This window comes from Myxocyprinus asiaticus, chromosome 26 (genome assembly GCF_019703515.2).
Source record: "Myxocyprinus asiaticus isolate MX2 ecotype Aquarium Trade chromosome 26, UBuf_Myxa_2, whole genome shotgun sequence".
Taxonomy (NCBI): Eukaryota; Metazoa; Chordata; class Actinopteri; order Cypriniformes; family Catostomidae; genus Myxocyprinus; species Myxocyprinus asiaticus.
The window spans coordinates 34,787,155-35,037,704 of NC_059369.1; the positions used below are offsets into that span (position 1 = coordinate 34,787,155).

The 250,550-nt window shown below is 38.4% G+C and overlaps 5 protein-coding genes across 15 annotated transcripts; 2 read left to right on the top strand and 3 right to left on the bottom strand.

The window, feature by feature from the left end:
- Nucleotides 1–20,133: 20,133 nt before the first annotated feature.
- Nucleotides 20,134–110,584, bottom strand: LOC127417191 (uncharacterized protein C14orf132-like). 4 transcript variants are annotated; one of them, XM_051657025.1, is made up of 2 exons: nucleotides 110,444–110,526; nucleotides 20,134–20,565 (listed from the first exon to the last, which is right to left on the bottom strand). In XM_051657025.1, the coding sequence occupies exons 1-2, from the start codon at nucleotides 110,507–110,509 to the stop codon at nucleotides 20,347–20,349; spliced, it is 285 nt and encodes a 94-aa protein (XP_051512985.1). In that variant the 5' UTR covers nucleotides 110,510–110,526; the 3' UTR covers nucleotides 20,134–20,346. The 4 variants fall into 4 exon arrangements, with proteins under 4 accessions (XP_051512985.1, XP_051512986.1, XP_051512984.1 ...); XM_051657026.1 differs by lacking the exon at nucleotides 110,444–110,526 and adding an exon at nucleotides 35,396–35,476; XM_051657024.1 differs by lacking the exon at nucleotides 20,134–20,565 and adding an exon at nucleotides 105,755–106,726 and having other exon boundaries at nucleotides 110,444–110,584.
- On the top strand, nucleotides 107,536–208,595 carry LOC127417170 (latent-transforming growth factor beta-binding protein 4-like). 4 transcript variants are annotated; one of them, XM_051656969.1, is made up of 40 exons: nucleotides 107,536–107,892; nucleotides 121,421–121,491; nucleotides 123,738–124,038; nucleotides 129,564–129,766; nucleotides 140,903–141,106; nucleotides 155,211–155,432; nucleotides 162,484–162,758; nucleotides 164,683–164,785; nucleotides 166,974–167,042; nucleotides 169,249–169,371; nucleotides 172,232–172,396; nucleotides 175,075–175,467; nucleotides 175,552–175,659; nucleotides 178,866–178,994; nucleotides 179,586–179,711; nucleotides 180,408–180,527; nucleotides 180,695–180,814; nucleotides 180,917–181,036; nucleotides 182,096–182,215; nucleotides 182,321–182,440; nucleotides 182,557–182,676; nucleotides 185,140–185,259; nucleotides 185,427–185,546; nucleotides 186,149–186,268; nucleotides 186,353–186,472; nucleotides 189,603–189,728; nucleotides 190,260–190,385; nucleotides 191,087–191,209; nucleotides 191,455–191,586; nucleotides 192,043–192,168; nucleotides 192,336–192,479; nucleotides 195,334–195,585; nucleotides 195,935–196,006; nucleotides 196,121–196,249; nucleotides 196,604–196,747; nucleotides 200,455–200,607; nucleotides 200,942–201,215; nucleotides 201,851–202,098; nucleotides 202,912–203,061; nucleotides 207,479–208,595. In XM_051656969.1, exons 1-40 carry the CDS (start codon nucleotides 107,678–107,680, stop codon nucleotides 207,613–207,615), a joined length of 6,243 nt encoding a protein of 2,080 aa, XP_051512929.1. In that variant the 5' UTR covers nucleotides 107,536–107,677; the 3' UTR covers nucleotides 207,616–208,595. The 4 variants fall into 4 exon arrangements, with proteins under 4 accessions (XP_051512929.1, XP_051512930.1, XP_051512933.1 ...); XM_051656970.1 differs by lacking the exon at nucleotides 169,249–169,371 and having other exon boundaries at nucleotides 107,537–107,892; XM_051656973.1 differs by lacking the exon at nucleotides 155,211–155,432 and having other exon boundaries at nucleotides 107,537–107,892.
- A 3,556-nt stretch (nucleotides 208,596–212,151) lies between these two features.
- LOC127417180 (estrogen-related receptor gamma-like) lies at nucleotides 212,152–222,106 on the top strand. Of its 2 annotated transcripts, XM_051656998.1 has the most exons (8): nucleotides 212,152–212,175; nucleotides 213,280–213,371; nucleotides 214,180–214,574; nucleotides 218,383–218,499; nucleotides 218,659–218,769; nucleotides 219,071–219,232; nucleotides 219,442–219,711; nucleotides 221,239–222,106. In XM_051656998.1, the coding sequence occupies exons 2-8, from the start codon at nucleotides 213,316–213,318 to the stop codon at nucleotides 221,481–221,483; spliced, it is 1,356 nt and encodes a 451-aa protein (XP_051512958.1). In that variant the 5' UTR covers nucleotides 212,152–212,175; nucleotides 213,280–213,315; the 3' UTR covers nucleotides 221,484–222,106. The 2 variants fall into 2 exon arrangements, with proteins under 2 accessions (XP_051512958.1, XP_051512957.1); XM_051656997.1 differs by lacking the exon at nucleotides 212,152–212,175 and having other exon boundaries at nucleotides 213,215–213,371.
- An 81-nt stretch (nucleotides 222,107–222,187) lies between these two features.
- Nucleotides 222,188–236,451, bottom strand: LOC127417172 (SH3KBP1-binding protein 1-like). Its single transcript, XM_051656975.1, has 18 exons — nucleotides 236,257–236,451; nucleotides 235,758–235,811; nucleotides 235,288–235,333; nucleotides 235,073–235,146; nucleotides 234,900–234,958; nucleotides 234,538–234,618; nucleotides 234,242–234,409; nucleotides 232,773–232,863; nucleotides 230,181–230,371; nucleotides 229,910–230,025; nucleotides 229,400–229,487; nucleotides 229,171–229,287; nucleotides 228,867–229,037; nucleotides 226,573–226,728; nucleotides 226,312–226,408; nucleotides 225,883–226,067; nucleotides 225,621–225,747; nucleotides 222,188–224,974 (listed from the first exon to the last, which is right to left on the bottom strand). The coding sequence occupies exons 1-18, from the start codon at nucleotides 236,301–236,303 to the stop codon at nucleotides 224,353–224,355; spliced, it is 2,490 nt and encodes an 829-aa protein (XP_051512935.1). The 5' UTR covers nucleotides 236,304–236,451; the 3' UTR covers nucleotides 222,188–224,352.
- A 1,755-nt stretch (nucleotides 236,452–238,206) lies between these two features.
- LOC127417175 (zinc transporter 10-like) lies at nucleotides 238,207–249,005 on the bottom strand. Of its 4 annotated transcripts, XM_051656989.1 has the most exons (5): nucleotides 248,018–249,004; nucleotides 243,022–243,098; nucleotides 242,436–242,861; nucleotides 239,987–240,244; nucleotides 238,207–239,818 (listed from the first exon to the last, which is right to left on the bottom strand). In XM_051656989.1, exons 2-5 carry the CDS (start codon nucleotides 243,050–243,052, stop codon nucleotides 239,034–239,036), a joined length of 1,500 nt encoding a protein of 499 aa, XP_051512949.1. In that variant the 5' UTR covers nucleotides 243,053–243,098; nucleotides 248,018–249,004; the 3' UTR covers nucleotides 238,207–239,033. The 4 variants fall into 4 exon arrangements, with proteins under 4 accessions (XP_051512949.1, XP_051512947.1, XP_051512946.1 ...); XM_051656987.1 differs by having other exon boundaries at nucleotides 242,436–243,098; nucleotides 248,018–249,005; XM_051656986.1 differs by lacking the exon at nucleotides 248,018–249,004 and having other exon boundaries at nucleotides 243,022–243,617.
- Between the last annotated feature and the right edge of the window lie 1,545 nt (nucleotides 249,006–250,550).

Below are 250,550 nucleotides of genomic sequence, written 5' to 3' on the forward strand. Positions count from 1 at the left end.
CCTCTTTTTGAACTCACTCTTATCATTTTATGCCACCATGCACTTGAAAAATTGGCTGAACTATAGTACTACTATAGAAACTACTTCAGAAACACTCAGAAATATATATATATATATATATATACACACACACACACACACACACACACACACACACACACACATAAATAAAAAAATAAATAAAAAAGATTTAACTTTTGAGGCAATGATACTCCCACTGAAACAACTTTAGAAAGGATTCAGTTTGTTTGTTTCAGTCTGTAGAACGGCATGAACTTGGACTCGTTATCATGGAGATTAAGAGGTCCTGTTCAAAGACCTTTTAGGCATGTTTTTAAAATTGTATGAGGTCACTGTCCATGCTTTGGCGAAAAGTTCATAAGATCGTTGAGGATGGTGAATAAACACAATTTTGGGTTAAAGGTTGTAGATAAAAGAGCTGCTTTGAGAGGACGTAATGATACAATGGCAATGAGTATACCATGCTGGATGGCAAAGGAATTCTGCTGTTTAAAAATGAAAATTCTGTGATATTTTACTCATCATCATGTTGTTCTAAAACTGCAAGATTTTCTTTCTTCCATCGAGAAGGCAGAATGTTTAGGAAGTGACAGCCTCAGTCCCAGTTCACTTTCACTGGATGGAAAAAGGATATTAAAGAATGTCGCAATCACTGAATTCCATACAATAGCAGTTGATAGTGACTCACTTTCAAGCTTAAAAAGCACCCAAGAGTGTCATAAAATTAGTTGAAATGGTCCAAAAAATATCCTTCTGTGATCAGCAGACGAAAGAAAGTCATACAGGTTTGGAGCAACATGAGGGTGAGTAAAAATGAGACAATTTAAATTCTTGGATGAACTATTATTTGAATCTGGTCAAACACTTTACGGCAGTGTGGAGCAATTAATTAGGTAAAAATCCCTCTTTAAGCAGTTTTGTGCAGTTCAAGAGCAGAAATTACAGTAGTTTAATTGAACTGCATAGAATCAGAGCAGATTGCATACTACCACTCCATTAACAGATGTTCGGCCACTTTGAAACTCAGTCCAGCATTTTAATGAAACTGTGTTCGGTGATCTGAGGGAGACAAAGACACACACACACACACACACACACACACACACACACACACACACACACACACACACACACACACTCACACACAGAGTTACATCATTTAATTGTCCTTTATCAGTCATCTCTGGCTTATTTGTGGTGTGCAATTATTTCTAATAAGTTTCCATTAAATGCAGAGATAACAATTTCACATTTCCTACAGATGGTCAAGCCTCCCAGAACAACCAGACAGAGGACACAGGTCATTCTAGGTCAATGGTATGAGAGTAAAGACAACATTAAATATTATTGCTTTTGGTGTTTTAAGCTATAACACAGACTTGCATTAGTTCCCATGTGGAATATCTTAACATTATACTAAACTTATTCTAGACATTTTGATTTTATTTGTGACCAGGGACTAAAATGGTTCAAGGAAAGAAAAACAAAAACAAAAACAAACAACATTTTTTGCAGAACATAACTGAAAATCATAACAAAGGGATTTTCAATTGTTCTGGAGTGAAAACGTAATTTTTTTAATGCTGGTAACCGGTTATAACCGGTTAATTTTGTTCTGATAAATTTTTCATGAAACCAAAGGCATAAGGGTTTATCACAGTCAAGTTTTGGAACTACACTTCATGTTGCCCGAAAAAATGAAACGTGCTTTGATCCAGAAGGAAACTGCTGCATCACACATTTCTTTGCCTAATTGCCAGTTGTGGATGTCACATTCTCTGAATGAAGACCTTTTTAACAACTATATATAAAAATGTCCTGGTTACTTTCGTAACCTCTGTTCCCTGATGGAGGGAATGAGACGTTGTGTCGATGTAGTGACACTAGGGGTCACTCTTGGGAGCCCCAAACACCTCACATTGGTGAGTGGAATTTGCATGCCACTCCCCCGGACATACGGGTATAAAAGGAGCTGGTATGCAACCACTCGTTCAGGTTTTGTGCTGAGGAGCCAAGACCAGGTTCCGGCCATTTCAGCGGGTAGTTCAGCATTGTGGCAAGAGGGACACAACGTCTCGTTCCCTCCATCAGGAAACGGAGGTTACAAAAGTAACCAGGACATTCCCTATCTGTCACTCACTCGACGTTGTGTCGATGTAGTGACACTAGGGGTCCCTATACAAAACGCCACAACTAGCTGAACTGTGTTGCGTGAACTGGCGGTGTGTGACAGGCAGACTGCTGTGTGCCTCATAGCCAGCACACCAGGCCATCACGTAACCTCCCACAACGCTCTTATGAGTGTCGAACGGTCCATCAGGAACAAGTCGACTGCCCAACTATAGTGACAGGCTAGCCCAGCCGAGGCCTCTTTTCCCTCTCTTTTCTCCCCAAAAAGAGTGGAACTTGATAACTGACTGGGAGCCATAAGTGTCTGCGTCGGGGGGTGTCCCTCCCAAGCGGAAGACACCGTGGAGACCACACCCCGCCCAAAAAGAGGGGGGTATTTTGAGTGGAATACGTCACATGGTCTTACCGAGTCTTGTCGGAAGTATGTCAAGTGGAGAGGTCCCATGATAGGTCCTACCCAAAGGGGGAGGAGTTTCTACAAAGCATGGCGACCGGGGGCAGAGGGGCCTCTGCCCAAGGAAAATGCAGTGTGCCGTCAGGGAAACAATTTTGCGGAAGATATCACATGGGGTCGCCTTCGGGGAACCAGCACATGTGGAGCACCTACCTCAGTACAGGGGCTCATTAGCGCATGTACTGAGCCGGTCAGCGAGTTTCTCTGCAAACTCAGCTGCCAGAGGGCTAAGGAGGAAAGTCATCCAGGGATCACAGTCTGTGAACATGGCTGGGAGTCAAGAGCGCACATCTTCATCTCAAGGGAGGGGAAAGGCGCTATGTGCAAGCGGTACTCCCGGCCAGTTGTCCCGGAACTTACCTGCTCGTGCCTGCCAATACACGGGATGAGACCGGCTCAACCCGGAGATTGTAGAGCCTCGCAAAGGTGTTGGGTGTTGCCCAGCCCACTGCTCTGCAGATGTCTGCCAAAGAGGCACCACTGGCCAGGGCCCAGGAGGCCGCCACACTCCTAGTGGAGTGGGCTCGTAACCCCGCAGGGGGTGGCACATCCTAAGCCTGATATTCCATCGTGATGGTGTCGATGACCCAGTGGGCGATCCTCTGTTTGGAGACAGCGCTTCCTTTCCGCTGTCCACCAAAGCAAACAAAGAGCTGCTCGGAGCTTCTAAGGCTCTGCGTGCGATCCAAATAGATGCGTAAAGCTCACACCAGACACAGCAATGCCAAGGCTGGGTCTGCCTCCTCCTGGGGCAGTGCTTGCAGGTTCACCACCTGATCCCTAAAAGGAGTCATGGGAACCTTGGGCACATAACCTGGTCGGGGTCTCAGGATCATGTGAGAGTAATCCGGACCGAACTCCAGGCACGATTCACTGAAAGAGAATGCCTGCAGGTCCCCTACCCTTTTGATGGAAGTGAGCGCAGTCAGGAGGGCAGTCTTCAAAGAGAGTTCCTTAAGCTCAGCTGACTCCAAGGGCTCAAAGGGAGCTCCCTGTAGAAGGACTACGGAGAGGTCGCATGAGGGGACGAGGCACGGTCTGGAGGGATTCAACCTCCTAGCGCCTCTCAGGAACCTGATGATCAAGTCATGCTTCCCCAAATACTTACCATCTACTGCATCGTGATGCGCCGAAATAGCGGCTATATACACCTTTAGGGTGGAGGGGGACAGCTGCCCCTCCAGCCTCTCCTGCAGGATGGAAAGCACTGATCCGACTGTGCATCTCTGGGGGTCTTTGCGTCGAGAAGAACACCACTTAGCGAACAGACGCCACTTCAAGGCATACAGGCGCCTCGTAGAGGGAGCCCTAGCCTGAGTGATCATGTCTACCACATAGGTCTTCTGCGTCCCATCCAGGGGCCAGATGTGGAGATTCAAGAGGTCTGGTCGCGGGTGCCAGATGGTGCCCCATCCCTGAGAAAGAAGGTCCTTCCTCAGGGGAATTTGCCGGGGGGGTGCTGTTGCGAGGAGTGTGAGATCCGAGAACCATGTCTGGGTGGGCCAGTAGGGTGCTACTAGGATGACCTGCTCCTCGTCCTCCCTGACCTTGCACAAGGTCTGTGCAAGTAGGCTCACTGGGGGAATCGCCCACTTGCGTAGTCCAGGGGGCCAGCTGTGTGCCAGCGCATCTATAACAAGGGGTGCCTCAGTCAGGGCATACCAGAGTGGGCAGTGGGAGGATTCCCGGGAAGCAAACAGGTCTACCTGTGCTCGACCAAATCGACTCCAAATCAGCTGGACCACCAAATCAGTCTCCACTCTCCCCTGAGGGTAACCTGACGTGACAGCACGTCCGTTGCAGTGTTGAGGTCGCCCGGGATGTGAATGGCTCGTAGCGACTTTAGGCGCTGCTGACTCCAGAGGAGGAGACATGCAATGGGAGCGTAGACCGCCTTGGCGGTGGATGTACGCTAACGATGCTGTGTTTTCTGTCCGGACTAACATGTGCTTTCCCTGGATCAATGACCGAAACCTCCGCAGGGCGAGCAGTACTGCCAACAACTCTAGGCAGTTGATGTGCCAACGCAGCTGCGGGCCAGTCCAGGAGCTGGCGGCTGTGTGCCCATTGCATACGGCGCCCCAGCCCATCTTGGAGGCATCTGTTGTAACCACGACACGCCTGGAGACCTGCTCTAGGGGAACCCCTGCCCGTAGAAATGCAAGGTCGGTCCACAGGCTGAAGAGGCAGTGACAGATCAGCGTGATGTCCCCGTGGCGCCATGCCCATCTCAGGACTCGAGTCTGAAGCCAGTGCTGAAGCAGTCTCATATGCATCAACCCGAGCGGTGTGGCCGCCGCTGAGGATGCCATATGCCCCAGGAGCCTCTGAAAAAGTTTCAGTGGAACCGCTGCTCTCTGTCTGAACTCCTTCAGACAGTTCATCACCGACTGTGCACGCTCGTTCGTGAGGCGCGCTGTCATCGAGACTGAGTCCAACTCCAGACCGAGAAAAGAGATTCTCTGGACCGGGGAGAGCTTGCTCTTTTCCCAGTTGACCCGAAGCCCCAGTCGGCTGAGGTGCAGGAGCACGAGGTCCCTGTGTGTGCACAGCAACTTTCGAGAGTGAGCTAGGATTAGCCAGTCATCGAGATAGTTGAGGATGCTGACGCCCACTTCCCTTAGCGGGGCAAGGGCAGCCTCTGCGACCTTCATGAATACGCGAGGGGACAGGGACAGGCCGAAGGGGAGGACCTTGTACTGGTATGCCTGGCCTTCGAAGGCAAACCAAAGGAAGGGTCTGTGTCGAGGTAAGACCAAGACATGAAAGTACATGTCTTTCAGGTCTACCGCTGCGAACCAATCTTGATGCCGGATGCTCGCTTGAATGCGTTTTTGTGTCAGCATCTTGAACGGGAGTCTGTGCAATGCCCGGTTCAGTACTCGCAGGTCCAGGATTGGTCGCAACCCACCGCCTTTCTGTGGTATGATGAAGTAAGGGCTGTAGAACCCTTTCTTCATCTCGGCTGCAGGGACAGGCTCTATTGCGCCCTTGCGCAGAAGGGTAGCGATCTTCGCACGCAAGGTAGCAGTGTTCTCGCCCTTCACCGAGGTGAAGCGGATGCCGCTGAACCTGGGCGGGCCCCTGCGAACTGAATGGTGTAGCTGAGTCGGACGGTCCGGGTCAGCCACCGTGACAGGTTGGGAAGCGCGAGCCACGTGTCCAAACTCCAGGCGAGGGGGACCAAGGGAATGATCATGTCGGACGTACCGGCACACCAAACATGTGACCCAGGGAACAAGAAAACCGCTCTTTTGTTGAAATTTTGGGTACCACAGCCTCTTGGACATGCGGAGAAATTAAATGAAAACGAAACAAAAGATTCTCCTCCCAGCCCTCCACCGGGGTATGGAGTGGTCTGCTCACCATCTCCGGAGAAGTGGGTTGTAGTTGCAGGAGGACGCCCTTGGCGATGAACAGACGGGGTGCGGGGTCTTGAGCCGCACCGGGGCAGGATGTGCTGTATGGCCTCCGTCTGCTGCTTCACTGCCGAGAACTGCTGGGCAAAGTCCTCGACGGTGTTGCCGAATAGGCCAACTTGGGAGATGGGGGCATCAAGGAACCGTGCCTTGTCAGCCTCGCGCATCTCAACCAAGTTGAGCCAAAGGTGGCGCTCCTGGATCACCAGGGTGGACATCGCCTGCCCGAGAGACCGCGCCATGACCTTTGTCGCCCGGAGAGCGAGGTCAAGAATTGAATTCGGATGAATTCAATGAATAGAACCGCTCAGCTCTGAAGAGAAAATCTGAATGAGTGGTTGCATACCAGCTCCTTTTATACCCGTATGTCCGGGGGAGAGTCATGCAAATTCCACTCGCCAATTCTCACTGGCCTTTTTTAAAAAAAGCAGAGGTATTTGGGGCTCCCAAGAGTGACCGCTAGTGTCACTACATTGACACAACGTCGAGTGAGTGACAGATAGGGAACTACATACAGTATACATGCATGGCTAATACAGATAAAAGGAAAACATTATTAGAGTTAAAAAGTACTTTTCTCAGTTGTTTCCAAGTCTTCACTGAATTATTGTTAGATATGATGCATTAATACAGATTTATACCATGGGTCTGTTGAATGCTTGATTTTGACTGGTTGACGGACGTTCTAAGGTGTGCAATTAAGTAAATGCACGGCTATGAAGCAGTTCCAGGTCTTGACCGTATAACGGTCCCAAATCACTTTGCCAAATTATTTCAGCTATTTCAAAGAGCTCTACAGGCTACCACAACAAAATAACCAATTAATACAAAGACATTGGATAAGTACATCGGATAAGAATGACAAACAATGTCTATAATATCCTACATTTATTTCAATTTCGATTGAAAAGCATCCTTGGGCTCTCTCTCTCTCTCTCTCTCTCTCTCTCTCTCTCTCTCTCTCTTTTACTCTCGTTTCACCACACACACACACACACAGACACACACACACACACATACACACACACACACACACACACACCGTACATGCTACCACAGCAAAATAACCATATAAACAAATTGGTTAAGGTAAATCGGTTAGGACATATCCTACATTTATTTCAATTTCGGTTGAAAAGCTCCCTTGTCTCCGATTTTGTCCTAATCAGCCTCACATAGCTATAGTGGAAAGCACCGCACTACCCCTTCCCTCTCTATCGCTTGCACAAGTACACGCACACACTACTTGTTACTCCAATTCCGAAAAGCAGCGCATCCTCCTTTGCTAGTTCTTAAGTGATGTTTTCGAAACTAGCAAAGAAGACTTGAGCTGTATCAGAGCAAGATACACTTGATCAATATAACTTCTATATTATCTGAAATAATCTGTGGGAAACACCCTCACGGTCCCCCTCCCCCTCTCTTTACACACTCCCACACACACGGCACACATACATTATACACATTATGCACACTTACTCGCGAGCGAGAAACAGAGCCATCATGTCAGTGCACATCTGCATCTCAGTAGGGTTGAAAACAGATGTTAAAGTTTACATCGGAGAAGCTATATACAAAAATGGCGACACTCACTGCTACTGAGAAGTGCTTAAACTTACATCTTGCCAATTTTGAAGCGATGTTACTTCTGACAGGAGCTGCAACAAGAAAGATATTTCCAGAAGTGATCTCTCTCAGTTTATGAGTTTCTCTCTGTCGGTCCCTCAAAAACAAACTCTCGAACACATACGCACAAACGCACTACCCAATTACTCCAGTAAGTGCTCCACTAAAGCAATGCAAGCCTTGCAACTAGCAACGAAGGTTTGGACTATATCAAAGCAAGACACTGAATCCATGGCGGAAGAAAGTAGTTCCACTCACAAGAGCATTTTAGGGGTGAAAACCAGAAAATGTCTTGAGATAAAACCCTGAACGATGTCTTAAGGTGTGGTAACCGTGGAATAAGTGGAATAATTGACTCTGACCCGTTGAATTATTGAAAAATAATGCACACCCGCTGCATGTTGTGACTACATTACCACCTCGGATGTGTATTATTTTTCAGTAACTCTACAGGTCGTCGTCAATTATTCCTTACTTGATGCTGCCGGGTTTTGACTGAGAAGCAGATCTGTAAATAAAATTATACTTAACTGTTAATTAACTGCTTGTTACCATTTCTATGTCGATAAGTCCACCACACAGCAAAAAAATTAATTGCTTATTTTTGCTTATTTTGGTGAGGCAAGTGGCTTATTTTGGGCTTGTTTTTTTTTTTTTTAAATCATGTTGCTGGTTTCTCTTATGAGATCTGGCAACACAGCAATTGGTATTTCACCCACCCATTAGCGCAAAGTACTGTCATTTTAAAAACACTGTTATTAACCATTCTTTTATTTAGTTCTAACCGGTTACCATTTGAAAAGAATGCTACAGAACTTCTGAACTGGAACGAGTTTTGCTCAGAACGAATCGAAATGAAAAATATTTCGTTTTTAGTCCCTGTTTGTGACATTAATATATCAATTTGTTCTTGTAGTACTTGTGCTAATTTAAGCCATTTTTCACTCATTTCACTCACAAAATTCATTAGATGGGTTTTTACAATAAATATTTTTCTGGACACTATTATTAGGTAATTATTTAATAGATTAATCTGTCACTTTAAAATTCCACAAAAAGATATAAAGCCTATGGCTGTTAGCAAGACATTAATTTAATAAAGGATGAATGTAAAAAAAAAAAAAAAAAAAAAAACAAGGTAAAGAAATGCTCATGAGTGAGTGCACATTGTAATGTTCTCTGACCATCACTATACAGTCTGTCTTTAACTTGGACCATATTATACCAGACTAAACAAAGAGGCATAGTAAGATAAGAAGCCTTGAGTTTTTGATAAATAATTACACTTGTACAGTATCCAAAAAAAAAAAAAAAAAAAGAAAAACTGTATAAACTGTATACAAATATCTGAATATTCTTAAATCTGTCTGATTGTCTGCATGTGAAATGAACAGAAAAAAAAAATACTAACTGGAAATAAATTGTCAAAGCACTGTATACTGTACAATGAGCACAACTTGTTTGCTTAATAATATTTAAATAAAATATTTCAAAAAATAATACATTTTACACATTTTGTATGAACAGTATAGACAGTAATACTACCATAAAAATAACAAATATATCTGCCATCATACAAACCCTAAAATTCTTATAGTCTAAAAGTGAACTCTGAGAGAGTCTAAAAGGAAATCACCTTTGACACTTTCTAAATGATGTGCAATTTTATCATCATACAAAACAACAACAAAATGGCATTAGATAAGTGGGTACAATTATCAAGATTATTAAATTGTGCATCATGCGCAAGGTTATGTGCCATCCGCTATAATATACTTAAGGCAAAACTAATTATAGAGGTGTAGATCATTTTGGTAATAGTACAAGGTTATGTACATCTAAAACATTTAACAGTGAAATCAGCAATAACTACACACTAGTTGTTTCAGCAACTAAAACATCAAATGCCTTTAAATAATTGTAGTGTTGTATGATTGTGGTGGCTTCAGGTACAGCATATGTTTAAAAACAGAGGGTCCCTGAGGGTCCAGATCTACTCATTCAGAAGGTGGACTTAATGCCTGAGTATTTGTTTATTTAAGTGAATGCAATAGAGCAGGGCTAGTCAGCTGGCGGCCCGCGGTCCAAATGTGGCCGCCAAAAAAAAATTCTGGCCCTCCAACTGATTTTTGATAAAAGTGCCTCGCTGTCTGAAATACAAGAGCACTCTGCGCAGTTCATAGGCGTGAGCCTCGTCAATCAGCGGTGAGTTTAACAACGCTCAATGGCGCGTGCAACAGCCGTCATCAGTTGTCCAGAGTCCAGACCAGAGCGCATGTTTAAGCTTTTTACACTGCTTTGCTAAACATGGATCGCACCGAATAGGTGAGCATTCGATCTCGTCTTTTTCAATCAAATGTATTTATATAAATTGTTTAGTTGTGTCGAGTGCGGTCAAATCTACAGATGTAAAAAAATGATCACTGCAGTTGTTACAGAAATGTTGTCAGCACATATGCACATCTCAGGCAACAAAAGATAAATCGATTATTAAAACCGAACGTTCAAAGAAAATGCGCTGAAAAGTTTGCTTATTATTCACTATTCTTGGGGTGTTAAACGGGCATTTCTCATCTGTGCAGGGTCTTGTCAAAAAGTGATAATGTGGAACTGAACCTGCAAATATCCGGATTATATTTGGTTCTACATACAGCTGTGAGTCAGGCATTTCAGTCACGAACAGCGTCAACTCAGTATGTTCATCTTTTCCTTATGATAATCTGCAGGACTAATTTCCCCTCACTGAATAGGATGATACTTTATAGAGAAAATGGAAGAACATTTTAGCAATTTTTTTTATTTTTTTATTTTTCAAAAAGATAATTACATTTAAATGTATTCTTAAGTAAACATAACATTTCTATATGGCCATTGTTTTCATGTGGGTTGATATTGTGAGAGGGCTTTAGCAGATCTAAATGTTCCTCCTAAGTTTTCATTTTTTGAATAAATAAATAAATAAATAAAAATATTAAAATGATTATAATGTTTTGTTTGTTTATTTTTTATTTATTTATTTTTTCAAAGTAAAGTTGATCAAAAATTATTTGCTAGTTAAGAGCCAGTTCTTATGAAGGAATTTATGGATAGACCTTAAAACATGATAACTCAATACAGTATACCCTGTGACTATTTTAATGTAAATAAACGCACACTATTAAGGGTGTTTTTTAAGTAACATGTTACTTGCGATGAAAGTACTAGCTAAGATGAAACGGAAAAAATTTTGGCCCCTGCCAAGTTTTCATCTGGATAACCTGGCCCATGCTAGAAAGTAGTAGCCCTGCAATAGAGAACATAAATTGTTGACGTCCTCTCCCTCTACTGACCAGTTTCACACTCAAACTCATAAACACTAATAGTCCTTCAGTAACTAAATAAATTGTTCTTGCTAATTTATTTGAACACACATTATTATTCTTGGTCTAATTTCATTTGTTTAGCTGGAACTTCTGCCTTCAATATTTGCCACAGTATGATTCTTCAAAAATATATACTATTGTTGCATTAAACAGTTCTCAATGTCCATTTCAGTCATAATAAATATATTTACAGCACAACATTTTTGATAATTGCTGGGGCATGTCATTATGTTACATATATTAAATCTATATAGCTATAATATGCAATTAGCTTACAATAAAGTAAAAAAAAAAAAAAAATGGTAATGCTAAAACATGTATAGTAAGTGTTTTTATTTTATTTTTTATTTTTTTTAAACTGCATGTTGTAGAATACTTCTTACATGTACAAAGGTTGTGCTCTGTTACATAATAGTGGAATAAAGTGCAATTCAACCATTTGTATGGAAAATATCCTCTTTTTTTTCTTCATTCTATTTAATAACTTTTTATTCACCTGTATGCAGTGGTGGGCCGTGCATTTAAAATCTAGGCCTTCAGTGTGATTCATGCCATTGAGAAAACACAGTTTCGCAATGAATAAGACACCCTGTGCCTTTGGGCATCATACATTATGTCGCAGCTAACTAATAATACCAATACGCACGAAAGCCAGAACTTGAAACGACACTTATTGCTCAAGCAAGCCTAATTTTAACTGCAGCATGACTCTTTTGTGAAATGAACATCAAAAATCATAATTTTTCATATGAATCTACCAAGGAGGGCTATAATACCTGGAAAAATCTATCTAATAATATTTGTGATTTAAATGTTGCTTGCAATAAATTTAGTTTCTTCAGGGTACACGGTTATGCTGCGTTCCATTCAAGTTGGATGTGGGATATTCCTACTTGATATCTCCAACCATAAATGCATTCCATTCCCCGATATTCGGAACTGCAACGCTCCCGTAAGCTTAGCAGGGATTTGACTCTCATTAGAGATGTCTCCTAGCAACCCAACTGATAAACAATGCTGCAGCGCTAGCATTTGTGCTTCAGGTGTACGATTATCAAAAGAGATTATAATTTACCATGTTATACACCTGTTTCTGCAGGCGTTTGTTAAACAAGCTTTAATATCATGTAATGTGGAAATGAACTCATTTATCGATATTACTTAATAAAGTGAATGTTTATCACTTACTTTGTATATCTCACTGAGTGTCGACATGTTTATGTGACATCATGCCCCTGCATCTCGGCAAAATCGGAGTTGAGAATTTCTGCCTGAGCCTACAAGTTGTAATTCTGACTTCAAGGTGCATTCCATTGCACTTTTCCTAGTAGGAAGTTGTAAAATCTGACTTTCCAACTTGAATGGAATGCAGCACTAATTTTCAAAACTTGATCCAACACTGAATGCTCAAGCAGCCTAATTTACACTTAGAAAACTCCTGATGTTGCTATAACAATGCAAAAAGAACTTATCAATTTGCTTGAAGTGAAAATCAGTTCCCCTTTCCTGTTTAATAAATTAAGCAATCACACGATCATGCAGAACATCTCCTGTTTACACAATAGACAATTGTAGAGCCGAGGAGGGCGGGGCTGGGCTGGAATGACACACGCCCAGTCCCCAGTCAGCCTGATGGGGTGCGCGAGGGATAAAGGCGGCCGGGGACGACAGTTCGAGAGAGAGAGAATTACAGGCAGCTGTACTGTGTGTTTATGGTTGTGGGTTTTTGTTTAAGTTTATTATTAAACTATTATTTATATTCTTAAGCCGGTTCTTGCCTCCTCCTTTCCACTGAACTCCCTTACAACAATATATATATATATATATATATATATATATATATATATATATATATACACACACACACACATACATACACATACACATATACATACATATACACACACATACATACACACACACATACACACACATATACAAATATACACATATATGAATATATATACATACATATACAGGCAACAGTTCAAAAAGGTAGTGGGCAGGGTGAGTGGGGTCCAGAGTGATTTTTCCAGCCTTTTTCCTCAGTCTGGAAGTGTATAGTTCTTGAAGGCGGGGCAGGGTGCAACTAATAATCCTCTCAGCAGTCCAAACTGTCCTTTGTAGTCTTCTGATGTCTGATTTCATAGCTAAACCAGACAGTTATTGAAGTGCAGAAGAAAGACTCAATGACCGCTGAGTAGAACTGTATCAACAGCGCTTGTGGCAGGTTGAACTTCCTCAACTGGCGAAGGAAGTACAACCTCTGCTGGGCCTTTTTTGCAATGGAGTCAATGTGGGTCTCCCACTTCAGGTCCTGTGAGATGGTAGTGCCCAAGAACCTGAATGACTCCACTGTGCTGTTTAGAATGGTGAGGGGGAACATTGTTGGAGGGGTTTCTCCTAAAGTCCACAATCATCTCCACTGTTTTTTTTTTTTTAAATATTTGTTTTAAATAATTTTCTTTATTTATCACACATTATACATTTTCACATATACAGTGAAATTCTTCTTTTTCACATATCCCAGCTAGGCTGGGGTCAGAGTGCAGGGTCAGCCATGATACAGCACCCCTGGAGTAGATAGGGTCAAGGGCCTTGCTCAAGGGCCCAACAGTGGCATCTTGGCAGTGCTGGGGCTTGAACCCCCGACCTTCTGATCAGTAACCCAGAGCCTTAACCGCTGAGCTACCACTACCACTGTTTTAAGTATGTTCAGCTCAAGGTTTTTTTGACTGCACCAGACAGCCAGCTGTTTAACCTCCCTTCGGTATGCAGACTCATCGTCATCTCGGATGAGGCCGATGACAGTGGTGTCATCTGCAAACTTCAGGAGCTTGACAGAGGGGTCCTTGGCAATGCAGTCGTTGGTGTAGATGGAGAAGAGTAGTGGGGAGAGCACACATCCCTGGGGGGCACCAGTGCTGATTGTACAGGAGCTGGAAGTGAATTTCCCCTGTCTCACAAGCTGCTGCCTATCTGTCAGAAAGCTGGTAATCCACTGACAGATAGACATGGGAACAGAGAGTTGGTGTAATTTAGCCAGAGAATAGCTGGGATGATGGTGTTGAAAGCTGAACTGAAGTCCACAAAAAGGATCCTTGCATAAGTCCCTGGTCTGTCCAGATGTTGCAGGATATGATGCAATCCCATGTTGACTGCATCATCCACAGACCTGTTTGCTTGATAAGCAAATTGAAGGGGATCTAGAAAGGGTCCAGTGATGTCCTTCAGGTGGGCCAACACCAGTCTCTCAAATGACTTCATGACCACAGACGTCAGGGCGACAGGTCTGTAGTCATTAAGTCCTGTGATTTTTGGTTTCTTTGGGTTGGGGATGATAGTGGAATGTTTGAAGCAGCATGGGACTTCACACTGCTCCAGTGATCTATTGAAGATCTGTGTGAAGATGGGGGCCAGCTGGTTAGCACAGGATCTAAGACATGCAGGTGAAACGCCATCTGGGCCCTGTGCTTTCCTTATCCTTTGTTTTCGAAAGGCATGGCTCACATCAGCTTCACAGATCTTAAGTGCAGTTTGAGTAGCAGGAGGGGGGAGGAGGGGGGTTGCAGGAGGTGTTGGTGTTTGTGTGAAGTGAAGGTCAGAGTGGGTGTGGGGTGTGAGATTGGGCCTTTCAAATCTACAGTAGAACACATTCAGGTCATCAGCCAGTTGTTGGTCCACCATAGGGTTGGGGGTAGGAGTCCTGTAATTCGTAAGTTGTTTCATGCCACTCCACACTGATGCAGGGTCGTTAGCTGAAAACTTGTTTTTCAGCTTCTCAGAGTATCTTCTTTTAGCCACTCTGATTCCCTTATTCAGTGTGTTCCTGGCCTGATTGTACAAGACTTTTTCCCCAACTCTGTAAGCATCCTCTTTGGCCTGACGAAGCTGCCTGAGTTCCACTGTAAACCATGGTTTGTCATTGTTAAATGTTAAATAAGTCCTAGTAGGAATGCACATATCCTCACAGAAACTGATTTATGATGTAACAGTATCTGTGAGCTCGTCCAAGGCTGTGGCTGCAGCCTCAAAAACACTCCAATCAGTGCAGTCAAAGCAGGCTTGTAGTTCCAGCTCTGCTTCGTTGGTCCTTCTCTTTACAGTCTTTAATACAGGCTTAGCAGATTTTAATCACTGTCTGTAGGTTGGAAGAAGATGAACCAGACAGTGATCAGATAGTCCCAAAGCTGCTCTAGGAAAAGAGCAATATGCATCCTTTATTGTTGTATAGCAGTGATCCAGTATATTTCTGTCTCTGGTTGGGCATGTAATGTGCTGTTTGTATTTGGGCAGTTCACGTGTGAGGTTTGCTTTGTTAAAACCAAAATAATTCAGAATAATAATAACTGAGTCCGGGTATTGTTGTTCTGTGTCTGTGATTTGATCAGCCAACTGTTGCAGCGCGGCATTCAAACACGCGTTTGGCGCGATATACATACTCACCAGAATAAACGAGGAAAACTCCCACGGCGAGTAGAAAGGCTTATAGTTAATAAAGAGCGCTTCCAAATTAGGACAGCACATCTTCTTTAATGTTGTTACATCTGTACACCAACTTTCATTGATGTAAAAGCATGTTCCACCACCTCTCGTTTTCCCCATTAACTCCACAATGCGATCCGCTCTGAACAGCTGGAAGCCCGGCAGATGTAACGCGCTGTCCGGAATGGCTTCACTCAGCCAGGTTTCTGTGAAGCACAAGGCAGCGGAGGTTGAAAAGTCCTTGTTTGTGCGGGTGAGGCGATGTAGTTCGTCCGTTTTGTTAGGAAGAGAGCGGAGATTCGCAAGATGAATGCTCGGCAGCGTTGTTCGAAAGCCCCGCTGACGGAGCTTGACCAGCACGCCTGCTCGTCTCCCTCGCCTGCGTCTCATAGTGCGTTTAAACAACACAGCCGTGCCTCCGACTAAAATGTCAAACAAAACATCAGAATATTCAAAATCCGGGAAAAGATTGACTGGTATATGCTGTCGAATGTTCAGCAGTATGTCTCTGGTAAAACTGACTGGAAAAAGATTACTAAACACAGGACAAACAAACAAAAACAACAAAACAATAGAAGCACTCCACACTGAGGCGGCCATCCGCGGCGCCATCATGATGTACTTAGGCCAGCAGAGAAGGATTTGCTGGCCCTGAGAATTCGCCACTGCCTGTATGTATCTTGTCTACCATAACAAAACAAAAAGAACACAAAAGAGCAAGAATCATTAAAATCCTAACATTTAATCCTAAAAAGCAGGACATGTAAAGATGTTTTCCACTTTCACTCTCTTCCATTTCCCCATAGTTTTGGATGCCATTGCTCATTGCCAAAATCCTCCACTTCTGAGGACCATGCTCTAAACCAGGTTCCCATTGTGTTCTGGCAGCAACTAAAGCACTCAGAGTCTCAAAGCTGTTTATTCCTTAAAGAACATAATTTAATACAAACATCCTTTAGGCTGCAACATGTTCCTTTCAATCTGAAAGACAAGAAGAGATGTGTTAAAGGGGTCAGGACATGCCACATAAACCACCTTGCCTGAGTCAGTAACATTCTCAGATCACAAACAGCAAACAGACCCTCAACTATGATGCAAGGCCTAATGTCAAGATGCTTAAAAATCACGGGTAAGCAAGTCTTGCACTGATCATTACAAACACATGCAGATGACAAACTCAAGATGCGTGGGTGTCATGAGCAGTTTTTTATGAAACTTTATCATGGCCTTTAAATCATTTAAATCATGCTTATGTACCTTGGATATCTTTTCTTTATACAGAAATAGTAGGAATCAAGGACTGCTTGCAGCAGATATGGCTGGATATCGGTATTGCATTTATTGGAGATAAGGGACATTGTGTAAAAGGTAAAAAAGACACCAAACAATGCATAACTACACCAGTATAAAAAAATTACCTCAGAAATTAGATGAATGTCATTTCCACTGTGACCCTATTGGAGCGTTGGGATTGGCAGCAATATATTTTCTTTAAGGCACATTGTAGAGTAGGTGAGTAGGTGATGGAACCCTGTCTCCATTGACCCCAGAGCCAAGCACACAACCTATTATTATTCAGGCACTGGGCTGTGGCAGATTTCTGAGATCAAACTATGGCCAGAAAAATACCACAGCCCTGTTGCCAAACTCCTGAAGGAAATGGGAGGGATGAGGGATGCACATACTAATCCTTAAGTCAGCTTCACCCCAGAGCAAAGTTGAGTGATGGATACTTTGATAAAAATCAGCACTGAAGATCTAAGACTGGAAAATCCTTTTGACCAGTACCAAAACAGACTTTCACCCACTTATACCAAAATAATTTTAAGTTTAGCTTTGTCATTAAAATACAGTAATACCTCTGTTCTAAATCATTTTCCCCAAATAAGACTGAATTGCCATTCTTTTCAGTGCAAACTGACCTATTTTGCACCTAAAATGTTTTGCGCAAGAAGCATTGTGCTATTAAGCAATAAGCAAAAATGTTGTTTAAAAGTGATGTTATACATTTTCTATTGATCATGGCAGCAGTAATTCATCAAATGATAATCAAACGATTGAAAAGAGTGTTATAGTTGAGTGCACTTTTGAATTTTTAAGAGCCAGTTCATTGCAATGGTGGAGCAATACATTCCCAGTCAAGTATTCCAGATTGTGGTAGTCTGCTGCATCCTCCACATCTGAGCACTCAGGACCAGCCTGCAAGATTGATAATTGTGCCAAGTAAATTGCATTCAGCACTGGGGTTTTTTGGGGGCCTTTTTCCTCCGTGATTTACATAATTCCTTTAATGCATCAAATGCTAAAACAACACAGAAGGCTCAGGGTTGCAATTCATTCTTAGTAAATTCCCCCCTCAGTGTACATCAGTGTACAGTGTACTTCTACTGTACATCATCCCTGATCCCAAAGAAAAAAAAAACACACAAAATGAGTTCGCCCACTGTTCTGACTCAGGCTTAATAACACAGAATGATCACATGCTAAATGCTTCTAATCTGCTTGGACATTTTAACCTCTGCCTGTCCCCAACCAAACTTTGATTAATCGTAGTGGAACACTACATAATGTTTTGTTCAATGATCCAGTGGAGCATTAGTAACTGCTTGGGTCATCAAGGCAATCCAGAAAAATAATGATTTTGGATGTTGAAAATAGAGCTGTGATTGAATTAATGAGGTGGCATATCTGTAACTCACTGAAGATGAGATTTAGGATCATTCAAGCACTAATATTCAGGGCTGGGAGGGTTACTTTTGAAATGAATTCCACTACAGATTACAGAATACATGCTGTAAAATATCATTTGTAACGTATTCCATTAGATTACTCAAGGTCAGTAACGTATTCTAAATTGGATTACTTCTTCAGCACTGGTAGATTTTTTCACATGTTTTGACAATAAAAATTCTGCCAGTACAGTAAGACAAAATGCACATGTTAAAAATACATTCTCTGAAAAATCTAAATATCTTATGCAGTGTTGTTTCTAAAACAAAATAAATCAAACTGATCTTGTTTTAAGGATTTTTAGATATTTTTACAGGAAAACGATAAAAAAAAAAAATACTATCAAGAATATGATTTTTGCCCTAATATCAAAGGTCTTACTAGAAAAAAGAAATTATGATCCAACATGAATTTTCTTGATAAAAAAATATGATCGTGCCTGGTAACTTGCATGTAAAATGGCTAGAAATAGCATTTTAGCTTAGCGTAAAGCTGACAATTTACACAAGGTTTATTTCTATTTCTTCTGCTCCAAACTTACTTCAAACGTACTTCTCTGTCTGCTGGTATGAATGTAACACATCATAAGAAAGTGTTTCACCGCTGTTCAAATGCACTTTGGATCACATAATTTATATGTATAAATGTTTTCCATCTGAAAGGACTAAATATTAAATGAAACAATAATTTACAGTAATTGACAATAAAATGCAAAGTAATCTCTTCAGTAATCAAAATACTTTTTGAATGTAACTATTCTAATTACCAATGATTTAAATTGTAACTGTAGTGGAATACAGTTACTTATATTTTGTATTTTAAATATGTAATCCCATTACATGTATTCCATTACTCCTCAACACTGCTAATATTAAATATCTTGCACATGCACACACTAAACTATGAACTAAAAATGAAACTTGTAGGGCTATGACTGTTAAAAAATGAGACTAAGTTACAAACATCCAATTAAATTGGTATGTTTTGAGTCTGAGTTGGTAATTGGATTACTGCAGTTTACATGGAGGACCTCAGTATGAAAATTAAAGGTGATCAGCTTTATTCATGAAACACAAGCAGAACAAATGTTTGTGTTAATACACCCGTTCATACACCCGTTCAAAAATCCATTCTTAAGTAAACTGTTGCACTGAATTTAATGCGATAACTTGCATGAGAATGATTATACCATTTATGAATGAGGCCCAATGTGTGTAATTTTTTCAATTTTAAAATACCCTCTCCTCTCCCAATTTAATGTGCAGAAATTACTAAAGATCAGGTGTCTATAGGTTCATTCCCCCAAAAGTTTAAATCTTCAATATTGCTCTATTTGTTTGAGAGGCCTGACACAGCAACATTGGCTCAGCCACTGTTGTGAGTTTGGGAAGTGACTACCTGTTTGTCCAACCAATAATAGACATCACTTTGTCCGCATACAGATTATTTGCATGGGCTAGCCAATTAGTTAATGTGTTTTGTCATATGTCATAGGTTGATGAGGCAGTAGATGCCCTAAAAGTAGTATAATCACAAAAACTGGGTTTCACCCTATCAGTAGAAGTGGAGGGGGCAATATGAGCTGAAGCCAGTTTACTCGTTGTTCATGTGTAGACCCATTGGACAACCACAATCTGTCACTTCTTCAGCTGACACTCACAAGTATGCACACTTAGATATGCCACATCCAGAGACACAAGTTCCATGTTTCCCATATAAAAAAAAAACCTCATAATTGTCAGGGATTTGGTTTATCAACACAATGATTGGCAAGATCACATCTGTAATCCATGGCCGTCGACTGACCAGTTGTACAGTCATATAATACTGGCTTATACCAATCAAACTCTTTGATGACCACCTCTTAAGAATAAATTGACCCATTATTTTGTTTCGTCACAAAACAAAAAGTTTTAATTATCAAATTTAAAGAATAAAAGCTAATTAATTAATTTAAAATACTAATAAATAAAACACACCACTCTATAATTCAACTTAATTCACTCGACTTGACCATCAGGGATATCTCAGGAGAAAGGAGAGATCAAGGTTGCTGCATATTAAAGAGTGCTAAGGGTAAAGAGTTAGGAACAGGCTGTGTTCTTGCAGACTACAGGGTCTAAAAGGCACAGGCACACACCACCGCTACCACCACTATGTTGCCAATGGTTGCAATGACAGCCACCCACAGCCAGATGGCATCGCTGGAGAACTTGCCCTCCTCTTCCTGCTCGGCTGGTCGGGAGAAGCTAATGTTGAGGTTAGAGGTGGAAGTCTGAAGGGACGTGCTGCCATTATATGGAGAATCCATGAAGGTCCCGCTGACTGCTTGAAAATGCTGTAAGAAGGGAACAACTCTTTGTAAGCCAGAGCCAAGGCAAAGCAAGTTTATTTTTATAGCTCATTTGATACACAATGCCAACCCTAATTCAAAGTGCTATACATAGACATAGGTTAAGGTCTCAGTTAGGATATCTTTAAGTTAAGAAGAAATTAAAATGACTTTATTACTGCTTAAAAATTAAATACTTTACTAAAATTACATCTTAAAGGAATATTCCAGTTCAATACACGTTAAGCTCAATCGACAACATTTATGGCATAATGTTGTTTGAAAGACTACCTGACGAAGACGTAACTGTTGAAGTCGAAACGTTGTTTTTGTCTTTTCTATTAAATCACTTGCCATTATATAAAACACATTTGAAAGCTATTTGGTTCATTACATGAAGCTTAACATTGTGTTTGTTTTTGAGTTGTCACAGTATGCAATAGACTGGCATGTCTTAAGGTCAATATTAGGTAAAAAAAAAATTGCAAAAAAGAAACCACTTTCTCTAGAAACTCGTCAGTCAATCGTTGTTTTGAGGAATGAAGGCTATACAATGCTTGAAATTGCCAAAAAACTGAAGATTTCATACAAAGGTATACACTACAGTCTTCAAAGACAAAGGACAACTGGCTCTAACAAGGACAGAAAGAGATGTGGAAGGCCAGAGAATAATACATCAGAGTCCCTATTTTGAGAAATAGATGCCTTATATGTCCTCATTTGACAGATTCATTGAATTCTACCCACTCAACACCAGTTTCATGTACAAAAGAAAAGTCTCAGGGGTGCAGGCCTTAGGGAAGAATTGCAAAAAAAAGCCACTTTTGAAACAGAAAAACAAAACGAAAAGGTTAGAGTGGGCAAAGAAACACAGACATTGGACAACAGATAACTGGAAAAGAATGTTATGGATCTTAACCCCATTGAGCTTTTGTGGGATCAGCTAGACTGTAAGGTGCGTGAGAAGTGCCCGACAAGACAGCCACATCTATGGCAAGAGCTACAGGAAGCGTGGGGTGAAATGTCACCTGAGTATCTGGACAAACTGACAGCTAGAATGGCAAGGATCTGCAAAGCTGTAATTGCTGCATGTGGAGGATTTTCAGCCTGATCATGGTTATTAGGTGAACTGATTTATTGACCAGGCAAGGTGGAAAGACAACTGGGGTCCTTGTAGCATAGGTTAGTGGTTTGGCTAGCGGTTGTAAGGTAGGAATGTACCTCTCAACTTTGTTTTGAGCCTCCATCTTGCTTGAGTGGGTTGTAAGCTCACTTTAATCATTGAAAACTCTTTCCCTGTTTCAATGTAGTGATTTCATGAATATCCTGTCCAGATGGAATGCGTGAAGGGTGTGCATGTGTCTCTGTGGGTTTGAGGTAGGCTTATGTTTCAGCCGTGTTTGCATTTGTGTGTTCCCAACGAGGAAAGCCAGCATGTTTATGTACAGAATTTGATTTCCTTGTCATAGTTTTTTTTTTTTTTTATTGCCATTGAAATGTTTAGTCAAGCCATGTTTCCAAGCATACCACGATTTTGTTGGCGGGTGTACAAACTGAGTTTTCTTTTTGAATCCTCTAGCCCAGAGGTCTTCAATTCAAGTCTCCTTTAGCTGACAAACCCAGTTTAGGTCATGGGGCCTCTGCTAAGGGCAACATACAAAATATGCAGTGCTGTGGGTCCCCATGAACAGAGTTGAAGGCCTCTGCTCTAGGCATTGTGAAATGTAGGAATGCTGCTGTTAATGTTTTTTTCTTACTGTTTTCTACTTTGTATTTTTACATAAATCGGGGACCACATGTATTATTTTAATATGTATGGAAAAGTTGCAAATGTATTCTAGTTTGTAAGTGGGTTGTGGGTTATGCATTACATCGGTATGTATTTTAACATTAAATTAACCTATGCACATTTGTATTGTTATATTGGGCTTGTGTAGTTAATTGCCTGATTGACTGAGCCAGTGGATCTTTATTTGGTTGTCAGGCTGGTGCTGTATAAGGTATGTGCCTACAATGTATGCAATATTGACTTGTTACTTTAATGTAACCAATGTGACCATGATGTTGTTTATAAAAGACCATTATAAATTATATATTTTTTATAGGAGTTGGATACTTTTGTTGCCAGTCCCTGTTTTTTTGTTTTTGTTTTGTTTTTTAGATTTTGGTGTGTGTAGAGCTATTATTGCTGCTCCCAGTTTTGAATATATTGTTTGTTTTGTTTTTCTTCCTAGCCAGCATAGAGTTTTGTAGTAGACTATTGGGTAATTGCTGGCTAGTGGTGTTTTGTTTTTCTCTCTCTTTATATACATATATTGTTAATCCTTTTTTAAATTGTGTTAAGGGCTTTTCCTGTAACCAGGGCAGTTTGGAGTGCTCACCGCGTTTAGTGACCTGAGGGGTTATTATCTGAGCTTTGGGTGTCACACAGTTGATGTGAGAGTAGTGCTTTATATTTGGCTGTGAAACCTGTGATTCATCTTTCATTCAGTGGGTGTTTAAGGGATTAATGCTTGCTGTATCCACCTATGATAATGCAGAGAATTATCACATGTATGTAGCTCAGTGGTTCTCTAGGTTGTTCATACAGGGGAAGTGGCAGTATTTTTATCCAGGTTGGCTCAAATATAAGTCAATGTTTTAAAATATATATTGTCTTTTTAAAAAAAATAAAGGTGTTAACTTTCCTATAACCCTTGTTGAATTACTAGAGCTCCCCTCATCCCTAAGGTAAAATCGAGGGGTGGCATAGTCTTAGATCACCCCATGGAGTGTTACAAACAGTTCCACTTTCGACTCATCAGTCCACAGAACATTCTCCCAAAAGGTTTGAGGATCATCAAGGTGTGTTAATGTTCTTCTGGGTTAGCAGTGGTTTTCGCCTCGTCACTCTTCCATGGATGGCATTTTCGTCCCGTGTCTTTCTGATAGTGGAGTCATGAAAAGTGACCTTTATTGATGCGAGAGAGGCCTGCAGTTCCTTGGATTCGTTGAGTCGTTGCTGTGCTCTTGGAGGAATTTTGGAAGGTTGGCCACTTCTGGGAAGGTTCACTACTTTGCCAAGTTTTCTCCATTTGGAGATAATGGCTCTCACTGTGGTTCCTTGGAGTCCCAGAGCCTTTGAAATAGCTTTGTAAGCCTTCCCAGATTTCAATCACCTTTTTTCTCATTTCTGGAATTTCTTTCGACCTTGGCATAGTGTGCTACTGGGTGAGACCTTTTAGCCCACTTCATGCTGCTGAAAAAGTTCTGTTTAGGTGTTGATTTGATTGAACAGGGCTGGCAGTAATTAGGCCTGGTGTGCCTAGTCCAGCTGAACCCCATTATGAATGCAGTTTCAGTAATTTGGGGATTTAGTAGCTAAGGGGGCAAATACTTCTTCACACATGCCTAGTTGGTATTTGATAACTTTTTAGCTTCAATAAATAACATTATCTTTTAAAAACTGTATTTTGTGTTTAATCAGATTGCCTTTGTTTCATGATAGATTTTAAGTTTTTGAAGCAATTTAGTATGAGGTATACACAAAAGCAGAAGAAATCAAATACTTTTTCACAGCACTGTAGTTGTTTTTACAGTCATTTCAGGGTTTAAGGTTTTATGGCATTACGTCGTCATGGCAACAGAGTTGTAAAATTGTCTAACTTTTAACAGAAATGGTTTCTCACACTAAAATGATGTTAACACACATATTGTTTACATCTTGTGTCTATACTTTTAAAACAATAAGTATATTAATGTATATGGATTGGCCCCATGCACTTCCATTGTAAGTGCCTCTCTGGAATCCAGATTTTTGCTTTTTTTTTTTTAAAGAAAAGGAGGGATGAGTCAAAATTAATGTTTGTGGTAATCAACATTATGCCACAAATGCTGTCGATTGAGCTTAACTTATATTGAACCCGGAATATTCCTTTAATGCATGTTCCTGGTCTTATTGTGCATGATTCATTAGTGCACATTAACCTAAGAAAAAACCTGTTAATTATGGGTTTATATTTTATTGATCAGCATTGAAAGCATAAAAAAAAAAAAAAAAAAAAAAAACATAGTATAAAACATAGATAAATTATATCTAGATAATTATATACTGTATAAATGGCAACAGATGTGGCAACACTGTTTTACTGAACCTTTTAAAACACTCCCCTCCAACCCCCTGCTCCATTCTGGAAATAGCCAGTTTTCACAGTCCAATCAATTGCAAATGGATTAAGTCCTTCTCATTTTTTTCCCGCCTCTATTGCATGTGTAACACTCCTGTTCTACCCGCTCTGTACGGGACTCGAACCGGCATCTCCGGTATGGGAGGCGGGTTCGCTAACAAGGAGGCTAAAGGCTACAGCCTCTAGCATCAGTCGCTAGTGCACCTCTTGTGGTCAGGAGAGTGAAGTTTATACACACTGCACAGCTATCTATCAGCTGGCTGCCGTTATACATGCCATATTTTAATTGCAAATGTTTCCGATTATGGAAGATGGATTGCGAACAGCATTTCACATTAACTTTAATAGTTGATAAACGTGACACGTGATAAATTTAACAAGAATCAAAGGCCTTTTTTGGGTTCAGCTTTTAAATTAATTTCTTCTACTGTCACCTTTGGGCCACTTTAAAAAGAAAATGCTGTAGAGACTTGACTTTCCCTCATCTGAGCTGTCTGTGACACATGGCTAAAAAAACTTATTTATAGCTCCTATCTATGTCTGGTGTATGATGTCACTGGTCTACAGGTCCAGGTGTGTTCTGAGTACTGGCAATCATTTGGTTCTGTTGCTTCTCGCCACCTCATTGCCCCCTGTCTCCACAACGACAAACGCCATTCATCAGATCCGGACCCCCTCATCATTCTTGTTCTGATCTAATAATAGCTTTTTAAAGGTTTGAGAACAACGGACCAATATGTCCTTCATTTATTGCCATGTGTTTTCAAGCAGTAAAATGTCCAAATAACATCCATTATTCTATTTTTTATACTACTTTGAAATGTGACTAAAGGCCCGTGCATATTCCTATGAAATTGAAGAACGAACGGATGTTATGTAATTTAGAACAACATTTGGCCAAAAAGGTGTTCTGAGTTCGTTTCAGTGGTTCGTTACAGCTCGCCAGGACAAACTTTCATAGGAAAACTTCTTACTAGCTGCAAAACAACTTCTTACTGCCATTGATCCACGTCAAAGGTAGGTGTGACCTGGAGCTCCACCTACTTTGAGGCCGACAGCTAATTCATGTTAAGATCAGTCAACATGAACACACCAGCTTGCAGTTATTAACGAGCTGGTACAAATTTTTGTACGATTGTTCGCGTAGAGATATTTTCCAAGAACATGTCATGCGATTTGATTTGTTTAATTAGTCTACAAAAGGAATCAAATCTACAGAAATACTCAAGTGCCCATTCACTCTTTTGTTTTATATGCTGCTTCACACATGTACCTTCTGCAGCAAAAGCCATACACACATCTGCCCAAAGTAAGGTATGCCTATCATAATTATTTTGTCTATTCTACCCATTAACACTCTTTTATACATTCATTTTTGCAGTAGTATGTTTCATCATAAAATACAATAAAAGAGGGTGACCTGCGCATATTATGGCCATATATAGCATGCTATAGCTCCCATTTGCACATCATCTGCTGCATATATATTTAACACTGAGTAGTTAAAACAGCTTCTTTTACTGATTTTGTGTGAATTTGATGCATAGAATGAGGCATGAAGTACTTGAAAGCTCATTTTAATGTCACATTAGTTGGTTTTGCATGTAGTCTTGAGTGCCCTCGAATTTAAATGTACCTCTAGACATCTCCCACAGCGGTGATGCATCTGAATGTTTGCAAACAGTATAACGTTGCTCAGCTGTTTTGAAATTCATTTTACCGCTGAACAAAGAAGAACTTCTAAGTAAGTGTACTGGGGCCTTAACCCTTATGCTGTGTTGAAATTCTTTACCTAATTTGATGTTCCTGGTCAAAAATGACTGGCCTTAAAAAATTGCCTATAAATCTCTCATTATGCTATATTATCACCAAATAGTGGATTATATCTTTTTGACAACTTGTTTTCTTTCAATTAGCACAGGTTTTGTATTTCTTTTTGGGACTTATTGATCGTAGGCCTCATTGACCTGAGCGAATGCATCTCCATTTTTGAGAGAAAAAAAGCATTATTTGTGGATCATTTTGGCAATATAAAATAAGAAAACATTCTGTACTATTTATCACACTAGTGTGCTTTAATGTTTAACCAGGAAGTTTGTTTTGAAATGCTTTTATTTTGTATAAAATGGCTCAAAGTCACACTTGTGGTGTTCCTGGTCAAAAATGACCGGCCATTGGAAATGAATGGGGGAGATCAAAAATAAGAGAAAAATTGAGTGTTCAGGAGCATGTCCATCATGTTCATGTTCACATACAAGCACATGTGTGCTTTCAAACATAAAGGCCTAGGACCTGTGCATGTGCACATATACACACATGCGCACACGCACAAACTCATTAGTATAACATGCTTTCTTTTTCACAGAGATGAACTTTATCCTACCCTGAACTGCATCTAACATCCATCCATCCATCCATTCATCCACCCAACATTACCACACACATGCACACCAGAACTGTCTTTGCCCCACAGTGACCCCTCTCCAATAGAATCTTTCTTTTGATCTTTCTTTCATCAAGCATTGTGTTTCAAATGCAGAGCACAAATTTGCAAGGCTCATGCAAAAAACTATTGTCATTCATGTGCATGAGGACACAAAACCACCAGGTGTTTGTTGATTTGGTTTGTTGTTGATTAGAAAATATAACAGAAATATACCGTGTTGGTATTTTTGGTCCATGAAATGTTCTTTATATGAAAGTGTAAATAGGCTTTGGTCAGCTTTCTTTGTCACAATGGATAGATTTGACAGGGAACACCACAAGTGTTACAAGGGGCAGTGATGGCTCAGCAGTTAAAGCTCTGGGTTACTGATCAGAAGGTCAGGGGTTCAAGCCCCAGCACCACCAGATGCCACTGTTGGGCCCTTGAGCAAGGCCCTTGACTATCTGCTCCAGGGGCGCTGTATCATGACTGACCCTGCACACTGACCCCAGCTTAGCTGGGATATGTGAAAAAAAAAAAAAAAAGAATTTCACTGTATATGTGCAAATGTGTGATAAATAAAAAAAAAGTTGTGCCCCTTTTCAGAAAATAAAACCATTTAAAAATAAAAGTCCTGTTTTTTGTGATCTTCCCCATTCGTTTTCAATGGCCGGTCATCTTTGGCCAGGAACACCACAATTCTATTGATTCTATTGGAGAGGGGTCACTGTGGGGCAAAGACAGAGTGTGTGTGTGTGTGTGGTAATGTTGGATGGATGAATGGATGTTGGATGCAGTTCAGGGTAGGATAAAGTTAATCTCTGTGAAAAAGAAAGCATGTAATCCTCAAACAAGTTTGTGTGTGCATGTGACTGTGTGTTCATGTGTGCACGCATGTGTGTGCGTGTATGTGTGCGTGCACAGATCCGAGGCCTTTATGTTTGCAAGCACACATGCACATACAGTGCATCCGGAAAGTATTCACAGCGCTTCACTTTTTCCACATTTTGTTATGTTACAGCCTTATTCCAAAATGGATTAAATTAATTCTACAAACAATACCCCATAATGACAACGTGAAAGAAGTTTGTTTAAAATCTTTGCAAATTTATTAAAAATAAAAACCGAAAAAAATCACATGTACATAAGTGTTCACAGCCTTTGCCATGACACTCAAAATTGAGCTCAGGTGCATCCTGTTTCCACTGATCATCCTTGAGATGTTTCTACAACTTGATTGGAGTCCACCTGTGGTAAATTAAGTTGATTGGACATGATTTGGAAGGCACACACCTGTCTATATAAGGTCCCACAGTTAACAGTGCATGTCAGAGCACAAAGGAATTGTCTGTAGACCTCCGAGACAGGATTGTATCAAGGCACAGATCTGGGGAAGGGTACAGAAAAATTTCTGCAGCATTGAAGGTCCCAATGAGCACAGTGGCCTCCATCATCCGTAAATGGAAGAAGTTTGGAACCACCAGGACTCTTCCTAGAGCTGGCCGCCTGGCCAAACTGAGCGATCGGGGGAGAAGGGCCTTAGTCAGGGAGGTGACCAAGAACCCGATGGTCACTCTGACAGAGCTCCAGCATTTCTCTGTGGAGAGAGGAGAACCTTCCAGAAGAACAACCATCTCTGCAGCACTCCACCAATCAGGCCTGTATGGTGGAGTGGCCAGACATGACAGCCCACCTGGAGTTTGCCAAAAGGCACCTTAAGGACTCTCAGACCATGAGAAACAAAGATTGAATGCTTTGACCTGAATAGCAAGTGTCATGTGTGGGGATGTTTTTCAGCAGCAGGAACTGGGAGACTAGTCAGGATCGAGGGAAAGATGAATGCAGCAATGTACAGAGACATCCTTGATGAAAACCTGCTCCAGAGCACTCTGGACCTCAGACTGGGGTGAAGGTTTATCTTCCAACAGGACAACGACCCTAAGCACACAGCCAAGAAAACAAAGGAGTGGCTCCGGGACAACTGTGAATGTCCTTGAGTGGCCCAGCCAGAGCCCAGACTTGAACCTGATTGAACATCTCTGGAGAGATCTGAAAATGGCTGTGCACCGACGCTCCCCATCCAACCTAATGGAGCTTGAGAGGTCCTGCAAAGAAGAATGGGAGAAACTGCCCAAAAATAGGTGTGCCAAGCTTATAGCATCATACTGAAAAAGACTTGAGGCTGTAATTGGTGCCAAAGGTGCTTCAACAAAGTATTGAGCAAAGGCTGTGAATACTTATGTACATGTGTGGGGTTTTTTTTTTTTTTTTTTTAATAAATTTGCAAAGATTTCAAACAAACTTCTTTCACGTTGTCATTATGGGGTATTGTTTGTAGAATTTAGGAAAATAATGAATTTAATCCATTTTGGAATAAGGCTGTAACATAACAAAATGTGGAAAAAGTGAAGCGCTGTGAATACTTTCCAGATGCACTGTATGTGAACACCAACATGTAAGAAAGCATGTAATACTCGAAAGAGTATGTGCGTGAACATGAGCATGTGTGTGTTTGTGTGTGTGCGTGCACTGAGCAAAGTCAGTACGTTTTAGCCCAATAGGATAACATTAACTAGCATTTCAGGCAAAAGAAAATCCTCTTTGGGTCAAAATGACCAGAACACGACATGAGGGTTAATAGGATTAATTCTCCCCAAAAAGGAAATTCTGTCATTTACTCTCATGAATCTTTCTTACTTCCATGGAACACGAGACAAATTTTGAAGAATGTCATCTTTTCCATACAATGAAAGTGAATGGGGACTGTCTAACATCTTCTATGTTCCACTGAAGAAGAAAAAAATCATAAGGGATTGGAACCATGTGAGGGTGAATAAATGAAGACTAGTTTTGTGTGAACTATCCCTTTAAATAAAAAAGGAATTGAACTCAAATATATGTTCCATGTGGAGAAAAACAGGCACAATCTCTCAATCTTTTTTCAATTTAATGATGTGTCATTTTGAACCTAATTTCAATTGATGTGTAGTTTTCTCTCATTATCTTTAAGATTACAGAATATGGCTCATTAACTCCATACTGCAACATAATATTCAAAGATATAGGTACTAATTTTATTAAATTAAGAACATGAAACGAAATAAATATGGAAAGTATATCAAAGTTAAAATCAGGTAAACAGATTTTGGAATCAAACTACAAAGTTCTTGACTGAAGGGCAGCAACAAATACTCCTTAAAAATCAGTTAAGAAACCACAAGAGGGTGAGCGTGACTCATTTTTCCAAGGTGCGCACACACACACAAAGTACATTTGCCAACTGGGAGACAGTGACTTGTGCTGCTCGTCACAACTAAAAGCTGTTAGTGGTAAGTGGTAATGCTCTCTAATGAGGCATCATCATCTCTCTGTAAACATGCATTTGTTCACCAGATAGTGTAGCTGACAGATTTCTAAATGCTCTTTTAGAAATTTAGAACAGCCATGCATGAGCCCCTGTCATCCAAACTCGAATCCTCACATGCCTCAGAAATATATCTGCTGACCTCACAGTTAACCAGAGGGAATATACATGTCATTACCCTACAGGTCTTCACAGTACTGCCATAAAGAAAATATCAGTTTTTAACCAAATAGTCATGTTATCCTTGTGGTGCTTGGGTTTACAGTGGCAGGCAGCTGTAGTCTTAAAGATAACTCCCAATCCACTGCAACTACATCAAGTTCAGAGATTAAAAATGATAGAAAGGAAACCTCTTCTATACATTAAATGGTCAGACATAAAAATAAAATAAAAATGAAATCTTCTATTATCCTTTAAAGCACAAATGATCTATTCACCTAATACTGTCCCTTTCTTTTAAAGCATTATTTTGCTGTCAACAGTATTTTAAACACAGCACCCAGCTTTGTATTCACTTTCACTCAAATCATGACTTTAATGGCTGATTATGACTTGATAAATACTTATTTTCCTTTCTGTTACTCAGACCCTGCTATTTTATATCGGCACACTTTTACTATAACACATCTTTTGAAAAACAATACATTTTAATGCTTGTATTACAGACCCACCTATATATATATATATATATATATATATATATATATATATATATATATATATATATATATATATATATATATATATACTTATTGTAATTATGATTAGTTTGTGGGGTAGCTCACCGGATAGGACGTTGCACTTGAGTCGGATGACCACGGTTGAAGTCAAGCCATGAACTCAAGCTAAAATGTGACATTACAGAGTCATAAAAGCAGCACAAAATGATGTGGTTGGTTCAACAAATGTGATTTTTTCATTTCGCTTCTGCATTTTAAAACACTAATGGTTAGGTTTAGGTGTTGATTTGGTAAGGATGTCTTTTTAAATGTCTCATATTTTAAAACACTATTGGTTAGGTTCAGGCAAAAGTTTTACGTTAGGGAGTTATGTTTTAAAATCATCCCTATAAAATTCACCTTAAAACCTTGTCTGAATACGACACCATTTTACTTGCTTTTGGCACCCCAGCTGGACATTTCACTGGAAACCTGTAGTCAAATGTGTTATATAGCATGTACATTTTGAAATGCAAAATTGCTTTCATGTTCATGTAAATTTCTGTCTTTATTTGGCATGCACCCCATATAACATTTCCTTGTTTTATTCATTTATTTATTCAAAAATAAAACTTTTTGATTATTCCCAGGTAAATCCCAGATTTTGTATTTGGTCTCAGACATTTCAACCCCACATTCTCACAGTTACAGAACTGCAAACAACTAGTGGAAGCTGCTTTTGTTCTTTTTTTCAGCCAACAGTTTAGAGTACAGAATGTAACTGATAAGAATAGTATATGATTTAGCACAGTATGCTTAAGAATAATCATGAACCTCATAACATACATATTTCATTGGCAAACTGAGGCATTATGAATGGCAGGTTTCCAGTGAAATAGTGCTTCAGTACATCCAACATGTTGCAAACCAAATCGAAAGTACACAAAGCAAAACATATCAAGTAAAATAGCCAACATTTGAGTATAGCATTATGTAAATACAATGTGGTGAAATCACTGTAAACATTTTGCACCTGAAGTCATGTGCATAATCAGGCATCCCGCTGCCACGTGTCATCGTATTGGAAGAAAAACCCATATGCAATAACTAATTTTAACTAATGCATGCTGTCATGTTGAGCAATGCTGACTGCATTTACAAGTGTTTTTTTTAAGGCGATGTGTTATAATAAATACTTGATCTTGTATTTAACAATATGTTATAATAAAACTGAAATAAATTATTATAAATAAAGGTGGTTTCATACTTTAAAGGAGAGTATCCTTATCTCCTTTAGAGTTTCAGAAGAGATCTCAACAATGTCTCAGATTTGCCAATATACCAAAGTCTGCAATCATTTTAACATGATCTCAAATATTGCTCATCAAATTTTTCAAAGTCCAACTCTTATAGGCTCTGCAATCCTATTTATAGCTCTATTTTCTTACTGTATGATAACAATGGTCTCAATGAGAAACATCTGGAAACAAAGTTTATACTTCAATAGATATAATCGAGAACTCTATCTCCTGGGCTATGACAGAAAGAGCAACCTCTGAGCAATAAAAAGCAGCTGTAGAAACTCAGTTCAAACTTGAATTGATGTTGAATTTATCCAGAGCATCTAAAATAAACATAATTTACAGTGATAATTATAATTTGACCATAATATCACACTTAAAGTTATTTATTGGATAAAATGCTGATAGGTCATAGTGTCTGTAGGTTGTATGGGGTATGAATATGCAAATATTAATATTTAGCAAAAACCCACAGAAATACAGAAATCATAGCAAGTTTAGGCAGCATGCTATGGAGGTTTGTTTCAGAGTGAACAATGAACAACAGGTAAGAAAGACAAAGAGACAGGAGAGACATCAGTGCTGTTAAGAGATGTTGAAGGGGAAGTGGGGCAGAAAGGAGAGAGAAAGAAACAGAGAAAGTTAAAGGAGTACCTCTAGTCAGTTTCAGCTCCAGAGTTGACTGAAGGGTAGAGTGTCTATTTTATTAACGTCACGTCACTCATACACTATACTGATTGTACCAGGAGAGAGTAATCTGGCTGCAGGGGGATTGCTCCAAACAGATTAGAGTCTCAGCTGATCTGCTGGCTTTTACTATCTCACAGCAAATCAGGCAAATCCTACATTATTCAGCTACTGGCAATCTTATTAGAAACAGCCAATACAAATTTATGTCTGTCCAGTCCAGACCGACCTGGTTACTCATGTGGCAAGTCAACATGATCTGTTTTAATATGAATATTAGTTTCAAATTGTTTTCCACTCAAGTTCAGACCAAATGGGGGTGATTGGATGAAGAGGTTGTGAATGCTTTGCGGTCCCCGTTTTTAGTGATCACGTTCTGGGGTACCCCACAATCGCGAATACCTTGCTTTGGAGTCCCCCTCGGTAGCAATCGCCGGGGGGTGGTGGAAGTGCCCTAAGCATGGCCCTGGTGCCAGTGTGTTCTTGTGTTTGTGATTGCTACTTTATGCACGTTTGTTATAATCTATATTAAGCTTTTGAGACAATTTACAGGATTGGCTCATTCCAGCATGCAAACTCTTCTCTTTGTTTTCAGATAGAGATGGAAGAAGTCTAATCCATGAGGATCATGGATAATACAGTCAGCAATTACCTCCCTTATCCTGTCTAGCAACAGCTTTACATCAAAGCTGACAGCTTCAGCCTCGATACAATTTTTTTCTGTGGCATTTGTGTCACCAAATGAAATTGCAAAAATAATTATGTTTGCAAACAAGTTTTCCAAATACTCTCCCACCTGCCAGTGGTTGGACAATGAGATAGCCAATGTTGCTATGTTGGGTTTCTACCTATTTTTTACATCAGTTATGTACTCTGGGGTGTTCTGTGTTATATTTGATGTAGTTTAATTAATGTTTATTGCATAATTTTAATTTCACATGTGTTACCCTGACACTGAGCACTGTCTGTGCATGTTTATTGGTCATTGCTCCTGTAAGGACCACTATTGATGAACTTCATGTCATCATGTGCCCTTCTGTAATTACTACAGTGATTAACATTTAAATATAGTACAGTACATTATAGTATAGTACATTGTAAAGTGAAAAGCAGATTTTTACAGTTTCAGTTTAATATATTAAGTTTATCATTTGATAATATAAACGACGGTACTGCACCGTAAAATGTACCATAAAAACAACAGTTTTAAACTGTAAAATGTACAGGTTCTGTAAAGTTGTTTACATTTTTACTGTATTTTTTACATAACTATTTTGGCAACCACAGCTGCCATGTTTTTTATTTATTTTTTATTTTTTTACAGTGCAGTGGATTTATTGAGGTGTTATTGAGAAAATCAAACAAACAAAAAAAAAAACATACCAGTTACATACTGTACATAGAACAGGCATGGGTAAAAATGTGAGTAAAGTGAAAAGGCTTTTAACTTTCACTTTCTAAGAATATGGAATATTACAAATAAGCTACTCAGACAATGCAGTATAGCTTCCAAAAGTTGTTCGTTGAATTGAAAAACACACATATATAATTACACCAACCAAACATGAATCCTTTATTTACCTAGATTTTTGCACCACATGTCTGCCGCTCTTGCTTTTCAAAAGCTATTTCACCATGCATGCATGTACATAAAAATTGTATAAACTTCTGCAGAACTATGTTTCAGTAGGCACCCTGGCACGAATAAGCATCTGGCTTATCTATTTTCATAACTGTCTTTTGGTAAAAGAAACATATGTACCAATAATAATAGTGTCATTAAAATAATAATAGGGGCTTAATCATAATATTTAATTTGATACAAGAAGTCAGAGTAATACAGTCACCCAGTTATGGAAATGGGTATAGGCAAAATAACTTTTGACAACAGTCAACAGAAGAAAAATTACTGGTTATCCAATGGCCTACCTAATTTGTTTAGTCAACATTAGTCAATTATTAGTTCATTGTAATTTTTTCTTACAAAGTGACATGATTGGAGGAGGTCTTTGCTTTTCAGACAGAGAGAGTGAACATTACTATGCATATGCTGAGTTAGTGTCATCATCACTCTAGCTTGTTTGTTATTGACGAAATTTAGGGATTAACAACTGCCCCTCTACCCCTTTGTCACTGTCGCTACTCAGTTTACTAAGTACTCATTAAATAGCCAGCTCAAGTAGCTCATTTATGGCAAATAATAATAATAATAATAATGGTGGTGGAAGTCATACCTGCACTCCCATGAGTGATAACTCCATCCTTCTCTTCTCCTGTGTGTGCGGAATGTGTTGAGAAACTCTCTTCTGAGCGCGTGGCTGTATATCAGCACAGCACGAGAGGTTCTGTTGATTATGTGCGTGGCTGCCTGCTTGGCGCGCGCTTGTAGTGCCAGATTCAGCTGCAGGCATGTACATGCACGCCATACTTGCAGAATTATTTATGCAACTTTTTTTGACAGTCAACTCCTTTGACAGTTGTGCTGCCAACAACCTCTGCCCCATCCAAAACTATTGGGCTATGAACAATATTCATTTTATCTTCTGCACTGACAAATTATTGTTTTAGTTTCATTAACATGCCAGCAATAGCCTATGAGTTGCTTAAACATGTGTGGCTCCAATATATGAATTATTATTATGCGACATTGTAAGTATTATGTGCAGCAGTGCTTTTATTTTATGAACTAAAGAGGGAATTAATAGTCTTTCAGGCCAATCTGTCATTCACAGACTGTAAAATATTATTATTAACCTTCTGGCTAAAGCTATTTTTAAACATTTGCTTTATTAAGTGATAACAAAAGATGAGGAGCTGCTTCAGGCTAATGGAAGCAGATGCCTCATTCGGGCTACATACTGCACCACAAGGGCGTAGCAGCCGCCCTCTTTAAAAAGGTGATTTTTGTTCCAAGCTAAACCCATACCAATCCACCAAATGGTGGATTTGTATGACGTATTCTTTGCTTTTTGTTACTTTGGACTGATTGAGCGACCATCCAGCCAATCACAGGTGAGTTTCATGTGCCGAAACAACCCTTACGTAATAGGCCGTCAGTCAGACAGTCTAATCAATGCTGCTCCGTTCATTTCTACATTAAGTTGCTTTCAACAATGCTCATTTATCCATGTTTTTTATCGGTACTGATGTTGATTTAAATGAATGATCTAAAGATAAGGAATACACAAATTAGAGATATTTATTTGCATTTCGTTCTTGATTGGCAGCATTATGTGAAATGCACTCTAGAAAAAAAAACAAAGGACAATCCTTCTTTTAAGCACACATTGTAAGTGGAGTTAGATCAGCGTATGAGTCTTTAAGTTATGCTTTTTACATTATGTTTGTGAGGTAATAGTTTGATCGGTTATTTTTGCCAATTTAAGCAGATTACTAGATCTGTGTTAAATATGTAATACTATTTTTAATATCAGCTCCTGTTTTTTACCTCTATGTTGGTGTCCTGTCGATAAACTGTAGGAAAAAATATGATCGGCTGTGTTCTTAGAACACTTTTTTTTTTTTTAGAGCATTTTACTGAAGTGAATATATGTAGACAAGCTTTTTTATACATGAAAACGTATGGACGTTATTGAAACCCATAATTATTCTAAGACTATTGTTGTTGTCTTTTGGTAAAAGTCATGCTCAGCAGCCAGAGGCGCCTTAACACTCGGGCTTATATGGGCTGAAGCCCAGGTGCCTACAACTCCCACGGGGCCCAGGTTGCGGCCATGGGGCCCATTTTCCCCTATCCATGTTCACGGGATGAGCGCGTTTAAACGCTTTCAGCGGGAGATGCGGTTGTTGACATGGTGACAATGCCCAACCATTAAAGGCGTCTGTGTAGTACTTGTTCAATGCACAGCAGTTCCACCCAATTCACTCAACAAATGAAAGGGGCCCTCTGCGGACCAGCGAGCCCATGGGCCCAGAGGTACCTTAAAGCACCCCTTTCAGCAGTTTACAAACTGTAGGGAAATGCTAGATTTGCTTTGTTCTTATAACGCTTAAAACCTATACTATCTTTGTAGGACTGTAGATCAAATCAAATCACTTTTATTGTCACACAACCATATACACAAGTGCAATAGTGTGTGAAATTCTTGGGTGCAGTTCCGAGCAACATGGCAGTCATGAGATATACACATTTAATCTTTTAAAATGTGGGATTAAAGGATCCTCCTTTAAAGGATTAAACTCATTTCACACAAGACAATCATTTGTCACCAACTTCTGGCATTACCAGAAATGGTCACTGAATCATTAAATGGATCTGAACAAATTTTAGTGAACATAGTCAAAACACTCGAGCCACTTGGATGCATTTAAGTCAAGTCAAGTCAAGTCATTTTTAATTGTAAAGTGCTTTTCACAACACACATCGTTTCAAAGCAGCTTTACAGGAAATCATGCATTAAAAAAAAAATTCAACGGTAATATCTATAAAGTCTTAGTGATCATAGTAGTTTGATTAAATATGATTGTAAATTGTGTATAAAAATTAATTAATTAAATAATAATTGTTGAAGGCGACTGTGGCAAGGAATACAAAACTCCATAAGATATTGGTTAATGGAGAAAAATAACCTTGGGAGAAACCAGGCTCACTGTGGGGGCCAGTTCCCATCTGGAACAGTGTTAGGGAGATTATTCCATAGTTTAGGAGCCAAATATGAAAAGGATCTACCTTCTTTTGTGGATTTTGATATTCTTGGAATTATTAACAAGCCAGAAGTAAAATATAAAATAGAAGTAAAATATAAAATTGTCCACATGCACAATTGTCATTATTTATGTAATTTGTAAACTTTTAAACAGAAAGATATACAAATAGTATTTTTTGAAAAATGTTTACTGTAAATGTACTGAATTTTAATCCTGGGAGCAATTGTGCAGGCTAGGCTTTTTATTATGTTTCATTATTGGCAGAATGTCTAGATTAAGGCAAAAACAATTGTTTTCTCTATTTTAATAAATTTTTCTGTTTGTCAGTCATGCTGCCAGCTTCATTCAGAGCTCTCCTTGTACTGAGCTTCACTTTAGTGTTGTTTTTTTCTTCTTCTTCTTTCTTTTTTTCTTTCCTTTTGTATGTGTAAGCATACTTGACAATAAAGCTAATTCTGATTCTGAAATGGGGGAGGAGAGAAAGCCTGAAAATTAATGGTCTGTGAGCGAAATGACATAGAAATAATCTTGGGCAAATAGCCCTAATGAGGTTTTAACACAACCCTTGAACACCTTGACGCAAAATTCATACTCAAGGGATTGATCGACAGGGCATGCAAATCACAGACTCAATTAAACGATGCCAATGCCACTAGCAGGGCTGTTTTGAGAGCAAAAAATGTACCAATAACTGTTGTCAAGGGCTTGAACGGGACACCTGAGAATAAACACAACACAACAGATAAATCCCATAAAGGGACGCAGACGGGACAAAATGGTCTAAGCCTGCGTAACCCGCACATAAAATTAGAGAATGTCTACCAACAGATAAACTCCACTGATAAGTGCACGTTCAGCCACCATAGCAGAAACATAGATTTTAAGCGTTGCCGGGGTAACCCCAGCCCCTGCAAAATATTTCAGCATTGTACCGACAGGGCAGTGAACTGGATTTTCACTTTGCACTGTATACCATGAAGCGAAAATACACCACTTAAATGTATATATCCTCCTTGTTGATGGAGCTCTAGCATTTAGAATGGTATCAACCACAGCGGGATAAACCATCATTCAAAAGAGTGCCCCGTTGAGAGGAAATACTCATAACTTCCATAAATGCACATCGATGCCCAGCAGTGCCAAGGGCTAGAGAGAAAACCAGAGGGGACAGTGCAACAGGTCGAAGTGAACAGGTCCACTTCTGTGCTGCCGAACTTCCTCCAGATTTGTTCCACAGGGAGTCACATGACGCTAAGTGAGGGTTGGTCGCTTAAAAACATGCTCTGTTTAAACTTTGCTACAATTATCCTTTTAAGCAATTTAAACTTGTGAGAACTGTAAAACTTTTGTTTGTTAAAATGTGCTGGGAGGGCAGGATGTAGATAAATTCGAAATCTACGGCCAGTTGGGACATTAAAAAGCACTACACTCTCACGCATCGGATGCCTCGCAGAATCAAGATGGCAGAGGTACAGTCGATAGTGACAGCAGCGAGCTTTGTGACGTAGGTTGGGATATCTCGAACATTTATGCAGTGCTGACAAAAAACTCAACCGACATGGAGGGCATCGCAGAAATATTTTGTGCGATCACATCCATGGAGGCAAATCTTTCCACCATGATCACAAGTGAGGTGTGATGTTGAAAAATGGGTCGAGTTTCTGGAGTTGGCCGAAAGAGAGCCTGCTTCCTTCCAAACCTGCCTGCTTCCAAGGCTGATTTTGAATGGGTGTAGGAAAAAGCAGAGGATATGGAAAATCAGAGCAGATGTAATAATGTTCGTTTCACTGAAATCCCAGAGGGAAAGGAAGGTCAGGATATGATGAAGTTTTTGGATGGGATTATTCTGAATTTGATCGACATAGCGGGCCGCCGGCTCGCGCACTGAGCTCTCAGTTAGCTTCCTGCGACAGGTGACAGACACTGATCTATCCTGGCAAGATTCTTGCAGTCAGCTGACAGAGGCATGTTCTACGAGTGCCGAGGAATAAAGGCAAGTTGTGCTGGGAGGACCACAACATCATGGTTTTTCAGGACTTTGCTAGATCGACTCAAGCGAAGCAGGATGGATTCAAAGAGTGTAAAAAATGCTGCACCAACAGAAGGTAAGCTTCACACTTCTCTTTCCAGGTAAGTTGAGAATTGACGGCAAGGATGGGTGCAAGACTTTTACATGCCCACGACATGTTATGGCCTTCATTAAATCACTGGAGTGAGTGGATAACTTTGACTGCACTCGATCAACAATACAGAATACACATCGTGCATTTTGCTGATGCAGCCTGAGAGGATTTGTTGTCTGCCAACTGGCTCCGCCTAACATTCCCCCCCCCCCCCCTTTTGTTAACTTGCTGTAGTGGGTTCTATGTTGTTGTTTACTGGGGCCTATTTTATTTTTTTATATTTCATTTTATTGAACATATTTATGTACAATTTAATGGCACAGTTTATGTTAAAAAAGGGGGAAAAACAACAAAACAAAACAAACTAACTAAAAATTATATATACGTATATATGTTAAAATCACTGGACTTGAGCAATCTGGTAGCAATAGTGTTGCAGAAAGTCTCATGAGGGTGCATGCACAGTCTGATTTCTGAGCGATGGACACCAGTTGGGATTGTTGAAGCACATCTTTTTTCTGTTCTGTGGGTTTGTAAGGATGTTATGGTTACATCAATGTAGGATAGTGGTCTATATAATTTAGCATTGGGTACAAAATGTATCTTTACATGTCAATATGTCACACTTTAATATAGGTAAAATGTTTCTTTCCACGTGGAATGTTAATGGGCTGGGGCACCCTATAAAAAGAAGGAAGGTTGTATCTTTTCTTAAGCGTACATTTTTTTATATAGTGTTCCTTCAAGAAATGCACCTTTCTTCACAGGAAACTGAAAAACTTGGCAGGGCATGGGGTGGGCATGTGTTTTGTAGTGCTAGTTTGAGTAATAGCAGGGGAGTCATCACACTGATAAGCAAGCATTAACAATTTAAATGGCTCAAACTGATTAAACATAATTTAGGAAGAATCATTATTGTTTTGGCTGAAATACAGGGGTAAAATCTGATTTTGGATAATATTTATGCACCCAACTTTTTATATATCTTGAGGGTAAGCTACAAGCTGTTGGGATCCTTCATGATATGATTTTGGGTGGAGATTTCAATCTTTTAATGGATCCAGTCCTTGATCATAGTGATGCAAAGGTGTGTAGACCCTTTAGAGCAACATTGACACTACAGAGGATGTGTAAAAATCTTGGTCTTACAGACATTTGGAGATTTCTGAACCCATCTGGGAGGGACTACACCTTTTTTCATCAGTTCATAAGATTTACTCTAGAATAGATTTTTTATATTATATATATATATCTAAGTCACTTATTCCATCTGCCACTGACTGCTCAATTGGGAACATTATAGTTTCAGATGCTTTGGTGTATTTAGAGATGTTGCCACATATAGAGAAAAGGAAATCATATAGATGGCGCTTTAATACATCCCTCCTACAGGACCCGACACTTCAACAAATGTTAAAGATAGAAGTTAATGTTTATGTAGAAAACCAGTTGGTCCTCCGTGTCCTCTATAGGTGTGGCATAGGAGGCGCTTAAGCAGGTCTCCAGACTGCGACTAAAATGGTCGCAAATGTGACCAAAAATAAATTATTGTGACAATAATTTTAAATCTAGTCACCATTGGCGACAGTCAAGATATATGCTTTCATATGCCGTTTCATCAGATATCATCTTGTAAGTTATTGAATACATATTTAGAGCGCTAGTGTTTCATGTGCCACTTTTGACCCTTTCTGTTGATGATACGAGCTCGCTGGCTGCATGCAACAACAAACACAGCGTGAGCCATATCCGATTCGTGAACAAATTACTCTTTTGAACTGGGTCTTTATAATGAATCACCCGACAAGAGCTCATTTGTACTCATCAGCTCATGTTAGCAGTTTGAATTCGAGTCACTTTCTCAGCGAATCAGCTGTCAGTGAGTTCACATCTGGGAGCACAGACATTTCAAAATAGTAGTCCCATGTGTATTTCAGGCTTCTTTATAATTAAAAGTCCTGTGTTATTTTTTTTAATTAAAAAAAAAAAAAAAAATTCTGATTATTATAGATTGGGATTGGAGTAGCACAATAAACTGCATCTGGAATTTCATTCAGTTCTGGCAGTGCACTCTTGCACTCTTGTAGTCTTTGTGTCTGGGCCATCTAGTCAAAGTAAAGAAAGACTAAGATTTTTTTTTAAAATTATATATATATATATATATATATATATATATATATATATATATATATATATATATATATATAAAATCAATTTAATATATGCACTCCCATATACAGTATGTATGTATGTATGTATGTATGTGTGTGTATATATATATATATATATATATATATATATATATATATATATATATATATATATATATACACACACACACACAATACCGTTCAAAAGTTTGGGGTCACTTGCCTGAAATGTTTCTCATGATCTTAAAAACCTTTTGATCTGAAGGCATATGCTTAAATGTTTGAAATTAGTTTTGTAGACAAAAATATAATTGTGCCAACATATTAATTTATTTAATTACAAAATGTCTTGGTTACTATCGTAACCTCCATTCCCTGATGGAGGGAACGAGACGTTGTGTCGATGTAGTGACACTAGGGGTCGCTCTTGAGAGCCCCAAACACTTCAGATCTTTGAGAAAAGGCCAATGAGAATTAGCGAGTGGAATTTGCATACCACTCCCCCGAACATACGGGTATAAAAGGAGCTGGCTCGCAACCACTCATTCAGGTTTTGTGCTGAGGAGCCGAGACAGGGTCCCAGCCATTTCAGCGGGTAGTACAACGTTGTGGCAGGGGGGACACAACATATCATCCCTCCATCAGGGAACGGAGGTTACGACAGTAACCGAGACGTTCCCCTTCTGTCATTCGACATTGTGTCGATGTAGTGACACTAGGGGTCCCTATACGAAACGCCACAACTAGCTGAACCATGTTACGTGGACTGCTGGTGCAGGTGCAAGCAAGCCAGCAGTGGCCTTTTCTCTCTATGTTTTCTCTCAACAGATTATTCAGTTATTTGGCTGGGGAAGGTGTTCTTTTCCTATCCTATTCTTTCAGGGGGAAAAGACCCTGCGAAGACCACATCCTGCCCGGAGGGGAGGTAACGTGGCAAGCACTTCATGTGGGCTCTGAGCCGCACATGGAAGAGATGCGGTGGTAGGTCTTGCCTGAAAGGGGAGGAGCTCTACAAACATGGTGACCGGGACAGAGAGGGCTCTGTCGAATGGAGATGCAGGTCTGCAACGACAGGGCTGGGTCAGCCTCCTCCTGGGGCAGCACTTGCAGGTTCACCACCTGATCTCTGAAGGGGATTGTGGGAACCTTAGCCCAGCCAGGGTCTCAGGATTACGTGAGAGTCACCCGGACCGAACTCCAGGCAGGTATCACTGACAGAGAACGCTTGCAGGTCCCCAACCCTCTTGATGGAGGTGAGCGCAATCAGAAGGGCCGTCTTCAAGGAGAGGACTTTCAACTCGACTGACTGTAGCGGCTCAAAGAGGCGAAGGCCCAGGAGGACTACGGAGAGATCCCATGAGGGGAACAGGTGTGGCCTAGGAGGATTCAGCCTCCAGGTGCCTCTCAGGAACCTGATGATCAGGTCATGCTTCCCTAAGGACTTACCATCCACTGTATCGTGGTGTGCCGCTATGGCGGCCACATAAACTTTCAAGGTGGAGGGGGACAGCCATTCCTCCAGCCTCTCCTGCAGGAAGGAAAGCACTGACCCGTCTGTGCATCTCTGAGGGTCTTCAGCTCGGGAAGAACACCAATTCGTGAACCGATGCCACTTCAGGGTATAAAGCTGCCTCGTGGAGGGAGCTCTGGCCTGAGTGATCATGTCTACCACTGCTGGTGGTTGGCTAATTAGGTCTTCGCGTCCCGTCCAAGGGCCAGACGTGGAGGTTCCAGAGGTCTGGGCACGGGTGCCAGATGGTGCCCCGTCCCTGAGAAAGAAGGTCCTTCCTCAGGGGAATTCGCCAGGGAGTGGCTGTTGCGAGGAGCGTGAGGTCTGAGAACCAAGTCTGAGTGGGCCAATATGTGGACATGAGGGTGACCTGCTCCTCGTCCTCCCTGACCTTGCACAGGGTCTGTGCAAGTAGGCTTACTGGGGGGAATGCATACTTGCGCAGCCCCCGGGGCCAGCTGTGTGCCAGCACATCTGGGCTGATGGGGGCCCCTGTTGGAGAATACCAGAGTGGGCAGTGGGAGGTTTATCGGGAGGCACATAGGTCTACTTGTGCTTTGCCGAACCTACTCCAAATCAGCTGGACCACATGGGAGTGGAGTCTCCACTCTCCCCTAAGTGTCACCTGCTGCGACAGAGTGTCCACTGTGGTGTTGAGATTTCCCGGGATGTGAGTGGCCTGCAGCGACCTCAGTCGCCACTGACTCCATAGGAGGAGACGGCGGGCGAGTTGCAACATGCGAAGTGAACATAAGCTGCCTTGGCGATTTATATACACTACTGTCGCTGTGTTGTCCATCCAGACCAACACATGCTTGCCCCAGATCAATGGAAAAAACCTCCACAGGGCAAGAAATACTGCCAGCAACTTGAGCCAGTTGATTTGCCAACACAGTCGCGGTCCTGTCCAGGAGCCAGTGGCTGTGTGCCCATTGCACACGGTGCCCCAACCTCGCTTGGAGGCGTGAGTCGTAATGATGACGAGCCTGGAGACTTGCTGTAGGGGAACTCCTGCCCATAGAAATGCAAGGTATGTCCAAGGGCTGAACAAGTGGCGGCAGATCGGTGTGATGGCCATGCGATGTGTGCCATGGTGCCATGCCCATCTCAGGACTCGAGTCTGAAGCCAGTGCTGAAGCAGTCTCATATGCATCAACCCTAGTGGCATGACTGGCGCCGAGGATGCCATATGCCCCAGGAGCCTCTGAAAGTGTTTTAGTGGAACCGCTGTTCTCTGCTTGAATGACTTCAGGCAGTTCAGCACCGACCGCGCGCGCTCGCTCGCTCATGAGGTGCACTATCATCGAGACCGAGTCTAACTCCATGGCGAGAAAAGAGATGCTCTGAACCAGGGAGAACTTGCTCTTTTCCCAGTTGACCTGAAGCCCTAGCTGGCTGAGGTGCCTGAGCACGAGGTCCCTGTGTGTGCATAGCAACTGTCGAGAGTGATCTAGAATCAGCAAGTCATCGAGGTAGTTGAGTATGCGGACACCCACTTCCCTTAACGGGGCAAGAGCTGCCTCTGTGACTTTCGTGAAGACGCAAGGGGACAGGGACAGGCCGAAGGGGAGGACCATGTACTGATACGCCCGGCCGTCGAAAGCAAACCGAAGGAAGGGTCTGTGCCGAGGTAGAACCGAGACGTGAAAGTTCGCGTCCTTCAGGTCTACCGCCGCGAACCAATCTTGACGCCGGACACACGCCAAAATGTGCTTTGGCATCAGCATCTTGAACGGGAGTCTGTGCAATGCCCGGTTCACTAGTCACTTTTTTTAGTCTGAAGCCCTGGCTTAAGGCAGGTGCACACTGTATGATTTATAATAGTCCTTTACGATTGTTGCTTGTCAGACTGTACGATATGAACGCATTGATATCGCCATGGCACACTGTGCGACATTATGTCAGACTGCATGATATACATCATAGCAGACTGTGGTCCCAATCACCCCGATCAGTGAAAGTGACTCACAAGTGTCACGGGAGTGTTGCGGAATAGAAGCGAAATGGCAAAATTTGCCCACCATGGAGGAGCATTTTTTTTTGCTCTCTCTCTCTGAAAGTCAGGACATCAGCATTTCCGTTGCTCCAAAACCACTCCATCACAAGCATAGGCTCACATTTACAAGAAAGATGGATTTTGTCAAGTAGACCTATAAAACAGCTTGGTCACAAATACAGAAAATTACAGATGTTGAGAATGAACATGAGTGCGGGAGGTAGCCTTCAGTAATAATGAGCTACCACAAGCAAATATTCATTGTGGAAATAAAAAGACTTGTGGCCCGAAAAATTACAAACTTCACTGTTCACATTGGAGAAAACAAAAAAGGTGGATTATAGTACATCTTTCTCCTCTTTTAGATTAGTAACCTATATGTAACAGGTATAGAAAGTATTATGTTCATATATGTAGAATTACACAAAGAAAATGTTCAAACGTGTACCTGATATGCCTGTCTCTGTGTGTGCACCTTCCCCTTTAAATTTCTGAATGCAATGTTGGTCTGATTTCCTGTCTGTGCACCTCCTCTTCCCTTTTTGCACTGTCTCTGCATGGGAGAGGTGGGTTTCTAATGAGCTCTGATCAATCCAGTTACATATTTTTCTTTTAAATTACTTTTGTACTTAAATCTGTCATCTAAATCATATGAGACATTATTTTTCATGTATATTTGATTATTTACATAAGTTTGGTCACTTTTCTGTCTGACGTAAACTGGAAGCACATGCTAATTACATTGCACTTACATTCATCTTACAAAAAAGAAAACACAACGCAGACTACACCGGTTACATATAGGCCACACAAAATTTCAAAAATTCATAAAGTCTGATAATATATCACGCTTGCAAACTCCCTATGGGTGATGCACAAACATGACAAATTTCTATAATTGTATCCAACTGTATTTGCTGATTTGGATTAAAACGTCCCATAAATACTTACCATTATTGCCAATAGGCTATAAATTGTTAAATCTTTCTATTTTATTTTATTTATTTATTTATAAATAAAATCAGAGTCATGTGAATCTTAACTAAAGAAGTTTACATACGTTTAAAGTAAATTTATTAAAAGTAAAATAGTAATTAAAATAATGTTGTAAAGAAAATGCTTGATAAATGTAAAGGAAAAAAACGAGAAAATGAAATCATTTATTTATTTTCGTTTTGTAGCATAAGCTCTGTATTTATTTAATTCAGAGAATAATGCTTTCATATTGCTGACGTGTAACAATTTTCTCCAAGTATTTTCTGCTTATTTATTAAAACTTTTTATATAAAATGAAAAGAAGAAAAAACATTGAAAGAGCTTGAGTAGAGTGATAACTGGGCACAAATGTTGCTATGGTGCAGACGCAGAGCAGGTTTCTTTCGGGTGCGAGAGAGGGGGGTAATATCTCATCTGGCCGTCGTAATAGCAGTCACACTATTGGCACTTTTCCACTGCACATTACAGTTTGACTCGACTCTGCTCGATTTACTTTTCAGAGGTTGCTTTTCCACTACAGTTTAGTGTTGCCTCAACGTGGGTGGGATTATAGGCTGATCGTCATAGTTGCGCCACCTCTACTGCCGTGACATCATCTTAAATGCGACACAAACATTACTGACCATAAACAGTAACACGACCGCTAGCTGTTAGCTACTAGCTCATTGTGCTGCATAAAGTAGTTGTTGCATGGCGATTTTACACAAGTGTAACAGTTAAATTGGCCTGGTTGTTTTAGAAGCAAGCTTTCCGGTAGCTGGTCAACTAAATAAAGTGAAGCTTTCAAGCAGAATCTAGAGTTAACGTAACAAAATGTACCATCCTCCATCGTGGACCCCAACAATGGGAAGCACTCTCCCTCCCATTGCTCGCCGGTCTATTGCCATAGATAGCGTCCATTTGGTCAAACCACTTCCACTTTCTTATGTTTGAACCACTCCGGCTGTTGTGGTCCTTGATGGTTCTGTAGTCACTTAAGTTTTTTTTTACTTTTCCCTACACTGTTGGTAGCCGTGTGCGGCCAACAGCTGAGACACTTCCTGAAAGACTTTTTCGTTTTGCGTCATTTTGTTAGTCACTAACAAGAGGAATGTCTGCACCTCGTTTATTGACCACTGCGTGGTTTTGCGCACAGCCATTTCTTTTTACAATTCGAAAGTCGCGTGAACAAATGATACTGCTATTGCTGTTGCTAACTTTAAAACAAGCAGGTCAATGTCCCGTATCGCAAATCCAGTGATGCTGGTAGTGACGATTCTCTCTGACCAATCAGTGATCTGCAGGGATTTGACGTCACATTTAGTATTGGCTCGGCTCGCTTGGAACCTCGACTGAGGTGGTACTAAAAAAAGTACCAGGTACCAGTTGAGTCGAGTTGATCTGTATCTTGCAGTGGAAAAGCCCCAATACAGCTGCAATGCTAATTTCAGACACTGCCCAAACTTCGGCTGTGTCTCGTTTGGAAGGCTGCATGCTAGGTAGGAGCATGCTGCCCCTTTGAAGTCTGCAGTATACCGAGTGTCCTCCTTTAAACAAGCCTCATTTAAATGAGACGGCCTTCATAGGTCAAACGGAAACGGAACTAACATGGTTGCTATGACAGCACACCACTCTTTAACAAGCGCAAGCGCTTTGAGTGAGAAGGGAACAAAATCCATTTAGAAGGGAATGAATGAGGTACATTTTAGGAGAGTTATAATGATGTAAAGAGATTTTACAGTTGTACTTTTAGCCTAATACTTTATTTTAATTATATATTAATATATTATACATATTATATACTCTGCACCCATCTACTGAGGTACTTCAACTTGGTAATTAACATTACTTGCGTTTGAACATCATATTTATTGGCAAATTGGCTTCATTTTTTTTTAGACATTTCCGTTGAGGCAAAGAATTGTGGTTTGTGAGTGCCCACGAAGGATACACCTCATGCATCCTCCGAATTCCCGTGAAAGAAGGTCGCATTCGAAGGCTGCATTCTAAGTGTACTACTCGCTTTTCTGAAACGAGACGGTCTCAAGTCTTTTTTTTGGAATGGTAAACAACCTCAGTTGCATTTCAATAAGTTGCATAGACCAATTGACAAAGGAGGCTTAGGCCTCCCCAAAATGTTGTTTTATTACTATGCTTTTAATCTCAGACACCTGGCCCATTGGTCTCTTCCACCTGAGAGAGCCCCTCCCTGGTACAACACTGAACAAGCGGTCCTTGCCTCAATCTCTCCATTGCAATGTCTTTCTATTAAATTGCCTAGAGAAGCAAAAATGCATCCTATTATTTCTCATTTACATTCAGTATGGACAAAGGTTTATCGGATGTTCAATTCTGATACTTACGTAAATGTTTCCTCAAGTATATGGCTGAACCCCAAATTATGTATTAACAAGTCCCCCTTTTGCTGGAAAGAACTGATTGAGAGGGGTGTTGCTACACTTCGTGACCTTTATGAAAAATTAGTTTTGAGATCATTTGAAAATATAACATAGCAATTTGGGATTTCTAGGTCTCAATTTTTCAGGTGTTTACAGTTGTGCCATCTACTTTGTACTATTTTAGTGATATTACACAGCCCCTAAAGCTGCAGACACCCTTTGTATGGTGCTCACAGACTTTGGAAAGGGTCATGAAGCATCAGTGTATTATTCCTAGTTGATTCAGAGTCTTGGTGATTTAGCCTTAACTGCTCTTAAGAGGTTATTGGGAATGAGATTTGAACTTGGTATTGGAGGATGGGGAGTGGGAAAGGATTTAAAAAATATTAAAACTATGTCTATTGATGCAAGGGTACACCTTATTCTGTTTAAGAGTTTGCATCATTTCTACTGGACTCCCACTAGATTGTTTAGGCTTGGTTTAAAAGACACACCTACCTGCTGGTGATGTCAGTTAGAGGATGGAGACATGGCCCATGCTCTGTATTTCTGCACTAAAATTCAAGAATTCTGGGTAAGAGTCCAGAATTTTTTCTGTGAGGTTTTAGATAATCAAATTTCATTCTGCCCCAGACTATGTATACTGGGTGATGGGGTGGTCATTAAATTAGGTGACAAATATACAAAAAACTGAGTCCAAACAAGTGTAATGATTGGCAGACAGATAATTCTTAGAGGATGGAAGTCAACCGGTGCTCCCTCATTTCAAGAATGGTTCACGAATTGGGTAGGGTGGCTGCATTTGAAAAGATGTCATATAAACAGCTTGGTAAAATAGACACATATGGTAAGAAATGGGACAGGTATTTGGCATTTCTGGAGGGCTCTCAGTGAGGTCCATGTGGAGAGAAACAGAATATGGTGGTAATTGTAAATTCTGTTCTTTGTAAAATTCTTTCTTTTCTCTTTGTTTGTTGATTTTTATGTTTTTTATGTTCTCAAATATTTATTTTGATTGTTTGCTTATGTGTGCATGGTGTAATTTAGGCTTTGATCACAGCAATATTTGTTGAGGGGCAGGGTGATGTTGGGGAGGGGAATATAATAGGAGTTATGTTGATTCTGTGTATGTTCTGTTTATTCCATATTTCACATAAGAATCAATAAAAATGTTAACATCAGATTTGTTCCACAGTCTGAGGATGTGATGTCCATTCTCCGGGTAACAGACCCTGTCTGGACAAGAGATCTGCCCCTAAATTCAACCGGCCTGGAACATGTACTGCTCGTAGAGACAGTACATTGATCTGTGCCCACAGAAGGATGCGATGTGCCAGTCTCAGCATTGCACAAGCAGCATCGTGTACATCTCCAGACAGTGTACAGTATGTGTCAATCCAGCCGCTGGTTATACAGCACCCCAACCCATAGAGGAGGTGTCCGTCATTACCACTTGGCGGCAACACACCTGTCCCAATGGAATGCCCGATCTCAGAAAACAGGCCCGTTTCCATGGCAACTGAGCCTGGTAGCACCCACGAGTCACTCTGAATGGTCAAAGCGCATGCCTCAGTGGTTGAAGTCCCTTTGTGGAGTTCATCCGGCACTGAAAAAGTTTTTCGTGCAGCAAGCACAGGGGTATGACAGCGGACGCCACAATCATGAGTCCCAAAAGCCTGTGAAATGTTTTTGCAGGGAGAACATGTCTGAGCATCGCTAGATACTGGTGTAATGACAGAACACGAGCTGGAGACAGGCATGCCTGTATCGCCTGCGAGTCTAGCTCCATACCTAGAAACATAGTCTGTTGCCTTGGCAACAGGATGCTCTTGTCTAGGTTCACTCGCAGCTCTAGATTGCTCAAATGACTGAGAACGACTTCTCGGTGTTGGGCAGCCAGACTGTCTGAGTGAGCTAACACCAATCAGTCATCAAAATAATTCAAAAAGCAGATGCCTAGAAGCCTCAAGGGCGTTAGAGCTGCATCCATGCATTTCGTGAAAGTGCATGGTGCCAGAGTAAGTCCAAACGGAAGGGTGCAAAATTGGTTCGCTTTGTCCCCAAAAGTGAATCTGAGAAAGCGCCTGTGCTTTGGCACAATCTGAATATGGAAATAAGTGCCCTTCAAATCAATTTTCACAAACCAGTCCCCCGGCTGTAATTGTGACATTATTGAGATATTGAGTTTTTTGGACTCAAGATGGCACCGAGTATGGCTGCTGCGTTGTGAGCTCCGACACAACATGGTAGTGTTTTGTTTGTTTTGTTCACAATTCTTATGTTTTTTGTCTTGGATGTTGTCTGCCTTATTGTCTACGACAGACAAACACTTTTGGACATTGGTTCAGCAATTTCACACCGTAAACCAGACTTCAAATTCCTCAACGCCGACCCGCTGTTTACAAACACGCAAGCGGAGCCCTTTGTCTGGGCAGTCCGGATGCGGAAAAGCAAAAGGAAAAGGGGAAACAGAGCCGGCGTTCTCATCAGAGTAAGACGCCACGCAAATCGACCCCCGCTACCCACTATTCTACTGGCAAATGTTCAGTCTCTGGATAACAAGCTCTGCGAGCTGAAAGCGCGGATCTCTTTCCAACGAGAGACGAAGGACTGCTGCATTATCTGCCTTACGGAAACTTGGATGTCTGCGGAGATTCCAGACTCAGCCACTGAACCCACGGGGTTCTCCATACACCGAGCGGACAGAGCGAAAGACCTCTCAGGTAAAAGCAGAGGTGATGGTGTATGTTTTATGATCAACAAATCCTGGTGTGATCAGAGGAACGTACATTTCTATCAAGTCTTTCTGCTCTCCTGATCTGGAATTTCTCATGCTTCTGTGTCGACCATTCTGGCTAGCGAGGGAATTCACAGCGGTCATTATCACAGCTGCGTACATCCCCCCACAAGCCGACACAGACCGGGCAATCAAGGAACTGTATGGGAGTACAAGTGAGCAGGAAATCGCGCACCCTGAGGCCGCATTCATTGTGACCGGGGACTTTAATAAAGCCAGTTTCAAATCAGTCACACCAAAATACCACCAGCACATTAGTTTCAACACACAAGGGGACCGGGTTTTGGACCATTGCTACTCTCCCTTCCGGGATGGCTACAAATCCCTCCCCTGCCCATCATTTGGCAAATCGGACCACTCTTCCATTCTGCTTCTGCCCGCCTACAGGCAGAAACTGAAACAGGAAGCACCCACCCTCAGAACGATCTAGTGCTGGTCGGACCAATCAGACTCTACGCTACAGGACTGTTTTGATCACACGGACTGGGAGATGTTCCGGTCCGCCTCTGATGACGACATCGAGCTTTACGCTGATAGCGCAATGTGTTTCATCAAAAAGTGCGTGGAAGACGTCGTTCCGACCAGAACAATACGGATCTATCCGAACCAGAGGCCATGGATAAATAGCGATATTCGCGTGGCACTTAATGTGCGGACCTCCGCTTTCAATTCCAATAAACAAGCCAATTATGCCCTCCGAAAAACTATCAGAACAGCAAAACGCCAGTACAGGAGCAAGATTGAAGGACAGTTTAACACCACCAACTCTAGAAGCATGTGGCAGGGAATTAACATCATCACAGACTTTAAAGGGAGTAAAAACTCTGCCATGAACACCGCTGTCTCTCTCCCGGATGAACTAAATACTTTTTATGCTCGTTTTGAGGGAAATAACACCGCCCTCGCGGAGAGAGCTCTCGCGGCCGAAGCTACAGAGGTTAGTTCATTCTCCGTCTCTGTAGTGGATGTAACCCGATCCTTCCTACGGGTGAATATCCGCAAAGCCGCGGGCCCAGACGGCATTCCGGGCCATATCATCAGAGCATGCGCGAACCAGCTGGCTGGTGTTTTTACAGACATTTTCAACCTTTCCCTCTCTTTGTCTGTAGTCCCCACATGCTTTAAAACATCCACCATTGTGCCTGTTCCAAAGCAATAAAAAATAACTTGCTTAAATGACTGGCGTCCTGTTGCTCTGACCCCCATCATCAGCAAATACTTTGAGAGACTAATCAGAGATTACATCTGCTCTGTGCTGCCTCTCTCTCTTGACCCATTGCAGTTTGCTTACCACAACAACCGCTCCACTGATGATGCCATTGCATCTACAATACACACTGCTCTCTCCCACCTGGAAAAAAGGAACACTTATGTGAGAATGCTGTTTGTAGACTACAGCTCAACATTCAACACCATTGGCCCCTCCAAGCTAGATGAGAAACTCCGGGCTCTGGGCTTAAACAGCTCGCTGTGCAGCTGGATCCTGGACTTCCTGTTAAGCAGACGCCAGGTGGTTAGAATAGGCAGCAACATCTCCTCATCACTGACCCTCAACACTGGAGCCCCACAGGGCTGTGTTCTCAGCCCACTCTTGTATTCCTTGTACACACATGACTGTGTGGCAACACATAGCTCCAATGCCATCATTAAGTTTGCTGATGACATGACGGTGGTAGGTCTGATCACTGACAATGATGAAACAGCCTACAGAGAGGAGGTGCACACTCTGACACACTGGTGTCAGGAGCACAACCTCTCCCTCAACGTCAGTAAGACAAAGGAGCTTGTAGTGGACTTCAGAAGAAAAGACAGAGAACACAGTCCCATCACCATCAATGGAGCACCAGTGGAGAGAGTCAGCAGCTTCAAGTTCCTGGGTGTCCACATCACTGAGGAACTCACATGGTCCATCCACACTGAAGCCGTTGTGAAGAAGGCTCATCAGCACCTCTTCTTCCTGAGACTGCTGAGGAAGTTTGGAATGAACCGCCACATCCTCACACGGTTCTACACCTGCACTGTAGAGAGCATCCTGACTGGCTGCATCTCCTCCTGGTACGGCAATAGCACAGCCCACAACCACAAAGCCCTGCAAAGGGTGGTGCGAACTGCCAGACACATCATCGGAGGTGAGCTTCCCTCCCTCCAGGATATATATACCAGGCTGTGTGTGAAAAAAGCTCGGAGGATCATCAGAGACTCCAGCCACCCGAGCCATGGGCTGTTCTCACTGCTACCATCAGGCAGGCGGTATTGCAGCATCAGGACCCGCACCAGCCGACTCCATGATAGCTTCTTCCCCCAAGCAATCAGACTTTTGAACTCTTGATCTCCCACGATCAAAATACATCAGCACTGCAATTTATTACTCTTACTCTTATATCTCACACCGGACTGTCATAAATTATATTATTATCATATTATATTCTCTCTTAACAACTTACTATCAACCGACAGCCTGAATGTCAATACAGTACAATACAACCTACAGTACATTCTATATATACTACTATATATACTTTTTTTATTTTTTATTTTTATTGAATAATGTGTATCTATATTGTGTGTATTGTATACTGTACAGTGTATGTTATTATTTGTATATTTTTGTGTGTAATTGTGTATATTAGACTTTAAATTGTGCTGTGTCAATTTGATGTTATTGTAAATTGGTATATGTCTCATCACTGTCATGACTGCTATGTTGATCGGAACTGCACCCAAGAATTTCACGCACCATTGCACTTGTGTATATGGCTGTGTGACAATAAAAGTGATTTGATTTTGATTTGATTCTGCGTCAACATTCTGAATTGACATTTTATTAGAGTGAAATTCAAACAACTCAAATCCAGAATGGGATGCAAGCAGCCATGATATAACCTTGCTCTATCCTTCGAATTACCCATTTCAAAACATTTTGCAACTGCTGCCAACTCGCTAGATAGGCAGAGGAATTAATGCATGGTTCTCTCCTGTATCGCAAAGTGTAACCACTAGATGGCGACTGTTCTACAATCAGCGGCACAGTGGAAGGAGACCTCTGTGCCGCTGTTCTACAATCAGCGGCACAGTGGAAGGAAACCTCTGTGCCTTCACTACTGTGGCCGATTGAATTAGAGTAAATAATGTTTTGCCTGTATTATGTCCAGGCATGTATAAAAAAAAATGCCCTGAAGTGTCTACAGCAGGGAAGCTCATGGAATAAAACAACTTCCCTGGCATGTTGAATGGGGAAGAATGTAGGGAGAGTTGCCTTTTATTATATCTAGGCATGGGACAGACACAACTTTGAGTGTTTCATGCGTGAAGAATTGCGAACTTGACTCGTTAGTGAACTCCGCTTCATCAGTAAATACTTTAGCAGGCTTCGTCTGGACGGTGGCGATACGAACCCCAAGCGCTCGTCTGTGAGACGCGATACATGGATCTACAACCATTGTGTGTAGATCCAAAAGCTATCTGAAAAGAGTGACATCCATGCCTCCATCGAAAAATCAAGCAGATATAACAGTGCATGTCTCTTCTTTCACCAGAACGCCTGTGTGATCCACGAAACGGGCGAAAGAAAAAATGAGTTAAAATACCTTGAATCTCCTGATAGAATACCAAGAGAATAATGGCACAGACAAAGCACCCCGCGCATTGGTTCACCATCACTCAGTTGGAGAATATTCTCTTTTTCCAGCCCCCTTGTTCTGTGGCCGGGCTCACTGGTCCATGCATGATCCCCTCCGCCACGAGCAGAGCTTCGAATGGGGAGGGGAGAGAGAGGACGAGGCTGCTCCTCCATTGCCTTATTCATGTGCATTCTCCCAAAACAACACAAAAAAAGACAATAGGGACAAAGGTGCCCATTTTGTTTACTTACCGTCCAATGACAAATTCTCTCATACAGCGTTTTTTTAATGGCAACGGCTCACGACGCGCATGGTCTCTCGCAGCTTAATTCATCAGAAAATGGCCACCAAGCTAGGCTTCAGAGCATGTCCAACGAGACTCATGCTTTCACTCAGGGGGAGGGCGACAAACACGAAGAGGATTCTGGTGTCAGTTCGCACTCCTATCTTCTCAGACACAAAGCTGAAATCCCAAATAGCTCCAGCACACGGAGCTCCAAATCTGGAAGCCGTAGAAATGGAACAAGTGGGGATAATGCCTCGTGAGAAACTGGGGGTTTTCTTATGAGCTTTTGTTATTCAAACAAAACTTTGTGCATGCATTAGAAAGGGTGTACTGGATTGCACTCAAAAAATAACTGCGATGAAAGCCTTGCAATTTCTTGGTAAATCCCAGTGAAGTGCAAACGATGCAAACAGTTTGGCAAAGTGCTGGTGCATCATGGGTAAGCCGACTAGTCTCTATATGACCCAGATAAATGTTTATCACGTGACAAAGCTGTGAAATGGTACCCGACTTGCTGCTGTTGTCTGTTCAGGGAATGAGACACAGAGTGCTCAGGAACAGATGGGACTCCTCATGACAGAGCATAGAGATCTCCCCTTTACCACAACCCCCAACACACACACACACACATACTTTCATTGTATAGAAAAAAGATGCAATGAAAGTGGAGGGTGACTGAGGCTATATTCTGCCTAACATCTCCTTTTGAGTTCGAAATCAAAATACAGCACAGTGGGTTTACTAGCATTTATTGTCAACAGGATAAGAAGGAATTAAAAGGTGCATACTGTATGGTGTGAGTGGCATTGTGAGATGCAGTACCAGATTTTGACAAAATGGATTTCAACAAACACACAAAGAACACAAATGCAGTATAAGAGCATTTTTACCCTCAGGTCTTTAAAAGGATATTTCATTTATGAGGATGAATTTGTGAAGGCTGTTGAATCTAAGTGCTTCTTTATAAATCAGCACTCACAAGGCAAGGTCTAAATTCTTTATTGACTCTGGTGTGCCATCAGTGGCAGTGAGGAATATGTAAGTATAATCAAAACCTTTTAACATTTAAGGTTATGCAATTCTCACAACAGCCCTTCCCCATAGCTTGTAATTCTAACCATTGGCCAAAGAAAAGCTCATGTTTGCACACTTGTGGTTTAATGTTGACACTTTGGCTACATGCAATTATGTTGTAGTATGTTGAGAGCACAAAGCTGAAAAGAATGCCAAAACACTGCAACTACGTCAGTAATGAAAAAGGAGGGATTGATCCTACTGGGTTGGTGAAATCAACCATCTTAGTTTTACAAACACATTATGCAATCCTTCTGTGCTTGGAGAGTTTACAGTAAGACAGCTTGGCTGGATCTGTGGGACCTTTGAGGCATTAGAGCAAGCTTTGAACCTGAGAGATTTTCTCTTCCACAACAGGACTGTGTGATGTAACATGAGTTGAGTGGTGCTCACAGATGCTGGATTCACCCACTGAAGGGCTCATGAGGACATTAATGTTCCAACCAGGAAACCACACCTGCACAGGCATGAGTGGTCAGATAAAACAGAAGAACGCAATGATAAAGGTAATGGGAGACAGAAAATTTCTCCCCTCTTCTTGTGCCTTTTTCATCCTCTTTTCCTCAGTCTCCACTCATTTACAAAAAAAGCTCTGTGCAGTGATATAATACACCACTAGAGTGCTCAGTTTTTTGCTTTGCTATACGTGAATAGTGCTACTCACTGAATATGGTGCAGTATAATATACTGTATACTGCCTACTGTTTAAAAAATAAAATATGAAACAACGCAATGATAAATGTTTTAAACAGTAGTATGCTATATTGTTATCACATGACCTCATCAGAATTAATTCATCAAGTGGGATATGAAATTGCATTTTGAATCCTATTTTGTGTAAAAATGTCTTTGGCAGTCTGACCAAAATAATTATTCAAGAAAGAAATGTAAAAAAAAAAATATTACTTCTGGATTACTGTCATGCTGGAATTTGTGGGATATCTGTATATGTTCTGTGCATACTGCCAATGCTATTCCGAAATAAACTGTACACCCAAAAATGAAAATTCTCTCATCATTTACTCACCCAAATGCCATCCCAGATATGTATCGCTTTCTTTCTTCTACTAAACACAAACAAAGATTTTTAGAAGAATATCTCAGCTCTGTTGGCACACTCAGTGCATGTGAATGGTGGCCAGAACTTTGAAGCTCAAAAAAGCACAGCATAAAAAGTAATCCATATGAATCCAGTGGTTTAATCCAGGTCTTCTGTAGCAATATGATAGGTGTGGTGAGAAACAGATCAATATTTAAGTAATTTTTTACTATAAATTCTCCTCCCTGCCCAGTAGGTGGCCATATGAATGAAGACTTTGTGTCGCCAAAAACAAAAGAAGAAGAATGTGAACATGGAGATTTATACAAAGAAAAGGACATAAATATAGATCTGTTTCTCAAACACACCTATCATATAGTTTCTGAAGTCATGGATTTAACCACTGGAGACATATAGATTAATTTTTTTGCTGCCTTTAGCCTATATGCTTTTTGAACCTTCAAGTTTCTGGTCACCATTCACTTGCATTGTATGTGTAACAGGTCCTGGTCACCCCACTCCGAACGGGACTCAAACAGGCATCTCCGGCTTGGGAGGTGGGTGCGCTAACAAGGAGGCTAAAGGCTACAGCCTCTAGCGTCAGTCGCTAGTGCACCTCTTGAGGTCAGGAGAGTGAGATTTACGCACTGCACAGCTATCTACCAGCTGGCTCCTGTTACATATGGACCTAAAGAGCTGAGATATTCTTAAATAAATATTATATATATATATATATATATATATATATATATATATATATATATATATATATATATATATATTTAGAGAGAGTGAGAGAGAGAGAGAGAGGGGTTTGAGTTCTCAGCTTTAAACAGTTCAGTTCTAACAAAATATATATTGTGCGATAACTATCCCCTCACTGGTATTTTTTGTTTTTGGCACCATTTGGAGTAAATTCTAGAGACTGTTGTGTGTGAAAATCCCAGGAAATCAGCAGTTACAGAAATACTCAAATCAGCCCATCTGGCACCAACAATCATGCCACGGTCCAAATCTGGACTCAAGATGGCGCCGAGTATGGCTGCTACGTTGCTAGCTTCGACACAACATTGTAGTGTTTTGTTTGTTTTGTTTACAATTCTTATGTTTTTTGTATTGGATGTTGTCTGCCTTATTGTCTACGACAGACAAACACTTTTGGACATTGGTTCAGCAATTACACACCATAAACCGGACTTCAAATTCCTCAATGCCGACCCGCTGTTTACAAACACACCAGCGGAGCCCTTTGTCTGGGCTGCCCGGCCGCGGAAACGCAGGAGGAAAAGGGGAAATAGAGCCGACGTTCTCATCAGAGTAAGACGTTGCGCAAATTGACCCCCGCTACCCAGTATTCTACTGGCAAATGTTCAGTCTCTGGATAACAAACTCTGCGAGCTGAAAGCACGGATCTCTTTCCAACGAGAGACGAAGGACTGCTGCATTATCTGCCTAACAGAAACTTGGATGTCTGCTGAGATTCCAGATTCAGCCATTGAACCCGCGGGGTTCTCCGTGCACTGAGCAGACAGAGTGAAAGACCTCTCAGGTAAAAGCAGAGGTGGTGGTGTATGTTTTATGATCAACAAATCCTGGTGTGATCAGAGGAACGTACATTCTATCAAGTCTTTCTGCTCTCCTGATCTGGAAATTCTCATGCTTCTGTGGCTACTGAGGGAATTCACAGCAGTCATTATCACTGCTGTGTACATCCTCCCCACAAGCCAACACAGACCGGGCACTCAAGGAACTGTACAGGATTATAAGCAAGCAGGAAACTGTGCACCCTGAGGCCACGTTCATTGTGACCGGGGACTTTAATAAAGCCAGTCTCAAATCAGTCGCACCAAAATACCGCCAACACATTAGTTTTAACACACGAGGGGACCGGGTTTTGGACCATTGCTACTCTCCCTTCCGGGACAGCTACAAATCCCTCCCCCTCCCACCATTTGGCAAATCGGACCACTCTTCCATTCTGCTTCTGCCCACTTACAGGCAGAAACTGAAACAGGAAGCACCCACCCTCAAAACGATCCAGTGCTGGTCAGACCAATCAGACTCTACGCTACAAGACTGTTTTGATCACACGGACTGGGAGATGTTCCGGTCCGCCTCTGATGACGACATCGAGCTTTACGCTGATAGCGTAACGTGTTTCATCAGAAAGTGCGTAGAGGACGTCGTTCCGACCAGAACAATACGGATCTATCCGAACCAGACACCTTGGATTAATAGCGATATTCGCGTGGCACTTGATGCGCAGACCTCCGCTTTTAATTCCGGGAATGCGGAGGAGCATAAACAAGCCAGTTATGCCCTTTGAAACACTCAGATCAGCAAAACGTCAGTACAGGAACAAGATTGAAGAACAGTTCAACACCACCAACTCTAGAAGCATGTGGCAGGGAATTAACATCATTACGGACTTTAAAGGGAATAAAAACTCTGCCGTGAACACCGCTGCCTCTCTCCTGGATGAGCTAAATACTTTTTATGCTCATTTTGAGGGAAATAACACTGCTCTCGCGGAGAGAGCTCTCGCGGCCGAAAAGCAGCAAAGCAGTGGGTCCAGACGACATTCCAGGTCGCGTCATCAGAGCGTGCCCGAACCAACTGGCTGGTGTTTTTACGGACATTTTCAACCTTTCCCTCTCTTTGTCTGTAGTCCCCACATGTTTTAAAACGTCCACCATTGTGCCTGTTCCAAAGCAATCCAAAATAACTTGCTTAAATGACTGGTGTCCTGTTGCTCTGACCCCCATCATCAGTAAATGCTTTGAGAGACTAATCAGAGATTACATCTGCTCTGTGCTGCCTCCCTCACTAGACCCATTGCAGTTTGCTTACAGCAACAACCGCTCCACTGATGATGCTATTGCATCTACAATACACACTGCTTTCTCCCACCTGGAAAAAAGAACACTTATGTGAGAATGTTGTTTGTAGACAACAGCTCAGCATTCAACACCATAGTGCCCTCCAAACTTGATGAGAAACTCCGGGCTCTGGGCTTAAACAGCTCGCTGTGCAGCTGGATCCTGGACTTCCTGTCAAGCAGACGCCAGGTGGTTGGAATAGGCAGCAACATCTCCTCATCACTGACCCTCAACACTGGAGCCCCACTGGGCTGGGTTCTCAGCCCACTCCTGTATTCCCTGTACACACATGACTGTATGGCAACACACAGCTCCAATACCATCATTAAGTTTGCTGATGATACAACGGTGGTAGGTCTGATCACTGACAATGATGAAACAGCCTACAGAGAGGAGGTGCACACTCTGACACACTGGTGTCAGGAGCACAACCTCTCCCTCAACATCAGTAAGACAAAGGAGCTTGTGGTGGACTTCAGGAGTAGAGACAGGGAACACAGTCCCATCACCATCAATGGAGCACCAGTGGAGAGAGTCAGCAGCTTCAAGTTCCTGGGTGTCCACATTACTGAGGAACTAAAATGGTCCAACCACACTGAAGCCGTTGTGAAGAAGGCTCATCAGCGCCTCTTCTTCCTGAGACTGCTGAGGAAATTTGGAATGAACCGCCACATCCTCACACGGTTCTACACCTGCACTGTAGAGAGCATCCTGACTGGCTGCATCTCCGCCTGGTACGGCAATAGCACCGCCCACAACCGCAAAGCACTGCAAAGTGTGGTGCAAACTGCCAGACACATCATCGGAGGTGAGCTTCCCTCCCTCCAGGACATATATACCAGGCAGTGTGTGAAAAAAGCTCAGAGGATCATCAGAGACTCCAGCCACCCGAGCCATGGGCTGTTCTCACTGCTACCATCAGGCAGGCGGTATCGCAGCATCAGGACCCGCACCAGCCGACTTCATGACAGCTTCTTCCCCCAAGCAATCAGACTTTTGATCTCTTGATCTCCCACGATCAAAATACATCAGCACTGCACTTTATTACTCTTACTCTTATATCTCACACTGGACTGTCATAAATTATATTATTATTATATTATATTCTCTCTTAACAACACACTGGCAACTTACTATCAACCGACAGCCTGAATGTCAATACAGTACATTCAAACTACTGTACATTCTATATATACTATATATACTTTTTTATTGTATAATGTGTATTCTATATTGTGTGTATTGTATACTGTACATTGTATGTTATTATTTGTATATTGTGTTGTGTGTAATTATGTGTATATTAGATTTTAAATTGTGTTGTAAATCTGATGTTTATTGTAAATTGATGTTTATGTCTCATCATTGTCATGACTACTGTTTTGCTCGGAACTGCACCCAAGAATTTCACACACTATTGCACTTGTGTATATGGTTGTGTGACAATAAAAGTGATTTGATTTGATTTGATTTGATTTGATTTGATTTGATTTGAAATCACTGAGATCATATTTTTCCCCATTCTGATGGTTGATGTGAACCTTAACTGAAGCTCCTGGCCAATACCTTAATGATTTTATGCACTGAACTGCTGCCACACGATTGGCTGATTAGATAATCGCATGGATGATTGTTGGTGCCAGACGGGCTGGTTTGAGTATTTCTGTAACTGCTGATCTCCTGGATTTTCATGCACAACAGTCTCTAGATTTTACTCCGAATGGTGCCAAAAACAAAAAACTTCCAGTGAGCAGCAGTTCTGTGGACAGAAATGCCTTGTTGATGAGTGAGGTCAACAGAGAATGGCCAGACTGGTTCAAACTGACAAAGTCTATGGTAATTCAGATAACCGCTCTGTACAATTATGGTGAGAAGAATAGCATCTCAGAATGCTATTCTGAGATGCGGGTTGGTGCTGTTTTAGTGGCATGAGAGGGACCTACACAATATTAGGCAGGTGGTTTTAATGATGTGGCTGATCGGTGTATGTGTATGTATGTAATATATATATATATATATATATATATATATATATATATGAATCTTCCTTTGATGTTGATATCTTTCACTTATTTTCTTTGTGCCTTCCCTTTTCTCATTTTCATGTATACTGTGGTTTGTTTTTAATAATTTAAGAACAACACTACACACATTGCCTGTAACGCTATTCATTGATTCATTCTGGCAGAGAACTCAGCTACAGTACGCCTTCCTATTTACACACATACACACAGTTCACAACACATGCAGCAGAGGGCGCAATAGCACTGCTTAAATTTAATGTAGTTTTTCACATGCATTAATGTAGTTTTTCACATGCGTAATATTTTACGTTTTTAGAAAGAACAGAACAACTGTATGTACATTAGGGACCTGCAGAATGTGATTAATTTGTTTGTTGGCATTTGGCAGTGCAAGTCCAGTTAAATGGCACTTAAATTTTAACACTATAAATTATTAAATATACAGTATATGTATGTTATACATTTATAGATTATATGTGTCCAGTCTATTGTATATCCAGTTTAATGTCATGATATGATATTTTCAGAGAAAAAGATGAGTTATTTAAATGTCAGGATAAGTCTTCATTGTATATACAGTAGGCTGTGTACAGTTGTGCTCAAAAGTTTGCATACCCTGTCAGAAATTGTGAAATTTTGGCATTGATTTTTAAAATATGACTGATCATGCAAAAAAAAAAAAAAAAAAAAAAAAACAAACGGTCTTTTATTTAAGGATAGTGATCATATGAAGCCATTTATTATCACATAGTTTTTTTGGCTCCTTTTTAAATCATAATGGTAACAGAAATTACCCAAATGGCCCTGATCAAAAGTTTACATACCTTTGAATGTTTGGCCTTGTTATAGCCACACAAGGTGACACACACAGGTTTCAATGGCAATTAAAGGTTAATTTCCCACACCTGTGGCTTTTTATATTGCAGTTAGTGTCTGTGTATAAATAGTCAATGAGTTTGTTAGCTCTCACGTGGATGCACTGAGCAGGCTAGATACTGAGCCATGGGGAGCAGAAAAGAACTGTCAAAAGACCTGCGTAACAAGGTAATGGAACTTTATAAAGATGGAAAAGGATATAAAAAATATCCAAAATTCATATGATCACTATCCTTAAATAAAAGTTTTTTTGCATGATCAGTCATATTTTAAAAATCAATGCCAAAATGTCAAAATTTTTGCCAGGGTATGCAAACTTTTGAGCACAACTTTATGTCTACGTTGTTGCAATCACTGGATGTGTTCGCAGTCAATTAAACAAGCCAATATAGTCCATGATATGCAGGTTTAATTGTGTATAAGGATTATGAGCTTGTCGCTCTTGCATGGATTGATATGGTCTGTAGATTCTGTAAATGGGTGGATGAGATGGTAAAGCTTTCCTTAATAGTCACAAGTTATTCCTGTGTCCAAGGAAATCAAGTAGTCAATGTCTATCGTTTGCCTTACAGTATATTCATGATACCAGTCAATATAGTCCTCCTCCAGCCACATCTGTAATGCAATTTGATTTATTGTTTTAGGCTGTGATGATTTCCTGGCAACCACAAGCATATGTTGATATCAAAGGTCACTGAAAATGTCAAACAGTCCAGTTTTGACCTGTTCTATAATGACATCTTATTAGATGTCTCAGCCAAAATATAATTCTACCAACTTCCAATGCTGATTTTTCAATTTACTGTCTCTGAATAGTAGCACTGGTGTGATAGATGTTAACTCAGTTTCAGGACGTTTTTAGTTTGTTTGGAAAGCCTGGGGTAGAGCAAGCGATGCATCGTGTCTAGAATGAAATGACAGCCAATTTCTGTGGTTTACATGGTTTGTGAATCTCTCTGAGGGAGACACTGACACACACACATACACACACACACACACACACAAGTAGTCATTCACTATGAGGAGAATCTCAGTCCGCAGGCTCAGTACAGTCTGACATATTTCCTCACTTTGCATCGCCTGCTCTCTGTTCACATTTTTTGTAGGATGGCATCAGATAGCTTATCCATTATAGACAGTATGAGGTCATGTACAATCAGCTTAAGCATTTGAAGATCATCTCTCTAATGGCAAGAATGTTAATTTAATATAAAAATACCACATGATGAGCTGGAGAATTTGTGTGCAAGTTAGCGTGTCTCTCAGTGGTCAGTCGGTACTTAAGTGAATGTTTCAGTAATGAATGATTTAATCAATAATGAATGATGACTTTAACTTCTGAAATGTTCATGCAAGCGTCACCCATCTGATTCTGTCATATATCTCTCCTGACGATTTGAGTGTCCTGTTAAGTACCACTTAGTCATTATCAGAACCTACCTGATTAAAAATTTATCATTTTGCTTTGACAGTGGTGGCTTGGTGGTTAGGGGTTCAAGCCCCAACACTGCCATGTCATGCCTGCCATGACACCACCGTTGGGCCCTTGAGCAAGGCCCTTGACCCCATCTGCTCCAGGGGCACCGTATCATGGCTGACCCTGCGCTCTGACCCCAGCTTAGCTGGGATATGTGAAAATTAGGGGTAGTGGTGGCTCAGCGGTTAAGGCTCTGGGTTAGTGATTAGAAGGTCGGGGGTTCAAGCCCCAGCACCACCAAGATGCCACTGTCGGGCCCTTAAGCAAGGCCCTTGACCCTATCTGCTCCAGGGGTGTTGTATCATGGCTGACCCTGCACTCTGACCCCAGCTTAGTTGGGATATGCAAAAAAAATTTAAAAAAAATAAATAAAAAAAGAATTTCACTGTATATATGCAAAAATGTATAATGTGTGACAAAATAAAGACTTCTACTGTAGCTATACAATGGGGTACACAAGTTGTAGACCGCTAGTGAAAATGCTTCTTTTTTTGCATACAATTCTAATTTAATACAGAATTCTTTCAATACAAATTATATCAAGTCAAAATTGTTTATAAATACAATAAAGTCAACCGATGAATTCCATAAATGTACTATTCGTGAATTCAATTAGGATTTGTACACATTTGTAAAAATTTTTATATTGTCTATAATGTTGTTCATACTGAAAATGATTTGTGTTTTAGATGCTGTTAAAATGTCAATATTGTACTGTATTTCAGTGTCTATGGAAATGTTAGGAAATGTACGTGTACTAGAACCGCACTTTACATAAGAAAACTAATGAGATCAGATTGATAGCCAAAGTATTAGAATTAGGAGGCCAGAGAAAAAGATAAAATAAAGAGAATGAAATAAGAATACATGAATAATATACACCGATCAGCCATAACATTTAAACCACCTGCATAATATTGTGTAGGTCCCCCTCGTGCAACCAAAACAGCACCAACCCGCATCTCAGAATATCATTCAGAGATGATATTCTTCTCACCAGAATTGTACAGAGCGGTTATCTGAGTTACCGTAGACTTTGTCAGTTCGAACCAGTCTGGCCATTCTCTGTTCCTCTCTCATCAACCAGGCACTTCCGTCCGTAGAACTGCCGCTCACTGGATGTTTTTTGTTTTTGGCACCATTCGGAGTAAATTGTAGAGACTGTTGTGCGTGAAAATCCCAGGAGATCAGCAGTTACAGAAAGCAGTTACCAGCCCCTCAGCCCGTGATAGGTGTATATATACTGCATACTGTTTATATATATACTGTATACTGTTTATATATATATATAAGGCCCCTGCGAGCCAGGGACTCAATTTGGGAAGCACGTTGGTAGATGAAATTCGGTTCAACATCTCGGTAATGCTGACGAAGGTTGTTGCTGATTTGGAGGATCTCGCTGTAATACGTCGATCGATTACACCAATGGAAACAAAATTCTCTGAGTTGTTTACAAGAGTGACAGAAGTTGAAAAACGAATCGATTATCTTGAGTCATCGGAAAGGGAATTATACACTAATCCGCCCATGTCCAAAACAGATTTGGAATTCATTTTGAAAAAACTGGAATATTTCGAAAATATGAGCCGAAGGAATAACATACGAATTGTTGAAATTGTTGAGCATGAAGAGGGCAGAGATATGGTGAAATTCCTGGACGAGCTCTTCCCAAGTCTGCTCGACATAACAGGCCATAAACTGGAAATCGAGTGAGCTCACAGAGTCCCGGCTCGCAGATCTGCTGAGGGAGACAGACCCGATCAGTTCTGGACAAATTTCTGAAATCATCCGATAAAGATCTTGTGTTATGCCAGGCGAGGAGCAAAGGGAAGCTTTCTTAGAAGAACCGTAATATTTTCTTTTTCCCGGACTTTGCGAATTCGACGAGAGAAATGCGATCGGTTCAGGGAATGCAAGAAACTCTTACACCAACAGAAGATCGCTTTTGCATTGATGTTTCCGGCCAAACTGAGAATAGAAATGAAGAATGGTCGCAAAGTATTTACATGTCCAAATCAGGCACTCTTCTTCATAAATACATTGGAGTAAGCCATTTGATGTTTCTTATATTAGTGGACTGCCTCGTTGTTGAGGACTCTATTATCTGAGAAAGTTGATAATTTTCATTTTTGTTTCTTTTTGCATTGGCTCCGCCTAGCGGCTGGAGTTTGTTTTATGGCATGACTCCAAGAAACTTTTGCATTGATGGAAGATATGTTTTACACTGAAGTTCCCGGCCAGATCGAGAATGGACACTATGGATGACCGCAAAATATCTACATGCTAACATAAAGGATGTCTTTTATAAAGTTGACGGGCTGAGTAAGTTATGGTGTATTTTAATTATTTATTTATTTTTATTTGTTTATTTTTTTTGAGCGGCCTCCAAGTTAGTTTGGCTCTTGATCATCCGAGGAACCGGGATGCCAGTTTTGTTTTTCATGCTGGCTCCGCCTAGCGGCTGGAGCTTATTTTGTGGAATTACACTACTTCGGGACAGTTGTGGATAAATCTGTTCGTTCTTTGTGCTTATGCCTCCTGTTGGCTGGAGTTTGTTTTTGTGGAGTGTTTTTGAGGGACAGTGGAATGATTGTGTCATCTGCTGCACTCATAACATCCAGCTCACTGAACAGTTGTTTGTCTGTCCGGGGAAGCTGAATGGCTTTATATCGGCTGGGGTTTGTTTTGTGGAGGAGCACACCTTCGAGACAGTTCTGTGAATGAATCTACATGATTTTTCTGTTATTCTGCCTGTTGGCTGGGGTCTGTTTTACTAAGTATTTTCTGTTATGTAATTGTGCCTCACAAAATTTGTGCAGAAACACCGGACTTGAATAATCAGATGGCAAAGTTGTTGCGGGGGTTCTCGTATGCGTACATGGACTCTTTGAGTTTTGAGGGATTGACGCTGGTTGGCGCTGTCGTGCGTGGGGTTAATGCGCACGATTTTCTTTTTTCTGTTTGTTTTGTTCGGGGGGAAGTTTGGGGTTTGGTTGTTGCTTTAATGGGGAATGTGGTCTGTGTAATTTTGTTTTTGACACACAATTTATTTTTTTTATTATATCAATATGTCAAATGTTAATATGAATAAGTTGTCTCTCTCCACATGGAATGTGAATGGGTTGGGGCACCCTATAAAAAGAAGGAAAGTTATTTATTTTCTTAAACGTAAGAAATATGATATTGTGTTTCTTCGAGAAACACATCTTTCCCCACAGGAAGCTGAAAAATTTGGTAAGATATGGGGTGGACATGTTTTCTTTAGTACTGGTTCAAGTAGGAGCAGGGGAGTCATTACAATGATAAATAAGCATCTACAATTCAAATGTCTCAAACATATTAAAGATAAATTAGGTAGAGTCGTTGTTTTAGGAGAAATTCAGGGGCAAAGGTTGATTTTGGCTAATATTTACACACCTAACTCTGATGATCAGGGCTTTTTTATAGATCCTGATGGGATATTGCAAGCTGCTGGCACCCCTCATGACATAATATTGGGAGGAGACTTTAATCTTTTGATGGACTCAGTCCTTGATCATAGTGAAGCAAAAGTGTGTAAACCCCTTAGAGCAACATTGACACTTCACAGGATGTGTAAAAATCTTGGTCTTACAGATATTTGGAGACTTTTGAACCCATCTTGTAGGGACTATACATTTTTTTCATCAGTTCATAAGATTTACTCTAGAATAGATTTTTTTTTTTTTTTTTTTTTTTTTTTATCTAAGTCCCTCATTTCATCTGTTGTGAATTGCTCAATTGGAAACATTTTAGTCTCAGATCATGCCCTGGTGAACTTATAAGTTACCATATACAGAGAAAAAGAAGTCATATAGTTGGCCCTTTAATGTATCCCTTTTGCAAAATCCTGATTTCCAACAAATGTTAAAGACTGAAATCAGTGTCTATATGGAGACCAACTGGTCCTCAGTATCTTCTGTGGGCATGGCTTGGGAGGCACTTAAGGCTGTTCTTAGGGGTCGGATCATACAGTATGCCTCATTCATCAAAAAAACCCAAAGCACAAGAACTCGTGGAGTTGGAAGGAAATATTAAAAGTGCAGAGGCAGAGCTGAAGCGCCGAATGTCGTCTGATGGTCTCTGGGAATTGACCCGATTGAAATACAGATATAATACTATTTTGTTGCGGAAAGTGGAGTTTTGGTTGTACAGGGCAAGACAGTCTTACTTTGAGTCAGGGGACAAAGCAGGGAAGCTTTTGGCTAGATATATAAAGCAGAGAGTGTCTTTTTCTACCATTCCCTCAGTGAAATCTGCTGGTGGTGAAATATTTAACTCAGCCATTGATATTAATAATGCCTTTAAAGAATTCTATCTTGATCTCTATAGTTCCATGTCTTTGTCTACTGATGAAGATATTAGAAACTTTGTGGAACCATTAGAACTCCCTAAACTGACGAATGAGCAAAAAAACTCTCTTGATTCTGAGATAACCTTGGAGGAACTTGACGAGGTAATTAAGTCCTTACCTACAGGCAAGGCTCCGGGGCCAGATGGTTTTGCCGCTGAATTTTTTAGATCTTATGCTACAGAACTGGCTCCACTTTTGTTAGAAGTCTATTTTGAATCATTAAAGAATAGGAAGCTTCCGCCAACCATGAGACAAGCCCGGATCAGTCTGATTCTTAAAAAAGACAAAGATCCAAACGAGTGTAAAAGTTACCGTCCAATTTCCCTGATCCAGCTAGATGTAAAAATTTTGGCTAAACTTGACTAACCGATTAAGTAAAGTTATGACATCTCTTATACATAAAGATCAGGTGGGGTTTATTCGGTGTCATAGCTCTTCTGATAATATTATGCGTTTCATCAATATCATGTGGTCAGTGGTGAATGATCAGACTCCGGTCGCTGCCATCTCACTTGATGCCAAAAAGGTGTTTGATATGGTAGAATGGGATTAAATTTTTAAGATTTTGGAAATGTATGGGTTTGGGAGTACGTTTATTGGTTGGATCAAGTTACTTTATAGACACCCTGTAGCAGCGGTACAAACAAATGGATTAATTTCATATTATTTTACTTTGGATAGGGGCACCCGTCAGGGTTGCCCTCTTTCCCAATTATTGTTCTGTATTGCCCTGGAACCATTAGCAGCTGCAATAAGAAAGGAGGATGATTTTCCAGGGGTGACGGCGGGAGGCGTGGCACATAAGCTTCTGCTTTATGCAAATGATATTTTATTATTCGTCTCTGACCCTACTAAATCTATGCCTTGCCTCCACAGAATTATTCATTCCTTTTTTAAGTTCTCTGGATACAAAGTCAACTGGTCTAAATCCGAAGCATTGGCTTTGACAGCGTACTGTCCAGTAATGGCCTTCCAGCCAGGCGCCTTCCAGTGGCCCAAACAGGGCAGTAAGTATTTGGGCATTTTATTCCCAACAAATTTGTCTGATTTAGTCAGAGTTAATTTTGACCCTTTAATAAAAAGATTTTCGAGCAATGTAGACAGGTGGGCTTCATTACATTTATCGATGATTGGGAAGGTTAATGTTATTAAAATGAACTGTATTCCAAAATGTAACTGCTTGCTACAGTCTCTCCCGGTAGATGTCCCCCTCTCTTATTTCAAGCAATTTGAAAGCATAGCGAAGTCTTTCATTTGGAGTGGTAAGCGCCCCAGATTACATTTCAATAAATTACATAGGCCGATTGACAAAGGTGGGCTAGGCCTACCCAAGATTTTGTTTTATTATTATGCATTCGGTCTCAGACATTGGGCTCATTGGTCGCTTCCACCTGAAAGAGCCCCTCCTTGGTTCTGCATTGAACAAGAACTTCTTGCCCCTATTTTGCCATTGCAAAGCCTTTCCATCAAACTAAATGGAGAAGTTAAATCACACCCCGTTATTTCACATTTGTACTCAGTATGGACAAAAGTGTCCAGAGAGTTTAATTCAGATATTTATCTAACTGTTGCCTCGAGCCTATGGCTAAACCCCAAACTATGCATTAATAAGTACCCTTTTTGTTGGTCAGAGTGGATTGCGAGGGGGGTTAATTCACTCGGTGATCTTTATGAGAGCGGTGTGATGAGATCCTTTGAAAATTTGGTTAAATATTTTGGGATCCCCAGATCTCAGTTTTTTAGGTATCTTCAGTTACGCCACTTGCTCTGTACTATTTTTGGGAATAGCATACACCCCCCTAAAGCAGCAGATACTCTAGGAAAGGTGATTTCTGATTTTGGAAAGGGCCATGAGGCATCAGTGTATTACTCCTTATTAATTCAGAGTCTGGGGGATGGAGTCTCAACCATTCTCAAGAGATTATGGGAGAGAGATTTAAACCTGGAATTGGAGGAGGGAGAATGGGCTAGGATTTTAAAAAACATAAAAACTGCATCGAGAGATGCAAGGGTGCGCCTTATACAAATCAAGATTTTACATCGGTTCTATTGGACCCCCTCTAAATTTTATAGGCTTGGTCTTAAAGACACACCCACCTGCTGGCGATGCCAATCAGAGGATGGAGACGTGGCCCATATTTTTTGGTGGTGCGCTGAGATTCAGGAATTTTGGTTGTAGGTACAGAGTGTTATGTGTGACGTGTTGGTCATTCAGATTTCGTTTTGCCCCAGACTCTGTGTTTTGGGTGATGGGGCGGTCATCAACGTAGGTGACAAATACATAAACAATTGGGTCCTCACCAGTGCTATGATAGGCAGGCAGATTGTTTTAAGGGGTTGGAAGTCGGTGGGAGCACCCTCAATTCAGGAGTGGTGCGAGGAGATGGGAAGGGTGGCAGCCTTAGAGGAGGTAATGTGTAGAAGGCTGGGGATATGGGATTCTTTTATTGGGAAATGTGGTAGATATTTGATGTTTTTGGAGTTGTAAGTTTATTGTATGTACTATGTGTGTATGTATATATATATATATATATATATATGTTGTTATTATTTTTTTCTCTGTATATGTGTGTACTTATGTAAGACCACTGAGATGTTCTTTTGGGGTTGGGTGGGATTCTTGATTGGGGAGGGGAAGTAGTGGGAGTTAATGTTGATTCATGGTATATATGTTTTGTTTTTCTTTGCTTTGGAAAATCAATAAAAATGTTAATCACAAAAAATTAGACTTGGGCACTCAACACCCGGTTTGTGGTTTGTCCCTCCTCAGATCACTGTCAGTAGGTGCTCAACTCGCTGACTGGGAGCACCCCATAAGCCTTGATGTTTCAGAGATGCTCTGACCCAGTCATCTGGCAATAACAATTTGGCCTTTGTCAAAGTTGCTCAGGTCTTTACTCCTGCCCATTTCTCCTGCATCCAACATGTTGAATATGAGAATTGATTGTTCGCTTATCATCTAATCTACCCAGAACTTGACATGTGCCCTTGTTAGGAGATGATCAACATTATTCACCTCACCTGTATTTGGTTATAATGTTTTGGCTCATCAGTGTATATCTTATTTGAGAGAGAGAGAGAGAGAGAGAGAGAGATAAAGAAAAAGAGAAAGAAAAAGAGAGAGAGAGAGATGTGGGGTGGGGGGGGGTAGAATACGAATATAGTTAGAAAAAAGCATAATCAGTAAAATCTCAAACAGTCTCCAAAAGCTAAGGAATAAAATAGGCCTAACAATTTGAGTACAAATTTACATAATTACATTGAAATAAAATTCAGAATTTCTTGCTGCAATGGTCTCCACAAAACCTGAATCATCCCAGCATGATTTTTGAATGTTCTAAAGAGCATTTTATGTGCTTCAATGGAGGCAAAGAAATCTGACCTTTAGTACAATTCTCCTTTAGGAGAATAGAAAGTTGATTAAAGTATTAAAGAAACATCCTAACTCTATAATCCTGTCTTATCTCTTAGTAACCATGGTATTTTCAGATTGGATCTCATTTAAATAATTTTATTTGTATAACGTATGCTAAAGGAAGTTTCTGCAATACTTAGGATTCTGACCTCAGAATCCTAAATATTTCTTCTTTATTTTACATCATAACTTTTATATGTTTTTCCCCCCCAAAGTTTTAATAATTTTTGTTTATTGTCAAGTTTAAATGAAATAATTTATCAAATTTTCAAAGTGGGGTTTTGGACCACACTCTCGATTAGTGTAACATTGTTCAATGAGGGGGAACCAATTAAATAGACAATTTTGGTGAACTCCACTTTTACTTTCAAAAAATTGTCTTAAGAAGTAAACTTCTATCAGGAAGACTCGCAGACTTGAGTGAAATTTAAGATGACATTTATTTGATGAATATAAAACAGAAATGTAATGTCTCTCTTTGGCGTAAGCCCCGTTTGGCGGTCTGAAGAAGTTGTACTCGGAACCGTCATATCCTGCCGGAGATAGGAGGCAGGGGCAAGGAGCCTACCCCCGTGCAGGATGGGACTCAACTTGTGGTGGTGGGGTAATGGAGGTTGCCATGTTAGCACACTGAAACAGCAATGTGATAGATTGTGAGCAGACTTATAAAGCAATGGCTTACATGTGATTGGCTAGGAGTTACCAAGCTAATGGTGCGATGATGTACAGCTGCTAGTCTTCCTGTTAGAACTATGCTGCACTTACATTTATCACAAAGATACAGTTTAGTGAGGCTCAAATCCAAAATCTTACAGTTGCTGAATACATAAATGACACTGTTAGCTAAACAGTAAATCCTGAGTGAAGAATATCGTAAGCACTGAATGTGGTTGTCAGTCTGCTTTTCTCTGGGCAAGACAGGCTTCCATTGGGTTAGCTGTTGCAATGTGAACCTTGCATTGCAACCAGTTAATATTTCATCAGCCTCTAAAAATAGAAGAGGCAGAATAAAAAAAAGATATATTGATGGAATTCGTTATGACTCTGCCTACTCCCAATGAGTAGCTGCTGTTCTGACATATGTTATGATTCTGTCCCTTCTGTGTCAGCTTTATCTACCTCTTCTTACCTCCCTCTCCATTCCTCCCACCTTCTCTTTCTCTCTCTCTCTCTCTCTCTCTCTCTCTCTCTCTCTCTCTCTCTCTCTCTCTCTCTCTGACTACATCCTTATTTTTCTGACTCACATGTCTTCAGCAGACTGCTTTTGTTGCAGAAAAAGTCTCCCTGTAGCCAGTTGCTAAGCAACTGGCTACTGTTGGATTATGGGTTAAATCAGAAACAAGAAAATGCAACCATGGGAGATGATCTGCGTGTGTGTGTGTGTGTGTGGGCAGGTTTGGGTGGTTTACAAAGACATTTTTTTAAGTTACAAACTGGTAATTACAAGGGTATTATGCTATAAATGTGGTTTATGAGGACATGTCTAGTGTGCCCATAATTCAAATCGCTTAAACATACTAAACAATGTTTTTTTTTAAAATGTAAAAATGCAGAATGCTTTTTGTGAGGGTTAGGTTTAAAAATCATTATGTCTATGAAGAGTCCTCATAAGGATAGCCGCACCAACGTGTGTGTGTGTGTGTGTGTGTGTGTGTGTGTGTGTGTGTGTGTGTGAATGTGAATGTGATTGTGTGTAAGGCTGAATAAGGCCATCCAAACTTGGTAGAGGCAGACCACATACCCTTAAACACTGTGTAATGACAGCTAATGGAGGTAATTTAAGGAAATGAGCTCTCTGAATTCTCTGCACCCCTACCAACAACCTCCCTACCTGTTTCCCTATCTCTCCATCTCTCTCCTGGCAATGTGTCCATATTGTGGGTGTTTTAAAATGGATAAATGGATATTAAAAATTGTAATAAGGGTACAGTAATTTTGAGAACAGATGGGTACATGGATGAGATTGACAGAAGGACAAAATAAAATAAAAGATGGCAAAATCCAATTTTGAATTGGATCTGTCAACCACCTTTAACACCCTCTGCATGGACTTAAAGTACCTGTAGCAATATTCATATACTTAACATAGAAATGGGCTCAATTAGGCATTAAAAAGGTAGTTCACCCAAAAAGTTTTAAAATCTGTATGACTTTATTTCTTCTGTGGAACACCAGACTGATCTCACTGTCAATTCAGCGACAGCAGGTTGAAAGTTCAGCTGAAATCAGTCTGTGCTTACTGAAATTCTAAGCACTGCCTCCAGTGGCTGAAGCTGGAAGTGTTGTTGAATGGATGGGTTTGTTTGATCACCAGATTCCAGGTGAAAAGTCCACAGAGTGGCACCAAAAATTAGTTGTAAAATGAGTTGTTTTTAGTTGTAAATTATGTATTAGTTTTATATTTTATTGAAAAAAACCCCAAACCCCAATCATAAACCTTTCCATCACTGCAGGAAAAGCTAAACATATTTGATTTGATACAACAATTTCTCGGCATGTAAATCTGCAGAATGAGGTCACTGTTCGGATACAAAAACATTCGGTTGCAACATGTTGAGTTCCCATGTGATAATGTTGGATCATGTAGTGGTACTGGAGGGTGTCAACATCAGCTGCTCCTCTGGGCACACAGATAATAGAGTCCTAATACTCTACCACACACTTATCTGCATGGAGCTAATTAATAGTCATATAGGCAACACAGATTTGGTCTCATATAGCCATTTTATGTCAAACTATACCAATATGGGTGCTGTTAAATAAAAATAGACATTTTGGAATCTTTTTCAGTTGCAATTCAGGGTCTGGACATCTGAAATCATATTCAAATGTTATTTATTTCCATGCTCTGTGTGTGTGATATTGTAGCTAGTGATATGAATGAATTCAGTCTGTTACTGACTTTAAATCTGGGAGCTTCCATGTGGACCGAGAGAGGAGGGAGTGGGGAGGGAGGGAGGAAATAGAGGATAGAGAGAGTTGGAGAGCAACACAGAGGAGACAAGGAGGGAGGAGGGTGAAAAGTAACTGACGGAGAGAGAGAGAGACAAAAAGAGAGAGATAGAGATGGAGTGAGCAGCTCTGAGCTTCACTGAGAAGCAGAGATCGGAAGGGAAGATGCAAGACAAAATATTAAGAAAGAGGGGGCAGAATGAGATACAAATAAAGATCGGATTGATTTCCCCACATTGACTAAAAAAAAAATAAAACACCAATTTGGAAACCAAAGGCTGCAGACTAAGAACAACACCACAAATGACAGAGGCAAGAAAGTCGATACTTTGGATGCAATTTCGGGTTGTTTTTGGTTTTTGAAGGAAACAAGGCATTGAACTTGGCTTGAGAATATTGTGATGGACATTTGTCAGATGGGATGGCAATATTCAAAGCCTGAGCAACATGGGAACCTGATGCCTCTCCCTCCCTCCACATCCCTTCCTGCTCTCTTCTTCTGGAACATACTGCATGGCCCTCAACATCTGTTCTTCCTTTCACTTGATCTTCATTCCTTTTTTTTATTTTTTTTTTGGCATCCTTTCAAAAGGGATCTTTTTGAGATACCCTAAGCAAACAGACCTTCAGCTGTCTTCTAGTCGAAGGAGAACCAGTGTTCGCATCATAAACAACTTCTAGTTTCTTGTTGCAATACAGTGGACATATAAGTTACTTCAGCTTTATCTCTGTTACTTGTGCTGGAAGAGACAGTAGAAGAGGAAGACAGAGAGAGCGAGACAGCAGAGACAGACTCTGAAAGAGCCAGGGGTTATTTTGGTAAGATGTTAACACTTGAAGGAGCCCAAGAAAAAGATGAGGACAATATTTTATAAGACTTTAACAGTGTAACCAAGAAAAAGGCAAAGACATTATCTGTGAGACTCTAACAGCTGAACCATGAAATAGACAAGGACAATATATGTGAGAATCCAACAGTTCAAACAAAAAATACATAAGGACAAACTTTTTTTTAACAAGTCAACCAAAAAACAGACAAGGACAATATCTGTGAGACTTCAGTAGTTCAGCCCAGAATTGAAACCTGGATTTTGTTGTTTTAGATGTGGAATGCACAGTCCAATATAATCAAAACAAGCTGGGCAACATCACCAAGGGAACCATGAAGAGCAAAATCATTGGGAAAGGATAGCGGGACCTTAAAAATCACTTGGAGCTGTTGCAGTGAAAGATTAATGAACACAGTCATGTTACTTGTCCTGTCCCTCTTTGCAGCAAAATAATGCAACTGTAAACGAGCTTCATCGCACAGCACAGGCAACAAGCTCACCCGCATTGTACAAAAACATTTGAATGCTAACTGTATTTTTAAGTTTCTAGACAACATTTTTAAGGTTCACACTGTAGGAACCGAAGCTAGGCGGTTAAAGAGCAGTCTAAGGAAGCTTCTAAATGGTGAGGGATTATTTAGGAACCAGAGGGAGGTGGAAAGGGTGAGAGACCTGGACTAGGCAGACGAAAAGGTGCAGGGGAAGAGGACCAGAGCCGTTTGGGGCTTCAAGGAGTTCTCTCATGTTCTGGAGGCATGGATGCAACATCGGAATAAAAATCAGGACGGGAAGTTTCTGCTTTCCCACTGTTACAATGTGTGGTGAGTATGTGTTAATGAGTTTCGCAATGAGATGCATTATTTACAATTTATGAGTTGGACTATTCTTCTTTTTGTGGAAAAAAAAATCCACCCTACTGTTTCATCTATAAATAATGTGTCTTTTTTTTTTTTTATCCCCTTTTCTCCCAATTTGGAATGCCCAATTCCCACTACTTGGTAGGTCCTCGTGGTGGTGCGGTTACTCACCTCAAACCGGGTGGCGGAGGACAAGTCTCAGTTGCCTCCACTTCTGAGACAGTCAATCCGTACATCTTATCATGTGGCTCGCTGTGTATGACATCGCGGAGACTCACAGCACTGGAGGCACATGCTATATTCTGCGATCCACACACAGCTTACCACGTGCCCATTCAGAGCGAGAACCACTAATCGCGACCACGGGGAGGTTACCCCATGTGACTCTACCCTCCCTAGCAACCGGGCCAATTTGGTTGCTTAGGAGACCTGGCTGGAGTCACTCAGCACACCCTGGATTCAAACTCGCGACTCCAGGGGTGGTAGTCAGTGTAAATACTCGCTGAGCTACCCAGGCCCCAAATAATGTGTCTTTTAAGTTTTTATTCTGGGCTTAGATGGTGGTTTCTAGTTCTCAATGAATTATATTACTCTTTCCAAACATCAGTTATAACTTTAGCCCTGTGGGGTAAAGGGTTGTACTGTGGTCACTGAATGTCAGTGATTGATTTAGTAGGAATTCTCAGTCGGATCATTACATCAGTTTCCATAGATAGAATGTAACACAGATGTGAATGTTTCTTTTGAAATAGCATGGTTTAAACACTTAAACATGGTTTACAGTTGTGTTCATTTGTTGTTTAGCCTCCTATTCCACTTCTGATTGTGGTTGCAATAATGGGCGCTAAATGTGCTCCTTGAAACAACCACACCGTCTTTTTCCAGAGCAGCCTGTATTTCTCCTGAGGTTACCTGTAGCTTTTTCTTTGTATCCCAAACAATTCTTCTGGCAGTTGTGGCTGAAATCTTTCTTGGTCTACCTAACCTTGGCTTGGTATCAAGAGATCCCCGAATTTTCCACTTCTTATTAGGTGATTGAACAGTACTGACTGGCATTTCAAGGCTTTGGATATCTTTTTATATCCTTTTCCATCTTTATAAAGTTCCATTACCTTGTTACGCAGGTCTTTTGACAGTTCTTTTCTGCTCCCCATGGCTCAGTATCTAGCCTGCTCAGTGCATCCACGTGAGAGCTAACAAACTCATTGACTATTTATACACAGACACTAATTGCTATTTAAAAAGCCACAGGTGTGGGAAATTAACCTTTAATTGCCATTTAAACCTGTGTGTGTCACCTTGTGTGTCTGTAACAAGGCCAAACATTCAAGAATATGTAAACTTTTTATCAGGGCCATTTGGGTGATTTCTTTTATCATTATGATTTGAAAAGGAGCCAAACAACTATGTGATAATAAATGGCTTCTTATGATCACTATCCTTAAATAAAAGACAGTTTCTTTGCATGATCAGTTATATTTTCAAAATCAATGCCAAAATTTCACAATTTCTGCCAGGGTATGCAAACTTTTGAGCATAACTGTACTTCTAAATGTCTGAGTTTTTTTTTTTTTTTTTTTTTTTTTTGATAAGTTACAGAGGCTCTGATGCATTATTTCATATACTGTACTGTGATTTGGTCTTTTGGGCCCCTGCCCAGAACCATGGTGCCATTTTAAGAATTTGATTAAATCTTCCCCTTTCCTGCACTCTATTCATAAGAAAATATATCCTTCTATAAGACAAAGAATTATTACATTCATATTAGCTTAATGGAGTCATTGTAATATAACTGAACGTGTCATCATTCGACTTCATTTAGTCCTGATTTTTGGTTTGACATAACATAAGACAGTTTTTCTCCTTTAATAGATTAGAATAAGTGCTGGAGGATAGGGTCTCTACTTTAAAAAGTGGTAACATGCAATTATTACTTTTAGGAGCTACTTCTACCTCATATAACCTTTAAAAACCTAATGTAACCTAATCAGGTAGATTCACACATGTGAAATATATTTTTTTACTTGAATATAACCTGTTTATCATAAAAGCACAACATTGTTAATGCAGGGGTCTTCAACAGGGGGTTCAAGATACTATTGGGATCCATTGTGGTACTGCTGGGGGTTCACTATGTAAACTATATACAATATTAAGTTAACTTTAACCAAAGCTAAAGAATCTAAATTTCAGCTTAATGTTTTATTGTCCCTCCAACATTAAAATGTATTAAAAGTTCACCCCCCCCCCCCCAAACAAAAATTCTGTTATCATTTACTCACCCTCATGTTGTTACAAACCCATGTTTTATTTTATTTTATTTATTTATTAAGTCGATCACACCTAGATTCTTTATTTTAGTTGCATGAGCAGTGGAATTTCTAAATATGACGGTGCCCATCATATACTACTCGATTTGCTGTGAAATCTGTCAAATCCGACTGCAGACAAGCGGCAACTAGCGCCGACTAGCATTGACTGAGTGTAATCCAGCCTTAACATACTGCCTTAGGCCTCGTTTGTGTTCCACAGAAGAATAGTCCTTATTCACACTAGCGCAGACAAAACATTGATAAAATATCTGTCCAAGAATATTCAGTATAGAAAGAACTCCAGACAACATGAATTCTGGAAAATCAGATGTGATCTAGGAGCTTTATACAGATTTATACCATTCGTGCCATCGAAGAGATGGTAAGTCTATCCTTCACAGCCTTGTTGTCATTTCCATTAAAAATCAAAGATGGCGCTAGCGTGAATAAGATCTACAGTATATCATACAGGATTGAAACGACATTTTCATTTTTGGGTGAACCAACCTTTTAAGTAAAATTAAAACATTATGTAATGTGTGTGACACTGTTCATCAATAATAATTACTTTATTGATGTTGCGAATGTATGCATCATAAAGTATGAGAATACACAAACATGGTATATAAACATGCTATTATGGACCAGGTTTAAAAAGCAACACTCTTTATATATATATATATATATATATATATATATATATATATATATATATATATACAATATGTAACATGGGGTCCTTGCTTCGTCTCCCTATCCACCAAGGTGTCCTTGGAAAAAGTTATAGCTACCTGTTTTAGTCATTAAAAAGATGTCTACCGTAGTAGGAATCAAAACACTGCTGAAACACCCAGAGGCATCCCTGTGGTCATTCAATTGGGGAAATTGCATTAGCATATCTCTGTAACCCATACCTGCCAATACTCCCGATTTTACCGGGTTTCTCCACCCCACCTCCCGCTGTACTCCCGATTTACAATTTCTCCAGATAAACTTTGTTTTTTATCACATCTACACTTTGCATATGGGATCGTCTCGTATTTAAGTACGAAATGATGTGCCTCATATAGAATCAATACGGGATGCGATTTGTCCCGTAAGCTGGTCAGATGGCGTCACGGTGAAATCGTTCCAGATCACTAATTTAACACTGATATAAGTTAGACATTTTTCATACGCTGGGTAAGGGGTTCATCGTTGTGCTGAAACGTGCTAATACTGTGGAGGGTGCGGTAAGGGACCGTCTGAAAAGTCCACACATTGTGCTTAAACTGTAGTTTTTTTTGTTTTTTTAAATATAAATGTTCAGTAAGATGTACAAAATTACCCAGATCCAGCAATGTATGATTACTATTACTGAGTCATAAATACAAGTATAGGTGAAGGAAAAAAAATAAATAATAAAAAAAGTAAATAACAAAAACATAAAAATATACTGTATATAAACTAACACAGATCACAGATGTATACACTCTGTACATAAAATAAAGATAAATTCGAAGAAATAAAAATAAAAAAAATTATATTTTTAATAAGTCATTGGTTAGGAAAGTTCTCAGCATATAAGAAAGTATATACACATTTTATTATTAATAACTCAAAAAGCATATATTGCTAAAACTGTGAAGGATGTGGTAAGGGACCATCTGGATACATGGTCAATTCCTTGGTATTATTCATCTTCAATGTAGTATTACTGACCAGTACTGCCGCTCCTTATACGCATATTACACGGTCTGCGTATTGCACCTACTCCTTACGAGGGCACCATCTTACCCTAGGGGGGCACCAGAAACTCCATCGGCTGCCTATCTCTCTATTTTACACAATCCGATGTTGGTAGGTATGCGATTGCTAGTAAATGGTTTTTGGATACCTAGAGGCCTCCATAGATCTTACCCTACATGTGGCCATACATTTAGCTATAAAATGAAACATGACAGAAAAATATTTTAAAATGAGTTGTAATAAATTGTGGAGGGGGTGAATCCAAATCTTCTGCTCAAGTCTTTATTCACTCTACCATAGCAGCATGAATCATCAACTCTGTGTGTGGGTGTATTGGCGAGAAAGGGACAGAGAGAAAGTCACAGTGTCTGTTTGTGTACACATACGTGTTTGTGATGCATGTAGGTTGGGAGTATAGTCACATTAGTGAATGTGTCTGTCATAACACTAACATTAACATGTATTTTCAGTTCCTTTTTGGCAAATCAGGAAGGCTGTTCTCTTGCTAAAAGGGAGAAAAGTTTAGAAACCAAGGCACCCTTGTTGTGTCATGTTATTCAGAATGTGTTGTTCATGGGGACTCTTCTTCGGACACTCTTATTGTGAAATTCTTTCACTTTCTGTGTGCCTGAAGGTCTTCTGCATGGACTCACTTCAGTGACCCATAGTAATCTTGTCATTTCCTCTGTTACACAATCACCCAAAACTATGTGGGCTTCTCATTCATCTCCCATTCTGTTATTTGTCATTTCTACCACCACTCTCCATCATTACCTTCTTTCTTCCACTCATCAAACCATGTCTTCCTTGCAAATCTTCTCTTAATTTTGCATGTAAATTAAAAGATTATATATATATATATATATATATATATATATATATATATATATATATATATATATATATATATATATATATATATTTTTTTTTTTTTTTTTTTTTTTAATAATAATAATAATAATAATAATATTAATAATAAAAGTAAATTATGGCAGAATTTTCAATTTTGGGTGAACTACTCCTTTTAAGATCCATCTTGTGTCATCCGATTACAAGTGGTAAGCAAAGACAGATTGTGTTTTCACCCGGTACTAACATGCATCTCAATTGCATGTCCTGTGACCACTTGGATGGGATTCCAATCTCATCTCTGATTACATACATCACTGTTACTGCTGATGTTTATAAAGCGCAAAAAAAGTTAAAAATATAGTTCCAAATTTAATCTCACAGCATATGTGATTTAATCTCGCAGCACATATTATTTTAGTCAATCTCCTCTAGTAATTGAACTTTGGATGTACAACTTAACTTTAAAATGGGGGTTTATTCTGACAGCTGTTTAAATAATAATAATAAAAAAAATGACGATCGATGGGGCCGTATTGTATTAAAAAAAAGAATAATGATAAATTTAGCAAAATGAAGCACAGTAGAATGAAAAAAACGGCAATGAAATACGGTTGAGGCTAAGGTCAAAAGACAACACAGAGTATTAGCTTACCCATATGCTTCAGCATACATCACCTTAATACATGCTTATATCATTCACAGCATTTTATGCACTCAAGCACTTGCTCAAATCACTCAAAGCATTTTATGCATTTAACACATGCTTAAACACTCACAATATGTTATGCATTTAACACATGCTTAAATCACTCAAAGCATTTTATGCATTCTTATCCAGGCTTTAACCTTTTCGCACATGAGTTTCTCCTGTACTGACGGACCCCCCAGCGTGAGTTCTTTAATGTGCACTGTAATAAAATAAATAAATTAAAAATCTTACCTTATACTTCACAACAGATGCACTGAAGGTCAGATTATATATTATCAAACATATAATGTGCCGTTTAGATGTTTATAATGACTGCTTATTATTGATAAGATGTGATCATGAATGCGCTTGCCAGCTATGCGTGCCGTCATATTGTTTACGTGGGATTCTGAGTTAGCTTCTAGAAGCATAGAAGGTTCAAAAAGCCCAGCCCTTCCACTTTCCAAGCACCGGAAGTGGTTAGGAGTGATGGACAGAATGGGAGAAGGCTCAAGTGGACTGACTAGTTTGTATATTCTTTGTTTGACATCAGAAAGCATGGCCGCATTGCTGCATCAAAACAGTGCGCTCCGACAGTAAAGGCTTTAAACTTTTATTTAGTGATTGTTTGAATGTTTGTAATATATACAAATAAAGATACAGTATTGTGATGTTGAAAAGACTTTTTAAGCAGCTGGCTCATTATTATAACCACTTCAGTCACTCTTCTGCTGGTAAACAGCCGCTTCAGTAACCCCTTTTGCTGGTAAACAGCAGCAGGAATGCAGATCACACCGGTTTGACCGTACACGTCTGAGCCCAGCCTAGTGTAATCACACCAATTTGATCGTACATGCAAAATGGTTAAGGACATGTACAACAGTTTAAAACAATATAATTCTCATATTTTAACATATAACACATATGGAACTATGTATTTGGAAAACACTCTGGGCTATAAATCATTAAATAATATATGATTAATACATTTACATACCCAGTTCTTGTACGTGTGCAAAAACGTGGTCAAACTCCACACATGCAATCCATATGCATCCTTCAAAAATAACCCATAACAAACTCTCAGTTTCAACATATGACTCTTGTGAACACATATTTAATGCAAATTAACAACAATTTGTGTAGAATTTTATATTTACCCAAATAATAATCAGCTGATGAACAAAACCAGATCTCTTGCCCAACGTATGCTCTCACGTTCTAACCACCACACGTATGTAACACAGCGGGCATCGCAAAACTCTTAAAGGGGCCACATCCAATTTATGACTAGAGTTAAATTACAGGCAATTTCTCCACTTGGTTACATTTGCAATATGCAGAGATCAAAAGACCAGAGAAAGCAGATGTGATGAACATAGACTAAAAAGTCAGAAATGAAAGAGTTAGTGCCAGGGGTGTGACTAGGCCATGGATATTGGGCTATAGCCCCAAATGTTTTTCCTATAGCCCCGGATCTAATTTTCTTTCTGTTTTTTGTTAGTTTTTTGCTGCTCTGGGTCTTTTTTTATTATTGTTGTTTTCAGTTTCAACGCTTCGATTCAACAAATGACTTGAAAGAAATTAAATCTTAATTTTGTTTAAAAAAAAAAATACATGACTGACAGGACTACGACTAGTCTAGTTTGCAGGCGGCGTGAAGGCGAAGCATGGCCGGACAGCTCAAGTTCAGCTCAGGACTCAGGAGGTAATTAAAGTCAAGAGCAGAAATTCGAGGGATATGATCTAAATATGAAAAAAGTTAAATGAATACCAGTCGTATCACACTCATATATAGTTTATCATTTGTTTCTGTGTAATTGTTTTTTGTTTTGTTTTTTGTGGCGGGAGAGGAAAGGCATATTTATGGTGGGATTGAAAGGTTTTTCTAATAAAATAAGAACATAATGATCACATTTAACAACATTAAGCACTAAATATTTTACATATTTAAGATATTTAGCTAAGCAAGGTGGAATATAAAGTGTCCAAGAGGTGAAACAACTAAAAGAGGCAGTTCGGTAACGTTCCGGAAAATGCAGCGGTGTTGATCCAAGCCAGAGCGGCGGACCGTTGATCCCGTTTCCGATCACCCTGGTCCACTGTATAACAGAGTCAATGCCTTTAGCCAGCTGCTTCCTTTTATAATATGTTAAAATGAGTTGTTCATTCTTTTTTTTTCCCAGGCAGATATTAGACAGTTTTTTACATCACGGCAGCAGGGAGTCTCAGTGAGAACAGGATCCGATACATTCAAAGGACGATGGCATCAAGAAATGGTAGGCAGGTGCAGGCACCGCATGAACAGAACTAAATGCACACCTTAAGGAAAATGTGTTGTTTACTAATCTCACAGTGTATGATTACAGAAAAAAAATAAATAAATAAAATTATTGAGCATTGATGAAGCAACACAATTTGAGGGGGGGAAATTATAAAAGTGGTTTGTTTTAATTAAAAACCATATAAATATAAAGGCGGCAAGGGGGGCCTTTTCACCCCATATTCGGGGTAAAAGGCCCACCAGCATGAGGCACAAAGTCCACTGTCTGCAGATAAAGCACTGCAGATATATCTACATATACTCACATATACTTAGCAAATCTCAATTGGCTGACCGTTTACATAAATGTCACGACATATATCGTCATATCACCCAGCCCAAAGACTGCTCAATGTAAATTAAGACAGTATAATATTTAGACATCATCACATCATGACTTCCTGTAAAGCTGCTTTGAAACGATGTGTATTGTGAAAAATGCTATACAATAATTAATTAAAATAAAAATAAAAATCTAAAAATACATAAATACATAAATTAAATGACACAAAATGTCAAAGATTATGATAGCTTCTTACACTGATTTTAGTAGATACAATTATAATTTAATATGGTTTTACATAAGTATTAACAATAAATATGATACTTTGACAGAAACTATGGTGTCAATGTAAATATGCTGAATATCTCTAAGATGGACACCATTATCTAAACTTAATAAATGATACTGACCTTTTTAACTGATCTAACTATAATATTTAGTATATACTGTATTTATTTTGAATCTGAAGTGTTATATAATTCATATAGGGCTAAAAACAAAAACTACATAAATCTACAAAGCTACATAAATCTACAACACTTTTAAAAACATTAAATATTAGATCAAATTTTTGTGTGACCTACCTTTACCAGGCATTTTGAAATACATTATTATTATTATTATTATTGGATAATTAATAATGGTTAAATGTCCTAAGAATGATACTCTTTTCAGGTTTAAACAAAATCACTCAATAATGGTGAAAGTGTGTTTGAATTCTATATTCAGGGCTCCCCCGAGTTGAGACCAACCTGATTTGTCGAGACAAAGGTATTTAGGGATATCTGCTAGGTGTAGACCTGAAATGTCCCCAGCTCGTCTCAACATGCTGGTCAGAGGGAGTAGACCAGCACGGTGACTTTGAAGGAAGACAGAACTGGGCCATAGATGGTCCATTAGGGAGGAGGCTCAGCTATTCTGGTTCTTTCAGCTTAAGAGATCTCCATGCCAGACTAATGGTGTAGTTGAGACTCTTGAGGAAAATGAACATAAAAATCACTCAAATCTGACATGCAAAAATTAAAGCTGAAGTATGTCATTTCTGCACGAACAAGCACTTTTAAGCCTGCTGGTAAAAGAACTTATATGGGATCAAAATCTCCTCAAAAGTATTGCGGTCACAGATCCAAAAATAATAAGTGTGAATCAAAATAATAAGCGTGAATCAAAAAATAAAAAAAATAAAAATAAAATAAAAATAAAAAATGCAGATAAAAAAATAAGAGCAAAAATAAATATTAAGCGCAGATCAAAATAATTAGTGCAGATCAAAAAATAAGTATGAATCAAAAATATATAAACATTTAAAATATGCTGCAAAAAGCAAAACAAAAAAACAACAGAAAAATTAAAGCAAAGTCATCAGACTTGCAAACAAAATCATGTTTTCCTTGGTTTTCCAAAACTTGTGAGTATAAGTTTCATATAAATCAGGGGGCGTTTTGCATCCCTATTGGTCCACTAGTTCTTGATCGACTGCTCCTCCTCTAGACAATCATTCGAAGAGGGGAGGTGACGTCACTGCAGTGCGACTCTGATGGCTGCTACTTAATATTATATTATTTGTGGTTGATAGATAAGCTGCTTGTGTCTGTTTTGAGTATATTCTGCCAGCTCTAGGAAACAATGTGTTGTCCGAGTAGGCCATTATCATAACCCATTAACACATTTATCGAGTCAGCTGAATTTAGTTAGCAGTGACTTTAGTTTAGGCATTATTTAAGACTTCGTTGTTTGTAGGTTATTGGCTGCATATCTAAAAATAATAATAATAATAATAAATAAAAGTAATATAACCAAGGAAAACATGATTTGTTTGCAATTCTGATGACTTTGCTTTAATTGTTCTTTTTTTTTTCTTTTTTGCATCATATTCTAAATGTATTTATATATTTTTGATTCATGCTTGTTAATTTTTTATCTGCACTAATTATTTTGAGCTGCGCTTATTATTTTGATCAGCGCTTTTTATTTATTTTTGCACAAATTATTTTTTTATCTGTACTTATTATTTTTTGATTCACGCTTATTAGTTTGATTCATGCTTATTATTTTTGGATCCGTAACGGCAATACTTTTGACAGGATTTTGATCCCATAGAACTAAACTCACACAAATTTTCTGAAGAGTTTGAGGGAGGAACTCAAGAAAAATGGATTACACTTGCTAATAGCTGCATTTATTTTAATGTGCTGTCTGCAAAATTTTAGGAATTAAGCAAATCTATAACTGAGCAAGCAAAATGAGTGCTAAATGCAATTTGCACAATGCAAATCCTGATCTTGCTAGTCAGTTCTGAGTGCTAGTTTGTGGAAAAATGACGTAGACTACTATGATCTGGCAAACTTTACTGCCGTGGTCATTAATTTTTTTTACAAGCATTTCTGTTTTAAATACTTTCTGTGAGTGGTAATAATGCATTATTAATTTTACCTGGCAAGTAGCGCTGAGTTTTGTGAATAAGACTAATTTACATTGATGAGGTGGTGTGTTTGTGCTGAAGAATATAACAATGACTTAAAGGGATGGTTCATCCAAAAATAAAAATTATCTCGTCATTTACTCACCCTCGTACCATCTCAGATGTGTATGACTTACTATCTTCTGCTGAACACAAACGAAGATTTTTAGAAGAATATCTCAGCTCTGTTGGTCCATTCAACACAATTAATGATGTCCAGAACTTTTAAGCTCCAAAAAGCACAAAGGCAGCATAAAAATAATTCATATAACTCCAGTGGTTAAATGCATGTCTTCAGATGCAATATGATAGGTGTGGGTGAGAAACAGATCAATATTTAAATCCTTTTTTACTATAAATCTCTACTTTCAAACAGCCCTCCTATGCTCATTCATGAGAGGACTGAGGTTTTCATTAAGCTGCCTTTGTGTGATTTTTGGAGCTAAAAAGTTCTGGCCACCATTCACTTGAACTGAATGTATCAACAGAGCTGAGACATTTTTCTAAAAATCTTAATTTGTGTTCAGCAGAAGAAAAAAAGTCATACACATTTGGGATGGCATAAAGGTGAGTAATTTAAATTTTAGGGTGAACTATTTCTGTAATTCAAACATTCACATTGCAGCGCTAATTCAGTGCATTTTGCACTTGTTTAAATTGGATCATGTGTGCTTAGTGGTTAAGACGCAGGCATTTGCGCTGATACAGTGCACAGAAGTGGCCTCACATTTTTGTGAATTCACCCTATCAAAGTCGTATTGTTTTCCAAAGAGTTTGAGAGTTGTGACTGGGCATTTCTCATTCTCCTCTTTCTGTGACCTTATCTTCATGCTAAGCTATTTTTACTGACATTGGCCAGGACTGAAAGGAACTGTGGGCCCAGACACACATCTGGGAGAATGAGAATGAGGGCATTCTTCCAATGAAGCTCAATTCTATTAATTACTTTGATTGATTTATGTGCCAATTAGTGACTCCCAAAATGTGGCACCACTTCAGATGTACTTCCTGATTAATTGTGACATGGAGTGGTCTCAATGCTCTTTGTTCACAATAGATAGAGACATTTTTATACAGTCATTTAGGGCTCATGGACTCATTAGAGCGTTCATTTTAAAAATCTCATCTGTGGGAGAACATTTAACTCGCTTTCAGCGAGTGGACTGTGATATATTATTAGGGATCACATTGAAACTTTATTAGGACACATAATCAGTTTCTTGTACCTTACTCTCTCTCTCTCTCTCTCTCTCTCTCTCTCACACACACACACACACACACACACACACAGACAGAGAGAGAGAGATACAGATACACTCTTTTTCTTTCATGTCATCCATTTTTTTATGTCTCCTCTTTTCATTTTTTCCTTATTTTTTTTATACACACCCCTACATACACATGGAGGCTTTCATCAGAAATGTGGTGTCAGAGCTGCTGTGGCTGGTAGCTTATTTCACACAGGTCAAGGTGAGCCATTAAATATTTGGCCACTCCATCACGACTCTAAAGAGAGAGTGAAAGACCAGGCAGATGACAGATACGCACCTCTGCACCAGCTATACAGTAATTACAGCCACAGAAACCCATCAAAGAACACTTTGAACTGTGCTTGTTTGTGGGCCGGTTTTGTACAAGTGTCAAACATCAGTTACCTAATTGTTTTGCTCTCAAGTCAGTGGAAACACAGTTCTGAGTGCGTTTTGCAGTTCCCCCAGACGAGCACCAGCTCTGGTACAAGAACAAGTGCCAATTTGGTGGAAAAAGGGTAACAGATACCTGAGGGTAGGCCTGTCACAATTATCAAATAATCATCTGATCGCAGTTATTTGATCTAACCAATGTTATATGAGATAACAGCGATTGTTGTGCACATTAAATTCCAATTACATTTTAATGCCCTAATAAGGGAATTTTAAGCGAATATATAAATGCCATCAACGGCACGCAACGCGGATGTCAACCAGGGGTGCGTTTCCCAAACAACGACATAACCCACTGCTTAACCATTATAGTATCATGCATTGTTGGAGAAATTAATTAGCTAGTCACAACTGTTTCCCGAAACTATAGTAACTATGTTGCACATCCATCATTCGAACCATGTTGGTTCAACAACACACTGCTGCCGTTAATTATGTAACACAGGGGGTGGAGTAGTAACTTCTGTGAATATTAAATTATAAAAGCTCATTTACACATACACCAGAGAGACGTTTAATGCGAGAAAGCTGCTTAAGACACAAAATCGCCATGCACTGTGTAATACAACAGATGCATTGCACAGCAATATTGTGTTTCCCTCTACATCAGACTTCGGAGTTCCTCTGACGCACATGAGCACAAATGCACATTTTCTGTTCTATTCAGAAGAGATCATCCCTATGCCTTATTCTCTTCAAAGTATTTAAAATCCACTGTGAGAGCAGTGGAGGGCTGAAAGATGTGGGGCTCCATAATAACAGTAATTTGGAATTCACATTTTAAGCCATTTAGACTGAAAATCAAGTTTGAAGCTACTGCATCTGTTATGATTGTTCTCCCTTTGAAGTGCCCTTCAGAGGCTGATTTATCCCATTTGGGATGCAGCCAAAAACGGCATTTGTGCATTGGACACATAAGCCGTGTTCTCCAACAGAAACCGATTGTGTTAAAGCGCTTTCTCTTAACAGCCTTTAAGGGCCTAAATGGCTGCATTTGCATGATGTTTCAGAACACAGCTTTCTATAAAACCCTGAATAAGTCTTCTGTTTTTTTAAATGCATGTAAACGTGATCAACGTCTTGACAGAATGAAAGATATTTATGGAATAAAAGATATAGAACCCTCAGCTAAGTGAAATGATAAGGACCTATGTATCATGTTTATTCTCAGATAAGGTCTAAATTTAACCACATTAAACATACACACAGGTGCTTTGAGATCCCTTATAATATTCATATTGCAGTGTAGGCTCTTGTAATGTGGGTATGTCTAAAAGGCTATCACTAATGCATGCTTTGTGGACTGAACTGAATATGTACCACTGGACTACTCTATTCAATATTCATTCTGAATTCAAACAGGACCCTGGCCTGGTTTCTCACCCTCCCCTGATTGCAGACTGATGCTTCCTACAAGTGTTTAGTTTTCAGATATGACTTTGTTTGCTTCTCCATTGTGTATGTATATACTGTAAGTGGTGATCAAATCTTTAAAAAAAAATGCTTCCAAGGTGAAAAAAAAATCACTGCTGATTTGTTTTATTTCATTTAGGGCAATTCTCGGAGTAGATTAAAGACTTTTTATTGATGGTTATGACAATGGAGTAAGTCTGGTCTTGGCGGACTAGGTCTGCGTTACGCACACTGCTGCTGCTGCTGCTGTTGCTGCTTGACGTAAGTCAATATACTGCTGACATTGGCATGGAAACATGCTGCTGCTGAGACAGAGGAGATATGCTGCTGCTACAGTATATGAAGAAAAAGCCCCCAGGAAAGCAGATCTAGCCTGATAGTGCTTGGGAGGTGAAGGGTGAACGCCATCGGTACAGCGCTGCTGTTACCAGTTACTGGTGTATTGCATGGTGTAAGTACCAGTTTTTGCATGTTTTAGCAAGAGGGTGTAAGCTTGCACTGAACAGAGTTTGCTAACTGAACTTAACTGTAATTTTTTCAATCTCTCACAGTTTCAGGACCTTGTACACAGTAAAAAAAAAAAATAATATGCAATTGTTACAATAAAAATCTATTTCTCCCTTTTATTTTGTTGGTATAAAAATAATCTTAAGTAATCAGGATAACTTTGATTTAGGACATTTTCACACCTGGCTCGCTTGGAGCATTTGTTTTGGAACCTGGTGCATTTTCTCACTTAGTTTGATTAGTTTGGGAAGATATAAACATAGTAATCTTACTCAGATCTGCACCATAACAATCAGTCTAAGACTACCTGGACAAGGTAGTCTCAGTCCCACTGCAAACAAACTCTATAGCTGACCCAACGGACCAACGTACCAAACAATATCCCTATAAAAGCCATGAGCATATGTAATGGATCTGCGGAGAAGAAATCTGTAGATCAGCACGTCACTGTTATTCATATTAAATATGATTGCACATTTAAAATAGGAGTTTAGTAATTCCTGAGGTAATTTTAGTACGATTGCTTCTCTCTTTTGGAGAGCAGCAGAATAGACACAGGTAGAACGGCATTAGCAACTTAAAGTATAAATAAAATAAAAAACTTCTATACACTCTTCACTCTTTCTGCTGCTTGTATGTGCATGTGTGGAAGAGGCAGCGATGTGAATGTGAGAACAGGCACTTTTAAATGCTGAGTGACGGATAAAGCTTATTTGTAGCGCAGCCTTTGACTGGAACGGTTGACCAAAATTTTGAAAAAGTAAAAAAGCCCCTGTTTCAGAGCAAATTAAATGAGCTAAAGGTCTGAAAATGACCTTAGATAAAGAAAAAAACAATTTAGATGTTACCACATCAAGCACAATTGTTTGGTTACCTGAGAATTTTTTTTTTTTTTACTGCGTATTCATTTACAGAGGTCATAAAATATTTAGGTCAGGACAAAGTTTGATGATAGATAGACAGACATGCATGCCGACCGACTGATTGATAGATTGATTGATTTAGATTTTGGCTTTACGTTAGCTCAGTTAGCAATTCAATTGGTACAGTTGATATAAAACATCTTGAATACATACAGCCTTCCAAGATCAAAAACTTTTGGACATGCAATCCATTGTTGTTACACCAAAATAATTCACAAAACAGTTTATTACGCTAACACAAATATCAGTATAGAATACAGCACCAACTCAGAATCAAAGATGAGGGGTGCTATGTGGCAAGAAGCATAATTAAACTTAGAATTAGAATCTACTCCATTCTGGCTTCAAGCAATAGTGTTGTTTTTTTCTTGTACCAGTGTTGAATTAATTTAAATAGGTCCTTAGTACAATGGATAGAACAATATGGTTGAGTCACTGAGTTCATCAGATGATGCTTATTTTTCTGACAGTGGTTTTAGGCTGCTAGGGTTGCATAGTCTGAGTCAAACCATCCTGTTAGCTTTCATTCCTCCATTCCACCCCCACCTTTTTATTCTATCTCTCTGTTTTATCTATTTATTTATTTAATGTTTGTTTGTTTCATTCTGACTCAACACAGCACATGGGTTTACTCCAGTCTTCACATGGCTCACTGCACTGACATACAGGCGCCTCACATGTTGTTGGGCTGTAAACATGCTTCTCAAGTGAGTATTGTAGTATGCAGAGCTAAGAGGGAGAGAGAAAAAAAGACCTCTGTGGCACGGTAGGTGGGCAGGATGCATTTGAAGTTATAATTAGTGGGGAAAGCATCTCTACAACTATTGCTAATACTTAAGATTTGGACAACTTCTCTAACTTGTCCCGCTCCGTTTGTGCTACAAACATGAATGATATCTCAAATAATAGTGACCTGGGGGAGGGCTCATTTGATTTGGGCCAGTAAGCAACAACCAAGAACACACCAGCAACCACCTAGAAATGACCCAGAACATCCTAGTATCTGCAAAGTCCTGCCCTGGCAAACACCCACTAAACCATTGTTGTGGAAGAAAGTCATACTGTACAGGTTTAGAATAACATGAAGAGGAGTGAATGATCAATTTTTATTTTGGCGGAACAATCCCTTTAAAGATTCATCATCTGTTTACTGTGGACAGTGGTTAAACTGGAATTTTGGATGTGGGGAGCCCTAAAATCACATGGTGATTCTGGCATTGTAGGCAAGAATATGACATAATGAACTTGAAAGGTATTTTGAGCAAATACACATGATTTTTTATTATTATAAGAAGGTGCCGGAAGGCCGCTCTGCACCATTCCAACCCAGTTTAACCCCTGGTGGTGGATTGTATTACAGAACTGTCCAATTGCATCATTTCACAATTTGTTTTTGCACCCTTCTCTAAATCTTCTCTGATTTGAGAATATCCAAAACTGTTGTCTCTCTCTTTCGTTCTGTTTCTTTTTCTCCGCCTAATTTCTAGCAGACATTTGGCTGTTGCGCAGGGTTGTTGAATATCCCTCTGAGCCTTGCAAGGCGTTCGGGCCATGTGCAAGTGCCTCTCTATCTGGGCCTAGATCAAGGATGTGCCGCTTGTATTTCCCCCAATTGGGTTGGAAATAATCACGTTTCACTGCTGAATGGCTAAACCACAGCAGAGTGAAGAGAGGGTGACAGCCTTGTCTCATAGGCTCTTGTGGGTCCTTATGCTGCTGCAACAGCTGCTTGCCTCTGTGCTGTTTACCCCCAGCCATCTTCTGTGACGAAAAAGCAGTCAACAAACACCTAAGAAGATGTACAGCCATCTTTAGTTGGCATATTTTCTGGAAACCCCTCAAAGCTTGGGCATCTGTTCTGTTTATGTCCAACTGATAAGCCATTTAATCACATGGTGTCCATGAGTAGGCTGAACACGTATTGTAAAACACTCACTTTGACATGTGGATTACGTCAGATTAGAAGGGAGAGCAGATTCATGAAACTAGACAGAAATGACAACCCAGAGATTTATAACATGCCCTTCAGTTGTTCTTTGGCTAATTGTAATGTGCTTCATATAATTTAATTTACTTGTTAGATTTCTCAGCTCGTAAATCAAACACTAGGACTTATGTATGCGTAAATCTCAAAGAATGTCATGACTGTTTAACATCTTATAAAGGCACAATTTTATGCGTTTTGGAGCTTACATTTTATTGGCCTTTATGTGAATGTTTTACACCTTTTTTGTGATAATTGCTCAATAGACCTTATTCACAGCAGTGCTATCTTTGCTTTTTAATGGGAATGACAACGAGGCTGTGAGGGATAAATGTACAGTCTCTTCAATGGTCTGTAGTGTAATTTAAAGTGTTTTTTTTTTTTTTATCGTGCCCTGCTGACAAAACATTTGAAAAAATATATTTCCAATAACATTCAGTTATAAAAAAAATCTACATGACAACATGAGTTGTAAAAAAACATATGCGATCTTGGAGCTTTATACAGCTATTTTCCAAGAGATAAGTTTATCACAACCTCGTTTTCATTCATGTCAAAAATCAAAGATGATGCTGCTGTGAATAAGGTCTTTACAGGAATTGGATTCCAACTTTTTGGGCTGATATTTTCAATTTTATGCAAATTTGAACAAACCCCTAAACCTAAGTATTAAACTGCATAACTTGTCCTACACGTTTGTGCTACAAACATGAATGGCACCTCGAATCATGCACTATGTTTCCAGAAGGGTGTGCTATTACTTTTCCAAATGAACAGATTTGCGATTTTCATCTCTTGTACAATAACACGGGCAAAAAATTATTTGGACTTACGTTGATGGATGGGCCTGAGCCATAGGGACAAGAATATCATAAAGACTTAAGGGTGTTCTCTTTTAACACTCTCCAGTCTCAACTACCTTGCAACTAGGGTTGTCATGATACCATGATCATATCTTACGATACTATACCAGCTAAAATATCACAATACCAAGTAGTATCATGATACCACACGATAGTGTGTTCATTCTTAACACACTTTGTCATAGAAAAGGTGGTTCTTAGAAACTAGCCATTCCACTTGCTGCTCTGGAAGTGGTGAAAATAAGTGATGGATGAACTGGGAGAAGGGTCAAATGGACTAACTTGTTACCTAATACATTTTTAGTTTGATGTAAAAAAACAAAAAAACAAAAAAACTTTCAAAACACTCAATGCAATGGCATTAAACTTTTATTACATTATTTCTGTGATTATTTTAATGTTGGTAACATAAAAATAAAGATATTGTGGCATTGAAAAGACGTTGTTTTGACCAGCTGTTTCATTATTACAACCGCTTCAGCCCCTCTCTTCTGGTGAAAAGCAGCGCAAATGCAGATTACACACACACCGGTTTGATCGCACACCTCGTCGAAGCTTTAGTATCACGATACTACCGTAGCACCGGTATACTGTGCAACCCTACTTGCAACCACCCAGAACACCCTAGTAACCTCAACGTGCTAAGAAATGGTACGTTCAAATCGACCAAAAGTGCCCTGTGAAAACACTGTGAAGTTTTCAGCCGTCTTAAGTGAGATTCCAAACTGAAGGTAAATGTTCAGTTGGAAGGGCACAGCAAATGATCTGTGTTTGATGACGTTGCAGTATATTCCAAATAAACAAAATCTGTCAAGTGAAGTGAACTTCAAGAGATATCCAGTGCTCAGTGAGTAGGAAGCAATGAACACTGCATGGGGACCCTGCAAATCGGAATGCAGCTAACCACTCATAACACTTTTACAAGCATAGCCACAGCATGGGAACCACCCACAGGCAAACACCCTTGCACTGCAATGACTTTTCTTCAGATAATCTAAAAATCTTAAATTATTTTAGTATGTTTTACATGTCTTTGTTTACTTCAATCAGTGCTCTCTCTCTCTCTCTCTCTCTCTCTCTCTCTCTCTCTCTATAGCAGTCGTAGCACCCCCTGATGGTGGGGATCAGTGATATTAAACATGCTCCCCCATGGCCATCATCACAGGTGCCGGGCCATCGTGGAGGAGCCAGAGAACGATCGTGAGGAGAGGATTCTGGCAATACTAGGGATTATTGGCACCGTGCTCAACCTACTGGTAGTCATCTTCGTCTACATCTATACCACTTTTTAAGATCCTAAATTACAAGACTTCCTGATGCACTGAAGGAGTGGCAATAATACAGAGAAAATCAGATGTGCAAAAAGACTGGAATCACTTTTATTTTCCAAAAAAAAAAAAAAAAAAAAAAAAACATCAAACAGTGCCTGGCCTATTCAACCCATCTAGAAAATGCAACCAGTAATTTAAAAACTCAGACCTTCTATGTTCAGTTTAGTACAAAAGGTAACACCGTTATAAATAATTTGTTTATCATCATTACATTTTGAAGTATTTATCTGTTCATTTTGTATAGTCTTGAACATAATTGCATGTTCTCTGATTTCGTATGAGTATTATATGCTATTTCAGATGTGTGTGAATTTCACTTACAGCTGACCTGTAATGTGGCCACAGCCCAGTTCTGGGTCCAGAACGAAGCAACATAAGGTTCCAGATGTAAAGGCACTGAAATCAGCTTTGGAGCATGCAGAGAAAATAGAGAGAAATTTATTTGGATTTATTTATTATTGCTTTATTCCGAATTCTAAAAGCACAACAGAGCAGAATGCAACAATAGATACAGTCAGCAAGGAGCCCCTGTCCACTCATGGGGGAAAGCAAAGTGCTGTTACCATAGTTACTCATACACTCCTATGAGGAATACAGGGAGAAATATCCGATAGATTTGGCTATTTTAACAATGACAAACATTACGAAAAGCTGTTATCTAGTTTTTTTGCACTTCAAACAATGCCAAAAAAACAGAAACTGATTTTTTATTGCCCGCTAACTGACAGAAATATATGCCCAAAAAAAGAGCACTGCGGCTGCGAGCTGTTGAGCCATAAAGTAGTTTCTTGGCAGCGCCAGGCCACCCCAAGACAGAAGTCACGTTAATATTTTGTCATTCAATTGGTATCTTAAAACATTTTTATTTATACCTTTTAATATGATTGATGATTAATGAAATTACTGTACAGGTAATATAGCTCAAATTTCACAACAACTTTTATCAGAAACCCCATTTACTAAACACTTCACCAAACAGACCTTACCGAGAAATACATCCTCTTAGAAATGGTTGATTGATTAAAGCATGAAAAACAATAAGCAGAGCTGAACTTCGATCATATCAAGTTTTCTCATGTATCTTGTCTTGTTTTCTACTCATCATTATCTCTCTGCTGGAGCTGGAGTGTTGTGATGATATGATAATCAATTAAGTCTTGAATCCGCTCAGATGTTTCCCAATACATTAAAGCACGTGTCCAGCATATGGTCGACTGCAGCCACAGTGCTCTTCCTTAGGCTTCTATTTCTGTCAGCTGGCGGGCAATAAAAAAATCACTTTTGAGTTTTTTGGCATTGTTTGTGGAGCAAAAAACAACAGCTTTTTGTCAGATTTTTCGTTGTTAAAATAGCCAAATTTGTTGGATATTTCTCCCCTTTTTCCTTATAGGAATGTATGAGTAACTATGGTAACAAGGCTTCGCTTACGCTAAGCCACACCTCCGGATATGACGCGTTGCCGACTGTATCTTTGGTGACTTGTTCTCAGCCAAAGAAAAAGTGGGAATGTTTACTTTAAAAGTTAAGGCACATTGACAATTGGTGGACTCTTTTGTTGCTGTCACACTCATAATGAGTATGATCTCAATGTACATGTTTTACTCAGTGTGCTTTTATTTGCAACTAACAAACTTTAAACTGAGGAAATATAGTGCTGTAATAGTTTTGTAAAAAAAAAAAAAAATTGGTTTGACATTCTGTAAAGGATGAGAGGTGTCAGCTGGAATTATATGAAATAAGACAGAGTTACAAACATGCTTTTATAACATCATAATGAATATTTTAGACTGTTTAAAATTGGATCCTAGCCTCTGCAAAGTTTTGAAAGTAAAGATAACAGTTTAAGAATATGTAGCCAGTGTTTGTAATAAGTATGTGTTGATTTCATTGACTGTATTTCAATAATCCAACATCCCATATCTTATTTATGTACTGTGTTTTTTATTATTTTAAAAGTAATGTGTATAAACACTTTCTCAATTTCCATTATAATATACAGAGACAACTGCAAGTGATTGATTCCTTTGAAAAGTGTAAACACTGTGGCTCTGTGCTCCATTTGTTTGAGCATCCCAAGGAGTTCTGGAAACTTCTTTGAATACAATCATTATTTTTGCAACTTTGTTTGTTGATGATAGTGGTACAGAAATTAAACACGTCACCCTTATGTTGAATTTTCAAACATAGCTGCTTAAATCTTAAGATGATGGCAGTATAATCATATAAAGGGAATCCGCTTGGAATTGAAGCAGTTGGCAAAAGTGATCGGTTTTTATTCTCTGAGTTAAGCACCCTGATATATTTTGTTCTGTGGCACCACAGCAGAAGTAAATGAAATACTGTATCCCCAACATCATGTCTGAAGGTCTAAAAAAGAGATTTCCCTCTCTCCCATTTGTTCATTCGGCTCAGATGATGACGAAGATAGACGTCAGTAAAGGAAGTGGTAGAGGAGAGCGAGTGAGCAGGCACCACCGAGAGCTGGAATGCCTGCTGCAAACATAAAGCCATCTGCTGTCCTCACGGACAGTTGCATTTCCCAACACACACTATTTGATTGTAGAAGTTACCGTTTTCAGATACGTATTATTCTATTATGTTGTGTGTAACATTATTATATATTATATTATACCAGTAATGGTATTATTTTATGATGTGTAAAAAAAGGGTTATTTTAAATGCATTGTTCTTCACCCAAACATTCTGTTATTATTGACTCACCTCATGTAATTTTACATGAGACTTTCTTTCTTCTGTGAAACTCAAAATGAGACATTTTAAATGATGTGCTCTCCGATTGTTCGCATGCAATTACAACTGAATAAAGATGGGCACTTTCCAGTTTAAAAAGGGTGTAAAAGCTAATTCCATTAGATATTCCAAAATCATATTATATTACATTTAAATAATGCATATTCTTCTGGTTTTATTTAACACACTAAATTGTCGTGGTTTGAATTCAGTTTGAATTGAATTACTGGCTTATTCATAAAGGTTAAGATCACAAAACACTTCTGTTTCACTATCAGCAATAGTTTTGGGGTATTACTGAATTCAAACTGTGAATGTATGAGGATTGGAACAGGACAGTCTCGTATTCTCATAGCCCCTTATCTTTCAGAGCTGTGTAAGATTGTCAGCCAGAGACCAAAATCTTTAAAATATAAAGGCACTTGTAAATATTTCAGCAGGGGAACTGTCATTTTGAGACAGACTGTTTGATTTGCCCTTTTCCTGAACATCCAAGAAAACATGACTGTAGTTAGAAACAGCTTCATTCTGTAAAACAGTGGATCCATGGGATGCAAAAAAACTTGTGTTTATTGGTCTAAACTGAGCATCTTGCCACTATATCAACCCAAACACTCCTGGCACAGTCTAGGAGAGATCATTCCTTGGCACTACTTGTCGTTACACAACCAGGTACAGAAGGGTCGTGCTTACAGCACTCTTTGCAAAAACTGTAAATTATTGACACTGTCTCTCTGTTCTCTTCTTCTTTTAAAGTGCACCTATTATGGTTTTTAAACGTGCCTAATTTTGTTTTAAAGGTCTCATACAATAGATTTACATGCATCCAAGGTCAAAAAACACTTTAATTTGCTCATAATTTAAATTTCTGCATTACCCTTTTTTTCCCAGTGTCAAAAATGACTCCTTCAATGATCCGTTCTAAAGAATTCATCCTAAACTCCTCCTTTCAGAGAGCCTACTCTGCTCTGATTGGTCAGATGTCCCAGTCTGTTGTGATTGGTCTGTCGGAAAGTAAACGCCCACTACTATATCCGAGTTTCAGCTCCGTCTGAAAAATGTCTGTTTTACCTTACCAATTTGAGCACGAGTCCGATAGTGATACATCGGAAGATCAACCCAAACCACCATCGCAAGCACGACGAGAACAGGACATTTCTCAGTGGTAAGTTTGTATGTAGTTTGACAATAATGTGTTAACCGGTTAGCAGAGGCTAACAGGCTAACAGCCTGCACTGGCTGTACATGTAAACAGACCAGAGGCGGGTTTTTTGTTACCAAATTACGTAGGTTAGTACAGGAAGTAAGTCTGGAATTACTAACGACTCGTTTCAGGTGGTCAGAATCGATTCTTTCATTTGGGTGTCAATAAATCCATATTTTGTGCACTTTGATTTTTGAAACTTTGCAGACTTTTTTACATTTACAAACAGCTATATAACACACTACAAGGTAATATTTGAAAAACCATAATAGGTGCTCTTTAACAGATTTGTATGTATGCATACATATATACCTGTACAATATCCACTTCCTTCCACATAAGAGCTCTATGTTTTGAATATACAAGAGTCACAAGCTTTTCTCTTCACATAATACATCAATCAAGAGTGAATACTTTATACTAACTTATGGTAAAAGCACATCAGAACAGAGCCTTGGCTTAACAATGACAATGTACTATTATCATGGTAACATTTTACAGTAAGTTTATGTATTTTAAATACTGTTCACCATGCTTTCGTTGTTTACTCCAATCATTTTCACTTCACTTTAGTGTATGCCTAAAACACTATAAAATACTTACCATTCATTTTATTGTTTCGGCCATGAACAACTTATTTATTAAATCAGCTAAATCACTGATTTATTGACTCACTCAGATGTCAACATGGACAGGTTGCATGACTTGCCCGCATCAACAAAAAGGCATTTTCATTTTTATATAATAATCAGTTTTCCTCTGTTTGTCTCTCTCTTTAACACTGAGGCTGTCTGCCTATAACATTCTGCCTAACATCTCCATTTATGTTCTTGAAAGAAAGTCAAAGGGGTTTCAAACAACAAAAGTGTGAGTAAATTATGACAGAATTTTCATTTTTGAGTGAAGTATACTTTTTAACTTATTCCTATGTGAAAACCCTACATAACACATGGGCAATCAAATCAGTCACACATGTATAGAAGCACATGCATCATGCACTGCCTGAAGGCCTTTTCCTTTCTTACTGAACCAAGAAGTTCCCTGAAGCTAAATGCGACAGCAGGCTGATTCCTTTGTGACTGAGCTATGAAAAGCACATTCAGAAAAGAGGAGGAGGGAGAATAAACAAACATTCATTTACATCAGAATTCAGGAGACATTTTGTATGAGTGTGCAGACACATGGTAAAATGCAGGGTTAGGTATAAATAATTGCTTCATTTTGTTTTATTTTTATATCAGATCTTTGGGTTAACTACACTATCTGCTGGTTATGCTCTTCAGAGCGGATGCATGCATAGACGATTTGGAGCATTTTGCAGCTACATTTGATATGGATCACTCGATAGTTTGACTGTGCTGCCTGAACGGGTGTTTACATTCTCACATTAGCATGTTGCGCAAAGCAAAAATAAATACAGAACTACATAGGGAAATATATTAATGATTAAAGAAATATAGAATTAAAAATCAACTCTCAATGTAGCATTTTCTTCAACTTTTTTTTGCATTTCCCAGCCATTTGTTTGTTTAATATTGTATTATTTTTGCATTTATGGGTGCATTTATTTATGTATTTATTTAATTATTTGTATATCTCCTCATACATGTAATTATTTATATATTTATTTATGCATGAATATGTGTATTTATTTATTTACTTACTTATTTGTGTATTTATTATTTTTGCAGGTTTCGTCCTCTATATTACTTGCACCTAAATGATCTGGACAAAAAATGTAATTGCAATTACTTTGAAAAATTTTATGATTGTGATTTAAAATGCGGTATGATTATTATGATTATTTTTGGAACCCAACATTTTTTGGAGAGAGAATAATAATAAAAATTATTATTATTATTATTATTATTATTATTATTATAAAACAATACCATATTTATGTAATAATTTCTTAACTTGCATGTGGCATTGCTTTGTCCGGTTAAACCCTTAAGTCTTTATTTTGGAGGAAACTTTTATTTTGATGGAACACTGAAGGAAGACTTTTTGTTTGTTGTTGAGTTGACAATGGCCTTTTAAAGCAGAGAAATGCTCACAACCACTCTTTTCTCCAAAAAAAGCTGGTGTTATGAGGTTACTTTAGATTTGGGTAGTACTTTTAGCATCCAAGCATATTCGGAATTATTAAATGTGCAATAAGTGAATCTAGAGAGCTGTAAATATAATGTACTTAGCTCATTAGCCTCACGCCTATAAAGAACAGAGCTGTGAACATAGAGTAATGCACTGCGGTATTTTCGCGGTCCATTTAAAGCTTTCGCGCAAGCGTAACCGAACCAGCTCGCGCTAATGATCTGCTCTGCACTCTGGCGCACACGCGCAACAACTGGGCTTCCCTCGATATTGCCTGCGCAGATCTCAAGACCCATTTCAGTTACAGTGAAACTTTTCTAGTTTAAAGTGTTACGGAGGAAGTCAAGTCAAACCTCTCAGACAGTAGGCAGCCCCGACATGCCAAACAGCACTGAGGAGGAAAAGAACAACTATAAAAGAGCTATGCGCTAAAAAAGAAAATTCACTACACATCATCACCTTTACAAAATTGTTTCATGATTTTACCTGAGTCAAAGTAACTGTTATATTTTCACAAAATGTTAATAGTTTCATATGAAATAATCTATTGGTAAAATCTATTAGACCTCATTTTTATTTCAACATTGGCAATTGTAGTTAAAGTTTCAAAATGTGTTTCGGCTAGTACTTTTTTCATAAATACTATAATTTATTATTATTATTACTATTAAACTAGTTTCATTGACCTAACCATGGTAATGAGGAGCCTTTCCTCCTGTGTAATATGTATGTTCTGTTTGAATTATGTTTTAAATTAGGAAACAAATGGGATAATAATGGGCTCATATAAATAAATCTGATCTTCAATTTTTAAAAGGGGGGAGAGAAAACTTTCTCTAGCTTTTGTTGTTGACCTCATCAACAAAAATAATGTCATCTGATGCATGCCTTTATTCTTGAAAATCATGAACAAGCTATGGAAGATAAAAGGAAATGTGACCCAGGATACATTATATACAGGTTTCATTTTTACTATGGTGGGTCACCACTTGATTTCCATTGTAAAATCTGGGTCCCAAAGCAAAACCAGTTGAGAACCACTGATATACACTTTATAGAGCAACCGTCTAGCAAATGCACAAGCAACCACTGTGCTGTACACCACTGGAACTATAGCAACAATCTAGTTTCCTAGAAACTACCCAGAAACCCTAGCAACGACAACAGTCATTTAAGCAATGACTTAGTAAATTCTGAAAAAGTTCTCAGGCGAACTTCAAGATTGTGCCAGTGAGTTTTGACAGACAAGCACTACACATACATTTTCTCCAGAATGTGTAAAACTCATTTTCTCAATGAGATAATGCAGTTACATAATACAGCATAATGTAGCAGCAACATCATTTGTTATCACTAAGCCACACTGGTGTTGCACTACTACATTAATATCTACATAGTGCAACGGTCAAATATTGCATATATAAATAAGTTATCTCTGACATCTGACGTCTATCTAAAGTATGAGCTGTGCTTCCTCTCCCTGTCTTTATCTCTGTAATTGGCATCATAAGCACATTTTTTTAGCCTAAGGCTAGTGTGCTTAGAGAGCTGCATACCAATGAACTACCCCTGAAGAGCAGAGAGCTCACAGTCAGCTCTCATTACAGCAGCTGATGTAGGAGATAGACACACAGAGGGAGAGAACAATTTTAAAAACTGTCGTGTGTGTTAGAGATAGGATATTAGTCCATCATAATTTCTAAAAGGAATAGGTCACCCAAAAATGGAAAAACATAGCGCTGACTAGAGACCCAGAAAACTCCAAAAGCATCCATCTGATGCATAAGTACCTTGACCAACAATTTTAAAAAGCATTGCAGAGGGAAGCAAGCCAAAAATAGGGTTATACTGAATAATATGGAAATAAAACAAACAAAATTTTGACTTTTAAAGCCTTTTTGTTTTGTCTGAATGCTTATCTGTTTCCGCAATATCCTGTATGTATATGGTGTAATGTATTTGAATTCTCTGAATTTGAATATTCATTATATATTATTTTGTATTTAGACTTATTTTAATGATCATATAATTTGGGGGCATTTCTGTGTACATATTGATATGCAATACATTTGATCAGTTAATCAGCACATCATGTAATTAATTGAATTAAAAATGTTAATTGATCGGCAGCTCTTATTTTAATCTAATTTTATATTTAAATCACTAATCACAAATCAAGTACACGTTTGTTTGGATGGATGTATTTGTAATTTACCATTAGTAGCAGCATTTAAGTCTTTGTTATCTCACTGGCCTTGTCTTCTTCTCTGCTGACCCCTACATAATACTGACCTCAGACCTCTAATTATATCCCAAGTCCTCATTAGAAAAGTGTCCAGGTAAGTGCAAAGTGGCCACAATTCTGTAATTGCCCATTATAACGTTTCAAACCATTTTGAAACCTCATTCCCTCTCTAACCCACACTCTCTGAGGCCTTATGTAATTACGTTTGTGTCAGTCTTTATCAGAGGAAAGCCTCTGATGTTAATGCACAGCCTGGTCTACAGGGTTTATGCTTTCTACACTGAAAGCAAGCATTAACTTCACCTTCAGAAGTCACAGCACACTTCCCAAAAGATCTACGGTAGCATGTGGCATTCGGAGAGATCTTGTTTTGCGCTCTTAGATGTTATTTTATTCTCTAGTTCTTTAGAAAACCATCTATGTGTTGATGCTTTCAAGAAACCAGAAAGAAATACACTGATTTGATAAATCTATATAATAATGTAACATCAACAGTTTTTACAGTAATCAGCAAAGAACCATTTAGCTAACCTTGAGAACCTTATACAGAAAAAAGGTTTACATTTTAACCTTATACATTTTCTTTGCTGAATTGAAGAACCCTTATTTTTTTACAGTAAGAGTGTACACTGCAAAAAATGGTAGTAACCTAAAATGTGCTTAGTGTGGTACCATCATAATTTAATGGTTTTATTCAAGTAAAAAATGTTATTTAACATCACTGAATCAACCTGAATACATTGGGTTACACTAAAAACAATGCTCAGGGTTAGGTCATGTAGAAATATCTCTTTAAGTGAACAATTGCTGTTTTCCACTTTTTACAGTATAGATTCCTGTTCTGTGAAGTGAAACGCACTCTGATTGTTAGTGCCATCTAGTGAATATGATGCAACATCACAAAGTGTCTCAAAAGAAGTGTGTTTGCACACAGAAAATATAGGTGATGCATGGTAAATCCATAAGTAAATATCAGTATATCTATATACACACACACACACCGATCAGCCACAACATTAAAACCACCTGCCTAATATCGTGTACGTCTCCCTCGTGCTGCCAAAACAGCTCTGACCCGTCGAGACCACAAGACCTCTGAAGGTGTCCTGTGGTATCTGGCACCAAGACGTTAGCAGCAGATCCTTTAGGTCCTGTAAGTTGTAAGGTGGGGGCTCCATGGATTGGACTTGTTGGTCTGGCACATCCCATAGATGCTCAGTCAGATTGAGAACTGGGGAATTTGGAGGTTAAGTCAACACCAACACCTATGAGCTCTTTGTCATGTTGATCAAACCACTCCTGAACAATTTTTGCAGTGTGGCAGGGTGCATTATCCTGCTGAAATAGGTCACTACCATTAGGGAATATTGTTGCCATGAAGGGGTGTACGTGGTCTGCAACAATCTTTAGGTAGTTGGTAGGTGTCAAAGTAACATCCACATGAATGCCAGGACCCAAGGTTTCCCAGCAGAACATTGAGCATCACACTGCCTCCACCTGCCTGTCTTCTTCCCATAGTGCATCCTGCTGCCATCTCTTCACCAGGTAAATGACGCACACGCACCCGGCCATCCACATGATCTAAAAGAAAATGAGATTCATCAGATCAGGCCACCTTCTTCCATTGCTCCATGGTCCAGTTGTAATGAGATAATAAATGTTGTCCACTCCACCTGTCAGTGGTTTTATTGTTGTGGCTGATCAGTGTGTGTGTGTGTGTGTGTGTGTGTGTGTGTGTGTGTGTGTGTGTGTATAATATATATATATATATATTATTTATTTATTTATTATGATTTTGGAAGAATTGTTATTTTGACTTTGCACAATATTTCCACAAACTACCAAACTTTAAGATAAATTAAAATAAATAAATAAATAACTGATAAACATTATGATTTTACAGTACATTAGCATTGGTAATTGTGCATCTCATATAACACGGATCTTTATTATCATTTATTCATATATATATATATATATATATATATATATATATATATATATATATATATATATATACCTTGCCATTTTATGGGCTATTTTATCTTTAAAAACAAAACAAAGGCACACACAAAAAAAGCCAGAAAAATACAATAAAATGAAATAAAAAAGGGAGGCGAGTGATTTATATAAATAAAATAAAGATAATTAAAAAGGTAGAAATAAAACAGTGGTTGTATTTACTCTTACCACAAATGTTTCTTAGCGTATATGCTAATTATGGCCGCACGCTCATCCAGTATGAGCTTTGATTGGCTGTCTCCAGGTTGCAAGACAGAACTTTTTCTGATTGGCTCAAAATTTTTCACTCACCTCTTTCATTCATGTCACTCAGTCCTCGCGGTCCCGAATCAACAGCAGCGCGTGTGTACACAGTCAAAATCAGAGCTGAGATGTCGGAGAGGACACCGTTACAATGAATGACGGCCATCTGCATTGACGGATCACTCTGCAGTAGGATTTTTATCTTATTGCCATTGCAAAACCACTTGGACAACTTATCGATTTTAATTCACTTCGATCGGAATAAGGATGTCAGAGCTACGGAGGTTGTCATTTTGCAAGTCCGGAAGTCTGTTAATAACCATTCTTGCATTCGCGGTCGTAAACTCATCATCAGTCAGTGATCAGATGTCCTCTCATCGGCCCCATCACACCTCTCATGATCACAGTCATCCTGTTCAACTCATGAGCCAATCACAGAGACATCAGACCAACTCATCACGGATACAGATAGATTTAAAAGGGTAAGAGTGTTATTTGAAGTCATCTCAAAAGTCAATTTTGAATTTAGTTAAGCTATTGTACACTAAAAAGTGCACTTGTTACCCTAAAGAGCTATTTCTACCTGATCTAACCCCTGAAATGAATTTTGTTGTCATAACCTAATATATTAAGGTAGATTCGGTGATGATACATAATATTAATGAACTGATTCAAACCAGTTAATTTAGATGTTACCACATGAAGCACATTTTTAAGGTTAACATATTTGTTGTGTACGATTAAAGTGATTTGAGTACTTCTGTTTAGTTAATGTGATATATTTGTGGTTAAACTATTGAATATATATTAATCAGTGATCTTGAAAAAGTGTTACTATACTGGCACTAAAAATGCCTCTTTATTTTTTAAATGGAATAAAATAATCCTCTTGGGCTTATTTTCCTAAAGGAACATGCAGGATCTATAATGGAATTCCTATTGTTTATAGGCTCTGTGAGATTTTTATTTTGACTTCACTTTAACAACACAACAGTACTAAATAGCCCATCATTCAAAACTCAGATATTTCTCTAGACTTGCACAGGAAGTGTTGATCCTTCAAGCCATGAAAGGAATTCCTGATTATCCTGAAAAGTCAAAGGCATATTGGCTGGTGTTTTAAAGCCATTACACAGCAGGAAATTACTTGTGCTGCTTTTTATATTCATTTTGAGGCAGCTAAGATGCCATTGAACCATTGCAAGAGTTCATCAGGGGTGCACCACCGCTCTTCCATAACAATCCCACCTCCTCTGAACTTAATTGTGCTTTCAGGTCAACCAAGGACATTGACTGTGGTCAAACATGTCTGTCTTGGGGCAATGGGGTTTGGCAGTAGGGGGAATATGGTAGCATTTTCACAACCCTTGAATGGAGGAGGAGGGTGTTGTAGAGTAATGCTAACAAGCCAAATGCAGGTTCAACAGTTTAGAGCACAGAAGGCAAACCTCAGAAACTGGCGTCATAGCTCATCAAAGGAGCCTTTCACACCTCTGAAATTTCAAAGGGACACAAAGGCATGATTATTTCATCCTTGATGGTGATGCCAAGCAAGTGGGAGCTTTGTGATAATCCAGCCGTTAACCCACATATTTGACCTCAAGGACTGCCGTTGAAGTTTTATTGAAATCTCTCCATGGCCCTCATTTAAGAGGTGATGGAAAAAAAGATTCAGGGCCAAGAAGAAAACCATAAACCCTTTTCATCTTTGTTGTATTGCACACAAATTGATGCAAACTTATTTTTAATTCAAGAAAGGCTCATTTAGAATCTTTATTTTACTGTCTCTGCACCAATAATGTGTTGGAGTTGTGCTTATTGCTCCATGGCTTTGGATGCAAAAAATACTGCCTCCTTTCTTTGCATTCTGCTCACACAGAGAGAACTGAAAGGTCTGTCTGTAGGCAGACAGAATGAGATACATGTTGGTGCAAATGCAGCTGGTAAAGATCAGATGTTTTATCCTTTAGTTGATACCCAAAAGCCAACGTAATTGTCCTTAACATTTTTTTGTGCACTTTATATAAAAACAGCTGTATCATCTAACCTGCTTAAAGTGAAAATATTATCATGTTGTTCCTTGCCCTTATGACCTTTTTTCTTCTGTGGAACACAAAAGATGTTAGGCAGAATGTTGGTCTCAATCACCATTCACTTTAATTTAGGCATTTGACGGTATCAAATTTTCACATCACGATAATGGATGAAGCTTTTATCACGGTATACGGTATTATCACGGTGTTACATTACATTACAGTATTACATTACAAATGATAAACTTTATTGTTTTTCTCTTAATAAAGTGTTTACATACTTTTTCAATACCAAACTGGTCTATTAAAATGAACAGATAACAAAGAACTTTGAAAAGAACCCTGAATATTTAAAAAACTGTCATCAACACCATAGATACATAGCCAAAAAATAACATTATATACACACACACACACACACACACACACACACACTGTATATATTATATTATATATGGCCATGGGGCCACTGATCATTACAGATCAGTACATACCTTGTCTTGTTGAGGCTAATTTTAAAGTAAGGCTAGACTAATTTGATTGAGCCAGCCAGCTACTAGCCTACAACAATAATATGCTTGTTTTTTTTTTTTCTGGATAACAAGCCAGTTGCTAATATATAGCTAGGCGCAAGCTACAAATTTAATAACCGCAAGTTCACTCACACTATATGACAACCTATGATTGCTTGGCATTCCAACTTGAACTTAATATTGAAATCATCATTGTGCCACATTGCCACTGACAACTACAGGACCTAGTGTTAGCTGATTTCAACTGTATTTTAGTTGTTACTAAAAGACGCAAACGTTACTGTGTAGCTAGCAGAGTTTTAGCTAACTATTATTCGGCCACAGCAAGTTACACATTATCTGCAAATGGCAAGAACTGTTCACTTTCTTTGTCGTCTTAGTTGTCACTCAGCTAGTTGTCTCTTAGAGTGTTGTCTCTCGGTTTTCAAAAACTGTTTAGAAAAATGAGCAGAACTGTAACAACTTACCTGTCTCGCAGATGAGTGAACATGTTGGAGGTGTTCCCGTGTTTCGCTGCCACTTTTCTGCCACATGTTTTACACAAAGGGAAACCATCTTCGACCAACAATCCCTCTGCATTTTTATGGAACCCAAAACACTTCCACACTTCTGACTTAACCCTTTTAGTTGGCTGCATTCCTCCTTCAGCCATGTTTAAAGTCCACGTTGGTTTTGTTTACATCAGAGTGTAACATCTGAGGTTGTTACCCATCCTACCAACCACCAGAGGGAGCCCTCTCCCGAATACTGATCATCACCCATTTCTTCATTGCTCATTTCCTGTTTACCATATGTATATATAGCCATCCAGTTCCATTGTTCATTGCGAAGTATTGCCAGTTTACCCTGCCTTGCTGAGCGTTTTCCATTGCCACTGTTTATTGATTCATGTTATGACCATTGCCTGTTTTTCTGGATTTACAGCTTTTTGGATAACCCTTAGTTTTGTTTTGCCTGGTTGGACTGTCTGTTTGGTTTATTGAATTTATCTGCATGCTTTTCGACTACATCTCTCTGCTTGCTGTTTTGGATAGTTTGCTTGTGTCTCTTTTAATAAACTTCCTGCACATGGATCTTAACACCGTCTCCATGGCCAGTTTGTTACACAGAGTGAACATGTGTCATTTATGCCACATACATGCAGTGTTGTGACTCTTGATTTGTCGATTGTTGGGGGGACTACTGAGGATCAGAAAAATCTAAACAATTTGGCTGAAAGGATATCTAGAATTATTTACGGTATTTTGAAGTGCCCTCGAAAACAATATCATTCATGTTAAATAGTGCTGCAACTAACGATTATTTTAATAATCGACTAATATAACGATTATTAGAACGATTATTCGACAATTTAGGTGAATGATATTCTCTGAAAGCAAGTCTAAAAGCAAGTAAATATCTTAATATCCTATGTTGCTTCTCAGGAAAATGCGTCTTGTTTTAAGAATTTTTTGATATTTTAAAATATTGAAATATTTTAGATTATATTCAACATTCTCAAATAACAAATTTTTCTTCTGCAGTATAGCTCCTAAAGTATTGTAAATGTATGTTGTTTTAAAGGAGTTTTATATATTTATATTGGAAAAAAAGCCAAAACAACAACAAATCAAAAACGTATTTTGTTGCACTATATTATGGGCGAAGACTATCCTCTCTTTTGTTCACTTTGATCCATCTTTAACTCACAAAAGAAAACCTCTCTGTTCTTAATAGAGCTGCCTATCACTGATTTTCTTCATGATAAAATACACACCGCAACACAAATATTATGATTCAATACGTCGTGACCGATTTTCTTCATGATAAGATACACACCGCAACACGTACATATTTTTATTCATTATCGTGAGCCGTTTATGTTTATTCCCAACAAGGGACAACCGTCCCCGCGCCAGAGTGTGTATCAGACGGGTGGAGTTTCAATCTCTGCCCCTTAGAGCGGGTCACTTCACGTGACTCGTAGAAGAGGTGCTGACCACACAGAGAAAAACCAGTTTCGGAGTTTGTACTTATTGACATGATCTGCTTCCTTATTTGAACTTTAATAAAGGATGCATTAAAGATATAACGCCGAGGTGTTTCCTTTAAAGACGCTCTGACATGCAAGTTTTGCTTAAGCGGAACGGCAGCTCCGGCTCCGTTTTATTTCACAACGAGAGTGCTTCTGTGTGCACTTATTTTGTATTTTTGTATAATTCCTCATACTTTGTGATCTATATCACCTTAAACTGTCTGGAATGTTTGGGGTGTGTCTGTGAGCTGTGTGTTCTTCCTCTCCTCAATCAGGCGCAAGCTGGTAGGTGCTCCTCTCACGCATCATCATTAGAGTTTATTGTGATCTCATGTTAAGTTAAACAAGATCAAACGACTATTTGACAATGGAAATTTTTGTCGACAATTTCTTGATAACGTCGACTAATCGTTTCAGCACTAATGTTGAATATACCGTGATATAACCTATTACCAAATACTTTCACATGTAGGGTTGCAACGGTATGAGATTTTCATGGTATGATAACCATCTCAGAAAATATCATGGTTTCACGGTATCACGGTATACAGTATTACACAATTATTATTATCAGTTACAGTGACCCTTAAAGGAGTGAAAACAGAAGTTTTTTTTTTTTTGAACAAACACTTTATTATAATTGAAACTTGAAACCATTTTTTTTAATTGATGTGTAAAAAAAGTCTCCCTTTTGAAAATAAAATAAATAGAATAAATAAGAAAGCTAACAGAATTATAATAATAAACCGAATTATAAACATAAAAAATAAAAAAAATTGCATGTAACTATAACATGTTATATAACTAAAGCATGTTAGTTTACATGTTAGCATAGCGTGTTAAATGAACTACTAAATGAAAAATAACATCAGCTGTGTGAGCTTTAAAGTAATGTCCTATGATTATTAATAATATATACTGTAGGTGCACGACAGTGCAGCCAGACTGCTCCTGTCTGTACCTTTAACTCAGTGGTTCTCAACTGGTTTTGCTTTAGGAACCAGATTTACAATGGAAATCAAGTGGCGACCCACCATAGTAAAAACATAACCTGTATTTAATGTATCCTGGGTCACATTTCCTTTTATGTTGCATAGTTTTGTTCATGGTTTTCAAGTACAAGGACATGCATCAGTTGACATTATTTTCGTTGTTGACGTCAACAACAAAAGCGACAGGAAGTTTTCTCTCCCCCCTTTTAAAAATTGAAGAGCATATTTAATTATATGAGCCCATTATTATCCCGTTTGTTACCTAATTTCAAACATAATTCAAACAGAATATACATACTACACAGGAGGAAAGGCTCCTCATTACCATGGTTAGGTCAGTGTAGCTAGTCTTAAATAATAGTAATAATAATAACAAATTATAGTATTTATGAAAAAATAAATACTAGCTGAAACACATCTTGAAACTTTAACTACAACTGCCACTGTTGATATAAAATGTGGTCTTATAGATTCTACCTTTAGATTATTTAACATGAAAATATAACATTTTGTCAAAATATAACAGTTACTTTTACTCAGGTAAAATCGTGAAACAGTTTTGTAAAGGTGATGTATAATGAAAAAAAAAATTAGCACATAGCACAGTGTTGCTCTTTTCCTCCTTTGGCATGTCAGGACTGCCTACTGTTTGAGAGGTTTGACTTGACTTCCTCCGTAATGCTTTAAACTAGAAAAGTCTCACTAGAACTGAAATTGGTCACATTAATTTTGAGTTCTGCGCTCCGCAATATCGAGGGAAGCCCGGTTGTTGCACGGGCGCGACAGAGAGCGAGCAGATCGTTAGCGTGAGCTGGTTCCATTACACTTGTGCGAAAGTGCAGATGAGAAGCCTTTAGCTGATTGCGAGATTATCATTAAATCTGCCTCGGCAGTCCTAAATAGACTATTACTTGGGCGGACACCGAAATATCTTCAATGGGAGAACCATGGCATTGTTCTTTCCCTGCTGTCCAGTCCGAATAGACCTGCGCCCACCAGTTGAGAAACACTGCTTTAACTCATACACACACTCACTTATGTCAGACCCCCTCGCCTCGCTTCTCTCTGACATTTTCTCTGCTGCGTGTGTGTGTGTGGCACAAGTTGATGAGTCTGACAGGCAGACGAGGAGGAAAGGAGATGCTTTTTATTTATTTATTTTTTATGTGAGATTCTCCGTCTGGTTGCATTTTTTTTCTCAATACCGTAGATAAGCAAATGTACATGGTATGATAACCGTCAATTTCATACCGTGGTATACCGTGAAACCGGTATACCGCTGCAACCCTAGTCACATGCCTACTTTTATTGCTTCTTTTGTCCATACAACGAAACCAATATACTTATTATACATGGAAAATGTTCCTGACTGATTTAAATATCCTGTTGTGTCTGTTGTGTCAAGGTAGCCATGTGAACTGTAAAAACACAGATATCTTTGATCACTATTTTGCTTTAATGGGATGTGAGGTCACTACCCTCTCAGCTATGTAAACATCATGTCTGATTTGGAATGTATCGTTTAAGTGTCAACTCCACATTAAAACCCAAACTGGGCATTAAAGCTGACCGTAACTTTCCATTCTGTCAGTGTAGACATTTCCCTATTTGGGTCTAATAGGAGCCGAAATGAAGGGTCAAGGCTTTTATTTATGAGATCAGACAGATAGGCTGTTGGTTAAAGAGCCCAGTGTTACAGCGACATCTCAGCACTGTTTCAATTTAAGGATGCATAAAAGCATTCTAATAAAGTGGGATTCAGAAGTTCTAATTTAATACAGTTTTTTACATGTTATATTATCAGCATATCAATTTGAATTAAAAGTTTAATTGAAAATTAACATGAATTTTAGGATTTCTTAGTATTTGGTGTGTTCTCCTTTAATTACAGCTGACTCCACAATTTTGTGCAAAACCAGATAATCCATGTGATTGCAACATAATTTGAGAGTGTTCCAAAGATCTTGTGTTCTTCAAAGGAAACAAGGAAATCTGAGTTAATTGTCTTAGGGTAATTTTTGACCTGGCATTGGTAAAGAATACGATAAAAATTGGAGTTTTGGTTATTCAGGGCAAGACAGTCATACTTTAAGTCGGGGGACAAAGCAGGGAAACTTTTGGCTAGATATATAAAGCCTTTTTCTACCGTTCCCTCAGTGAAATCTGCTGGTGGTAAAATATTTACCTTGGCCATTGATATTAATAATACTTTTAAAGAATTCTATCTTGATTTCTATAGTTCCATGTCTTCATGCTAACATCATTTGGCGTTTCATCAATATCATATGGTCAGTGGTGAATGATCAGACTCTCGTCACTGCCATCTCACTTGACGCCAAAAAGGCGTTTGATATGGTAGAATGGGATTATCTTTTTAAGATTTTGGAAAAATATGGGTTTGGGAATACTTTTATTGGATGGATTAATTTACTTTATAGACACCCGGTAGCAGCAGTACAAACAAATGGATTAATTTCAGATTATTTTACTCTGGATAGGGGCACCTGGCAGGGTTTCCCTCTTTCCCCATTATTGTTCTGTCTTACCCTGGGACCATTAGCAGCCGCGATAAGAAAGGAAGATGATTTTCCAGGGGCGGTAGCGGGAGGTGTGGCACATAAGCTTTTGCTTTATGCAGATGATATTTCATTATTCGTCTCCGACCCCACTAGATCTATGCCTTGCCTCCACAGAATTATTAATTTATTTTCTAAATTCTCAAGATACAGAGACAATTGGTCTAAATCCAAAGCTTTGACAGCGTACTGCCCAGCGACGGCTTTTCAGCCAGGCATCTTCCAGTGGCCCAAACAGGGCATTAAGTATTTGGCCATTTTATTCCCAGAAAATTTGTGTGATTTAGTTAGAGTTAATTTTGACCCCTTAATAAAAAGGTTTTCAAGCGATGTGGGCAGGTGGGCTTCATTACATTTATCTATGATTGGGAAGGTTAATGTTATTAAAATTAATTGTATTTAATTTAACTACCTGCCAGAATCTCTCCCTGTAGATGTCCCCCTCTCTTATTTCAAGCAATTTGATAGCATAGCAAAGTCCTTCATTTGGAATGGTAAGCCTCCTAGATTACATTTCAATAAGTTACATAGTTGACAAAGGTCCCCATTCTGCTAGTCAGAGTGGATTGTGAGGGAGGTTAATACACTCTGTGACCTATATGAGAGTGGAGTGTTGAGATCCTTTGAAAATTTGGTTCAACATTTTGGGATTCCCAGATCACAGTTCTTTAGGTATTTACAGCTGCACCACCTGCTCTGTACTTTTTTTGGGAGTAGCATACACCCCCCTAAAGCGGAAGATACTCTGGGAGAGGTTATTACTGCTTTTGGAAAAGGTCATGAGGCATCAGTGTATTACTCCCTGCTAATTCAGAGCCTGGGGGGTGGAGCTTTAACTTCTATCAAGAGATTATGGGAGAAAGATTTAAACTTGGTATTGGAGGTTGGAGTGTGGGCTAGGATTCTAAAAAATTTCAAGTCTGTATCTAGAGATGTAAGGGTGCGCCTATGCAATTCAAGATTCTACATAGATTCTATTGGACCCCCTCTAGATTGTATAGGCTTGGTCTTAAAGACACACCCACCTGCTAGTGATGCCAATCAGAAGATGGAGACACAACCCATGTTTTTTGGTGGTGTGTTAAGATCCAAGAATTTTGGTTGAAGGTTCAGAGTTTATGTGTGACGTATTTTGCCCCAGACTCTGTATTTTGGGCGAAGGGGTGGTCATCAATATGGGGGATAAACACATAAAAATTGGGTTCTGACCAGTGTTATGATAGGCAGACAGCTTATTTTAAGGGGATGGAAGTCGGCTGGAGCGCCATCATTTCGGGAGTGGTGTGCGGAGATGGGGAGGGTGGAAGCTTTCGAGGGGGGTGTGGAATAGTGGGGGTTAAATGTTGATTCAATATATATATATATGTTGTGTTTTTCTTTGTTATATCTATGAATCAATAAAAAATGTTAATCGGAAAAAAAAGAATACGATAAAAATAAATACCCCATAGTTTCTGGTACCAAAACCAAATGTTGTTACTTTATCAAGACCATCAAAACAAACAAACAAAATACAAAAACTATTTAAAACCAATTGTTCCTTCCATTGGCTTAATGGGTCAATTTTGACCAGCATAGGAAAAACCAGTTGTGACCTTTCACCGTCGGAATTTCTGGATGTTATGCAGCTTTAAATAGTTGTTTGTACATATATGAATAAAATTTGACCAAAACATATTTCACATTTTCTCAGATATAGCCCCTATCTCCATTCTGTTCTCCTGCTTCCCCACCTGCTTCACTGGGTACTGCATCTTTCCCACAATTTGCATTCTTTTCTCTAAAATGAGGTTGGTGCTCACATGCACACACACACAGTATTTTTAACAGTTTTGAACAGGTAATATGCAGTAAGTACGTTTACTAACATTATTTTTTTATGAAAGGGTACAGTGGGGTTAAATATACAAAGTTGATTTTCTACAAGCAGAATAAATCAGACATTTTTTGTAATTGAAATAAACATAAATTGAGACATCATTTACCAATGTTTGCCAAGGTTTAATTTTTTTTAAATATATATATATATATATATATATATATATATATATATATATATATAATTCTTTTAAAATTATAATTCAATAATATTCAGAATGTAGTAGCCCTTTTTTCCCAATCATTCTACACTTTGGGACCACAGCAAAACAGATTTTCATTAGGGGTTCTTTAGTGGCGTTGTACAGTAATCAAGAATTTATGCATTTTGAATGGTTTTCCATATGGGTCAAAAATGACCCAAAGGACAAAAGGAGGGTGCTATTTCTAATATTTCAATAATAGGAGGGCTAATATGGTCAGTGTCACAAATTGTTTGCGTAGTGATCTTTAAATAGTGCTGAATCTTAAATATTTCTTCCATATTTTATGTAATAACTTAAATAATTTTTGTTTTTTTTAAATCCTACAACTTTCTGTTTATTTCCAAATTTAGATTAGATCTGAATCCCAGACTTTAATTAAATTAAAAGGGTCTGAGTGTATTGAAATTTTTCATAAATGAACTTTGCTGTCTATTTTACAATTACACCATAATAACTAAACACACAGAGCATAAATTCAACAGAAAACTCCCATTTTAAAGCTCTCTCATTGGTATCTGTGTTTTTATTATGTGATTGTAGATAAATCTACAGATCTGTGTGTGATGAATTGGCTTTGAGCAGTCTTGGAAGGTTATAGTTCAATCTGACCTCTTTATAGCCTGGATCACCAATGCCAGCTGTGTTTCAATCGGCTTTCACTGAGCAGATTTCTCTCTGCCTCATCACTCATACTGGGAAGTTCCAATAGTCTTGCTTTAGAAACCACACAATAAAGGCACAAAACTGTAACTAATTAGCAAATCCCTCCTGACGCTATAGAAGGGTCAGACTTATGCACGTTGTGGCTTTGTAAGCAAGTGATCAGGATTGGGGCTTGTGTTAGTGTGCTAATTGTCTTTTTCTCCCAGAAGCTGCTAGACAAACAGAAACCGGCCCGGCATCCAAAGAAGAAGACTCGTAATACACGAAAGTTTACACATCTGAGAAGTGCCGCAGACGATCCTGCCTATGCCACTGTGGGAAAAATAATATTCCTCATGTGCATGGGCAGAGGGAGGGCAGAGGCCCAATGAGGGGGGCGTCCATAACAAACTCGCACCCCCTCTCATTTTTATTCATCGCCGCTATTTGTCCAAGCTGAATAAAACGTGGGGTGAAGGGTGAGCTTAAACCCAAGGCTCTTCACTCAGTCCAATGCATTTTAAGGGGCCCAGGGCCACGGTTTGTAAGTCTTTTAAAGCTGTCTTTTCAGAGGTGTTTTAATTTAGAATATGCTGATTGATGTGGTATGGAGTCTGGAAATGTGAAATAAAAAGTGAAACTAGTTGAAAGTGTTGCTTGCAATAAGAGTGGCAGCAGACTCATCTCAGCTGTTGCGTTGGAACATAAATGGTAGACTGACTTGCTAGAAAATCCATCTTAGGCTATTAGCTGTGTTGGGAATGTGGTGGTATCTGTTGTATCTGGTCTGAGATGGTCATTAGCTGGTTCAAGCAGATTAATAGCTGGTTTACCAGCAACAATGTACCAAAAACCAGCTTGACCACCATAAACTGGTATGACAAACTGGCATCTGGTTTGTTAATGGTCCAAGATGGTCTATAAGCTTGCATTAGTGTAACAAATGCAGGAAGAAATCAAGAGAGCAGGATCTAAGTGCAGTTTTGATTTAATAAGAAAATGAGTCCAGATACAACACTTGGAAAACACAGGAACAAAACAAAACTAAAACTCGGGAACAGAACAAATGTCACGTCCATGAGGATAACAGGAAACAATAACTGACCTAGACACAAGCAAACACAAGGCCATTAAATACTTTGGGGCAAACAAGGTAAACGAGAAACAGCTGGGAACGATCAGGGCAGGAACCAGGAACAGAGACACAAGAAGGTAAACAAAACTTCATACTAAAAGTCTCTTAAACACCTAGTGACCTCTGGTGGCCACTAGGGCAAGGTAGTCTCAGGTATGAAAATTAGCTTGCATAATGACCAGCTTGGACCAACTAATGACCAGCTTGGACCTGATAATGACTAGTTTGGACAAGATAATGTCCTGCTTGGACCAGTTAATGGCTAGCTTGGACCAGCTAATGACACGGTTGGACCAGCTAATGACACGGTTGGAATAGCTAATGACCAGCTTGGGCAAGTTAATGAAGAGCTTGGACCAGCTAATGTCTAGCTTGGACCAGTTAATGCCATGGTTTGACCAGTGGCATTAACTGGCATAAAGTTTATACCAGTTTATTACTAGCTTGAATCAGCTAATGACCAGTATATGACCAGTTAATGACAAGCTACTAGCCCCTTTCACACATGCAACCTGGTAAATTAGAGTAAAATTGTTGGATTGCCTTTACTGGCAAATGTACCGCATCTGCAAAAAAACACATGCGGTTTTTGTCTTTTTTTCCTTTTTGTGATCATCCACACATCAGCACCAAAATGCCAGTAAACTCCAGAGATGTGCTTAGTTATTTTATCAGTTGACAAATTTCTTTATACACTTTTAGGCTTGATTACACTACAACACTTATAAAATATGAACATAATCTAAAAATACTAGGCATCACATACTTACCGATTATGTAAATGGCTACAAACAAAACTGGGCATCACACACTAAACGACTGAGGATCACTCCAGCTGTCAAGTCGATTCGATCACAAAGTCATGTAGAAAGACATGCCCCCATTCTTGGATACACATGACAGATATAAACAAACATGGACGTATGGGAGCGCTGCGGTTGATGTTGCTCTTTATCTGTTCTGAGTCTCAAAAGAAACTGACCGAGCGCATTTGGTTGCAGTCTTGGGTGGGAAGACGGAGACTGTGACGTGAGTTGGAAGTAAGTGGCGTTAATTGTTTTCTCCATTTTGAGCGCTTGTTCGCCATCTCCATTTCTTTGTGGTCCAGTGTTGTGACTGTGCGCCGTCAATTTCCGTTGGCTGCTCACCATAAGACTTCAGATTTGAGTCGAGGAGCATCATACCCTATGAGATCTCCTTTGTAGTCAACTCTAAAATATCAAACCATTTTTATTTCCTCTATGCATGAAGTGGAATAATTTCAATATCTGTCAAATTTTAAGACATTTTTTGGACTCCATAGTAACTGAATCGTCTTACGTCAGCGTGTCCTGACCGTGCTCAAACCGTTAATCTTACAACTTTGTTCACACAGCATCAAAACTGAACTTTTCAGGTAACATTATAACTTCTCATTCAGGTAAATGGCTAGTAAAAAATTTACTGGTATTTTTGAATGGGCTGTGTTCACACATAACCTCTAAACTGAAAATTGCAGTTGATCTTTCTGGAAAAGGCTGTATGTGTGAAAGTGATTATTGACTAGCTTGGACCATCTAATAACCAGCTTGAACCTGTTAATGACCAGTTTGTACCAGCTAATGACCAGTTAATGACTAGTTTGAACCAGCTAAAGACTAGCTTGGACAAGTTAATGACCAGTTAATGACCAGCTTGTACCAGCAATGATCAGTTAATGACTAGTTTGAACCAGCTAAAGACTAGCTTGGAACAGTTAATGATCAGCTAATAACCAGCTTGGGCCAGATAATGACCAGTTATTGACTAGCTTGGACCAGCCGTTGACCAGCTTGGACCAGATAATGACCAAATTGAAACAGTTAAAGACCAGCTTAAACAAACTAATATCCAGCTCAGACCAGATAAAAAAACAGTTACCATTTTCCAAAACACAATGGAATTTTCCAGCAGTGGCCCTGGAGATTTATTCTCTCTCTCTCTCTCTCTCTCTCTCTCTCTGTGTGTGTTTATCTTCTTCAGGCCCAACGTTTGTGGGACCAGGTGCTGCCTTTCATGGGTAGTCAACCCCAAGACTAGACAATGCACAAAACGTGAGTATCTTCTCTGGGCTTTTGTTACCATTCTGATTAATGTTTTTACAAAAATACATAAACACAGCTGCCAGTATTTCATCTAGCTCAGATGATCTTAATATGTCTGTTAGCAGAAATGAAAAAATGTGCAAAGAAGGTGCTTACAGTTGAACAGGATGAATGAATTCACAAAACATCCAAAAGTAGTTTTAAGACTTCAAAAGAAATTATAATTGGAAGCTGTTATCATGGGAATGAGACACTCTTTATTGCATTCAGGTGCAGTGACATCAGACCCTTTCTCATTGCAGGTACTAAAGCCTATTTTAGGTACTTTCCCCCGGGACTAGTACTTTTTGTCGTTTTCGCACCTGAGGAAGAATAGTTCCTCAAAGCCATTTTAGCGGACATTTTTAGCTCCTACTCCAGGCAGGTACTTTTGGCCTGTGATTGGTCAAAAACCTATGATACACAAAGCATTGAGAAAGGGGAGGAGTCCACAGCTGCCATTTATAAACAAACTAGCTGCTAGCATGCTACTCAGAGGACTGCGTTAATTTTACAATTCCCTTAACAGAAATAAAATAAAATGCTTGCATGTCACCTGTACTCCTCTATGATTAAATAATAACAAAAACTTAATAGTAGAGTTGTATGCAAGTGTTAAGATGTAGGTCACATGAAATCTGAAACAGCCTCGGAATTGTCCTAATGGAGAGTGCTGTTGGCATTCTCAGGTGTTTTATTTTCATGTATCGAGTCCTGGCTTGAGTAAATGACGAGGACTGTTGACTTTTTTTTCTTTTTTTTTACCAACATGAGCACACAGGAAATCGACATGTTGCTTATGAATGTTCATGTACCCTGAAATCAACCCTATTTTTCCAAATTATTGACTCGCTTTTAAAGCTACTTAGATGGACTTATCACCCAGAAACTGGAGCCCACACGTGCCCATACATTCAACAAATCTTCCAGCTTCAGCCACTGGGGGCAGTGGTTTGACAGTAGTAGTTTAAAAGCAGCAGAACTTTCATCCTTCTGTCGCCTAATTCACAGTGCGATCAGTCTGCTCCTTACTTTATAGGTGCCCTCTGACGTACAAATAATGCTTAATAAAAAATTAATAAAAATAAAAACCTAAAAATAACTTGTGTTGCTTAATTGATTCCGATTCTATTGAATTGATTATATATATAATAATGATTAATTTGGTCTTAATTTGGTTTCACTGGACTTCATTGTTTCTTTCTTTGTTTATTGATTGATTTTATTAGGCTTATGTGGTATATATAATATTTAAAAGGTTTGTGTGTACATTATTTGCCATTCACTTCAGTTCTGTAAACATGTACTTTGTCTTTCCACCTGAATACCTAACATTATAACATTGCAAGTAGGCCAAACCCTTGAATACCATGTTGAGGTAGCTTCCAGTAGCCAGAGCTTTATACCATGATTAATCCAGTCCCTCAGCTTTCTCATCATAATCCACACATTCCTAATCCTAATGTATCTAGATTTACCAACTAATAAATAAGCCCTTGACCCATGTGCCTTTAAAAGGCCAGTACAACTCATAATATTACCAGAGTGTATGTGCAATTGAAATAGAATATTAAGAAATTAGATCACACACCATAAATCAACAAACATACAGTATGTGTGATGGGATTTGATCAAGGAAATAATGTTGCTTGAAAATGACATGTTTTGCAAAGGAAAAAACAGTAACAGAATGCATCTGATTTTGTGGGGTTAACCCTTGGATTGCAATGTCAAAGGTATATAATGTGAAACAATACATGCTAAAATGTTTTATCAAGTTGTGTAGCAACAGACATCCATAAACTGCTGGAGTGCTTACCTCATTAAATATTAATGTGCTTTAATAACTGTTGCCGAAGCTTTCACACACTGTATTTAGTTTCAGCGTCTGGGGGGAAACTGTTGAAATTATTAAGCAGTGACGGCAAACTCAGTTACTTGAATGATGAAGAGACAGTATTATTTTTGTTGTATGTTTCAGAAGACCAACATTTCCACAAATAAAGTAGTTATTAAAACAGGTTGCTGCTGGGTCATTGCATGCTGTACTCATCTGTGTATTAACTCACACAGTGTTAATTCTTGAACCCTGACTATTCAGGATTGAAACAAACATGGAACAAGATAACCCAGGATTAAGTTTACCCAGGGTTAATAATGATCAATTTCAAGTATGAAAAGCCCATCTCACTCCTTGTTTCTTACTCTCTCACTAGCAAGGTGTCATCCTCGTTGTCATAATAAAGCAGTGTGTTGCCGGACGAACATCTGTCAGTGTCGTCCAGGCTTCCATGGCCATCGCTGTGAGCATGCTAGTGTCACCCCAATCCAAGCACAGCCTGGTTTCACCACATCCTCAGCTGCCATCACGTTAGCAGTTGCGGCAGCAACCACCACCACCACCCCGGAGTTTGCCACCACACACCAGAATCTCTCCATTTCTGACTCAGACCGAGCTCCTCGAGATGCCAATGCAGATGTCAGAACGACATACTCATTACGCTGGCAACCACTCAGGTGGGTGATTGCCTCATAACTTTAATACACTTTTTTAAATAAAAAAAATATATATATTATTTTTGAGTATTTTACTTTGAAAAACATATTTTACACCAAAACAAGTGTTTTTTTTTTTAAACAGAATACTATGTACTGCATACTGAACAATGCATATTGTCTACTATTTTTATTCGTTGCTCATTCTTTAACCTTTACTGTTTATTCTTTACTATTTGTTATTTACTCTTTATTTTGTTTTACTCTTTGTTATTTGCGGTTTATTTTTACTGTTTATTCTTTACTGTTTGTTCTTATTTTTACTGTTGAATTATTTACTCTTTTTTCTTTACTGTTTATTCTTTACTGTTAAATTTTTTACTCACTCTACTCTTTGTTTACTGTTTATTATTTAGTCTTTGTTCTTTGCGGTTTATTTTTACTGTTTATTCTTTACTGTTTGTTCTTTATTTTTTACTGTTTATGCTTTACGTTTGTTCTTTATTTTTACTGTTTATTCTTTACTGTTTGTTCTTTATTTTTACTGTTTAATTCTTTACTCTTTGTTCTCTTTGTTTATTCTTTTTTATTCTTTACTGTTTATTCTTTATTCTTTACTGCTAAGTCTTTAATCTTTGTACTTTACTCTTTTTATTCTTTATTCTGTACTGTATTCTTTACTGTTAAATGTTTTACTCTCTCTACTCTACTCTTTGTTTACTGTTTATTATTTACTGTTTATTATTTACTCTTTGTTCTTTACTTTTATTCATTAATGCTTTACGTTCTTTACTGTTTACTCTTTAGTCTTTATTCTTTGTTCTGTACTTTTCTCTGGGTCTGCATAAAAATACACAAGATAAAATCACCATTATATATTATTGTCAAAAATATGGGTACTGCCACTGAAACCAAATCACCAAAAATAATTGTCCGTCTGTCTATTTCAGACCACATCTTTACATAGAAAGTTTTTGAAAAAATACAGTATGTGCTTTTAATTAGCTAGAGGAAAGCATATTTCAAGTAACAGAGGTTGTCTTCGTGACAACCATGCTCACTAGACCCATGCTCACTAGACTTGACATAATGTGACTCTGAAAAGGAGTTGCCTACAGGGGGCGTTCTCATACTTCAAATTCATATGAACTGTAAATACATGTACTAATGCAGCCCACTGCCAGTGTACGGCAGCAGAAGAATTGCAGGTAAATTGCTGAAACAAATAAATATAAGCACTCGTATGCTCATCCTGCCCCCCTCCCCCTCCTCACCCCCACCCCCACCCACCCTTCCTCTTTTGACTGCTAGGTGGGAAATACTTTCATGAGCACTCTTTAAAGCACTCTAATGTTTATGTTTAGGATTCCATTCCAACTGTAACAATTGTATACAGTGATGGTAAGTAAATTTTGTCTCTTTAAACAGAGACCTTAAGTAACCCTTATCTTCTCAGTCCACGCTCCACCCTGAAATGAAAAATAGAGCTGTATCACTAATCTCACTTTATGTTTAGCCAAGGCAGGATAATTTGGACTGCTCACCTTTAAACCGACATATTTATTGTGATTGGCACACCACATAGGCAGATGCTGCTTTTAAATTCTTTTATATTGTATCCAGATTACAGAAGATGCAACAGAATAAAATATTAGATCAGATCTTTTCAAAGATTGTGAAGAGAAGTATTATGATTGGAGAGACACTCATCTGATCTCAGATTGATGGGGCAATTATTACCATAAAGTTAGAGTCTTGTTCCTTGGAGGTCTCTGATCAGAGTTTTGATATACAAGATGGAATGTCTCTCTCTCAAAATTAGGTAGAAATGAAGATTGAAAGAGTATTGGGGCTCATGGTTAAGAATTGTCCATCTGGATCCGATCTATCCAGGCCCAGATGCAGCTTTTAAAAAGAGCACATTAAAGGGATAGTTCACCCAAAAATGAAAATTCTCTCATAATTTAGAACACAACATTTTTAGAAGAAAATCTCAGCTCTGTAGGCCCACACAAGTGAATGGTGACTCTAAAGCTCCAAAAAGCACATAAAGGCAGCATAAAAGTAATCCATAAGACTGCAGTGGTTTAATCCATGTCTTCTAAAGCTATCGGTTTTGGATGAGAAAAGACAAAATATTTAAAAAAAAATCGCTTTAAATCTTGGCATCTGCAGTCTCCTTGGCTATCATAATTTCAAACTTGATTGCACTTCCTAGTGCTTGACGTATGCACAGATCGTTAGATGGCGCTAGGAAGTGTAATCAACTAGTTTAGTCCATAAAAGTTTAGTCCCACACTTTTAAATCAAGTGAATATTTCACAGGGTTTATTTTGAAAGTAATTTTCTAAATATCCAAATTCCTGAAAAGTCTTAGGCCTCAAAAAAGGTATTGAACATTTCCACTGTTATTGCAAAGGGGAAAAAAAAGATAATGTCCATCGCATGCAAAAATGTGATGTTAACAGGATTTTTGTTTGGATATCATTTGCAAAAATTGATCTAATTAAAGATGGTTTTAAACTAGGTGTTCAAAACCAACATACAAAACCAATTCTAGAGAAAACATGCTTTTGTGTAATTGGACTTTTTACTTAAAACCTTAGAGTTACTGAGAGATAGCCCCTGTGTCAACTTCCCTGTGTGACAACTATCTGTGACAACTATTTAGTATCCCCTACTAAAACTAAAACTTTAGGTTTGTGTCCCATTTTGAGAGATTTACTGGCTGTTTTGAGGTAGATCACACCCATTCAGACTCCGCCATGGCCGCTCTGTTGGGAAGGAAGTGCCTGGCCTTGAGGAAAAAGTTCTCTCACAATAGACTATTGAAAGGCTCCGCTTCAGTGATCTACCTGACGGACCAGTGTTGCTTACTCGCCCGGTGCTGACTGCCCCAGTTTCCCAATCATTCAACAGTTTTTTTTTTATATCACATTCAATGTGTGAACAAGATTGTAAGATAAATCTTAATATATATATATTATATATATATATATATATATATATATATATATATATATATATATATATATATATATATATATATTTATGTTCCAGAGCCTTATTTCCATGGCTTGTCTAGTAAGATATAAATGCTTACATTTGTTGGCTATGTAAAGTATATTAAGACTGACCTCAGAGTGAAATCGGAAAGAGTAGGTTGACTTTTGTTTAGCTAGAATCGGTGTGCTAACCAACATTTGATACACTGCCCCCAGTGGCCAAAGCGGTTAGAGTTGTTGGTCAATTTGGCTCATGTGAGCTCCATTATCCACCAAGAGGTGCCATTAACGAGTTGTGAGATGAGTTGTTTTCAGCTTTACAGGTGGAATGCATTTTTTATAAACTGTACCCCCCAACCCAAACAACAAACCTAATCCGAACCATCAGTGGAGTAAAAATGTAATGTTGGGGGAAAAACGAAACTTCAGAATCTTGCTTGTCACTGTTTATGTGAACGTGACTACTTCCTAGTTTCAACACAGGACATGAACACAGGTTTCCCATGCTGGTGACGCAAGATGCTTCTGGTCACACCAGAAGGGTAGGGTAAGGAGATGACGCTTAATGAGTTGGCATATTGTGGCTAATCTTGTACCCGAACTCTCAGAAACAACATGCCTACTTCCCATGGGATCATGTTGATATACGTATATCTTTTGGTTCCAGGGGGATTTTGCTTTTGCTATGTCAAACCTGTGTAATAGAAGTTATGAGTTAAAAATATTGAGCTGTCAATAGGTTAAAACTACTTATAAAACTACTAAGAGATTAAGGTAACAACTAATCATGGAAAGAAAACAAAATTTTAAAGTTTTTGTGTGGATGACACCTTTAGTTTAAACGTGACTAAATAATGCAAAATTATATCCATTATAAGTGACACATTTCTGGATTGGTGTCGATAAGGGGGTACTTGAGCCTTTCTGATGTGGCTGTCAAGGTAAATAAGACAAAAAAGGTTAGGAATTTTCCAACATCCTAAATAAGAAGGGGAATATTAGTTTACCCCAAAGACAGAAATTTGATATGACTCTGTTTTTGACAATCCAAAAGGAATGTTGCACTTGGAAGAACTCTGGGTTTCAGAGCACACATGATCTAATATTTTGAGCAATGTATGGTTCTGAAGGAGATTCAAAATGCTAAAATTGATTTTCTCCCATTTGATTCACAGAGGTGAGATTCATGGTCTACAATATTTGTGAAAAACTGAGGATTTACTATCATTATGTTTCATTTTGCTAAAGCTCTGCACAAATCTTGGAGTCCCTCGGGACTGTGTATTAGGACCTGATGAGTTGTCTTATGTCATAATCGTCTATGAGGTGTGTGTTTATACAGAGAGTGTGTGTGTGTGACACTGGCTGTGATGGCAAGGTTGCGTGTGAAATAGGAATGGCCATGTGCGTGTTTTACAGGCTGTTTGCAATGGACCAAAGCTCTCACCAGCTTTTTTTTTTTCTCCCCAATTTGGAATGCCCAATTCCCAATGCCCTCTAAATCCTCGAGGTGGCGTAATGACTCGCCTCAATCCGGGTGGCGGAGGATGAATCTCAGTTGTCTCCGCGTCTGAGAGCGGCAATCCACGCATCTTATCACGTGGCTTGTTGAGCACGTTACCGCGAAGACATAGCGCGTGTGGAGGCTTCACACTATTCTCCACGCACAACTCACCACGTGCCCCACCGAGAGCGAGAACCACATTATAGCGACCACGAGGAGGTTACCCCATGTGACTCTATCCTCCCTAGCAACCGTGCCAATTTGGTTGCTTAGGAGACCTGGCTGGAGTCACTCAGCATGCCCTGGATTTGAACTTGTGTCTCCAGGGGTGGTAGTCAGAGTCTTTACTCGCTGAGCTACCCAGGCCCCCTCACCAGCTTTTTTTAAAGTGAAAAAGAGGATTCAGGAAAATGAGCTCAAATTATGGTGAGCAATAGTACTGAGCTGTTTAATACAGGATAAATTATTTCATGATGGCATGTGTGTACCTGTTTCTATTAAATTTGTGCTTGTGTGTACATATTCAAACATGATGTCGTTTGTAACATCAAACTACTCCCTGTCATATTTCATTGAAACCCTGTCATATTTACTTTCTGAGTCAGGCTGTGGGTTTGGAGCAGGTTTGCAACACTTGGTTCAGCTATGGCATACAGTTGTCCAAGAAAATTACTGCGATGTGAGAAGAAAGTTGCTCCCTTCTCCACTGTGTTTGCATTTGGGTGGTATTCACCAGAGTTCTTTTAATTGTGCTAAATGGGCTGTCAAATCACGCACAATTTGAATTCAGAGCAGAAATTTCAGACTACTTGGATATGCCGAGAAGTTTAGAAGGCTCTATTTTCAATTTACTACTGAAAATTATGAATCAGAATTGTTCATACCATATGGAGTCTTAATAGTATTGATAGTGTTTAGGTATGTTACTATCGCTGCTTTTATTTCATCTGAAGCATTGCAGTTTTATTCCTGCATTTTATAAGGGTTTCTCAGTGGATCAGGCATACAATGTTTCATTTAGGTTTATTGTGTTTCAGTTTAAAGGAGGACCAGTCAGTCCTGTTGAAGAGAGCGCTGTCCAGTGGAAACCATGGGGAAAAGATCATAAGTGTTATACTGAAATACATTGAATCAGAACGAAGTAGACTGGAGTCTTCCTCCTCGACCTCAGCAACAAAACTCTCCAGCACAAAGACGTTCCACACTCAACGCGGCCAGTACAACCTCATTTACACAGCAGGTCAGTTCAAACCAGTTGCACTAATTATTTTGTTTTATTTGGTGATTCAGGCAAAACATCTATACCTCATATTCCTCTATAATTAGACGTCTTTAATATCTCAGTCATTTCTCCTAGACAGCAATGAGTTAAATGGAGTGTAAATGCAGAGAAATCACCTGTTTCTCAGATTTGAGAATAGATCCCAGTAATCCCACATCTCATCTAGAATTTCAGCAGAGATCTCAACATTTCAAACTGTGCTCAGATATTACTACTACTACTACTAGAGTGAATATTGCATTTTATTATACAATTGTAATATACTGTATTTCTGTCGCAGTTTCTTCAATTTCAGGTATCTAGCTTTTATATTGAATCAAACTTTTATTTTGAAAGGATATTTTATTTTGACATGTTTTTGACGGAAGCTTCACACATCTGGATAGGCAGATTGCTAAATGGCCCAGTGTAATTATTAAAGCACACATGGTATGATTTCATCATATAAATATGCTGTATAGTCCACATGTGCTGTGTGCTTTACAGTGGATGAGTGCTCTGCTCTGTCGCATACAATACACACAGCGCGCATGATTGTCAAAGTCTGTGGAGTTTTCAGTGTATGAGTTGTCTGCTTCACACGTTCATTTTAAAGCATGCAGCTCATACAGATGCAGACTGCAGCCTTTCGTGGTTTAATGCTGCATTCCGTTCAACTCGGAAAGTTTGAATTTCCAACTTCTTACATGGAAAAGTGCAATGAAATGCCGTATGAAGATGGAATTTCAACTTGGAAACTCGTGCGGAAATCTTCAACTGAGATGCAGTTGTGTTACATCACACAAACATGTCGGCACCCAGGGAGATGTACAAAGTAAGTGATAAACATTCACTTTTATTAAATAAGATTGATCAATGAGTAAAAGTTCCTACATTACATAATAATAAAACCCGTGTGACATGTACCTTAATGGTTGGAGATCGGAGATATCAAATCCCACATCTGACTTTGAATGGAAACAGCATAATAATCGCACTAGGACATACAACAATTTTACAACAATGTCAAATTCGTGTGTAAGCATTTTGAAGCAGTCGTGTGTCAGTTAGACGGTGTGCGGGTATCGAATTGAGTTGGTGCCTGGTACTGCAGAAACACTAGAATCGTGGCATATTTTTAGTTTATTTTAGTATTGACTTGGTACCAAAGTACCAGTACTTTTGACATCCCTACTCCTAAGGAATTTACAAAGATAAATTTGAGAACTCCATTTAGTCTCTGAGCTATGAAAGAGCAACCTCTGAGCAATAGAACATTTTATTGTTGTCAACAAACTTTAAAAAATTATATTTTAGCCTTTAGAGCCTATTACATAGGCCTTAATCATTTTGAGAAATTACAAGGTTCATTATAAATTTGTGAAGTGTAAAAGGGTAAAGACATTTTCTGTAGCATTAGCATAACGCTAATGCTATAGACAATAGCTTCTATACTTTCACAGTTCAAAAACAAAACAGTTTTTGATAAACAATTCCCATTGTATATTTTAAGGTTATATCTGTGTCAACTTGCTAACCTTTACTTTGCAAGCAACAAAAAAGCAGGCTCGAGTGGAGAATATCTTGTTTGAATAATTTTGCCTGTTTCCTGGTTTAAAACCTTTTGGGCCGCGATAAGGTTTATCTGACTCTAGATTCGGACTAGTTTGGATTTAGACAGTTGCCAATACACCATTGTAGCATATTCCTGCCATTGTTTAAAGTGGCCCAGATGTGACGGTGCAGTAATTACCCAGGATATGGATGTGGTGTTTTGCTAATGGTAACCCCTGTGTCTCCATGACCTCATAACATGCTGGAGTGGACCTCTGTGGGAATGATGGGAAGTGTGGGGAGATTGACCTCTTTTTCACTCTCAAACACAACACACACACACACACACACACGTTGGTGCAGCTATCCTTGTGAGGACTCTCCATAGACATAATGATTTGTATATTGTATGAACTATAGATTCTTTCCCCTAACCCTACCCCTAAACCTAACCCTCACAAAAAATCTTTCTGCATTTTTACATTTTCAAAAAAACATAGTTTAGTATGCTTTTTTTTTTAAGGGATTTGAATTATGGGGACACTAGAAATGTCCAGTCGACAAATAAATTTCTTCTGAACGCAAACGATTGAATATTTTTAGAAACAAAACAATGCTTGTATACTTTTTAACTACAAATGTTCGCTTCCATACATCTCTGTGATGGGCGCTCATGAGAGGGATGACGTGAGCTCGTTGGTAAGGTCACGTGTCACGTGGAGGAGGCAGGAAGCGCATCATTGTTTACAAGAGAAACTTGCACAGACCACAGACCAAGCACCATTCACAAACCAAAACAGTCCAAAACAATTTCAAAACAAATATAAAATAAAAAAATCATTTCCAAATAATAATAATAATAAAAAATAAAAAAAACATTACTGCAGTAAATAACTATCTTTTGTTTTGGCGCAATGCCATTGCATTATCTACTTGTGCTTTTTCTTTAGCAGAAATATATAGGTTATATGACTGTCTGGAATTGAAGCCACACAAGTTGTAGTTAGTGAAACCAAGTGCGAGAGTGTTTACTGAGATTCACAGGATTTACACAGTGAGATCAATGGTACAGGTGATATCACACAGAAGAGAAGCTTCACAAACTGAAGCGAGAGAATTGAGTGCAGGTGCGGTGAATTAGAAATTGGGTGATGAGGAGTGGAGCGCTGAGGGAGATGCAGAGCCCGAGGGAGGCGTGACAATGACAAAGTTTTAACACATACCTGAGTTCGCTGGGAAAACAGCATGGGCACAGCCGATGAATTCAGATATCGACCCTTTGTTTCTTTCGATGGCCTGAAATCCTCATGGGTAGAATGTTCACTGCACACCCTCCAATATATGAGAGAATGTAGGGGTGTAATGATATCCAGGTTCAGCACGATAAGCCAGAGCTTCAATCGCTCATGATCATGTATAAGCAATCGATGCAAAGTTTATATTTTTCCCGGCGTGCATTTTCTTTGGAAGGTTGATGCATCCAGGATATACACACCAAACGACCATTTTGAACAATACACTTATACAAATACAAATCTACAGCAAAGACAGTTAAACTTTTGTACAGTGCTGCTCCTCTTGTAAACAATGACGCGCTTCCTGCCTCCTCCTCCACGTGACGCATGACCTTACCAACGAGCTTATGTCATCCCTCTCATGAGCGCGCATCACAGAGATATACGGAAGCGAACATTTGTCGTTAAAAAGTATATAAGTATTGTTTTGTTTCTAAAAATAATCAATCGTTCAGAAGGTTCAGAAGAACTTTATTTGTCGACTGGAGTCATGTGGATTATTTTGATGCACCCTAAATATGCATTTTGAACCGTCAAAAAATGGAGTACATCCACTTGCATTGTTTAAAGGAGGAGGCCTGAAATGAAATCCTAAAAGTCTTAAATTCTGTTTTGATGAAGAAAGAAACTCAGATACATCTTGGATGGCCTGAGAGTGATTAAGTTATCAGCAAGTTTTCATTTTTGGGTGAACTATTACTTTAATGCTGGCTGCAAAGACAGAATTTAAGTTTCCACAATGGGAGAGTTTGTAACGTGGTGAGGGAGTCACAGAAGTTTAGAATTCCAGTGGATGAGGAAACTTTTTCATCACTGTCCTCTTTCAGGGATGATGAGTGAAATGGCACACTTAATAAATATTTACACTCATGCAGTGATTAGCATATTTCCCCTGGTGTTATGAGTCAATAAGATGAGAACAGATTGCAGTTTAACCGCAGCGATACAGCTAAAGTTGGACTTGATAAAGACACTAGAGCTTTGTTGAGGGTGTCAGGAGTGTTACAGAATAGTTTGACCCTTAAGCTCTTAATCAATGTTTTTTTGTTGTTGTTTTTTTTTTCCAGTTTGTTTTGCCAAATATGAATGCTTGTGTAAGATACTGTTGATAGTGGATGTTGGTAAGGTTATGAAAAATGGAATATTTCCTTCAGTGTCTACCCACTGATATGACCTGTATTTTACAGTGGCAATCTACATTCAGAGAGGCCAGAAGACCCATAAATTGCATGAGCCTTTTTTATGTATTTAATGTATAACATTTATTTAACATACCGCAATGCCCAGAATCACTTGAAATGTCCTGTCAACTATCTACTATGTATTCTATAAGAATTGTAATCTTATTATGTAGGTCTAAATTTTGTTATATGTTTCTATTGAATTAAGTATTGCATGAAAAAAAAAAGTATAAATGCAAATGTATTTTCTAAAACTACGTTAGCAATTAATTATGTAATGCAGTACAATCACCTATCAATAAAGCGCAGTGTTGCAGAGTTTTTTACTTTTTCTTTCTTTCTTTTTTGTCACAATGAAAAATGGCCAATTAATTATTCAACTGGACTACACTTGTACTCACTTGTTAAGCATCCTTTACCGTGATAATGTTTTTAACATATTGAAATGCAATAGAACAGTTAACTAACTTTTTATCTGTCAAAAAGGTGGGAAGCATTGTGAATTATCTGTCATTGTTTTTAAAACGTACATTTTTTAGTTTAATGCAACCACTAAATGTAAGTGTCATTTTCCATTTTGTGCAGTAAGCGCAATTGGATCACTATTCAATCACTTTGTAGACAGATTGGAATGCAAGGTGTAAATGCAGTCCAGCTAAAGAATATTTGGATACTATTGAATGCAAAATGCATTTTAATACAAGTTTTAGAAGTGGACTTTGTGTCTCTGTTGCTGATGGTGTATAATCCAGTGCCATGGCTCCAAACAGTATTACTTTAAATATACTCAAAAATATATGAATGCCATTGCATTAGGTAGTAAAATATATATCCAATCGCCATCTGAAAATAAATTATGCCAGTTCTTTACTTTGCCTAGCCAGAACTGGTCCCAAGGTCATTTTTATTGTGTATGAAGTCAGTTCACCTTAAGTTGACAGGTGCTCTAGCAGAGTAACCACAGGTGTAGTTAATCACATTAACCTCCTGAGACCCAAATGCAACTGCGGTGTGCATTTCCCATTTCCATTTTTGATTTGCAACTAGTAGCCCCTAATAAACATGGCAACAAAAAAAAAAAGAACAAACAGTTTTCCTAAAAAAAATTGGGACTAATTTGTGAAACTTTAAATAATAACAAGCTATAGAAAGTCAGATTATTCTTTTTTTTTTTTTTTTTTTTATCAAAATGTTGATTATGTTTCCTGGAGTGTTGATTATTCATATTTTTAAGACATTACAGACATTACAGCTGATTTTCTGTAAAGCTGCTTTGGAACAATTACAAATAAAAATTATTTGACTTGATTTTACTTTTATGTTACACTGTTTTTGTTTTGTTTTTTTCTGCTTTGGCAACAAAATCTCAATGTTCTCTCTTTGCACAGTCAAACAAACAAGTGATAGCCAGTGCTTAAGCATTTTACCAATCATAAATTTGCATAAATAATTCTGATTCAGAGTAATGGCCAGCATCATCCAATCACTGCCAGTGAATGCACTTGGCTGCATAGGGAAGCTATAGGATGCTCCCTTGCTCCCTATTTAGTGAATGTCTTAACCTCCAGTTTGCTGTCTGTCTGCACTTGTCTCAGAACAGTTTGAAATGCACCTTATTTTCATCCAAACTCCATATATAGCCTCTGAAAGCAAAATTTTTCAGCTTTTGGATGATCCCACTGATTCTCAATGTGATAGTGCATATTGAATATAGAATTTCTAAGGGGGAACAAATCCTTATAGTCCACGTCTGTGGTCATTGTGTTTAACAGTGTGCCGTTTCATGATAAATTGATAAAATTAAAAAATTGGCATATCGGATGAAACTAAAGACTCTTGTCTTTTGACTCAAACAGGTTTCAGTGTAAAAACTTTATGAGGTTTCTTACCAGATGTAGTTTTGTTGGTGTTTCTCACAAAGACAGACTCCACTGTGATCGGCGCCATGTTGTTTTAACACATGACTCGGTGCGTCAAAAGTTTAACACTTTATTGACAGCCCAGAGTGTCCTGAACTTAGTTCAGTCAGTTTACATGAAATTAAATTATGCATAGCATATACCAAGACAAAACACACAATCCACCCATGAGGACACGGAGTCGCAGGAGGTTACATATGGACATGTTCCACCTAGTTTGACAACCAGAATGTGTTTTTGTCTTAATTTTGAACTGTATATCTATTGTTTTGTTATTTAAAACTTACAAACCTTTGGTGAAATGTTTTGCTTGTAAAGCATGCTTGGATTGATAATTTGTTATCAATCAAATCATTCATGACATGTATACTGTAATTTTCCAAATAATTTTGGGGCAACTGTATTTTAAATGACCAGACTGTATTAATAATTTTCCAAACAACATGACTGTTACCCCACCCCCTCTCTGGAAGCACACTACATTTGGACTTGTTATTGTTTGAGCCAGAGCAACAACACTCGTTGCCGTGGTGATGCATGTCTCGCTGGCCAGCATCATCCAATCACTGCCAACCATGTTAAAATAAAATTAATAGCATCATAAATTAATATGTAGAACATGAGATCATGACACAGTTGGACAGCCCCTCCCACATGACTGAGTGACTTCCCTGTCCAATCATAACATCCGGTCTGCATTGTTTAATTAATGTATTCAATTTGTAATAATGTAAAAGTGTAGTGTCACTACATGAACAGTGATTTGCATTGTTATTGTTTTGCACCATACACTGGATCAAGGAAGAAAATAATGTGCATTAAATTATAGTAAATACAGCTTTTGTTTTGTACATATGTATGTAAATGCTTTTATAAAATTCTTGGATTGCATACAACTGCAGGTCCAAAGCGGGGGTCAGTTAGGGTCAAATGATCCATAGATCACACAGAGGCAAGCGGGGTTACATCCTCCTCGTGGTAGCATTTCTAATTTATCATCCCACCAGGCCTGATTCGGCCAGCTGCAGGATGTTGCAGTGCCGTGACTCTCCGTCAGTGTTCTGGACTACAGGTTTGGGGGAGAAATTTGCTCCTCTCCCAAATAAAGTTTCTGTCCTCCTGAAGCTCCCACACGAAAAGCAAGGCAATTTGTTCTAGATTGAGGGGAGAAAACACAGCTTACAGTCCAGACGCACTCCAAACTTTCCAAAAAGCTTCAGGTGATGTAGATCGCAGAGTATGAGGAAATTATACAAAAATAACTAAATACAGAAGCACTTGTGTTGTGAAATACAGCGGAGCCGGAGCTGTATATATCTTTAATGCATCCTTTATGAAAGTTCAAATAATAAGGAAGCAGTTCATGTAAATAAGTACAAACTCAGAAACTGGCATTTCTCTGTATGCTCAGCAGCGCTTCTATGAGTCACGTGAAGTGACCCAATCTAAGGGGGAGAGATTGAAACTGCACCCGGCTGATGTACACTCTGGCACGGGCACGCTCGTACCTCGCGCACGCTTGCTCCAGTTAGATTATAACGTGATGGCTCACCATGAAGTGAAGCATAATAGACCTTTTTCACACTCCGTGTTTTGGAACTCGGAAGAAAATGTTTGCAGGGTAAACTTTGACAGCGGTGAATGGGAGATCACAGCAAATATTGTTTTCACTTACCCATTTGCTCCAAGACCAAAAGAAAAAAATCCAATATTACGTTTGAATGACTTTCCAGAAGAGTTCAAAAATAGAGAGCGGTGGATTAAGACAGTAAAATGGGAGAAGATACCAAATTTACTGTCACTCTCTCAGCAGCTGTAATTGAAACCCCTTCACAGCTGTGGTAATTCATTTTTTAAAACTAATTCAAGGGTAATATAACACAAAGTATAATGTTATAAATTTACACTCAAAATGAAAAAAAAAAAAAAAACAGAGATTACATGATAAAATTCATCATCACTGTGAAAAAGGTGTATACATATGTGTTGCGGTGTGTATCTTATCAGCTCTATTAAGAAGAGAAAGTTTGTTTTTTGAGAGTTAAAGATGGATCGATGTGAACAAAAAGGTAAGAGGATAGTCTTCGCCCATTATACACTGCATCAAAATACGTTTTTGATTTGTTGTTGTTTTGTCTTGTTTTCCAATATAAATACAGTATCTAAAACTCCTTTAAAACATCGTACATTTACTTTAGGAGCTACACTGCAGAATAAAAATGTGTTATCAGAGAATGTTGAATATAATATTAAATATTTTAATATTTTAAAATATCTAAAAATCCTTAAAACAAAATACATTCAATGGAAAACAAGACAAAACACTTGATTACAATATATATATATATTTTTTTACTGATTTAAACTTAATAAAGATACTTTTTCCCTTTAATGAATGTCATTTAGAGGTATTTTTAAAAGATGATTTTGTCCTCTTTATTATTAGTAAGCACGTTTATTACAACCTTTTAAGTCAAGGTAGAAGCTGAATAGTCGGTTAAGAGCTAATGATTAATCGTGCAATAATCGCCTGAATAGCCTAATAATCGTTCTAATAAACTTTAGATTAGTAGATTATCAAAATAATCGTTAGTTGCAGCCCTAGTTTCTACTAAAATTCCTTTGGAGAAATAAAAGAAGAAAAAAACTGACATTTGTTGAAATACATTACAGTAAGAGTATAGAGCTATAAAATATTAATGTGGACTGCATAGCTCAAAGAATTTGGTCTTGGAAGAATATGATAAGATAATAAGATAAGTTCACAATGAAATCTCTTACTTTTGATTGCAGACTTTATCTTGGCAAACCCTAGCACCAATTGAGATCTCTTCTGAAACTCTAGTCAAAACATTTATGAGATTACTAAGGCCTTTTTATTAACAGAAAAACTCTTTCTTAGCAACAAAGAAATTTAAGCAAATGTTTTTATTTGCTCTCCATTTATTCTCATTGCTTTTCAGGATAAACAACTGATATAAGATCTAATTTGTGATTTTATCCCCTTTGGGTTTATTCACTTTTCTGTCAAAGCACCATTCAAACACCATACAAATTTGGAGAAAACATATTTGTAAAGAACAAAGCATCTTTTTTTATGAGGACCAATTTATTGTTAGCATTGCATGGCTCCGGACACTTATTTGGCTTACCCTAAACCATCATCCTGGTGTAGAGACACCTATAAATGTCCAACCTGAATGTAGTCTATCAACTATATCAGGTAAAGATGAGGTCAAAACCTATCTCAAATTTCTCAAAGATCTAGCTGCAGCTTTTTTTCCAAAATCATATGACTTCCCTATAAAAAAATACCTTAACCGCTTTTTGCCATATAATGAGAGTGAATGGGGCAGAGAAAGCACAATAAAGTATCATAAAAGTGGCCCATACAACCCATGCACTGTATTCCAAGTATTTTTGTCCAATCAAATATGGTGCTTAAAGGGATAGTTCACCCAAAAATTAAAATTCTCTCATCATTTACTCACCCTTATGCCATCCCAGATATTTCTGAACTCAAATGAAGATTTTTAGAAGAATTTTTCAGCTCTTTTGGTCCATTCAATGCAAGTTAATGGGTGCCAAAATTTTGAAGCTCCAAAAATCACATAAGTCAGCACAAAAGTAGTCCATAAGTGGTTAAATCATTATCTTCAGAAGCGATATGATAGGTGTGGGTGAGAAACAGATAACTTTTACATTCTTCTTCTTGTGTTTTTGGTGATTAACATTCTTCGTGCATATCGCTCCCTACTGGGCAGGGAGAAAAATTTCAGGCAAAATAGGACTTAAATATTGATCTGATTCTCACCCACACTTATCATGTCACTTCTGAAGATATGGAGTAAAACTTTTATGAATTACTTTTATAATCCCTTTATGTGCTATTTGGAGTGTCAAAATCTTGGCACCCATTCACTTGCATTGTATGGACCTACAGAGCTGAAATATTCTTCTAAAAATCATAATTTTTGTTCTGCAGAAGAAAGAAGGTCACACACATCTGGGATGGCATAAGGATGAGTGAATGATGAGAGAATTTCCATTTTTGGGTGAGCTATTCCTTTTTTTATAAGGTCTTAAGGCACCATATTTGATTTGAAAGCTACAACAGAGGCCAAGATTTTCAGTGAATAACGACTTAAATCAGAAGACTTGGTGCATGAGTCATATGGACTACTTTTATGATACTGTAACTGTGCTTTTATTGTCATTTTGAAGCTTGAAAGCACCCATCACCATTCACTTTCATTATATGGAAAAGACCTGTGTGAACATTCTACAACACTTCTCCTTTTGCGTTTCACTTAAAAAAGAAAGTCATACAGGTTTGTAACAACATGAGGGTAAGTAAACGACATAATTTTCATTTTCTGTGTGAACTACTTTAATACTCTGCATACACTGCAGGGGGACAGTAAAAGCTTGCCAAATGACAGTGTTGAAAATTCAGAGTGAAAGAAAAATACACCCCTCCCTTCATATACAAGCCCCCAGTACACACATACACACACCCATTTGAAACAGCACTGACCTCACCCCCATGTGCAATGCCAGAGACGCAAAGTCTTTCTCTCTCCCCCACTAGTTTTCTCTTTTTCGCCGCCCACTCTTGTCTCTCCTCCTCATGTGACAGAGAACGTTCTCCTCCTGTAGCCAGTGTATGGGGAAGCCTGTCAGTTTGTTTGTGAGTGCAGGACGGAGAAAGAGAGAAAGGGGCGGCAGGGAACGAGACACACTAGTAGGTGATGGATCAGATCTCAGCTGCACATAGTGTTTGGATCACAGCCAGAGTTTGCTTACGACACTGCCTTCGAACACCAGGAGGGTTCTTGGCACCTCAAAAATCCTCTTTTCACGCTCACTAAGCGGCATATATATACACACACACACACAGGTGTGGAACAGAATACCTATAATTATTTGCACTGGTACTGTATTTTTGGGGCAAGAAGAGGAGCTTGGCATCTTTTCTGGTCATCATTTGCACTAGTATTTCAAGGAAAACAGGCGGACGTTGACAGAAAACAAGGCAGTTTGTTCCTCATCCTCATTTTGAAGCACTCGGCCTGTGTGTGATGTGTTTGTAAGCAGGACTCACCATGCGTCTTCACAGGCTGACTTTGCTGCTTTGCTTTTGCTTTGCCCTCTGCTTTTGTCTAGCCAACGCTCAGCCGTCATCCAACCAACATTCATCTGGAGTGATCCGCAGGGGTACAGAGCGAATCAAAGTTCTCTTCACCCCAACCATTTGCAGACTGCGCTGCACGCAGGGACGATGCACCAACTACTGCGAGCGTGGAAATGTCACCACTATCTACAACAGTGAGCTGGGAGGACAAATGCCTGGATCTGGCTTCAGAGTGTGTGAGTAAACATACAAACACACATGTACACACCAAGGTCAGAAATTAACCAGGGTTGCTGTACATAACAAAAATGTCACACATAATTAAATCTTGGGTCAAAAAATGCCCCGTTAGTGAATACCTCTTTTTTTTTTTTTCTGTTATCTAACATTTTATATATTTCAGAAAATTCTATTATAAGCTTATCCAGTTTGGAGATTATTGCCTCTGTACACACTGTAGTGACCTGTAGCTATCAGATATATGCATTCAATGTCTCAAAGGTGAGTGTTATTGAATATGTTACCATTTTGAACTGTTTTTGGTAATGAAAATATAAATAAAATCTAAAATCATATCCAAAGCACTGTTTGAGAAATAAACAGTATTACATCAAAATTGCAATTATTTAAAAACTGATCTTAATCTACAGTGACAGGCAGTCAAGAGCTGTATAATCTAACATATGGGACCAACCAATTATTTAAAATGTATGCTTAAAGAGTGTTTATTGTGTAATAATATCTTGTGCATTATTTACTGCTACTTTTGTATTTGAGGTTGATTTGATTTCAAAGATAATATCCATAATTGTTCTTATTGAGATTTCTTTTTTTTTTCAATTAAATAAAAGAAAAATAAATCAGTTCCAGAGGCAAATTTTGGCCCTAAATAAAAAAAGTTCATTTCAGACACGGACACTGGGATGCACACGTCACGTACATGCACAGATCTGCAGGTGTGTAAGACATTTATCTGAAAGTATTTATGAGCCATTAAGGTTTGTTTTGAGGCATCTGTTGCATTTGTGCACTTCGGGAACAACAAACACGAGGGGTGAAGCCCTCACCGGTCTTTAGCAGTCTCTCCAACATTCCTGAGCTGTTTTCATCTGCCTTGGCACATGAAAAGTATGACCGGAGCACTTGCTCTGAGATGCTCTTATGGTTTAGTTATGGTAGTAGATGTTAATACGATGGTATTTTAATATATACCATGGACCTGTTTGATTATCATATCCATATACCACTGTTCTAAATGTCATTTTAAGGTTTTTCAAAGAATACCATGGAATTACTTTGGCATTTTCACTGTCCAAATATCCATGGTATTTCTGTGAATTGTATGGTAGTATCATTGTATTTTTTGTAAGGGGAGACAGATGTAGGTTTTAAATACTGTGGTACTACAAGGATATTAGGTACCACTTCTACAATGGCATAACATTTTGTTTGCAGTACCTTGGAGTACCATGTTAATACCATGGTATATATCAGAGTACCACGATATTACCATCTGATACCATCACTCTACCATGGTGCTGCCATAGCACTTTTTGTGGGCACCAGCATATGTTGTGTTTTGGATGCCTGTGTGCTTGTGTCTCCACCAGTCTTCTACCTAGTTTAACCAGCAAGACTTGATCAACCAGCTTCTAAAGAAAGACCATGCTGTTAGGCCAGGTTTATCTGCTGGTAAACAACATAATAATGCAGGTTCACCAGGTAGACCAGCAACTAACATAAACCAGCCATGGAAATCCTATTTTTAGCTGGTCTTCTCAGCAGGGAATTCAAGCCCAGGTGATGCTTGTATTCTGAATCCAAATTTTGTTGCTCAGAAAGTTTTTTTTTTTTTTTAGATGTTTTGTGAAGCTGTTAAACATTTGCTCTGAAAAATTGTTGTAATTTTTAAAATGCTAAACATGCTCAGTGCAATTAGACATGCAAATGCAATACCATGTATTTTTGGATATGTACCATGGTAATGCCACAGTCTTCTTTGAAGTACCTTAGAGTAACATACTGTAAATACCATGGCACATGAATATAGTAATCATTCAGGATCAGTACCATAGTAAATATCAAAGTACTATGATATTACCATCTGATGTGCCATGGTTCCCTCACAACATTTCTTTGCAGAGTTTGTAGACTCTGGACTTCAGCTTCCACTCAGGTCCTGTTTCAAATTCAGCCCTCTGTTTCTTGTCCGGGAGAAAATTGGCTCCAACGATCCAGAAACATTATGACCTATTTACCCAAGTGCTGCCTGTAATCTCCATCAAGAGAAGCTCATTATAGGCTGATGAAATGAACTTTTCATGCACCAGAGCTTCCTCTGATAGATTTTATACAGGGAGAGAGCATTTGTGTTTCAGTCCGTAAACACACACTCGTTACATGAAAAGGGGAGATGATTTATAGACGTTATTCAACGGTGTGGCACCAACATGTGCCAAGTTCAAGCTGTTTGGAGATAAACGGGCATAAACACACATGCTGTATTAGTGGTATCAAAGGAATGGTGTTGGCTTCTAGTTCTAAGATAGCTGCAAGTATATGCTGCATCATGAGACAAAAGAAGTCTTATTTATCAGTCTGTTAAAACTCCGCCCACACTCTCAAAGCAGCTTTTATAGTTGACCGATTGTATTTTGGAGGTTTGCGTCTTTCTCTGTGACTTCATGAGCAGCCTGGAAAGCAGACATGAGGCTGGAGTGCTGGTTGTAATTTTGGTCTTCTGGAGTCATTTGACAGCAGAATTATGACAAAAAGAAATAATTGAATCTGTCATAGTAGTAACTATAAACACGTAGTGAATGGACAGCTGTGGGGAAAGCTGAGGAAAGCAAGGAGCTCTTCTCCGCCCATGTCCAGAGATGTCCGCCCATGTCTTTGCAGACCCCATTTTCCCCATGAATATAGTCATTTACAACGTATATAAACTAGATTTTGTTTCATTTTTCTGAAGAAAATGTGAGTGGTGCTTGCTAGTACAAACTTGCTAAAACGATGATTCAGTTTTGAGGATGGCTACCAGAGCATTGCTATGTAAAACAATAGAGCGCAACAGTGCCCCACCCACCTATTCAGCGTCTGGGTTCCGGAAGTATTTTTCCATTCTTTTTTTCCAGAGGCTTGTCATAAAATCCTCCATAAAAGATTTATAAGCCATGAACCAAACCAACCAGCTCCAAGGTGAATCGCAACATCACAGACTTTGTTTTGAGGCATAAAAGTATTTGAAAATCAGACAAAAAGACAAAGGTACAAGGCTGTGTACTTGATGTCTTTCTCGAGGGTACAACTACAATCCCATAAAGCATTGCGAATGATGTAATTGAATAAAAAACGATGGGAATACATCAAACTATTGATTTTAGGTTGTTGATTCTAAGTACAGAAACAGTATATTTTATGTTTATTGCAACATATTCAGATATGTACAATTAGATAAGTAGTTTAAGGGTAAAGGGATGGAGACTCAGTGCATCATGGGAGTGGGCATTGCACCAAGGCAAATTTCGCAGGCTTCGTTGGCCACAGTTCACTGATTGGTGAACCGTTCTCTGCTGTAATGTATTGTAGTTGTTTACCAGAAATTCCACTATCAAACACGCTATTTAAACAATGAAGTTGAAATAACGCAGACGAATGGCTTCAACAGAAGCATATAACATCGATGAACAACCTCGGAGCTCAAGGTAGGTCTGTCTTTAAATGTTTTTAAGTTATCATTGAAAATCAATTAATCTATGGAAAAATGTAATGGGATTTTTACTTCCGGAACCAGACTATTGTGCTCTATTGCTAGGGTGTTCTGTATGGTTACTAGGATGTTCAGGGTGGTTGCTAGGGTGTTCTGGATGTTTTCAAGGGTGTGCTGTGTGGTTGCTAGGGGTTTCTTTGTGGTTGCTCGGATGTTCTGGGTGGTTAATAGGTGGTCACAAAGAGCCCACCCCCAAGTGGTGCCACCTCAATCTGGGTGGCGGAGGACAAGTCTCAGTTGTCTCCGCTTCTGAGACAGTCAATCTGCGTATCTTATCATGTGGCTCATTGTGCATGACACCACGGAGACTCCCAACCTGTGGAGGCTCATGCTAATCTCATGCGATCCACGCACAACTTACCATGCGTCCCATTGAGAGCGAAAACCACTAATTGAGACCACGAGGAGGTTACCCCATGTGACTCTACTCTCCCTAGCATCCGGGCCAATTTTGTTGCTTAGGAGACCTGGCTGGTGTCACTCAGCACACCCTGGATTTGAACTTGTGACTCCAATTGTGGTAGTCAGCGTCAATACTCACTGAGCTACACAGGCCCCTAGCAAGCAACATTAATAATCTTTATAAAACACCAGCCATATCGCTGTCCACTCTACATTCATCTTGATGGTTTAGAGTGTCAAACTCAGTTCCTGGAGGGCCGCAGCCCTGCAGAGTTTAGTTCCAGCCCTGCTCCAAAATGCCTCCTTGTAATCTTCCAGCACTCCTGAAGACCTTGATTAGCTGCTTCAGGTGTGTTTAATTAGGGTTGGAGCGAAACTTTGCTGGACTGTGGCCCTCCAGGAACCGAGTTTGACACCCCTGGTTTAGACCTTGTAGTCTCTATAGTTATGTAACTCCTTCTAACTGCTTTTTTCTTTGCATTCAAGTAGGATAGTGTCTTCTAAGACTGGTTTGTGCATTCTTTGGCCTGGAAGCGCTTCATCTTTGCCAAATAGAAATCATGTGGTACAGATTTGATCATGTAGATGAGTTAACAATGGATGGGTGGATGCATGCAAGCAGATGGAGGATCTGTATGCAATCCGAGGCATTCGAATGTACAGTTTAACAGCATGGCAGATATAATTGAATCCTCCAGTAGCATACTGTAGGTTTTGGGGGAACAAAAGGAAAACATGTGGTACTGAATAAAAGCATGTAATCTTTTATCTGTTTTAACTGAAATCAGTGGAGAAGGGCTGAAATTTACTTCCTGTGTGCATCGTAAAAGTTCCTGTCAGAAGAAAAATCAAGCTGTGATTACTTGTCACACTGTGCATGTGCGCTATCTCTCAGGTTTAATTAGGGTGCTTTCATACTGGCAGTTTAGTTCGAAACACAGCACGGTTCGCATGAAAAATTGGTAATGTGAAAGCTGTCATGTGGACCGGGGAGTGCACCGCGGTACTGAACCCGAGACTACCTGTAGGAGGTGGTCTGAGTTCGGTTGCAATGGAACTATAGCTCGATTCGCGTGAATGTGAAAGTAACTCGGACTCGGGTGCGCACTCGTTCAGGAAGTAAAGTAACCTGCGCATGCATTTTAGCCGATGACAACATCTATCTATCTATCTATACACCTTATAAATACTATATATAAATACTATTATAGGTTATAAATATAGGGTATAATAGGAGATGACAGTGGCGATAACTTCACCTTGGACACGAGCGTAAGCGTGCAGTGTAAACAAAGATGCAAATTAATTCCTTGCAATCAGCTGTCTCCTCAAAAAACGACATTGCGAGCAGCAGCAAGCTGCCTTCCCCTGGACATCTGATGAGTTACACCATGAAGCGCACATATACACAGTTGTCGTTCACGCTGCTGTGCATAATGGCACCAAAATAAAAAAAAGGATGTTGAGTCGCGTTGTGTTCTCCATGTGTGTTTGTGATGACATAAGATGAACGCAAATGGACCGGGGTTCGATAGAATCAAGTGAGTGTGAAACCAGATCAAAGCTGCGGGGGGCACCAGGAACAATCGCACTCGGAGTCGGACCGCAGCAAACGTGCCCAGTGTGAAAGCCCCCTTAGTTTACCTGCAGTGGACCTCAGGGGCCCCGAAACATCTGGACAATGGCACAGAGCCAGAAAGTATCAAGGGCGTTCCCTAATGAGTGTGCATGTGTGTGTGTGTGTCATGCATGTGTGTGTTGTGCCTGCATTTACATGTAGTGGGGTTCAAAAGTCTGAATCCATATTGAAAATCAGATTCAAAATCTAATTTTAACTTGGAAATAAACAAAGTTTTAGGATTTCTGAAAACAAAGAAACAGTGGCGTAAAATGAGTGTGAAAAATGTTTCTCCTCTACATTCTAAAAGATTCTGCTCTACATTTAGGTCACTAAAAGAATAAGCAAATGTGTGGCATTTTTATAATTGTACAAATCATACAAAAAGTCAGATTTTCTTGCTTCCACTGATGCACTCAAGATGCTCTTTGGAACATTCTCAAATCATGCTGGGACGATGTGGATCATCAGGTTTTGCACAAACTTGTGGAGACCATGCCAGCCTGAATGCATTCTCTAATTAAAGCTAAAGGACGACATACCAATACTAAGAAATTCTGAAAGTCATGTCCATATTAAATTAGATAAATTCCATATAGAAGCATTTTCACAGATGGATACGTACTGTTGAACCCCAGTATACTGTATGTGTGGTTGTATTGTGAAATGCATTAAGGTTTCACTTTTCAAGACAGTACATGTGTCCCTTAAATTGTCTAGATATAGAAAAATTCTTACATGTAAAGCGAAGTTTAAATAATCTCATGTGTGTTCATGGATTTGAGTGATTTGTTATATTGAACACCAGAGATACATCAGCTTTGCCTGCTTCTGTCATGGATTGTGCAGACAGCGTAACTCGGCACAGCACACTCAGAGGAAGTTTTTACAGCATGTGTCTTTAATTTACCTCTAAGTATTTCTCCCTTCGCAACCTTTATGCTTTCCCTCCCTTTGATTTGAGTGCTCATGCAGTCAGCCTTGAAGTGCATAGACATACTGTATGTCCAGAATGTGTGCGTATATGTGTGTGTTGATAAAAAAAACCCTCCTGAGGCTCTTCTTTCTAGTGCACTTTTTTATAGGCATGTTCTTTACAGTGTCCATCCTCATTTCTACTTTTGTTGCCACTTTCTATGAGTAATTAAGAAATTTGGCTGACGATGTTATTTTATGTTATGTTATGTTATATGTTATGTTGTGCTTTGCATTAACTAAAATCGTCTTTAGAATTTTTGCCGCAAACCTCCACAGACAGCGTATGCATCACAGCTCTACAAGTCAGGTTCAGAACAGTTAATCTTTACACCCTTATTTGGACAGTAAAATGTGATTGAAATTTAAAGTGCATCTCAAATAACTACAGTTAGATCAAATAACCGCGATCATAGGATTATTTAATTATTAGCAACAAGCCTACATGAAAGTGAAACTGTTACCAAAATATATTTATTTATATTCGTTCCATAGCCACAGCAACTCCTCTGATTGGTGGATCTCCCTCATGATTATAGGTAGTGTAGTTATTTATCACTTAAACACTATTTTGTTAAAATGTAGTTTAAATCACACTACATGTGGCATCAACAGAAGCATATGCCATTGTATAATAATCTTAAACCTCATGGTAGTTCTATCTTGAATGGTTCAAACATTATAGTTGAAAATCTATTTCTCTATGGAGACAATGAATGAGATTCTTACTTGGAAACCCTACTGTTGCACTGTCAAAAACCCTGGTCTCAGATCAGATGTTAATTCACTAAGCCATTTCTGACAGGATCTTCTATCTTCTTTTTAGCTGAAAGATGACAGATACACTAGTAAAACAGCACTTTCCCCTTTGAACTGTAAATAAGAACATAACCAGTCTGTTCTGCTTGGAGCATCTCCAATGAAAATGACTTTTTCTTCCATTTGTGCCCTATCAATGGTTTTATAATTTTGTTGTTCCAGTCAAACAGCGAGGTTCTGCTCTTTCTTCAAAATAATTTTATTTACATATTTCTCCCAAACTGAAAATGTAGAATGGGCTTCCTGTTATCTGGAAGGAGCCAATATTTTTCTAAACCCTCAATGGTTTTAAAACAGCTGAATCCACAAATTAACAAATTAAATGTAGAAAGCTAAGAGATGCAAAGGTTACTGGGGATTTCCAACATTAGTGTTATGAAGTGCAAGTATGTTGCCAGCTGTTTGTGTTTACTTGGTTGGGCCAAAGTATAAGCTCTCATCCTGGTTCAAAAACCACCACACCTCCTTTATCTCCATACTTACAAACTTCTGCCACAGCATCTCCAAACAACGCCCAACCACTGCCTCTCACTCTCCCACTGCTATATTTGGCACTTTACATCTAAAGTTGTTTGTGCTTGCATTAGTGAGTTTTGCTAATTAAAGCTGATGTGTGTTGAAATTAATTCTGTATCCCAGCTTAATATGCATAGACAACTATACGCCAGCCATTTGTAGGTTGATTTCATCTATAAGTGTAACACTGTGGCTATCAAAATCTTCCTGTTTGTTTGAGCATCCCAATCAAACCGACACTTCAATATTGGCTCGACCAGTGGTGTGAATTTTGGGCAGGACTATCTGTTTGTGCAATCAATCGATGAGTTTTTCTCTGAAGTTGGTTTGAAAATAGGGATTGTTTTGCAATTCTATTTGCTGGCACTTGCGGCACAGAAATTACACACTTCAGCTTTAATATACAGCACATTTACAAAATTACTGAGTGATATACAGTAAGCCTTATGCTTGTGAGTCTGACACAAATTGCACAATGGTCTTAACTGGTTTTAGATGGACAATGCTATTTTGTTACTGGCAGATGCTGGTTTTACTGGGAATTGATGTTGGTAGATCAGCTTGACCAATGTAGCCATGCTAAAACCATTTAATTGATTATGCTTAATGCCAATTAAGACCTTAAACAGTGTACTTTTTCAGGGTTTTATCAATGCTTCAAGCAAACCAGATCTACACATGAACAATACACATTTATACGTGGAAATCTATAATGAGAAGCTTTACTGCTATAACCTGACTTGTTATTAGAAAATGTTCCACCAAAGTCAAGTCATTTCACTCTGTGGCCATCTTGGGAAGGCCTAGGAAAACCATTTTCAACCTAGGCAATTGTCATTCAAGTAAAGCTTTGAAAAGAAACTTCACAGCAGGAGGACACAGGAGAGCGGTTACTTCACAAGTAAGGCTTTAATTAATATACTCCAACACTTTACAGGTTCACAATGACTCAACAGCTTCAACAACTCATCAGCTTCACAATAATAATTCATCAGTTTCATAACAATAACTCATCAGCGTCACAATAAGGTCTCTTGTCCCTGACTCTTTTTCTTGTCAGTGGCATGGTCCGTTTATACCGCTCTTAATCATGGCTTGGTGAAACAGGGCGCGGAGCCATGGAAGGTGGAGCCGTGAGAGGCTCGGGGGCGAAACTGGAGAACTTGGAGCCCGGAGAGTCGCCGAAGGCTCGAAGGGCCAGGGTGGAGCCTGAGGCATGGAGGACCAAGGCAGTGCTGGAGATTCAGAGGACCAAGGCAGAGCTGGGGGATCGGAGGACCAAGGCAGAGCCGGTGGGGCTGAGGACCAAGGTGGAGCCATAGGGATGGAGGTCCCTGGTGGAGCCGTAGGGATCGGAGAGCCAAGGCACAGCCATAGGATCGGAGAGCCAAGGTGGAGCCAGGTGACCGACAGACCAAGGAGGAGCTGAAGGGACGAGGAAACCTGATAAAGCCAATAGGCTGGAGGACAGCGGTGGAGCAGAGGGAACGTAGGGCCAAGTCCAGGACTCGGAGGGTGTAGGCGGAGTCGGAGGGTCAGAAGTTCTTGTCTGAGATGTCACAGAGGGTGATGGTCGAGACTGTGACTTGGGGGGAACCGGCTGATCAGGAGAACTCAGGGTGGGCACAAGGGCGGGAACCAACTCCAGGTCTAATAGCCCAGTGAGAGCTGGCTCTGGGACAGACGAGGCTTGCAACGCTGGCTCTGGGACGGATGAGGCTGTGACATGGCATGGAGCAGACTCAGGTGTGGCTGTGACATGGCATGGAGCAGACTCAGGATCCGGGGCAGAAGGTGGCGCAAGCTCTGCGTCCATGATGTGGGACCCTGGCTCGGTGGCCACTATAGGAGTGCATAGTTCCTCAGCCTCTCCTACCATGAAAAATGAACCACTCAGCTGCAGGGCAAAGTTGAGGTATTGAGCCAGACTGAGGGTAATCCAACCGCCAGGCATCATGGAGGAGACCGGCTCACTCAAGCCTGCCCAGAAAATGTCTTTGAGGGTGTTCTCATTAAAACCAACCTTGCAGGCCAGAGCGCAGAAGTCCTCCACATAACCTTCAATGGAAAGGTTTCCCTGGTGTAGACGTAGTAGTTGAACTGCTGGGTTCATTTTGAAGGTCAAGTATTCTGTAACATTTCTGGCAGTAGTGAGACAGGAGCAGACGAAGACAATGATGATGTGAAGAACCCAAGTGCAGTTTATTTACAAGATGAGTGATATATCCAAACAACGTGAAGACTTGACTTGACTTGACTTGACTTGACTTCCAAACAACGTTACATTAACACACAATACTTGACAAAAGACAATGGCAAACATGAGGGCTTAAATACATGGACAAGGACAACATGACAACCAATGAACAAACAGAGCTATAAACAAGATACCAAGACTAATAAACTTAAACCAATAAAAAGACAAGACTGCTAACAAGATAATTAAACAATGAACCAATGAAAACAGGACACATGAACAGGGGAAACACATGACAGGATCACATGACAAGATAACATGAGGGTACAGGAAATCACATGACAAGAACACATGACTATAAAACAGGAACTAAACTATTAACATAAGACATTAAATCAAAACATGAACAAAAACACATTTAAACGTGACATCTTCAGCTATTCAGCTGAAATTCTGAAACTGAAGGAGCCATTCAGATGAGTGGTGAAACATCTAATAATAATACTAAACAAGTCCAGTTTCAGTTAATGAAAACCACATTATGTGATCACCTTTATGAATGGGAATCTTCACAACAAATACAATGTTTGTTTTTTTATACTCTGAACTAAATCACATACAGAAGTGGAAAATTAGAAAAAAGTTTTGTGAGAACAGAATGTCTAAACAACTCAGCATCAAATCCTTTGACAACATCATGGAAAAACCAAATCCCTTTAACCACATCACCTTCTGATGTTTACGTTCATTTATTTTTTTCTTACTCAGTTTCTGTGCAAAGTATGCACCTCTCCTGGCCTATGGTTGCATAAAACTACAGCTCATCATAGTACTGTGGTATTTTTGAAGGAGCTTGGGGTAACATGTAAATCCCATGGTATATAAATATCATTCAGTACCATGGTATAAAATACCATGGTATTTTCATCTGATACCATCACTGTACCATTGTACTGCCATGTTTGTTTGGCACATGGTACTATGGTAAAACAGTGTTTTTAGCCATATGCCATCTTTGTACTGTGATATATTTTTTTTAAGTATCTTGGAGTATAATTTAAATACCATGGTATAAGAATATGGTATATTAAAGTACTATGGATGGTACCAGCGTATACCATCACTGTACCATGATACCGCTGCATTACTTTTTCCAAGGGATGGCACCAGGATCTGTTTTTTGAATGTTGGTCCCCAGAATTGAATGTTGTGTGCTGGTGTCTCCACCATTATTCTCAACTACTTTAACCAGCTAGACTTACTTGGTCAACCAACTTCAGATGAAAAACCATGCTGATTGAGCAGGTTCACCAGCTGGTACATGAATATGCTGGTTCACCAGCTGCACCAACAACAAACTAGCACTAACAAACATAAACCAGCTGTGGAAGCTCTGTTCTAAGCTGGTCTATTCAGTAGGTAATTAAAGCCTGAGTAGTGCTTGTGTTCTGAATCCAAGCTTTAGAGCTCAGATAATGAGTTAGTGCTGTTTTGTGAAGCTGTTGAACTTTTACTCTGGAAGATTTGTGTATGTTTTGAGACTGTGAGCACTCTCAGTGAGCGAGAGCACTGTGGTAGCCAACAGAGCATTGCAATGTACACAAAGCAAGCGCACACACTCCAATTCATATGCCAGATTATCCCTCCCTTGAGCCTTAAAAAACACACATTCAAACCAACACACATGACAGCAAATCACTCCTGACCTCCAGAGAGGCCAAAGATTTTCACTATCACACACATGTATGAGGACAGCAGAGAATCACAGCAGACCCGGCACAGAACCCTGCTCGTAAAAATGATGAATACGTGTGGAATTTGGATGCCTTTCAGCTTTCGCTTAACCCTGGCTAATGGACATGTGTGTGTGTGTATATGTGTTTTTGGGGACAAAATTGTCTCTAGAAGTTTGCTAATTATGACAGAACCTTCCTTCGGGGACATTCAGAGACAATTATTTGGAACATTCTAAATATATGGGACACTTTGCACAAATATAAATGTGACAAACTGTAATTTATTAAAAATCCCCTTGTCCTGTGACAGCTGGGAGGAAATGGGCTAGCCAAAGAAGGCTGACCTTAATTGTCTTCTCTCCTTTTCTCCTTGCTGTTTTTATGTGTTACTTTAAGACCTTAATAGAAAAACAGATTGCCCTCCTGTCTCATTGAAACTTTGTGGTTTCATTTAACCCTGTTCCAGCTACAGCATTTCAAACAGTGTGTTATTCTCACACCATTTAGTTAATATTTGAAATACAAGAACATACTTTACAGTCTTGATAAACATGTTTCACAAAGCGTCTGTACCACACTTTTAAGTACCACCACTGTGTCTGGCATGAGACAGATACGATTCCTCAGCAGGAAATAAACTCTTCTCTTATTTCAAGGTGAAGTGATTTTTTCAAAGTTGAAATACTTTCTACAAGTTTAATTTGCAGAACAAAATTTAAGTAGGTAATTCATAGGCTGATTCCCCTGAAAAGTATAAACACTAGCTTTATTTGGAGTATCTCAACCAGTACATCACAGCAACGTTAACTCAACCAATGACATTAGTTTGGGGCGGAACTATCTGTCTGTCTAAACAATAGAAGGCAGGGGCGTGTTTGGGAAACCCACTTGAAAACGTTTGTGCAAAGATTTTTTTTTTCCAATTCCGTTTGGTGAGGCTAATGGTGCAGAAATTAAATGCTTTACCTTTTAAGTCAAAAGGAAACGGTGTTTGCAACCTACTTACAACCTTATTTTGTTACTTCCGTAATCTGAAGTATTTCTAAATAAAACTTCATTTTATCAACCAGGAACTGATTGGATCACGAAAAGTTGATGTTACAAACCAGAATGGAGCCAGGTGTTCGGAAGGAAGGAATTGAAAAATAAGAGCCAAAAAGGAAAGACGTTTCAGGGGTGGAGAAAGTTATTGCATTTTAATAAAAGATTACGAAGACAAACATATTTTATTTTGAATAACATGAACTGATGAGTCATGCACAAGATCAGGAACATGTACTTAGAAAGTAAATAGGATAAAAATAAATGTCATGTTCACTTTAATCTCAGTTAGATTTAGCTTTAGCTTTGATCTCTGTATTAGCATGTGGTTTGGTTCTGACCCATTTGGTATCTTCATCTTCCTTTAAATCAAAGTTGTTTTCTTTCTCTTACTGTACTCCTCTCTCCATTGCTTTTGCTTTGTTTATTCTCTTGCTTTAAGATGCTCTCTTCTGCATTACGTTCTAGAGATTGTGCTAGACGAATACTGCAAAAACACAGTTCAGCTGACAAGAGAGTACATGTATTTTCATTTATTTAGGCATGGTGCTGATCTAAGCTTTCCAGTTGTATTAATATATCACAGACATATGATATGGAAGGCATGCTCTTGCCCATCACTGAAATGAAAGTAATTCAACTAGGAAAGAATTGTTTGACACTGATGCTTTTTATAGAAACTTTTTCCAATATGAGTGGTGCCCAGTCGCACAACTAGATTGTTAACAGAACCCATTCAAAGAAATAACATATAATTCATGACTTTATGTTCTGTATCTTTCAACAAACCATTATGTAGAGCTGTTTTGATAATGATTGTCTCAGAATAGAGTTGTAAAATCTGTTTTAATGTACTAAATATGTTTCTGTTCACAGTTTGGAAAAAGGGGCTGTTCAGACCAAACCTTATCTTGCTCTAAAAAAAGCTAGACATTGCGCAACGAATTGAACACAACACAAGTTTCTCATGTTTTTATGTCATGTCTGTTAGTAAATGCGGTTGTCAATCCCAAACACAATTTGTAAACAGTGCATTCACGTCATGTTGGGTTACCATAATTATGCATCATCAAGTTGAAAAATCAGAAATTTATGAAAGCTCGGACTCTTACATCTTGTAATTGCAGTAGTTCTGACATGGTGTGAATGCAGCATATTCACATCAAACATGATTTCTTCTTTTTGTTTGAGGTGTGATAGATTTGCATTTGTTTCTCTGCTCTTATCACTTACTCGCTCTCGTGGTCTCTCTTTTTTTCATGCCCAGTCTTGTGTCCAATGTTGTGTAAGAATGGAGGTGTGTGCATACAAAAGGATCAATGTCTCTGCCCACCCAGCTTTACTGGAAAGTTCTGCCACATCCCCGTCTCCACAACTTCCACCAATGACATCGAGAAACCACTGCCGAGTCCTGTCGATTCAGCCAATCAGCCGATGACTTCTGAGTACATCCTGCCTCTGCAGACTCCTGAGCAAAGCAACACCAATGGTGAGATATTTAGAGTGCCTAAGCTGTTCTTTTCCATGCAATTAAAATGAAAGAGCACTGAAGCCATCAAAAAAGCACCATGAGAGTTATCAAAACAACCTACATTGTGTTACAGTATATTGCAAGTCTGGTTTCCTACTACATTCTCTCTTTCATAAAACACAAAATGAGAAGTTTTGTAGAATGTCTTAGCTGCTTTTTTTTCACAGAACAAAAATGAATGGGGATTGGGGCTATCAAGCTTACAAAATGAAAAAAAAGAAAAAACACACACAAAAGTATTGCTAAAGTAGTTCCTAATGCACAATATTCCAAGTCTTCTAAAGCCATACGGTAGCAGTATTTGGTGAACAGATTGAAATGTAAGTTGTTTTTCCCTGAAAATCTTCCCTTAAACTATAGCTGATCAAAATCTCACACACTTTGCACCAGGTTTGACATCAGTGATGTCACATGAAGATCGTCATTGATGTCAAACATGACCCAGTGCATCTTGACGTGCCTTGTTTAAATGTACACAAACACAAATGAGATTTTGCAAGCTATGGCAGAGGGGAGAAGATATTTAGATATTTAACTTAAATTTCTGTCTGTTCCTCACATAAATCTATTGTATGGTTTCAGAAGACTTTGAATGAATGCTAAACCCGTATAAACGACTATTATGATACTATTATGATGCTTTTTTCTTTGCCATTTTTGGAGCTCAACAGCCTCTGCTCCATTCATTTTCACTGTATGGAAAAGAGCAGCTTAGATGTTCTACTAAACTTCTCCTTTTGTGTTACACCAGAAAGAACATGGGATCAGACTTTTTTTTTTTATTAGAGATGTCTAATTACAACCCCAGTTCCAAAAAAGTTGGGACAGTATGAAAAATGCTAATAAAAACAAAAATGAGTGATTTGTAAATTATATTCACCCTTTGCTATAATGAAAGCTCTTCAGCTACACATTATATGATGTTTTACCCTGTGAATTTCATAGTTTTTTTTTTTTTTGTACAGTAATTTCAAATCAGATGATTGCAACACGCTCCAAAAAAGTTGAGACAGGGGCATTTTTTGACAAGTTGAAATGTCAAGGCAATGTGAAACAGGAGGTGTTAAACAGGTGAGGCAATTGTATCATAGTACTGTATACTGTATAAGGAGCCTCCAAAACAGCCTAGTTCTTCAAGAGCGAGGATCGTTCGAGACTTGTCAATTTGCCAACAGATGCTTCAGCAAATAATCCAGCACTTTGAGAACAATGTTCCCCAAAGACAAATTGGAAGGATTTTGGGCATTTCACCCTCTACAGTGCACAATATACACAAAGAAAAGGATTTTAAACTCAACCCTGAACTTTACAGCAAGAGATGCTAAAATAGGCGATATATGATCCCTCTTTTTCGACCCTGTTAACAGCCTGGCTGCTGCATTTTGGACAAGCTGTAAATGTGATAAAGCAGATTCAGGGAGTCCAATGTACAATGAGTTACAATAATCTAGTTGTGATGTAATTAAATAATGTATAATGATTTCCAGATCTTTACTTGAAAGAAAATGTTTGATTTTTGCAATAAATCTGAGGTGAAAGAAGCTTCCTTTAATTACAGCACTAATCTGTTTATTAAAAAGTAGTGAAGAGTCTAAAATCACTCTGAGGCTTTTGACATGCTTTTGTACATTTAAGGAAAGAGAACCCAACTTGGCTTCTAGGATGGAAGACGTCAGGGAGGAACCTAAAATCAACACTTCAGTTTTACCCTCATTTAACTGCAAAACAGTGTGCACCATACAACATTTAATGTCGTCAATGCACTTCGAGAGATTTTCAAAAGGAAAGTTAGCATCTAACTTAGCTGGAACATAAAATTGTAAGTCGTCAGCATAGCAGTGATATGTTGTACTTCTTAAAAATAGAACTCAGAGGAAGCATGGAGAGGGAAAACAGTAAGGGACCTTGAATGAACCCTTGAGGGACACCACACAATAAGGTGGCGGACGATGATGAAAAATTCCTTACGTTTACAGAAAACATTCTATTTTTCAGATAGGAAGCAAACCATTGCAGAGCTAATCCCTGGATGCTGACCGTAGACTTCATGTGGTTGAGAAGGATGTTATGGTCAAATGTAGATATTGAACACAGCACTAAAATCTAGTAAGAATGAAACAGTGCATGAGCCTGAATCCAAGAAGTGTAAAATGTCATTGATGCCCTTCAACAGCAGCAGCCATATCAACCTGTAGCTCAAGACTGGTTTCCCACTATAGCTAAGCAGAGTTGAGCCTGGTCAGTACCTGGATGGGAGACCTCCCGGGGAAAATTAAGGTTGCTGCTGGTAGAGGTATTAGGTAGGCCAGCAGGGAGTGCTCACCCTGCGGTCTGTGTGGGTCCTAATGCCCCCGTATAGTGGCGGGGTCACTATACTGTAAAAAGGCACCGTCCTTCGGATGAGACGTTAAACCGAGGTCCTGACTCACTGTGGTCATTAAAAATCCCAGGACACTTCTCGAAATAGTAGGGGTGTAACACCGTTGTCCTGGCAAAATAACCCCCATTGGTCCTTATCATTCATGGCCTCCTAATAATCCCCATCCATGAATTGGCTATATCACTCTACTCTCTCCTCTCCACCAATAGCTGGTGTGTGGTGAGCGTACTGGCACATTATGGCTGCTGTCACATCATCCAGGTGGATGCTGGACACTGATGTTGGTTGAGGAGAGTCTCCTGTTCACTGTGTAAAGTGTTTTGAGAGTAGTGTCAGAAAAGCGCTATATAAATGTAACATTCATTCATTCATTCATTCAACGGCAGATTCAGTACTGTGTAGAGGTCTGAAGCCGGACTGAAACATATCTAAAATATTAAAAGTGTTCAGGTAGGAGTAAAGCTGTGTGTAGATGACTCTCTCTAAAAGTTTGGACATAAAGGGCAATTTAGAAATTGGCCTGTAATTTTTATGTATTGACAGATCAAGATGGGTTTTTTTCAACAAATTTTGTTCATTAGCATGCTTGAAACTATTAGGAACAAGTCCATTAGCTAGGGAACTATTTATTATGTCTGTCACGCTGGGACTGATAGTTATAAATACATCTTTAAAAAGGCATGGAGGAAGAACACCTAGGTTACAACTAGTGATGGTAAGATCGGATCATTTTACTGACTTGGATCTTTGAATCTCGTTCAGCAAAATGAACAACTCTTTATTCAAGTAATTTCATTCATTAGTCATGTGACAGCTGAATAGGCTCTGTACAGGAAATAGAATTGATTGGTTCACCTCCCGACTCGGTCTTCGGATCTGAGTCTTTCGTTCATTTGTCACGTGACCGCTACTAGGCTCAGCATAGAAGACAAATGTTGTTCATTTTTCTCTTAACAGTTTTCAGTTCATACATGTACTGTGACAATAAAATACATTTTAAAATTATAAGAATTGTCATGATGAGCTATTTTCATGTATTTAATGCAGGGAGTGTTTACAAGATATTTTCTGACAAGTGTAAAATTTAAGTAAAATTGTCTTAGATGACTCTCAGTAAATTCAAAGGGAAATTCTTTAAGGCATAGTTGATTTGGGTCTACAGTTTACAATAAGGACATAAATAATACAACAAGAGGATGCATCATGAGGTAAAAATAAATTACAGTTCGTTCAAAATCAATTCAGTAGCCAATAATGTAGGGTTTTCTAATATCTTTCATAGTCTATGATATTTTATGAAGAAAAGATAAAAGTTGGGCTTGAATTTAAGGCATCTTGCTATATAAATGTTATTTTTCCCATCATTCAGAAAGTTTAAGCTTCAACTAACACTTTATTACCAGACTCAATGTTATGGAAAAGATACATCATGACAGAAACATTCACAAAGTTATACATTGCCAGTAACGAAGAAGCTCAAATTTGAGACCAGAAATGCTTTGTGAAACTGTAAAGGCAAAAATATAATCAAACGAACCGCTTGTATTTAAGAAAGGTTGGGAGTATGAACTAATTTCTGTTTCCAATACAGAGTCTATGCAGCTGTCACGTGAAAAACAAACGAAAGACTCATACCCGAAGTCCGACTCGTGAGGTGAACTAATCATTTATTTTCTTGTACTGATCCAATGGGTACCTATGCGGCTGTCCTGCGTCAAATGAGCGAGACACGAGTACAGATTTTGTGCATGTGCAGCCACGACAACAGGAATGAATCACTCTCTGAGACTACTTGTTCTTTCGAGTCATATAAAAGATTTGTTCAGTAGGGTTCAGTAGTAGTAGGGTTTAATACAGAGTCAATTGTATTAAACAATACTTTGGCTCTATTTGCTTTTTCAGAAATTATTTTAGAAAGGAACTTTGCCTCCTTAACCGATCTTTAATACTTGGTTAAGCACACAAGTAGTAGATCAAACGAGACCTGAAATTTGTCTGTTTTCCACTTACGCTTTTCTGCACTCTTTTCTGAGAGCGCGGGTGACATCATTTAGCCAAGGCTGAGAGGCACCCTTAACTCTCCTTGGCTTAAGCGGAGCAACATTGTCATGAGTCATAGTGCATGATTTATCATAGTGCATGTTTTTTATTAATGTGACATAAAAGACTTCAATGTTCAATACAAATTTACATTTTATTATTATTGATAGCATAACTGTAATGAACAATTCAAAAGTCAATGAATATACTTTATTATCTTTACAGTAGATGAAAAGCAAAAAGCCACTCGAATCTTGCATTACAGTGATTTTACTACGGGTAAAGGGTGGGCTTTGTGTCCACCTGTGTAACTTAAGCAAAAATTGTGGTTTACACACTGTTTGATTTTAAGTTTTGCAATATTCATTTTGCTTTATTTATATACTGCCAATTTTTTTCTTATCTAAACTATTTTGAGGAGACATTCCCTCCCTTGTCTCCACAGAGCCCCTGCTAGAGACACAGATAACGTTTTACAGATAAACACCTTACCGTCTAACTGTGGCCTTTAACACTACAAGCACATTCCGACAGCCATCACTCAGTAAACACACTTCAGATTCTGCTGATGTTTTACTGCATGTTTATTCATGTTATTTTTGTTGTTTATTTAATCAGACAGTTATGATTAATGTGTTTTTTTCTCCTGTGGTTTCTTGGGGGAGTGTCAGGTGAGGTCATTTTTTTTTTTTTTGGTAAGGAGAAAAAAAAAACAGGTACATAAAGGCCAACTCTGTATCCCTCCAGTACCTGTTGCAGAAGGGGGCTCTCTGTCCGTTAAAGCACACAAAGCTGATTCCATGATTAGAGCAGATTAACAACAACACCTCATGAAGAAACTCTCTGACTGGCTCTTCTGTTGTTTCTGGCCATAAATAAAATTACATTTAGGGGTGCAATGCAGAATAATGTGTTTTGAGTGCTAAAATATTTATTGTAGATTGTGCTGAAAACAAAGATCTGAAACTCACATTTACAATATACATACGTTGTATTTATTGTAAGAAATGACTTCAGTATTACATTTTAAAATTCAATGTAAAGGTAGAACTAAACCTTTTAGACCAAACCTTTTAAGGCTAAATACAAGGGGGCCTGGGTAGCTCAGTGGTAAAGATGCTGGCTACCACCCCTGGAGTTTGCTATAGTTCAAATCCCAGGGCGTGCTGAGTGACTCCAGCCAGGCCTCCTAAGCAACCAAATTGGCCCAGTTGCTAGGGAGGGTAGAGTCACATGGTGTAACCTCCTTATGGTCGCTATTATGTGGTTTGTTCTCGGTGGGGCGCATGGTGAGTTGAGCGTTTGATGCCGCGGTGGATGGCGTGAAGCCTCCACACGCGTTATGTCTCCATGGCAACGTGCTCAACAAGCCACGTGATAAGATGCGCGGGTTGACGGTCTCAGATGCGGAGGCAGCTGGGATTTGTCCTCCACCACCCTGACTGAGGCGAATCACTGTGTGACCACGAGGACTTAAAAGCACATTGGGAATTGGGCATTCCAAATTGGGAGAAAAAGGGAACAAAAATACTACATACACTCTGGTATTTTGTTTCAATTATTGTTTCTATAGGTCTGATTTCTCATAATTGTATATAACAGGCCGTTAGATGCCAGTAAACCCTACAGCATTGCAAGCCAAGACCTAAAAAGACTTCTATTATGCAAGCGGTAACTTGGATTAGGGTTATAAGGCCTAAAGACTGTTGTGTAACAATGTGAATCCCAAACTGACCTCGGTGTTCCTGGATGGGGTTGGAGAGACAAAAAAGGCACATGTTGTCTTCTCTCTGTCTGCCTTTCATATCTCAGCCTGTGTTATCAGAGAGGTATATGTATGTCTTTGGCACACAATGATTCATACACAGCCTTAAAGTAATCAGCTATTCTATTGTAAAACACAGAGGACTAGAAGGTGACAGCATTGTGTTTACTGACTATTTGGCAAGGAGGGGTGATTTCAGAAGAAAATTGTGAAAGCTTTTTGCCATGTTTAATCTCTAAAAGGCAGCAGGCAATGGTGACTCACAGTTACATGTTTAAGGAGAATGAGTTCTCTGTTGTCAGAGATTGTAACTTGAGTTCTCCCTGTGGCTTTCTCTTTATTTGTGTTACTTCTGGAGGATTAATCTGTTTGTGTGAAAAAAAAGTAAACACATTGAAAGAATAGGACCCCCCCCCCCCCAAGAGCTCTGACACAATTTGGAGTGTTATGGGGGTTAAACTCGGGTACATTGTGTTTCATAGTAAGCGTGTTAGGAATGGTAATACATTTAAAGGCCCATTGTGATGTTTGCACACTAAGTCAGAAAAGGCTGAATGTCTGTGCCGAGTTTTAGCTTTAGGAAGAGTTGCAGGGATTTTCCAGATCATTTATTTCAGAGCTATGTGCGATTTCAGATTTATGCACCTCTAAACATCACATAAAATAAATGAACTGTGTTTGGTTGTATTACATGTCAGTTGGCCTCTTTGTGTCTAAGTGGGTGGTTCTTGGCCACAATAAGCTTCCATGTGTACCAGACTTCAGCCGATAGTCAAATATATGACGAGACTAATGTGTGCTGATTCAGTCTCTCTGTACTTCAGGTTCTCCTATGGTGAAGGTAAGAGTCCAGCACCCTGCTGAAGCCAGCGTAAAAATCCACCAGGTGCTGAAGGTGGGTTACAGCCCCACTGTGCACGAGCACTCCGAAACGGTCACCTGGTCTGCGGGGCTTTCTGGTGTCCGTCCTCGTCAGCTGCCAGGAGTAAGGGCAGAGGCTCCGCCCCCACGAATACAAGCCCAGACCATACACGGAGATTCAGTCTACACGGAGTCATCCGGCTTCAGATACTGTTTCAGAGAAGTCCGCAATGGACAGGTTAGCTTTAAACTCACCTAGACAGACAATCTTTTCACTATTCTTTGTTTTCATCCTTTACATGTCTTTCATTTTCGTAATAGTGCGGTCTGGCTTCAGGTTCAGATTCTGCTGGAACAGAACCCACCCCGGGCTAAGCCTGGATTATGTTTGAGAAATTTAGTATGACATGCCTATGACTCTATGATATAATATTGTTACTCTTAGAAGTCTGCCATGTGATTTTTCTGAACTGCAAATTCCTTATCAGTATTTTAAAGGGAACATTCTTCACTTAGCATATGTAGCATTTCATTCTTTCCTCTCTCAAAGTCCACTTATAATGTAAGTCAAGGTTTTCTTTTTGCACTAAAACGTTATAATTTAATTTTAATGGGAATTGGGCATTCCAAAAAAAAAAAAAAAAAAAAAAGTTCATGTAACCTAAAATTGACCCCTTTTTGCCAACAAGCACCATCCCCTTTCATTTTGGCATTAATTCAAGCATGTTCACATTTCTCTGTGGCGCTACTGATGGTGTTTTGCACAAGCAACCTCTGAAACACTGGTTTTGTTTGTGTTAATATAAACAATGATGAGCACCATTAGGAGGTTGCATTTTCACTCTAGACTTACATTTCTACTCCTGATGGTTATCTTTAGGATTGGGGCAAATTAGGGAGTAGGGTTAGTAAAATATGCATTCCTATTGCCTGTTTTGTTATTTTTACAACTAAAAATACAACTCGCTTTCGGCGCCACCCTGTGGACATCTCACCTCAAGAACACTTCCAACTTCGGCCACTGGGGCAGTGGTTCGAATTTTGGTAAGCACCAACCGATTTCAGCAGCAGAATTTGTGCCATCTTGTCGCCAAATTCACAGTGTGATCAGTCTAGTTGGTGTGTAAATGTGAGCAGTCATAAGTTAATGTGCTGACAGTTCTGACATCATAATACATTACATATAATTATCAGTCTGATTGGTCTTTTTTTTTTCAGCTTAGCTTCAGTAAATAGTCTGGGTGTACAGTGGAGGGAGCTTTGCATTGTGAAAATTAGAATATGTCTACATGCTTTATACTGGTGTCCAAAGGCAAAACGCAGTAACTGTACATTTTGTCAAAGTGGAGGTTTGAACAAAGTTGGGTCTAACAGATTATGATTTGTCCTATGACGGGCGAAACTATGCTCAGATTCAGAGAAAACAGTGTGACAGTTGCAGTAATTACAAAATCCAAACTAAAACCAAAGCAAACAGCAGTACTTTGAAACTATTATACTGTTTCTATGTTGGCTTTGTAGTACAATTTACAAAAATAAATAAATAAATAAAAGTTCTACATGTGATAACATCTAAATTTAACTGGTTTTATTCAAGTCAAAAATATTATTTAACATAACTGAATTAACCTGACTACATTAGTTTACACCAACAAAACTAGTTTAAAGGGTTAGATAAGATAGAAATGTTGGTTGTATTTGTACTTTCAATATACTTACAGTGTACTTATCCAAGAAAGAACTGCTTAATATTAGGTAACAACATGTACTTAATATGGGTTAAGGTTAGGGTTGGGGTTAGGTGTAGGGTTAGTACCTAATAATTACTGTAGTTGTTGTAATTCTACTGTGTAGTACATAAATGTAGAACAGTACTGTAAAATAAAGTGCTACCAAAATGTTAGCTTTAGCTTTTTAAGGTTACAATTGCAGGTTACCACTCTATACATTAGTAGTACACAGAACTCTTTAAAAAGAAAGAAAACTAAAAAAAGTTTCCCGCTTTACTGTAAGGATAAATATCATTTTTATCACCACTCACAGCACTATGCTGACAGCTTTAATCTGTTGGAATGTTTGTAGAATATTTGTCTATAGCCTAGTGATCCCAGCTCAATTAATGAATAAAAGAATGAACGTGTATTCTCTACTCCATCCCACAGTGCAGTTCTCCTTTACCTGGTCTGCGGAGTAAGGAGACGTGCTGCAGAGGTGTGGGAATGGCCTGGGGCATCAGCGAGTGCACGCTCTGCCCACCGGGCTCAGGTGAGTCCTGTTTCAGCTCGGTCTTAACCCAGAGCCAGAGCAAGTTACTACTGTCAGACAGGCCTCAGAGGTTTGCAACAAAAAATAAATAATCTGAGTGATTAGTTTTGTTCTGAGACTACAGTAAACAGCACAGTTTGTACTTTGAGAATAAAGAGACAACAGAGCGCTAGCAAAAACCAGGTTTGTTCCTTCTGAACAGAGAAGCACACACACATTGATAGCAGTTCAGCTGACTACATCAACATACATCTGTCTTGTAAAACAGAAAATACAGCTGTCACTCAATGACTTCATTAGATAAATATAGCCTTTTCATAGTTTTTTGGCAGACTACTCGTATACTGTAAGTCTTGTTACCATATTATGTGCCGCCATTACCCCCGGCCATACGTCTGGCTAAACATTACAGCATATTTACATTACTGATGAACTTGATTAATGCTACAACTTTACCTTTTATGACTTTATAAGTAACTGGTATTAACACTACCATCTATTATTAAACACAGACAAAAAAATGACATTATCCATGTATCCATGTAGCTTTCGATACAGTGGCCACAAGAAGCATTTGGACACTTAAGTTGCACTCAATATGTATGTATTCATAGCATTAGATATTAAAACATTAAACCAAGTGGCAAAAGAATGATATTAGAACTTTTCTCAGAACTGACTTCACTTTCTAAGCCATTTTGCAATTACTTTAAACCAACTGGTCCCAAGGTGGTTTTAGTGGAATCTCACCCCCTACCCTAAAAAAAAATAACGTAAGCAAGAAAAAGACAGATATCCAAAAAATTTGTCTTAATAGCAGGTAAGTAGCATATCTTCCACTGTTGTTTTGACTTGTTGAAAACAGTTGTTTTAAATAAAATAGCGTTACGAGAGACATTAGACATAACGATTGCTAGTCAAATCAGATGAAGGCGAACAGTGGAAACAGTGCAAATGGTGGAAATGATAACTTAGCTAGCAGGCAAATAGACCAAGGTAGTAACTGGTTTAAAGTTTGCCGTTGTTACTAACATAAAGTGATTTTTTTTTTTTTCCATTGTTCTTCCTCGAAAATGAAATTGAAAGCACTGCAGTACCACAATCCATAATAAAATGCCCCATTTGAGTGGCTAACGCTATCTAACGAACTACCGCGCTAAGAGACGGTCCAATAAAATGGTCCAGACCTGTCTCTTAATTTTATTGGTCCAATAAAATATCTTACCTGTAGAGCAAGAAAAACTCCATCTCTGGGTCGCCACCTATGAAAAACCTAAGCCAATGATGTTTCGTGTTTTTTTTACGGGCTCTGTTGCTTTCCCTATTTGCTTGCAGACTCTTCTCAGTTCTCGGTTTCTTTATTTTGAAAACAAGTAATTCCCCAGAGGGTTGCCTTTTTGAATGATCCATGGTCAATGTTGCTCATGTGTTGTGGCTTCAAGCTGTCAGCTTCAAACTACCACCACACTAGTCGCTGCACATACACACGCATTGTAGTAGCTAGCGGGACCTTCTTTTCTTTATTTACAGACCTGACGTAAATACGTGCGGATGACTGATGAAGTATGCAATTTCACACTAAATCCATCCCGACAGCTCTAAAATATAAATCATTATTATAAGTTTACTGTAGTGAATCGGGGTAAGGCAAAAACATGGTTTGGAAGACGGATTGTTGTGTACTTGCTCATTATTTCAATTTTGTTCATTTCTAACAAAAAAATCTTACATAGTGTAGCTTTAATAACAAAAACAGAATATGTTGCATTTGAATCATTGCAAATGATTAATGGACTATACCTTTAAAACTTGCTTTTTGAGAACATAACTTGAAATACGTTTTTTAAGCCTAAACATCACTCACTACCTTTTGTTAGATCTATGCTTTAAATAAGAAGAAACTATTTGCCAATGTGTAAAAGGATGTTTAGATATTTTTACTGGGAAGCAAGGCAAAAAAACTGATTAAAGAATATTTTTTTGCAGTGATATTGTTTTGTGTTATTGTATTTGTTTCAACCATGCCTGGATAAATATATTGTTGTTCATCTATGTGCTTTGGTTTTTCCTGTCTCATAGGCAGATAATTCTCTGTTTGCAAACATTCCTACACTAGTTATAGTTTGAGAGGAGAATTTAGGTCAAGTTTATTAGGTCGGCAGAGCTCAGTGTGCCGCTCTCTTCACAGGAAACACAGTTAATGGTCAGGGGAGCTGCCCGAAAGGTTTTGAGATGGTCAATGGGACACAGTGTATGGGTAAGAGTCCTCTACTCCTGGATCATTCTTCATTCTTACTTCTTTCATCCAGGGACTTTTATCCTTGACACTTTTGATGGTTGAAATGTACCTATAAGTTTGATTTTGTACTGGAGCAGATGCACCATCCTTCAGATGAGACATTAAACTGAGGTCCTGTCTCTACGTGGTCATTAAAAATCCCAGGACACTTCTCGAAAAGAATAGGGGTGTAATCCTGGTGTCCTGGCCAAATTCCCCCCATTGGCACCTTATCAATTCCCTAATAATCCCCATCCATTAGTTGGCTCTATCACTCCACTCTCTCCTCTCCACCAACAGCTGGTGTGTGGTGAGTGTACTGGCGCACTATGGCTGCCGCCACGTCATCCAGGTGGATGCTGCACACTGGTGTTGGTTAAGGAGGGTCCCCTGTTCACTGTGTAAAGCGCTTTGAGTGTAGTGTCAGAAAAGTGCTATATAAATATAATGTTCATTAATTCATTCAAGATGCAGGGACTCTTGCTGCCCATTGCTTTGTAGTTTTTAGCTGACACATTTATCAAAAGCAACTTACAGTACAGTTATAGGGACAATCCTCCTGGAGATAGCAGTGGTGATAGTAGATGGAAAACTCGCAGCAGGGTCCAAACATACAAGTTCTTTAACCTGCTAAATAAAAAGCTTAAGCCAGACTAATGTGGTTTTCCAGTCTTAGCTGGCTACCAGGTTAGTTTCTGCTGGTCAGGATGTTCTGGTTTAATGGTTTTAGAAGGATTTTGGGCATCTGTCAGCTGAACACAAGCTTGGCCTAGCTAAAAGTGACCACCTTAAACCAATTAGTAGGGCCACTTTACTGTTCGTGATCATTTTTTACCTGAAACATTACAGGTGTAACTTTAAAAAATTTAATACAAATTATAAAAAAAATTCTTCCCTGAAGTAAAAACAATAAAATTATGCACTTCTTTTGGGATTTTATGTCTTTTAGATCTTATTTTATCTTATTTTACATTTCTCAGTTTCACCATTAATTTGCATATGCAAATAAGCAAATTTATTATCAAATTTATGAACTTATCAACAGTAAAAACCTAATCAAAAATGACCAAATAGTATAGGAAGGTTAAGTCAAGCAAACCACCTTAAGCTGGTTCAATATCCCCTAAAAGTGCTCTTACAGATGGGGTCACAAGTCTGTCTTTCTCCCCACTAACAAAATTATCATGGAATTATGTTCCATATTAAAATCATGGTTGTTTTTCTAAATGTACCATGGTACTAAAATATTATTACTTGAAGCACCTTTGAGGACTATGTAAATTCCTTGGTACATGGATATGATAATCATTCAGTACTGTGGTATGTACCAACACACAAGATTCATATGACAATTTTAAACCATCACTGTTCCATGGCCACTCTCTGAGACCAGGGAAACAGATCGGTTATGCTTCAGTTTTAATTTTGACTAAATTACTGAGAACCACTTCCAACATGATCTAGCAACTCTTCATTTCCATCAGAACAAAACTATTTCTTAGAAATTCAATAATGAAGCTATTAACATCAAACAGTTTCATATGTTTGTAATTATGACTGCAGAACTCAACCTTTTACAATATGTCAATATCTTTGAAAAGGAATCTTTGTCCAGAGACCACTTTCCCCCAGGGAGAATCTTGCATTGTTTCCAGTCTCCATCCTGATCACAGTTACAGGCCAGATGGTTTGATAAACAGACTGTAAAATCAATTTATTAAGATCCTTTACATTTTTCAGACTTACTGTATATTAGATGTTTTTAACTACTATGTACTTATGCATTTGATACAATTGACTTATTATGTACATACATGTTGTTACACTGTACTTACTTTTGAAATACCTGCATTTAGTTACATTTGTAGTTACAGTTTAAATAACCTTACCCCTAGCCTTAAACCCAACCCTACCCTAAACCCTAACCCTTAACCCCGCTCCTAAACCTAGCCCTAAAGAAGCCCTATTACTTAATTTCTTTCTCTGTGAAACACAAAAGGAGTTGTTAGCCTCAGTCACCATTGACTTTCACTGCATCTTTTCTTCATACAGTGAGAGTGAACCTGTTCAATGGCTAACATGGTCTGTCATACATATTCACAAAGAAATACCTCCCAACATGGAGACACCAACATGTGTCCTGTGTTGTTGGGTTATGACAACCATGTTTCCTCCTCTGGTGTAGATATTAACGAGTGTTTGCAGCCGGGTTTCTGTGAGAATGGCAATTGTGTTAACACCCGGGGGAGCTACAGTTGTATCTGCAAAGAGGGCTACATATTGGACGCCTCTCATGGAATCTGCATCTGTAAGTATGGGGCTGTCGGATGCCAAGTGTTCACCTGAGAGAAGACCGGCGGCAGGAATATGGCAGGGCAGCCGTGCCACACAGCAACACAGCCCTCAGTCACACACAGACTTAATGGTAATCTGATGCACTATATGGCCAAATGTGTGTTGACACCATAACACCACACCCATATGTGCTTCTTAAGCATTTATTTTCAAAATCATGAGCATTAATAGCAAGTGGGACCTCTATTTGCAGCTGTAACAGCTTCCACTCTTCTGGGAAGACCTTCAGCTAGACATTCGAACATTGGTGTGGTGATTTTCTCCCATTCAGACACAAAAGCATTAGTGAGGTCCAGCGCAAGCCATTGGTTGATGGGGCCTAGCTCGCAGTCTGCAGTATAATTCATCCTAAAGTTGGTTAGTGGGGTTCAGGTTTGGGCTTTGTGCAGTATAGCACGTCATGATGGACCTCGCTTTGTGCACAGGACCATTGTAAGTCTGGAAAAATGGCCCCATTTTATTGAAAATGTTTGTCTAGGAAGATTGTATGGCTGTATGCTTGATGTTATGCACCTGTTAGGAATGGAAGTAGCTGAAATAGCCAAACCCATTAAATAGAATGGGGTCTTCATATACTTTTGGCCATATAATGTACATTTTTGTAGTGGAATGCCAAAAAATCAGATACTTAAACATATCTTAAGTTTGAGATCCCCACTTCAAACAAAGTGAAGAAGAATGAACTGAAGGTTTTGGCTGTGCAGTGCTGTAGTTCTGTCTATTCCAGCGGGCATTACTAAGCACTTGGCCTTGCTTCAGAGATGCCTGTAGGGTGGAACTATGCCTTGACCTCTGATCTTTGACCTCTGTCCTGACTCTATGCATAAGCCTGCCTCTATGTGTCATTGGCGACTGACCATACAGTGTTTTCTGGTGTTTTTGCAAGGATTGGGGGCTGCCTGTCTCTGTGTTTTATGCATTTGGGAAACTCTGCGGTTCTATTTTAATCCAATTTTCTCCTTGTCTGAATGTTTAAAGCTTCTCTGAAGGCATGTATATGTGTGTCAGTGAGCCTTCAGGTAAGTGTACCTATGTGTACTGTATACAGTATATGTACTACATATACATCAGTGTGTGCATATTACTGCAGTGATTTGCTCAAGCTGATCTATCTGTCATGTCTAGAGGCTGTGTGGCTGATTATTGTATGCCTGGCTGTACTTTAAACCTTGTTTGTGCTGCTAAACCAATCAAAACAGCAAAAGTGTAAGGAATTATGTCTATGTAGAATGAATAACATAAATATTTATTTCTCTAAGACTGCTTTGTTCATTGACATCTTCAGTTGTAGTTTCACAGACAAACCCTGCCAGTTAGGGTCTATCGTTTTTAGAAGGCTGTACTTATTTGTTAAAAGTACAAGTTAAACCCTATTGACAGCATTAATGTCTAATACCACAAAACAATAATTTCGACTTGTCCCTCAGTTTGTACAACAAACAACAGTTTACAGTGACTGACTTACATTGGGAGTAATTGGGGCAAGATTGTACAGTGGGATAAATGTTAAACTACACGCTAGAATATCTGATGCATTGGCAAATATAAAACATTTTCAACTCATGTCAGGACTATGTAAAACCGATCAACCATGTAACTTTAGCACGGTACACACAAGGATAACAGTTCATCCAAAAATGAATATTATCTCATCATTTACTCACCCTTATGCCATCCCAGATGTGTATGACTTTCTTTCATTTGCTGAACTCAAGTTAAGATTTTTAAAATAATTTTTCAGCTCTTTTGGTCCATACAATGCAAGTGAATGGTTGCCAAAATTTTGAAGCTCCAAAAATCACACAAGTCAGCATAAAAGTAATTCATAAGACTCCAGTGGTTAAATCAATGTCTTCTGAAGCTAAATAATAGGTGTGGGTGAGAAACAGATCACTTTCACATTCTTCCTCTTCTGTTTTTTGTGATTCACATTCTTCATGCATATCGCCCCCTACAGGACAAGGAGAAGAATTTCTAGCAAAAAAGGAATTAAACATTTATCTATTTCTCACCCACACCTATCATATCACTTCTGAAGATATGGATTTAACCTCTGGAGCCATATGGATTACTTTTATTATGCCTTTGTGTGCTTTTTGGAGTGTTAAAATGTTTGCACTCATTCACTTGCATTGTATGGACCTACAGAGCTAAAACATTCTTCTAAAAATCATAATTTGTGTTCTGCAGAAGAAACAAAGTCATACACATCTGGGATGGCATAAGGGTGAGTAAATGATGAGAGAATTTTCATTTTTGGGTGAACTATCCCTTTAAATTGAACACATTTGGTATGGATAAATGAAAATGTATAAATTAATGAATGAAGTGCTTTTACACAAATCAAGCTTAACAGTTTCTCTTCTAAACCCTCTATAATGCATTACCCCATACAGTAGACTTCCACTGTAAGTGCATTACTGTAAACATTTTTTTTTTTATTTGTGTATATATATATACACACACACACACACACACACACACAACAATTCAAAAATGTTGTCTGTTGTAGTCGACAGCATGCCACAAATACTGTTGATATAGCTTTACTGGTATTAAATCTGGAACATTCTTTTAAAAGACATTAAAAAAAAAAAAATTAAAACACCTAATCTCTATTAAAAACAGCTTTTTTGTCTGTTAATTGAATGTCTTTGGATCAGCATGTATGTTCTTTTGCATGTTTAGATTTGTGTTGTCTATTTCAAAAGTTCCGTTTGAAAGTTAAATCTAAACCACCATTTTTTGTTCCCTACGTGTTCATCATCCTCAGTGAGCCATAATATCATTCTGTTGTCATTTTCCCCTCATAGCGCAGAAGGTGATCTCGGAAGAGAAGGACCAGTGTTTCCGTATTATCAACCAGGGCTCCTGCTCACTGCCCATCCTGAGAAACATCACCAAACAAATCTGCTGCTGCAGTCGAGTTGGCAAAGCCTGGGGGAAGAAGTGTGAGTTATGTCCTTATTTTGGCTCAGGTAAGAGATTGTTTCACACAAACCTACATATCCAACATTCAAGGAATACATTTGACCTTTCTTAAGTATTTTGAAATGAACATTTTTAATGCAGAAGTACAGGCAACTAATTGGAAACGATGGATGATAGCATTGAGGACATTGTTTTAGGACAGAATATTGAAACAACATGAATTGGTTTAACAAAAGGATTCCAACTGTTCCTTAAGTACCCATCCCACCCTTATGATCAGCAATATTTATTAAAAAAAATGTCTAGAGGAATATCAAAGGAGTCGGAATTTGATGTGAAAAATGTCTGTTGTGTTTTATGAAATGAATTTTTTTACTTACTTTCATGTCGTTCCAAAAATGTATGCTGTTATTTTTTTCTGTAAAACACAAAAGCATAAATTTTCTTTCTGCTTTCTATACAATGGCAGTATATTAGTAACCGGTCTGTCAAGCTCCAAAAAGTTGATAAAAGCACCACAAATAGTAGTCGATACGTCAAGGAATGCCAATTCTGACTATTTTGCCGATTAAGAATTGTGGAGGGGTGAAAAACTTACCAACTGAATTAATGAATTAGAATGTGATTCATGGAGTAACTTTACCTTGTGAAAGTGGGTGATTGTGTACTTTTCCTCTCAAGGTGTGCCGAACTCGCATGTCCATATGCAGCTTTCAGTGAGTAAAGAAATTACATTCAATTAAAACAGACTGTTGTGCCTCTGCATTCTGATTTTATTATTCATTTAGTGTAGGAGAAAAGTGCAAGAAAAACGCTTTGTGACAGAATTACTATGGATTACAATCAGCGTTTGCAATGATATGCAGCTGAATGCGATGAAAACGTTCAGATCAGCTTGGCGTCTTGTCAGTTCTTCAGTAAAAGAAGAATCTCATTGATCTCTTGAAGAGAACACAAGAGCCCGCTCTGGCGACAGAACAATTTTTTCAAGCAAGTCTGATGTGCTTTTTCAGTCAAGCCATTAACTGTGCAGGGAGTCCTGGCGGTCAAGTGATGAACGACCTCCTGCTGGCTAACACTAATGCATGCTTTGTCTCCGTCTGACTGGCCGGCGATTATGTAAAAGAAGCTCACACCTGAAAAACACTGGAAAACATTGGCTAGTGTGGTGCCGGCTTGGGATGCAACTCAGACCAATGGCATTTTTGCGCAAAAAAAAAGCTATACACAGCGCAACAAAAATAACATATTACGCAGGTGTCTCGAGACACGTGTTTAAAAGTTTACTTCCATTTTAACCTGACCCATGTCTAAAGAATTGCGGCACTCACAGCGAGACATGGCACGGCGGTCAAAAATATCTATTAAGTGCATGTTTACATAGAAGAACAATTGAAAAACAGTGCGGATGAACACAAAATGGGTTTGTTGTGAACGGTCCCATATTCTTTATGTAAGGCCCTCTTGCAGCACGAAAAACAAAACTGTTTTTCACATTTTTGATCAATTATACACAGAAACCAATAATGGTGTCAGTGATTGGTTAATGTTCCACCATTGTAAAAAAAAAAATAGTAGTTAAAAGTTAAAAAAGTAGTTAATTAAAAATGTTAATTGTGACAGATGTAATTGTAATCTCGATTATTTATTCAATTAATTGTGCTGCCCTGCATACTGTGTAACTCATGGACTATATTCCAAGTCTTCTGAAGCCATACAATATCTTTGTGTGATGAACAGACTGATACTCAAGTCTGTATTCACTCTCAAATCAAATTATTCATGCAAATCAGAATGTAGCTCTCAAATCAAATACAGAACTGGTTTGACATGACATTTGGTCACAAGCCAACCTTGATTTATGAACTACACACTGAGTTGCATGAATAATGTGATTTGAAAGTGAATAAAGACTTACATTTCAATCTGTTAAACATCACAAAGTTAACCTTTGGCTTCAGAATGTAGTGGAATATTGTGTATGCTTCATATGGACTACGTTTATGGTGGTCACCATGAACTGCCATTGAAGGCAAAAGGCTGCGTGAAGATCATTCAGTGTTCTCTTTTTTTGTTCTGCTGAGAAAAAAAAAAGCATACAGGCTTGGAAAGACATGAGGGTGAGTAAATATTGACACAATTTTCATTTTTTGGGGTGAACTACACTAATCCTTTAGCTGAAGTTTTCTGGCTTGACTAAGAGACTAAAATGGTCAATAGAGTAATTGTCCTTTTTTATTTTATTTATTTATTTTTTTTAATTTGGAATGCCCAATTCCCAATGTGCTTTTAAGTCCTCGTGGTCGCATAGTGATTTGCCTCAGTCCAGGTGGCGGAGGACGAATCCCAGTTGCCTCCGCGTCTGAGACCGTCAACCCACGCATCTTATCATGTGGCTTGTTGAGCGCGTTGCCACGGAGACATAGTGCGTGTTGTGGCTTCACGCCATCCACCGCAGCAACCATGCTCAACTCACCACGCGCCCCACCGAGAACCACATTATAGCGACCACGAGGAGTTTACCCCATATGACTCTACCCTCCCTAGCAACCGGGCCAATTTGGTTGCTTAGAAGACTTGGCTGGAGTCACTCAGCACGCCCTGGGATTTGAACTAGCGAGCTAGCGAACTCCAGGGGTGGTAGCCAACGTATTTTACCACTGAGCTACCACTGAGCTAACCTAACTTTTTTAGGTTTTGACTGCATTGAACTTTCTGTCCACAGCTGCCTTTAAAGAGATCTGTCCTGCTGGACCGGGGTATCAATACTCTGCATCGGCTCTCAAGTTTAACCAGAGACTGGCCGAGACAGTTGGCACTGGTTGGCCGATTCTGGTCTCTGAAAACGGCCGCACTTCAATACTAGACACAGGATATCAACCTGCAGGTCCTGACAGCTCCAGAACACACTCTACAACCAGAATCCAGCAACCTACAAGACCACAGCAACCTGATACAAGCTCACAGTCCGGTTCAGTCATCTTTATAACTCAACCAAAACCAAACCTGTCAACTGGTAGCGGGTCTCAAACCACTAATGCCAGACCTCAGCAGCCTTCAAGTGTCCGTACTGGGAACGCCACTACAGCAACCAGCCAGCCAACCAGAGTGATCACATGTAAGTGACAGTATTTTTATCTAAACTCAGCAAGGTATTTATTTATCGAAATACTATATATCATTTTAACCTAATTGTTTACAGCTGTTGTCCGGACGCAGACTAGCCGGCCTTCTGTTAACAGACAGCCAATATCTCCAGCCAGACCACTTCCAGTTCCAGCTATACCCCGCCCACTTCTACCTAGGCAAGGTAAGCCATTCATCCTAGACGTCCAGTGTTGAGGGATCTTACTGTTATAGGTAATGTGTTACAATATTGCTTTACTCACTATAAAAAAAGTACAATCACTTTTTATGGAAAGCCGTGACGTTACTTTTGCATTGCTTTTTCCTCATGGTCAGCTGAATGGGAATGTGAGCATTATACTTGACTTGCAGGTATTTTTTACATGGGAAGTGCCATTGTTTAGGGCAGTGGTTCTGGGGGTGCGCCCCGTGGGGGAGTTGGGTGCAGAAGACTGACCTGTTCTCAAATCACTTTCACACATTCAGCAAAATTAGTGACAATACATGCAAGAGACAACGTGCGCAAATTCTACACCTCTGCTTTTTCTCCTGCTTTGTTTAATCTTTTGGCAGGCACTGCAGCACGAACTGCACAAAGCATGTAATAGTGTCAGGTGCGCTCTCAGCTGCATTTATGTAAACAAAGATGTCTCGCACGGCAGTTTGAAATGGGGGAAACGATGAATTAACACTGATATTTCGGTCGGTCCCTCACATAACACTATCGAATGGCTTCAGAAGAATTTATTTATAAGGCACAAGAGTTAAGAACGACTTGTATGGTGCTTTTGGAACTTGGACAGCCTATCACCATCCTCTCATCCCTCAGTCTTGTCGCTGACACGTAGTACTTGTTACTTTTTCGCTGGCCAGGATGGGCCAATCACAGTCATTTATTCTTACTGGAAGTTTACTGGAGTTTAAAAATGCTTTTATAAATGCTACTGTGGTGGATTAACATTCACAGGTATGAATCCTTGCAATTATTGTTATTATCTTAAAAAAAAGAAAAACTGTAAATGTCTCCATTGAGAGAAAAACGTTCTGCTGTTTAAATGCAAATAGCAGAACAATGTTGGCATTGTGACAAATGTTCATTCATTCAGATTCTTTTTCAGTGAAGTGTAACTTTTCATTCAGTTTTCATAGTATTTTTAAATAACTTTTTTACGTGATATGAAGATGAAAGAAAATGCTGTTAATCTTGGACATTTTGATCACTTTCGATTACGTTTCTTTTCCGTTTTTGTTGTTTCAAAGGGGGGTGTGACCAAATAAATTTGAGAACCACTGGTTTAGGGGTTATGGTTTAGGTTAGGGTTAGGGCTATTTTATTTTTATTTTTTTACGTTTTGACAACATAAATAAGCTCTTTGTACAGCTGTTTTGTTTATGCACTAGAATGGAATGGAATTGTGGTGCTGCTCTTCACTATTCTGCTTAATCTGTCTTTTATTTGAATATCATGAATACTGATGTTCGATTAGATTTAGGATAAAAGCAAGGATGTTCCAGAGGATGTTCTTAATGTTTGGCTTTAAGCTGAAGGTACAATCAGTGGCTATACAGCTCAAACAGAGCTCAAGCAGAACATTTATTGTTACGGTGATTGGATAAGCACAAAGACTCACTTATTCAAGAGAATGGGAGCACACCCAGAACATTCACTGGCCTGCTCATAAACACAACCGACCTCTTTGATTTCTAAAACTGAAGTGATGCCAAATTTTATCAACCTTGGAAAATGTAATACTGTAATTTTCTCATTATTTCCATGCCTTAGTTGGATTGTTCAATCAATTTGGTTTGGAGAGGGATGAATAAGTGTTATACAAGTTAAGAACTCGGTGTACCTCTGAGATTTAGTTGAGCTAATATGATTTGCTAAACCACAAACTGACCTAATATTGAGTCATTTTACAAAAGAAAAGATTCCACAAAAAAAAATACAGTATATATTGGTAACAGTTTGTTAAATATTTAACCTATTGTATAATATGTCATATAATTCATTTCATTAATATGTCATGGACAAATATTGCATAATCCCTATGTAAAAGTGGCGGCCCCCAGAATAATTTTAAATAAATAATAAATTAATTAATAATAATTGATCAAATAAATTCAGGTGCCAGACAGGTTTAGGCCTGTCACCAAATGTAATTTGACCCTGGATAGCTCTAAGCCACATGTTACACAGATCTCACACAAATGAAAGGCAAAAGAATGAATGACACAATAAATCAAAATAAACAACAATAATTAAGTATCCCCAAATAAATGTATGCATATGTTTTGGTGAGTGTGTATGTGTAAGCAAAGAGGGAATTTTTAGGCTTTTGGGGGTACAGGAATGAGAGGGTGCTGGTTAGGAGATTTCACATGTACATTGGTGTAGTTTGAGGCTACAAAGACGCAGAGGGAGAGTCACAAACGAGGGTACTGAGTAGGTCTGCAAACCTAGGTAATCACCTGACACTTCAGACACTTGTATCCAACTTAACTCCGCTACGGAGCACTTCAGCGGGTCAGCAATCATCTGCTTCTCACGCCACTCCGTTTTAAACATTGAGTCAATGGTTGGATGGTTTGGTCCATTCTTTGTATCCAGGCAAACAATTTTAAGCACTAGTTAGTACCTTTTTGTTGTCCTCTTTGTTCTTTTCTCACTCCAGTGGTGCTCCTCATATCACACATACACTGGGCAAACATTCTCCAAGCACTAACTCTGTTCACCCCACATGTCTCCCACATGTCTCACACCATGTCTCACACACCTGGTGCACTCAAATGAGCAGCTATTTTATACTCTCAGGTTTGGGATTGGTGGCGGATCCTTAAAGTGACAGGGCACATTTTTTCTCCACCACACCTAACAAATGTGCTACATTAAAAGCACTACAACATCATATTATTTGATGTTTTACCTTTAATTTAATTGTGAATGTAATGATGACTGCAACATGCACCAAAAAGTTGCGACAGCTAAGTGTTTACCACTGTGTAAGAACGATATGTACAAATTGTGGACCGCCACATACTGCCATCCAAACGCCGTCTTTTCCAGGGATGTCCGTGCATTTTCCAGCAGGACAAATTCAAACCACATACTGCCCAGAATACAGGTGCATGGCTTTGTAAACAGAGAGTGCGGGTGCTATATTGTCCTGCCTGTAGTCCAGACCATCTCCAATTGAGAATGTGTGGCAGATTATGAAGCGCACAGTACAGCAATGAAGACTCTGTACAATGGTGCAACTGAAGACCTCCATAATGGATGAATGCTTGGAATTCTGCTTGCTAAACTAAACAAACTTGTCTTTATTATGGTTATTGTGTGTGTGTGTGTGTGTGCGTGTGTGTGTGTGTGTGTGTGTGCACTTCACCCAGATGCACGAGTGTGTGAATCAAGACCTCAGGTGTGTGGGCCGGGGCGCTGTATTGACCTGCCAGGTGGGCGACACACCTGTGTGTGCAACACTGGATATATACTCAATACCCAGCAAGGCCACTGCCAAGGTATGACACCCATGTGTTGCCTCATGACTACAAACATTAGAAATAAACAACATTGCATGCTTCCAACTTAAGTTTAAAGTTATATAAAAGTTAGCTGTTTTTATAAATATCATCAATAAAACATGCTTAAGGGTTTCAGGGCCTTTTTCCAAAGTGTTTCCGCTCTCCATGACTCACCAATATTTGCCACTGTGAAAGAACTCCTTTTTCTCTCTTTGGTGCTTCCAAAGCTTTTAAAGGTTAAAGGTCAGGGGGAGGCTTTACTGATAAGTCAGCTAGTTCAGATACTTTACATACATTGGCAAATAAAAAAGCCATGACGGTTCATGAGGATTATGGGCTCAAGGACCTCCTCTTGATTGTGCACAACACAGTAGTGATTAATGTTCAATTACATTTACAGTACATTTGCACTTAATCATTTAGCAGATGCCTTTATCTTAAATGACTTACATATGAGGAAAAGCACAAGCAATGTATCAAACAGGAGCCAGCAATATTAGCAGTACCACAATATCTGATTGGTGAAAAGCAATGATCAAACCATGTCATCTCTCTCTTTCTCTCTTTCTCTCTTTCTCACACACTCAGACATAAATGAGTGCCTGTTAACACCCAGACCGTGCTCTGTGGGACAGTGTGAGAATACAGCAGGCAGTTTCCGCTGTGTGTGCCCATCAGGATACCAGACCAACTTGCAGCAGACACAGTGTATCGGTTAGACACATTCTATTCTTTCAATACACTCCAGTGTTTTTTTTTTTTTTTGTCTAAACATCCTTAAAACAAGATGTGTTTACTTGAAAGCAGTCGCATAAGATTTTAAGTCTTGTTTATAAAATGTAGTGAACTATTTGCCAGTGGGGTAAGACAAATTTACTTGTTTTCCCTTTAAATTAAAGGAATATTCCAGTTTCTATACCAGTTAAGCTCAGTCGACAGCATTTGTGTCATAATATTGATTGCCACAGAAATTTATTTTGACTTGCCCCTCCTTTTCCGTTCCAGTAAGGAACTTACAATGGAAGTGAATAGGGTCAATTTTTTAAATACTTTAAAATACTCACTTTTTCAAAAGTTAAGCCATAAGACATAAACAATATCTGTGTTAACATGATTTTAGTGTGATCAAATCACTTACTTAACATTTCTGTGTAAAGTTATAGCCAATTTTACAACTTTTTTTGCCATGACGTTGTAATGTCAACAAACCAAACCCTAAAATGACTGTAAATATTACAATTTAATCAACTTTAAACTTCAAATAATACATGAGTTCTAACAGTAGAATTAATTTAAGTGCTTTTATGAAATGATAAGCTTCATATTTCTTCCTTTAAACCCTCCAAAAATTGGCCACATTCACTTCCATTGTAAGTGCCTCACCGTTAATCAATGTAATTGGTTTTACAGATGTTGATGAGTGCCGTCAGGTGCCCAATCCCTGTATTAACGGCGGCTGTGAGAACACACGTGGCAGCTTCAGGTGTGTGTGCAGAATTGGATTCAAGCTTGAGGAGAACACCTGTTTAGGTAATTATTTAAAAAAGTTCACGCACAATGCTTGCTTAAATTTTTCTTTGCCTTGTACTGTACATAGAACCTGATTTGGAAAATAATGTGTTTTCTATCTCCTTTGAAAATTAGAGTTTATAAGAATGAATTCAGATTAATTTTATATGGTATTTTTTTATGTTTAGACGAAGATGAGTGTGTTGACCCTCTTCGGTGCCAGGGCCAGGAGTGTGTGAACTCTCAGGGGTCATATAGGTGTGTTTCCTGTAAGCCTGGCTTTGATCTACTTAATGGACAATGCTCAGGTAATAGATGGCACAGCAATATCAATCGATTGAAGGTAAATATTCTTTTAAGTATTATAAAAGCAACTGTTCCAAAGTAAAGAATGTCTTTTTCTCTTTCAGATATTGATGAATGTCGTCGGACCCCATCCCCCTGTTCAGAGGGCAGCTGTGAAAACACACCAGGCAGCTACAGATGTACGTGTCGAACTGGATACAGATTCCAGGCAAACACCTGTGTGGGTAAGATGAAAAGAGTTGCATAGAGTGTGTCTGTCTGGTTACTTTTATCAGAGACCTTTTAGCCTGAGACAGAGAATGGAAGAAATTTGAACACCCAATATGGCGCCTGTAGAAAAGGAAGTCGCACCTTGCAGGTAAAAGGGCCAATCTCCTTTTAGATATAGACATTGTCTGTCAGTCAACTCAAGAAAGCGCATGCACATTTGCATGACCAGCCTGAAAATTGCGTTTTTCAGCATGATCAGCGCTAAAGAAGCACAATTTATGATACCATTGTTGTCATATTTTACTGTTGATTTGAAATATGTTCTTTGATCATAATCTTGACCGATTGTTTTGGAGTTTTCCCTTTTTCCCCATGCAAGTAGATAGGAGCTGTACTTTTATGCCGCTTGTACTGTATGAATAGAAAATAGCTGCCCAGATGCCCAGTTCTCAAAATAACCAATGTTTATGTTGCATACTGAGTGACTCCAGTCACTCTTCCTAAGCAACCAATTGACCCGGTTGCTAGGGTGGGTAGAGTCACGTTGAGTTAACCTCCTCGTGGTCGCTATAATGTGGTTCTCGCTCTCGGTGGGGCGCGTGATGAGTTGTGCGTGGATGCCGCGGAGAATAGCGTGAAGCATCCACACACGCTAGGTCTCTGCGGTAACGCGCTCAACAAGCCACGTGATAAGATGCGCGGATTGATGGTCTCAGACACAGAGGCAACTGAGATTCGTCCTCCGCCACCCGGATTCAGGCGAGTCAGTACACCACCATGAGGACTTAGAGCGCATTGGGAATTGGGCATTCCAAATTGGGGAGAAAATCCCCCCCCCCCCCCCCACATTTTTTTTTATATTTTATGTGTTTGATACATATTTAAATAAAAAAAATAATAAATAAATACATTTGAATATTGGGTAAATTTTTTGCCATTTTGCACATTATCGTCAATTTAACTGTTATTCTTTTGCCTTAATTTATATATCTAATTTTGCCAAATATCGACATTTTTGTTTTTCATCGGAAAACTTAAAATTGTATGCTGGTGGCTGGATGTGTACATTGCAGATGTAGATGAGTGTCAGGACCTATTGCAGTGTCCTGGTCAGGAGTGTGTGAACTCTCAAGGCTCGTACAGGTGTGAGTCGTGCAGACCTGGCTTTGGTCTTGTCAATGGAAGATGCTCAGGTACGGTAGCATTGATTATTTAAAAGCCTATAAACCATCAGCAAGAGAAATTATGACCCTGAAATGCATAGAGTACATGATAGCAAGATGCATTTTTCCATTCAGATATTGATGAATGTCACCAGACATCTCCTCCTTGTTCAAACGGTCGATGTGAGAACACACCTGGCAGCTTTAGGTGTGAATGCAGAACTGGATACCGGCTGCAGGGTAACACCTGCACAGGTATTGAATTTCATACAAAACTAACTGTGATCTGTGTAATGAGAGTGTTTCTGTGTCTGGTCTGATTTTCAGGTATCTCATGTATATGTGTGTGTGTGTGTGGTCGCATGTTTCAGATGTGAACGAGTGTGAAGATCCATCCCAATGTATTGGTCAGGAGTGTGTGAACTCTCAGGGATCTTATAGGTGTGTTTCCTGCAGGCCTGGATTTACCATTAAAAATGGAGCATGCTCAGGTAACTACAAAACTGCTGTTCTGAAATTTAGAGAAAACAAAAAAAAAATGGACCATAAAATGTGTAATGTGATTTGTGTAACTTTTTCGATGTTAAAATACTTTCTCCTGTACCAGTTTAATGTCCAACTATTAGTAAGCCATATGTATGTCGATTTCCCCCAGAAGTGTAAACACTGGAGCTCGTTGCCACTTTCAACATTGTTCTGTTTGTTTCAGCAACACTGGCTATGTTTACATGCACTCATTTTCGTCAATCCGAATAAATTCAATCCGACTGCAGAATCTGAATGTATTGTTTATATGTCACCTAAACTTTGCAGCCTGATACAGATATTCGTTTACATGTGCATTACAAGTGTTCCGAACCAAATTTCTGCGCATGCGAAGAGCGTCAGACGTTGCGTTCTGAAGAAGTGGAGAAAGGCTGAGAAAGTGAGAATGGCACCAAAAACCGTAACTGGCGTTTTTGCTTTGTTGAGATATCTAAAAAAATATGCCAGAAAAGCTTTCTTCTTATGTTACTCACTCTACTCGGCAAACTAAGAATTAGAATACCCTCTATTACCCTGTCTGACTTTACATTGTATTTACCTCATGCCCATTCCTCCTCCAATCTAACCCAGGCATCTCTGGATGCGAGTACGAAGTAAGGTGGGTGAGAGTTTTCTTAAAGGAGTTTACAGACGTGGAATGGAAACAAAATAATAGGGACTTTAAGCAACAGCTGCGGACGGGACGCTACGCAAAAATCACTAAGCAATAATGACGGCGGAACGGGGCATTAAATCATTCAAAAAAAAAAGGTAGGCTATTTAAAATAGCAAGAGAAGGGATGCTTGCAGTGTTAAATTACTGTCAGAAGAAGAGTTTTACTCTTGTACGATATAAATAGCCTACATCTAAAACCTAGATATTATTATTAATAGGCTATCGATATTTTTGAGTTTTTTTATTCAAAGCTTATAACGGTGTGTAATTTAACATACGTTTTGAGGAGGATGTTTAGGCTGTTTACTGTGTTCACTTTGCATCATCTCTTGTAATACATATTCTAACATTTACTTTCCTAATCTGTCATGTACAATGGACTGTCACTATGGCAAAGAAGAAATGCTTTAGAAATCAAGGTTTCGATGTCAGGAAGTGAGTGAAGTCACGTAGCCTACACGCAGTGGAACACAGAATGTCGTATCCGCACTTTAGAATACGGTTGAGAAAGTAGTTGGATTCAAACATTTACATGGCTAATATTTTTCTTTTAATCTGATTATTTTAGGTCTATACCACCCTCTTCAACTGAATAGAAATTTCATTCAGATCCAGCTCAATTGGATTATTTTTGTGTTTACATAAAGGCTTTTCAATCCTATTGAGCTATCATTCGGATTATAAACGGATTATTTGGTTGCATGTAAACGTGGCTACTGACTCAACAATGGCGTGAGTTTGGGTTGGCACTACTTACTGTATTTGACTGACTAATGGCAGACAGATACAAAGTGACACTAGTTTTGCAGAAATTACATATTTATTGCTGCTACTGCTGCACAATTAGACATACACAAGACATGCTGCATTGAGTATGTAAGGCATGCTGTTGCAAAATTAGATGTACTTACTCTACACATGAAGCAGATATAGACAGTTGGTGCTGGGGAGGAGGAGGGTTTCAGTGACTGAAACTCTCGTAGTGTAGTGGAATCAGCCTGGCTATTTGCAAAACAAAACTGGGGCAATTTAAATGCTAGACAAAGTAGGAGTATGCTAGTTGATTGGCTTACAGGTTACATGTCAAAGCTTGTGCCATGTGGAGTTTCATGACTGAACTTATGGAAATATTCAGGGATCAGTACAAGTTAAGCCCAAATGACAGTATTTGTGGCATAATGTTGATTACCACAAAAAATAAAAATAAATAAATAAATAAAAAATACATTGACTCGTCCCTCTTTTTCTTTAAAAAAAGCTGAAACAGTGAGGTACTTACAATGGAAGTGAATGGAGGGTTTTCGGAGGGTTTAAATGCAGAAATGTGAAGCTTATCATTTTTTTAAAAGCACTAACATGAATTCTTTTGTTGAAACCTATTTGAGCTGCAAAGTTGTTTAAATCATAGTTTTTGCGGCAAACTACTAAATTACCGGGATTACAGGGTATACTGCGTTTCATCGTCATGACAACCAAGTAGTATATTTGAATACTACTTTACAGAGAAAAGGTTAGTAAGTGATTTTTATCACACCAAAATTATGTTAACACACAAATTGTTTGTCTTCTGGCTATAATTCTGAAACAGTGAGTATTTTAATAAATAATTGAATAGTATTTTATGGACTGGCCCCATTCACTTCCATTGTAAGTACCATGTAAAGCCTGCAACAACCTTTAGCTGGTTTTGTCTGTATTTTCCAGCATGGAAAACTTATTATGAATGTGTGTTGAACTCATTTTATTGTCTTAGATATCAATGAGTGTCGTCAGACTCCTGCACTGTGTGCTAATGGACACTGTGAGAATACCTTGGGTAGTTACAGCTGTGTGTGTTGGTCTGGATTCAAACTGGATGGAAACATCTGCAAAGGTATGTGCTGCATCACATAACCTGGTTTGTACTACATCAAACTTTCTCAACATTTCAATGCTCAACACAAAACTCAACATTTCAATGCTGTTGTTTAGATTTTGCCCTCAAAGGTAATTTGAAGATGTGACATTTATTAAATTACGATGGTTATTTCTCTGTTTTAGATGTGAACGAGTGTGAGAATGGACTTCAGTGCCCAGGAAAACTGTGCGTTAACTCGGTCGGTTCCTTCAAGTGTGTCTCCTGCCAGCCGGGCTTTGAGGTTCTTAACGGCTATTGTCAAGGTATCACTTCCTGTTCATCTACAAGGTTTTGAGTAGAAGAGTTTAGGTTTTCTATGTCTGTTAGAAGTGTGTCATTTTTGCTCTACTAGTGGCACCAAATGGAATTACAAAAATATATTATTTCCAAATGGGCTTCCCAAACCCTCCCCCCATCTTTCATTGGTTGGTCAAACAGAAAGTCCAGCCCCACTCTCACTATTGGTTGAGTTAATGTTACTATGTCGGTTTGCACGTAAAAATACAAATTGTAATGTTTTGAAGTGCCACAGAGCCACTGTTTATACTCTTCAACAATGTACAAATGAAGTACTTACAGTTGTCCCTGCGGTTGTCACATTAAATTAAGCCGTTTAATCTATCAGTTATCAGCATCTGCCAAATAAACCTTCCAAAAACTACAAACAGATTTGTCAGTTAATACTTAACAATGTGAATATTATGAAAAATAAGTGCATTTAATTTCAGCAATTGAGTAATTTTATGTCATTAAGTTGTATTATGTATACAGTATTGCATTATATAGGCCATCGGCCACCCAGCTCTCAAGATATCAGAATTGAAAACACATTAAAAATTTAAAACACATTTGTCTCACTTTTCAGACAAAGATGAATGTAGCCAAAATCCCACAATCTGCACTAATGGCCAATGCAAGAACACACCAGGCAGCTTTAGATGCGTGTGTGCTGCAGGCTTCCAGCTAGAGGATGGCACTTGCTCAGGTAAGAGAGCACACATTATTTTATGTCTTTCATCTTATTTAACTGCATTAACACAAGCTTTACATCTTTTTCTGTCTTTATTAGACATTGATGAATGTTTGGACCCACTGCAGTGTCCCGGTCAGCAGTGTGTGAATTCTCCGGGCTCGTACGAGTGTGTTCCCTGCAGGGATGGCCACAGCATGCAGAATGGACGCTGCACAGGTTAGATGAGCCTTGAATCACAAAACACAGACCGCAACCACAGGCATTTCAGACATCTGATTCAGCCCATAAAAACCACTGATTCACTTTTAATACTTTTTAAATAGTTCAAACGGATAGTTACGGTCCTTGATGCTGATTGGTCAATAGCCTTGCTTTATTCATGATAAAGCATAGGTATGACCTCTTCACCGAGCTTCTATTTGTAGCATTACGCAGCATCCATAGCTGGCTGTTATAATTGCTGTATAGCAACATTCTTTTTACTGTTTACTTTCAAGGACAAAGTTTTCTATCAGATGCATGGCTTTTAATGATTTGACTTAAAAAACAAATAATAATAATCTTTTGAAAAGAACATGTGCTTGATTTTTTTGTATTATGTGGTAAGTATTTAATAAAAGCACTAAGGCACTGGAGGCGGTGACATATTGTGAATATTTGCCGCTTTGCATTGTGCCTAACAATGCCCTTAAGCTGTGATTATAGTTACAATATAGCATGCCTCTCATACATGTACATTATTGCTTAATTAAATACTTTTTCATGCAACCTTAAATTGTTCAAAAGTGTTTAACTTTTATTGCAAAAAAGCATTTTCTTAATCAGTATTATTATCCTTAAAATAAGATAAATTTACTTGAAAGGCATAATTGCATGCAATATTTAGACTTGTTTCAGATTATTATTTTTTTTTTTTTTTTTCTTTTCATTTTTAGTCATTTTAACTGTTAACGACAAGTTTTTCAGGTTTGAAGCATAAATCTAACAACATTTAGAGAGGTTTATACTTAAAACAAGAATAAAATTTGCATTTGGGGTAATGGAGAAAGAAAGAAAAACATAAACCTAACGTAAAATAAATGTAATCCAAGATATATTGTCATATTTTGACAATTTTGTTAGTTGTTTTTGTTTGGTTGTTTTTTTTACTTTTTTTCAAGTAAAAGTATCTTGTTTTAAAGGGATAGTTCACCCAAAAATGAAGATTCTTTCATCATTTATTTACCTTCGTGATGTTCCAAACTTGTATGACTTTCTTTCTTCTGTGGAACACGAAGGAATTATTTCCTGTACAATGTCCAAGCTGCTATTTTCCATACAATGGCAGTTAATAGTGACCATGGCTGTCAAGCAAGATTTTCAAGCTCATTTTTTGTCTTTTACACACACAAAACTAGTATATGGGTTCAAAAGTCTCATAATATATTACATGTGTCATAAGGACTCATGCTTTAAGGAGCTTTTTTTTACCCAAGCTTGTCAGCCTCTGACTACCATCTGCTTTCATTTTACGGAAGAGAACAGCTCAGACATTCTGCCAAACATCTCCTTTTGTGTTCCACAGAAGAAATAATGTCAAATGGGTTTGGAACAACATGAGAGTGAGTAAATGATGACATAATTTTTATTTTAGGCTGAACTATCCTTTTAAGGATTTTTTGATTTTTTTTTTTTTTACCAGAGAACAAGACAAAAATACTGAATAAGTAAACGATTTTTGCGGTTTTCAAGTCTTGTTGAAGTTCTTTGAGTATAAACAGCTGCTTTGCTAGCTCTTCTTCAGACCCTCTTGCGACGGAATAAAGAATATACCGAAGAAAGTTGGCTTTGGCAAACGAAAAGCATCTAATGTGTGTCAGTGCAACAGAGCTTCATACCTCCAGGGATAGACTCTTTATCTCTCTATCTCTCCTCATCTCTCTCTCTTCCTCCCCCCCTCTATCAATAAATGAAGAGCGGAGTGTGAAGGGGGCATATGGCCTGCAGAAGGCAGGGCTCAAATCTCAGCCACATGTTTGAGCGCAATTATCTATTTCCATCTAAAGTTTCTGTTTGCATCATGCAGACAATGAGAGAGAGTGAGAAAGCAAATGAAAGGGGTCAGGGGGAGTGCAGAAGAGAAGACGACCCAAAACGTCTGTCTCAAAACCTTTCAAAGACAGCTGTAGTTATATAAACACTTATATGTAAGCTCTTGTTGCATATCTATTTTACAATCATGTTTAAATGATTGGAGGTGTAACAGAGATGGGTGTGATTTCTCAGGACACCTATTTCAGTGATAACAGTCTGATAGTATGGACAATTTATGTCTGCTATTCCCAAGCAAAAAGTGCAGTACCTATATGGGATTATATTTGTATGTAAATATGGTAGTTCACCTAAAAATGAAAATTTTCTCATCATTTACTCACCCTCATGCAAGATGTGAATGACTTTCTTTCTTCTGCTAAACACAAGCGAAGATTTTTTGAAGAATATCTCAGCTCTGTAGCTCAATACAAAGCAAGTCAACATGGTCCAAAACTTTAAAGATCCAAAAAGCACATAAAGGCAGCATAAAAGTAATCCATACAGCTCCAGTGGTTAAATCCATGTCTTCAGAAGTGATATGATAGGTGTGGGTGAGAAGCAGATCAATATTTAAGTCCTTTTTACTAAGAAATCATCCTCCCTGCCCAGTAGGTGGCGATATGTGTGAAGAATGTGAATCACCATAAATAAAAGAAGATCTCTCAGGATAGAAGAATGCTTAGGAGGAGTGATTTAAAGTAAAAAAAAAAAAAAAATGACATAAATATTTATCTGTTTCTCAATCACACCTATCATATCCCTTCTGAAGACATGGATTTAACCACTGGAGTCATATGGATTACTTTTATGCTGCCTTTGTGCTTTTTAAGCTTCAAAGTTTTGGACCCTGTTGACTTGCTATGTATGGACCTACAGAGCTGAGATATACTTCTAAAATCTTTATTTGTGTTTAGCAAAAGAAAGACAGACATGTTTTCAGTTTCCTAACATCATTGATTTCCAAAGTATCCAGTTATGGAGTGTTTTCGAAAGTCTGTTTAAATAAGTGGCGTAAACATAGCAAAATAATTAGCGTGCACATGGCCTGAAGCTAACATTCTGCCTAACATCTCCTTTTGTGTTCCACGGAAGAACGCAAGTCATACGTGTTTGAAACAACATGAGTGCGAGTCAATGATTACAGAATTTTCTTTTTTGGTTGAACTATCACTTTTAGATCACTTAATTCCCAGTGTTGAGCTTTCTACCTCTGTTGAACTGTGTTCTAATGGAAAGACATTGTCACAGTGCTTCTTGTTTCTTCTCTCTTCAGACATTGATGAATGTCTTAGCACTCAGATATGTGGGTCACAGAGTGTGTGTGTGAATACGGATGGCTCTTATCGCTGTGACTGCTTACCAGGATACCGGGCAGCCAGTGCCCGTGGCCTATGCCGAGGTCAGAGACAGTTAAAAAAATATATGTTTTAAAAATTATGTCAAAATAAACCCTGACACAGAGCAGAGGAGTCTTGTATCACATCGAGGGGCTTTATTTAGCAATAAAGACCAACTTAATTACTATACGTTATCTCACTTGTAACATAAGAAAAGTAAAAAAAAACATAAAAAAATAATTTAAGTTGAAATGATCCACTTAGCTTACTTTGACCAATCAGAATTGAGTATTCCAGAGCATTGTGTAACAAGACTCCATAATCCATGAGGTCTAATTAAGTGTACTCAGCATCTACAGTATGTAATAATAAACAGCATTTCTCAAATGTATTTGTATATGTACATGAGTTTCTCAAAACCATTAATTTATCACATTTTAATCGCTCCAGATTTAAACCTGCAACAAGCCTTATCAGGCTGCTTAGAGTATCATATAATGTGTTATTTTCATATTTGAATGCATGATCTGACTCTGAGTTTGCTTTTTAACAAATGTCTCCCAATTTACCATTCTGTCATCATTCTGGCTCAGACATTAACGAGTGTCTGGAAGGGGATTTCTGTTTTCCAAACGGCGAGTGTGTGAACACAGACGGCTCCTATATGTGTGTTTGCGCGCAAGGCTACAAGAGCAGCATTAACGGGACGTCCTGCCAAGGTATGACACTACACGTAATACATAGCCAACATCAGACTACATGGTTATGGTTTCTCTGAATCTCTCAGCAGTCATAAGGGAGTTGTTGCAAAAGATTTCTCAAATGTGAAGTGTTTTTTTCTTCTTGGATGAAATGATTCTATTCACAAAAGCACATTATTCAAAAATCTGAAGCCAACTTGGACATTTTTCTTTTCAATAAGTCACACACCCATTTAGATAAAATCAAGATGCACAATAATAATGAAAGTATTTTATGAATTTTATAAATTTTCCTTGTTTAAATGGTTTAAAGCCATGTGGTTAAAGGCATTCACCCAAAAATGAAAATTGTGCTATCATTTACACGCAGTCATGTTTTTGCAAACCCCTATGACTTTCTGTTTTCTGTCAAACACATAAGGAAACATTTCAAAGAATGTTCATGCTGCTCTTTTCCTTACGATGCAAGCATACAGTGACTATAGATTTGTGTGATGAACAGACCAAAATGTAAGTTGTTATTCACTGAAAAAATGTTACAAGAAATTAGTGTTTCGTGTTTCATGTTTTAGTGAATTCATGTCAATCTGCATCATACCTGACGATTTGAATCCTCCAGCATTACAGCAGACAGCACATTGTCAGGAATACCAATGTTTCACTGATGACTTGTGCTTGGGATGATGAGTCACTGATGACTTGTGCTTGTTTGTTGCCAGATGTTGATGAGTGCGCACGGGAAGGAGTTTGCCAGGATGGCCGCTGCGCCAACATGGAGGGTTCATTCCTGTGCCACTGCCAAACCGGCTTTACTACGAATCCAGAGAAAACAGCCTGTCTGGGTACAAACTTAAGAACATGCACTGTCAATCACAAATATGCAAAAAAAAGCATAATGAATCGGGTGCCAAATCAACGCAAGCAGCGAATGAACAAAATCAAAATGCATTTGCAGGTTCAGGGGCTCACTTAACATCTTTAAACAGCCAAGCCTATGGGTGGGACCCCCGTCCTTAAACATGAGTATGCACTGTGTGTATGTGCATGTGTGGGGTGGTACTCAATTCAAGCTCTTTTTTTTCTGCAGATGTGAATGAGTGTGAGGACTCAGGGGGGGCAGTGTGTGGATCCCAGCGCTGTGAGAACACCATTGGATCTTTCCACTGTGTGGCATCCTGTGAGCCTGGATACCACATCACTGCCACAGGAGAGTGTGTGGGTAAGCTTTTGAGCGCATAAATCAAGTACACAAAAGAAAGAACATACTTTAGCTGTGGCTTACCAAGAAGCAGCAGTGCTAAATTAAATTGAATTTGCTTGTAAATAATAATACGTGCAAAAAAATCTCACAATAAAATACAAAGACATTAAATATATCTAATTTAATGCCTTACAACACTACTGTATACAGACCCACCAAATACCTAAAATCAAAATCCTTCAGGAAATGGATATGTCTCGCAAAATATATCTATTTTACATCTGCATCTTTTTATTTAGTACTTTTAAGTAGGCATACAGGTTTTTCTTAAAATGATTATACCTGCACACAGGCAACCTTTGCTGTCTACCAGAAGGTAACAGCCCATACTTTGTACTTATATAGTGTGTAGATGCATACATGCTCTGAATAAATGTGCAGAATGAAAATGAATTCTCTCTCTCTCTTTATCAGACATCAACGAGTGTGCCAATGAGACAGTGTGTGGACCGCACACCTTCTGTCAGAATCTGATTGGCACATATCAGTGTATCTGTGACCAGGGCTACGAGTCCACAGGCGATGGGCAGGCATGTGTGGGTGAGCCACGCTAACACACACATGCACACTGTCAAGCTCTATCAATGTCTGCAGGACAGTTGCCCAACATGCAAAATGTATTCTTATAACATTTGTGGAGGTTTTTCTCTCTCTTCAATCGCTCTCTCTGTCTTTCTGTATGTCACTCTCGGCCTTGTTCTATGAAGACATAAACGAGTGTGAGAGGATGCAGGGTGTGTGTGGATCTGCGCGCTGCTGGAATGTAGAGGGATCTTTCATGTGCGAGTGTGAGAATGGGCAGGAGGAATTTGAGCCGCACTCTGGGCAGTGTGTGAACAGAGCGAGCTCAGGTAATTCACAGACAGACAATCACACACAATCACACAGACACAAGTCTGATCAGTTTCACTGCTGCCCTCTAGTGTTTGTATGGTCAGTTTGGAAGAATTCATTTTTGGAACTGAATAGGTGTAGTTTAAGGAATACAGTAGTTCACCCAAAAATGAAAATTCTCTATTTACGTACGACGTTCTTTCTTCTGTTGAACGCAAATGATGATTTTAGGAGGATATCTCAGCTCTGTAGGTCCAAACAATGCAAGTCAATGGGATCCAAACTTTGAAGCTCAAAAAAGCACATAAAGGCAAAAGTAATCCAGAAGACTCCAGTGGTTAAATCCATGTCTTGAGAAGTGTATGATGGCTTCTCATATTGATCAGTGGGTGAGAAACAGATCAATAGTCCTTTTTACGATAAATTCTCTTCCCTGCCCAGTAGGTGGCGATATGCACGAAGAATGCGAATCGCCAAAAGCAAAAGAAGAGCACTTAGAAGGGCTGTTTGAAAGTGGAGATATATGTATATAAAAAAAGTAATTGTTCTGTTTCTCACCCACACCTATCATAACGCTTCTGAAGACGTGGATTTAACCACTGGAGTCACATGCAGGGAGATGCATAGGGTCGTGGTCGCTATAATGTGTGGTTCTCGCTCTCGGTGGGGCGCGTGGTGAGTTGTGCATGGATGCCGAGGAGAACAGAGTGAAGCCTCTACACGTGCTACGTCTCCACGGTAACGCGCTCAACAAGCCACGTCATAAGATGTGCGGATTGACGGTCTCAGACGCGGAGGCAACTGAGATTCGTCCTCCGCCACCCGGATTGAGGCGAGTCACTATGCCACCACGAGGACTTAGAGCACATTGGGAATTAGGCATTCCAAATTGGGGAGAAAAGGTGAGAAAAAAAAAGTGCATTAATTAGTATTGACATTGCTTGAGCAGGCCCAAATGCATTAAAAACCTGCATTAGTTCATAGGGTGAACAATCAGATCGCAGAGCTAACATAAGTTCCTTAAAAAATTAAACTTTTCTTTCCTTTGTAGTAATTTAAACTTAAATGTGGTCTGTCCAATTACTACAATTGCTGCCCAGCTAAATCATAAAGTTATAATATATACAGTATATGATAAAGAATAATAAAGTGAGCCTAAACTGTTGCTGAACTGAATATATGAAGCAAGCAGTTTTCTGCAATTTACGGTGTATTAAATTATACATACATACATACAGTACTGTGCAAAAGTTTTAGGCACTTTGCATAGTGAAGATGTCTTCAAAAATAATGACATAAATAGTTTTCATTTATCACTTAATGTCATACAAAGTCCAGTAAACATAACAAAGCTAAATCAATATTCGGTGTGACCACCTTTGCCTTTAAAACAGCAAATCTCCTAGGTACACCTGGACTCAGTTTTTCTTGGTTGTTGGCAGATAGGATGTTCCAAGCTTCTTGGAGAATTCGCCACAGTTCTTCTATATGTTTAGGCTGTCTCAATTGCTTGTCTCTTTATGTAATCTCAGACTGACACGATGTTCAGTGGGGGGCTTTGTGTGGGCCATGACAGTTGCAGGGCTCCCTGTTCTTCTATTCTAATATTTTCTATTTGCAAAAGTAATGTTTGGGAGTCTAAAATGTATTTTTCCAATTGACACACTGAAGCTGAAGATATAAATAATCATCTTAAGACAAATGCTTTTGTGAAACATCTTATGTGCCTAAGACTTTTGTACAGTACTGTATATAAAGACAATGTCAACCCTATACAGTTTATAAAAGTGATAATAACACTTAAATAACCTTGGAATTTAACTGCATAATGTTAAATAACACCAGGTCTGCATATCAGGTATCACATTATTCTGTGCATATTGTATATGTTCAAATTTTGTGTTGAATACTGTTTATAGTACCACACTTTCACAAAAAAACAAGATGAGACAGAAAGAGAAAGAGTGGAGGGAGGCTGCTAAAGGGAGTTTTTCTTTGCAAAGCTGGATTCAAAACACCAGCAAGCAAGCAGGTGAATCATGTGATGAAATGATATAGCAAAAGATCCTGCACAGTGCACACTGTGTCTCCAGGAAATAATTGTTCCTCAAAATCATTTGCCATGGGAGGAAGTAATGTATAACTTTGTGTTTGCAAGTAAAGCATATTTTAAGTAAAACTAAAATTAATATTAGTTTACAGATAAAAAAAAACAAAAAAAAAAACATAGTTATGTACATTATCCTACATGAGTTGTGTATTTCGAATATTAATATATAGACAATACTACTACAATCACAAGGCGCCAGGTCAGAAAGTGAGTGAAAGTGTTTTGATCATCGGGAATCTGATATACTGGTGAGAGGATTTTAGTGACTTACTGTAAAAGGACATAGGCACTGGTTATATGGATTACTTTTATGCTGCCATTATGTGCTTTTTGGAGCTTCAAATTTTTGGACCATGTTGACTTGCATTGTGTGGACCTGCAGAGCTGAGATATTCTTCTAAAAATCTTCATTTATTGTATGTTTAGCAAAAGAAAGACAGTCATACACATCTGGAATGGCATGAGGTTAAGTAAATGATGAATTTTCATTTTTGGGTGAACTATTTCTTCAATGTGTCTTTAAGGTTTCAGACAACAGAAATCCAAGGATTTCAGACCCACATGTTTTTGCACCTTTGTGTTAATTAATGTTCTTTTTAGACTGTGGAGGAGGTTTTCATTTCTTTAATGTACAGCATGCTTATGTACCACATAAAAAAAAAAAAAAAAAATAGGATAGGTTTATGGAAATTTTGATTTTGTTACAGTTTTATTATGTGAGATTTTGTACTTCAGGGTTGATGTTCATGGCTTTATCGCAGGTCAACCGGTTCAGTCTGGTGGATCCTCATCTTCCTCCGGTGCCCATGGTTCCAGTGGGTCCTCTGGGTCAGGATCTGGCTCTTTGCCACAGTCTCGGCCTGGAGAACTGAGAGAGTGTTACTACGGCATCTCTCAGCCATACTCGTGCAAGATATTGAATCAGAACACCACTCTACAGGAATGCTGCTGTACTGTTGGACAAGGCTGGGGGCTCCTCTGCCAGTATGAAGTCTGCCCTGAGACCGGAACAGGTGAAAACAAACACACACACATGGGAACTTATATTGTTTTTAATTAAAGCTTAAGTACTATAGACTAACCCTAAACCTAAAAATGTGTGTGTGTGTGTGTATATATATATATATATATATATATATATATATATATTTTTTTTTTTTTGCATTTCTTTTTTTTTTTTTTTTGCATTTTTATAATAAAAAAAACAAAACAACATTATTTTGTCCCTAAACTATTGCTAAGACCGTACACACATAACAAGTGCTTATAGAGCTTTTGCTATTTTATTTTCTTGGCTGTTTTTGTGCCAAATGTGTGTGAGTTTCCCATCAGCTCATTTAATCAATAACTCTCTCCTTTTAGTGGAATTCCAATCATTGTGTCCCAATGGAAGGGGGTATGTTACCACAGAAACAGGAGCATTCAGCTACAAGGGTAAATCATTTGAATTGACAAATACACTGACTCTGTTTACGCTCACAAAAACATCCCATAAATCTCTTTCAGTGTTTGTTCTTTCTAATCTGAACGTGGTTGACTTCCAAACAGATGTGGATGAGTGTAAGCTGTTTGATCCGGAGGTGTGTAAGGGTGGAGTGTGTGTCAACAACATTCCTGGATATGCCTGTTACTGCCCCAGCGGATTCTACTACGACATAGAGCTGCTGGAGTGCATCGGTCCATCTTCAAAATATCATACAACTTATTATCATATACACTTCCAGTCAAAGCTCAAAAAGCTTTTACATTTAAAGGCTTATGTTGAAACACTTGAAGTTAGTTTTCTAGAAAAATATAAATGAAATTTGTGATATATAAAAACATTTAAAAAAAAAAGTTGATTGAAATGTTGATTTATAAATATCAATGAATACAGTATATTGATAAATAGTTCAATTTAATTACAATATTTCTATGTATTTTAATACTTATTAGAGTGTCATACCTTTAACTTTGACTTAATCGTTGACTTAATTGTTAACATTATTGGAATCTGTTGCATGTTTTTTTTCTCTCTCTCTCTTTTTGTAGATAATAATGAATGTGACAATGAGGATGTCTGTCCTGGTGGTACATGTGTTAACACACTGGGCACGTATTACTGCACGTGTGAGCCCCCTCTAGTGTTGGATGACACACAGCACAACTGCATCAACGCAAGTGGCCTCACTGAGGGTAAGAGATGCAGGAAAACACACAGGGGCCAAAATTGACTTTTTTCCATTCATGTCAATGGCAAGTAAATTGAGAAAATTTGAAACTGTATTTTGCATTATTTTTATTTAAAAAAAATAAAAGCTGTATAAATAATTCTTTATTCAAAGTAATGGCCAACATCATCCATTCACGGACTGCCATGTTAAAATAAAATTTTGAATTATAATGTAAGTTTTGATTACAACTGTCCCATGTCTGCCAAATATGTTGAGTGGTCCAAACATCATCTGCAGCCTGAAATTGAACTTTTGGTCAGATTTTAGGATTGAATGCACTTAGCTGCATAGAAAGCTATAGGATGTCCCCTTGCTCCCTTGCTAACTATTTAGTGAATGACTTCCAGTGTGTTGTCTGTCTGCACAGCTTTTGGATGAACCCACTGATTCTCAATGAAAATCCACAGTACATATAGGAATGCATTTACTAATATTGATGAATAGAAACGTATTGTACAGTAATAACAAAAAAATTAAATATTATATATATATATATATAAAAGTGAAGCAAAATGACCCATAGATGTGTTAATGTTGAAATTTATTCAAAATAACTAACATGTTTTTTTTTCATCTTTTAGGGAATAATGTCCCAAAGTCCACATATGTAGACATCATGTTTATCAGCGTGCTGAGGCGAGAATAATTTAGGAATTTTTTTAAGCGGCATATCAAATGAAAGTAGAGACGCTACTCTTTAAACCCAAACAGGTTTCAATGAAAAATTTAGAGTAGGGTTCGGCAACCTATGAAGCGCATACCAGCATTGGAGGGGTAATCAAGGGGTAAAGCAACGGCGAGAGAGGAGTAGACTATTTCATTTATATGAAATTCCGCACCTGCATTCCAATCTACATCATGATGTAATCCTTCCTCATGATCACGCAGCGTGTTTTCATGAACTGAATGGGTGGCTAAACAAAAAGTAAAAATGTGACGAGACCGCAGTATACCAACAGACTTGTGCAGCACGTGTAAGCCATTCTTGCATCACGAGCCGGCAGCGCTTCACTTTCGGTTAATCGCACGAGTAAACGCGCCCGCTTTTTGCTTCCGTGTTTCATTTGTTTATTTTTGCTTTCAGAACAACACGTGATGTAATAAGGAAAACGGCACTATTAATCCTTGAGATTTCCAACTCAGCATACAGGTATGCACCCTCCTTAAACTATGGTCACACTCAAAATTACATGAAACGATTAAAAGAGAAAACATAAACCCACATCATGGGATTAAAAAAAACCCACACTTGGCAAAATATAAATTATTCAAAATATAAAAAAAGTTTTAGGATTTTGCTGGTGCGATTCACCAAAAAAAGCTAAATAGTCGGCTTGTAATGCACGAATGGCTTGCACGTGCAGCGCGAGTCTCGTCACACTTTAATAGTGTTTAAGCTCCCATTCAGCTGATGAAAACACGCTGCGTGATCATGAGGAAGGATTACATCAAGATGTAGATTGGAATGCAGGTGTGAAAATCGTCATATAAAATAGCCTGCTTCTCTCTCGCTGTTGCTTGCGTGCTAGTGATTACCCCTCCGTGTGGTTTTGAAAAATGTACAACCCCAATTCCAAAAACGTTGGGACAATATGAAAAATTACTAACTAAAAATCACTAAAAATGAGTGATTTGTAAATTATGTTCACCCTTTGCTATAATGAAAGCTCTGCAGCTAAACATTATATGATGTGTTACCCTGTGAATTTCATATTTTATTTTTTATTTTTTTATGTACAGTAATTTCAAATCAGATGATTGCAACACGCTCCAAAAAAGTTGGGACTCGAGTGTTTACCACTGTGAAACATCACCATTTCTTCTAATAACACTTATTAAGCATTTGGGCACTGAAGACACAAGTTTAAGTTAAGAAAGTGGAATTTTCCCCCATTCATCCATTATGTAGGTCTTTAGCTGAACAATTGTACGGGGTCTTCATTGCCATATGGTGTGCTTCATAATGCACCATACATTCACAATTGGAGACAGGTCAGGACTGCAGGCAGGCCAATCTAGCACCCACACTCTCTGTTTACACAGCCATGAACTTGTAATCTTGGCAGTATGTGATTTGAAGTTGTCCTGCTGGACAATGCAGGGACGTCCCTGGAAAAGACGGTGCTGGATGGCAGTATATGTTGCTCCAAAATTTGTACATATCTGTCTGCATTCATGGTGTTCTCACAGTTGTGCAAGTTACCCATGCCATGGGCACTGACACACCCCTGGCCCATACAGACACTGGCTTTTGGTGTCAGCAGCGTCCATTGACCAGGAAAATAAAAAATGGCACTCCATGTCAAAAGGCTTGCCGACCCCTGACCTAGAGGTTTCTTACCAGAGGCACTTTTGTTGGCTCTGCACCCGTAGAAGTGCTTTACGTAAATCAACGCCATGCTGTTGTGTCACATGACTTGGTACTCCAGAAGTTTAACCCTCAAATGACAGTGTAGAGTATTGTGAAAAGTATTCAGTCAGTTTAAATTAATTTAAATTATGCGTTGCGTATAGCGAAGCCAAAATACAATGTCCACGCACGTGGACGCGGGGTCGCACAAAGTTAAACGGAAGTTCAACTGACAGTGAATTGAAAAACACACAAATTAGGCTTCTAATTTAAATGTTGGCCAATGTTAATATATTAATGCCTCAAAAGTGTATCGAAAAAATTATGTACCAATCAATAATCAATGCATCAATATTTACAGTATGACATTCCTAATCACTTATCAGTGAGGGTAAGATTATCATTCTTAGAATTCGACTAACCATGTAATGCCGTAGTTCTTAAGAAGGTTAACAGCCCATTGGCATGTGTGCACCAAAGCCAATTTTTACTTGCATTTGGACCATGAATACACACTTTCACATTCATGCTTTGACATATTAGTTTCCACTGCTGAAAAAAAACAAACAGCTAAAACCAGACTAAGCTGACTGGATGGTTTAGCTGGTCTCCCAGTCTAGTCAGGCTGGTCAGTTGGTTGGTTTTAGAGGGGTTTGGGGCATTGGGTCAGGTTAGAAACTAGCCAAGCACTAACTTGGCCAGGCTAGGAGACCAGCTTAACCAGAGATCTTTTATACTGAGATAACAACCTTTGTGTTTTTTTTTTTTTGTGGTGTGTGTGTTTTTTTAAGTCACCTTTTGTGGATATCATACAAATGAATGGGGAGAGCCGTAAACCGACACTGACAAAAGTATTTGTCTTGTCTTATAAAACAGCAGTTTTATTGTAGTAAACTCCTCAAATAGTTCACTCCAAAAGGATTATTTAGTGTAAAACATGTTGAAGATTAGCAGACAGGCAGTCACTTCATTGAGTGATGAGCTGTTACCTCACAAAAGCAGTTTATTCAGCACACTGAAGCATTTCCTCCATAGACATCCAGTAAAAAAAACTGCCTCTGGTCTCCTTGCCAGTGTACTGCCCATAGAATCTCTATGGGACAACCACGTTATGCATTTTGTTCCTAACCTTGTAGGCTTCTCTTTATTAGAAAGGCTCTTAAACCAGCTGTATTAGCCATCCAGTTTAGCCTTGTTTTTTTTTTTTGTTTGTTTTTTTTTCAGCAGGGTTATAGGACATTTTTGTTCCTAACAGTGTATTGTAGTTTACTGATGTGCTTGTCATCTTTGCTTTTTGTTTTGTTTTGTCTTTTTCTCAGATGAGAACTTAAATTTATGTTGGCGACATGTCACAGCTAGTCTGGTGTGTCAGAGTCCTTTATTAGGAGCTCAGTTGACTTTCACTGAGTGCTGTTGTTTGTATGGAGAGGCCTGGGGTTTAAAATGTGCCCTCTGCCCTCGCAGAGATGAAGGTACACACACCGATATACGCAGTTATTCTATCTGTTATTTTCCTCTGATCACTCCTCCCTGTTGGAAAATCCATCTTAAGTTTGTAGCTGTGGTACAGTATATGTACAGTACACAATGGCTTTTTTATAACTGGTCATTAGCTGGTAAAAGCTGGTAAAGCTCGATACACCATCTTGGACCAGCAACAAACCAAATACCAGCTGGTCATAGCAGTTTTAGGTGTGTGCTTAGACTATCTAGAAACACGCTACCATCTTAAGCTACTGTAGATTTTCCAGCAGGTTTTAACTCTGTCATGATGTCATTAATGTGTTAATGTTTACTCCTGATTAGAGGCCTATGAGGCTCTGTGTAATGAGCTGGGTCCTCCTCCTTACTCCCCTCGGTATTATGAGCGCTTCGGCCCTGGGCCTGGAAGAGGAGGATACCGCCCACCTTACGGCCCCCCTGAGTATCCCGAACCTCTGCCTGAACGCCCAGAGTACCTCCCTACTGACTACGATGACTACAGCCCTGTGGGGGCAGGTGGAAGGAGGTCTGGGCTGAGAGCCAGACCACCCACTTCATATGGACTCCCAGACTCCCCCTACAGACGGCCAGCCACAGGGTACACATTAATACAATAGCTTAATGGACTAATTCTTTATATCATTATTAAAGTTAGTTATGAGACAAAAAGGGCAGAAAATGAACACAGAGCGCTCTGTTCCTAAACCTAGTGAGCTCCCTTCCTGTGTCAGTTGTGTACTGCCCACATAGGCTGCTGTCTTCTAAGGCAATAGAATCTTTCAATGTGCTACATGGACAGCAACTCTTACAGCAACATGCCTTGTTCATGTGAAGTACCCAAGAGACACGACTCACAATTGTTTCCAATTTAATTTTACATTATTTAGTTACTTTAATAACTAATACCATTGCACATACAAATACTGTTTTGGGTAAAATAGTCTGTTAGTTTTGTTTATATCAAAAGACGTCAAAGCGCAGAGGAAAGCATTCAAAAAACAGTGTGGACTGACGCAAAACACATTCCGTGTGAACGGCACCTTAGAGCCTTTGTGCTAAGAATGTGCCTATGATATCTTAAAATGCTCTCTAGGTAGGCAGCTCACTAGGTTTTGAAATTCTGAGCCAATAAAATTTTGGTCAGAGTTGCACATTGGAACAATACTAATGACCTAGTCTGTGATCAGATTGTGAATAATCATACTAATCAGTGGAATGTGTTTCTACTGGAAGTCGTTATTATGAGGAGGATGATTACGAAACTGCCCCCGGTCCTCCCTTCGGTATGCCAGATCCTCGCAGTGAACGAGCATTTGAGGCACGACCCCTGCCAGCTCGCCCAGACGGACTCCCACTAAGCTTGGCCCCCCTCCCTGATAACTCCCCCTACAGCGAAGGCGAGGAGGAGGAGACATGGAGAGCCCCGTCACCATTCCCAATTTTTCCCGACAGACGAGAGGGTCCTCGAAGAGTCTATGAGCGTGAGTTCAAAGCTGGGTAACACACAATATTTAAGAGTTCACCCAAAAATGAAAATTCTCTCATCATTTACTTACCCTCATTCCATCCCAGATGTGTATGACTTTCTTTGATCTGCTGAACTCAAATGAAGGTTTTTAGAAGAATTTCTCAGCTCTTTTGGCCCATACAATGCAAGTGAATGTGTGCCAAATTTTGTTCCAAAAATCACACAAGTCAGCATAAAAGTAATCCACATGACTCCAGTGGTTAAATCCATGTCTTCTGAAGCAATATGATAGGTGTGTGTGAGAAACAGATCAATATTTAATTAATACATTTAATATTTTTTTACTATAAATTCTCCTCCCTGCACAGTCTCCACTTTACTTTCACTTTCACATTCTTCTTGTGTTTTTGGTGATTCACATTCTTCATGCACATTGCCCCCTACTGAGATATTTAATATTTAAATATTGATTTAAAAGCTACATAAATATTGATCTGTTTCTCACCCACACCTATTATATCACTCCTGAAGATATGGATTAAAACACTGGAGTCATATGGATTACTTTTATGCTGCCTTTATGTGCTTTTTGGAGCATCAAAATTGTGGTACCCATTCACTTGCATTGTATGGACCTACAGAGCTGAAATATTCTTCTAAAAATCATAATTTGTGTTCTGCAGAAGAAAGAAAGTCATACACATCTGGGATGGCATGAGGGTGAGTAAGTGATGAGAGAATGTTTATTTTTGGGTGAACTAGCCCTTTAAGTCTAGGCAATGAAAGCTTGATTGTGATAATGTCTATTGCATTTTGTGTGTTTCAGGGAGGTACGAACCGTATGGAAGTCTGAGTTCAGAAGAGTGTGGCATCCTACAGGGTTGTGAGAATGGCCGCTGTATCCGCGTCGAGGAAGGTTACACCTGTGACTGTTATGATGGTTATCAGCTTGACATCACCACTATGACTTGCATAGGTAAGATTTGGTTTTTGGTTTTGTTTTAATGTGCTGAATTGTCATAACATTTATGTGTACATTTGGATTTCCAAAGAATTTGCCACCACTAGGACTTAGAGCACATTGGGAATTGGGCATTCCAAACTGGGGAGAAAAATAAATAATTAAATTAAATAAATAAAGGTTAAAAGATGATTAAAATAATAATTAATAAAAGATCATTTTTTTATTTTAAAAATAAAAATATTAATTAATAAAATAGAGAAGTGCAGCAGAAATACAGAACACTGCAAATTATTATGTATTTCCTTAATCAAACGTTTTTCTTGTTTTTCGATAAAAATATCTGAACATTCTTAAAACAAGAAAAATTACTTGGAAAGAAAAATTGCGAAAGATATTAAGATTAGTTTTAAGAGAATACATCTTGAATGAATAATTAATTATTTAATTAATTGTCAATTAATTATTTTCCGTACCCCTTTGCCATGTTTTCTTCTTTCAAGCATTAAAAGTACACCAGAGTAGGTTATTTTTGCAGCTGTTGTTATTAAGTCATATACTCGGATCACGGGACAATACCCGCATTCCTGTATGAAGTATGCACAGAATATATTCATACTACTCACCTGCATACCTAAAGAACATCCTTTTTTTCCTGGCCGAGAAGTGTGTTCTTCACCAAATGCAGTAAATACTCTGATATGGGGTAGAATTGTTTCTAATTAACATACAAATGGAAAGAGATTCACAAATAAAAAATGGTTCACAAATAAATTGAGTGAGAAATGAAAGTGAGGCTGTCAGTCCCCATCATTATTCCTGACATCTCCTTTTGAGTTCCTCCCACAACATTTGTTTGGGTTTGGAACAACATGAATATGAGTATAAATTATGACTCATCTCTTTTGACAAAATATTTTTTGTCATTTAGTAGACAAATCTTTTATTGAGTTATCAAATACCTTGAGGTTAGTAGGCTTTAAAGAGTGTCTGTTTGGTTTTTGTTTTACACTTTAAAGCAAGTCTGTTGGCTAAAAGGCATGATTTGTTTGCTTACAAATTACAGGTTGTCATGCATGTAACTACAAAAAAACATAAAATTTGAGAACATTTTACACACAAACACTGGAATTGAACATTACAGCTGGATTACATAAAAAACAAAATCTTGATTTTGTTGTACATGAACATTTTTATTGCCACGTCATGGTGTTGTATCAGTTGTCTGGGACAGATTCTCCTAGTCAGGGTAAGAGCATTCTGCACATATAATAGTAAGAGCATTCTGCACATAAAAATAATAGTTACACGTTAAAAACAAGTCCATTACTGTATAGAAAAAAACATGTTACACAAACAAGATTGGGCCATGGAGCTTTGTGATGTCTTACCACCAGTAGCACAAAAGTCCCACAACTGTTTCCATCTTTTTGTGATGTAGACTGGAACAGAGAGCACCAGTTCTCCAGTATCCTCACAACTCTTTTATTATTATTATTAGTATTATTATTGTTGTTGTTGTTCTCCTTTGTCACAAAGCCCATATACTTCCTGAGTAAATAAGTGAAACACACATTGTTTTACAGGGTTAACATAATTATTTCTTGTAACTAACATTGGACTGGTCTGCCATAATAATAAGTGCTAAAAATATAAATCCTTTGAAATATTACTTCAATGATCATGCAGTTCATGCAAAAAAAACTGTCTTTTATTTAAGGATAGTGATCATATGAAGCCATTTATTATCACATAGTTGTTTGGCTCCTTTTTAATTCATAATGATAACAGAAATCACCCAAATTACCCTGATCAAAAGTTTACATACCCTTGAATGTTTGGCTTTGTTACAGCCACACAAGGTGACACACACAGGTTTAAATGGCAATTAAAGGTTAATTTCCCACACCTGTGGCTTGCAATTAGTGTCTGTGTATAAATAGTCAATGAGTTTGTTAGCTCTCACGTGGATGCACTGAGCAGGCTAGATACTGAGCCATGGGGAGCAGAAAAGAACTGTCAAAAGACCTGCGTAACAAGGTAATGGAACTTTATAAAGATGGAAAAGGATATAAAAAGATATCCAAAGCCTTGAAAATGCCAGTCAGTACTGTTCAATCACTTATTAAGAAGTGGAAAATTCTGGGATCTCTTGATACCAAGCCAAGGTCAGGTAGACCAAGAAAGATTTCAGCCACAACTGCCAGAAGAATTGTTCAGGATACAAAGAAAAACCCACAGGTAACCTCAGGAGAAATACAGGCTGCTCTGGAAAAAGACGGTGTGGTTGTTTCAAGGAGCACAATACTTGTTGACCCCTCTCCAAACATAGCGCTTATGGTTGTGACCATAAACCTCTATTTTGGTCACGTCACTCCAAATTACAGTGTGCCAGAAGCTGTGAGGTGTGTCAAGGTGTTGTCGGGCATAATGTAACCGGGCTTTTTTGTGGCATTGGCTTCTTTCTGGCAACTCGACCATGCAGCTCATTTTTGTTCAAGTATCGTTGTATTGTGCTCCTGCATGCTCAGTCATATTTTCAAATTCAATGCCAAAATTTCACAATTTCTGCCAGGGTATGTAAACCTTTGAGCACAACTGTGTGTGTGTGTGTGTGTGTATATATATATATATATATATATATATATATATATATATATATATATATATATATTAACATAATGTGAAACCAAATTATTGGCATAGCAGATCTTGTACACTGTGTAATATAGGGTATTAATTTATGGTTTGTGCTCGTAAAATCATCTAATATGATTCATGTTTTATAAAGGCACTATCTGTACTACTGATCTTTTGTAGTGTCTAGTAGTGTGTCTGTTTGGATCTGCCATGTAACATTAAGAGTAAAGGTTTTGATGACTCATACATACATTTTCCATTATGTAGCTAGGAGTTTCAGTCAATAAACTTGGATAAAATTAAAATAGCATACTCATACAGTCAGCCAGGTTAGCTATATAGGTAATGATCAGAACACTCTACAAATGGGCAGTTTTTAGCTGTCGACATTTAACAAGACACAACACATGTTTATAACTGAGAGAAATTGATACGAACCTGAAGTCACAGTATTCCTCTGATGTCGTCCATTTCTTTAAAAGTTTGCGGCCTTGGAGTATATCTGTAAGTGCTTGATTCCATGCTCATGAGAGCACTGTGACTCTGGTCCTTCCCTGATTGTAAAACGAAGCGTGATTGGTTGAAGATAGAACGTGCTACAATTGGTCCGAATAAAGTAACCGTTATCTGATTGGCTTGAGTAGATGATGGGTGGAGTCCAACTAGTTGTGGATTGCTCGCAGCTCTCGCACAAGAAATGTTTCAGAATTCACAAATGTGAGCTGCCATCCACAAATGCACAGCAAGCGATCCACAAATAAATGTGCGCGATTCACAAATGAATGGTGGACAGAGTTGTCTGTGAGTTAAAAAATATTTTTGTAAATAAAAAACAATTATTTGTGAATTCACTTTATTTTTGTGAAACTCCTAACATATATTTGTAAATCTCATTCTTTTTATTTGTGAACCATTATTTTATTTGTGAATCTCTTTCCATTTGCATGTTAATTAGAAACTATTCTACACCCATACTCTGACAGTATGCAATTTCACTGAGCAGACCGATCTCACAGTAAAATCGAAAACAGTACATTGGCTTTTCTATAGCTAAAATGAGTCTGTGCTCTCTGAAATGTGAAACACTGCCACCAGTGGCCAAAGCAGTAACTGTTATTTGGCATATGGGTATGTTTGAGCTCCATTTTCCGGGAGTAATGTCCTCAGAGGGGCGCTAAAAATGAGTTGTGAGTTGTTTTCAGCTGTGTACAGGGTGTAATATGTTGAAGAGCAATGCATATTTTATAATATGTACCACCCAACCCAAATGCCAAACCTAAATCTAACCATCAGTGCAGTTAAAATGTAATGTTAGAGGGAAAAATGCAACCTCAGAAACGCAGTCGTCATTTATTACGCAAACATGATTACTTTCTAGTTTCAACACTAGATTCGAACCCAGGTCTTCCACACTGCTGCCGTAACGCTCTACCAGTCAAACCATAGGTGAAGGTTTTTACATTTGAGCTGATGCAAAAATGTCTGATAGGAGATGGCCATTGTCCTCACGAGCTCTTAAAATAGGGCCAACTGTTTTTCTCTCTCCCACCCCCTTCCTCTTTATTAGCACATTTGTCTTCTTTTTTTCCCCTTTCTTAGCCAGTCAACAATATTGAAATATACTTAGCTTAAGTGTTCTTTTATTTTTTTAGTAGTGCAGCCAATATTGACTGCTGTTCACCGAAGGGAGAAGTTACTGTGTTCAGTGCTGTATGCTGCACTGCCACTAGGGGGTGCTGATGCAGCTTTAACATTATAATGGATGCTTCCATTTGTTGTTGTTTCCCTGTAGATGCGGATGAGTGTGAGGAGGAAGACACACTAGACTGTATTAATGGTAGGTGTGTGAACACAGAAGGCTCGTACAGGTGTGTGTGTCTCAGGGGGTTCATCATGTCCCGAAGACCCAACCACTGCATTCCTGCTTGATTACACACAGACTGTCATGGAATTCACACTGACATCAATGCGTATAAAGCTGGACTGTGAACCTTCTGTCAGACAATGCTAGTTTGTTTGTTTTTTCACATCAGGTCAATAGTATTATAATATTACTTTTTCCCTCTTTCTTCGTCCACATTGCTGTAAATTGTTTATTTTATTACTTTATTTACAACATTTGAGTGTATATCAAAAAGTCTAGTAGTGCAGATTTACACGAAACACACAGGAAAGACTCGGGAGCTCAATACTTTTGTACTCAATAGAAGTTATATGTTAAATGTAAATGACCTGACTTTGAATGAATATCTTGATGTTTGTTGGACTCAGAATGTTTACCATTAGGATCCATGCAACCAAATAAACCAAAAGCTCTTAAAAAATCTATAATGTTTACTCAAATTTCATATTTATATACCCATATCAATGAAGGCAATTCCATGTATACTATATATTAATGTATTTACATGAATACTTTTTTTTTTTCCTGTGTTACTTTAATGTCTGAGAAAAGAAAATCTCCCCATGTTACTAATTGTTATTGTAAGATATGTTTTTGTTTGTTTTATGTTTTCTGCCTTCTGTTAAAGTCACCATGAATATATGTCTATATTAATATTAAATGCACTGTATTTTTGGGGGGGCATACTGCAGTTTTGTGAGTTTTTACACAACTACTATTGTACGTTTTTTTTTTTTAAGATGTCTCAGATGTTTGTTACATATTTTTATGTATGTTTTAAGTTTTTTAAATCTTTTTTGTTAAAACCATTTGAAAATATATTTGCACACATTTCATTGGATTGCAGTGTTTGTGCTTTTAAAACAATGTATTTGTTAATAAGCTTCCTGAAAACTAAATCAGTCCTGTAATTTGAAGATAATTTCATTTTAATTTCTAGCTTAATGAAGATAATTCTTTCTTGTTCAAGAATGGGCTTTAAATTTAGCCGACTTTATAATTGAAATCCTGTTTGTTGTCATTCTTAGGCAGTGTCTCTACACCTCCTCACGTGCTTTGTTTGAGAAGGTTTGTAACCAGCTTATCTCTCTGCGTGGCCCTAATGTGCCTAGTGTTTATATGAATTCAGCTCAAAGTCCTTTTATAGGCCAATCCGCCCACATCACAGAGCCAAGCTGATTAAAAGGGTTCACTTCGCTCCTAATGTACTTCTGTGGATTGCACTGACCAGCGGAATATCAGCTTTCACTTCTTTGTGGCTCATGTTACCACCCAACAAAACTTAGTGGAGAATTTAAGTTTTCCCCACAAACCCCCTCTGATGGTGTTTTGCTGTGTACACTTTATACACTGACTGCTCTGAGCTGGCATGAGTGCAGATTACTCACACAAACGCATACGACCAAATGCAAGGTTTTAATTGGCTGCCAAATGTTTATGGTGGAATTTTAGATCAAAGTTCTTGAATTCAGTCAATTTTGACATACATCACAAACCACAAGAGTGATTGAATAATAGATGCATTACGCTATCAGTAAATGCATTGATTTATAAACTCTGGTAACTACTATGGATAAATCTGATTAGGAAGAATATTATCGATTCACTTTTGTGATAGTGCTGGTTTGATGGGTAAGTAAATCTCACAACAACAAAAAAGGTCATATTTCACCCCAAAATTAACATTTGCCCATAAAATTCTCATTACTGTGATAAAAAAAAAAAAAAAAAATTATTATTCTCAATAGAAAATTGTCCTTTCCAGAATTAAATGTTTTTTTTTTTATTTTTTTTTTTTTATTATTTTTTTTTATTCAGTACAATAAATACTGCCATGATGTTTACTTACAGTTGTAAGTATCATTGCGGTAATAAGAATCAGATTTTTCCACATTACAGTATGCTACTAAAAATTGTCTGGGTCATATTTCATCCAAAAATGTAAAGAAATGAGAAAAATGTATACGTATATATATACTGGTGGCCAAAAGTTTGGAATAATGTACAGATTTTGCTGTTTCGGAAGGAAATTGGCACTTTAATTCACCAAAGTGGCATTCAACTGATCACAAAGTATAGTCAGGACATTACTGATGTAAAAAACAGCACCATCACTATTTGAAAAAAGTCATTTTTGATCAAATCTAGACAGGCCCCATTTCCAGCAGACATCACTCCAACACCTCATCCTTGAGTAATCATGCTAAATTGCTAATTTGGTACTAGAAAATCACTTGCCATTATATCAAACACTGCTGAAAGCTATTTGGTTCATTAAATGAAGCTTAACATTGTCTTTGTGTTTGTTTTTGAGTTGCCACAGTATGCAATAGACTGGCATGTCTTAAGGTCAATATTAGGTCAGAAATGGCAAAAAAAAGAAACAGCTTTCTCTAGAAACTCATCAGTCAACCATTGTTTTGAGGAATGAAGGCTATACAATGCTTGAAATTGCCAAAAAACGGAAGATTTTATTCAAAGGTGTTCACTAGAGTCTTCAAAGACAAAGGACAACTGACTCTAACAAGAACAGAAAGAGATGTGGAAGGCCAGATGTACAACTAAACAAGAGGATAAGTACACCAGAGTCTCTAGTTTGAGAAATAGACGTCTCACATGTCCTCAGCTGACAACTTCATTGAATTCTACCCGCTCAACACCAGTTTCATATACAACAGTAAAGAGAAGACTCGGGGGTGCAGGTCTTATGGGAAGAATTGCAAAAAAGTCACTTTTGAAACAGAAAAACAAAAAGAAAAGGTTAGAGTGGGCAAAGAAACACAGACATTGGACAACAGATAATTGGAAAAGAGTGTTATGGATCTTAACCCCCTTGAGATTTTGTGGGATCAGCTAGACTGTAAGGTGTGTGAAGTGCCCAACACATCTATGGCAAGTGCTACAGGAAGCATGGGGTGAAATGTCACCTGAGTATCTGGACAAACTGACAGCTAGAATGTCAAGGATCTGCATAGCTGTCATTGCTGCACGTGGAGGATTTTTTTTTATGAGAACACTTTGAAGTAGTTTAAGAAGTTCTGAATTATTTTTTTTCAAATTGTTATAATAATTTTTCACGTTATTAATGTCCTGACTATACATTGTGATCAGTTGAATGCCACTTTGGTGAATAAAAGTACCAATTTCTTTCCATAAGAGCAAAATCTGTACATTATATAAAACTTTTGGCCACCAGTGTATATACTGTATATGATACTGTACATTTATTAATTTTATTTATTTTGCATAAAGGAAACAGACCATTTTTAAAGGTTTTTATTATTATTATTATGACATTATTTTCATGACAATTAAGAACATTTTATAAACATTTTCTCAAAAGCATACACATCCAAAAACAAAAAAGCTCAATCAAAAAAAGGAAGATAAAAAATAAAGAAAAAAGTAATATAAAATTATTTATACCTTGAGCTGTGATATGCTGTTTTTTTATTTAGAAAATTAAGAATATTTTCCTAACAAAGTCTTATTACCATAATGCAAGAAAATGTATGTTTCATGACATGAGAATTATTATAATATTCATTTATTTTTTTACTATTTTACCCATTTTTTCTATCTCATTCTGGATGTCATCTTGATAAAAAAAAAATAATAATAATATTATTATTATTACTAAAATCAGCATAAAGAAAATTAAATGTAACAAATACTACCATGATTTATACTTACAAATGCACTTATACTTTATGCACTTTTATTTCTCTTTGCAATAATGAAAATCTGATTTTTCCACATTAAAGTCAGCTACAAAATATAATTTCCAAATGCAAAAAAAAAAAAAAATAAAAAAAAAAAAACAAATAAGTGTTATTTTCTAAATAAATAATTAAAATAATGATAAAAGAAATTATTCTTTTTTATTACTTTTTGTATACTTATTATTATATAATGTTAAAACAATATAATTTCATTTCTTTTCTTTTTTTTTTTTTAAACTTGGGGTGAAATATGACTTTGCAAACGTCTTGACAGTTTTCGTGAGATTCCCCGAGGTAGAAGTGTGCCACTTGTTAGAGAGTGTCTGAACTGCATGTTCCTGGTAGTGTTAGTGATAGTGAGAGTCAGCAGTAAATCAGATTAACTCTCTCACCGTGACACTGCAGGAAAAGAACACATGGCCACAGCCTGCTCCTGATCTCACCCACTGGCCCTGATTTATCAACACTGGCACACACTGCGTGTGTGTGTGCTAGAGAGACAGATTTCATTTAAAAAAAAAAAAAAGGAGGAGGAAGTATTTATGCTGAAGTGCAAAAGACTACAGGGGTGTGTCATTGATTACGTATGTGCACTATACACACAGCATCCACACTGAAAGTGATTACACTCACTGCATGTTTGCCAAAACTAATTGTCTCCATTTGTTGCTGAGGAGGACTTTCCTGGATTAAGGCCTATGAGGAACGAGACAGGTGTTACATGCCGGCCTAGACAGTAATCCTCTCACCTGCCTGAGATGGATACCGGGCTTGCGATGGGTCAGAAATGGGTCAGTGTTCCGTAACACTCCAAAACAGGGTCATCACCTCACTCCCAAAACAGGGTCAACATCTCACTGCCGGGTGAGTAGAATGCCCCATATTTCTAGGAAGCGCTCTAATCCTCCTTTCATTGGAATGTAACACTAGCAAACAAATATGAATTATGTTATGCATAACATAATGAATCTCCCTCACTGAGAAATGGTTGTGCAAATATTTTAATATATATATATATATATATATATATATATATATATATATATATATATATATATATATATATATAATTATTATTATTATTATTATTATTATTAAAACTAAAAACAGCCTGTATTTTTCTGTAATACTTTTCAGCCAAGAAAGTTTGCATCTGTAAAGGAAGTATCTGCCTGTTATTAAGTTGTATAGTCTACACATAAGTATTGCATCACTGTGGAGTGTGCGAGACAGTATGACACCGTTTTGATTCTTATAGTATGTCACTTGAGTATGAAGTGTGCTGGCGAATATTGTACCTTAGCTATTTTACAGGCATCATGACTGGCATCACCAGATCTGATTAATCCATCAAGCAATTACACTGGATTTGACAGCTCTAGCAGTTCAACCCTTTACTATATTTTGGTGATGCAGAGTTCCTGTAATTCTAGTAAAGAGAAATCAAATTAGAGACTGTTTTGAGGGTCAACAATGAAGGCAGGAACAAGGAAATGATGATTATTTGATGCCCCGGGAGTGGTTTGTTGGTGTTCTCAGCCAACTGCAGATAAGGAATGTCTTTATATTTATTTACATAAAACAAGGCAGGGCACACAAATGCAAGTCAATAGGCATCAAAAATTGTGAACATTTACTTTAAACTCTCCACTGATCCATAGTCTTGTCATTAGAAAGCAGTCTATAAATATGTTCATTTACAAAACAACTGGCATTGCTTGAGTGATTTGCAGTTGGCCTGCATGTATTGTCATTTTTGAGGATTTGACCTGTCAGTTATGAGAATCCATCAGTAGGGTTTTTAATCAGCATGCATCTGGATTAGACAGCTTGACCCCGCCCAACCCACTGCATCACTTAAATAAACCTGAAGCTCTGGAGGTCCCGTTCAGTGTGCCAGCACTATTGCCTCCCTCTATCTACTCTAGCATTCTCTCTCTTTTTCTCTTATTCATCTCTTGGACACAGACACTTCAAAGTCAGAATCCCTAGGAAGAAATAATTATGGACCTGAAGGAGTTTTGCTTGAGTGAAAACTACCAGTTTCTAAACCAGCACAAGTAAGCCTATTATTTGTCCTAATAGAAATGTTTTTATTATACGAGTTTTTATTTTGGATTTATTTCAATATAATGAATTGACATATATCTATTTTTAAGTTCCCTGTCATTACAAATGTTAATAATACTAATAATACAATATACTGTAATATAATGTTTTTTTCATTACTAGACTTTTGCAGTAAATTACTTCGAACCTATATGCACTGACTAATATAATAAGAAACATTCCTTTATATATATATATATATATATATATATATATATATATATATATATATATATATATATATATATATATATATATATATACTTTACTACTTGCATGCATGATATTGTTTGTAAGCTGTGCAAGAATTCTCCTCTAAGCATTTTGGTAATATTCACTATAGTTGTATAGAATTGTTATTATGTTTTGCGTAATCAGATTACAAACTTTTTTTAATCAATTATCTGGTCTCATGGGAAATGACTCTTAATATGTAATACATCTTTTATTAAGTAACTTCCATTTAAAATGTATTAACAATCATTTTAGGCTAGTGTTAAACAGATTAATATTTCATTCAAATATAAATATAAGCTATATGAAATATAGGTGTCATTATATTTGTAACAATTTGAATGCACAATGATCTTCTGTGCACTAATTACCTGTTAAGCATTATGTTTGTAATGACTAATAAAAGTAATGAATGCTATTAGAACTTTTCAGCCTCTTAGATTAGCATTTCACAAGTAGAAGTGTAGAAACCCCAAGGTCACTCTTTGTTGTAATGCATTTAAACTGAGTCTGTACATTTTACAGCCTTTTGGATTCGTCCTCCACTGATGATCCACCGTCCCCCAGTGATCCGCCGGTCAAAGCCGACCCGCTGAGCCCTTCGTTCGGCCTGGACAGCAGCGCGACCCCGTTCAGCCCCGGCAGCAGCTCGGACAGTAGCGGCTACAGTCTGTTCTCTCAGAAGCACTCTCTGAACTCGGACTCCCCCATCAGCTCCAGCTCAATCTCCAGCAGCAGCGCTTCTGCTCTCTTCAACCCCCTCAGTCGCACGCAGTCCATCCTCAGCTGCGACTACATCCCTTCACTGAACCCCGGAGCCAAACGCCTGTGTCTGGTCTGCGGGGACTTCGCGTCCGGCTATCACTACGGCGTCGCATCTTGTGAGGCGTGCAAGGCCTTCTTCAAAAGAACCATTCAAGGTAATGAATGGAACTGTAAACAGAAATTCTTAAGGGAGATTACGCAATACTCAATGCAAAATATCATTGCATTTAGTACGTCAAACTAATTTTATTAGGAGTACTATATAAAATTAATAAAAATCAAATTTAAATAAATTAATAATTTGTTTGTTATATTAAATTCACATTTTGGGGAGATTACTGAATACTCAATGCAAAATATTATTGCATTAAATACATACAATTTTTAATGAAGGACATATTCATGAAATAAGCCCTTAATTATAAAGTATAATTATAAATTATATATTGTATAATTATATATTATATAAAATCAATTATATATATATTATATATATACTTTATTTATACACTAATATGCTAATTTGTATACTATATAACAGACTGAATGTAGATATATCACCAAATCACTAAAATAAATTTTAAATAATGTATTTTTTTAAGTTACATTATATTACATTATATTATATTATATTATATACTGTAACTTTATCACTGTATAATAACTTAAGTCTTCAACAAATGTTAGGCTATGTAATGTTTAATAGAACACTAGTTTCTGTGTATTTGAAAAGTTGTAATTGCAAATGTCATGAAATTTTAATTTAGCATTGTCATATATGATCTGTTAGCATTATTTAATTTGAGTTATTTATATACATGCTAATAGTTATGTTACTGTTAAAATCATTGCTTAATAATGAAAGTTATAAAGAGTTCAAGTGTGTGTGTGTGTTGGGGGGAGCTTAGGGTGCATTTTAAAGCAGGACTACTGTTAATGAATGAAATGATCAATATCTTATGAGCTAACTATCTGTCTGATATTGATTTGTGTGTGAAGACTCAGTGTGCTGTTTTAATCAATGCACCTCATTTGCAGGGAGAGATGCCTTTGCCAATACATTTGTCTTCTTTCAAAATTTGTCTTCTTTCAACTTAGATTATTTTGGATGCTATTTTCAAATTACCATGCAAGCAATTAATATATCAAGCAATGGTACAGTTGCAATCAAAATTATTCAACCGCCCTGACCAGCAATACATTCTGATGATGTGAATTAAAACACATCAACTAAAACCTCAGTAAACAAAGTAAGTTTTTAATACACATTTGAGTGATTTTGAGAACAAAGAGTTCAGTTTACCCAAATTAAAAAATAAAAAATAACTAATTCTCTCCACAAATGTCATGTCAAAAATATCCAACCCCCAAAGTCAATAATTTGTGGAGCATCCTTATTCCTTAATAACAGCAAATAAATGTTTCATGTAAGTGTTCTCAGGCTTCGGAACCTCTCTATTAGAATTTTTACACATTTCTCATGAGCAAAAGCTTCCAGCTCATTGACATTCTTTAGTTTCTGTGCTGCCACTGCTTCCTTGAAATCCCAACAAAGGTTTGCAATGGGATTTTAATGATGGACTGAAAGGGCCATTTAAGGACATTCCACGACCTATCCCTGAACCAGATTTTGGACAACTTGGATGTATCCTTGGTGTTATTGTCTTTCTGGAAAGTCCAGTGATCACCGAGCTTCAATTTACACACTGAAGGCATCACATTTTTCATGCCAAAATGGCCCGATACCTGAAAGAATCCATGGGGTCAGTCACATAGTCAGGATAGCCGTTTCCTGCAGCCGCAAAACACCCTCATAACAGGACTGACCCACCTCCATGCTTGACTTTGGGGATGGTGTCGTTCATGTCATCACCTTGTCATCTTACTCTAGACGTACTGCTGACCCATGAGTCTAAAACTCATTTTCAGTTTAGTGTCATACGTCTATAAAACCTTCTTCCAGGACTCCAGAGGTCTTTCCTAATTACTTCTTGAATATTCAGTCAACTGGAGTCAACATTTCCCTTGGTGAAGTTTTGCTTTCTTCCACACCCCAAGAAGGTTGCTGTTGTACCATATTTAAAAAAATGTATGAATGGTGCGGCCAACTTTGTCTATTGGAATTGAAGTGCCTTGGAAATGTACTTTTAGCCATGACCTTTCTTGTGTAATGAAATAATCTCTTATGAGACAGCTTATTTTTAATTACATTTTTTGCATAGAAATACATTTTTGCTTACAACGCTAAACTTAAATTTTAAAACTTAAATAAGTGCCATTGCAGACTGATAATGTAATTTTGTTTTAAAACAATTACTTGTGTAGCCTTACATATTTAAGAAACAGCTACATGCAGTAGGGGTTGAATAATTATGATATGGCTATATTTTTTTAAAATCCTGCTATTTACAAATATTAGGTTAAATATTCACACTATGACTTTGAATGTGTCACTCAGCTGATATAGATGTAAAGTTTAAAACTGCTGGGTCATCAGAAAAGCTTACCTTTGTAAATCCTTACTGTCTTGGGGGGGTTGAATAATTTTGATTGCAACTGTATGTCTAGCATTCTTGAAAATGTTTGACAATGTGCATTTGCATTAGATAGAATCTGGCCGTGATGTTTAAGAAAACTAAAATTTTTAAACTGTTTTGAGGGTCAACAGTGAAGGAAAACTGTGAAATTGTATGGTCTATATGAAAAACCAACTCCAAAATATATAAAAAAAAAAAAAAAAATAACAATTAGGTTCCTGACAGAGGGTATGTTTTTTATTGCCGTTGGTCTTAGGTGGACACGGACCAAGTGTAAGCAGTGTGTGTGTGTGTGTATGTTAACATATCAATATATTGATGAAGTGTTCAATCACATAATCATAATGTAGGCTCTAATCCCAGCATCTTGTTCGTGTTTTAGAGAAATCTATTGATCACAGTGAACTCTGGAAATGGAAAAAAAGCATGAATCCAGGATTTGCTTCTCTGCACATGAATTGATGTTGAACAGTCGTCAATATTCTAGCCTTTGGGAAAGCTACAAACTTTCTAACTCTGATTATTAAATTATCAGACTGTGTAAATCAATACACAAACTCTGTCTGGGCTCCTATAGATTTCTGTGTGAATGCTCAGCGTGTGAAGCGTCAAACAAATAGACGCAGTGTATGATTGAACAAAAATGGGAAAAAAATTATTTTCAGAATGGCATTCATGAATGACATGCCAGGAAAAGAAGATTTTTTGTTTTGTTTTTTAATTCAGATCTGTGGCATGATGATTAGCACATGAGCTCAAATTTCCCCCCTTTTCTAATGTCCTGTCTTTGAATCTACCTCGTAATTAGAAAAGTAGCTTAAGACCAACAAGAAATTTACAATAAGGTTCTTTATGTTAACATTAGTTCATGCATTAGGTGTCATCAGTATTTGTAGAAATTTGCAGTTGAAGTGCTGTATTGTTTATTATAGAGGTTGACCGATAGTGGATTTTGCCGATACCGATTACTAAGGCAGTGGAAAAGAACGATAACCGATTAATCAATCTATTTATAGTTTTATAATGATTCAAATTGTCTTTGTCTTTCTTTACTGTGAAGGGCACTGACACTGAAGCTACAAGAGTCTGAAATGTATCGAATCCCAAAAGCAGTTTATTGTTCAACCACAAATTGAAGATTTGGTGCAAAATTTTAACTATAAAAAAGCTTGAAATACACCAAGGACTCTTATTTTAAAATGGAGACTTGGCTGTGTTACAATGCTAAATAAATAAAAAAAAGTACATTATTAAAAAAATGCAGCTATTGGCCCCGATTAATCGGTAAAAGCGATATATATCGATCTACCTCTAGTTCATTATGTGTTCATTAATGTTAATGTAGCTATACAACCTTATTGTGTTACCAAATGCTTTTGAATGTGCTATGTACATTGTAAATAGCTCTTGATTGTTGATGTTTCAGGAAACATTGAGTACAGTTGTCCTGTGGTAAATGACTGTGAGATCACCAAGAGACGGCGAAAGTCATGTCAAGCATGCCGATTTCAGAAGTGCCTGCGTGCTGGCATGATGAGAGAGGGTGAGTTCCTGTGACACTTGAGATCGTAGGTCCCTTACTTGTTAGACTGTCTTTGCTTTTTTCTAAAACTGAAACAAAAAGTATTATTTTGACATTTAAATGTTTCCATTTCTGTGCATAAATTTGTTTTTCCTCAAAAGAACACTGTTACCTTTTCAGGTGTGCGCATGGACCGTGTGAGAGGTGGCAGACAGAAGTACAAGCGCAGAGTGGATTCAGGCCTCTCTCTCTTCACCAAAACACCTTACGCACATCCAGGCAGATCTATCAGTGAGTCTCATCAAATATAGTTGTGCATTACAACAGTGTGTGGGTGCTAACCTTTTTTTTTTTTTTTTTTTATCTATAATATTAAAAACCCAGTACAATTGCTTAAAGAGCAATTTTAAATTGATTAAAGAGCAATGTTTTGTTTCCTGTGTTGATATTTCCTATTGTAACAGGAATTTTGAACAGGACATATCTAAAGGCTTGCCCCTTTAAAAAGACTTTAACATCATCATTAAAACAAACTCCTTTTCAACCTGTTCTCTGATTTATTTAAAAGCATTATTTTTTTTGTCCTTTCCAGGAAACAAAGTGATTTCTCAGCTCCTCGTTTCTGAACCAGCTCCTCTGCGAGCTGCCCCTGACCCCTCGACCCCTGACAGTGACCTTAAAACACTACTGACCTTATGTGACCTTTTAAACAGGGAGCTCCTGGTAATGATTGGCTGGGCAAAACACATACCCGGTAAACAGTCAATGGATATTAAATATATATATATATATATATATATATATATATTTGTAACATAATCTAAATCAATTTTATAAATCAAAATGGTTAAAATAGTTATTCGATGGAGTATAACATCACACCACAGTACAACTTTCCAAATATATTTCATGTTAACTATCCAGTAACTGATCCAGCATTATTTTTTTTTATATTTGTTGCAGGATTCACTGCTCTCTCATTGGTGGATCAAATGGCCTTGCTCCAGAGTGGCTGGATGGAGACCCTGGTGCTGAATGTGGTTTGGCGATCTCAAGGCTTGTCCGATGAGCTGGAGTTTGCAGAGAACCTGCAACTGAATGAGAGCCAAAGCAGAGCCGTAGGACTGCATGATCTCTACACGGCACTGCGACATCTCACCTCCAAATACCAACAGATGGGCCTGAACCAAGAGGAAGTGGTCACTCTCAAAGCCATGACACTGGCTAACTCAGGTATATTTATACTCACTTAGGCCACATCCACACTAATACGTTTTCCATTTCCTGAAATCATCGTTTTACAAAGTATAATGATAAATGAAAAGAATGCTCTGTTTTCAGTGGAGAAAAATGCCGTTCCAGTGTGGACGAGAGGCGTAAATGTAGCGATATTAACGCATTTTCAAGTGAAAACATATAAGTGTGGCCCCGACCTTAAACAATTACCAATATTTCACATATGTCAACATTTGTGATGGATAAAGTGTGTTTATTGTGATCTATAAAAGTTGTTTTGCTATAGTTCATAAGCTTTCCAAAATAAAATATGTTGTAATATCCATAAACAATAATTATTTTCTCGCTTATATATACAGTGGGATCCAAAAGTATGAGACCTGGAAATAAACAAAGTTTTATGAAATGTGAAGAATTATGAAAAATGTAAAACAAACAAAAATTATTACATAATAATAATAAGATTCTGCACTATTTAAAATGTAAGCAAAATGTTTATTAAAAAAATTGGACCCATTTCATATTAGGTTGCCTTAACTACTATGTACATTTGTATACAAAGTACTTATTATTTACATACATGTTGTTGCATTGTAATTACATTTAAAGTACTTGCATTTAATTACATTTGTAGTTACAGTTAACCTTACCCCTAACCCAACCCTTACCCCAAAACGAACTCTAACCCCTAATCCTAACCCCTACCCTTATTCCTAAACCTACCCGTACCTCAACCTCAGTAGCAGCAAATGTGGGTATTTTGCAGAACAGCATGTAGTTACACTGCAAATACATAGTCTTGTATGTATTTAATGTTAGTACAGAGTAGTTAAGGCCACCTAATATAAAGTGTGACCAAAAAAATGTATTACATTTTTTTTTTATTAAATTAAACTAAAATTGTATTAAAATTAAATTGTTCACTAGTGGTCTATCTTAGACTTTTGGGCCTCACTTTATATATGTTTGCAAACTGATTCTGTTTTACCCCAATATATTGAATAATAGTTTTAGTGGATTGGAGTACCAAATCTACACTGTTTGTCTTGCCAAAGTGTTCAGGGATATCTTAAACTGTTTCATTAATTTTTAGTTCCATTTTTAGTCCTAGACACATTGGTCAAGGAAAAAAAAAAATCAATATGGATAGAGGAGCAGTCCAGAGCACAGCTCAATAAATCCATCCACTGCACAACGCTGACTTTCTAAGCTACAAAACCATTAGCATTGTCTCTCAGTTTGCATCTGACCGCAGGGCATTGTGGAGACAGACAACACCGAGGAAACTATTGTTTTTACTCTTGACACAGAAAAATCCATGGGGGTCCTTCCAGTTAACTGAAAAGAGTGTAACCAAATAGATGTCCTTGACTAGTCCATTAAGCATCAATGGCTAAACAAAAAGGGTGGACAATGGGAGCTGATGCGGTTTTAAAGAAACACAACAGAGAGTTTAGCACTCAATCGGACACAAACCCAAACACCCAAGAGCCCAGTTTGACCTTGACAAACGTTTCCTTTCAGATGCGGAGAATGTAGAGGGTGCAGATGCCGTGCAGTGCTTTCAGGACGTGCTCCACGAGGCCCTAGAGGACTACGAGAGCAATCAGCGGCCCTCCGAGCCTCATCGCGCCGGAAGACTGCTCATGACGCTGCCCCTGTTACGACAGACGGCCCACAGAGCTGTTCGCTGCTTCTGCCGGCTGCACACAGAGGGACAAATCCCAATGCACAAACTCTTTCTGGAAATGCTGGATGCCAAGATCTAGAATAGGACAGTGTAGAATGAAGGAAGGTACTGGGATGGTGGATAACCACTAATGTCATTATAGGGCAGCTGAACTTACACGGAAATCAGTGGAAGATTCTTTGCTGACTTGTTCAAGGACAAAGTCCTTTCAACAATGCATCAGTAAATAAAGGAGTTGGAGCAGCTCTTTGGAGTTAGGCAGCTAAACTGGACTTGAACACGAGACCTTAACATCACTCTCTGTCTCAATGAAGCACAATCTTGTTTAATTTTACTATTTATTTTATTTATATGAAATTCAAGGAGATTATCATTTGGTATGGTGTTAGAAATAGTTTAGATGCATTTTAAATTATTTTTAGGGTTTTACATGATATATCAACATTTTTATTTTGTATTAATTAGATTTTTAAAATTGGAGATTTGGTTAAAAATCTTTAATGGCTTTTTTTTTGCAAAAAAAAAACAAACACAAAAAAAAAAAAAACGCAGCAATCAAAAGCTCTCACAATAATACATACAGTATAGTCTGCAATACTGCCAAGCTATGGAGCAATATGCCTTTCTATTTATTGTCTAATTTATTACAACTACATTCCATGTATTTATATATAAAAAATAAACGATTTTTGGAATTTTGAAGAGTGCTTTTTTCCAATGATGCACATTTTACTGAAAATATTCCCAGCATAAGCACAACAACTTGCACACACAAAAAAAGTTTTATTCTGTGTCCAAGGAAGAATAAAGTAAAAAAAAAAAAAAAAAAGCAACTACACAATGTCTGGGTGCCATTACAATCATTGCCAGAACAAAGTTTCACATTACATTCTGGGATGATATCTTTCATGTAACAACTGCATATAAACCAATATATATCATACCAATATCTGGCATATATACAAAATTTGCAAGCATCATCATAAACAGGATCATAAATCTTAGATGAGGGGGGGAAACATACATTAAAAAAAAGTATTTGGAGTAAATAGCAGTAAAAGCAGATGACAGTCAGAGCAATAGGGGTCTTATCATATAAAAATATAGTCATGTCAACAGAAACAATGTGTACATTAAGACCCCTTCAAAGTAAGACTGCATCTAACTGCATGGTTTGGGAATCTTTCTATCCAAACACAATCTAATTCAAGCTGACGTTAAGATGCAATTTAAGTGTTTAGCATAGTAACGCCCCTTTTTCTTGTTTAAAGGCACACCAATCCTCCTACAGACGTGAAAACTTTAAACAGTTTGCATTTACACACAACAACCACTCCTTTCAGGTGTATTGTAAAGTCCCAACTGATAGTCTATATTCTATTAGCAGAAAATACAATGAATGTTTGGTGATTACATATACACAGTGTTTCCAGTGTTGCCTCGCTGACCAGAGAATGTCAGCAAGTGCACTATGAGCAAGAGTTCAAGCATTACTAACTGAATTAAACACTCTCTCCTTGTGTTTTATACCATATTCCACTCAATTTTGGAAGTTATTCAGATTTACCAATTTTTTCAAGTTCTTCAGAATTTGGTCTTACACAAAACTATATTGGCTGTGATTTGGCATTTAACATTTTAAAATTATTGCCATCAGCTAATAACTGTTCCCAATTGGCTGATTAAGGGAATATTCTGGGTTCAATACAAGTTAAGCTCATTCGCATAATGTTGATTACCACAAAAATGTATTTGGAATCATTCCTCCTTTTCTTTAAAAAAGCAAAAATCGAGGTTACAGTGAGGCACGTACACCGATCAGCCACATCATTAAAACCAAACAAGCGCCAACAGCGTCAACCCACATCTCAGAATTGCATTCTGAGATGCTATTCTTCTCACCACAATTGTACAGAGTGGTTATCTGAGTTACCGTAGACTTTGTCAGTTTGAACCAGTCTGGCCATTCTCTGTTGACCTCTCAGGCATTTTCGTCCACAGAACTAAACCTCACTGGATGTTTTTTGTTTTTGCCACCATTCGGAGTAAATTCTAGAGACTGTTGTGCATGAAAATCCCAGGAGATCAGCAGTTACAGAAATACTCAAACCAGCCCATCTGGCACATTCCTTTGATAGAAGTGATCATTTCACCTTCCAAACTGACAGCTTTGTCAGTGCATAAAGTACATTTTCTGTTCTTAAAAATACATATTTAAATTTTCAATTGAAATTCAGCAATTTTGTGTTCATCGCATTTGCTAACATTGAATTGTATGATATACTGTATATCTGCCTCTTGATATTGGCATATGTATTGGCCATTAAAAAAACATATTGGGCGACTACTAATTAGTTACACAAACCTATTAGATTTAAACATTTGGATTCTAAAAATTTAATTCAGTAATATCAGCCAGTGCACAACTAACCAGTGTGACATACTGAACAACAATAACAAAGCCTCACAAAATTAAAGCTACATTATACCATATTTTTGTACGGTGTCATTTAACAAGTCTGCATGTTTAATACAATTACAGATTGTAGGCAGGAAATGTACATAATGCAAAACGTATTTTCTTCTTCAATGTCTTTCATCTTTTTTCCAAAAGTCTCATGGAATGTGAATTCATTTGTAATTTGCATGCAGTAAATCATGTTCTCATAATGACTTCACATTCAATATTCAAATTCAATAAGGCACCTTGCAATACTAAGAGTACCGTAGTAAAAAAAGAAATTGGTCCTTTTGACCTGGAAGACATTCCTCAAGTGAAACAATAAGCAATATGAGCTGTCCTGACTTGAAAATCAGCCTTACATGGAATGCAAAAAATTCAGCCTTTTGCACAACAACAAATTAATCAGAATTTAATTGTGTTGGCTTTCTAGTACAAAACAAATTGTTTTCTAGCTGAATTTCTATATGTATATAAAAATAGCTCATTAGAAGCTGGTTTCATTCATATGAGGTTTGGGGCTGTTGGAAGGTGGAGAGGCGGGGCTTTCATGGCCAGACACATTATCATTGGACGGGCTCTCGCTAGTTGGAGAAGTGAGTGGTCGTCTTGGAGACACCAGCGTTTGTGATCTCGCTGGACTTAGGGGTGAAGGAACGGGGCTTGGTTTTCTCAGTGATGATGATGATGATGAAGGTGGTGTTGACAAGCAGGCCCCTGGCAGGGTAGAAAATGATGATGGTATTCTGAGGCCGAGTCGTGCTTCAAGCTCATTGCAGACAGCTAAACTCCTCCTCCCTGCATCTAGGCCACCTGCGTCTGAGCACTTGGCTCTCTCCTGACAGCGCTCCACAAAGCTACCTCTTCGGATAGCTCCAAGGCCATCCCGGTCCTTCTCACGATCCAGAGGGGCCCGGCTGGGATGCGGGCTGTTGCTGCCACTGGTGCTACTGGTGAGAGAGGACTGGCTAAAGCCGAGGTGGGACGGGAGCTCGCGAGGTTTGCTGAAGGGCACTAAAGGGGCCTGGCGAGGCAGGCTGCCATTAAGAGGAACTGGACACCGGAAACCACCACCAACACGATAACTCTCATTCAACTGGGACTGTAAACTGCGTAGGAGAGGAGAGCGGTTAAGACAGAATTCAAATAAGTAGACAGCACCATCTATAGGTCATGGAGAGAACTGCAACCATGAACATGTCTTTTAAAGGAACAGTTCACCCAAAAATAAAAATGATGTCATAATTGACTCACCCTCATGTTGCTCCAAATCTTAAAAACCCATGAGCATTGATATTATCTTATAATATTATTATATTATAGACACCACATTTGATTTGGGGCTCTGTGTACAGGGGTTGATGAATGAAATGATTTGAGGATGAAAAAAATAGTAAACTTTTGGTCTACAATGTGATCCAATGGCTTAAGAAGACTTGGAATATAGTACACCAACTCCTTTACTGTGGTTTTATAGTGTTTTTATTGTCCTTTATGGGTCTTGACAGACTGGTATCACTACTCACTTTCATTACATGCCAAAAAGAAGAATAAAAAACCCAAACAAATTCCATTTGTGTTCCATTTGTGTGAGCGACTTAGGGTGAGTAAATAATGGCTGAATTATAATTTGTGTGTGCAATCTTAAGATATAATATTGCAATATTTGTCTGTAAACATTGAGGTCATCTTTAAGTAGAGCATGTTGAGGATATGGGCAGAAAAGAGTTTGTGTATATGTTTGTGCATGTATACCTGCAAGCAGAGTTGCGAGAGGAATGTGTGAGTGAGGCAGCAGGACTCATATCTGGTGTTCGGGTCAGAGCCAGATCACACTGGTCCAACAGCTCCAAAAGCTCCTCTTCAGTGGGGCCACCAAGAGCTTTTCAAAACAAATACAGAAGCATTCAAGATCACCATAAGGTAGAGAAGTGTAATAAATCCAACGGAATTATACTGTATACTAATACTTCCATATTTAGCTATTCGCTTTTTCCAATATATTCTCTGCATTTACCTTTGATGTCCACTTTCCCTGCAATTTCCATTGCAGTTGTGAGGTCCCACATTTGGATGCTGCCGTTGCTATGACCACTGAAGAGGTACCGGCGGGGCCTGGAACCAATACGGCTGGATCCCTCACATTCATGCACCACAAATGCAGTGATGGAGGTCCCATCCACCGATCGCACCTCGCATACCCTTCAGAAGAGGGACGGATTGCATTAAGCATTCAAGCTACACTGAATTTAACTTTTTCAGCAGCTAAATAATGATAGGTTGGTGTGCTAGAACTATTTTTGTGTTGTCAAAATGTTCAGTAATGTTCTCCTAACACTCAAAATGTTTTATTTCACTATTCAGGTGCTTTTTTGTTCAAATTTGTTGTGTAATTCCTCAACAAAGTGGAGTTTTTGTAAGTAGCACATGTTTAAATTAAACTGACCTTTTCCCATTGGAGGAAAGTCTTACATAGAGTTTTTCAGTGTCAGGAACCACACGCTGGATAAACACCTGCTGCTCGTCTCTCTCCCCATATGGGCCTGAGCATACAATCATCAGTCAACACATTTTAGCCCAAGGACCAGTGAAAACCTGTTAAATGTGACTTCAGCCTAAGGGCCTGAGGCAATCGATCTATTTTTAAGTTGTAATTTTGAGATTGCACATGGAACCTCTTGTATCTTGACCTCTCTTCCCATCTTACCTATTTCATTGCCGGCAGTACAGCCTCCATGACCATCAATATCATCCAATGAGAGGATCTTAAAGGAAGTAAGGGGGGTGGAGCCAGGCTGGGTGGAGATCATACCTCGGAAACGCGTCACCGTCCAAGTACGAACATGATTGTTGTCTGCACACACTGCACGCACAAAGGGCTCAAATTCAGTGGACTACATATTCTTGATATGTGAGTGTGTTCAGGAATCCACAATAAGGATGTCCCGATGGCCCAAGGCCAGTGTGAGAGTGTTTGGATCCAGTTGAACTGTCTCTTGCCTTATAAGACTAGTGCTGTTGATCATAGAAATGTGCTTTTAATGCATTGCAAACAAAAACATTTGGATTTTTGTGATATATTAACATTGCTATCGAATTAAGCTAATTTAAAGGAATGGTTCACCCAAAAATGAAAACTCTCATCATCATTTACTTACCCGTGTAACATCCCAGATGTGTGTGATTTTCTATCTTTTGCTGAACACAATTGAAGATTTTTGGAAGCAAATCTCAAATCTATTGGTCCATTATGAATTATTCCCAAAACTTTGAAGATCCAAAAAGCACATAAAGGCAGCATAAAAATAATCCATATGACTCCAGTAGTTTAATCAATGTCTTCTTAAGCAATCCGATCAGTTTTGTGTGAGAACAGACAAAAATATACCTCCTTTTTCACTGTACATATTGCCACTGCAGTCTCTAGGCAAATCATGATTTCAAGCTCGATTACACTTCTTAAGGCTGATTTATACTTCTGCGTCGAACCAACGGCGTACGCGTAGGTTTGCATTTATAGTTCTGCGCTGATGTGTCTGAGTCGTTCTGAAAGTACACAGCCAAAATGCAAAACAATTTGTTCCATAAATAAACAAAAGCAATGCAAGCAATGTAATTTCTGGATTCCAAAGTATTTATTTAATTATTTTAGCATAAAAAAAAAATAGTTAAAAATATGTGAACTTATTGAAATTTAGGTACATATTATTTAGTATACATGTTGCCTGCATTGCACTGCTCTTGAGTCGCTTAAATAATAATACATAAATATTTTGACCTTCCGTGCTGAAAAAGAAATTGTCAAATTAATTAATAACTACTCGCCTGAGTAACACAAAATGGGTGTCATTTTAAAGACTTTACAATGCATACAGGCAATATAACCAACTCTTACCAGGTGCTTTTTAATTTGCTGAAAAACTAGAAGTATTCCATAACTTATTAAATATGATTATTTTCTCTACACATACTGTCAAACATATGGTCAAATCATCGTGCCGATCGGAAAGTTCACGAGTAGAATACAAAACATTATATTTCAATCACATATCAAATTAAGTAAGGGTCAAGTAAAGGCCCGGAGAAAAAAAAGCTTTTAGAGTTTATAAGCTATAAACAGATATCTTTTGTCACGATGAAACACAACCAGAATAAAAAATGAAAAAAAAAAAAAACAGCAGATGCTCCCGATTGAGACAATTTCTTTAATGGTCACGATCCAAATACAATGTGATATGATGCATAGATATTAAAATAATCTTGGATAAAATGTGACGCTACCTCAGATATCCTTGCTAACATGCGCAGAGTGCTAGATGACACTAGGAAGTGTAATTGAGCTTGAAATCATGATCGCTAAGGAGACCACTGATGTCAATATTTATAGTGAAAAAGCAGGTATATTTTGGTCTGTTCTCACCAAAAACCAATTGGATCGCTTCAGAAGACATTGATTTAACCACTGGAATCGTATGGATAACTTTTATGCTACCTTTATATGCTTTTGGAGCTTCAAAATGTTGGTCACCATTCACTTGCATTGTATGGACCTACAGAGCTGAAATATTCTTCTAAAAAGCTTAATTTGTGTTCTGCAGAATACAGAAAACCATATACATCTAGGTTGGCATGAGGGTGAGTAAATCAAAATGACTTGTGATAGTCTCAGAGGTATCAGTTAGAACTGGATTAAAATTTTAAACAAATCAGCAGTTTCACACTGTATACCACTGTTTTCCAACAAAAGTGTATTTATACATTTATTAGAATCATTACATTACAGGTTTTTTTTTTTTTTTTTTTTTTTTTTAAGAAAACTTAATTTTAAAGAAAAACACAAATATACATACATAAAACAGCCATTTCATTTATCTGTGGCAGTGTCAGTAAAAATGTTAGCAGTGCAAGTAAAAATCTAAACTACTGGCCCAATCGAACCAGCACAAAAAAAAAGACTTATTGTTGAGCCTTGATGTATGTGTCGAGGTAAGATCTCCTTACCAGATATAAGATGTTTCTCAGACAGCATGATCTTTGTAACAGGGCTACGGTGTACAGAGAAGGTCTGGAAGAGTTGTGGACCAGAACCCACAGTCTCTGGATGCTGCACTATCACACGCACTGTGCCTGAACTAGTGCCATATGCAATCTCAATCCAGTTCCCACTGTCACCTACAAACACAACAGTACACACATATATTTATGAGATCAATTTTACAGGGAGGTACAGTATGATCAACTGGAATGCTAATAAACAAGTACTTATTGAACGGAATATTGCAAAGGGCACATGAGCAGGCATTACTTGTTTTGGGCGTCAAGTAGACACTTAGAGCAGTAATAGCATCTTCACTGGGGTCTCGATACAGCTCCGTCACCAACAAATCATTGTCCTTCATCCGCAATGGAAACTTCTGGACATCTGAATGACACGGACATGCATTTATGTTGAACCAGTGATCAGCGTAAGTAACAACCAATCATGAACTCACAGATGTATGAGTGCATTCAACTGAAAATGAATTTCACTTTACCTATGTAGTAAATAGATCCATTATTGCAGCCCAGAATCAGGAAAGAGCCGGCTGTGTCATAACTGTTGATGGGAACCACATCCTGATTCTGCAGAAAGAGAGGTGGAGACATCAAGAAGAGACTTCTACTTAACTTCTACTTGTTTCGTTACAACATGTAGAAATCGGTTTAATTTGTATGTAACGGGAATGTATAGATGCTTTATCTTTTATAAAGAAAAATGCAGCAAATCATTAAAATCCCAAGAAAGTTGGGAAATAAGCATTTACAGTAAGCTTTTATATACAGAGACAACCCAAAAGAAGTCATTCTTTTTGCAATTCTGTTTGAGATGTCAGTGGTGAAAATTACAGTACACACTTCTTCACTTTTAAGGCTTGTGCTTATACTTTTTGAAAGTATCGTTAACACAAAAGAGAAGAAAAATGGGTTCAAAAATGGTTCGCACAGGACATGTTCTTGCATTTAGTTTAGGTACGCAGCTCAGAGCACGGAGTGCCTGACGTTACCTGCCAGTGTTTTGTGACAGCGTTCCATACTCCAACTTTGCCCGTGTGGCTGGTGGCAATGAGCTGATTTCCTACAAAAAACAAAGCCTCCACCGGCACATTCAGACTGAACACACCTGCAGATTAGCACAAACAGGCCCACAAAAATCAAAACTTTACTAACACAGCAGACTGACTTGTCTAAAGTACCATGTAAACAGATCTAAAGTAATATGAAGGGGTACAACAAAAATCAAACCAAAAGCAACAACATTATGAATTGGAATCTTACCAATTTCATTGCCATTGCCATCAGGACAGATAGCCCATAGTATGATCTCCGTGCCTGATGCCAGAGCAACCATCTTATCATTGTCCCCAAGTGAACCGCCCATGACTTTAGCATTAAGAGCCACCCTGTCAATCACCCAGTCTAGACGTGGACTTGTAAAGACCTGTTGCCATCCAGTAGACTCCTTAACCCTGAACATGGGACAGTAATGTCAATGTTTTTTTTGCGATTAACATTTTTATTGATTCATCTATTAGAAAGGAACAGCAAAACATACATACATACATATATATATATATATATATATATACATACAGTGGTGTGAAAAAGTGTTTGCCCCCTTCCTGATTTCTTATTCTTTTGCATGTTTGTCACACTTAAATGTTTCAGATCATCAAACAAGTTTAAATATTAGTCAAAGATAACACAAGTAAACACAAAATGCAGTTTTTAAATGAAGGTTGTTATTATTAAGGGAAAACAAAATCCAAACCTACATGGCCCTGTGTGAAAAAGTGTTTGCCCCACCTGTTAAAACATAACTTAACTGTGGTTTATCACACCTGTGTTCAATTTCTCTAGCCACACCCAGGCCTGATTGCTGCCACACCTGTTCTCAATCAAGAAATCACTTAAATAGGACCTGCCTGACAAAGTGAAGTAGACCAAAAGATCTTCAAAAGCTAGACATCATGCCAAGATCCAAAGAAATTCAGGAACAAATGAGAAAGAAAGTAATTGAGATCTATCAGTCTGGAAAAGGTTATAAAGTCATTTCTAAAGCTTTGGGACTCCAGAGAACCACAGTGAGAGCTATTATCCACAAATGGAGAAAACATGGAACAGTGGTGAACCTTCCCAGGAGTGGCCGGCCGACCACAATTACCCCAAGAACGCAGCGACGACTCATCCAAGAGGTCAACAACAACATCCAAAGAACTGCAGGCCTCGCTTGCCTCAGTTAAGGTCAGTGTTCATGACTCCACCATAAGAAAGAGACTGGGCAAAAATGGCCTGCATGGCAGAGTTCCAAGACGAAAACCACTGCTGAGCAAAAAGAACATTAAGGCTCGTCTCATTTTTGCCAGAAAACATCTTGATGATCCCCAAGACTTTTGGGAAAATACTCTGTGGACTGACGAGACAAAAGTTGAACTTTTTGGAAGGTGTGTGTCCCATTACATCTGGCGTAAAAGTAACACCGCATTTCAGAAAAAGAACATCATACCAACAGTAAAATATGGTGGTGGTAGTGTGATGGTCTGGGGCTGTTTTTCTGCTTCAGGACCATAAATGGAACCATGAATTCTGCTGTCTACCAAAACATCCTGAAGGAGAATGTCTGGCCATCTGTTCGTGACCTCAAGCTGAAGCGAACTTGGGTTCTGCAGCAGGACAATGATCCAAAACACACCAGCAAGTCCACCTCTGAATGGCTGAAGAAAAACAAAATGAAGACTTTGGAGTGGCCTAGTCAAAGTCCTGACCTGAATCCTATTGAGATGCTGTGGCATGACCTTAAAAAGGCAGTTCATGCTCGAAAACCCTCCAATGTGGCTGAATTACAACAATCCTGCAAAGATGAGTGGGCCAAAATTCCTCCACAGCGCTGTTAAAGACTCATTGCAAGTTATCGCAAATGCTTGATTGCAGTTGTTTCTGCTAAGGGTGGCCCAACCAGTTATTAGGTTTAGGGGGCAATCACTTTTTCACACAGGGCCACGTAGGTTTGGATTTTGTTTTCCCTTAATAATAACAACCTTCATTTAAAAACTGCATTTTGTGTTTACTTGTGTTATCTTTGACTAATATTTAAACTTGTTTGATGATCTGAAACATTTAAGTGTGACAAACATGCAAAAAAATTAGAAATCAGGAAGGGGGCAAACACTTTTTCACACCACTGTGTATATATATATACAGAATCAATATTTAACCCTAACTATCCCAACAACACCCCAGTGGTCACATAATTATAGACATACAACAAATAAAAAAAATATAAACAAATACAAATAAATAATAAACTAATCGCACACATCCCCTACACCTCTCTCCATTGTCCTTCCCTGAGAGCCCTCCAAAAAAAGACAGATATTTGCCCCATTTCTCCCCAAACAGGTCTAGACTCCCCAGTCTTCTGGATATCCCCTCCTCAAAAGCTGCCACTCTGGCCATCTCTGAACACCACTCCTGAAATGGGGGTGCTCCAGCCGACTTCCAACTCCTTAAAATAATCTGTCTGGCAATCATAATACTAGATAGGACCCAGTTTTTCACGTGCTTATTCTCCAAATTAATGACTGCCCCATCTCCTAAGACACAGAGTCTGGGGCAGAATAAAATTTGAGAGGCCAAAACCTCGCACATAAAACTCTGAATCCTCAACCAGAACTCTTGAACCTTAACACATCCCCAAAAGACATGGGTTGTGTCTCCATCTTCTGATTGACATCGCCAGCAGGTGGGTGTGTCTTTAAGACCAAGCCTATGCAATCAAGGAGGGGTCCGTGATGTCAGAATGTTAACATGCCCTGTATAAAAATCCAATACATTACCAATGGTTTTTTGCCAGTTCAAGAGGAACCGTACCTGTAACACACCACAAACTGGGCATAGGCCACAGCAATCCAGTTATGATGACCACATATGATTCTGACCATGCCAGGGTCAGACATCTGACCTAAGAACAGAGATCATTTTTAACAGAGATTTTTTTTTTATGATTAGTAACAATAATAAAAAAAACTTAAAGTTGTGCCTAAGAGAAACATTTATTGGAGACTGCAAATACACAGAACAGACTAGAATAGAGCAGCAGAGAATGAAGTACAGAATACAGACTAGAACAGAATAGAACAGAATAGAATGAAACTGAAGAAAGAGAAAAACAGAGATCAGAAACAGTAAAACAAAGTAGATCAGAATAGAAATAAATAAGAAAAAATAGAAATGATAAACAGAGTAAATCAAATTAGATCAGAATAGAACAGAACAAAACAGGATAAATACAATAGAATAAAATAGAAAGAAACTTAGAAACAGAAAGAAAAACAGAGATCAGAAACAGTAAAACAAAGTGGATCAGAATAGAATAGAAAGAAAAGAGAATAGAACAGGAAAGAATAGAATAGAAACAGAATAAAGAAGAGAAAAACAGAGATCAGAAACAGTAAAACAAAGTGGATCAGAACAGAATAGAAAGAAAAGGGAATATACTGTAATAGAATAGAATTGAACAGAATAGAAAGAAACCTAAGAAGAGAAAAACACAGATCAGAAACAGTAAAACAAAGTAGAACAGAATAGAAATAGAATAGAAATAAAGAAGAGAAAATATTAATTATAAACAGAGTAAATCAAATTAGATCAGAATAGAACAGAACAAAACAGAATAGAACAAAACAGGATAAATAGAATAGAATAAAATAGAAAGAAACTTAGAAACAGAAAGAAAAACAGAAATCAGAAACAGTAAAACAAAGTGGATCAGAATAGAAAAGAATAGAAAGGATTTGAAGAAAGAAGAGTAGAGATCAGAAACAGAGTAAAAGAAATTAGATCGGAAAAGAATAGAATAGAACATAATTGAATAGAACAAAATGGAATAGAACAGAAAGGAACTGAATAAAAAAGAGAAAAACAGAGATTGAAAACAGTAAAACAAAGTAGGTCAGAATAGATTACAACAGAATAGAAAGGAACTGAACAAAGAAGAGAAAATAGAGATCAGAAACAGAGTAAAACAAATTAGATCAGAATTCAACAGAATAAAACAGAACAAAGCGGGATAGAATAAAATACAACAAAAATGAATAGAATAGAAACTGAAAAAGAGAAAAACAGAGATCAGATAGAGTAAAACAAAGTAGAATAGAATACAAAGTAGGTACAAAATAAATCAAATTAGATCAGAATAGAATAGAACAAAATGGAATAGAACAAAACAGGATAAAATAGAAAGAAAAACAGAAATCAGAAAGAGTAAACTAAGTAGATCAGAAGAGAATAGAACAGAAAAGAACTGAAGTAAGTAGAGAAAAGCAGAGCAGAATCTAGACCTGGCACTCTCTCCTCCATGACAGTTTTGCTCAGTATGCCAGCATTGCCCAGGTTGGGTGGCATGGTGTTACTCCTCCTGACGGGGGCTCTCTCCACTGGCCCCGCACGTGCACCCATGAACTGAGGTCCTGCCACGCTGTGCCTGTTTCTGCGCTTCACTGGGTACACTGTCACACACACAAACAAACCATTATGACTATAGAGTCTTCCTAAAAGATGCTGTCTCTTTATATTGTGCAAAACCATGTCGATGTGAACAGGGTATTGAATGGATTGTGTACTATGTAGTGCTCACCTGGTGGTGGCAGGTAGCCATTGAACAAGACGTTCCCACAGGAGGAGCGATCCAACTCATCACACAACTGCAGCTTTCGCACTGGGGATATAAAGACCTGATTAGGGGCCAAATGAACCACATGGCTCATAACTCTTCACAAGGTCTAAAACACACATACATAGAGTTATTTTAATGTAATCTCATGATAATACAGTTTAAAATAATTACTGTCCAGTTTTTAAATTAGTATTATTTATTTTGTGTCCTGGCATGAGTATTGGGGTGGATCAATTATGTGAAAAAGGGGGAAAAAACTAGAATGTTATTGTAAGCATGGTCTTTCTTGTATATGTGTATCCATTAGAATAACCCCATCTTACCTAGCGGTGTGATTCCATAGAACTCTGCCTCATGCATTAATTGGTGAACATCTATGGACCTGTAATAGAAACAGATGCCATTACTAACTAAATTATTTCTACTCAATCCATTCTATGTTAAAAGAATTAACTTGTCGTAAAATGCCATACAGTATGTGGGCTGTAGGTTTAACCTGGGGTGTAGCTCTTTAGTGCGCAAGAAATTTAGAATGGGAGCAAAGAGAGATGGATCTCTGTCTATAAATATCTGGAAGTGAGAAAAATTGCAACACATCAAAAACATCTACATTTCAAAATGAGAGATGCATCGCATGAGAGTATTTTTGAAAAACACTGATGCGATATTTAATAGATCTGCCACACAAATGCAGTAGAAAAGAAACCTTACCGCTCCAGTCTCATCTTTTAGAGTTGATATCCGTCCACTTAATAAACTAAACAAAGAAGAAATACCATTTTTTATTAGATTTGCAATAATATAGAAATTTCAGCAGACACTGTATTATTTTTAAGCTATGACCAATAACATGACTGATTTTATACATAAATCATAGACATATTTCATTTGTCAAAACATTATATTGTACTGTATAAAGTAACGTTAAATGCTTAATTCTACTTTTTTTTTTTTTTTTTTTTAATGTATAAAATCAGTATACCAATATGGACACTAATCATATATCAGTTACTATAAACCTATGCACTATTATAATACAATTTATTTTTAAAATTATATTATTAATAAATATTATATTTTTATATAAATATAATATTGTGTGTTATATGCACTAACATTCTGAAGATAACCCTAAAAGTAAACAAACATCTGATCTAGTTTAGGTGATCTAAGACACAAACCTTGAGAAAAATGAGTCAGGAACCCATGTCAGAGTCTGCCTGGAGGTACTGAACCTGTTTAAATACATTTAACAATAAAATAAATACATTTTAGACATAACCAAAGACTTCTTGTTCCATTTACAGTATTTTAGCCGTCACAGCTACTTGCATTAACAGGAAGACTGCAGATCATCATGACAGTTTTAAGAGTTAATAATACATTTATAATCATCGGCATGAACTAATCGCCTGCTATGTGAACTGATGTGAGATCAGGCCTTATAGCTGCTTGTATAGGTATGCAGATGTTTATAAACGCGCATTTATAAACATGCCTGCTATTACTTGCAATGAGCAGGCTCAATAACAAGCAGTTGTTGGGAATTAAGCAACTGGTTGTAATAAAGACGTTAATGAGGATTCTAATGTGCAGTTACAGTAAGTCTGAGTATCTTAGTAAAGTATGTAGTTTGTTTCGAGCAGGATTTTAAATACAGCAGCTGAATAAATACACAACCTTTTGCCCCCGACGTTTAAATGAATGATATCTCCAGTCCTCGCCATGGTAATCCTTTTTACGGGAAAACACTCATATCTTATTGGATAATTAAGGAATTATTATTATTAATTTCATAATAATAATAATAATAATAATAATAATAATAATAAAGCTACTTTATCGCAGTTGCCCTTTTCAAACAGCGGAAGAACGGATGCTTTCACGAAAGGTTTTTTTTTTTTTTTTTTTTTTTTTTTTTTGCGGAAGTGGAGAAAAGTCTATTTCAAAATAAAAGTCTCTACCATTATAAATAAACCTCATGAAATCCATGAAGCGTGTCATTTTATCTTTTAATTCTCAGTTCGATTAGGTTGTGTTCAAAATGAAAACTACAAATGCAATTTCTTTTTTTAAGTATAAATACTGTGCGGAAATATAACAAATTAGAAGTTTGTTCTTTGTTAGATTTCATGCTTCTTTATGGAATCTGTCTTGCCCTGCAGATTCTTGCTGTTGCATTGTCTCCTTTGTACTTTCTCATTTATTCGTGGTCATTACAATACACCTAGATGTTGAGAGAGAGAGAGAGAGAGAGAGAGAGAAAATGGGGTAAGACCACTACTGGGGCAAGAAGCCCCCAAGAGTAATCTTGTCCCAGAAATGTCGTCCAATTTTCACAGAATGTACAAAATACATTATTAATTATTAATTTTTTTTCTGTTTAAAGTAAAATTTTAAATTCAATATTTTATGTAATTGTTTATTAATGATGTTATACTGTAATTATAATGATGCTCATATTTATATTGAAGGAATGCCATAGCGATACTATGAATTCAGACTGAATTCCAGTCAATTAGCCTTTTAGGTTATTAGGGATAGAGAAGATGTTTGAAATGTACATCTAATGCATGGAAGTGTTTAACAATAACCCTATAAGTTATAATATTTATTCAATTAAATAATAATGACACCAGAAACATTCTTCTGCCCCAGTTCTGAGGGGAGCATCTTACCCCAAGGGTCTAACTTTACACTGTCACTTAAAAATCAAAAGATTTTTTTTTTTACTCCAAAAAAAATAAATAAAAAATAAATAAAATAAAATATCCACCATAATAGAACGTCACAGATTCCTATTTTTACAATAACACAATTAGATCAATTAACTTCAAAACTGTTTGGATGGAATAAATCTTGCAAACATTGATATTCAGATGAAATGTGAAGATTAAGAGGAGCACAGCCATTCAATAAAGGTGTTAAGATGAGATTTAGTGGCATCTATGGCCAAGAGGTGGTGAATTGGACATCTGGGAGATTACTAATCTCAAACTATTTGTTAAATACAATAGTAAATAAATGTTCATCATTGAAAAATATATAACATCAAAACTAATCCTTGTTTTTAAGACGCTGTAGCCAATAATGGTATTTACAAGCATTATTCATTTACCGATTATATACAGTATGACTTTTGCATACATATGTAATCAACATGTATGCTTCTAAGCCATTGTTTTAATAATTACAAAATGGCAAAATAATGAAAATGTTAAGCATAAAAATTACAATCATAATGGACATTCAGCACTCAACTTGCAGTCACAGTTATGAAATACTAAGTTTTTTGAAAATGATGTGATTTTGGTTGTTTCTTTTGTGATCATTTTTTTTTTTTTTTTTTTTAAAGGAATCTTGAAAATCTTTAACAATACACTCATAAGCAGATGTGCATAGGCTGCAAGAAGATGTTTAATAATGACTTACGCCAAAAGGCATTATTAATAATGTGTGTGTGTGTGTGTGTGTGTGTGTGTGTTTATACTGTATGAAAAAACAAATGATACAAAGAAACAAATAAGTTTAAACAGCTTTACAGACAGATGAAGAATTCCACAAAATGATTATTTTATTTGCATGACCTCTTAACTCTGAGTGAGGATGATGAGGGGTAATATTCTTCATATGAGTGAGGAACAACGCTTAATGTCTGTCTGGTGCAAGTCTGAAGTCTGTGTTTTAGAGACTGTGGGAAATACATCCCTTATCACGTACAACTGCAGGATGGACTGGCCAGGAAGAACAGCTGCACTCATATTCCTGAAGCACATCAAAACAAGTGGTTGCTATTTGGGCAAATTGTTTGGATTTTACCACCAAAGCGAACTTACTGCCAATTTTTGCTTTAGTAGATTAATTCATTCTTTCATTTCATTGCTAAAAGTATTATAAGATACATAGTGATGAAATGGATGCATCTAAGTGTCCAAAAAATCCAGTTTATTGTTAATCTCTCAAACCATAAGGATGCATCTGGGGTTTATTACATTTTGTGTGGTCAGTGTTTTTAACTCCATGATGACTGAGATAACAGTTGTAAGAATCTCCCCTGCTTTTTGCTCTTTAATTTTTTTGTTTCTATATTTGTTTTAAACTTTAGCTCTTGATCAGTGTTTGACCACTATAGTAATAGAAATCCATCATGTATTTACAGAACAACAAGAGAGATGCAGCCTTCTTCTCCAATGCAAAAAAGCCCTTCAAAAACAAAAACAAAAACAAAAACAACACACACAAAAAAAAAAATGTGGACCGGTAAATCATCCATTATTCTTTAATTAAATATTAGCAATATACATGTTGTTTGCAAAAAATGAATTTGGTCAGAATATGTAGCTAATTTAGTATGGCTGACAATGGAGAAAGATGCTCTTTGGAACCAGATGGTCTAGTTACGGCATCTTCCAGCTAACTGGCCATTGCTTATTACCCATCTTGACCCATTGATTCCATCACAGGTATGTGTTCTCAATAACAATGTCTCTAATCATGCCAACACTAGAGGGCGCAGGAGACAAGCTTTCCTCCTGGAGACAGCAGGAACTCAACTCCTGGGGACAGTCAGAACTTCCCTTCTTGGGAGAGGTGGAGCCATCCTTTTGGAGAGAGCAGGATTTCTCCACCCGTGGAGAGCAGCAGAGCTTCTCAGCACACTCCTGCCCACAGCGCAAGCTGCAAACAGGTTTCACAGATACCTGTTCACTGACCACAGCATCATTCCTGTCTGAGGTGAGTAACTCAGGCTGCACGGTGCAGTGGTTTATGCCAAAAGTGCTCAGCACCCCTGTGATCTTCACCATTAGATCTGAGCACTCTGCTGCTTTCAATCCTCCTGGGCAGTGGACATGCACGGACGCCACCATACACGCATCTGAGAGCTGCCACACGTGCAGCTCGTGGACCGACAACACACCTGGAATACGAGCAAGAGTAAGCCTCACCTGACTGACACAAAGATGCAGTGGGGTTGCCTGGAGAACAAGCAATCCATAGCGATAGAGCTTGGGCAAGACAGTAGCCAACAGAACTAACACAACAACTACGGATAAAATTGCATCCAAATAGACCAGGAGATGACAGTGTGAGTGAGGACGATGGCATTGTGGTTCGAAGAGCAGGAAAACAAGACCATTAACCAAAATGAAGACTGAACCCAGAAGCTCTTGGGTCACACTGATGAGGTGTCTGATACAGCCAGTCTTCAGTCTCTCAAAGCTGGATCTCTTACGTAGAGGCACTTTTTTGAAAACAAAACAACGTTTTTGTTATAGTATTGCATGTCAAATTTCAAAACAATTGTCTAATGTGAATCTAACAGTTTTATGAACTATTCAATCTTGGGTAATGGGGAAATAATACTGGGATTAAAGAGTTTGACAAGCAGTTAAAAAAAGATAGCACTCACCATCAGTGGGATCCATGCAGGTAGAGTGTATAGGTTCCTCTGGATGTTGGATTGTAGGCTGAAAAACTTCCTGAGAACTTTCACAGATGTAGGGCATGGAGTTATGAGCTGGACTGGACTCAAGAACTGGTTTAATAATGTGGGGGTTTGGCAACTCAGAGCATGAAGAAGGGCAGTCCTGATATCCTTGATCTGGATCAATAACACTAGATGCTTCAGGGTTGCAGAACATCAACGCATCATCCTCGAGAGCTCTCTCTACAACAGAATGGTCATGATAAAGATTTGCCTGCTCACATGTTGTAGCACAGCCAGTATGTAGCAGACCCTTGTTGTAATCATGATAAAAGGCATGAAAGAATACATTTTTGTTTGTTTAAATTTATGAGAGTATTGATTCAAATTTGAATTCACTGTATCACTAAATGCATGCTAAAATCCTTTTGGGACAAGTACTGTATGTATATTAATAAATGTTAATACTGAATGTCATTTATAAAAGCACTTATATAATTATTCTGTTAAAACTTATATATTATTTTTTAATTTATAATTATAATTATAATTATAATTTTATAATTATAATTATAATTATAATTTTCTTTATTTATCACACATTATACATTTGCACATATACAGTGAAATTCTTCTTTTTCACATATCCCAGCTAAGCTGGGGTCAGAGTGCAGGGTCAGCCATGATACGGCGCCCCTGGAGCAGATAGGGTCAAGGGCCTTGCTCAAGGGCCCAACAGTGGCATCTTGGCGGTGCTGGGGCTTGAACCCCCGACCTTCTGATCAGTAACCCAGAGCCTTAACCGCTGAGCCACCACTGCCCCCTAATGCCCAATTCCCAGTGCGCTTTTAAGTCCTCGTGGTGGCGTAGTGATTCGCCTCAATCCGGGTGGCGGAGGATGAATCCCGCGTCTGAGACCATCAACCCGCGCATTTTATCACGTGGCTTGTTGAGCGCCTTGCCACGGAGACATAGCGCGTGTGGAGGCTTCACGCCATCCACTGCGGCATCTGCGCTCAACTCGCCACACGCCCCACCGAGAACGAATCACATTATAGCGACCAGAGGAGGTTACCCCATGTGACTCTACCCTCCCTAGCAACCGGGCCAATTTGGTTGCTTAGGAGACCTGGCTGGAGTCACTCAGCACGCCCTGAATTGTGTAATGTTTAACAAAATAAAAAAAAAACTTAAATTTTTCTGTAGCTATTAATAAAAAATTCTTAAACACACAAAAAATGTGCTAACATATTTCATTTTTTTTCTTGGTTCATTTCGAGTTGGACGTCGTAACTTCCAGGGCTACGTTTCCCAAAATCAAGCTTAAGTTGATCGTAGAAACCATTGGCGCCAAACGCAGCCCAGGTCAGTGAGAATTCACTAACTTGTCTGACTGAAGTGTTTTTGATTTAGTAAAAAGAACCCCCTCGTATAAGGTGCAAATGGTTACGCTTTGTGTTTCGTGCTATAGATTCAAAAGAACCGTCTCATAAAAGTAATTCGTTTGAGAATCAGACTACACTTGTAGCGCTGTATGTTACATATGTTATGTGTTTAGCGCTGTTCAGTAGTGCTATTTTGAACAGTAGAGTTCAGAATGGCATCGCTGTTGGCAGGAAACACTGTCAGAGTATTTTATCAGTGAAAAAAATGCAAGTTCAAGAACCATTAATGGAACCGAACAGACTGATCCGACAGTGAAATCGGAAAAAATAGGTTGACGTTTCTTTAGCTAAAATCGGTCTGTGCTTAACGAAATTCGAAACACTGCCCCCAGTGGCCAAAGCGGTAACTGTTGGCGGGCGTATGGGCACATGTGGACTCCATTTTCCAGGTGTAATGTCCACGGAGGGGAGCCAAAAGCAAGTTGTGTAGTGAGATGTTTTCAGCAGTACAGGATGTAATACAGTGAAGAGGAATGCATGTTTTATAAATTGCACCCCCAACCCAAACCTAACCATCAGTGGAGTAAAAATTTAACTTTGCAGGGAAAAATGCAACCTCCAAATCACACTCGTCACTAATAACACAAACGTGATTACTCCCTGGTTTCTGTGCTGGACCCGAACCCAGGTCTCCCATGCTGCTGACGCAACGTGCTTCCGGTCAAGACACAAGGGAAAGTATAAACACTGTTGATGATACAAAAATGTCTGATAGGAGATGACGCTTGTCAGTGAGTTTGCATAATGTGGCCAATCCTAGGATACCGAAATTCTGGGAAACAAAATGCCGAATTCCCGTGTGATCATGTTGCACCGAAATTAATGAAAATCATACGATTATGATATTTTTATTTAAAACAGATTGGGCTCCAGATGAAGGAAGAAAGACCCAGTAAAAGACTATGTAAAAAATGTGCTACTAGCCTACTCTTGTTGTCTAGATTACTTTGCATTAATATGTAAACTCCATTGAAAGGTATCATACATACCTTTATCTTCGGCTGCAGAATGAGGGACAGTTTTTGTCAGTTCTGGACACTTATTGAACTCCTCAATGGCTTTATGCATCACTCTAGTTCTGCTTCTCCAGGCCAATACTGTTATATTGAATAACAGACTAGCTGCCCCAACTACAATGGACAAGAATAGGTGTTGAATGGGTTCTGGCTGCACAAGGTGGTTGAGAATCTCCAGACTAATGGAGATACACTGTGAGGCCAACAGCAGAGATGAGATCAGGATGCCAAAAGGCTTGAGACGCATCCTGCTGTAGTGTTCCCCATCAGGTAGAGGACTAGGCGCTCCAGTTGGGTCTGAAGCTGGGTCGGCTGGTAGGGAGATGTTTGAAAGGGATGGGCCAGAGGTTGTGGAGGTACCAGCTGAGAAGGGAGAGTGAGGAACAGATTTGTGTGACTCTGGGAAGCAGGGAGAGGAGAAGATGGGGTTAGTGACAGAGGCTTTTGGCTGATGCTTTAATCCAGACAGAGCCATATGTATGAACATGTAGAGTGTGTGGAAGCTGTCCACTATGATGAGGATGGATCTGCAGATTTGGCCAAACACAATCTCACACACCAGGAAGGCAAAGGTCAAGACCAGTATGCATGTGCGAGTAGAGCCGCCCAGGAAGGCAAATATCCTCGCCATTACACCTGTACAACACACATACACTATTGTGAGTCTTGAAGTCTTTTAACGCTTTCAAGTGAACCAGAGTCAGATGCATTGAACACATATCGTAGGAAACAACTCTGTTAAATATTCCAATAACTATTTTTTTTATATATATTTTTCCCAATTCATAGTGATCCATGTAAAGAAGTGTCTGTTTCCATTGTGTAAAATCTTGCGTAACGCCTTTAGGGTTTGTTGTAAGAGAAACAGTGAACAAAAAACACAGAGTTGACCTGAATACTAAGTTTCGAAGATGTTGCTCTGTTGCCATGACCTCTGTCTCAATGCATTCAGACTGTAAAAATTTCACAGACTCAATGGAATTTTCTTTCTGGACATGTTCCAAACTGAACTTGAATAACTACACTACCGAAAGACCTGGGAAAATAACTAGTGCACAAAGTGAAGGTAAAGTAGGGAAAATAAGTGGTGTAGCTTGAACTTTTATGTGCTTTTGGCTTGGATGGAGAGATAATGCATTTACCTCAGCTCAAACATCTCTCTCTGTCTCTCTCTCTCATATATATATATTTATATGTACACTGGCGGTCAAACGTTTGGAATAATGTACAGATTTTGCTGTTTCGGAAGGAAATTGGTACTTTAATTCACCAAAGTGGCATTCAGCTGATCACAATGCATAGTCAGGACATTACTGATGTAAAAAACAGCACCATCACTATTTGAAAAATGTAATTTTTGATCAAATCTAGATAGGCCCCATTCCCAGCAGCCATCACTCCAACACCTTATCCTTGAGTAATCATGCTAAATTGCTAATTTGGTACTAGAAAATCACTTGCCATTATATCAAACATTGCTGAAAACTATTTGGTTCATTAAATGAAGCTTAATATTGTCTTTGTGTTTGCTTTTGAGTTGCCACAGTATGCAATAGACTGGCATGTCTTAAGGTCAATATTAGGTCAAAAATGGCAAAAAAGAAACAGATTTCTCTAGAAACTTGTCAGTCAATCATTGTTTTGAGGAATGAAGGCTATACAATGCTTGAAATTGCCAAAAAACTGAAGATTTCATACAAAGGTGTACACTACAGTCTTCAAAGACAAAGGACAACTGGCTCTAACAAGGACAGAAAGAGATGTGGAAGGTCAGATGTACAACTAAACAAGAGGATAAGTACATCAGAGTCGCTAGTTTGAGAAATAGATGCCTCACATGTCCTCAGCTGACAGCTTCATTGAATTCTACCCGCTCAACACCAGTTTCATATACAACAGTAAAGAGAAGACTCAGGGGTGCAGGCCTTATGGGAAGAATTGCAAAAAAGCCACTTTTGAAACAGAAAAACAAAAAGAAAAGGCTAGAGTGGGCAAAGAAACAGACATAGGGCAACAGATAACTGGAAAAGAGTGTTATGGATCTTAACCCCATTGAGCTTTTGTGGGATCAGCTAGACTCAAAGGTGCGTGAGAAGTGCCCGACAAGACAGCCACATCTATGGCAAGTGCTACAGGAAGTGTGGGGTGAAATGTCACCTGAGTATCTGGACAAACTGACAGCTAGAATGTCAAGAATCTGCAAAGCTGTCATTGCTGCACGTGGAGGATTTTTTGATGAGAACTCTTTGAAGTAGTTTAAGAAGTTCTGAATAATTTTTCACATTATTAATGTCCTGACTATACATTGTGATCAGTTGAATGCCACTTAATAAAAGTGCCAATTTCTTTCCACAAGAGCAAATCTGTACATTATTCCTAAATTTTGGCTCCCAGTGTACATACATACGTATATATATATATTTATTTATTTTGGTAACACTGTATTATTACCTATTAATAAGCCACTGACATGCTTGAGAGATCAGTTGGTCAAGTGCATTCAAAATTTACTTTGCATTGTAAAATTATTTACACTTTTCATTACTGTCATGTGAAAAAAACTCATTATCATTACAAACAAGCTTAAAAGTAAAACATACAGATGCATTACAGTATTGATAATTGGGGGAAAGTGTGCTTAAATGTCATGACAATAATGTCACAAAGAAAGAAACTTAATTAAATACTTTAATTCTCTCATCATTTACTCACCCTCATGCCATCCCAGATGTGTATGACTTTCATTCTTCTGCAGAACACACCTGAAGACTTTTAGAAGAATATCTCAGCTCTGTTGGTCGATTCAATGCAAGTGAATTGTGGCCATAAATTTGAAGTTCCAAAAAGCACATAAAGGCAGCATACAAGTAAACCAATACGACTACAGTGGTTTAATCCATGTCTTCAGAAATGATATGATAGGTGTGGGTGAGAAACAGATCAATATTTAAGTTTTTTTTTTTTTTTTTTTTACATCAATCTCCACCTTTGACCTGCCCCAACCAGTTGGTGGCAATATGGATGAAGAATGTGAATCACCAAAGAAACAAAAGTTTATAGTACAAAAGGACTTAAATATTAATCTGTTTCTCACCCAAACCTATTACAGTTGTGCTCAAAAGTTTGCATACCCTGGCAGAAATTGTGAAATTTTGGCATTGATTTTGAAAATATGCAAAAAAACAACAAAAAAAAAACAACAACAACAACAAAAAAAGTCTTTATTTAAGGATAGTGATCATATGAAGCCATTTATCATCACATAGTTGTTTGGCTCCTTTTTAAATCATAATGATAACAGAAATCACCCAAATGGCCCTGATCAAAAGTTTACATACCCTTGAATGTTTGGCCTTGTTACAGACACACAAGGTGACACACACACAGGTTTAAATGGCAATTAAAGGTTAATTTCCCACACCTGTGGCTTTTTAAATTGCAATTAGTGTCTGTGTATAAATAGACAATGAGTTTGTTAGCATCACGTGGATGCACTGAGCTGGCTAGATACTGAGCCATGGGGAGCAGAAAAGAACTGTCAAAAGACCTGCGTAACAAGGTAATGGAACTTTATAAAGATGGAAAAGGATATAAAAAGATATCAGAAGCCTTGAAAATGCCAGTTAGTACTGTACAATCACTTATTAAGAAGTGGAAAATTCTGGGATCTCTTGATACCAAGCCAAGAAGGATTTCAGCCACAACTGCCAGAAGAATTGTTCAGGATACAAAGAAAAACCCACAGGTAACCTCAGGAGAAATACAGGCTATTCTGGAAAAAGATGGTGCGGTTGTTTCAAGGAGCACAATACGACGATACTTGAACAAAAATGATTTGCATAGTCAAGTTGCCAGAAAGAAGCCTTTACTGCGCCAATGCCACAAAAAAGCCCGGTTACAATATGCCCGACAACACCTTGACATGCCTCACAGCTTCTGGCACACTGTAATTTGGAGTGACGAGACCAACATAGAGCTTTATGGTCACAACCATAAGCGCTATGTTTTGAGAGGGGTCAACAAGGCCTATAGTGAAAAGAATACCATCCCCACTGTGAAGCATGGACGCACTTGGACTTTCCAGCACGACAATGACCCTAAGCACAAGGCCAAGTTGACCCTCCAGTGGTTACAGCAGAAAAAGGTGAAGGTTCTGGAGTGGCCATCACAGTCTCCTGACCTTAATATCATCAAGCCACTCTGGGGAGATCTCTATCGTGCGGTTCATGCAAGACGACCAAAGACTTTGCATGACCTGGAGGCATTTTACCAAGACGAATGGGCAGCTATACCACCTGCAAGAATCTGGGGCCTCATAGACAACTATTACAAAAGACTGCACGCTGTCATTGATGCTAAAGGGGCAATACACAGTATTAAGAACTAAGGGTATGCAGACTTTTGAACAGGGGTCATTTCATTTTTTTCATTGGTGCCATGTTTTGTTTTATGATTGTGCCATTCTGTTATAACCTACAGTTGAATATGAATCCCATAAGAAATCAAATACATTTGTTTTGCCTGCTCACTCATGTTTTCTTTAAAAATGGTACATATATTACCAATTCTCCAAGGGTATGCAAACTTTTGAGCACAACTGTATATTGCTTCTGAAAACATGGATTTATCCACTGGGATCTTATGGATTACATTTATGCTGCCTTTATATGCTTTTTGGACTTGCATAGTTCTGGCCACCATTCACTTGCATTGTATGGACCTGCAGAGCTGAGATATTCTTCTTAAAATCTTTGTGTTCTAGAAGAATGTAAGTCATACACATCTGGGATAGTATGAGGATCAGTAAATGAGCTCATTTAAATTTTTGGGTGATCTATTTCTTTGTCTTTTTATGCAAAATGTCATTTTTTGTGTTTTAATGAGATTCACTGATATATAAATCAAGATTCAAAAATCACATTAATCAAATAATGTAATCATAATGTTAAAGTTAGTAACAAAAGTTCTCTTTTATTTCCTATTTTAATTGTTAAAATATAACATATTTTGGAAAAAGTATAGGTTCTTACTAAAAAAAAAAAAAAACATTTACATTTCTAACACTTGTGCATTTAAATTGTAGCCTATGACAAACTGCCATCAAAAGGAATTGAGTAATCTTTAAAAAAAGTCTATATTATTAGACTATAAATTAGGCAAAAATGTGAAGTATTGAAGTTTAATTGAATACCTTTAAGTCATTTTTATTTGTATAGAGCTTTTCACAACACACATCGTTTCAAAGCAGCTTTACAGGAAATCAGGCATAAAAAAAAAAAAAGAAAAAAAAGAAACCAATATCTATAAAGTTTTAGAGTGATTATTGTGTAGTTTGATTAAATATGATTGTAAATTATGTATAAAATTAAATAATAATTGTATTTAGAACTTTCTGTATTGTATTTACAAAAATTGTATTTAGATTAATTCATTATACAGTATGCATATTTTATTAAAGATTACTCCGTTCAGTTTAATGGAAATTTATCATGCAATTTAAATGTGTCAATATAAAACATAGATTGATGTGTGTGCGTGTGATGCAAAATATTTACCAGGTTGAAGCGGAATGTCCACAGTTTTATAGAAACTTGGGCTTCTCTCCAGCCTGCATGTGATTCTTTTTCAAATTCACAGTGCAATAGAGTAAGTTTATAGACAGCCCACCACTACAAAGACCACCAAAGAGAGCTGCCTCTAAGCACTATCATGTGAGATGACTCTCTGTCCTGTCTCATTCACACAGGCGGAGCTTGTGTAGTTCAGTGCGATCAGAAGCAGACTGTCAGTGCAACAGCGGTGTCTTACTGCCCACATCATTTCACGACTTGCATTTAAAACTCCAACTGTTCAGAGAAAAAGAAGAAGAAAAAAAGAAAAAAAGAAAACGTCTGTGAAAGGAATTCACATGGAAAGCCAGGGGGCTCTTTTTAACTCTTTGCCTAAGGGTTTCTGGTCGAGAACAGTGGGCCAAAAACTAACAAGTCTGATTGACTTTGACAACTGAAAGGCTCTTTAAAGCACTAAATAAACAAGAGGCCATTCTCCACACCATGTATGTAAAAGGACACATGCAACCACTAGATCCCTGGACACAGCTCTGACCAGTGTGTTCATTACCTAGTTTTCAGGTTGATCAGTATCCTAACAGTGAAGAATAAATGCAATACTCTGGCTGATCTGTCAGCAGATTTTAAAGGCTAACAGGGATCAACGAACAATCTTTAGTAGAGAAGCATATTCCTTATTTTTTGCACATGCACAATGAAAGTACCCATTCCTCCTATGAGTTCTCCCTGTGGTTATGTAAGAGGGAGTGCAGATTACAAGGAAAATTCCTTTAAAGTAGACTTATAATATTAAGCCCCATGAGTCAAATGCCTCAAAAATCCCTTCTATAATGTATGGGACTCCCCAAAGTACAGTGACCAAATTGCCTTTAGGTGGGGCAATTAAAATCTGTCAAACAAACAACACTTGTGTTTTAGAAAAGGAATATACAGTGGCCCCAAAAAGGTTTTGGACACTTAAGCCACACTTAAAGGAATATTACGGGTTCAATACAAGTTAAGCTCAATTGACAGCATCTGTAGCATAATGTTGATTACCACAAAAATTAATTTTGACCCGTCTCTCCTTTTCTTTGAAAAAAGCAAAATGGGTTACAGTGAGGTACTTACCATGGAAGTGAATGGGGGTCGAATTTTTTTTATTTTTTTTTGTGGTAATCGACATTATGTCACAAATATGCAGTTGATTGAGCTTAACTTGTATTGAACCCGGATCATTCCTTTAAAATGTATAAATATCATTACATTAGATACACAAAAAGTGGCATTTACTAAAAAAAAAAAAAAAAAGAAAAAAAAAAGATATAGCACAAGCACACTTCTCAAGCACATTTCACAAAAAGAAGTTTGAACGTTTAAATTATAAAGCAATAGATAGATATGAATCATTAATGTGATTAATGACTACACATGGGACACCTGTGTGAACTTTAGGGGAACTGACTTCATACATCCACTAAAATTACTGTGGGACCAGCTGGTTTAGTCATTTTTAAAAAAAATTATTTTAATTTTTATTTGCTATGCAAATCACACATTTTAAGTGATCAAATAGCCTAATTTTTAAGGCCACTGTACTTCTAATTAAAAAAAAAAAAAAAAAAAATTGTTCATACAATTACTCAAAATATCTGTCAAGCTTATTTTAAGTTAGACTGCATTTCAATGCTTTTATTCAAATATCTAATCTCAAGCGACCTTTTACACTGGTAAAAAGCTCCATATATCTGAAAGAACAGTCTTTCTAATGTATTATTTTACTCTCATCTAAATAATGTCTTGGGGTTGGCATCCACCAGAAGCTTGATAATCTCAAACATATTGCACTCCTGGGGCAGGGCTGTTTGAATTTGCTAGCATGCAGCTCACGGTGTGTAAGCATACCAGACCACCTGAAGTGTGGCTTTCTTTCATATAAACCCCAAAACAGTTACATTCTCCTTTGTCAGTCCTCATGCATACACTGGCGGCCAAAAGTTTGGAATAATGTACAGATTTATCTTATTTTGAAGGAAATGGGTACTTTAATTCACCAAAGTGGCATTCAACTGATCACAAAGTATAGTCAGGACATTACTGATGTAAAAAACAGCACCATCACTATTTAAAAAAAGTAATTTTTGATCAAATCTAGACAGGCCCCATTTCCAGCAGCCATCACTCCAACACCTTATCCTTGAGTAATCATGCTAAATTGCTAATTAGGTACTAGAAAATGTATCTTGCCATTATATCAAACACTGCTGAAAGCTATTTGGTTCATTAAATGAAGCTTAACATTGTCTCTGTGTTTGTTTTTGAATTACCACAGTATGCAATAGACTGGCATGTCTTAAGGTCAATATTAGGTCAAAAATGGCAAAAAAGAAACAGCTTTCTCTAGAAACTCGTCAGTCGATCATTGTTTTGAGGAATGAACGCTATACAATGATTGAAACTGCCAAAAAACTGAAGATGTCATACAAAGGTGTACACTACAGCAAACTAAAAAATGACTTGGGAGCCATTGGCTCCTAAA

What these genes read in the sequence shown, in the direction of transcription:
- LOC127417191 (XM_051657023.1), bottom strand. Translation starts at nt 107,582, where the DNA reads ATGCAGATGGCCGTCATTCATTGTAACGGTGTCCTCTCCGACATCTCA. An exon ending in GAGTGACATGAATGAAAGAG is followed by an intron (nt 106,727 to 107,458) that starts GTGAGTGAAAAA and finishes ATTTTCTTTTAG; the next exon opens with ATCATGTGGATGGCCGGGTG.
- LOC127417170 (XM_051656969.1), top strand. Translation starts at nt 107,678, where the DNA reads ATGTCAGAGCTACGGAGGTTGTCATTTTGCAAGTCCGGAAGTCTGTTA. An exon ending in ACTTAATGGACAATGCTCAG is followed by an intron (nt 180,815 to 180,916) that starts GTAATAGATGGC and finishes TTTCTCTTTCAG; the next exon opens with ATATTGATGAATGTCGTCGG. An exon ending in CCAGGCAAACACCTGTGTGG is followed by an intron (nt 181,037 to 182,095) that starts GTAAGATGAAAA and finishes TGTACATTGCAG; the next exon opens with ATGTAGATGAGTGTCAGGAC.
- LOC127417180 (XM_051656998.1), top strand. Translation starts at nt 213,316, where the DNA reads ATGGACCTGAAGGAGTTTTGCTTGAGTGAAAACTACCAGTTTCTAAAC. An exon ending in CTTCAAAAGAACCATTCAAG is followed by an intron (nt 214,575 to 218,382) that starts GTAATGAATGGA and finishes TTGATGTTTCAG; the next exon opens with GAAACATTGAGTACAGTTGT. An exon ending in ACATCCAGGCAGATCTATCA is followed by an intron (nt 218,770 to 219,070) that starts GTGAGTCTCATC and finishes TGTCCTTTCCAG; the next exon opens with GAAACAAAGTGATTTCTCAG.
- LOC127417172 (XM_051656975.1), bottom strand. Translation starts at nt 236,303, where the DNA reads ATGGCGAGGACTGGAGATATCATTCATTTAAACGTCGGGGGCAAAAG. An exon ending in TGGCAATGGCAATGAAATTG is followed by an intron (nt 230,026 to 230,180) that starts GTAAGATTCCAA and finishes GCTAATCTGCAG; the next exon opens with GTGTGTTCAGTCTGAATGTG. An exon ending in CTTTCCTCCAATGGGAAAAG is followed by an intron (nt 226,068 to 226,311) that starts GTCAGTTTAATT and finishes CCTCTTCTGAAG; the next exon opens with GGTATGCGAGGTGCGATCGG.
- LOC127417175 (XM_051656986.1), bottom strand. Translation starts at nt 243,391, where the DNA reads ATGGCAACAGAGCAACATCTTCGAAACTTAGTATTCAGGTCAACTCTG. An exon ending in TCTTGACCTTTGCCTTCCTG is followed by an intron (nt 242,862 to 243,021) that starts GTGTGTGAGATT and finishes CCTGCTTCCCAG; the next exon opens with AGTCACACAAATCTGTTCCT. An exon ending in CTGCATGGATCCCACTGATG is followed by an intron (nt 239,819 to 239,986) that starts GTGAGTGCTATC and finishes TTTTCAAAAAAG; the next exon opens with TGCCTCTACGTAAGAGATCC.